The sequence below is a fragment of the Emys orbicularis genome, chromosome 1 (genome assembly GCF_028017835.1).
Source record: "Emys orbicularis isolate rEmyOrb1 chromosome 1, rEmyOrb1.hap1, whole genome shotgun sequence".
Lineage (NCBI taxonomy): Eukaryota > Metazoa > Chordata > Testudines > Emydidae > Emys > Emys orbicularis.
In genome coordinates this window covers 107528185-107816542 of record NC_088683.1, presented here as the reverse complement: position 1 = coordinate 107816542, position 288358 = coordinate 107528185, and the positions used below count along the sequence as shown (strand labels likewise).

General features: G+C 44.1%; 3 protein-coding genes across 5 annotated transcripts; 1 reads left to right on the top strand and 2 right to left on the bottom strand.

The window, feature by feature from the left end:
* Positions 1-61033: 61033 nt before the first annotated feature.
* On the top strand, positions 61034-199714 carry TRIM24 (tripartite motif containing 24). 2 transcript variants are annotated; one of them, XM_065399855.1, is made up of 19 exons: positions 61034-61382; positions 126017-126135; positions 141674-141821; positions 146874-147006; positions 148051-148167; positions 149719-149833; positions 150517-150663; positions 152728-152845; positions 161799-161962; positions 168718-168885; positions 170851-171030; positions 172688-172823; positions 175138-175210; positions 182432-182600; positions 183244-183557; positions 187217-187349; positions 189148-189222; positions 191086-191235; positions 198967-199714. In XM_065399855.1, the coding sequence occupies exons 1-19, from the start codon at positions 61034-61036 to the stop codon at positions 199174-199176; spliced, it is 3018 nt and encodes a 1005-aa protein (XP_065255927.1). In that variant the 3' UTR covers positions 199177-199714. The 2 variants fall into 2 exon arrangements, with proteins under 2 accessions (XP_065255927.1, XP_065255935.1); XM_065399863.1 differs by having other exon boundaries at positions 161799-162064.
* Positions 199715-204894: 5180 nt separating this feature from the next.
* Positions 204895-229264, bottom strand: SVOPL (SVOP like). Its single transcript, XM_065423545.1, has 14 exons — positions 229186-229264; positions 228100-228191; positions 226965-227063; positions 226216-226287; positions 225166-225290; positions 221528-221591; positions 218896-219021; positions 216708-216836; positions 214540-214613; positions 212105-212304; positions 209997-210108; positions 207509-207590; positions 206233-206322; positions 204895-205074 (listed from the first exon to the last, which is right to left on the bottom strand). The coding sequence occupies exons 1-14, from the start codon at positions 229262-229264 to the stop codon at positions 204895-204897; spliced, it is 1524 nt and encodes a 507-aa protein (XP_065279617.1).
* Positions 229265-241346: 12082 nt separating this feature from the next.
* Positions 241347-287019, bottom strand: ATP6V0A4 (ATPase H+ transporting V0 subunit a4). Of its 2 annotated transcripts, XM_065397422.1 has the most exons (20): positions 286903-287019; positions 284155-284233; positions 280597-280691; positions 277630-277755; positions 277136-277230; positions 273781-273907; positions 272967-273049; positions 266805-266898; positions 264479-264691; positions 263621-263771; positions 263186-263325; positions 262416-262573; positions 261106-261199; positions 258279-258397; positions 255131-255347; positions 253644-253751; positions 251757-251891; positions 249848-249965; positions 246806-246977; positions 241347-241440 (listed from the first exon to the last, which is right to left on the bottom strand). In XM_065397422.1, the coding sequence occupies exons 1-20, from the start codon at positions 287017-287019 to the stop codon at positions 241347-241349; spliced, it is 2535 nt and encodes an 844-aa protein (XP_065253494.1). The 2 variants fall into 2 exon arrangements, with proteins under 2 accessions (XP_065253494.1, XP_065253495.1); XM_065397423.1 differs by lacking the exon at positions 251757-251891.
* Positions 287020-288358: the final 1339 nt, after the last annotated feature.

Sequence of the window (288358 nt, the reverse complement as noted above, 5' to 3'; positions counted from 1 at the left end):
TGGAGAATGGGGGGGCTGCGGAGGGCAGGCTCTCAGGAGAGGGGGCACTGAGGCAGGAGAAGGCTGAGGATGGGCCCTGTGGAGAGCGGGTGGCTCTGGGGTGAGGCCTGGGGGGTCCAGCGGGCGGGTGGAAGGAGGATCTGGGGTGAGGCCTGGGGGGTCCGGGAGGCGGGCAGGAGGCGGCTCTGGGGTGAGGCCTGGGGGGTCGGGCGGGTGGGAGGCAGCTCTGGGGTGAGGCCTGGGGGGGGTCTGGTGGGCGGGAGGGGGCTCTGGGGTGAGGCCTGGGGGGGTCCGGCGGGCGGACAGGAGGCGGCTCTGGGGTAGGGTTACCATATGTCCGGCTTTTCCCGGACATGTCCAGCTTTTTGGTCCTCAAATCCCCGTCCGGGAGGAATTTCCGAAAAGCCGGACATGTCCGGGAAAATAGGGAGGCATGGTAAGGGGACCGCCTCCTCCCCGGGCTCCAACTTTCCCGGCTCCTGCCGCTCTCCACCGCAGCGGGGGCCGAAGCAACTTCCCCAGCACAGCAGCAGCCGGGGGGCGGGAGGGAGCAGGGGGAATGCGGGGTGCTCAGGGAAGGGGGCGGAGTTGGGGCAGGGACTTTGGGGAAGGGGCAGGGCCGGGGCGGGGAAGGGGTGGAGTTGGGGCGGGGCCAGGGGCAGAGTTGGGGCGGGGCCAGGGCCCCGTGGAGTGTTCTCTTTTTGCAGTATTGAAATATGGTAACCCTAGGTAAAGCAACCAGATACATACAGAGACTTCAAAGTCCATATATCAGGTTCTTAGCAGTATTGGTGAGTTTGCCGGCTTGAAAGTCTCTCTGGAACACATCCACAGCTTGGATGGGTCAATCAGTCATTTGTTCGGAAGTTCATTTGTAGAAAAGTTACTCCAGAGGTAAGAAACGGGAATGAAGACAAAATGGAGAAGATGCAGCTGCCTTTTTATATCCTTTGCCATGTGGACTCTACTTTCTTTGTCCCAAACACAAGCTTCACAGCACATGGCATGGAAAAGCCTTAGGCCTTGGCTACACTGGCGGTGTACAGCACTGCAACTTGCTGCCCTCAGGGGTGTGAAAAAACACAGTGTAATCAGAGCTTGCAGCACTGCACGCTCGCTCGCAGCGCTGCAAGCTATTCCCCTCGGAGAGGTGGAGTACATACAGCGCTGTGAGAGCTCTCTCGCAGCGCTGGCGGCGCGACTACACTTGTGCTTTACAGCGCTGCCGCAGCAGCGCTGTGAAGTCCAGAGTGTAGCCAAGGCCATAGAGTTCTGTCCATAGGCATGCTCCTACATGCCTTGCTGACTCATAAGGTGTAGCCCCTGCCTGCTCTCAGTGGGTTAATTGTATAGCTGATTTCCCTTGATGGGCCATCAAGCAGGCTTAGTGCTGATGGCATTCTGTCTGGGGGTATCACCCAGAAACACAGCACAAGTTTTGAAATACAGATATACCATACTTATCTATAACTCACAATAAAAAGGTGATACAAACCTATAAACAAGATTATCATACTGGCTATGATTTACCATTTTCACTGACACCTTACATGGCATATCTGATCAGATTCCTTGCAATTTTATAATATTGGTATCAGCAATATCATAAAGTGTCTCCCATATTCCATACAGGGTCACACCTTCCATGCGAAATTGATGCAGAAAGGGGTGTCCCTAGACCAGGGGTCGGCAATGTTTGGCACGCGGCTCGCCAGGGTAAGCACCCTAGCGGGCCGGGCCAGTTTATTTACCTGCTGATGCAGCTGGCACCATGTCCCTGCGGCCCCTGTGCGGGGAGGGGGGGAGCAGAGGGTTCCGCGCGCTGCCCTCACCTGTGAGTACCTCCCCCCGCAGCTCCCATTAGCCGGGAACGGGGAACCGCAGGAACATGGTGCCGGCCGCTTCCGGGAGCGGTGCAGGGCCAGGGCAGGCAGGCAGGGAGCCTGCCCTGGCCCTGGTGTGTGCCGCTACCACTCCGGTGCCACTCCAGGTAAGCGGGGCTGGGCAGGAGCCCGCACCCCAAACCCCTCCTGCACCCCAACTCCCTCCTCTGAGCCCCCTGCTGCCCCCTGCCTGCACCCCAACCCCCTGCCACACCCTGCACCCCTCCTGCCCAACCCCCTGCCCTGAGTCCTCTGCTGCACCTCGCACCCCAACCCTCTGCCCTGAGCCCCCTGCTGCACCCCAACCCCTGCCCTGAGCCCCCTCCTGCATGCCGCACTCCCTCCCGCACCCCAACCCCCTGCCCTGAGCCCCCTCCCACACTCCACACCCCCTCCTACACCCCAACCCCCTTCCCTGAGCCCCCTTGTACACCACACACCCCTCCTGCACCCCAACCCCCTTCCCTGAGCCACTTCCTGCACACCGCACCCTCTCCCACACCCCACACTCCCTCCTGCACCCCAACCCCTTGCCCCAGCCCTACATTCATGGCCCTGCATGCAATTTCTCCACCCAGATGTGGCCCTCGGGCCAAAAAGTTTGCCCACCCCCAGTCTAGGGTCTGATACTCCTAAGCCTGCTCCCTGGGTCACTTCCTACCCTTAGGAAGCTTCCTTCCAGTCCCTCTGACGACATCATGGGTTGTACTAGGGATCCCTCCTGTGTTCCCCTCTGATCTGTTTTTTCTGCTGGAAACAGTGAGTTGGCAACTTTGGCTTCTGCGGTCGAAGGGATTCTAGTGGCTTGGCTATGGGGTTCGGTCCCGGCAGCTTGGAGGCCTGGCAGTTTCTTGGCAGAAGGCTGCTGCACCCATCTGCTCTCCTCCTCTGTCAGCCCAGACTGAGCTAAGCTGCTCCCTTTTGAACGCTCCCGCCACTGGGAGCATGCCCAACAGAGAGGGGGCATGGCTTCATGCATCCAGAGAAGCTCCTTAAGCCTTGCCTTGCCAGTGTGGGGTTGATACACCCTGTCACACTTGGTTAGATGTGAGCTGCATCTCTGATCATGGGGTGACTGTTTGCTTACAGTGTCAGCAAACCACCAGTGTTTCATTCAGCAGTACTTTGGGATGTTTGGTGTATAGAAGGAGCTATACAAAACCATGTTCTATTATAGAAGTGTATGGAGATATTCTTTCATAACTTGTATTACTCATGCTTTGGACTGTGCCAATTCTCCAAGCCAGAACGCGATCATTTCACATTCACTCTTTGTGGAAGTATATGCTGTTCACCCTAGAAAATGTTAATCACTTTTCTACAGTTTCAGCCAATGTTCTGCCATTTCTATCTTCACTGGTACCATCGTAAGATAATAGACTGTAAGCAGGTCTTTGTTTCAGGCATAAAAGAATGAATTTTAAAAGTTTGGGTTAATAAAGAAATTGGAACTCAGTGGCAGGAGGCAGTGTTATAGATTTTAAAACATCAGGAGCATGATTAGCATTGTGGCATCAAAATGAAAGAATGCAATAAAATAAATAATTGTATTCTCTAATTCTCGGAGCAATGAAAATGATTTTGTCAGCAGGGGAGGTTTGTTTTTTCTTTGAAGCTTAAATGTGTATATTCTCTCATTATTGCTTTATTTTTAAAGCTTTGCCATAAGGGAGCACATACAATACAATTTAGTTCACATGGTGTTGTATGAATGATTGTCCTGCTTCTGCACTAAGATGTTCATACCAACATTAGAAGAGTTGGGAATTAATTTAAAATTTCAGCAGGGATAACTAGTTGCTATATGAGTTTCAAGGAAAACAGAAGGATATAAAAATGTGACCAGTGATCTTTGTAAAGGTGCAGGGGCATGAGGTACGTTTGCATTCCTGCAAAAAATTTACTAAAAGCAAGTAAAAAATCATGCAATTTGCAATTTGAGAATTTGTAAAAAAACAAATGGAACCCTCCTCCCCTTTTCTCCCTGGGTTACTCGGGAGCAGGCAGCACTCCTCTGTGTGCCTGGGCACCTGGTACTGTTGGTTGACAGTAAAGGAAATCCTGAGTATCCCAGTGGCGATGGTGGAAAGGTGGGAATCCTCTATCCACCCCTCTGCTGCAGTCCTTTTACTTGTAAAGGAAATTAAAATTGGCTGTGCCTCCACCTTGTACATCCCCTGGGAGCCTCTAGAAATAAATCTAAGCTAACCTGTGCAATGGGTCTAACTCAAAAATACCATTTATAAACAATCTACATTTAGATTAAAGTTAACACACCTTTACTTAACAATTTAAGAAAACACGATATAACAGACAGATTAAATGTCACCACTAATTTAAACCAGCAAGGGGCAGTTCAATAAATCAATTAACAAATGTAGTTTACAGTAATAAATGAAACTTATCTAACTTGCATTTACACTGCCACCATTTTTACACATGCCACTGATTGCATCTGCAGAGGTAAAAAAGAGCTGTTTATGGCACCCTAACCCTGGACCAGTTGTAAATTGTCCTTAGACTATGATACAGCAGCTGACTACAGCCCCAAAGGGCATCTGCCAGCTAGGGATTGCCATAGCACAGATTGCTTCAGACACCCCCTCTATCCTTGGGGCTACAAGTAGGGTTACCAGGTGTCTGGTTTTCAACTGCAACGCCTGGTCGAAAAGGGACCGTGGCAGCTCCGGTCGGCACCACAAACTGGACCATTAAAAGTCTGGTCAGCGGCACAGTGGGGACCCAGAGCTAAGGCAGGCTCCCTACCTGCCCTGGCTCCATGCTGCTCCTGGAAGCAGCCACCAGAGAAGCTCTGCGCACTGCCCCCAGCACCAGCTCCGCAGCTCCCATTGGCCAAGAACCGCGACCAATGGGAGCTGTGGGGGGTGGCGCCTGTGGGCGTGAAGGCAACGCACACTGCGCAGAGCCGCCTGGCTGCATATGCGCCTAGAGGCCACAGGGACCTGGCAGCCGCTTCCTCAGAGATGCAGTAAGCGCCGCAGGGACACCACACTCCCCCCGTGCCCCAGCCCGGAGTCCCCTCCCGCAGCCAAAACCCTTCATCCCCAGCCCCACCCCAGAGCCCGCACCCTCAGATGGAGCCCACACCCCCTCCCGTACTCCAAACCCCCAGCCCAGAGCCCCCTCTTGTACCCCAAACCCATCATCCCCAGCCCCACCTCAGAGCTCACACCCCCAACTGGAGCCCTCAAGCCCTCCCGCATCTCAACCCTCTGCCCCAGCTCCGTGAAAGTGAGTGAGGGTGGGGAAGAGCGAGCGACGGAGGGAGGGGGATGGAACAACCAGGGGGCGGGGCTTCAGAAGGGGCGGGGCAGGAGTATTCCATTTTGTGTGATTAGAAAATTGGCAACCCTACCTGCAAGGGTGTAGCAAAGAAGCATGCTTTACTCTGCCTCTAAGCCCACTGAAAGTCTCTCATGCTGGGAGAATCCCCAGCCAGAAGGAGGCTGAGAGTTACTGCTCCCTTTGCTCTGCTTGAGCTGTGTAAAGAGAGCAGAGCTTTGGGGCAGGATTTGGGCCTAAAGGCCTACATTAAATTCTGAAACCTCACGACAATTCCAAAGTAATAATAAAATGCTGTTATTAATTAATATGTCCAGATGTCTAAACAAAGTCTTCAAACAGTTGGTACCTTGGGATCTGCTGTTGCCTCTAGAAGCCTAGGAGAATTTAGTGGAATGAATCTCAAATGTATTTCTAGAAGATTTAATTCTAACAGGCTTAGCTGAAGTCAGTTTCAGCCTTACTCTGAATTTTTTCCTTATTTATGGGCCAAATTTTGCACTTAGTTAAATGGGTGGAAGTGCAACTCCCACTAAGGTCAATGGAAGCTACACCCAAGTAACTAGGAGTCTGGTGGCACCTTAAAGACTAACAGATTTATTTGGGCATAAGCTTTCGTGGGTAAAAACCTCACTTTTTCGAAGAAGTGAGGTTTTTACCCACGAAAGCTTATGCCCAAATAAATCTGTTAGTCTTTAAGGTGCCACCAGACTCCTTGTTGTTTTTGTAGATACAGACTAACACGGCTACCCCCTGATACTTGACCCAAGTAACTGTGATCAGAATTTGCCTGTGTGTGTTTAAATCAGACCCATTTAACATTTCTTAATGCTGTTTTAATGGGCTGGTACTCTGTAAGGCTGTCATTTATTTTTCAGAAAATAAGTTTATAGTAGAAAATCTATCTTTAAAAAAAAACCCATATTTTTGCTCTATAAAGTGCAAGATTAATTATAGTGGCTGTAGCTAGGCATAGACTAAGCAGGTGTTGTATAAACTTCCCCTTACTAGCTTTATTGCTGTTGTTTCTATCCCAGCCAGATACCCTGCTGTTCAAATATTCAACAACAACAACACCCCCTCACACTCCTCCCCCTCCCCCCGCCCCCCCCTCCCCCGCCCCGGTGGAGACAAATTGTTGTAGTGGTTTTGTGATGCAAAAAATGTTGTGTAAGGGCTAGTTTTTAGACGACCAAATTTTTTTTTTAAATGAAAGGCACCCTGTGCCTTACTTTCTCTATCCCCGATAATAATTCTAAAAGGGGCTTTATAATACTAAAAAATCTGTCACTGAACCACTTTTTCTGGTACATTCCTCTGCAAATAATATAATGATTTTCATAAAAACAGGAAAGCTTTAAAATCATAATCGAATCATTCATTTCTTTTCCCTTTATTGTAATATTGTAAGTCACGATGAACTCTTGGTAGCTATAGAAGTATCTATGTGGTATTAATATGGGATTTGTCATCTAATATTAATTCAAAGAAAGCAGCACAAAGCCTGATTCTTGCTTCTTTACTCATAGTGGTTTTCGTTTCTCTTCCCTACTGAAAAGCACTGATCAGTGTCGCTACTTTAATGGACAATCATTGGTTACACATATATTCAATTCATTTAAACAACGTGTGAAATCAAAAAGACATTCAAATAATGGGGCCTAGTCTCTTCTTGCTGCATAATAACTTTGAGGAAGATCCACCTCCCTGTAAGGGAGAGAATGGGTAGCTGAGAATGTTCATCAAAGGAATAAAAGGGTTTAAAGCACACCACATAAAAGGCTGGGTAGAGGATACTTTGGATATGAATGCAGGCTTCAACAAAAGATGAGAGAGAAAGGGGTATAGAGAGAGCACAGGCCTTTGTGCAGAGATGGGCAGTGCATACAGAAGAGGTTGCTGAGGCAATACACAATACCATGATCTAAGAGGGAGTATGCTGTAGGTACAGGGCTATGAGCAGACACAAAAGCATTTTGATGAGGGGACTGGCTGTGCAAAGGCAGACTATGGCTAGAGGAGGAATGAAGAGATCTGAAAAAGGAACAGGGCTTGGAAAATGACACCAATTAACTCAAGATAAAATTTATATATTGCCACTGATGTAAAACAAGCATTCTTTCAAGTCCACAAATGGACAAGAGAAACACATGCAGAAGAAAAATGGGAGACTAATTGTGGCGTTTTAATTTCAATGTCTGTATTTTAATAAATGTTTTCCTTTTTCACATATCAAAAGCAAAAATATGGTTTTTGACCTGAATGAAATTAAAAAGCACCCAATTACTCATCAATATATATTGAAACAAAAATCATAACACTTCCTCACACTTATAAAATTCTACATGGAAGATGTGTATTCCTAGCAGAATCCAACTGATTATATTATATCAGAATATAATATAAACGGATTAGTGGTGCAGTGATTTAAATTATATGTCTACATCCACTTCTCCAGAGAAAGAAGAAAACAAATGCAAAGGATCAAAGAAAATGGCATTCAGGCAGCTCGGTGCTTTTACCCTTCTAATTTAGCATCATCTGAGAAGGGTTTAAAGAGCAAATAGAGCATTAATTTTATATCTAGCCAATATCTCAGCTTGCTATCAATAAGCCATTAATAGCCATAGTGGTTAAATATGTATTTAATAAAAAAGTGGAATTCCAATGAAATAACAGAATTGAGCTGCTGCAGCTGAAAGGATAATCTGACCCATTAATGATAAACAAAATACTTAAGTATTGAAATATTTAAAATTTATAATTATGTCCTGGCTAAGAACTTTAGAAAGAAACACTAAAATGTAATCAATGTCTGACTACTGTGAGGTTCTTACGCCTTTCTCTGAGGCATCTGAAACTGGCCATTGTCTAAGGGCTGGTCCACACTGGGGCGGGGGATCGATATAGGAAACGCAACTTCAGCTACGAGAATAGCGTAGCTGAAGTCGACGTTTCCTATATCGAACTAAAAGTACTTACTTCGGGTCCACGCGGCGCAGGCAGGCTCCCCCGTCGACAGCGCTTCCTCCTCTCGGCGAGCAGGAGTTCCGCAGTCGACGGGGGAGCGCTTCTGGGATCGATCTATCGCGTCCAGATGAGACGCGATAAATCGATCCCAGAAGATCGATCTCTACCCGCCGAATTAGGCGGGTAGTGTGGACCAGCCCTAAGACAGGATCCTGGACTAGGTGGACATTGGGTCTGATCCAGTATGGCAATTCCTATGTTGCAAATACCATTCCTGCAGGCGCATTAATGGAGAAGTGAGTTCCAACACTACTGTCTGATTTCCAGATCAGCACCTGCTTAACCTATGCCTAGAATACAATAAAGACACTGTTGACATTTCAAGATGCATTGATCAGGCTCAAACCTTATAGTTCTTGTCTGGCTGTAGAATTTAGCCCTTAAAAAAAAAAAAGGAATTAGACTGGGTTAAATTCTTAGAGTTGGTCCACATCAAAGAAAACATAGATATGCTGGAACCAAACCCAAATTTTAAACTCACTTTTGAACTTTCCAGGTTATCGGATATGTCGTGTCCCAAAGGTGTAGGGACCTGAAACTGGATGACACATCTCAGGTCAATGGCTAGGAAATTTTTCAGACATTTTCTCTCTCATCTGAGTGGCATTGTTCAAAGACTTATATCTGGAAAATAAAAAATAGCTTGAATAACTTTGAGAATTATCAAAACTCTTGTTCCTGTTTGAACAAATTGCAAAATGTAGTAGCCAGCCAACAACTCACCTAGTGCCTTCTTCTGATGAGTCTGAGCCAATTGGAGAGACTGGACATCTCCTCCAATTGGGAGCCATGTGGCCAGTGCCTATGGTGATTTAGGGTCTACCAGCCCACACTCACTACTGGTACTAGTGAGCTACTGGGGTGTGGCTGCAATCTGAGCACTGCCTGCAGACCTGGGTGTGAGATCTGCGACGCCTCATGCTCCCACTCAGGTCACCTTTACCATGCACTATCCCAACTCTCTCCCCAGCCTTTATCTAAGTACTTTCTTGGCTGCTGGCCAATCAAAACACTGGGCTGCATCCAAACTCAAAATGCTGCTCAGTGGTTGTACTGACCTTCAGCCAAAATCTGGATGAGGAAACTCCAACTCCACATATGGGGATAAGGAGTTTATTTTGAAAGGGATGCCGGCAAATTTAGGTTGAGTTGACAGCTGTGTTTACATGGATGCCATATCTGTTGATGAAGAAGCCTTCTCCTTCTTGCTTAGGTTGCATATATAGTCTCAGAGAGGGAAAACATAATATTCTAGCGCTCTCAGACAAGTCCAAAATCAGTTCCTAGTCACTATCACAAAAACAGCTCCAGTAATATACCTTTAACCTTTTTACTCTTATCCATGTTTTCTCTGCTGTGTCCTGGAATTATCTGTAAACTATTGTTTATTTAAACACTGGATTTGCCCCTGTAACACTGAACTCATTGTTTTTCCTCCAGCAGCAGATATTTCTCATAGCAGATTTTATAAGCTTTGAATAAGGTTATCCCTCTCCTCCTGATGACACTGTTTTAAAGCTAGTATATATGTTACAAAGGTGAGAACTAGGGCGGGGCAAAGGAATACCTTGCCAGTTGTTACATTTTGTGACCTTTATGTTGAAATGCCCCCAATTTATATTACATTGTTAAAGATAAGGGTGCAATAAAAACCTAACTAAGGCTACGTCTACACTACGGACCGTACAGTGGCACAGCTGTACCACTGCAGCTGCGCTGCAGTAAGGTCTCCTGTGTAGCCGCTCTATCCCAGCAGGCGAGAGCTCACCTGCCAGCCTAATTAACCCATCCCTAACGAGTGGCAGTAGCTATATTGGCAAGAGAGCATCTCCCGCCGACATAGCGCTGTCCACACCGGCGCTTTTGTCAGTGAAACTTATGTTGCTCGGGCTGGGGGGGGGGGGGGGGGTTCACATCCCTGACCGACAAAAGTTTTGCCAACAAAAGTACTAGTGTAGACAAAGCTTTAGTTTACAGATTTGAGCCTCTAGGTTGGTTACAGAAAAATTATTTAGTAGAGGACCACTAGGTGACACTTTGAATGATAAAAATGAAACTTTATTTAAAAGGAAAATGATTAGTTAAGCAAACAGGCATGCCATGACCACTTACCCAATACTGCAATTATACTTACACTCAAAGATGAAATAATGTATCAATGGGTGATAAAGCCGTTGACAGCAGAGTGAAGTACAGCCTTATAATCCTGGAACCTAATGGTACCCTGCTGATGTTAGTTGGAGCTCTTCCCAAATTAACAAAACTACTCCTTTTATAATCCATTATCATACTAATTAACATTAAACTATGCCTTACCATAATTATATTTCTGATAACTCCTTATTGCCTCTTTACATTACACATTACTGTATTTAAATTGACATCTACACCAATGTCCTTCCCATACTATCAATATAGATAGCATTTAATAAAACATTCACAATTCTCAAAAACACTATTAAAAACCTTGCTTAAACCAGTTATAACCATAATGTAATGGCAACATAACCTTGGGTCATGTCCTTGCTAACTTCAATTTTCGCATCTTACTGTCTCCCACTTATCTGTAACTTTTCCACACTAGCAATCTCAATTTCCCATACTCCTCTACACTTAGGCTAAGTTTAGGCCAAAGCCTAATTTCTACTTAACATATTTTATATACTACACTGTTGGTTTTTCCAGTATATTATACCAGAGTATAGATCTGTGTGGCCCTTAAATAAGATAAAAGTTTTGATGGAGCATCTTGGTTTGTTTTCAAGGGGCTGTATGTCTTTTAAACAAAAAACAAAACAAAACAAAGTTTGTGAGAACCCAGCTCTTGTGTCTTTGTGTAAAGAGCCCTATTTACAGCAAAAACCTGAAATGTGTGTAGTAGAATCCTGAGAAAAACAAAAACGTGTTTAAAGCAAAAAAAAGCGCTCCTATATTGTGTATAAAACAGGGATGTTTGAGACATGTGTTTGAGTACAATAGAGCTGACTCACCCTGTTGAACTGAATGGTTTAACCACACCCCTACTGACTCTACTGCCTTGAGTCTATAGATGTAGGTCTAGATATGATTATCCACCTTTGTTTCCATCAGAGTTAAATGTATTAGTGATCAGTAATTAAGTTTGATGGGTGTACACCCACAGTAGGGAAGATGGGTGGGTGGGGATGGTGAGCTTTGATTAATACTAAATTAAATAAAATCTCAGGAGTTTGTAGAATGCTATTGGACAGTTTAAACATAACCCCAGGAGTTTGTAGACGCTATTGGACAGTTTAAATAAAACCTCAGGAGTTTACACAAAGACACGAGTTCATCTGGGTTCTCACAAACTATTGTTTTGGGTTTTTTTATTTAAAAGACATACAGCCCCTTAAAAACAAACCAAAATGCTCCATCAAAACTTTTATCTTATTTAAGGGCCACACAGACCTAACAGAAACACAGATAGTCATAAAGCCTTTTTCAATAGATATTTTTATTTACAGCTACCAAGCTTTATATCGCATGATTGTTCCCTCACCATTCTCTAACTTAATCCTTTTAGATTTCTTACAAATAGACTTTTTCTTAAGCAGGGTTCGGTAACTGTGCAGACCAGACGGTCAATATAATGCGCTAAGCGGGTATCCTCCAGTTTGGTCATTTTCTTTAAAACACTGTCGGGTGTCGAGCACTTTGCACAGCATTTACCAAGGTCACCCCTTGTGCTAAATTTTCTTGGGTTAGGTACAGACATTGCAAAGCATAACCTGTGGCAATAACAGCGTTTAATAAGCTTTCCAAACACAGGTCAGCGCACAAGTCCCGGAACTTGCAGTTTATATCCTCCGAAGTCCAAGTCACACAGTCATGGTGCTGTTGTAGGGATATTAAAGAAGGTACTAACAGTGATTCCCCCAAGTGACAGTGACCCCCTCATAATTTGTCCCCCACACTTTAAAATCCAACAGTTTCACCAAGTACAAAAATCTCGGGTCTTCTGTTAAAACTTGTAAGCTACTGTCTGTAGAAACCATTGATTGTATCTATCCTGTGGAAAGATACTTTATGTAAAACTTACAAACAAGTTAATTGACTTTGTTCTTGAAGTAATTGATACAATGTAAACAAACACTACAAGCCGTTAAGTGACTTTCACTTCATTGTAATAGCAAAGGCTCCTAGGACAGACCCCCACCCTCTGTGATTAAAGGGCCGGGAGTCTCAAATGAATTAGCACACACCCCGAAAGTGGTGGAAACAGTAAATTAAAATATGGTTAAGATATGGAATGTATGCTGATGAATGCTTGATATACATGAATGGTTAGGGAGGTGCCAGCCTAGAAAGGGAGTATCCATCGGCCGAAGAATGTGTCAAGTGGATGACCAGACAACCCCTGGAGGGTAAACTGGGATCCACCCCATCACCTGGAAGGATGAGAAACACAAACTTTGGACAGTTTGGAGCCACCAGGAATGTGCCCAGGAATGTGCCATCTGCTGATTGAGTCAGCAACAGCAGAATGAAACAGCTCCCATAGACTAACATAGGAATTAATTCCTATAAGAATGGACTCTCAAGACTGATGACTTTGAGTCTCTGGTTCTGTTGCCAACCTCCAGGAGCATCAGGTGCACCTGACACAGACTCGGCTCCATCCTCATGACCAAGATACCTGGCCAGTAACTTGGCATGAGCAACTTCTAGGCTGGTAACTATAACACCTATACAGAACTTGAATGAATGATTGTGTGAATGAATCTATCTATCTATATATATGTGTGTGTGTGTGTGTGTGTGTATAAGGAATAAGTAGTAATAGGAATAAGTAGTCAAACAACGTTGTTTATTTTTATCTTTTGCTTTATCATTATATTTACAATAAATGTGGCATCTTTGCCTTATCCCTCTTAATAAGATCCTGCTGGTTTTTATTCTATTGGTATAACACTGTTGGCCTGGTGCATCTATGACACAGCCCTCACAGTCTTTGAAAAGCTTCTCCCTAAGGCAGTGATTAAGGACAGCATAAACAGCAACACATACAATAGACTGCATGATTTTTTTACGCTCACGACACGGCACTGGCTCTGTTAGTTCTATGCCAAGGGTTCTCCTTAAATCCATATAGCTGTCATCCTCAGCGTCCTCATCAGCAACTTGTACCGGCATTGAGCAAAAATAAGATGGGCTCAATTCATCTTCGCTGTCTGATGCAACGCTCTCCAGGGCCTCTAGAAAGGTATCATTGAGCTGTCAAGAGATTTTCAGAAAAGAAACAACTGTAAGCCCCACGCCTATTTTTTTTTAAGATTTACACAACCCCGGCTCAGCTCCTACTGGTTCCATGCAGCTCATTGGTCTGCCTCAAATGGTTGGGTTTTGGGGTCGGGTTCCAGCGTATCCATCAACGGTTGGGCCAAAGGGCTCCCTTCAGCCGCTCCCTCCTCCTCCTCGGAACTATCTATCACTGATGTAGTGCTTTCTCTGCAGGCAGTTGAAGGCCTTTGGCGCTAAAACAAATTCTGAAGTTTTCACAGAGGTGGTGAAAGAGTCCATGTTTCCTCTCAGCATTTCCACGATTTCTGAAACACGCATTCTTGAAATAAGATGGCCTCTTCTGTGCATCGCTGGGACTTATGGGCCGGGTTCTGCCGGCCGGCCAACCATCAAGGTCCACAGATCGGGGGGGGTTCCGGCTTAGACCTACGCACTACCCCTATTCTGATTGGTACACATTTCCCTTTTGGGACAGCCTAAGGGGGCTGAAACTCACCCCAATTGGTAGAGGGCAATGGGAGGAGTTCTTAGAGGGGTCACATGACCCACTTCCAGATGGCTCACCCCACCCCAGAACTTCTCCCAATTGGTCAAATCTCCTCTTGGGGTGGTCATATGGGGGCAAAACCCATCCCAACTGGTAGAGGACGATGGGAGGAGTTTTTAGAGTGGTCACAGGACACCCCTTGCTTCAAGTCATGTATCCATCTTGACCCCGGAAGTAATACCCCACTTGGCAGGTCTTAGGGTGACAGATGGGCAGGGCCTGACAGGTCAGGGGCGGGGACAACATTTGATTGCTGGTAAGCCCCTTATAATACTTACCAGCAAAGTGCTCCTGGTGTGACTGCAGTTTATATTTGCAACATTGAGCTTTTGCAGGTAAAGCTTATTCTAGCCTCCCCAAGCAAAATAAGCTATCCCAGTGAATTTTTGCTGGTATAACTGTGTCTACACTAGGCACAGTTATGTCAATCAGAGATCACACCTCTTACACATCCCTAACCAACCTAGCTCTGCTGACAAATGTTTGTAGTGTAGACCTAGCCCTAGTTTAAATTGTAATGTTATGTCCTGGGAATCCCAGGATGTAGAAACTTGAGCTAACTTAGAGCTGCCCATTGATATTTGCAATTTTTACTGCATTATTTTGTTCACAGACATTTTAGACATGTAAAAAATCTATTAGCTCATCTTATTCATCCTTCTTACCATGCAGAGTTGTTCCCTGTTTTCTAGTGCTTTGCCTACTTTAGTTTAAGTGATTAAAGCAATGGGGCTTCCAACATTTCCATAATAAGATAATTCCACAGTCTAAGAAGTCTCACTGTTAAGAAATACTTCCTGTTGTGTTATTTCGGTATATTCTAATGTGTGGGGTGAATGTATAGCTCATGAAACCAACTGGGCATAGTGCAGAAAAGCAATGTGTAAGCCCCCTCACACAACTTGCCCATGCACCTCCATTTTAAACTGTAACGCCCTTTACTATTCCATTTCTGAACCTCTCTCTAAAATTCCTAATTGTACGCAATTGTAATTAGTGTTTGCGATGCAGACTCTTATCCAGCAGGGACCAGGATGTGATCAAACAGACTTGGATCACTCATTACAGTAGTTCTCAACCAGGGGTCCGGGGCCCCCTAGGGGGCCTCAAGCAGGTTTCAGGGGGGCCTCCAAGCAGGGCCAGCATTAGACTCGCTGGAGCCCAAGGCAGAAAGCCGAAGCCCCACCGCATTGGGCTGAAGTCCAGTCCCTGAGCCCCGTTACCTGGGGTTGAAGCTGAAGCCTGAGCAATGTAACTTCATGGGGGCCCCTGTGGCATGGGGCCCAAGGCAATTGCCCTGCTTGCTACCCCCTAACGCCAGCCCTAGCTTTTATATGCAGAAAACCAGTTATTGTGGCACAGGTGGGCCGTGGAGTTTTTCTAGCATGTTGGGTGGGGGATCTCTCAGAAAGAAAAAGGTTGAGAACCTCTGACTTATTACTTTGTAATGACTAAAGAAAGTAGATCTTTCAAGACAGCAAGGAGTCTAGAACTCTATCCTTTCTGCTGCCTGTGCCAGCTGGAAAAAGAGAAAGAGCTCTGCCCTGGTAAAGTATCTGTATCATAGATGAACAGAGCTTTGTGGTTGAAGACTGTGGACTCAATAAATGGGTTCTCCATGTGGGGACTGAAGTATACAACATGATAGGGAACAGTGCCATTTGTAACGTATTGAAGGCACAGCTACTAAAACAAGTACAATGTTGAATAAGGCGGAAGAAATGCTATTAAATCTCTGTGTTCAGGAGCAATTATTTCAATTTAACATTTAACTCTTAGGCCTTGTCTTCACTAAGAAAAAAGGTGTGTCTCTTAACTCGCGTTAGCTAACTCAAAATAAAATCCCAGTGAAGAAAAGGCAGATTGTAGTTGTCACATGAGTTACTAGGTCATGTTAAAACCCTAGTCTTTAACTTGATCTGCAAACTCATGTGACAACTACAGTCTGCCTTGTCTTCACTAGGATTTTACTTCGAGTTCAGAACACACCTTTTTCCCTAATAAAACACTGCCTTATAGTATATCCAGCAAAACTGACTTTGCTGGGGCTTTCTTCATGTTGTTATGCGCTGCTTGGTTGTCCCCTACCACCAGAACTCAGAAAGCAATGAGACTAACTAGCAAACTTAACTGAAACAAAGATTTGGACCCCAGATTAGAGTATTGTACTCCTAATACGGGACTCCAAGAGAGCAACAAGTGCATCAGAGGGGATCTGCTGCAGCAAGATCAAATTTATTTTAGTGAAGTGTTGAATTCCATCCAGGTTTACACTACAAACTTATGCCATCATAGCTATGTCAATCAGGGTGATGAAGAGGTGTGATCCCTGACCAACATAGCTGTTCCAGCAAGAGCACCTAGTGTTAACACAGATATACTGGCAAAACATTTATGGGAGATAATGCTGCCCACTTCTTAATTACAATGCACCTGAAAGTGAGAACAGGCATTCACAGGGCACTGTTGTAGCTGGCGTTGCAAAATATTTATGTTCCAGATGCGCTAAAGATTCATATGCCTCTTCATGCTTCAGCCATCATTCCAGAGGACATGCTTCCATGCTGATGACGCTCGTCAAAAAAATAATGCGTTAATTAAATTTGTGACTGAACTCCTTGGGGGAGAATTGTATGTCTCCTGCTCTGTTTTACCCACATTCTGCCATATATTTCATATTATAGCAGTCTTGGATGATGACCCAGCATATTGTTCATTTTAAGAACACTTTCACTGCAAATTTGACAAAATGCAAAGAAGATACCAATGTGAATTTTTTAAAGATAGCTACAGCACTCGATCCAAGGTTTAAGAATCTGAAGTGCCTTCCAAAATCTGAGAGGGACGAGCTGTGGAGCATACTTTCAGATGTCTTAAAAGAGCAACACTCTGATGCGGAAACTACAGAACCCAAACCACCAAAAAAGAAAATCAACCTTCTCCTGGTGGCATCTGACTCAGATGATGAAAATGAACATGCGTTGGTCTGCGCTGCTTTGGATCGTTATTGAGCAGAACCCGCCATCAGCACAGTCACATGTCCTCTGGAATGGTGGTTGAAGCATCAAGGGACATATGAATCTTTAGCGCATCTGACATGTAAATATCTTACGACACCGACTACAACGATGCCATGCAAACGCCTGTTCTCACTTTCAGATGACATTGTAAACAAGAAGCGGGCAGCATTATCTTCTGCAAATGTAAACAAACTTGTTTGTCTGAGCAATTGGCTGAACAAGAAATAGGACTGATTGGGCTTGTAGGCTCTAAAGTTTTACATTGTTTTATTTTTGAATGCAGGGGGGGTTTGTACATAATTCTACATTTGTAAATTCAACTTTCATGATAAAGAGATTTCACTACAGTACTTGTATTCAGTGAACTGAAAAATACAATTTCTTTTGTTTTTTACAGTGCAAATACTTGTAATAAAAATAAATAAAAAGTGAGCATTGTACACATTGTATTCTACATTGCAATTGAAATCAATATATTTGAAAATGTAGAAAACACTGAAAATATTTAAATAAATGGTATACTATTATTGTTTAACAGTGCGATTAATCACGATTAATTTTTTTAATAGCGATTAATTTTTTTAAATAATTTGACAGTCCTAATTAATATATGTCTGCATATTATCTGTATCAATCTGCAACCTCCATTTGTTTTTGTTGTTGTTGTTGTTTTTGTGAAGGCCATTTTGATTGTAAATCTGTTCTGTGCTTTCACGCTGGCTCTGTGGCCTTCATATTGAGCTTGAAACACATTGGAGGTATCAGGAGAAATTCTTGCACCTAGCAGAGAGCTAACAATGGAGGGTTATTAAACCTTGGTGACCTTCCATTCAAATGGAAGCGCCCTCAGATAAAGGGCTGATTACGATTGAAGGAAATCCACTTCTCCCAGGTGGGCTGGTAACCAAGCAACAAATCACCTGATGGGAGATTTTGGTCACCTGATGGGCACTTGAAGCAGATCAGAGAGGTCACCTGACAGACACCATTGGAATTTATAAAATGGCATGGTCTGCTCTGAGTAGCTGTCTCTCAATGACCAGAATAAGAAGGCAAAACTGAGTTGGAGTAAGGAAGAAAGGAGAGGGGATACAGCAGACTCCTGGACTTCCTGAACAGACACTGACTGAATCCCAAAGGACTCTTAGAATGGTGAGTAAAGTGAGGCAGGGATTTGCATGCAGGTGTTTCTTATTTTGCATAGATCTGAATATCTCTTGTGTTGTCTATGAGTAAAGTGTGATAGGTTTAGAACTCCTCTGGCAAGGTCTGTGTTTTCTTGCTTCAGCTATCACCTGTGTTCCCAAAGGGTTAAACTATAAACCGGAGTACCCACAAGGACAAAGTTCTGGGAAAGAGTGTGCTTGAGCTATTGGGGTGTCTTGGGGAATCAACACTGGTCCTGGAGCATAGGGCAGCTGTACTTTGGGGGTCTCGCTCCTGAGAAGTGATACCAGACAGAGCGGTATGTCCAGGAAGTAAGCCTAGAGGCCAAAGAGAGAGTGGATGAAGCCTGCTGAGACCCAGGGGAGCTCAGAAACACATCAGATCCTAGGTTTGGATCCAAGCACAGCAGCCTGGTGAGAGTCCAGCAAGGGGGAGTTCACTCAGGTCTGTGACACTACACTTCTGCAGGTATAACTCATTTCCCACAGGGGGGGCTGGAAAATAAAGCACAATATAAGATGCATCCATACTAGGACTGCTTTGCTGGTATAGCATACTGGTATCACTATACCAGCAATGCACACCTAGTGTAGACCAGGCCTCAGAAGTATAAGACCAATTTTCCAAGCTTATGCAAAGCAGAGACTTGATGAGAGAGATAGCAGAGCATCTACTTGATGCCTTTACTTTCACTAGTTAACATGCAGGAAGCACAGTGATTCCAGATTACGATATCTAAAATACATGAAGAACTTTCCCAAAATTCATGTGTTCAAATGCAAAGCTCTGGTTTTAGTCCATATCTAAAAGTGGCTAAAGCTTTGTCTTCTAAATTTGGCCATGACTTTCATGTTCTTTTAAAGATATCCATGACTTTTAAATATCAAATGAGAGGTGTACTAATAATATCTTTTCAACTAGATGGATTACTGGTTTGACGTTTTATGCAAGTGGATGAATGTGATAGTGTGGTGATTTGGGGAACTTATGAATACAACTTATGAATTCTCATTGATGTTATGAAGTTGTCACTATGAAAATTGCTGTATCATGAATGTGCCTCTATCTGTGTGAGACAAGGTGGTTGAGGTAATATCTTTTACTGGACCAACTTCTGTTGGTGAGAGAGACAAGCTTTCAAGCTACACAGAGCTCTTATTCCTGGGATCAACCTCTATCTCTATGTCCACTATTGCTGACGAACCGTAAGTATGCATCTCCCAGACCAGGTACAATGGTGGGTCTTTAGAACTCAAAGACCACCTGTTTCAAGTGAAGCACTTTTGGACAGTGAGTTTGCTGGAGCCTAGGAGAAGATACTTCCTCCAGTGATCTGAAGGGAGGAGGAAGTAGAGAGAGTGGAAATCCCCCAAGCAGGACAAAGGGAGAGAGGTGACCAAACAGAAGGTTATAAAAGGACTCACAAGGGGAAGACTCAGACATGCACGAAGTTTGGGCAGAAGGGGGAAGGGGACAGACAAGCCAAGGTCAGAGGAGGCAAGCTTGGGGAGAGGGGAGGAGAAGGCACCACATTTCAGAACTCAAGGCATGCACTGCAGCAGAGGAAACTGGACGGCCCCAGACAACCATGATTCCACCTCAAAGAACGTTCTGGAATGGTGAGGAAACCAAGGCAGGGAAATGCATGGAGGGTTTATTATTTTTGTATATACTTGTGTAATTCTTTTGCTATTAAAGAAAGAGCAAAAGTGCTGTAGAATCTTGTGCTAAGTGTCTGTGTGTTATATGCTACGCCTATCATGTGCTCCCTTCAAGAGGTAAACCAGAAGGCTCATATCTTGAGATAGAAGTCTGGGAGAGGATGTGTTTAAGCTATGGGGAGGGTCGGAAGGGTCAGCATGGGTTCAAGAGGCTGGCTGGGCAAGGGGCCACGTGGTTGCAGCTTTCAGGAGGGGATGCCAGAGAGTGTGCCCAGGGGCCCAAAGACAGCAACAGTGCCTGAACTGCATTCAGATTCTGGGATCTTAAAACACGCGGGGACTCAATGGCTGGGTCCCCACACAGCAATCCAGTGAGTGACCAGAATTGGGATGGTCATCTGGACCTGTGACAGACAGTAATAGCTATGACTTCAGATTCACTGAGGTCTGCAAAGTTACTCCCTGGCATTCATAGGTGACTAAAGGTCTGCAGGAACTCCATGGCAAACAGCCAGACCTGTCTGGTTCTCAAGGACAGCTTTAAATCCACAGAGTGAAAAGAGAAGTTTAAAAATAAACAAACAAAACTTAGGCAGGTTGAGTTTACAAAGGTTAGATCCAGCCTAGCAATTTCTCTGTTCAAACCTATTAACTCAGGGGTGGACTGGCCGTTTCACAGGCTAGGACATTATGCTACAACCCCAAACAACATGCCAACAGTCTCAAGTGTCTTAAGCTGCTTAAACAGCTTTAATGGCTTTAAGCAGCTTTGAAGACTTAGGCACTTAAAGCTTATAAAGGAGCTTAAGCTGCTTATGCCACTCTAGGACTTAAAGATGGCCCAAGGGTGTTGCTCCTCCACTGGATGAATGAAGTGGAGCTGGCCCTGTGCAGTTGAATGAAGGAGTGCTGCTGCCACTTCCCTGCCAGAGAGGGAGTGCAGAGGAACCATCATTGGTGCTACTCCCCAGATGGGTCACCGAAGGCAAGATACCACATCTCAACCGTACCTGTAGCTTCTGCCACGGTGAGCCAGATTCTCACCTGGTATAAATCAGTGTAGCTCCACTGAGGCTGAGGATTCTGCCATGTGTGTACAAATAGATGAATAATAATTGAGCTTTGTCATATTTGGACAAAAATGTTCTTTCAAATAATAATTAACAACTTACTCTATCTCCCGGGTTTTTTTTCCCCTCCTTCTTTTTCTTCCAAGGCTACTTACCTTCCCCCCATTCCCTTTTCTTCTGTTTGGGTGTCTCCTTTATTCAGTCTCTTTCAGTCTTTGTTTCCTCTTCAATGAGCTCTTTTCTAAGAGGTCACTAAAGTGATTCCACTACAGTGATGTTCCCCTGTGAAGCAACCAGGCTTTGAGCCAGTCTGCCCCTGCAGCAGACCCAGGCCACCAAGGGGCAATTCTCCATACCCACCACAGATTCATGTAATTTTAGAACCTCCATCATGTCAAGAAGAGCATGAGCCGGCAAAAGCAATCTAGCATATCCTAGCCATACAGCTAGAAAGGACCAGTGGCAACCAGTCAGAACCCCCCGTTTGTGGATTACACAGTATACTGGATGAGGAATTGGAGCTAGACTTCGGGGGAAGGAATGTGCTATCCACAAGCTGCATCAAAGGGCTTGTCTACCTGCAGTGCACACCAGGGGCGTGTGATTTATGGAGTGCTCAAATGTACTGTGCTCCTACTGCCCCGTGTAGACTCTGCTGACATGCTCCAAGAGATACCTAGTTTGTGCTAACGGAGTCCCGCGAACTAGGTACCTCTTACAGCATGACAGCAGAATCTACGTGAGGCAGTTGAAGCACTGTGCATTTGAGCATTCTATAAATCACACATCCTTGCTGTGCACTGCTGGTGCTGTGTAGACAAGCCCAAATTTCCTCTGGTTCCAGACAAGCCCTTTGATGCAGGTTGTGGGCTCAGGAAGGAGGAGTTATTGAGGGAAGGTGGAGAGCTGGACTGTTACCTCTTGGTGCAGGAACCATCTTTTTGTCCTGTGTTTTTACAGCACCTAGCACACTTGGGTCCTAATCTATGACGAGGGCCTCTAGGTGCTATAGTAATACAAATAATTAGTAGTAATAATAATAATAATAATCCAGGGAAACAGCTAGTTAGTTTTCCAACACAGCAACACACATTTACCTATGTGTGTGTTTCTGGTAGTGCCCCAGATTTAGTAAGTGCTATACAAACACACAAGAAGGCCCAGTCCATGCCCAAAAGAGTTTACACAATTTAGAAACTAGACAGTTAAGTACAATTGAGTGACTCATTATTGTGTTGATGGGCATTACCATCCTGCAGTCCCATTGCCAATTGTCACGTGTGTTTCTGACCCATAGAAGCAGGATGGTGATTGCCACCATGACACCAAGTAATGTGTTTAGGCATGTGTGTTGAGTATGTTTCCCTCAGTTGTGCACTGCTGTAGGTCCCACTACAGACTTGCCTAACCCTTGGCTTTCTGACACTGGCTACAGCTCGCCAGCCTCCCTGGTGGAGTCTCTCTAGGTTTTGGCTGTCTACCAAGAAGGATGAGGACAGTGGCTCAGACTCCCTTCCTCTCTCGTCCCTTGTCATCTAATTAATGTTGTTCCTGTCCTTAGCTTCTTGCCCCTCTCCTCCAATGAGAGAGACACAGAGGAAGTCCGGGGAAGGAAAGCTAAGCAGCAGGTTGGGTAAGGTAAGAGATGGCATTGCAACAGCAGCAGCAGATTCTAAGAAGTGGACTCCGAACAAAAAGAGAAGCCTGTGTATGACATAATGGATAGGGAAGGAGGAGAAGAGAGAACGAATGGGGGAACAATAGTGGATATTTGGTGGGGAAGAAGAAGAAAAGAAAAGATACTTGATAGAGAGGATGTGTAGATGAAATATAGTGTGAGAAGACTCAAGAATATGGGCGGTAGAGATTGGTTTGGGGAGAGTTGTGCCATGAGGTGCCTACTTTATGAGAGTACATGTAAATTTGCATATGTATTTATGTGGAAATTTTTCTTAGGCTTTTTGCCTAGCTCATGTACGCAGGTCTGCGCCCTAGTACACTTATGCACAGCTCTGCTGCTGGAGTGGAAACAATTTGCTAGTTGCTAGGCAAGTCTTTGTGGCTTCTGAGTTTGGGGCCCACCTAAAAATTATGGCAGAGGAAAACACAATTCCTGTTCATTTTCCTTAAGCTATATACAGTATGTGGGACTTGCTGGCAAACATCAGTGCACTGCTAAAGCAGATGCTGTTATACCATTCATGCCTGCAGAACGGATCAGGGCCAATTGAGGGGGGAAATTCTGGGGAATTTGGGCTCCACACAAAGAGCAAGTTAAACCCTAAGTTGGTGCAACTCCAGCAACAGCAGTGTAGCTATACTACACCTGTTTACCCTAGGCCTTCATTGGCCCAAATAATTCTTATCTAATCTTGCGGGAATATGAGAGGACCCTGTTCCATTCAAATATTTTGTGACACAATTGAAATTGAGGAAAGTTTTGGGAGATTTTTTTCTTAAGTATGTGACACTCCAAATATTACATTAATGCAATATTAAGATCTCAGACTTAAATAAACAAGCCAGGAAATGCAATAATGAAGATATCTCATACATAATTCATCCACATTGCAGATACCGAATATTTAGATATAAAAATAACAGAATAGCTAATCATCGAAAATATTTTGCATATGCAATGTGCATAGCTATTGTTACTATGAGGTTTGTTATATTTTGCAAGTCTTATCTGCTTTATTTGAATGTATAGCTTTAACCTGGTATAAATGTAGGTTTTTCCATTTAATTTTTTGGGGAAATAGATGTTATTTTTGGTCTTCTAAGAAAAGGTGTGTGGGAAGGGGGGAGAAAATACTAGTTTTTAATAATTTTAAATGGCCCTTCTAAGCACATTAGTTATATCCTCTCTGATGTGAATGGAGGATGAGTTGAAACCTTTTCTGCTGCTGTTTGCCTGCAGTGTAGACAGTTTTCTGCAATGGTGGATTAAACAGGCAGCAGCATATACAGCTATATTGGGAAACCACTCTCTTCAGACTGTCACACACAGCCCTGATAAAGTTCCCTCTGCTGGACAAACACTCACCTGACTCCATAGTTGGATCTCTAGACCCAAGGGCTCTTAAGCTTTCCTGGGTCTCAGTTGGCTGCAGCACTGTCTCTGCCCTTGGCCTCTCTGGGTATGTCTATACTGAGCACTAACCCTAGGTCTGTGGGACCCAGCTTGTGGACTTGGTGTTTCCAAGCCAGTGCTTGAGCATCCATACTGCATTGTAAACCTGGGTTTACACTTGCTGGACCCAGGTCTCACAGCCATGCTAACACATCCATACTGCATGACACAGACCTTCTGACTCAGGTGTGCAGCTGCGTCGACACTGCAAAATGAGAGGGCTTGCACCTGAGTTGCAGTTGGACTCAGGTTCCCTAGCACAGTACTAGGACCAGAGTCCTGAGTACTTGTTGTTCTGATTCAGGCTGATTTGCAATGTGGATGGAAGGGTGGCTTAGGCGCACACCCAGGTCAGATCCTGAGCTTAGTGTGCAGTGTAGACATATCCTCCGACGCACTACTTGGTACAGACTCTGTTTGTTACCCCCTCAGCTGCCCTCCAGCCCCAGGAGAACTACTTGCCAGTCCCAGATATCTCCGTATCTACTTGCCGGTCCCAGATATCTCAAGCACACCCGCTTCTAGAACTCCAACACTGTGGACACTCTGGGTTTCTAGTTTAACTCTTCAGGGACACAGGATAGGGGAAGAAAACAGACACAAAGATAGGCTCTGCAAAGGTTTCTAAACAGCCACTTTTGACTGTAGCTAACACAAGGAATATACAGTTCTAGACAAAATAATAAACACACCTATATGCATTTCCTTGTCACAATTTCTTCACCTTGAGTATTCCCTTGGCCTTAAATCTGTTTTCTAAGGAGCTTTTTCTCTCCTCCTTGCCCTCCCACACTTGACTTCCCCTCTGAAAAATGGAAAGAGTGAGTCTGTCTGTTGTATTTCCTCCCTTTTTCTTCTTTTTTTTCTTTCTGTCACTTCTTCTCAAGTGGCCAATGAGAGACCCTCTCTTTTATAAGCTCCATCCCCTTTGTCAAGAGACCCATGAACAATCTCCCCAGATGATTAAAGTCTTCCACCATGCAATCTGTTGCTCAGTTACTAGTCCCCTAGAGTTCAGACCTGAAAAACTCTTGTGCCATGAGTGGAAGCCATCTCTTTATCCAAGAATGCTCCATTTGAATGGATGATCATTAAAATTTAACAACAGTCTATTATTAGCCCTTGTAATTTTAGTGCAAGATGGAGGTAAAAGACAGCAGAAAGGCAAAGACCAGTCTTACAATCAAAATGGAGTTTGCAATCTGATACAGACAGTTCATAATCTCAAACAGAATTCATAAATTGTATATGACAAATTCCCCAAATCAGACTTTCTACAATAGAAAAATATAGAAACAATGGAAGTTTAGGATTTGCAGAAAGTTGTGGTATGTTGCAAAAATCACATAGACCCTAAAATCACATGATCTGTGTGATTTTCTTCTGTTCCTGATGTCACATAGTTTTGAGGGAGAGCTTTGCTGTGATTTTCAGTGAGTATGTCTACACTGCAATTAAAAACCCATGGATGGCCATGTCAGTTGACTCGGGCTAAGAGGCTCGGGCTTAGGGGCTGTTTAAGTGTGGTGATAAATAATCAAAATTTACAGATAGGCAAAGTAAGTAAAATGCTGTTTGAGAAATTATTAAAGTTTGATTTAAGGATACACCTCTACCCCGATATAACGCGACCCGATAGAACACAAATTCGGATATAACGCGGTAAAGCAGTGCTGCGGGGGGGGGCGGGGCTGCGCACTCGGGTGGATCAAAGCAAGTTCAATATAACATGGTTTCACCTATAACGCGGTAAGATTTTTTGGCTCCCGAGGACAGCGTTATATCGAGATAGAGGTGTATTTACTTTGTATATTTTGACATATGATGTTGACAATTTGTGTTTTAATGGTTATAAAACTTAGACTGTTGGAATCTCATCATCTATTGTCATTATATTATTATTCTCTGATCCTCCATAATTTCCCAAAACTGTGATAATTTAAATAGATACAATTTCAAAAAAGTTTAAAACTCATAATCAACAGTGAAAATTGAATCAGTAAAAATAGGAAAAAATGCTTTAAATAAATATTATTGATCAAAAAGATTTAAAAAAACATATTCTGCCAACCGTATAAATATCTTAGTAGTTGCCTATTGAACATGTTCTGAAGACTAATAACTTTGTTTTCAAACATAGTTTGTTTTAAACAAATAAATACATTATCCTACAGTCATCACCACAGACACTATGGCATTATTATTGTAAGAGTTAGTGTTTTGGATCATTGCTGTAGAATAGAGCAATATCCTTTATTATACTGTCCCTCAAAGAGGACTAGCCACATGTTAAGTGCTATAGCTTAGCTGTTCTTAAATTAGTGGTGAGAAGAAAGAGGGGGAAAACCACCAACAAAACAAAACATAACTGTTCTTTTTTTTCATTCTGAAAAGGGGTATATATTTTTTCCTTTCTCAATAACTCAGTAATGGCCTTCGAGATTTTCCTTAAATTGGAAAAGAAAACTCATCCTTGGGTTCAGCCTAAGTTTGGAAAGTTTCAGCCCTAAAAGAGAATTTTTCTTAAATATAAGCAAGAGAAAACAGGGAAGTTTCTATGCAACCTTAACTATAGTGTTTGTTATCACAGATAGCATTATGCATTATACCACATATACAGACCATGATTCAGCAAAGCACTTAAACACGTGCTTAGCTTTAAACAGGAATTTAATTCCCATTGGCTTCTATGAAACTTTAACTTACGGTTAAGTGCTTTGCTGAATCAGGTCCATAGTTATGTTCCGGGTTCACATTCCACTGTGTGTCTTGACTGATAACACTTTTTTATTTATTTATTTTACATTTAACACTGATCTGATTAGTAAGATAACAAATATGCACTGATCAGCTGATGTACATGAAGCTCTCAAGCCTGTTGCTGGGCAGATCACCAGGTGCTAGCAAATTGCCCAGCCCTGTTGCCGGGCAGATCACCAGCTGTTGTTGAGCTGCCAGGCATTTGTTGGTCCAATTACTAGCTGCTCACACTACAAAAATTAAAGGGCCGGTATCCTTATCCTTCCTCCCTCACAGCAGGGCACAATCTCCTTGAAGATTCTTTTGTTCCTCCGGTTTAGGATCACAGCTGACCTCTTCCCCTCCTTTGAGCTCACCCATTTCTATCGGGAACCAGGATAATATGTGAGAGCATGAGCAAAGTTGCTTCTTCTTGCTGTTCCCCTCACTTTCATCCCTTGCTCATCTCACCCCAAAGCTTCCCGCTTCCTACCCACTCCTAACTTTTTAAAATAATGTTTTTAACCCTATATAGAACTTGCTAACTTTTAAAAACAACCTTTTTTTCCTCACTACTGATGCTTTTGCAGACCACACTCCCACAGATGGCTTCATCTAACTGCTGGATATAGAGTGGATTTTCTGTGTCCTTCAAAGCACACATTTGTGGATGTTGAGAAATGTATGGAAATCTCAACACCAACCCAACTCTTGTACTCTGCTCAAAGCCAGACCGAGAGCAGGGTTGGTTTTGATATTTTAGGACAGGAGCCAGAATCCACAATATTAATCCTGCTTGACTGACCTTCCCACTCACATTCTTGAGTATACAATTTACCCCAGCTGCCAGCCACCACTGTGTTCACTTCAAACACGTACACCCCTCACTTTGATGACTACGGGGAATGCTGGGTGAACAAGTCAGACAGTCATCAACTAAACTGAGTCAAGGACTTTGCAGAGGCCCCCCGCCGCCGAATTGCTGCCGAAGACCCGGCGCTTCGGCGGCGGGTCCCGGGGCGGAAGGATCCCCCGCCGCGGGTCTTCAGGGCACTTCGGCGGTGGGTCCTGGAGTGGAAGGACCCCCCCAGTCACCTAATTGCCGCCGAAGACCTGGAACAGAAGAAGCTCCGGGGGCCTGGGCCCAACAAGAGTTTTCCAGGGCCCCCAGAGCGAGTGAAGGACCCCGCTCCAGGGGCCCCGAAAAACTCTCGTGGGGGCCTGGGGCAAATTGCCCCACTTGCCCCCCCCCCCGGGCGGCCCTGTGTAGAAGACACAACAGGAGCAATCATTAGAAAGGAGAGAGAATGTGAATGCACAGCAGATGTTCCAGCCACCTATGGGGCAGGTGACAGAATTCAGAGAAGAAGAAACTACAAGATGTGTGCGTATCAGCTGAGTCTGAGCACATTTCACCAGCAGCTAGGCCACCCAGTTCTTACTTAATATTATCACCACTAGTACAGTACAAAAACTGCTGCATCATATGGTATGCTGTATGGGCTGTGATCGTTTGCTCCTCACCTGAGAGAACTGATCATCGGTTGGCTTTGAACAGCAATAGTGTTCTAGTTAACCTATGAAGTAAATGGACTTTTGTTTGATTTGTAACCATCTGATGCTATAACGCATTCCCACTGTGGAAAATCAGTGCCATAATATTTTACTCACTGTATATTAAGTTTGAACAGTCTAGCTAATTGAAAATATTATGTATGTACAATGTGGCTAAGTTATGAGAATCAATGTTTCTTTGCTTATAGTTACTAGAAAATCAACCTGTATATACTTCGATTAGCTCTCTGCTTTCTTTGTTAAAGAAAATTTGCTTTATTTAAGATAATTTGGTTTACCGGCTATTATGGGAGCGAGTTGTTGTGAGCCTTTCTGAAGAGAAGGAAAATTAAGCTCTTACCTCAGCGAAGTAGAATGGAGTTAAAGGTATTCAGTCTTGAGCACTCTGTCAAATACTTGAGGGAGCAGGGTTGCCAAAAGATGCTGCCAAGTGTATGTTGCCAAGTGCTTGCTGTAGTCACAGTGGAGCAAAGGGAAAAGTCTAGAGGACTAGAGAGGTTGGCAGGTGTAGAGGACTGCTGGTGACAAGCCACAAAGGAAATAAGAAGATCCGTGACTACAGATTTTATCATCTCCCTTATTGTGTTCTTAGATATATCTGGAGCTTGATAAAATTTTAAAGAGGAATGAGTTTTTATATGCATGGAATGAACAAGGTATATTTTAATAGTACTGTGTGACATTTCCATACTCTTGCTTGTGTCCTATCAGTCATTTCTTGGGAATAATACCGTAGCACAAGTGGTAGACCTATGAAATCAATGACTTAACTGAAACAAATATCTGAGATGACACTTCCTCATAAGTAAGGTGACCAGATGAAAAATCAGGACAGGGTTATAGGTGCCTATATAAGACAAAGCCCCGAATATTGGGACTGTCCCTATAAAATTGGGACATCTGGTCACCCTACTCATAAGTGCATGTAGGCATATGTGTCAGCCTTTACATGCTCAGCAATAGCTCCCACACAAGCTGGGATGTTAGTACATGTTTCATTGAGAGAAGGAATTTTGGTCAGGACACCAAAAGCTGATCCCCTTTTTCTTTTGAAAAGCATCATGAGATCTTCAACTTACTCCTGGCCAGCCCCCAGAAATTGCTCTTATTTTATAAGTAGCTTAGAAAATGTTCTAGATGCTGTACAGACATTCAGGAAGACAGTGGCCGTCCCAAAGAGTTTACAATCTACAATGTACAAGAAAAGTGATCATGGTGATGGCTGGCATGTGACTTGTTAGTAACAATGTATTTTTATTCTACACAGTTATAAGTTTATTGTACACAGTTATATTCCCTCTGTATTTAGCACTGATGTGACTGCTACTGGAATATTGTGTCCAGTTCTGGTGCCCACAATTCAAGAAGGATGTTGATAAGTTGGAGAGGGTTCAGAGAAGAGCCACAAGAATAATTAAAGGATTGGAAAGTGTGCCGTATAGTGATAGACTCAAAGAGCTCAATCTATTGAGTTTAACAAAGAGAAGGTTAATGGGTGACTTGATCACATTCTTAAAGGGGAAACTAAAATTGGATAAAGGGCTCTTTAATCTAGCAGAGAAAGATGTAATAAGATCCAATGGCTGGAAGTTGAAGCTAGATAAATTCAGACTGGAAATACAGTGCAAATTTTTAACAGTGAGGGTAACTAACCATTGGAACAACTTACCAAGAGGTATGATGATCATTTATCCGTCACTGTCAATATTTAAATCAGCATTCAGTTTTTCTAAAAGATATATTCTCTAGTTCAAACAGGAATGTATTCAGGGACGTTCTATGTCCTGTGTTACACAGGAAGTCCTAATGATCACAGTGGTCCCATCTATGCTTACAAAACCTCTAGTTCCTTATCCCAGTCCTAACCTAGCTAGTCCCAGTCTCCATTCCTCAGCCTTCTCATCTTAGTCCCAGTCTCATTGCCCTGCCAGCTCCAGTTCCACATCTGGCTCCTCATCTGATCTATCTCTTTCCCCCACTCTGGCCGCCAGTTGCCCTTCCCCACCCAAGTTCCCTGTCCCCACTAGTTTCCAGCCCCAATCTCCCTCCCTGGGCTCCTTGTCCAATTTTAATGTCTCCCCGCCACCCCACTCCCCCAGCTCCTTGTCCCAATCTTTGCCCAGCCAGTCTGTTTTCCCTCTACACCCTGGCTCCTTGTCAGCTCTGTCACCCCTGCCTCTTCACCTCCATCCTGCAGCCCCACTGGTTCTCAGTCCTAGTCTTCTTGTCCATCCAGACCCAGTCCCCCCCTGAGTCCCTCATCCATTCTCAGTCCTCCCCTCATCTACTGGCTCCCAGTCTCCACCCAACCCCTATTTGCCTCGCTTATTCCTAATCCGATTTTTTTAGCTCAGCTAGTTCCAGTGTCTCCCTCCACCCCAACTCCTAGTCCCAGTTTTCCTCCCCACCCGCCTCAAATACCTAGTTCCCCCCCCCCAGCTCCTTGTCCCAATCTATTCCCCATATCCCCCCGCCCCCAAGTCCAGCTCTTCTACCCTCTGCATTTGAATCAAGCAGCTCCCTCCTCCATGCCACCTGGGCCCAGCAGTGGGGTTACTGAGAGCATAGGAGAGACAAGCTTCCTGCTCTCATTATGGGTGCCTGGCCTTGGCATGGCCCACAGCAGCTCAGATCTGCAGTGGCACGGAAAATCCTTCAGAGCCCCAGGCTGGAGCATGCCCTGTGTAGACAGACTCTTCTGGGGATTAAGCTGCTAAAACCTAGGGAGCATGTGAAACTGGTGACTTTTTCAAGGCTTATCCCTTGGTCAAATTTAGACAGATTTTTATAGGGACAGTAACAGGTATATTCCTGACTCGAAGACCGCCAGCTGCCAAATGTCAAGTCCCTTCTCCAAAGCATGGAGGTTTTTTTAGAGATTTTCAAACAAAGGTGGTCAGAGTTTATTGACATGGTCAAAAACAACACATTTTTCTCTAGCTTCTCTTTTGGAGATGGCAAAATCATTTTGGATGAAACTTTGGGGGGGGGGGGGGGAAATCAGCCTGAAGCTGAGACCTGGCATGCAAAAATTTCAGCCTGAACGGTTAAAGTTTGGCAAAGTTATAAGCAACTGACAACAAGGTCTTATAATGGGAAGCCTCAGGCAAACTTAATAATAGGTGGTGCTACCATCACAGCTTATAATCTAAAAAACTGCCTTAAAAGACATTTGTAAGGTTACAAAGCAAAGCCCTTAAAAGTTAGGAATCACCTGAATCACAGTTGCCTGTGCAGTTCCGAGCCTGTTACACAATCTTAATTCTGCCCCTTATGAATGTGTGTCATGTTACATTCTTTAATTACATGATCACATAATGTTTAGGTAGGAAGAATATGGAGTATAATCAAGACATTAGGGTTAACACCTTTAATCTTGTAAAAAGTGTCATAGCATCTTTAACCACCCTACTGACTCTTATTACTTGTACATGCATAAAGTATGCCCTTGCAAGAAAGAAAGGTTATGATCTGAATCACCTTATGCCATGCTGGAAGATGACTCACTTCATGCCATGATACTGACTCACTCTGTGTAAGTGACTCCCATCATTCTCTGCTCTAGTATGGGCCTGACTTATGTTATTATCTAGCATTGGTACAGTTAAATAGGAGAGAATTTACTTTATAGAAATGTATTTTATTCCTAAGGAATGCTCATTACTAACTACTATACATACTAAAATATTTTTCCCTTAGCCTAGTAATTTTTTTGTAAGGAAATGGTGGCTCAGTATCATAGTAGGAAGTGAAACTGTAACATATGAGATATTGTGGACATTCTTTCAACCTGCATCTAATCTGATGTTTGAGAGATTAGTCTATAATGAGGAACCTGTAACCAAAATATCCTATACAGAATTATTAGAAAATACGAGATCAGTCCTACGTTTGATGGGGTCCCTCTTGTAGTAATTGAGCCTACAAAATTACCCACTGTAAGCTCAACTGTAAAAGGTATGTAAAAGTTCATAAAATGTCACAATAACCTATAACAACAAATTTTGATGGGGGAGAGAAAAATTGAATTAGTTTAAACAAAAAGCCCTACTGATATCACTCAAGGACTATGTTAAAATCATGCTTGGTTAAAAATAGAAGATATGGAACCAGAAATTAATGAACCAAAATTGGTGTGTCTGACACTAGGCCTAATTGGTGGACAAAATAATGAGGGGATGAGCTAGTCCACTCACCAGGCCCTTTGTGGGTCCTTTAAAAAAAAGAGGGGGTGGGGGTGGGAAATAGAGAAGAACAGATGTACACAACTGGAGTGAACTTTACCATCCTTGCTACCACCCTTGGTTCCTGGACCCCAGGAGAAGACCTGAGAGAAGACCTGACCAGACTGAACTAAAGAGAGAGAGACCCAAATAACATTGCCACCATGATCAGCTACAGCTGAATCCCAAACACTACCAGAAATGAAATGGGAATGGATTTTAACAACCAGAGTAACAACAACAGCTCCAGCCCATCTCAACTAACTTCTTCTCTTTTTCCCAAAAGGACAGTTATTACCATCTTTGTTATCATCTAAGAGACTGTCAAATAAGGGTTTTTTCCTTCTAAAACCCTCTCCAGCTAAAGGGAAAGGGACCAAGGGATGTTGTTAAAATGAAAGCCTTATTGAGTGCTTCACATTTCAAATACTTACACTGTTTTTTCTTCTTTTCTGTATCTTTAAGAAAAAGTTAAAAGGATGTTTAATGGTGCGTTTGCCATGGTACTAGGTAGGCTGAGGTCTCTATACCAAACCCTGAACCTTGTTTAACACTGTTTAATGTTGGACAGAGAGTGGGTTAGGTTAACATCTTTGCTCCATTTTTTCCATCTAAATTAATACAATGCCCTTCACCACCACCACCACCCCCCGCATGGACACAGTTATTACACTCTGCAACTCAATTTATTCTGGCACATTTGCCCTATATCATGTGCAGATAATACTTGTGTGATATATTGTGTCAGTGCCAAAATATTTTTAATATAAAAATGTCAAATAAGAAAAAAGACAGTTCAGCCATACAAGGATGTGATCGCTACAAAAACAGCCACAATAGAAAAGAGTTAGTTTACAAGGTCAGAGTATGAAAAAGGCCCTGTTTGTGCTAACTGGCCTCTCTTCTCCTAGAGTTCAGAAAGCCACATATCAGAACCAGAGCTGGTCGAAAGAGGATTTTGTTATTGCATTTTATTTTTTAGTGGAAAGTTTACCAAAAAAATAGGGTTTTTTTTAATTAAAAATATAAAAACTGAACATTGTTAAGGGTTTTGGAAACAGAAATTAGATATTTTATTTGGAATTATTTGAACATTTGTTTTGTTTCCTTTTGTTAAAGCAAAAACATTTTGAAAAGTTTTGCAAAAAATAATTTTTTTTTCCCCACAAAGCCATTTTTTGTCAAATATTTGTTCAATCTGCTCACGTGGGAATCTTGAATGAGGGTAAGGAAGTCAGCATCCGGGCATAAGCCAACCTGTGACCACTGGAGAACAAAACTTTCCTTGAGGTCAGATTTTCCCATAACTACCTACTCCAAGTCGCTTGCAATTTCCTCTGAAGCATCTAGTGCTGGCCCTTGTCAGTGACTTCATCATGGACTCGCTGGACCTCAGGTCTGATCCAGTCTGGCAATTCCTATATTCCAAGACAGCCCTGTGCCTTGATTACTGTGCCATTTAAATAGCTAACTTTTTCCTAGTACAGCTGGATTTATTTTTTCGCTTACCTTTGTTTTTAATATGTGAAGTTTTTTGGATCACATAGATATGAACGGTAATGATTTTTAAAATTGTGCTCTATTCCCTATTAGGTGAAATCCAAAGAGAGTTCAAGTGGGACTTAAGTGGTGTATTGCACATGTGTTGGCCCTCTGTATAGGGGTGAATTGCACTCTGTTGTGACTCTCAGCTGTGCCTGGGGTTCACAGCACAATTGTAGAACTTAGGTTCCACCACTGAACTTGTTCCCCTTCACCCAAATACCTCCATTAGTGCATGAAGTTATATCAGTGGCTCCCAATCTGTGGGATCTATTACCAGTGTACATATTTCAGGCCATTCTGAATTTGATGAGATTCTCTCTTCTGTGATGTGAACCTTTTGTGGGCCTGGCGCCAAATATATGTGTGGGCCCCCATGGGGGCAATGGAGCATGGCACGGGGAAATCAGTCCCCAGAACGAGGGGCTGGCCAGGGACATGGTATGGCAGGGGTGGCCCCGCTCCGCCCAGCCCAATGCAAAGGCACTATTTTTTGCCAGACGCAGTGTCCTGCCCGGCCCTGTGCTGCCAGCATGCCCCTTCCTGTCGGGGGTGGGCCTATGCCGCGCCACACAGCCACCCTGCCCAACACCCCCACCCCCGACTCCCTATGGTCAGCACCATCCCTGAGACCCTCCCACAAATGCACAGCGCCCTGCACAACACCACCGCTGCCCATAGCCCCACCACAACTGCCCAGCACCTCCCACAGAGCCCCCACTCCCTGGTGCCCCAACACACACAGATCCTTCCCGCCCCTTCACAGCCCAGCACCCTGCCCCAGACCACCCAGAGACCCGCGACCCCACTCCCTGCCTCCTGGCTGCACTCACTGGTCTTGCTGGGAGGCGATGGTGTTTGCCGGGCATCGTAGCCAGGGCTGGTCCTGGGATGGGGAATCACTCCGGCCCCTTGGGAGTGGCACAATCAGCCAGGCCTGGGCCTGCCCTAGCTGGCCTCCCTCAGGACCCACTTGCCTGGAGGGGCCCAGCCCCTCTCTCCCTCCCCTCCCCCCCGACTGCCAAGACTGGACAGGCTTCTGTATCAGTCCCAGGTGGCTCAGCTCCCGGGAGACAGGCAGGGCCCCACAGGTGGTGGGAAGCAGAGACTGCCTAGGACCAGAGGTGCACTGGGGTCCGGGCAGGGGGTGGAGAGGAGCCCTCAGCTGGCCAGCAGGCAGGCCAAGAGGAGTAAGTGATGTGTGTGGGGGGGAGCCAGTGGGCTGGCAGGGTCTCTGGGCACAGTGCAAGCAGAGCAGGCCAGGGCCCCTTCTGAACATGGGCCCGGCTGCAAGGCAACACTGGCGCCATTGTAAACCCGGCAGTGGATGTGATTGGCCATTGCAGCCCACCTCCTTTCAGTTCTGTTAACTCTAAACCACAGTGGAATTTGAGCTATTTCAAACTGATAAAAGAACTGGGGTATTAGAGGCAGCATAGTCCAGTGATTGTGGTACTAGATGCAGGATATGTGGGTTCTCTTTCCAGTTCTATCATTGACCTGGTATGTGACCTTGGGCAAGTCACTTTGCCTATTTGTGCCTCTGTCTCCTCTCCCAATTAGGACCCATGAAATATTCATGAAGTTCTAACACCTTAATATACACACACTTTGATCTAGGATTATTTAATTACAGGGATATACATAATGTCATGCGATAGCAATCAACAGGTTTATAGATAAGTGAAGACAATGCCATTAACATACCCTTTGAACTAAACTAAAACAAATGAATTGATCCATGCATACTAAAACTAATACACTTACCATTTCTTTGATATTCACACACAAGTGAAATGGTCTGGCTCCAAACTGTGTGGTCTGTCAGCATCACACTTGTAAAAGGTGGTATTGCAGAATTAAATGTTGAATTCACAATGTTAAATTGGCTTTCTGAATTCAGCAAATCAGATGATGTGTTTGTTTGTCCTGTAGAACAAGGTTGTTGCAAGACAACACTCTGTTGTTACATTGCAACAAAACTACAGATAAACATTATGTTACACCAGCCAATAGTAAATGTCAGAATATTTTAATCGGATTGCAGGTCATAGGATAATTCCTTCAAAATTAAGACTCTCCTGGAAAAATTAGGATGGGCAGCAACCCAATGCCGTTGTCTCTGATAAAAAGTATATCATTCATTCCCCTATTACTACTATTCTAATCTTTTAGTAATGCTGATGTATTTCTAAGTGTTTTTAATTTTTAGAACTCAGGAACTTATTTTTTATAAAGGCTGCCTGATTCACTACTATTTTTCTGATGCAACTGGAATGCTGCTTGATAACATCATTTCTTTTATGTATAATGTACCAGTACATGACTGTCACAGGACTGAGGTTTGACTAGGGAATTACTGAAATATCACTGACATCTAGCTTGAGATATTTGTGGTGGCTGTTTGTATAGAACTTTGAATATCTAAGATTTTAGTAGATTGTAATGTCACTAAGGAATTTCTCTCTCCTTGTCTCTGTCTGTCACATTTTTCCTGACAACAGTTGATGTGTAGAGACATTTTCTCTTCATTTTAAGGATTGTCTCTCTTTGGCAACATGTGATTTTTCTTCCCCCAAACGCCCGAGAAACTTTCCTTAAACTATAGTGAAATTTTCCCTTAGCTTGAGATACTTAACATGGTCATCTAGACAAATTACTAGAAAATTTATTATACAAAATAATTCTGCTCTGGCTGAGTCTAAAGGATGGGCTACAGTCGATGATTTAATAGTCCCTTTCTATTTTTGTCTTCTAGAATCTTATAGGCAACTGACTGTATATATTTACATAATTTTGTCATAGCTGTCTTGTTCTAGCTGAAAAATGTATTGGCTTTTTTTCTAGAAGATAATTTAAGAGTGCTTTTACTACACTCCTGTTTTGTTTATATTATTCCCTCAGGGCAAAAGGTTGTCTCCCTGACACATCTATATCAGTTGTAAGAAGCATATTATCACAGGTTCATTTTTACATTAATCCATCCTGGGTCACTTGTCTACAATTTTTGAGAAGTCGTCTGCTTCAGAGATAAAATGTGCTATTTATTATGTATTTTGATGTGCTGAATTCACATATGACAATTAAAACAACTGATTGGCTAATGTTTCTAAGATATTTAAGTTTTTACATTTTATGTCTATGTATATTGTGTAGATAGTAGAGTTTTAATCATAAATTGTAAACCTAGGTCTTTTCATGTGTTTATGGTTGCTTTACATGATAATAGTTCACCTGTCCTGTTTATGTAACACTTTAAAAATCAGCAAAAGGGTTATATAAATAAAATTTATTATGAAACAAAAGGCAAAAAACTATTCTGTACATAGTTTAGTCCTATTCAGTGTCTACTCGGCGCTTCTTGGCTTGTCTCTTCTATTCATTAAATGGAGCATCTCTTGTCACTGTCCAGCAATAGTCTGCAAGCATTGATGGGCTCCATTTGCCCTGATAGCGTTTCTCCAATGTTGCAATGTCCTGGTGAAATCGCTCGCCGTACTCGTCGCTCACTGCTCTGCAGTTCGGTGGAAAAAAATCTAGATGAGAGTGCAAAAAATGTATCTTTAGTGACATGTTGCAACCAAGGCTTTTGTATGCCTTGAGGAGGTTTTCCACCAACAACCTGTAGTTGTCTGCCTTGTTGTTTCCGAGAAAATTTATTGCCACTAACTGGAAGGCTTTCCATGCCGTCTTTTCCTTGCCACGCAGTGCATGGTCAAATGCATCATCTCGAAGAAGTTCACAAATCTGAGGACCAACAAAGACACCTTCCTTTATCTTAGCTTCACTTAACCTTGGAAATTTTCCATGGAGGTACTTGAAAGCTGCTTGTGTTTTGTCAATGGCCTTGACAAAGTTCTTCATCAGACCCAACTTGACATGTAAGGGTGGTAACAAAATCTTCCTTGATTCAACAAGTGGTGGATGCTGAACACTTTTCCTCCCAGGCTCCAATGACTGTCGGAGTGGCCAATCTTTCTTGATGTAGTGGGAATCTCTTGCACGACTATCCCATTCGCAGAGAAAACAGCAGTACTTTGTGTATCCAGTCTGCAGACCAAGCAAGAGAGCAACAACCTTCAAATCGCCACAAAGCTGCCACTGATGTTGGTCATAGTTTATGCACCTCAAAAGTTGTTTCATGTTGTCATAGGTTTCCTTCATATGGACTGCATGACCAACTGGAACTGATGGCAAAACATTGCCATTATGCAGTAAAACAGCTTTAAGGCTCGTCTTCGATGAATCAATGAACAGTCTCCACTCATCTGGATCGTGAACGATGTTGAGGGCTGCCATCACACCATCGATGTTGTTGCAGGCTACAAGATCACCTTCCATGAAGAAGAATGGGACAAGATCCTTTTGACGGTCATGGAACATGGAAACCCTAACATCACCTGCCAGGAGATTCCACTGCTGTAGTCTGGAGCCCAACAGCTCTGCCTTACTCTTGGGTAGTTCCAAATCCCTGACAAGGTCATTCAGTTCACCTTGTGTTATGAGGTGTGGTTCAGAGGAGGAGGATGGGAGAAAATGTGGGTCCTGTGACATTGATGGTTCAGGACCAGAAGTTTCATCCTCTTCCTCTTCCTCGTCTGACTCAAGTGAGAATGATTCTGGTGCATCAGGAACCGGCAGTCCTTCTCCGTGGGGTACTGGGCGTATAGCTGATGGAATGTTTGGATAATGCACAGTCCACTTTTTCTTCTTTGACACACCTTTCCCAACTGGAGGCACCATGCAGAAGTAACAATTGCTGGTATGATCTGTTGGCTCTCTCCAAATCATTGGCACTGCAAAAGGCATAGATTTCCTTTTCCTGTTCAACCACTGGCGAAGATTTGTTGCACAAGTGTTGCAGCATATGTGTGGGGCCCACCTCTTGTCCTGATCTCCAATTTTGCAGCCAAAATAAAGGTGATAGGCTTTCTTAACTGTAGTGGTTATACTGCGCTTTTGTGATGCAAAAGTCACTTCACCACAAACATAGCAGAAGTTATCTGCACTGTTCACACAAGTACGAGGCATCTCTGCTCACTTTGGCTAAACAGAAATGTGTCCCTTTGCAAAATCAAACACTGACAAATAAGAGAGCACAACACTGTATGTTTTCTAGAGCTGATATAGGGCAATTTGTTCAGCAGAGTGATGTAAGCTTCGTTATGATTGCATCATCCATGACTTCTAGGAATAACATGATGCAATTCATATCATGTATGACGCAATACCAGCTTCAGATTGCATCATTCATTGTTTTGCCTAAAAAGCAAGTACTGTCCAAACCCAGTCATAGATTTATTCATAGATCCAGTCAAAGATGTATTTTAGTCATTTCTGGTTTAAATTGAGATCCCTTCCCTTTATAACTCACTTATCCTCCGCCATTCCCATGTCAAGGGTCGTATATACTGACCCAATAGCATATCTTGAAAACTAGAGCCAATCAACAATTTTAAGCATCATTTTCGTTCTCAGTGACCCAGAATTAGTAAAGTTTGACTACATTTATTTCAGAAGCATTTTGGCTGTAGAGCAGTGTTATCAGTCTTGACTGTCAATAATCAGAGAGAAGTTAAGAAATGAAATGATACATTTCATACTATTTCAAACATTCTTCACTGCAAACTAAGGAAACAAAACAATAGCTATAAAAAACTACAAATAGGCACATTTGGCCAGATCCTCCAGAGGAGTAAATTGGTGTAGCTCTATTTACTTCAATGGGCTATGTCAATTACACTAGCTGAGGTTCTGGTCCCTCCCGTACCCTTATTACAGAAGGAAACCGTTTTTATGTTCAGGAAAATTGATGAATAATATTTGTCCTCTCCTAAAAACTTTATTTTTTCCTTGCAAGCTTTTGTAAGTTCCATTCAACCCAGTTACATCTGGACTCGGAGAGACACACTGTTTGCTGCAGTTTCCAAGGCTTGGTCTATACTACCAACATATGTCAGTATAACTATGCCATTTGGGTGTGGAAAATCTGGGATGTGCTATTATACTGACAGAACTCCAGGCGTAGACAGCACTATCTCAACCTGAGGGCTTCTCCTGTCAACACAGTGACTGCCTCTCGGGAGAAGCTCTCCTGTTGGCATAGGCAGTGTCTTCAATAAACGCTACAGCAGTGCGGCTGCACCAGTGCAACTGCGTTGCTGCAGCACTGTAAGCTGAGAACCCATTCAACCCTTCTTCCCTAAGCCAGCATCTTAGGGCGTGGCTACACTTGCAGATGTAGAGGGCTGTGAGTTAAACCCGCCTTCGGAGAGCGCAGTAGGGAAAGCGCTGCAGTCTGTCCACGCTGACAGCTGCTTGCGCACTGGCGTGGCCAAATTTGCGGCACTTGCAGCGGCATTGGGAGTGGGTGCATTATGGGCAGCTATCCCAGCATGCAAGTGACTGCAACGTGCTTTACAAAGGGGGGGGTGAGGTGGAGTGGGACAGGGAGTGTGTTGTGTGTATGTGGGGGGAGAGAGAGTGGGGTTTTGGGGGGCTGAGCATGTCAGCATGCTGTCTTGTAAGTTCAGACAGCAGCAGACCCCTCCTCCCCCCCGCCTCTCTCTCTCTCACACAGCATTCCACACTAATGGCTTGCATGCCGGCTGTCAGAAACGGAGCTTTGAAAGGGCATTTCCGCATTCCTACAGGAGTTCAAAACAATGACAAGAGTGGCCACTTGACTTAAGGGAATTATGGGACGTTTCCGGAGGCTGATCAGAGCGCAGTAACACAACACCTCATTCACACTGACGCCTGTGTGTTGTAGCCAAGGCGCAGCAAACGTTATTCCCTCACCAAGGTGGAGTACCGGGAGCGCTGTAGCTGCGGAGTCAGAGCGCTCTAAATGCCTTGCCAGTGTGGACGGGGTGTGAGCTAGGGCGCCTGGGGCTCCTTTATTGTGCTGTAACTCGCAAGTGTAGCCATGCCCTTAGGGTGTGTCCACACAGCAAGTGGCAGCCTATGGCAGTGGTCTCAGGGTATGTCTACACTGCAATTAGACACCCATGACTGGCCTGTACTAGCTGACTTGTGCTTGTGGGGCTCAGGCAGTGGAGCAGTTTAATTGCAGTGTAGACTTTCAGTCTCAGGCTAGAGCGCTGGCTCTAGGACCCTGCGAGTTGGAGGGTCCCAGAGCTCAGGTTGCAGCCCAAACCCAGAAGTCTACAGTGCAATGAAACAGCCCTGCAGCCCGAGCCCCACGACACTGAGCCAGCAGGTACAGGCAAGCCGTGGGTTTATAATTACAGTGTAGCCAATCAGCTGTTTGGCGCCGCAAGCCTGGGAGGGGAGGAGAATTAGAGCAGGGGCGGTGTGCTCGGGGAGGAGGCGGAGCAGAGGTGAGCTGGGGTGGGGAGCTGCCGCGGGGGGGGGGGGTACGTCTTCATTACCCACCGGATTGTTTAACAGGCGGGTAATAATCGATCCCCGAACGCGCTTCCCGTCGACTCTGGAACTCCACCAGAGCGAGAGGCAGAAGTGGAGTCGACGGGGGAGCCGCGGCCGTCGATCCCACGCTGTGAGGATGCGAGGTAAATCGATCTAAGATGCGTCAACTTCAGCTACACTATTCTTGTAGCTGAAGTTGCGTATCTTAGATCGATCCCAGTGTAGACCAGCCCTTAGTGAGGTGAAATGTGGAGGTACGCAAGACCAATTGGACTCCAGAAAGGGGTACTGTAGTCTGGAAAGGTTGAGAGCCACTGACTTACATCAACTGTTGCTGCCTCTCAGAAACCTTTTCTGCAGTGCCCAATACGGGCAGTTAAATCGATGCAAGAGCTCCTGGTGAGGACATGCATTGCTGATACAAGGAATGTAGTGTGGATGTTTAAAACCAATTCAACTACTGTGGTGGCTGTATGTTGAGGTAACTTAGGGTAAGTCTAGACTACAAAATTAAGTCGACCTAAGAGTTGATGGAGTCTCAGTGCATTGGGTGGGAGACTTCTGATGGCCTGAAGAAAATGGTGCCCGCCAAGTTGTTGCTGTTGCACCTCCTCAAAAATATGTAACAACAGGACCATGGCTCTACTTCAGTCTCTTTAAACACAGAGCTGGTTCTAAAAAGAAACTAATTAGGATTCCCAATCAGAGGAAGAGAGAAGGGCAAGAGAGATACATAAGCAGGTAGGGAACTAAGCATTCAACTATTACTGAATTTAGCATCCACAGAAGCAGCATTTATACCCCTTTCTATGTAATTCCTTGGGTTTGCATAATTCAGGTTCTCAAAAAGAGGACACTGGGGGGGGGGGGGCAACTGGAAGGGGAACTGGGCGGGGGGGGTTACAGTTGGGGGAACTGGAGGGGGAAGGGGGGGCTGGGGAGGGTACAGTTGGGGTGCCAGAGAGGGTAGCTGTGGTGAGGGTACTCACTGGAGATGGGGGGAAGTGTTGCTCCCTGTCATGGTGGCAGGGCGGCTGGCACAAGCCCGGGATGCAGTGAGAAGCTGTCACTCAGCACCTCCCTGAGGGACTCCTTCCCCAGGGCTGGGAGGTGGGAGGGCTTGGATCCAGCAGCTGTGGCTGGCAGGAGAATGGACCAATCAGGAAGCAGACCAAATGAGGGTTCTTTCTGAGCTGCCTCTTGTCTGCTCTACAAAAGAATCCTCTGTCACCCCAGACATTTCATGTTATTTGAAAACCCCACCCAGACAGAGAAAGCAGGCTTAAAAAAAGAGTGTCTGTCCGGGAACCCCGGACGTATGGTAACCCTATGAGATTACAGATATATAACAGCAGAAGCTGTGCTCCCCTCTCTTTCCTCCTGCCCAGATAATTCCTGAGTTTCTTAAAGTGAATCTGGTACACTAACAGTGTTACTTGCTGTGACGGGTTGGATCACAGAAACCCCCTTGGGAGCTGCCACCCAATGTACCAAGACTACCCCTGCTCCTGTTTTCCCTGCAAGCTCAGGACTCCAGCACCCTGTCTTGCTGAATTAGACACTCCAGTCTGCTCCAACACAGACCCAGGGTCTGAACCACTTGTCCCAAAGCTGCAAGTTTACCTGAAAACAGCTCACAGTAGTGTGCTTGTCTTTAGCACTCAGATGCCCAACTCCCAATGGGGTCTAAACCCAAATAAATCCGTTTTACCCTGCATAAAGCTTATGCAGGGCAAACTCATAAATTGTTCGCCCTCTATAACACTGATAGAGAGATATGCACAGTTGTTTGCTCCCTCAGGTATTAATACATACTCTGAGTAAATTACTAAATAAAAAGTGATTTTATTAAATACAGACAGTAGGATTTAAGTGGTTCCAAGTAGTAACAGACAGAACAAAGTAAGTCACCAAGCAAAATAAAATAACATGCGCAAATCTATGTCTAATCAAACTAAATACAGATAATCTCACCCTCAGAGATGCTTCAGTAAGTTTTTCTCAGACTGGACACCTTCCAGGCCTGGGCACAATTCTTTCCCCTGGTACAGCTCTTGTTGCAGCTCAGGTGATAGCTAGGGGATTCTTCATGATGGCTCCTCTCCCCCTCTGTTCTCTTCCACCCCTTTATATATCTTTTGCATAAGGCGGGAACCCTTTGTCCCTCTGGGTTTCCACCCCCCCTCACTGGAAAAGCACCAGGTTAAAGATGGATTCCAGTTCAGGTGACATGATCACATGTCACTGCAAGACTTCATTACTCACTTGCCAGCACACACACATATACAGGAAGACTCACAGGTAAACACAGTCATCTGCAGACAATGGTCCTTGTTAATGGGAGTCATCAAGATTCCAAACCATCATTAATGGCCCACACTTTACATAATTACAATAGGCCCTCAGAGTTATGTTTTATATTTCTAGTTTTAGATACAAGAGTGGTACATTTCTACAAATAGGATGATCACACTCAGTAGATTATGAGCTTTGTAATGATACCTTACAAGAGACCTTTTGCACAACGCATACCCCAGTTGCATTATATTCACTTATTGTCAAATTTTTATAAAATTATCTCAGTTACATTATATTCACTTATTATCATGTTTTTATAAAACCATATAGGCTGCACAACATCACACTTGCCCTGCTGGGAAAAGCTATTTCTGGCCTTTTATGTGTCAGAAGAGAAATTGGTGTGATGGATTTGGAGCTGCCCTGTGATAATTTATGAATATGTTATGTTGGTCTGAGTATTGGGAGGTCTGAGGTATGAATATCTGGGTTTAACTAACTAGTGTTGGTCTGCAGCACAGGCAGGAAGAAGGTGATCAGACCAGAGTCCTCAGGGCCATTGGCTTGGCATTGTCCAGTAATGACTCTAAAGTGTCTGTTGATGGATGGCTATCTGGAGCCATCTCCCCCTGCCTGCCTGCCTGACCAAACCTCTAGTGAGTTAAAACACAGATATTCAAATAGAAAACATCCCTATAACCAGGCCAACATATTGCATTCATACATTATCACAGGGCAGCTCCAAATTCATCACACTGGAATTCCACACTTCCATGCTGCACTGCCATGGATTTGAGGATCCTCCAGGGGCACAGATCCAGTGCTGAGGTACAAAGCTTCTGCACAGATAGCCCTAACCTCTTGCAGATTCCCCTATGTGGAAAACCTTTTAATTGTTTTTTATGTGTTTTCTCTGTATGTTTTTATCATGAATAAATGTGCTGCTTAGAAAGAGCTGTGTGGTAACATATAACTGCTGGCATACACTGTTCATTGCCCTTGGAAAGAAAGCAAAGCACAGCTGCTGGACTCAGTCATACCTGCTTGTTGGGGAGAATCACAGTGAACTTCAGCCAACTCTTTAGTTTAACAAAGGTGAAGTGGTGTTTTGATTACCAGCTACGAGTACCTCCATGGGGCTCTTCAATCTAGCAGACAAAGATATAACACAATCTAATGGCTGTAAGTTGAAATTAGATGAATTCAGACTAGAAATAAGACATACATTTTTAACAGTGAGGGTAATTAACCATTGGAACAATTTACAAAGGGTCATGGTAGATTCTCCATGACTGACCATATTTAAATCAAGATTGGATGTTTTTCTAAAAGATCTGATCTAGGAATTATTTTGGGGAAATTCCATGGCCTGTGTTATACAAGAGGTTAGACTAGATGATCACAGTGGTCCCTTCTGGCCATAGAATTTATGAATCTATAAGATCCACTGGGGCTTAGGGATGGGACCTGCAACTGCTCCATAGGTGGGAGCAAACCTGCCCTCTGTGGAACAATTGGGTAGAAAACTGCAAGAGAAAGTTCACTGAGATTTCCTCCCCTTTAGGTCTCACCCCTGGAATTTTCCATGAGAGAGAGCCATGAGGCCCAAAATGAGGGTTGGACTTAAAAACATTTTTGGTCACTCTCAATGGGAGCCCTAACTAAGGCTATATCTGCATTAGCACTTTTGTCGGTAAAACTTTTGTCGGTCAGGGGTGTATAAAAAACACCTTTCTGACCAACAAAAGTTACACCGACCGAAGTATTAGTGTGGACAGTGCTATGTCAGTGGGAGACGCTCTCCTGCCAACATAGTTATCGCCGCTCATTGGGGGTGGTTTAATTATGCCAACAGGAGAACTCTCTCCTGTCGGCATAGAGCAGCTACACAAGAGCCCTAACAGCTGTGCAGCTATGCTGTTGTAAGCTCTCTAATGTAGACATAGCCTAGGAGTAGCCCCCTGAGTTTTAACTCCATGTCTGACCTTGGGCAAGCCTTTATCTCCTCATCTGTAAAATGGGGTCATAATACTTCATGGGGTAGCATGAGAATGAATTTGTTAATGTTTGGCAACTTCTTTGAACATGTAATAGAATGCGTCCTTGGTAAGCATTATTATTCCTTATTTAACTGGAAGACATATTGGAAACAGTATCTTACTGGGTACTTGAGAATGGTTTTCAGAAAGATTGGAAACAAGCCTGGACCATATTGTGCATTAATTCCTAAAATAGCCACTACAGCCAATGATGCGCATATATTTATTCACTGCTCATTCTAGCTATTCTGGCATATAAAGTCCTTCCTTGTTCTCTGTAGCCGGAAAGGCTAATATATTAAATCTGTCTATGTATGAATTTCTAATGCAGTCATCTGGCCCACACTGCACATTTTTTATATTTTTGTGGTATTCATTTGACAACATAAATAATAATATATTAAGGAATCCATTTATCAAGAAAAACTGGAATAGGAAACAATGTATATTTTGGGCCAGACCATCCAATGGCTGCTTTGTGCTACATAGCTGGTAGATTCTGGCCATAGAGCTGACATATCCAGCTCTAGGATAACCCAGTGCAAAGGGGATTCTTCAGTGGCATAGGTCCAGCACAGAGGCACCTCCACTGCTGCCACATAGAAGGTGTGGCTGAGACACCCTGATAGAGCAGCGATCTCCAGGTGTGATGGGAGCCATTGGCAACCCATGGAAGCCATAGGCAACCAGCATAGATTAGAGCAGCCCTCCAGCCAAGCAGAGTGTCTCACAGCTACATGGATGCCACATATTCAGAAGAGAAAGCACTCACTAGTGGTGGCTGCAGGAAAAATCTGAGGTTTGTGTGTTTAAAAAAAAAGCCACCGCTGCTAGAAAATCTAGAAACTCAAGAGAGGAAGCAGCCAGAGAGCCAGAGCTAAGAGCAGAAATTTGGACCCTCCAGACAAATTCTGGAGGTTACACAGCTTCTAATTGCAGTAGAACCTCAGAGTTACGAACTGACCAGTCAACCACAAACCTCACTTGGAGTCGGAAGTATGCAATCAGGCAGCAGCAGAGACATACACAAAAAGCAAATAGTGTTAAACATAAACTACTAAAGAAAGGGAAAGCAGCGTTTTTCTTCTGCATAGTAAAGTTTCAAAACTGTATTAAGTCAATGTTCAGTTGTAAACTTTTGAAAGAACTATAATGTTTTGTTCAGAACTCTGAACATTTCAGAGTTACAAACAACCTCCGTTCCCGAGGTGTTTGTAACGCTAAGGTTCTACTGTATACTGTCTATGAGAGGCACTACTGAACAAGTGAGCCGATATATTCTACAGTAGTTGAAGTTTTTTAATTGTAACCATGGGCGGTGGGTATAATAGTCCAGGGGAGGCTAAGTCTCCCAAACAGTCCCCGCTGCCTTTGAGAGTGCGGACGCCTGGGTCATGGTCACGCCTGGGTCATGGTCCCGCCTGCACTCCGCCCCGAAGCCACGCTCCTGCTCTTCCCCCGTGGCCCTGCCCGTGCTGTTCCTCTGCCCGTCCCCACCCTATCTCTTCCCCTGAGGCCTGCCCTCGTTCTGCCCCTTCCCATCCCCCTCCGCCCCTTCCCCCAAGGTTGCCACCACCTGCCACTCACTGAGTCACTCTTCTCCTCCACCACCCTCTCTTGAGGCCCCTGCTTCTCACTGAGTCACTCCTCTCCTCCACCCCATCCCCCGAAGCCCCCACCCGCTGAGTCACTTCTCTCCTTCACCTCCCTTCTCCTGAGGCCCCCACAGCAGAGGAGAGTAGCTCAGTGGGTGGGGGGGCCAAGCAGGGAGGGGGGGCGAGTGGGAATGGGGCCTGGGGCCGAGCTTGGGTGGGGCCTGGGGCAGAGCAGGTGTGGAGCATGGGCAGGATGGCTGGGGCGGAGTGGGGGTGGAGTGTGGGTAGGATCTCAGGAGGAGGAGGCCGAGTGGGGGTGGGCCTGGGGGCAGAGTCATGGTCTGGGCACCACGGGAGCTTCTGATGCTCATGCCAGCCTCCCCAAATGCTGAAGCCATGCACCGCCTATGATTGTAACTCCACGTATACACGCAGTAATCCAGTCTGAAGGTGACAAAAATATGGATTGTAATAGAGCATGAGACATAAGGCCTAAGGCCCAAACAGAGTCAAGCCCTGCAAAAAAGCAGATGCCTGCCTGCAGGTTCACTGCCCAATACATGAACTTGGCAAGAACAAAGCTGGTGTTGCAAAAACACAAACACTCCAAGTGCTAGGCACAGGACGCTCACGTAAACACTTTACAGAAGGGTAGTACCAGAACACACCAATACCAAGCATGGTATAAACACACTCCCTGAAGATAATAGGGACATACCCCCCGCCCCCAAAGATAAGGTCAGGATGACAGCATGATGGATAGAGATGTTTCAATCAAACCAACATGAACGAAGTAAAGAGTGGTAATTAACCATGTCAGAGGGGCAATATGTAACTTGGTTATATCAGGGTATAAAAGAGGCATCGCAGAGGGTGTGTCTTTGTGTGGCCTAAGGGGGAATGGAAAGTCCCACCATTCACTGAGCCGAGTCCATTGCAATGAGCCTACATGTGTTAATGTACCTGTAACCATTGAGCCAGGGCATTAGGTCCGTGCTTCATTGTCAATAAACCCGGCCGAGCGCCTTCGCTATGGAACCGAGTCTGTGGTCCTATTGGGCAGTTCAATCGAAGTCTGCTGTTTTCCCTATCTGCGCAGAGCTGTGACAGCACACAGAGAGAACACACACATGCAACCAACAACTGACTACATGGATTACTGTGACAAGGTCTACATCCAAAATACCAGGCCAACTGCAGATGGAAAAATGTCACACTTAGAAAGTGCTGTTATCTGGATACCTAGAAGCAGCTGAGGATTGAACAAAACTTATAATTTGTGAACATGAGTAAAAAATGGCAGGCAAGCCCCTGAACTGACGGAGCTGATCTCACTATTTCTTCTTCTTCTTTTCTGCAGCCAGTAAGCATAACCTCCATATTATCTGTGCTGAATATCAGCTTGCTCTCATCTTCAGCCACCACTATCAACTTGCCCCATTCACAGCTAGATATTGGAGAAACCATGACTCTGACACTGATGAAAAAGAGACATTGAATTAGCTGTCATTTGGCTATTGAAGATAGCGCATGCCATAGTGCCTCACCAACTCCCCAAACAGCTGTGGTTATAGTAGATTGAAACAGGAAGAGGAGCTCCCATCATGCCAGACAAGGAGGAGAGGTGCACAGCTACTTCAAGTTAGTGAGAGGAGGGGCAACTCTTCCTCTTCTTTACCAGAGGAGGCGAAGCTGAGCTCTCCCATATTTTAACAATATCACAGACGTGTTGACAAATTGATGAGATGACCAAATAGAACCCTGTGGCACTCCACATGAAAATGGCCTTGGGACAGATGAACAATCTCCCAGGGCTACCCTCTGGGTCCTCAGAGAGAACAAAGAATGGAGCAACTCAGAAGTAATTCCATTTGCCCCAAACAGGTATAATGACTAAGTCCCAAAATTATGAGTTATTACTATTTAAGAATTGCCCAGACATCGGCCTTTTTAAGATATGATAGGACAGAGGTCTGAGAGAATTAAAAAAAATCAAAGTCTAATAGTAAGATTCTTCAGACCATCCAAACAATCTGAGGAAACTCAGAATTTCTGCAGCCTTTCACAAGAGTGTACCACTGGTCCAGCTGAAAAGATTTCCCTTTGTCCCTATCTGTGAATTAATGAATTAAATGAATCAAGCAATCACAATCAAATATTAAGATGCTATATTAAGTTCCCACAGTAGGGGGGAAAATAGGGAACCAGATTGAATACACTATTGTGATTACATAAAGTTATATGTGTAAAGTGAAGTTGACTAATAAGTAATACAGCTTTGGGCAAAATACTATAAACTTTAAAGACAGGGTTTATCTCTTGGGCAATCCTGTTAGGTAAAGAAGGGGCACATGTTCATATTGATTTCTTTTAGTTTAGTGATAAAATAAAGAAGTAAAGCTAACATTTGCAAAGAAACATGCTTATGCTATTAAGTGAGTGAAATACATTTGAGCTGAAAGAGGCAGTAAATAAAAGGGACTGAAACCAAATAGTGTCTTATAAGGACACTTCATTGCAGAGTGGAATAATCAGAACTTTAACTGTTTGATCAATAATGAACAGACTCAGCTCAGCCGTACATTCCAAGGTCCGACTATTGTTGTTAAAACAAGGAGAACAGAAATGGAAGATTTATACTGCTGTTTTGGCCTGCTGGAGAACAACAGTTCTGAAAGTGACTTTGTATAATGAACTGTTAAAACAAGCTTAAAGAGCATAAAAGAATTGTGGGGATGCAATACGGGTCGGATAAAGCACACGACCAATGTGGTTGCAAGCTGACTCAAAGTCTGTTTATTACAAGCTTTCTTTTATAGTCTTTCTTAACATTACATAACACAATTAGGCTATAATTACACATTTACCGATTGGACAAGAAGGAGAATCATGTGTTTATCACATGTACAGCCCCACACTGATTGGTTCAATTGTTCCTTACATAAGGCCTCAACTTATATAACCACCAGGGGGCCTTACATAAGGCCTCATCTTATATAACCACCAGGGGGCCTTACATAAGGCCCCATCTTATATAACCACCAGGGGGCCTTACATAACTTGTTATAAATGTAACAGTTCATGTTAGGTAGTTAGGAGAGGACCTATTCTGAGCGACCTAGTAAAAAAACTAAAGTCACCTTCTCAGGATAGTGGTTAAGTAAGTGTCATTTTCTATTGTGATTGTGTTTATTTGATTCTGAGAACCTGGATAGTTATTGCATCAACCAATTTTCTAGTTTATGTTAGTAAAATTATAGTCCAATATAATTTTTGCCTTCTTATAGACCAGAGGACTAGTTGCTGTAGTTAAGGATAGTTAATAAAACTCAATAAAATTAAATTAAACTCTGGAGTCTTTTTTTCTTTATTTAAGCAATCAAAATTCAAAGAACTCTGAGAAAGGTGGTATGGGTAATCAATTTTGTTTTGTACCCTTTCTTTCTTACACTGGGCTTGCAATTATGTCAATGACTTTTTGTGACCACCGGCAATCTGACAACAAAGCCATCAAACAGATCTAAAAAAAGGAGAAAAAAATTCAGCATGCTCCCTCAATCCTCATCCATCACCAGAAGGAGATGATTGATCAACAAAATCAGTACAGTATTGCTGCCATAGGCAGGTCTAAAACTGGATTGATCAGGGACAAGGAACTCTATGGACTTCAGATATTGTCAGGGTTCTTTTGCTACCACTTTCTCCACACATTTTTCCAAAGAAGGGAGATTAGAGATTGGGTGATAATTAACAGGATTCCCAAAGTAAAAAGATTATTTCTTAAGCAAAGATCTAATGATCACCATTTTAGGAGGAACTGGCCCTCACCTTCTCTAAAGTCTTGTCTACATGGGAAAGTTATACCACCATAAGGGTGGGTGTACATTTAAAGTGCTACAGTTGTACCAGTATAACTCCCCATATGTACACACTTCTTTTGATATGAGTGCCTTTTTTCAGTTTAGTTTGTCACTTTGGGAGGGGTTTAAGATAAACAAACAAAAATAATTCCACTTATTCCAAAATAAGAGAGTCCACCTGGGGGTTTATATCAATGAACTATAGCGGTTTTACTATAATGTTATATTATCTCAGTATAACTGTTAAAACTTTCCAGGTAGACAAGACCTAAGGGAGGCATTGGCAGTTCCCTCCAAAAAAAGGACCTAATGCCTCTTTGCTACATTTCAAGAAGTGTGTTTGGAAGTATTGTTAGAGGTAGGGTTAAACTTTGTTATTATGGATTGGATGTAATCACCATCTTTCAGTCAGAACAATTGTGAAGAAGTGGCTGAAACAATAGCAGTAGCAAGCACCCAAAACACAGGTGCATAGCAAAGCTTAAATAGAAGCAGAACTATGTGGCTAAGGGATTTCAAATGCATGGGCAAGGGCTTTGACTGGAGAAACTGTTTTTATCTGTGTGTGTGTGTGAGAGAGAGAGACATAATCTTGACCAGAAAGCCAAGCAGATGGTAACAGAAGCACAGGTAATGTGGACGTGGGAGAAGGCTACGAGAGGAAGCTCTTTGGGCATAGAGTGCTGGCTGGAAAGGTAGGTTTGAAACAGCAAACAGAGGAACTGTCTCCTGCTGTTTGATTACTGTGTTCTGGGAAACTGGACTGTATGTACAATATTTGTAAATAAATAAGATTGCATCAAAGGAAATACCTGGCTGGCTCTATCATCAGTTTCTTTTCTTAGTGGCAGGGCCGGCTCCAAGCACCAGCTTACCAAGCAGGTGCTTGGGGCGGCCACTTCGGAGAGGGGCGGCACGTCCAGCTGTTTGGTGGCAATTCGCCGCCACAGATCACGATCACGGCTTTTTTTTTTGTTTTGTTTTGTTTTGTTTTTGTTTGGCTGCTTGGGGTGGCCAAAACCCTGGAGCCGGCCCTGCTTAGTGGAAACAACCTGCAGGACCCTGAACTTGACTAGCCACTTGGATCAAAAGGGGTAATAGCATGTTATTCCCTTTTCAATTTCTAATGGATACAAGTGTATTCAGGGCTTGAGAAGTAGACTGAGTTTGATTTAAAAGTGAGATTGGGAAAAACGTTTCCTATTCTGGTTTATGCTCCATATGCAAAATTAAGGCCCAGGCACTCTAAATCAGTGTCCAGAGTCCCAACTCCTCTAGCCATGAGATTACATCAAAATCTCAGCTTCCATTACAATACAAGTAAGTTTTTTGTCTTTGTGGTTATGGAGAATATGAAATGGGTATAACTGAGTGAGGCATGCAGTGTAGCTGAAGCCATGTCGGTTACCCGAAGAAGAGCTCTGTGTGGCTCAAAAGCTTGTCTCTCACCAACGGAAGTTGGTCCAATAAAAGATATTACCACACTCACCTTGTCTCTATAATTGAGAAATACAGATATGTCTGCCCGAGTCAGCAGACACATTAAAACAATAGCGCTAACTGGGAGAAAACTGTACATTTCATTGGGGCCACTCCTCTGGGGGCCCTGTCAATACCACCCCATCAGAGAACACTGGGAGGCAGAAGGAGAACAGTGCAGCGGGCCTGGCTAGCCCACCCACACACCCAAATTGATACTCCATGATTACTGGGAAAGTACTGAGGGGACCCCTGCTGACAATCTCTAGCACTAGATGCCCCCGCTGCTTTCTCTCCCGTTTCTGAGAGGAAGGAGGACCTTTGATGCAATGTCTGGGAGAGTAAAAAGACTTCATATTACTGCCTCTGCCTTTCTTGGAGGGGTCCTACCACCATGCCTACCATTGAGCCCACAAGGAAGAGTGGGGGCTTGCTGCTATTTTTGCCTGTTCGAGGATTAGGGATCCCAGTTTTTCCAAAAAGGAGTGGGGGGAGAATCCTCTTCCAGCAGCCAACTTTTGTGAGAGAGGGCCCTGCCACTGATAGGGGTGGGGTCATAACATGGAGATATGGAGGGCCTGTGTTGTGGTGTGCATAGGATTGCCTTAATCCAGCCCTGATATTTCTTTATGACCAAAGAGGAAACAAAGATTTTAAAATTGCATCAAGCAATGGGGCAGAAAACCTAAAGAAGAGCTCTGCATAAGCTTGAAAGCATGTCTCTTTCACCGACAGAAATTGGTCCAGTAAACAATATTATCTTACCCATTTTGTTTCTCTAGGAGACCAGTTAAAACATTTAATAATAAAAAGAAGAAAAATACTTGACAAGAGAGTAGTAACCTTTGTACTTTCAGTATCCATACCTGTAAAAAAGTGCAATGCAATTTTTAGTGTACACACTAAATTATCTGAACTGCTTCCCACTGTGACTGCTCCAGTCTGCAGACCTAAATATCATTTTTTTATTTCTTGAAATACAGCAATTGCCTCTGAAATCAATTTGCAATAGAGTGAATTTTCTATTTTTATTGTATTGTAGAATATTTTCCTGTTTCATATATTGGCATGCATTTGAGGTAAAAATTTTTATATGAATTTCAGTGAAGACTAGTTTAAAAATGTATATATTTGAGGATGTCATAACAGACCTGGTGTTTACTATCCCTTCTCTACCATGTAAATGAAAGGTGAAAAAGAAACTGCTGGGGTTCTTTTACAGACAGAAAAAAAATGAACTGCATTAATTAGTTTTTTTCAGTACTCAACTCCACCTTGAATGGCTTTTTGTTTCACTCTATTGCAATTGCAAGTCAATAGCTACTTATCTTGCAATGGCTATTCCAGTTCCCCCTTAAATGGCTTTTTGTCTTGTTCTGGATATCCCACAACATTTCCACCTTAAATGGGAAGAGAAGGGGGAGGAGGGGAGACGAGAGCGTTAGTGAAAGCTAGTGTATATTAATATTAATAACTGAAACTGAAGACCCCACCCTTCTGTTGATTGCTGTATGCAAGGCAGGGAGATACAGCAGGACTGGAGAAAAGAAGACATGCAGAAGACAGATGGGCTAACTGGCATTGTTCTTATTAACATAAATAAGACAGAAGAGTTAAGAAAGAGTAACCTGGCCGTGTGGTGTTATTCCCAGGAAGAGAGTGAGCTTTACCTCTTAACTGTCCCTCTATTTAAATCCAAAATTGCTTCTGTCCTGAAACAACTTGGTGGGATCATGCACTTATTACTGTAATTGTTGAGGCTGGATCGTGAAGATGAGCATGCTTACTAAGCATTGTTCTGTGTGGTAAAAAAAAAATAGTCTTACATCATTAAAAGCTTTTTACACTAATACTCTTCGTGTGCCCATTCGGCTGATTAATTATGTCCCTATGCGGAGGCAGTGTCTTTTGTGGGTGGGGAGGAGAGAGATAATTAGGTTAGCGCTCACTTCAGTAATAGTATGGCTGCATTACAGTGGAAGTTTTTTTCCTTCCACTTTGAGTTAATTGATTTCTAATTAACTTCAAGTAGTTGGCACATCTGTAAAGGCTAGTCTGGACACGCCCCACATGCTTGTTCCAGAGTGTAAAACGTTTGTGGTTTAGCGTAGTTTGAGCCTTAGGCCTGGTCTACACTAACCCCCAAATTCGAACTAAGGTACGCAACTTCAGCTACGTGAATAATGTAGCTGAAGTCGACATACCTTAGTTCGAACTTACCACGGTTCAGACGCGGTCCACACGCGGCAGGCAGGCTCCCCGTCGACTCCGCGGTACTCCTCTCACCGAGCTGGAGTACCGCAGTCGACGGCGAGCGCTTCCGGGATCGATTTATCGCGTCCAGACCAGACGCGATAAATCGAACCCGGAAGTTCGATTGCCAGCTGTCGAACTACCGCGGTAGTGTAGACCTGGCCTTAGGGTAAAAGTCGTGAAGAGGAGCCTTAAGATTTTTTTATTGGCATGACAAGCTCTACCAAACTCAGCGTTTAAAAAAATAAATGAATAAAGAGAGAGAGAGAGAGAGACAGTCACTGTGGCTAGGTGCTGGAGTTAGGTGGGATCCTTCTAAACTGTTTGGGGTTTGATCCCCTGTATCTGTGAACAGTCCTCATCCCTGATGAGTTGGCAGGTTGCTACACAGCACAATGCCCAAGTAGGGTGACCACATGTCCTGATTTTATAGGGATTGTCCTGATATTCAGGGCTTTGTTTTATAGAGGCACCTATTATGCACCACCCCGTCCTAATTTTTCACACTTGCTGTCTGGTCACCCTATACCCAAATCTCCGCATCTCACTAATTCTGGCCAAAGGCTAGGGAATGGGAGAGCCAGCAAGTGTCCCTAGGACAGGTGGAGGAAACAGCTAGTTGAAAAAAGTGGGAGGAAAGGAGGGCATTAGGGTTACCACCTAGCCTGTATTTGACTGGCCTGGATGATTTTTGTATGGATTTGTCAATTGCCAGAAAAAAAAATTAATCTGCTGGGGTTTTTTTTTACGGGGGTCTAAAGATTTGCATTATTACCACAATACACTGGGATAGCTAATGTTAAAAGTAGGGCTGTCAATTAATCACAGTTAACTCATGCGATTAACTATAAAAAATTAATCGCTATTAATCGCACCTATAACAATAGAATACCAATTGAATTTATTAAATATTTTTGGATGTTTTTCTACATTTTCAATATTGATGTCAATTACAACACAGAATACAAAGTGCACGGTGCTCACTTTATATTATTATTTTTATTACAATATATGCACTGTAAAAATGATAAACAAAAGAATTAGTATTTTTCAATTCACCTCATACAAGTACTGAAGTGCAATCTCTTTATCGTGAAAGTGTAACTTAGAAATGCAGATTTTTTTGGTTACATAACTGCACTCAAAAACAAAACAGTGCAAAACTTTAGAACCTACAAGTCCACTCAGTCCTACTTCTTATTCTGCCAATCACTAAGACAAACAAGTTTGTTTACTTTGACGGGAGATACTGCTGCCTGCTTCTTGTTTACAATGTCACCTGAAAGTGAGAACAGGCGTTCGCATGGCACTTTTGTAGCCGGTATTGCAAAGTATTTACATCCCAGGTATGCTAAACATTCGTGTGCCCCTCCATGCTTTGGCCACCATTCCAGAGGACATATTTCCATGCTGATGATGCTCATTAAAAAAATAATGCATTAATTAAATTTGAGACTGAACTCCTTGGGGGAGAATTATTTGTCTCCTGTTCAGTTTTACCTGCATTCTGCCATATATTTCATGTTATAGCAGTCTCAGATGATGACCCAGCACATGTTTATTTTAAGAACACTTTCACTGTATATTTGACAAAACACAAAGAAGGTACTAATGTGAAATTTCTAAAAATAGCTACAGCACTGGACACAAGGTTTAAGAATCTGAAGTGCCATCCAAAATCTGAGAGGGATGAGGTGTGGAGCATGCTTTTAGAAGTCTTAAAAAAGCAACACTCTATGCGGAAACTACAGAACCCAAACCACCAAAAAAGAAAATCAACCTTCTCCTGGTGGCATCTGAATCAGATGATGAAAATGAACATGCGTTGGTCTGCACTGCTTTGGATCGTTATCAAGCAGAACCCATCATCAGCAAGGAAGCATGTCCTCTGGAATGGTGGTTGAAGCATGAAGGGACATATGAATCTTTAGCGCATCTGGCATGTAAATACCTTGCAACGCCAGCTACAACAGTGCCATGCGAACGCCTGTTCTCACTTTCAGGTAACATTGTAAACAAGAAGCGGGCAGCATTATTTCCTGCAAATTGTAACCAACTTTGTTCATCTGAGTGATTGTCTGACCAAGAAGTAGGACTGATTGGACTTGTAGGCTCTAAAGTTTTACATTGTTTTATTTTTGAATGCAGTTTTTTGTGTGTATAATTCTACATTTGTAAGTTCAACTTTCATGATAAAGAGATTGCACTACAGTACTTGTATTCAGTGAATTGAAAAATACTATTTTGTTTTTTACAGTGCAAATATTTGTAATAAAAATAAATACAAAGTGAGCACTGTACACTTTGTATTCTGTGTTGTAATTGAAATTAATATATTTGAAAATGTAGTAAACATCCCAAAATATTTAAAATAAATGGTATTCTATTGTTTAACAGCACGATTAATCGCGCAATTAATCATGATTAATTTTTGTATCACACGATTAATCACGATTAATTTTTTTAATCGCTTGACAGCCCCGGTTAAAAGTTTGTGTGTCCTGTTAAAGATGCTGCAGTGTTCTCACTTCTGCAGTTTAAGCGCTAACAGATCAAAACGGTTGAAAATACAGCAGCTGTCTGACCACCAACACTGTAAGCACACCATGCAGGCATGTGAGAGGGTTTGAGTCAGGTGAGAGTGAGGAGATGTGCAATGGTATCAATCTTTTCTATGTGTGTTCTCTCTGTAGATACTATAAGTGACTGTTGAAGGGGCGGGGGTTGTAGAGTTGCCTTATGGTTGGTGTGGGGGTGGGCTGGCCTTCTGGGGGGTGGGTGCCAGTTTTTTTGCTTTTCAAAGGTGGTAAGCCTAGAAAGGGTAGGGAGGAAGAAAGGGGAGGGATAAACCCCCTACTTCCCCCCCTCCCCCCAGGCCAGGAGTATTGTCCTGAGAGGGAGCACAGTTTCACTTTAGGAAGGAATGTGGTGTGATGAGGAAGCCAGGCAGGATTCAGTCAGAAGCCAGCCAGGAGGACTGCAGAAGCAGGACTCCCAGGCCAGGGACACCCATAAGAGGGTAGGGGGGTGGAGCTAGGGGAGGGGACGGGGCAGGAAACACTGGTCTACAATTTTTGAGAAGTCGTCTGCTTCAGAGATAAAATGTGCTATTTATTATGTATTTTGATGTGCTGAATTCAAATATGACAATTAAAACAACTGATTGGCTACTGTTTCTAAGATATTTAAGTTTTTACATTTTATGTCTATGTATATTGTGTAGATAGTAGAGTTTTAATCATAAATTGTAAACCTAGGTCTTTTCATGTGTTTATGGTTGCTTTACATGATAATAGTTCACCTGTCCTGTTTATGTAACACTTTAAAAATCAGCAAAAGGGTTATATAAATAAAATTTATTATGAAACAAAAGGCAAAAAACTATTCTGTACATAGTTTAGTCCTATTCAGTGTCTTCTCGGCGCTTCTTGGCTTGTCTCTTGTATTCATTAAATGGAGCATCTCTTGTCACTGTCCAGCAATGGTCTGCAAGCATTGATGGGCTCCATTTGCCCTGATAGGGTTTCTCCATTGTTGCAATGTCCTGGTGAAATCGCTCGCCATGCTCGTCGCTCACTGCTCCGCAGTTCGGTGGAAAAAAATCTAGATGAGAGTGCAAAAAATGTATCTTTAGTGACATGTTGCAACCAAGGCTTTTGTATGCCTTGAGGAGGTTTTCCACCAACAACCTGTAGTTGTCTGCCTTGTTGTTTCCGAGAAAATTTATTGCCACTAACTGGAAGGCTTTCCATGCCGTCTTTTCCTTGCCACGCAGTGCATGGTCAAATGCATCATCTCGAAGAAGTTCACGAATCTGAGGACCAACAAAGACACCTTCCTTTATCTTAGCTTCACTTAACCTTGGAAATTTTCCATGGAGGTATTTGAAAGCTGCTTGTGTTTTGTCAATGGCCTTGACAAAGTCCTTCATCAGACCCAGCTTGATTCCTGGTAACAAAATCTTCCTTGATTCAACAAGTGGTGGATGCTGAACACTTTTCCTCCCAGGCTCCAATGACTGTCGGAGTGGCCAATCTTTCTTGATGTAGTGGGAATCTCTTGCACGACTATCCCATTCGCAGAGAAAACAGCAGTACTTTGTGTATCCAGTCTGCAGACCAAGCAAGAGAGCAACAACCTTCAAATCGCCACAAAGCTGCCACTGATGTTGGTCATAGTTTATGCACCTCAAAAGTTGTTTCATGTTGTCATAGGTTTCCTTCATATGGACTGCATGACCAACTGGAATTGATGGCAAAACATTGCCATTACGCAGTAAAACAGCTTTAAGACTCGTCTTCGATGAATCAATGAACAGTCTCCACTCATCTGGATCGTGAACGATGTTGAGGGCTGCCATCACACCATCGATGTTGTTGCAGGCTACAAGATCACCTTCCATGAAGAAGAATGGGACAAGATCCTTTTGACGGTCACGGAACATGGAAACCCTAACATCACCTGCCAGGAGATTCCACTGCTGTAGTCTGGAGCCCAACAGCTCTGCCTTACTCTTGGGTAGTTCCAAATCCCTGACAAGGTCATTCAGTTCACCTTGTGAGGTGTGGTTCAGAGGAGGAGGATGGGAGAAAATGTGGGTCCTGTGACATTGATGGTTCAGGACCAGAAGTTTCATCCTCTTCCTCGTCTGACTCAAGTGAGAATGATTCTGGTGCATCAGGAACCGGCAGTCCTTCTCCGTGGGGTACTGGGCGTGTAGCTGATGGAATGTTTGGATAATGCACAGTCCACTTTTTCTTCTTTGACACACCTTTCCCAACTGGAGGCACCATGCAGAAGTAACAATTGCTGGTATGATCTGTTGGCTCTCTCCAAATCATTGGCACTGCAAAAGGCATAGATTTCCTTTTCCTGTTCAACCACTGGCGACGATTTGTTGCACAAGTGTTGCAGCATATGTGTGGGGCCCACCTCTTGTGCTGATCTCCAATTTTGCAGCCAAAATAAAGGTGATAGGCTTTCTTAACCATAGTGGTTATACTGCACTTTTGTTATGCAGAAGTCACTTCACCAGAAACATAGCAGAAGTTATCTGCACTGTTCACACAAGTACGAGGCATCTCTGCTCACTTTGGCTAAACAGAAATGTGTCCCTTTGCAAAATCAAACACTGACAAATAAGAGAGCATGACACTGTATGATTTCTAGAGCTGATATAGGGCAATTTGTTCAGCAGAGTGATGTAAGTTTTGTTATGATTGCATCATCCATGACTTCTAGGAATAACATGATGCAATTCATACCATGTATGACGCAATACCAGCTTCAGATTGCATCATTCATTGTTTTGCCTAAAAAGCAAGTACTGTCCAAACCCAGTCATAGATTTATTCATAGATCCAGTCAAAGATGTATTTTAGTCATTTCTGGTTTAAATTGAGATCCCTTCTCTTTATAACTCACTTATCCTCTGCCATTCCCAAGTCAAGGGTCGTATATACTGACCCAATAGCATATCTTGAAAACTAGAGCCAATCAACAATTTTAAGCATCATTTTCGTTCTCAGTGACCCAGAATTAGTGGAGTTTGACAACATTTATTTCAGAAGGATTTTGGCTGTAGAGCAGTGAAACAGGTTGTGTGAGTGGAGAAGGGGGGAGGGCGGGTATCCGTGCGCAGAGGGGGTGGTGTTGAGGGTGGAGCTATGCGGAGGTGGGCGGGGTCTCCAGCGCGCGGTGAAGGGGAAAGGGCTGAGCCAGTGGGAGGAGCGGGGCGGGGCTACGCGGAGACCCATCTCCTAGGAGGGGGCGGGGCCCGGCTAGCCGTTGGCCGTGTCGCGCGGGTGCAGTTGCAACCTCCGAGGATAACAAACACCGCGGAGGGCGGAGGGGGCAGGGTCCGCTCGTGGGCGCCGCGGCCCGGGGTCTCGGGTGGGGATCGGCCGGTGGAGTCGCGCTCCCCCCACCCCCGGGACGGGAGGCGCCGGGCGGCGCAAGGACAATGGAGGCGGCGGGGGCCTGGCCGGCGGATCGAGCGGGGGCCGCGGCGCTGAGCGGGGAGAACGAGGCCGAGAGCCGGCAGGGCCCTGCGGAGCGCGGCGGGGAGGCGGCCCAGCTCAACCTGTTGGACACCTGCGCCGTGTGCGGGCAGCACATCCAGAGCCGGCGGCCCAAGCTGCTGCCCTGCCTGCACTCGTTCTGCCTGCGCTGCCTGCCACAGCCCGAGCGCTACCTCATGCTGCCCCCCGCCGCTCCGTCCCCCGGCCCGGGCACCCCCAAAGAGCCGCAGCCGCCGGCGTCCCCCTGCTCGCCCGTCCCTTCGCCGACCTCACCCCTGCACTGCACACCGGGTAAGTGCCCCTCTGCCCGCCCCCCCGTATCCCACCCCTGGCCGGGCTGCTCGCCCAGGGGGCTGCCGCGTCGCCACAGAGCTGGAGGGCGAGGAGCCCGTCGCCGCTGGAAGCCGAGAGGCGCCGCTCTTGCGACCGCTCTCTCAAGCGCCGCGGCGGCCCCCTCTGGAAGGGGAGGGCAGGTGCTCGCGTGGGTCGCCGCCCATTGGCGGGCAGGGGAGAGGCCTGTGGGTCTCTGGCCGCTCCCACCGTGGCTGTTGTGTAGGGATGAATTGGTCACGGTGGTGAGTGAGTGCCTGGGTCATGTCGCGATGGGGGGGGGGTATTGAAAGGGAGCCCGGCCCCTCTGTTGTGTCTGCTCTGCAGGCAACTTCCAGGAGCAAATGGGGGCTTGTGATTCTTTTTTCTTTCTTTTTTTTTTTTAACTACCACTCTTCTGTCGGGGACCTCATCATTGCCGCTGTTCGTGCGGTGCGTCCTGTGTTGTTAGAAACGAGAGACGGGAAAACCCTCTGATACCCTGTACATCTTCCACCCCCCTCACGCTGCGGGGTTGCTCTCCGCATGGTGTTCTCCGGCACTTGACTCTCTCGATCTGGCTCTGGTTCTTGGAAGGAGCTTCTATTATTTCCTTTTGGAGCCACACCCATAATCGGCTGTAACAAGTTGCATGTCCTAAACCGAAGGCGAGAAAGCCGAACAGTGCAGTGAAGTTTGTGATGTGGATGTGTTGGTGGTTTTGCATCTTCTTACTGATCACTTTTGCACGTTGAAGAGATTTGATTTGCTCCGTACTGCAAAAGATAGCTGAGAAGGGCTTGTGGTAGGGAGAAAAGAAGTATGGCAGCGTAAAAGATCTGTCATTTGGTGGTGAGAAAGTTGTTTGTGTTCCGAAGTTTAACTATTTTAATCATGTTAAGAGCAAGCTTTTAAGCAACCCTAGATGGATTTTTTTTTTTACACCTTTTATAGGTGTGATCTTGTTTGCACCAAGATGAAGTTGTCTGTAAGGGAATGTGAAGATTGTAAAGATCTTTGATCTCTGGTATATTTCTAGGAAATAGATACATAGTAGCAGAAATCTAGTACTATGTCAGTAGTTTATCAAAAAATGATCTCCTTTCTTATGCATAAATTCATCCTGAAGAAAAGCTCAAACAAGCAGTTTGGGATGGAAATGCGTGAAGTTGATATATTTATTGTGGGGGAAAAGAAGGTCTAACAAAATTAGAGCTGCTCTGTAATAATGTAGGTAGACCTATTATTGGGATGGTTACTCCATGAGTAAACTTAGTTCAATAGGACTATGGTTTTCAAACTTTTTTGGCAACCCAGTTGAAGAAAATTGTTGATGCCCACGACCCAATGGAGCTGGGGATGAGTGGTTTGGAGTGTGGTAGGGGCTCAGGGCTGGGGGTGAGGGCTGTGGGGTGGGGCTGGGAATGAGGGGTTTGGGGTGCAGGAAGGGGCTCTGGGTTTTTTGGGGGGGCTTAGGGCTGGGGCAGGGGATTGGGGCATGGGCTTATCTCGGTGGCTCCCGGTCAGTGGTGCAGCGGGGGTGCTAAGGCAGGCTTCCTGCCTGTCCTGGCACCATGGACCATGCTATGCCCTGAAAGTGGCCAGCAGCAGGTCCGGCTCTTAGGCAGAGGTGCGCAAGCGGCTCCGCACAGCTCTCACCCGCAGGCACCGCCCCCCCCCCGGCTCCCATTGGCCGGGAACCCTGCCCTCCTCCCCTCCCCCCTCGCCTAGGAGCCGGACCTGCTGCTGGTCACTTCCAGGGCGCAGTGCAGTGTCAGAACAGGTAGGGATTAGCCTGCTTTAGCCAGGCAGCACTGCCAATGGGACTTTTAACGGCCCAGTCAATGGTGCTGACCAGAGCCACTGCGACCCAGTGCCTTGCGTTCCGCGACCCAGTACTGGGTCGCGACCCGCAGTTTGAAAACCACTGCAATAGGAGACACTAAAGTGGGGGTAGGGGGAAGCAGGAAGGGAATAGAATAGCTCAACATAAGCCATCCCTGAGCAAACAAGGATTGTTAAGGGGCAAGGTCAGAACTCTAGCTCTGAATATTTTACTTCCGCCTAGCCAACCCGCAAAACTAGGTGGAACCACAAGAAAGGGACTGCTTGTTACTGAAGGGCAGATGTTCTCTGTGATAAGTTAAACTCCTCTCCCAATAGCTCATTATCAGGAACTACTCCTTACAGATGTTTTCTGTCAATGACTTGGTTACATGTGTCTTTAGCTTATCAATTAGATAAACCAGATATGGTGAAAAGAGCTCTGTGGGTCAATGTGTTTTCTTTCTCATGAATGATTACCTGACATCTTGTATTATTTGAATCCATAAGAGGATGGTGAGCCTTTAGGTAAGATAGACTTGCATGTAGACTTGTTTTAAAAAATTTTCTCTGGAAGTTTTGTTTCTACTGTGAAATAAACACTTTGGTTTTAAGAAGATGGTTTGGTCACTACATACGCTAAAGGCATTAGACTTCGACATGGGCTGAACCCAGTCAAACTTATTGGGTAAGCATTGTTGATATATAGGTTGTTCTAGCCCAGGGCCTGCTCTAGGGGTGGAAGGATTGCAGAGCTCCACCCAGGAGAGGTAAAGGCATGGGGCCTGACACATGAGGTGGTGCATTCAGAGACTAGAAAGGGGATAGGGTTACAGCCAGCCCTGTAACCATGACAGTGGGGTTAGGTCATATAATCATCTTTTGTTGGTGTATTCTCTTGAGTTTTGAGGTCATGAGCAAACAGAGCCCAAATGAAACGTGAATCCAAACTGACAAGTTAAATATAGAAGAGGTCCATAGTCAGGAGACAGATAAGATGTAGGGAAAGAGTGAAAAGATTTGGACTGTTCAGAGATTACTTGAATAAGAGGGGACGTATGGTAGAAGTACATAAAATGAAAAAAATGGAAAGCGTAGATTGAACACTTCTGTCTTTACCTTTTTTTATGATTGTGGAAGTGATGGCTGCAACTGTAGTTTAAAGATTTGGTTAAGGTTGCTTTTTTCCCTCCACTGTAAGGCTGGCCGGGATGCCAGCGCAGGCTGGGGCAGGAACAGGCACAGTCTGAGGAGCAGTCTGTCAGAACTACCAGGCAGCTGGGAATCCTGGCAAAGTGTGGCACTCTGTACATCAAAACAGCACCTTGGAACCCCCATATTCACGCCTGTCATGTAATTATGATACATTTCATACAAAGCATGCCATGTAAGATGTCATATGAAGAGTCATGATCTGCTGAAACCCATTGTTATGAAAAAAAAAAGTATATCATTAGTATGTATTAAGTTATGAGATTTTGCTATATGGTTGTTATTGAAATGTGTTATAAGTTTGCTAGTGATAGACAAAGAAGGCAAACCACTCCTAGGAGGGTGTTCAGTGACCATTAATCATCGGGGGAGTTGTAATCAAGGGATTTACAATTCAATGACAATTGCGCAAGCACCACACAATGGGGACTGCTCAACTCTAGGACTCAGTTGCATAAGACCATACCAGGGAGATTGCTCAAACCTGTGACTCATCAAAGCCCACCAGGACATGTCTGGGCTAGTATTTTCCAAGCATGTGAACTGAGGATATGAAATAAGGGACAGTGGCATCGTGCCTTGGCCTTTCTCCTCCCCCACCTACGCTTGAAGCAACAAGAATGCTGAAAAGACCGACTTCAACTGAGGAGACTGGCCCCAGGATAGAGAGAGAAGCCTTTGTATTAAGTACCATAACTTCTAGTGGGGTGAGAACTGCTTGATCTAATAAGGTTTAAGATTTAGACTGATTTTCTTGGTAACTATCTCTGACCTTTTATGCCTGGCCCTTATAATAACTTAAAATTTATCTTTCTGTAGTTAATAAATCTGTTTTATATTTACCTAAAACAGTGTGTTTTGGCTGAAGTGCTTGGGAAATCTCAGCTCAGTTTACAAAGGCTTGTGTATGTCCTCTCCACATTGAGGGGGGGCGGACTCGGTAATAAACTTACACTGGTTAGGCTTCGGACCAGGGCAAGATGGTACAGCTCTGGGGTGCAAGGTTGGAAAGCTGGGGGAAGTTGGCTGGTGTGATTCGCGAGTGTCTGGCAATCTTATCTGGTGGGCTCCACATGCTGTTGTGCTGAGTGATCACAGTACCTGGAGGGGTTTGCTGCTAGTAAAGTATTGTGAGAGACAGCTCATACTGGAGAGTTAAGGGGGCACAGCAATACCCCAGTTCCAGGTTGTACCCTGGGGATCCTGTCACACAAGGTAGCAGTCTTGTGCAGGCTGAAGTGGCTTGTTTCCTAAGGAGCCTATATACCTTGTTTTGGGGTCTCCTAAAGTTAGGCCCTTGCTTGTGGATTGTCTGGGCCCTGGTTCATTAGCATGGGCCTATCAGAGGACTTGCAGGTAATTACCTCAGAACACTCACTGGCTCAGGGATGACTCATCACACCCACTTCACAAAGAAGTTGAATCCCTGCTTACCTTATTGAGACTACAATGTATCTCCTTTTAACACTTACCGCATTATAGTTCAGGTCCATTGTGACATGAGAGAACTCTTGACCAAACTGAACCAGAGTCACATAATGCATTATGCCTACACCTAGGATGAAGTTGAAAACTACTGTTTATGAAGCTAGTTATATGTAACGCTGGTGCTGCAGTGGTGGTAATACCACATATGGAATGAAACTGTACTAATGTTGGGTGAGTTTTACCACACGCTTGCGGCCAAGACACTCAGGTTTATTAATTCAGACCTTTGTTTGAACCAAAAATACGGCTTTGCAGTTGCAATTAAAAGCAATGAATGACAGCTACACAGAAAAATAAATTGATCAGTTACCTTCTCCTGGGGCATAGATGGGTCACAAGAAATTTCCCTTTACATTCTAACATCTATACCATTCCAGATTATATGACCATCCAGTCAACATTAAGCATTGTCTTACATAGCAAATCTAATACCATGTGCAAGCTTCAGTTTACATACATTTTTCTGCCCATGCTATTTCTCGGTCATGTTTCTTTTCTTATTACCACTAATCATGCATGCTGGCCAGGCCTTTCACCTCTTACCAATGTAGGGACTTCTTGGCAGTACATTTTGTGTGTTCATTGTACTGATAACTTCCTCTTATCTATGTAATGTCCTTCAGCTCAGTACATTCTGTTTAAAAAAAAAAAAAAAACCCAAAAAAACCCCAAAAAAATTTAAAAAAAAAATCACCTTTGTCCTGTACAACAGCTATAAGCATTATTAAGCAAGTCCACGTAAGGACATATTAGCAACCAAAGACTAGGCAGAAGCCAGCTACTTTAGTATAAGTATTACCCTGGCCTGTCCAATGACACTTCCAACCATGACTAGGAGTCATGGCTCTGGCAAATGGATGTATTAAGCAAAAATGTAAATTGCTTTACTGTTCTAACCGCAAGTGTGATTGAATAAGGTGTGTTGTACAGCAAGTATAAGAAAGTAGCTAGCAGCAATCCTGGTATATCAGATTTTCAAAATGCTTTCTCTTCATGTTAAGTTTTACTGTGGAAACACTAGTCAAATTATTGTAACTTCTGTTCTTTGTGTAGAGTCTGTCAGAAAATAAGATTTATGTTCTGTTGAGGTTTATCAAGTTTGCAATCAACCATCTGTAATTCCATACCTGGTAATCTATATTGGGTCTGTTTGGTTTACAGATGCCTCTGTGTCTTGCAAACCTTGTATGGAGCTAGGTAAAAAGGTCTCTGGTAATACAGAGGAATTTGTGGAGTTTTCTATCAATTGTAAACAAGTATGGCATAAATATGGCTGGGTTTGAATGCATACCTTTGAAGCAGGCTTACAGTGCAAGGTGTAATACTGCAAGACTGTTTCCTGAAGAGGGCAATGTATGTATGACTGTGACATTACACAGGGTACAATCTGGACTGATGGATAGCTGTGTCCCCTCAATTCTCCAACCTGGAGAAGGCACTATGGGGTGCCTTTTACATTGCTTCACTGTAAGAGCAACCACTCCTGGTCTGCTCCCACACCGCCTCCAGCATGTAAATCACTCCCAGATATACTGTATGAGTGTTTATAGCCAGCCACTCAGGAACTACACTGCAGGGCAACACTAGCAAGTTCCCATTCCCAGACTTCCCCCCCAGAAGTGTGTGTCTTGTACTATCAGCACCCTCCTGAACAATACAAGGTCATATAAAGTCTGTAATTTCATTAATAGAAAATGATATGCACAAATCCTGTTATCCCAAATAAAGTTTCCCGAACACACACTGGTTTAGATAAAACAATAAAACAAATTTATTTACTTGTAAACACTTAAAATCTTTCTGTAGTTATGAGGCATAAAAGTCAGAATTGGTTACAAAGAAATAAAAGGTAAAATGTAGCTAACACCTAGCTTAACAAGCTAGAGTGAATTCAAAGCAAAGGTTTCTCTTGCCACATGCTTCAGCAGTCTTACTGTGTGGATCCTTTCAGCTAGGACCCCCTCCCCCAGTTCAGTGTTAATTTTCTTATCCTTCAGGTGTTGATGCCATGGGCAGAGAGAAAGGGAGGAATATTTTGGGGTGTCTGTTCTCCTTTCTTATAGTTCTTTTTTTTTCCTTTGAAAATCATCTCCAGCTGAGGTTCAGGAGACAAAGTCTGTGGAGATGAGAACCTGCAGCTGTTTCTTTGCCAAGACGTAAATTTCTCACTCACACCTTTTTTCTTGCCAAAGAATGGCCACTTGACCAGGTGATAGTCCATTTGATCTTGTTGACACCTGGCTGAGCTGTCAGTTTGTCCTTTCTTTCTGAAGAACTGGTTTGTGGCTGTTTTTGCAAACTTGGACTATGTATCAGGCTTTGTCTACACAAGCACTTTTGTTGGTCCTGGGTGTGAAAAAAATAGTCCCCTGACTGACATTAGTTTCACCGATAAAAGTGCCATTGTGGACAGCGCTATGTCAGTGAGAGGTGCTTTTTAAATACAATGTTGCCACACACAAGACAATAATGATCAACAATTGAGTTTTCGATGATCAACCATACTTTTCACAAAGCATACTTTTTACAAAATGTATCATAGTCTTGTAAAAGGGGTGAACATAAGGTTACAGACTGTCACAATGACTTTTTGTGTTCTGTCTTGTCTTCAACTACTTGGCTCTTCTCTGTGTCGGTTGACCCCGTTTTCTCTGTTCCTAAAAGTTTGATGGCTGTATGCTAGCAAATTAAGACTTAGATTCACTAGTATGCTCCAGCTGCCTTGCATTTCATAACGTGAAACAGCTGTGAACCTGGGTTTTAGTGACCAGTATGCTCCAGCTGCTTTAAATTGCTTCTGGCCTTAAAATGAAAAGAAACAAACAAATTATTACATATCTTCAAGTAAATAGAGGTATCATATGGTAGCATTCTTCCAAGTTTCTTATTCAGTGTTAATGTATGAAATTTTAAATAAAAATATTCCCAGACAAAGTACTTATCAGTAACTTTAAGGTAAAAACAAGTACAAGGCAAATTATCCCACTAGCATTGGAAACTGAAGGAATTCAGATTTAGTGTTTGATTAAAGGAAATCAAACACTTTAAGGTATGGAAATGACACCCAAACAACCTTTATTGCATCCTGTATTGATGCTATAGGAGGTTGGTGTGGGAAATTTTGTTTTTAATCTAATCTGAGACCTCAAAGATGTCATAATTAAGGCTGCGTGCCTGTCACAGAAGTCATGGATTCCGTGACTTCTGCAGTGGCAGGTGCTGGCTCAGGGCCAGCCTGAGCCAGGCAGCCCCTGGGGCAGTTTGGCTGTGGGAGGGGGTTGGGGTGTGGGGGGTGCTTACCTGGGGGGGGGTGTCTCTGGCTCCCACTGGCATGTCCCTGCAGCTCCTAGATGCAGGAGCCAGAGGGGCTCCGTGCGCCGCCCCTGCCAGTAGGCGCCGTCCCCGCAGCTCCCATTGGCTGCAGTTCCCGGCCAATGGGAGCTATGCCTGTGGAGCTGGTGCTTGTGGCGGGAGCAGCTTGCAGAGCCCCCCTGGTCACCCCTCCCCCTAGAAGCTGCAGGGACACGGAGCCAGGTAGGGAGCCTGCAAGCCTCACCAACCCCCTAGCACCTGTGGGGTCCTGGATCCCAGGCCGTGCGCCATGGCCTGCCCTCCCTCCCCCCAGCAGGGTTCCCTGGGCTGTGCACTGCGGCTTAGGCACTCCCCCTGCACCAGCAGGAGTCCTGGGCCAACCCGCAGCACCCTGGACCCCCCCAAGAGCACCTGTGCGCGCCCCCCCCCAAGTTTTAGTTAAGGGTATACAGTAAAAGTTATAGACAGGTCACGGACCTTAAATTTTTGTTTATGGCCCGTGACTTATCCACTACTTTTACTGAAAATACCCGTGACTAAAACGTAGCCTTAGTCATAATTAGCATCGGTTGTTTGCATAGCATCGGTATAAAAACAAAAGAACGTTAAATGAAATTGAAAAGCAGTATGCATTAATATCCTCTAGGAATTATTTTGGGGGAATTTCTATGGCCTGTGTTACACAGGAAGTCGGACTAGACACATGTAACCAAGTCATAGCTTAATCTGACACTAAATATTTTGGCGTGGGGGAGGGGGGGGTCTCTGTCCTACAAGTTTTAGATACCCTACACCTTGTGTGGAGGCCTTGTCTCCTATGGCATGAGAAGCCAACTTTGTAGAACCTTAATTTGTATAGTTTCAGAATTAAGAATGTGCCTATTAACCAATTAGTAATGTTAAAGAAATATAGAAAGCTTTGCAGCTCAGGATAATTGACGAGACTATTTTTAAAATTAAAAGAAAAGCATACACCATTGTATCTGTTCAGGTAAGAGATGCAATTAAACGGAGGGGTGTCTGGTCATGAGTTTCAGGTTTGTTTTTATACTCTTGGTAGTGATGCTTCTTTATGCCATAGACTAAGGAAATATATCTTACCTTATGGGCCTTGTCTTCACGGGGGATGAGAGAGGGAGAGGTGAATTAACTAACTTGAGATAAAATCCTAGTGAAGATTGAAGACAAGACCATTGGTAGTCTTAACACAAGTTAATTTATGTGAAGATTACGAATTACCTAATCCTCATTAGGATTTTACCTTAAATTAGCTAACTTGAGTTAAGAACACACCTTCCCCTCGCCACCTCCCCAGTGAAAACAAGGCCATGGTGTTTAGTGCAGTGTTTGGACACTAGAAACATTCTTTCAAAGCCAAAGGGATACAGGAGTTTGCATCCACCTGCTGTGGATGGAATTTCCGTGTAACGGGTGGAATTTCTCAATTATGGTACATCTATAAAGTTGGTATTTGCTTACTGTAGCTGAGCCCCTTATAGGGTCGGGGAAATCCTGAAATATTTAATCTAAGTCAGAAGTGAATTTTGACTTAATTGTATGAACAACCTCTGATGCATAACTGAAAACACAGACTTCATGATGGTAAATACTATGAAAGCTCAATTCTAATAGTACACTTGATTGTAAAATTTGCCATTTATGCTGTGTGATTTAGTCAAATAACATTTTACGGTGGATTCTGCTTAATAGCAATCACAATTTTAACAACTTCCCCTTAATAGCAACAATTTCCCAGGAACTGATCCCATCCCATTGACTTTGATATTAATGGGATTTAGATATTGGCAACAGGAATACCACTTATTAACTTTTTAGAAGAGAGGTACTACCTGTAATCGATTTTCTGGCTCTCAACCTGGGCAGCAGAGCACTTCTGCTGCAATGTCATGGCTTCCAAATATGTGGACCTCTCTCACTGACCAAGCTAAGGTTCTGGAGGCCTATGTGAGACCAGTTCTACGCATGAGTCAGTAGCTGAGAAGCTTGGTGTCTTGAAATCTGTTTTGTGCATTGTTAAGAATAGCAGTGATATTTTAATAGGAGCATGAGAGCAGCACAAACCAAGGCTTCAAGTAGCAACACAATGGCAAGGAGGTGGACGTTAGTGACATTAGTGAAGTCTTGCGGCTCTGGTTTCAGCATATACCTGGCCAAAGTGCTTGATTTTTCCATGCTGATATTGAAACAGAAAGCAGCTCACCTGGCAGCAGCTCAGGGAAAGGAGTTGAACCCTTCTGATGGCTGGCTTAGTTGCTGGAAAGGCCAACCCTATGTTCTTCAGTGTAAGGAGCATGGCAGGAAACAAGACACTCACCTTCCAGCAGCTCTGATTTGGAGGGCGGACACCCTGGCCAGCTTTCTAGTCCGGTTCCAGCCATGTGACTTCTTCATTGCTAAGTCTGCTCTCTTCTGCCTGGCTTTCTAGACAGAGGCCTTGGTTTGGTGAAGAAAGAGTTTGCAGAGGGGGATGGGGGGGAAGCCATGGGCCTCATTACATTGCTATGTTGTGCATACATGGCTGGGACAGAGAAAACTGCTTCATATGGGGACTGGAAAGAGCAAGCACCCGTTTTGTTTCCTTAAAGATCATTCAGAACTGCCCATAGCTACCGAAACTCTGCCAATGCCTGGATGACTAGTTTATTTGAAGAGTGGTTGAAGACTTTGAACAGGGAGCTGCACCTCCAAATAGTCACATGTGCCTGTTGATTAACAGCTATCCTGGTCACTTAGTTACAGCTGTCACACATTGTGTTTAAAATTTTTGCCTCCCAACACCACATCAGGCATGCAGTTGATGGACATGGTGTGTAATAAAGAACTTCAGAAGTCACTATCAGACTCATCTGAATGTGTGTATTGTTGCCTCTCTTGATGCTGACCCACACCTACAAGTGGTGGATGTTGCAAAACAAAACAAAATATCCTTTAATTGATGCAGCACATCTCGCTAAGGAGTCATGGATGCTGTTCTTCCCAAGACTGTTTACAACTGCTTCAGAAAGAGAGGGTTTGAATCATCCACAGAAAATACTGGCCTGGTGGACAAAGTGTTGTCCCAGTAATTTAACAGCAGAGTAATTTGAAGCCATTATTGAGTTTGACAGTCACCTGGAGACAGGAGGTGACTCACAGATGCCAAACTTCTTGTGTCTGTTTAGCACCCAGAGGCTGAAAAGCCACAAGAGAGTAATGTGTCACATAACAAACTTTGCTTCCAGAACAAATATGTGCAGTGGACATTTTCCGCAGGATATTCCAGTATTGTGATGTTGACAGTGACTACAAGGCTGCATGCAAAATTGAGAAGGATTTACAGCTAGAGGTCGCAGAACATAAAAAGCAGGCAACATTGGACATATTTTAAATTATTTTTTGTTTTTATTTTAAATTTGACTATTTGATTTGTTCATAAAATTGTGTGCTGCTTCACCCCCATGTCTCACATAAGTACTACACAGTATATACCAAGATTTAAGTTTGCTCTGCTTCTTGCAGTGTAACACTTATGACACCTTTGTTTATACTTTTTAAATTTTTTTTATATTGTAGCAAAGTGAAACTTATACAGTAGCTAAGCTACAGTTTCAGTGGATTGTTCTTCCACACCCATTCAGGTATGCATGGGCTCAAAAATAGCGCCTTATTGCTTAATGTCAGCTGCTGGATAATGGCAACTTTTTGCTGGGAACTGAGAGGTTGGTAAGAAGTGGAATATACTGTATTTCTGCTTTTCCCTGGTAGGATGTCTTTATATAACTAACCAACACACTATGACTGGCAAATATTTCAATCAAATATGCTATTTGAAACTTACATTGCATTGGTTAGTTGGGCAGTGTTCAACTGAATTGTACAAATGTTTTGCAGAGGAAGAAAGTTGTGAATAACTTCAGATTTAAAAAGGCGAGAGAGACTTCTGTGATATTTGAAGAAAAAAGGCAAAATTCTGACTTGTCAGATTGTTTTAGCTCTTAATTACTTATCTTGTATGGGTATTGTGGGCCTTTATATTAAATGCTTTAGGATCCTTCAATGAGAGATGGTATTTTTTCCCCCTCCTGTGGCCTGATTTTTCTGGTAGACTACTGGCTCTGATGGGGTCACTGTCACCATTTCATTGGTCATAGAGGCAGGCCAATCACATTGCAATATTGTTTCCCTTGAGACCTGCACCAGGGTGGATTGATTTAAATAATCAATTTTAATTATGTTTTGCATTTGTACTTTTCTATAGGAAAATAATTAAAAGGTAGGTTCTCGATGTTTGGTAATCACTAGGACATGTTGATTTGCAACTGAATATAGCCTTTACATTAAATTCGGTGCTTCTTTTTGCTAATCAGGAAGTTGTTTTATATCTATACACATGTATATAAGCAATTATATAGCTTAATTTACATTTTTATCTTAGAAAATGATGAACGATGCATTTCTTATTTACTAGACTGTTTTTTTGTCCAGCTCCATTTTAATGAAAATTCAAATTAAATTAAATGCACAAAAATATCACTTTAACTTTTTATTGAATAAAGCTATCTTAAATGTGCTGGATGCAGAAGACAAAAAGAGATATTTATCAAAATAATGTTTTGCATTTAAAAAACTGATTTATTGAACAAAGGAACGATTTTTTTGTAGTTAGTGTATTGAACTGATTTTGTTTCTGTCACCGTGTCTTTCAAGACTTTAGAACTAGCAGAGCTCATCCTCTTGCATCTAGTTTTTATTCATAGTTTGGAAGAGGAAAACAACTTTTTTCCTGGTTTTTCAAAGCCCCAGTTGGTTTCTTAACTTCAAATGAACTTGTCATTGAATTGAACTAGTCAAATAAACTGAAATGAAATAAATATTCCCTACACCCACAGAAGAGGCTCAAATCAATGAACTGGTTTAACTTTCTTTAAAACTTGGCAGTAAACATGTACTGCTTAATTTTTTTTCTATTTAATTTCAATTATTTTTAATAAATATTTGGGCAGAGATTCCCCTGAAATATTTAATGTCAGAGGAAGTTATATTGATAGATGGCACTATGTAGTCAGTTTGCTTCCTATCATCAGCATATTTTTCTTTTAAATGCGAAATGTTGATTAATTGGACATACCTTCGATAATTATATTTGCTAAGTATCTGCTATATCAGTTTAATGTTGAAAAGCCAACATGAAGTGAAAGTCTTCAAAATGACCCATCGAAAGTGTCATAAAATACTTGTTTATTGCTAATGCCTTGTCTACACAGGTTTTCTGTAGATTTAGATTTGTGCGTGCTAACTTGTGGAATAACTATCCTGCAATAATTTCATCCACATGGCTGGCTTTTACTTACTTGTCTCCAAATCAGTGCATATCCATGGCAATAATTTTTTTTTCTGGGTCTAAGCATTCAGCATTCCAGACAGGTGCTCTGTCCTGCTGCTGAGTTCTGTACATTCTGGGATTTTTCTGATGGCATATTGTGGGATATCGACCAGAAGCTGTTGGAATTCTGGGATTTGGGGTCACAGTAACAAATTCCCATGGTTCCTCTCCTTTCATTCTAGCATGTCTTTTGTAAGTTAGCACCACTTTCAAACTTTGGTGCGCTGGAATGCAGGGCACATTGTTGTATGTCTTAGTTGAATCATGATTTAAATCGTTGGTCAGGAAGACTTGATTTAATCATGAATTTCTACATAAAAGTGCATTTGTGTTGGTTGTTATAATTTTAATACATATTCGTCACAACTCAGAGATAGATGTAGGTTTCATTTTTAGAAGGTACGCACTATACATTTTTAAAGTGATTTATTTTGAAAACTTTTCAGATTAGTTTTACAGCTATATCAGAAAATGAATGATTTGGTTATTTCATTTACCAAAGGTAATTGAAGCAGATAGTTCACCTCCCAATGATTTAATAAATATCTCCAATTCAACAGGTTAATCATTAATATTTCCAGAATTTTCTTGCCATGCTGTATTAGGAGGAGAACATCACCAGGCAGACATTTAAATTGTTTTATTTAACTAAAACAACAATGTTCTGTAGTCTGGATTTTTTTTTTCAACAGCAAACATATTATATTTTAACAAAACAAGCATATAAATTTTTGAATTTAGTTGAACATTCAAGTTTTTTAAAATGAGGTTTGTTTTTGTTAAAATTGTTTTTAACTAAAATAGTTAAATGAAATTTAAAAAAACAACAACACAAATTAAATCGATTATGTCAGCCAGGTCAACATGAGAAACTTGGTTTCTGCAGCTAACTCAGTCGTCTTCACCTTCATTTTCCTGTTTGTTCATAATCTGGAAAAGAAAAACAAGCTTTCCTGCTTTTTCAAGTCCCAAACGATTTCTCAGTTCGGAATGAATTAGTCCAAAGGAAGAAAATATTCTTTCTTCACCGGCAGGAGAAGCTACTGCTGTTAAAAGTGAGATTCTCACTTCAACAGTCTCTGAATCCAAGTGCTTAAGTGACTTCCACCAGTTCACTGGTGTGACTTTCTTTAAAACATCATCAGCAAACATATTTCTTGAATGGTTCACCCTTAGCTCTGAAGTTTATTATAGTTGGCATTATGGAGGGATGATTGCTGAATGTCCATGTCATAGCCAACTCCTCTTCTTCAGCAGTCAAGGTTTGACCTAGTACCGAATGTTGAGAATATTTAGTGCTTGTCCCATTGATTTTTTTTTTTTAATGCTTGTAATTTAACTCTGTCATTGCATATTTCTCTTTTTAAGATCTCACTCAGTTCCTTCCAGATTTCAACAGCGTTGGCAATACAACAGCTATTTCCCTGCATTTTGTTTAAGGCTACAGCAATAGGCTTCGGGGTACTCAGCATGTGTTCAACATTTCTCTTAAGCCCAATGTTGAGAACTTTGGCTGTGACACTGCCATCTATTTATTTCACCATTTTGTTCACAAACTGTTATCAGATTAAGCCAGTTCTTGATATAATGCTCAAAACAGGCCACTGCTGAGTTCCTTCACACGTCTTGTGGGAGAGTTAGCTTGGTTCCTCCCACTTTTTTCAGAGCAGCTGCTGCAAAGTGGTTGTTACGGAAGTATTTTGCAATTTCAACAACATTAGCCTTTATTTCTGTAACACTGAAGTCTTTGGCTAGGAGGTGCATCAAATGAGCACTGCAAGCATATGTTATTAGCTTGGGACTCTCTTTTAAATAATTTCTTCTCATCTTGGATACATTTGCAGCATTGTCTGTGACCAAGCTGCGTACTAGACATTTGAATTTTTTTTCAGTTTGTTATAACTTTTACGCTACTTCTTGTAAGTATTCTGCTGTGTGTGCATTTCCTGATGTATCCCCTTTTTGTAATCTGCTGGTTCTTATCACAGATTTATCTATGGTTGTTCCTGGATGATGGAGATTTTTTTCTTTTTCTTTTTGCTACAGGTGATATGCTGTGGCTATGTGACATACATGATATGACTGAAACACTATCTTTGGCAGATAACTCTGAAAGTATAGAAAATGATGGTGATCTTGTAGGTGGATAGTCTTCAGAATCCTGTATGTTGAGGATGGATTCTCCTAAACACAATAAGTTCATGCAGTTATTTAATTATTATTACTGTACTGCTCATTTAGTATACTCATTGCATTCACTGACACTCAGAACTACTTTAAAGGTGAAATTGTAAAAGGAAGATCTGCCTATTTCAGCTATTTATTTTTTATCACAACTGCATCTAAAATCATAGTACCATAGAGTAACAGCTATATTTTTTGCTCAAACATGAGAATTCAAGAATAGTCTAGAAGGAAGACAGGCAGTCCTTAAGAAGTATGAAATAAAAAAGTTTACCAACCTGAAGATCCTGCATATTCAGACATGTTCCTTTTATCATCTTCAACGCAGCTTCCTCCTGAGAAGGAACACTTCTCATGATTTTGTTTCATTCGGGCAACCAGGCCTTGCATTTCTTTGTTGCACTGTTTGCATTTTGCACACATGCCTGTCATACCCACAGGTAGAGGAACTTCATTAAAATATTCCCAAACTGGGTCTCTTTTACGGCCTGCTGCCATTATAGGTTTTCTCTTCTAGTGAGAGAATGGTATGGTAGATCTCAAATCAATGAAGGCTACACTCAGAAAGACCTCAAGACTTCTGGAATATGCTGCTCAAACAGTTTCACTTTTGTTTCTACTGCCTGTCCCTCCCATCTCACATTTATCTCCAGACCTCTTCTCCTTGTCCAGATCTATTCCGCCCCCAACAATCTTCTATTCATTGAACTTTTTGAAACTTTGCACTTTGGAGAGAGAGGTAAGGGATTGACTCTGTGTACACACATTTTCAGCGGGACAGTAGGGTTGAGGTCTGTTATTTCTCACCTCTATATATTATTTATTTTTTTATTTATTTATTTAAAAACACTTTTGCTGTTAACAAGCATGTTATCTATGGGGAGACAAATCCACAGTTTGAGAACTTCAAAACTAAGCATCTCTGATGGTATCTTCTAGACTGAGCACTGAGTCCCATTGGGTAGATAGAAAGATTAACCTAAATAATCTATACAGAAGCCCCTGGAACTCCATAGAATGGGTCCCTAATCCATGAACTATTGGAACTAATTTACAAAACTTTTCTTAACCATTACAGGAATATATTGTCTCATACTATAGAATTAGAATTTATAATCCCTATTTCATGATGAGATATCTTTGATCGAGAATGTTTCTTAATTTAAACTATCTTTAGATAAGTTTTTTCTTTTTTTCTGATAAAAAGCATTTTATCAAAAAAATCTGAGGTTTTTTTTATTTTTGTTTTTTAAATCATTGATTTTTATCCACCCTGACTAATACACAGAAGCTTCTGCCCATGTATTTGCAGTCACACAGCCAAGTGACTTTGGCTTTGGAAGCCAGCCACTGTATTGCTGAGATGATTTTAGAGGAGGAAGAAATCAATCAGCTAACTGGGAAAAGTTTTCCTGGAGCAGCTTTACTCTATTGAGTACCATTACTGCTTTTGGGAAACGAATGGCTGGTAGGAAGTGATAGTGTTGCATTCTTGGGATGACCAGAAGTGGAGGCATAATTTCTGCATTACTTTGCTAGAGATCTGTGTGGAGCTCACCTTGGAGCTGCAGTGGCATCACACCAACATGAGAGTTCCCCCTGGTGTGGAGAAGTGTGTGGCCATCTCCATCTGGAAGTTAACCACTACTGATTACTGCCGGTCAGCAGCTAGTCATTTTGGGTATTGGTAGATCAGTGGTCAGGGCTGTTGTTGTGCAGGTTTGTGCTGCTTTAAGATGCTGATGATACAAGTCATAAGGCTGGCAATGTCCAGGAGGCTATTGATGGATTTTACGGAGCTAGAATTTCCAAATTGTATTACGGCAGTTGATGGAGCCCAAGTCCCTATTGTTTTGCGCTCCTCCTCTCCCCTTCCCCTCCATCCAATCCGCACAAGGCTTCAAAGTCCATCAACAAAAAGGGGTACTTCTCCCTGGTGCTCTAAGGCCTGACTAGCACGAGTATTAATACTGGGTGATCTGGAAAGGTCCATGATGCTAAGATCTTTAAGAACTCACTCCTCTTTTCTTTAATGACAAATGGAAAATTTGCTGCCCAGACCACTGTGGATATTAGTGCTAGTGTGATTCTCCCCATCATTCTGGGATTCCCAGCTTACTTTCGCTTCCCTAGCTTATGAAACCTTTTACTGGACACTTGGATAGGAGAAAGGGCCTGTTCAGCTGAAGAATGAGTAGCTGAAGAATGACAGTGGAGTGTGCATTTGAAGGGTAGATGGCATCTTATGACAAGGCTGAAGGTTACTGAACCGTAACTGCTTGCTGTATTTTGCACAGCATCTGTGAGAGCAAGGGAGTCTCACTGATTGGTGGGAGGCAGAGTTGCAGAGACTTTCAGGACACTAGGAATTTCCTGAGAGGCTTTCTCTGCAAACTGAAGCAAATCTTCAGGGCCTCAGGGTCAGGGATACCCTGCCTTGTACTCCTCCTTTAAGGTAAAGAGCTGAAAGGTTGCAATGTAATTTTATTATGCTCTATTATACCAAGCTTTCATTACTCGGTGTATAGATTAAGTGACATAGAAGTGTATTTTGCTTTTTAAATGCTGTGTTCAATGATTTTTGGAGAGGGCATTTTGTTTATATGGTTTACAGTAGATTCTGCTTAATAGCAATCCTGATAATAGCAACTTCTCCTTAATGGCAACATATTGCCAGGAACCAGTCCTCTCCCATTAACATCGTGTTAATGGGGTTTAGATATTAGCAACAGGCATGTTGCTTAATAGCAACTTTTTTAGAGGGGAGGTTCTATGTGTAATCAGTTTCCTGCCTCTGATCATACCCAGCTGAGTGCTCTCACTGTGTGCTATCTCTTGCTGATAAAGTTCAGGTCCTGTAGACCCTGTGTGAGCCCACTTCTTGTGGGGCTAACTTAGCTGATGTGAGCAGGCCCAAGTTAAGACAAGCCTGAATAAGTAATTGCTGAAACTACTAATTATTGTGAATGTCTATAGTAAATAAAGTAGGCAGGAACACCTGCACCTGATAAGCTTACCTTACACAATCTGCAGATGATTGCTCGCAGTGTAGATGTTAATCGCTAGGAAAGATGTATATAAAGTTTTTTTTTTGTATGTGAAATAAATTGGAATTGTGGTATCACTTTGTACCTAAATCCCCAGTGTCTGGGCGTGGCCAATGTTGGCAAAGAGCTGCTACATGCCTAATATGATAACCTGAGTAATGAGGTGGAGTCAAACTGAGGTGTTTTTTTTTGATCCCGGAGAATTGCATGAAGTATTCGTCCAGAATTGGATGAGGTGTTCTGGTTAAACTGAGTGGAAAGGTCTTGGAGGGAATCCCAACAGTGCTAAGCAAGTGAGAGTAACTGAGGGGTGTGGTATCTCAAAGTTTGTTTTGTGCATTCAGAAGAACAGCCATAACATTTTACAGGGAGTACAGGAACTATATAAACTGAGGCCACAAGTGCCAACATAAGGGAAAGGAGGCAGGTGTTGGTGACGCTCTGTGGCTATAGTTTCAGCATAAGCTTGAATAAGATGCTGGACTCTTGGGCCACTGCTGTAACAGAAAGCGAGGCAGCTGGCGGCAGAACAGGGGAAGGACCTTAACCCTCCAGATGGCTGGTTCAGTTGTTGGAAAGCCCATTGCAACATGGTTCAGCATAAGGACCATAGTGAGAAACAAGACTCTGACCTTATGGCAGCTACTGAATTGCAGGCAGACATCTTACCCACCATTCTAGAGCAGTACCAGTCACATGACATCTTCAGGGCTGACCAGACTGGTGTATCCTACTGGGGTTTTCCTGACAGAGGCCTTGGCCTGGGAAACAAGCAGGGAGAATTGGAAGTCCTGGCACAGTCAAGGAATTATGATGTGATTGGAATAACAGAGACCTGGTGGGATAAATCACATGACTGGAGTACTGTCATGGATGGATATAAACTGTTCAGGAAGGACAGGCAGGGCAGAAAAGGTGGAGGAGTTGCATTGTATGTAAGAGAGCAGTATGACTGCTCAGAGCTCTAGTATGAAACTGTAGGAAAAACCTGAGTCTCTGGATTAAGTTTAGAAGTGTGAGGAAAAAGGGTGATGTTGTGGTGGGAGTCTACTATAGACCACCAGACCCGGGGGATGAGGTGGGTGGGGCTTTCTTCTGGCAACTAACAGAAGTTACTAGATCACAGGCCCTGGTTCTCATGCGGGACTTCAATCACCCTGATATCTGCTGGGAGAGCAATACAGCGGTGCACAGACAATCCAGGAAGTTTTTGGAAAGTGTAGGGGACAATTTCCTGGTGCAAGTGCTGGAGGAACCAACTAGGGGCAGAGCTCTTCTTGACGTGCTGCTCACAAACAGGGAATAATTAGTAGGGGAAGCAAAAGTGGATGGGAACCTGGGAGGAAGTGACCATGAGATGGTTGAGTTCAGGATCCTGACACAAAGAAGAAAGGAGAGCAACAAAATATGGACCCTGGACTTCAGAAAAGCAGCCTTTGACTCCCTCAGGAAACTGATGGGCAGGATCCCCTGGGAGAATAACATGACGGGGAAAGGAGTCCAGGAGACCTGGCTATATTTTAAAGAATCCTTATTGAGGTTGCAGGAACAAACCATCCCGATGTGTAGAAAGAATAGTAAATATGGCAGGCGACCAGCTTGGCAAATCCTTGCTGATCTTAAACACAAAAAAGAAGCTTACAAGAAGTGGAAGACTGGACAGATGCCCAGGGAGGAGTATAAAAATATTGCTCAGGCTTGCAGGAGTGAAATCAGGAAGGCCAAATCACACTTGGAGTTGCAGCTAGCAAGGCATGTTAAGAGTAACAAGAAAGGTTTCTACAGGTATGTTAGCAACAAGGAGAAGGTCAAAGAAAATGTGGGCCCCTTCCTGAATGGGGGAGGCAACCTAGTGACAGAGGATTGGAAAAAACTAATGTAATCAATGCTTTTTTTGCCTCTGTCTTCATGAACAAGGTCTGCTCCCAGACTGCTGCACTGGGCAGCACAGCATGGGGAGGAGGTGACCAGCCCTCTGTGGAGAAAGAAGTGGTTCAGGACTATTTAGAAAAGCTGGACAAGCACAAGTCCATGGGGCTGGATGTGCTGCATCTGAGGGTGCTAAAGGAGTTAGCGGATGTGATTGCAGAGCCATTGGCCATTATCTTTGAAAACTCATGGCGATTGGGGGAGGTCCGGGATGACTGGAAAAAGGCTAATGTAGTGCCCATCTTTAAAAAAAGGAAGAAGGAGAATCCGGGGAACTACAGGCTGGTCAGCCTCACCTCAATCCCTGGAAAAATCATGGAGCAAGTCCTCAAGGAATCAATTCTGAAGCGCTTAGAGGAGAGGAAAGTGATCAGGAACAATCAGCATGGATTCACCAAGGGCAAGTCATGCCTGACTAACCTAATTGCCTTCTATGATGAGATAACTGGCTCTGTGGATGAGGGGGAAGCAGTGGACATGTTGTTCCTTGACTTTAGCAAAGTTTTTGCTATGGTCTCCCACAGTATTCTTGCCGTCAAGTTAAAGAAGTATGGGCTGAATGAATGGACTATAAGGTGAATAGAAAGCTGGCTAGATCGTCGGGCTCAACGGGTAGTGATCCATGGCTCCATGTCTAGTTGGCAGCCGGTATCAAGCGGAGTGCCCCAAGGGTTGGTCCTGAGGCCGGTTTTGCTCAATATCTTCATTAATGATCTGGAGGATGTTGTGGACTGCACCCTCAGCAAGTTTGCAGATAACACTAACCTGGGAGGAGTGATAGATACGCTGGAGGGTAGGGATAGGATACAGAGGGACCTAGACAAATTAGAGGATTGGGCCAAAAGAAAACTGATGAGGTTCAACAAGGACAAGTGCAGAGTCCTGCACTTAGGATGGAAGATCCCATGCACTGCTACAGACTAGGGACTGAATGGCTAGGCAGCAGTTCTGCAGAAAAGGACCTATGGGTTACAGTGGACAAGAAGCTGGTTATGAGTCAATAGTGTGCCCTTGTTGCCAAGAAGGCTAACGGCATTTTGGGCTGTATAAGTAGGGGCATTGCCAGCAGAACGAGGGATGTGATCATTCCCCTCTATTCGGCATTGGTGAGGTCTCATCTGGAGTACTGTGTCCAGTTTTGGGCCCCACACTACAAGAAGGATGTGGAAAAATTGGAAAGAGTCCAGCGGAGAGCAACAAAAATGATTAGGGGTCTGGAGCACATGACTTATGAGGAGAGCCTGAGGGAACTGGGCTTGTTTAGTCTGCAGAAGAGAAGAATGAGGGGGGATTTGATAGGTGCTTTCAACTACCTGAAAGGGGGTTCCAAAGAGGATGGATCTAGACTGTTCTCAGTGGTACCAGATGACAGAACAAGGAGTAATGGTCTCAAGTTGCAGTGGGGAAGGTTTAGGTTGGATATTAATAAAAACTTTTTCTCTAGAAAGTTGGTGAAGCACTGGAATGGGTTACCTAGGGAGGTGGTGGAACCTCCTTCCTTAGAGGTTTTCAAGGTCAGGCTTGACGAAGCCCTGGCTGGGATGATTTAGTTGGGGATTGGTCCTGCTTTGAACAGGGGGTTGGACTAGATGACCACCTGAGGTCCCTTCCAACCCTGATATTCCATGATTCTAAGAAGGGTTTGCAGGAGGGAAAAAAGCTATGGGCCGTATCACATTGCTCTGTGGTGTAAACATGAATGGGATGGAGAAGTGGCTTCTTCTGGTGATCAGAAAGATCAAGTGCCCTCATTGTTTCCCTGAGGTCCAGTCAAAGATGCCTATGTTCCACTGAAATTCGGCCAATGCATGAATGACAAGTTTGCTGTTGGCTTAAGAACTGGAGCAGGGAGCTGTGGCTACAAGATCAAACTGTGCCTCTTATTTGACAATTGCCAAGCTCATTCAGCTAATGTAGAACTATCACACATCGTGTTAAAATTCTTGCCCCCAAACATAACCTCTGTCAAGTAACCAATGGACATGGGCGTCATTAAAAACTTCAGACATCACTACCGTGCTTATCTTAATGTGCACATTATTGCCACTCTGGATGCTGACCACGTCTACAAATGGTGGATGTTGCCAGAAAAGCTGATTGATTGCACTTCATCCTACTAAGAAGTCATGGGCCTTCGTTCTCATACAAACTCTTCTAAACTCCTTCAGAAAGGGAAGGCTTTCATCAACAACAGAAAATGATGGCCTGGTGGACATTGATGTGCTGGCTGATGTTTCTGTTCCTAAGATCTAACTGCAGAGGCCATTGTTGAGTTTCCCAGTTATTTGGGATGAAAGGTGAGCTTTCTGATGCTGAGCTTCTGGAGACAGTAGCAGCTGGAAAGCACCAACAGGCTGAGGCACAAAAGGATAGTGCATCTGATGATGAACCTGAAGAGCTTTCCTTCACAGTGCAGCTACATGTAGTGGATATTTTTTGCCAGTCATTGCTTTGAAAGGCTGCATGCAAAATTAAGAAGGATTTACAGGTGAAGGTGGCAAAATATAGAAAGCAGATAACATTGGACAAATTTTGTTCTTAAAGATTTTTTTTATTGTAAAATCTTGTGTGGTTTGAATTTGTGTTTCACGTAAGGATCCCTAACTATAAGTATAGTACTGTTTCGCATACAGAGACAGTATACCGTAAGTGTTTTATAAGTTTGCTTTGTGGGGTTTTAAAAGCTCTTTCTTTATACGGTACTGTAGAATTGTGTTCTGCTTTACAGTAGCACCTGTGACACATGGCAAGCTAAAATTTCTTGTTTGCTCTAAGCACTATGGTACACTGTACAGTGTATCCATACAACGTATCATTGATATGTTCTTGTTTTTATGTGCCTCCCTCCCCACTTCCCACCTCCCAAAAACAGTACCTTCTGCTTAGTACTATCATACCTGGGTTTTGGGAGTTGTCTGTTCTTGTAGGGCTGCCTTGGGCTCTTGTGTGGGGAAGAGATCCTAGCCTTCAAGGGAAATCTCATCAGAATCCTGGCAGGGGCGTAGAGATTCTCCTTTGGTGCTATCCACAGCATACCAGGGCTCAGTTGCCTCCCTGGGAAAAATCCAGTCAGCTTTTCAAAGTAGGGCAGGTATTTGGAGCACTGTCAAAAGTCCTGTTTCTGTCCGTCTGTGTGTGGCTTTTTTTTTTTTTTAATTAATAATTCCGTCAGAGCTGCTTGTGATATTGAGTGTTGTCCTGGTAGTGACCTCTCTTGATCATATGCTTTGCTATACACACACATATTTTCTTATTACAGTGGCTGCTGTTAAGGCAGGACTGAACAGTTTCCTCTCCCTAGATCACAGTGAGATCCATGACCTCTGCATGGCTCCATGCAGATGCACGAGGCATGGCTGTGATAATGCTGAGAAGGGTATGTTACTCCAGGAGTGTGTGACTGCAAATAGGGCATGCCTGGCTGTGCATCATATTGTAAACAGGGAGGTGACATCCGGTCCGCGTTACTCCAGTAGAGTGCACATGGGTAAACAGACAGGTCAGTCTTGGTGTGAAGCAATGCAGTATGGAATAGAAGTGAGGACTGAAATTAATCCTGAATATATGCTTGTCCGCACAAACCTTTTTCTATGTTAACTTTATTTCAAAATCTCTACTTGCAAAGTCACAGGTGCCGGCTTCTAATTTTCCCTGGGGGTTCTCAATCCCAGGTCATGCCCCTACTCCACCCCTTCCCCCAATGCCCCACCTCTTTCTGCTCCCTCCCCCAAGTGTGCCCCATCCTCACTCCTCCCCCTCCCCTGCAGCACCTCCTGCATGCCGCGAAACAGCTGTTCTGCAGCATTCAGGATGCACTGGGAGGGAGGGGGAGCAGTTGATCGGTGCCACTGGCGGATGGGAGGCACTGGGGGGAAGGGGAGAGCTGGAGTGCTAAGCAACCGCCAATTTTTCTCTGTGTGTGCTGCAGCCCTGGAGCACCCATGGAGTCAGCGCCTATGTTCAAAGTGGATTATCCAATTGGCCCTAATTGGTCAGTTAATTCAGAAGAAGAAATGTGATGTGTGGACGCAGGACATTTTAATGGGAAAAACCTCTTCTGTTAGTGTGAAATAATACTGTTGTATAGGCAAGCCATAAATGAGGCATGGATAGCTCAGAAATACACAGGTGATTAATTTCTTAACTGTAATGCAAAGGAAAGCCTGCATAACTTATGTTGTGCAAGGAGGTGTTTTTTCACACCCCTGAGGTAGTGGTAGTGTAGACATGGCCTGAGTGCTGGACTTGCTGATTACCACGGAGGGATTCCTACTCATGGTCATAACTGGGGGGGGAAAAAATTGCCACAGATAAGCACCTTATTTAACTGTCTTTCTACTTTGCAGTCCCTAACAGAAGAGTGCAGCAGTAGTAGAATAAAACAAGACTACAGCTGAAATACCACCTGAAACTGAACTGAAATATCAAGCAATCATTATGAATTGTCATATTAGATGAGTCTATACTCCAGCTCTATGTTGTAAAGAAAGCTCGTGCTTTCTTTTTACCCAAGTGACTTAATTATTTAAATATTTTCCAGAAAGTATGTACCTGAATTAAAAAGCATGTCAGTTTTAAATGTATAATCTAGTCTTTTTTGTTTACTAACAAACTGCACCGTCAATACATAGAAACTTTGAGCCAATCAGTGATTAAAATGTGCAGATGGGAAGTACATTGTTAGTTCACCATAGCATTAGTTTAACGGGAGCTTTACATATGCATTGTAAAGATATTGGAGAACTTGAATGCCTAGTTCATGACTTGTGAGGCCATTGATTTGATAACCTCTCAGACAAAAGCTTGAATTAATTTTATAACTCAGTTAACCAAGTGATAAAACAATTGAAAGAGAAATTTCAAAGTTCATAGTAAACCAAAATTAGGATTGCAGGTTACCTGTAATAATCTCTACTGGTCAAATTCAAGAGGATTTAGAAATAACTTCTAATAGGTAGTAATTTAATGATGATTGTGAGGTTCAAAAAAAAAACCCCACAATCCCACAGAAAATCTGGGAACGCAGTTTTGTTTTGAAGCTTCAGTAGTTAAGTAACTGTTCAAATTTGTAGTATGTAAATCTTGTTTAAATTCACACCAACAATTCTATAACTTTTGGCAAATCTGTTAAGGCTCTATTTGAATATTGACTTTAAAATCACCCACTCATGAATATAGAATTTGAATAAGTTTATCATTGCGGTAAGACTTTGATAAAATTTGAATGTGGTGTGATTGGATATACTTTAGTAAATTCTCATGTTAAATTCTCTTAAGTTTGCAAGTATTAGCACTGAGTAACTTACTTTGGAAGGGATTTTCAGAGACACTGTTGGCCTGACTCTGCTTCCAGTTGACTTCAATGGAAACAGACTTGGGCCAATACTAAATGCTCTATAACAAGGGTGACCAAACTATGGCTCTTTTACCATTAAAGTGCGGCTCATGGAGCCCCACACACCCTCCCTCCCATTCTCCACCTACCAAACTGAGGGTGGATATGGGGAGAGCTCAGGACCTCTGCCTTGCAGCAGGGTGGTGTGGTAGGGCCTTCTGCCCAGCGGAGAGGGTGGGTCTCGGGGTGCGCCCCGCCTCTTGAACTTCTGAAGATTGTCCTGTGCGGCTCGGAGGGTCAGTAAGTTTGGCCACCCCTCCTCTATAAGTCCACCTGTTTAGCTTTTCAAAGTTGTGTTTTTGATTAGTAAAACACAGCTACAGGAAGTCTTGAGATTCTAGTTTGGCGAAGTAACCTGAAGTCCAACAAATTTGCAAGAAACGTGATCTAGGTAACTGATTAATCTTAATGACTTAACCAAAATTACTTACCCTTCTCTGACCCTGTGTGTCTTGTCTATTTAGGCAATATTATTTCCTTGTACTCCACAGTCTGTCTATCAGTCTGTTTTCCCTTGTCTTACACTTAGATTGTAAGTTCTTTGGGGCTGGGGTAGGGACAGTTTGTACAGTGACTAGCGCAGTGGGATCCTTGTCCATGACTGGAGTTCCTAGGCACTACAGTCATACAAATAACTATTACCATAATGTTCCCTCAAACTCCCTTCCTGCTTTCTCAGGCAGGGTGTGTCTTTAACCTCATGCTTTTGTTCTTATGCTTATCTCCTCCTGCAGTTTGAAGAGTGAGGAAATTAATGCTGATGAGGGCTATGTCTACACTAGCACTTTTGTCAGTAAAACTTTTGTTGGTCGGAGTGTGAAAAACCATCCCCCAATGGACATATTTACATGACCGAAGCGCCTGTGTGGACAGCACTATGTCGGTGGAAGATGCTCTCCCATGAACATAGCTACCACCGCTTGCTCGGGGTTGTTTAATTATGCACCTACACGGGAGACCTTACAGCGGTGCAGCTGCATCGGTACAGCTGTGCCACTGTAAGGTCTCTAGTGTAGACATAGCCTTAGATTTGAAAAATCGTGCCCTAAACCTGATCAGTACCTGATTTTTTTTAAAAAAGAAAAAGCGTGTGGCTAAGAGAGCAGAACCTGGATTCTGGAGACTTGTGACTTTTGTCTCCCAACAGCCAATTTAAAAAAAAGATAGGAGAAATTTTCCCTGTTAGTCCAACAAATTAGAGAGATGATTTATGCTTTTCTTGACAGGCTGTGGATCACATTAAACCTTGAATCGCTCTGTCTTGGGACCCACATGTATCGGAGGTACCCCCAATACCTCTGCTTTTTAACCTGTTTGTGGGTGGAGAGGATAGTAGTGCTGTATGGAGGCCCAGTTAATAAGCAACTGTCTCGGCAGGATGGTGTTGGCTATAACACAGCTATGGGAGAATGGAGGTATGGCAGGAGTAAGTAGTTGACTCGGGGATGATCAGGCATCTTGGGGGTATCTGCTCTCAATAAATGCTCCATATTAACACCATCTCCTTGGCCTGAGACAAGATGTCTCTCTTCCCCCCCCCCCCCCGCCCCCCTCAGCATCATTGACAGAGAGCAGATTGCTGTGGGAGCAGTGCTCCCTCTGTCAAAATTTAGAATTTTTGTCCAAGGGAGAAGTTGACTCAGATGGAGCTGCTGGCTCTGCTCTTGACCTGCCTATAATTGCAGCTTTCCTCCCCTGTTGGCTTCCTTTGTAGAACATCTGTTCAGCTTGAGTTGAAGGACACTGCTCTTTGGACATTCCTTCCTTCTGGCTTGTGCTGTCTCCCTCCCTTTTGACGCTTGATCACAACCTTACTTGTAGAGGTACTTGGTACCCCCATGCACCGCAGTGAGGGTGAGAAGTCTGTTCAGCCAGATTTCCTATAAAGAGCCTGATATTCTTGCTTTGGGGGTCCTGTACTCTCTACCCTCTTCATATAAAGAGATTGTGATGTTCCTGTCTCCCCTGTTTTTTAAAGTGCATGCATACCGACAAAAACCTTCCTAAAAGACACCACTAAAAATAGACATTGTTGTATCCTCATCTCTTTTTGATAGAACATGGATTAATGGTATCACCATTTTATCTAAAAGAAATCTCATCACTTGTGCACGTGCACACACAGCAGTGTCCTTGTCTCACTGTTCAATGACATGATCTTGAAAGAAATTAAATGTTCATATAACTTCTCAATAAAAAAATACTTTAGTTGATCCAAAATAGTCATATGAAATCTTTTTAATTTGCATCTTTAAAAAAAAAAACAATTGAAAATGGTCCATTTCACTAATCTTGGACAAACACTTTCTCAAAACAGGTTTCAGAGTAGCAGCCGTGTTAGTCTGTATCCGCAAAAAGAACAGGAGTACTTGTGGCACCTTAGAGACTAACAAATTTATGAGAGCATAAGCTTTCGTGGGCTACAACCCACTTCTTCGGTTGTAGCCCACGAAAGCTTATGCTCTAATAAATTTGTTAGTCTCTAAGGTGCCACAAGTACTCCTGTTCTTTTCTCAAAACAGGGAAGGTTTAGAAATTCTCACTGTTTGACAGAACACTCTCTAGTGCAGCAGTTCTCAAACTGTGGGTTGGAACCTAATTTTAGTGAGGTTGCCAGGGCTGGCATTACACTTGCTGGGGCCTGGGGCCAAAATGGAGCCCCACCGCTGGGGGCTGAAGCCGAAGCCCAAGGGCGTTACAGGTCCCCCAGCTGGGGCTGAAGCTCTTGGGCTTCAGCTTTGGCCTCCCCCATCCAGGGTGGTGGGGCTCGGCCAGGCTCAGGCTTCGGTCCCCCCCTCCTGGGGTTATATAGCAATTTTTGTTGTCAGAAGGGGGTCGCAGTGTGATGAAGTTTGAGAACCCCTGCGCTAGTGCCTATGTGTATTTCTCAAATACCATTAGACAAATTGTACAAATCTTTAACTTCAACAGCATATTAAAAGTAGCATTAATAAAATGATTTGCTGCCTATATATGGTAGTAACAATTGTATTGCTACTATTACCTGCATTTAAACAGATTTCTATGTTATTACTTTTACTAGACAGTAGTAATGTGCAACATTGATACATGACTTGGAGTTCTGTGATACTAAAATACACAATTATGTGACTATAACAGTATTTTAAAGCTATCATGCATATAACAGATGACTCCAGTAAAAAAAATCTTAACAATTACTGTTTGAATGTGACCCCAAGGTCATAGTGATTTTACTGTGTTGTAATACAAACATAAATTACTTGGCAGTTCAGTTGTACTCTTTCATCACAGGCTAAGTGCTTCATAAACAACTAAGTTTCAACACTTCTATGAAGTAGATAATTGTTTATACCTGATTAACAGATGAGTTAAGTGACTTGCCCAAGGTCTTACAATGGGTTCATCTAATTAGATGTTCTGTAAATTTCTGCATTGGAGTTATCAACTGTGTACACAGGGTGCAGAGGTTTCTACTATACTGTTATCTAATGTTGCGGTAAAATGGGTAGGAAATCTTCTAGTATAGACAAAACCAGTGAGTCAATGGCAGAGCCTGAAAAAAATGCAGGAGATCCAGTTCCCAGCTCGTTCAAACTAGAAAGAACTCCTTCCAAACACTAATACATTAAAAATTCCAAATTGCACTTCAACGCCATGCAACTTGAGGATGAGTTGGGCAGCAATCAGCATAGATACCCTCGACAGTGCTGAACAGTCTCCCAGAGGAAATGCTGCTTAATAGAACTAGAAGAAATTACTTCTGAGACCAGCAATATTTGGCAGATTGACAGTTGTGCTGTCGCACAATTCAACAGCATCTTCAAACTTGGAAAGCTTGTTTCTCTGACATGACAGCTCTGTATTGGCAGCAGTTGGGGAATCTCTGGATTGTTATTTCTCTGTAATGTCCCAATAGCTCTACAGATATTTCCCACATTAGTTTCTTTAATAGTTAACAGATTTTTACTTTGTCTTTCATTTGCCGTCATAGCTACTGTCATTTTTTTAGCTTACTTCATTGAGTAAATCTTTGAGTGACTCTTGGCACAATAAAGGTTGGCATATGAGCTAAAAAAAATTTAAACCATTCATTCAGTACACAAGCCTATCTTTATCTTTGCTCTGATTCACTGTAGCTGAAATAAAGTGAGATTGTCAAGAACTTCTGTGGTTATGTACGGGTGGTAACACAAGAGGGATGCAGGGTTGGTTCGTGCTATTATCTAGTCTCTAATGGCTCTAGTAGGCAAACAGAAGCCATCCAACACTAAGGGTATGTCTACACTACGGGATTACTCCGATTTTACAGAATTCAATTTTTGACAACATTGTATAAAGTCGAGTGCATGCGGCCACACTAAGCACATTAATTCGGCGGTGTGTGTCCATAGTACTGAGGCTAGCGTCAACTTCCGGAGTGTTGCACTGTGGGTAGCTATCCCATAGTTCCCGCAGTCTCCCCCGCCCATTGGAATTCTGGGTTGAGATCACAGTGCCTGATAGGGCAAAAAACATGGTCGCGGGTGGTTCTGGGTACATGTCGTCAGGCCCCCCTCTTCCTCCCTTCCTCCGTGAAAGCAACGGCAGACAACCATTTCGCGCCTTTTTTCCTGGGTTACCTGTACAGACGCCATACCACGGCAAGCATGGAGCCCGCTCAGCTCAATGCAGCAGTCATGAACATTGCACGATAACGCATGAGGTGTTTACAGTTTATGCTGAACCAGAACCTGCAAAACCAGGCGAGGAGGAGGCGGCGACGGCAGCACGGTGACAAGAGTAATGAGGACATGGACACAGAATTCTCTCAAACCATGGGTCCCGGCGCTTTGGAGATCTTGTTGTTAATGGGTCAGGTTCATGCCGTGGAACGCCGATTCTGGGCCCGGGAAACAAGCACAGACTGGTGGTACCGCATAGTGTTGCAGGTGTGGGACGATTCCCAGTGGCTGCGAAACTTTCGCATGCGTAAGGGCACTTTCATGGAACTTTGTGACTTGCTTTCCCCTGCCCCGAAGCGCCAGAATACCAAGATGAGAGCAGCCCTCACAGTTGAGAAGCGAGTGGCGATAGCCCTGTGGAAGCTTGCAACGCCAGACAGCTACCGGTCAGTTGGGAATCAATTTGGAGTGGGCAAATCTACTGTGGGGCTGTTGTGATGCAAGTAGCCAAAGCAATCACTGAGCTGGTGCTACCAAAGGTAGTGACTCTGGGAAATGTGCAGGTCATAGTAGATGGCTTTGCTGCAATGGGTTTCCCTAACTGTGGTGGGGCGATAGATAGAACCCATATCCCTATCTTGGTACCGGAGAACCAGGGCAGCCAGTACATAAACCGCAAGGGGTACTTTTCAGTGGTGCTGCAAGCACTGATGGATCACAAGGGACGTTTCACCAACATCAACGTGGGATGGCCGGGAAGGGTTCATGACGCTCGCGTCTTCAGGAACACTAGTCTGTTTAAACGGCTACAGCAAGGGATTTACTTCCCAGACCAGAAAATAACTGTTGGGGATGTTGAGATGCCTATAGTTAACCTTGGGGACCCAGCCTACTCCTTAATGTCATGGCTCATGAAGCCATACACAGGCAGCCTGAACAGTAGTCAGGAGCTGTTCAATTATAGGCTGAGCAAATGCAGAATGGTGGTAGAATGTGCCTTTGGACGTTTAAAGGGTAGCTGGCGCACGGAACCCCCCCTCCCCCCCCGTGTTCTTGGGCGTCTGGGTGAGGAGGCTATGGAACTTGAGGAGGGCGGTTAAACAGGGGCTGCAGCGGCACTCTGTGATCCTGTTGCTGTTCCTGAAGCTCCACCAGACGCCGGAGCATGTCTGTTTGATCCCGCAGTAGCCCCAGCGTTGCATCCTGCCTCCTCTGATCTTCCTGCCGCCACTTCTCATCTCGAGCGTCCCTCCTGTCCTCACGTTCGTCCCTCCTGTCCTCACGTTCGTTGGCCGCTTTCCTGTACTGTGATACTGTGTCCTTCCACTAATTCAGATGAGCTCTTTCATTGCGGGTCGACTGCATGATCTCAGAGAACATTTCATCTTGCATGCATTTTTTTTCGCCGCCTTATCTGAGAGAGCCTTTGGGACGGAGGAGGGAAGCTTGAAAAATTGGCAGCTGCGGGAGGGAGGGAAGTATTTAAAAAGATAGATTTTACAAAACAATGCTTATACTCTTTCACGGTGAACAACACTATTCACATTATATAGCACATGTGATTTCGGTACAAGGTCGCATTTTGCATCTTAATATTGAGTGCCTGCGGCTTTGGTGTTAGAGATCACAGACGCAGGGCCGGGCAACAGAATTCGGCTTGCATGCAGCCATGGTAAGCCATTGTCTTTCAGCTTCTGCAACCTTCATAAAACCAGCGCCCTCCTTTCCCATACCAAGAAAGCCCGTTGCGTGCTGCAGTTTTCGTGTTAACGTGCAGCAGCAGAAACCAAACTAAACCCCCCCCCCCATCCAATTCTCTGGAATGATCGCTTTACCCCTTCCCCCACCGCCTGGCTGGTATCAGAGAAGATCCCTGCTAGCCAAATGCGAACAGCTCAGCGCCAATGGCTCCCCTCCCCCCGCTTGGCTAACTGCAGGGAAGGATTTCTTTTTAGCCACAGGCAAACAGCCCAGTAGGAACGGCCACCTCTGTCCCCTTAATTAAATTCCCGTATTTCAACCAGGTTACCATGAACGATATCACTCTCCTGAGGATAACACAGCGAGATAAAGAACGGATGTTGCTTGAATGCCAGCAAACACCGGGACCATACGCTGCCGGGCTTTGTCATGCAATGATACCAGATTAGTTACATGGCGTGGTCAAGTGTCCTACCATGGAGGACGGAATAAGGCTGAACTACCCAGAAACCTTCTGCAAAGGCTTTTGGAGTACCTCCAGGAGAGCTTCATGGAGATGTCCCTGGAGGATTTCCGTTCCATCCCCAGACACGTTAACAGACTTTTCCAGTAGCTGTACTGGCCGCGAATGCATCCCAAGTCCTCAGGGCAAATTAATCATTAAAAAACGCTTGCTTTTAAACCATGTTTTATATTTACAAAGGTACACTCACCAGAGGTCTCTTCTATGGCTTCATGGTCCGGGATACCGCCTTGGGAGGGTTGGGAGGCTACTTCAGTCAGGCTGAGAAAAAGATCCTGGCTGTTGGGGAGAACGGTGTGCTCTCCGCAAGCTCGTCCTCGTTCTCCTCCTCATCTTCCCCGTTCGCAAAATCCTCAGGCATGGCCGAGAGTAACCCCTCATCAGAATCCACGGTCAGGGGTGGGGTAGTGGTGGCGGCCCCCCCCCTAGAATTGCATGCAGCTCAGCATAGAAGCAGCATGTCTGTGGCTCTGCCCCAGACCTTCCGTTTGCTTCTTTGGTTTTCTGGTACCCTTGTCTGAGCTCCTTAACTTTCACACGGCACTGATATGAGTCCCTATTGTGGCCTCTCTCCATCATGCCCTTGGAGATTTTTTTTCAAATGTTTTGGCATTTCGTCTTTTGGAACGTAGTTCTGCTAGCATGGAATCGTCTCCCCATATAGCGATCAGATCCAGTACCTCCCGTACGGTCCATGCTGAAACTCTCTTTCGATTCTCGGACTGCATGGTTACCTGTGCTGATGAGCTCTGCATGGTCACTTGTGCTGATCAGCTCTCCACGCTGGGCAAACAGGAAATGAAATTCAAAAGTTCACAGGGCTTTTCCTGTCTACCTGGCCAGTGCATCCGAGTTCAGATCGCTATCCAGAGCGGTCACAATGGTGCACTGCGGGATAGTTCCGGAGGCCAATACCGTCGAATTGCATCTACACTAACCCTAGTTCGAACTGGCAATGTCGATTTCAGCACTACTCCCATTGTCGGGGAGGAGTGCAGAAATCAATTTTAAGAGCCCTTTATGTCAAAGTAAATGGCTTCTTTGTGTGGACGGGTGCAGGGTTAATTCGATTTAACGCTGCTAAATTCGACCTCAACTCGTAGTGTAGACCAGGCCTAATTTACCAGAACCTAATAAAACAGGGGATTGAATCTTCTAGCAGGAGGGGCCAGTATGAGTTATTATGGAAGGGCATCAACTGGTGAGATGCCCAGGCACTACTTCAAGTCCCCTACAGCTTTATGCCTATGCCCAGGCAGAGGATTAGAGAAACTGAGAATAAACCCCCATCAACATGAGAGGATGAGTGAGTGTGTTCCTTTTTCCTTCCAGCAGCCAGAGAGAGGCTGGGATCCAAATTCTGTGTTTGTGCTGATGCAGACCACACCACAGATGGTCGAATTATTTTCCTGATTACCTGCTAATTGCACTGGCTCAATCAAGCCATGAAAAGCGAGAGTCCAATCCTGGCCAGGCTCTTCAAACTAAGGAGACTCTCCTTAGTTCAAGAAGGAGAGCAGACTAATGGCCTTATTTCAGGCTGGAAGAGGTCAAGCTGGAAAAGCAGAGTTGGGAACACTATCCTGGATGATGACTGGTAAAGCTGCATGTTAGCGCAAATGAGGAGGAACCCCAATATCTTCATTCTCAGCCTAGCCACAGAAAAGAAATTAGCGAGTATTTGGGAGTATAATTGTTGTATTGTGAAGGAATCCACAGTATTTTAACGGTTTGTATTTATATGGTGTGCACGAGACAGCCCAAATTGTAAATGTCTCTGATCAAAGGCTTTGTGTGTGTGTGTGGGGGGGGGGAGAGAATGTTGACCTATAGCACACACTTTACTCCAGCCATCTTTTATTATTTTCTATTTTCACAGCATTTTCTGGAAGGCAATTGAAACTGAAGTACCTGGGTATCTACTGATGGCCTTCCAGTGCAGAACTACTGTTCTTGTTTGTAAATTAATTATCTATGCAATAGACATTCAAGTGAAGTTTTGGCACTTAGCATTAAATACACTCTTATTGCTTGTATATGAGCCCCAACACTTTTCTGTCAGTACAGCTGCAAGTGGGCTGGTGGTGTGATTTACCCCTCACCTTCCCCACACTTTTAGCAGACATAGCTATGCTGGAAAAATTATGTAGTGCAGACTAAACCAAAGCACAAGTTAAACCAGTACAACTACAACAGAATGGTTAACAATACAACACCCCCAACCCACTGTGGATGCAGTTATACTGGTATAAAGCATCTATATACCAGTATAACTTGTTCCTGTATGAGAAGAGGAAGTTCTTCTTTGAGTGATGGTCCCAACTGCACTCCATTGAGGGTTTACGCATGCGCCCCATGTGTCTGGAGCCAGAAAATTTAAAAATAGTTGTCAAGTATCAGAGAGGTAGCCCTGTTAGTCTTTATCCACAAAAACAACAAGGAGTCTGTCGGCACCTTAAAGACTAACAGATTTATTTGGGCATAAGCTTTCGTGGGTAAAAAACCCACTTCTTCAGATGCATGGAGTGAAAATTACAGATACAGGCATAAATATACTGGCATATGAAGAGAAGGGAGTTACCTTACAAGTGGAGAACCAGTGTTGACACGGCCAATTCAGTCAGGGTGGATGTGATCCACTCCCAATAATTGATGAGAAGGTGTCAATACCAAGAGAGGGAAAATTGCTTTTGTAGTGAGCCAGGCACTCCCAGTCCCTATTCAAGCCCAAATTAATGGTGTTAAGTTTGCAAATGAATTGTAGCTCTGCAGTTTCTCTTTGAAGTCTGTTTTTGAAGTTGTTGAAGGATGGCTACTTTTAAATCTGTTATTGAATGTCCAGGGAAATTGAAGTGTTCTCCTACTGGATTTTGTATGTTACCATTTCTGATGTCTGATTTGTGTCTATTTATTCTTTTATGTAGAGACTGTCTGGTCTCTGTTTGCTTGTGACACACTTTCTCAAACTTATATATAGTTAATTTTTTGAGGTTTTTATTGTTTTTAGGTAGTTTCTAATAGTTTGAATAGAATAGCTAGTTTGGGAGCCTGATTTTGTCTCTTACCCCTTCCCCCCATGCCCCACCCACATGTGGATAATGGACTATGCTGAAGACCCCAGGCTTTAAAATCTCTGCCTCCTGTCTGCATTCCTTGTTGGTCAGTGATGAACATGAACGCTGCCTCTACTGCTTGGGAGAGGGCCACATTGCATCCAGGTGCAGTATCTGCCAGACGTACCCAAGAATGTCGGACTCTGTGCCTCAGGAAGCATTTCATGGAAGTTGCCATGAGGCTTCATTCGAATACTGGCCGGCGACCCCCTGTATGTCAGCTTGAGACAGCCAAGAGTACCCATCTGGCAACAGAGTCTAAGTCCAGCACTATGGACCCTATGCCAGGGCCTAGTTGGGAGACTCAACCTCTCCACGCTTGTCCAGACCCTTTATTTCTAGGGAGATTGTACCTCCCCCTATAGACATGCCACATTTGGCTCACGGCTCATCTCCCACTCGGGCAGTCCGCACACTTCCACCAGTTCTGACAGTACCTCCTATGAAACCAGTCTCCAAGTTGTCATCTTCAGATGAGTCGGATGATGGGCAGGGCCTGTCCATCACATGGCGCCGCCACCATCAGGACTACTGCAGTAAGCTACCTACACCATGGCAGTATCCTCTGTTGCAGCCGCCATGGAGCCATTGGTTTCCCATGCCATGGGGACTGTGACGGGTTGGATCACAGAAACCCCCTTGGGAGCTGCCACCTAATGTGCAAAGACTACCTCTGCTCCTGTTTTCCCTGCCAGCTCAGGACTCCAGCATCCCGTTTTGCTGAGCCAGACACTCCTGTCGGGCTCCAACACAGACCGAGGGTCTGAATCACTTGTCCCAAAGCTGCAAGTTCACCTGAAAACAGCTCACAGTAGTGTGCTTGTCTTTAGCACTCAGATGCCCAACTCCCAATGGGGTCTAAACCCAGATAAATCCGTTTTACCCTGCATAAAGCTTATGCAGGGCAAATTCATAAATTGTTCGCCCTCTATAACACTGATAGAGAGAGATGCACAGTTGTTTGCTCCCTCAGGTATTAATACATACTCTGAGTAAATTACTAAATAAAAAGTGATTTTATTAAATACAGACAGTAGGATTTAAGTGGTTCAAAGTAGTAACAGACAGAACAAAGTAAGTCACAAGCAAAATAAAATAAAATGCGCAAATCTATGCCTAATCAAACCGAATACAGATAATCTCACCCTCAGAGATGCTTCAGTAAGCTTTTTCTCAGACTGGACACCTTCCAGGCCTGGGCACAATTCTTTCCCCTGGTACAGCTCTTGTTCCAGCTCAGGTGGTAGCTAGGGGATTCTTCATGATGGCTCCTCTCTCCCTCTGTTCTCTTCCACCCCTTTGTATATCTTTTGCATAAGGCGGGAACCCTTTGTCCCTCTGGGTTTCCATCCCCCCTCACTGGAAAAGCACCAGGTTAAAGATGGATTCCAGTTCAGGTGACATGATCACATGTCACTGCAAGACTTCATTACTCACTTGCCAGCACACACATATACAGGAAGACGCACAGGTAAACACAGCCATCTGCGGATAATGGTCCTTGTTAATGGGCGTCATCAAGATTCCAAACCATCATTAATGGCCCACACTTTACATAATTACAGTAGGCCCTCAGAGTTATATTTTATATTTCTAGTTTTAGATACAAGAGTGGAACATTTATACAAATCAGATGATCATACTCAGTAGATTATAAGCTTTGTAATGATACCTTACAAGAGACCTTTTGCATGAAGCATATCCCAGTTACGTTATATTCACTTATTACCATATTTTTCTAAAACTATCCCAGTTACATTATATTGACTTATTATCAAGTTTTTATAAAACCATATAGACTGCACAATGTCACAACCAGTCTCCAAGTTGTCATCTTCAGATGAGTCGAATGATGGGCAGGGCCTGTCCATCACATGGCGCCGCCACCACCAGGACTACTGCAGGAAGCTACCTACACCATGGCAGTATCCTCTGTTGCAGCTGCCATGGAGCCATTGGTTTCCCATGCCATGGGGTCTTCTGCAACCCCCTCCAGATTCGTCATGCTGCCCATATTGGGGACCTTGGCCCCAATACCCTCCATTGGAACCCATGTGATCAAGTGAGATTTCTCCAATTTCCCCGTCCCATGCGCCTTCCAGCAGGTGCTTGGAACCAGTGATAGAAGAAGAGCCACTCAGCCCAGTTCCAATGGTACTGATGGAGCAGGAGATTCTTAGACTCATAGACTTTAAGGTGAAGGGACCATTATGATCTTCTAGTCTGACCTCCTGTACAACGCAGGCCAGAGAATCTCACCCAACCACTCCTGTAACAAACCCCTGACCTATGTTTCCATCTTCCTCTCTGGACATGACACTTGCGTCAGTGTTCACTTCACCTCCTGATGCCTTCTTCCAGGATATAAAGTACCTTTATAACAGGGTATTGCATCTACACTAGAGCTTTTACTGGTATAACTATTTTGGTTTTAAAGAAAATTACCTCTCCCACTCTATCAAAATATTTACACTGGTATGTAACTTTTAAGAATAGATCAGGTCGTAGGTAAGAAAAGTACATTAAGCAGATCCACATCAGTGTTTCTAAAAGTATTGGGCATGAAGAACTACCTGAAAGGATGAAGATGTATAAATTAAGTTGGGGAGGCTTTAGCAACACAGTGAGGACAGTAAGGGGTGCTTTTGGTTTAAATTTCCTGAAGGGGGCTCAGCTTTTAAAAATTTGGAAAGCTGTCTTAAATAAAACCCAATTTTTGAAGGGTAGCCTTGAAAAGCTCTCAGAAATCTACTGATGGAAATTGCCAAAAGCACTATCGCTTTTCTTAATGAGCAAGTGTATCAAAATAAGGATTTTCCAAAGTAAGTGTTTGTGCTTTCTTCACTCTTATCCTGGGGCAAATACTATTGCACACATGATTTTAAAAAATCCCAGGTTTATCGTGAAAACAAATCTCAGCTCTAACATCGCAACCTTAATGGCAACAGATTAGTAACAAAGTGAAAACTTTACCTTATAAAATATTTAGAAGTTGTTGATAAAGACAAGTTAGAAAGTTGCGGGTTTTTTGTTGTTGTCATTAGAGATAAGAGTGTGCTGGACATTGTACTTTATGGTGAGTATACAGTTATGTCATCAGTGAATAGCTTATTGCAATGACACTATAATTCGCATGAATTATAATTTTGGGTTGGAGTCTAAAACTTCATTTAAAAAAAAATGTTTCGTGTAAATGTGATACCTATTAGTTTATTTTACATCAACACAAGCTGGAGTTACACTGCAGAACAGTAAGGATAACTTCGCTTCTAGAAATACCATCCATTTAATCTAAATACTGATTCACCTCTGTAGTTTCTTTAGTTGGAATAAATTACTTAGCCGTGGATGAATCAGAAATGACACTAAGGGTACGTCTACACTACCCGCCGTATCGGCGGGTAGTGATCGATCTATTGGGGATCGATTTATCGGACGCGATAAATTGATCCCCGATCGCTCTGCCGTCGACTCCTGTACTCCACCGCGGCAAGAGGTGGAAGAGGAGTCGACGGAGGAGCAGCGGGAGTCGATCCCGTGCCGTGAGGACGTGAGGTAAGTTGACCTAAGATACGTCGACTTCAGCTACTCTATTCTCGTAGCTGAAGTTGCGTATCTTAGGTTGATCTCTTCTCTCCCCCCCCCCCCCAACCACTGTAGACCAGGCCTAAGGAAGCTAGGTTTGCTACTTGGTAACACAGCTAAATATTTGACTGTCATCGGTGTCTGTGGGACAACTCAGAGTTGTAGTTTCATTTTTCTATTTGACAGGGATATTCTTTGTCCAACAATTCCCTCTCCAAAAAAACCCAAAACAAACCGTGTATCCCTATCCCCTAATATCCAAACCTGAAGTATCAGATCCATAGGTTAACAAACTTGCCTCTATCTGTTCTCTGTATATGCTCTCCTTCTGGGGTGGTGTGTATATGTACAGGTTTTTCCTCTCTGCAATTATGTAATTTCTTGATAAAACTGATAATCCTCATTACAATTACATCAGGTTTAATCTGTTGCAATTTAAGTACTGTGGAAAATGAAGATATTGAGAATTACCTGCCCTGCACAATGGCCTTGAGGAAATTTTAAAATTGATATCAATGTAGCAAAATACAGATTTCTTGTTTGCTTCTTTTTGATATATGAAGACCTGAAAATAATCTGAGAAGTATCCACAACATCAAATCTTGTCTTGTTTTTGCTGGAGGACTCCTCAGAAGCCTAGAAAGTTGTGGCAAATAAGGCAGCCTTGAATAGAAGGGGTGGGATGTCAGAATTATTAAAAACGAGGAGTCCTTGTGGCACCTTAGAGACTTAACAAATTTATTTGGGCAGATCTGATACAGACTAACACGGCTACCATTCTGAGAATTATTAAAAAAACAAAACCAAAAAAACCCCCAAAACCACTTTTTCCTCATGTGTTTGAATTAAAAACAAACACAAGACAGTGTTAAAATGGCAGTTAATAGTTTAACAAATACAAAGAACACATTCAGTTGAGGTTCCTCTCTTATGAGGTCATCCCACTAATTTTCTCATCCTACAAGTTCTCTCTTGGTTTTTACTGGACAAGACCCGATACTCTTAATGTAAAGACAGGCAGAACAAGTTTGTATGGTGGGAAGCAACTTTCAGGCTTTCTTTATATAAAATAACAAAACAAGCTTTTCTTGCAGTTTTCCTTTAAATGTTAATCCATTATACATCTTTACAGACTTGTATAGTAGATCCTTTTTAACTTCTCCTCCAGCAGAAATATGCTAATTATTCAGTTGTCCCACTTACCAAATTTATAAAAGTATATCATGCTGGTATATATTCTGTTTGACTTCACAAGCTGCTTTAAAATGAGCCTTTAATAATAATTTTTTAAAAATATCTTTTGATTCATATGGTTAGCCAATATTTGGGGTCTTGGTGGTTGTTTTCATTAGGAGAAGAAATTGATAGGTACACCTCTACCCCAATATAACACAAATTTGGATATAACAGGGTAAAGCAGTGCTCCGGGGGGGTGGGGCTGTGCAGTTCGGCGGATCAAAGCAAGTTCGATATAACGCGGTTTCACCTATAACGTGGTAAGATTTTTTGGCTCCCGAGGACAGCGTGTTATAGGGGTAGAGGTGTATTTCTTTGATGCAATCCTGTTTCATTATAAAGAATGTACCCAAAGTCCTGAATGCTGTAGGAATCAAACAGGAGACCGTTTCCCTGCTCAGTATTCCAAGCCTTTTTTTCCCAGCAAGCACTTGACCCAAAAAAGCTTTCTCTCTGGGTTAGTCTATACCAGTGGCTTTCAACCTTTCCAGACTACTGAATGCCTTTCAGGAGTCTGATATGTATAGCATACCCCAAGTTTCACCTCACTTAAAACTACTTGCTTACAAATCAGACATAAAAACACAAAGTGTCACAGCACACAATTACTGAAAAATTGCTTACTTTCTCATTTTTACCATATTATAAAATCCATTCAAATATATATAGAGCAGTATAAACAAGTCACTGACTGTATGAAATTTTAGTTTGTACTGACTTCGCTAGTGTTTTTTATGTAGCCTGTTGTTAAATTAGGCAAATAACTAGATGAGTTGATGTACCCCTTGAAAGACCTCTGGATGAGAACCACTGTAGTAGACTTTGCTGGTACAGCTATACCAACAAGGTACCAAAGTGGAGATGTAGCTTATATCCTTTTGCTGTTATAGTCAAACCACCTCCCCCAAATGACTATATCAGCAAAAGGACTCTTTTGCCAGTATAAGGTATGTCTACATGGGTTTTTTTTGTTTTTTTGCTTGTATTACTATGTCTGTTAATGGTATGATTCTCTCCCCCCTCCTCCTCCCCCCCCCCCACACACACTATAGCTATGCCAGCAAAACTTTGTGGGGTAGACCTGGCATCAGGTCTGGCTGTCCTTGGCTTTCTGCGCCCTTCTATCTTCTGTGGCATTTCTGACTGCATCTCTGTTCTCTGTCTTATCTCCACTAAACCAATACCCAGCCCTCTATTTGCATTCAGCCCCCAGAGAAACTCCTACACCTGAATAGGTCAGCTTTTATCAGGGCATGGCTACACTTGCAGATGTAGAGCGCTTTGAATTAAACCAGCCTTCGTAGAGCGCAGTAGGGAAAGCGCTGTAGTCTGTCCACACTGACAGCTGACAGCGCTGTGGCGTGGCCACATTAGCAGCTCTTGCAATGGCCACAGAGAGCAGCACGTTGCGGTAGCTATCCCAGCATGCAAATGGCTGCAACGTGCTTTTCAAATGGTGTGGGGGGAGTGGAGTGTGACAGGGAGTGTGTTGTGTGTATGTGGGGGGGGAGAGAGTGGGTTTCTGGGGGGCTGAGAGCATGTCAGCATGCTGTCTTGTAAGTTCAGACAGCAGCAGACCTCAACGCCCCCCTCCCCCCCCCAGCATTCCACAGTAATGGTTGCTTTGTCTCGGAGCAGATAAGCATGCCGCCTGTCAAACGGAGCTTTCAAAGGGCATATCCAAAACAATGACAAGAGTGGCCACTTGACTTAAGGGGATTATGGGACGTTTCTGGAGGCCGATCAGAGCGCAGTAATGCAACACCTTGTTCACACTGATGCTGGGGCGCTCTAGCATCAAATGTTATTCCTCTCGCCGAGGTGGAGTTCCAGGAGCGCTGTAGCCGTGGAGTCAGAGCGCTCTACGTGCCTTTCCAGTGTGGACGGATAGTGAGCTAGTGTGCCCGGGGCTCCTTTGATGCGCTGTAACTCACAAGTGTAGCCAAGCCCTCAGAGTTGCATGTGGGCTGGGTTTTGGGCGTTGGCTCCTGTTTTTCAGCTATCTCCCTCTAAAAAGAAGTTAACTGCTTCTTACACCTAGCCTGAGTGAAGGACAGCTATTATGTCCACCAGTTTCATGATGATTCACTCAACCCCCCAGCACAACAGTGTTTAAGTTCATGGTACTTACACTCAAAATAAAACTGAGAAGCAGGATAAAGCAAACAAAGATCCATACAATACACTTTATGCTAGTAAATACCAGCTAACACCTGTTGTCTGCACAGCATATGTACACACAGATTTGTAGTGATACAAGGTGTGAATTAAAACTGATTTTAGTTACTTTGGTGCAAGTCTGGTATATACCAACACTTGAGATAAGTAAAGGGTTACTGGCAACAGAGCAAGTATGGATTAATGCACGAAGATGAGAGAGAAGGCGACAGAGGGAGGCTGCTGGGAAATTCAGTGGAGAAGAGTAGGTGGGGCTTGTTGTAAAAGTATTCAGAGATGATTTTGTTTACATAATAGTGCTTTAAAATGAAGTCTTTATTCCTACGTTCAGCTAAATATGTAGGAAAAGATACTGCTTTTTCAAAACTCTTGGTTTATGCAACAATAGTGAATCTGAAACTTCATTTTGTGAGCAGTATTGTCTCACTTCAAAAAACAAATACCTGGATAATGTAGACTGAGCCCAATTAAAGACTAGATGGCTCTGGGCACTGATGCACTGCCCACAGGGAGCATGAAGCCCATCAGGGTTTTGTTTAGAGCTGTGGGGCAGAGTCTCTTCAGGCACTCTATAAAAGCAGCACTGCTATTTGCTTCTTGGCTGCTCTTTCCTGCACGGATTTGCCATTGACTGATCAGTTGTTCAGTGCTGAAGTAATATCACTGGACGAGCATGAAAAAAGTAAGCAGCTGGTATCAGAGGCCTGCAGATGAGTGCAGAAGAACCTTGGTCTCCTAATGATCATCATGACCTGGATAGAGAGAGGGCCTGTCTCAGGGTGGATTTGATTTAAATCATGATTTAAATCTCTAATCAGGAAGACTCGGTTTAATCATGGATTTCTACATAAAAGTGTATTCTTGTTGGTTGTTATAACTTTAATACATATTCTTCACAACCCAGAGATAGATGTAGGTTTCATTTTTAGAAGGTACACACTATACAGATATTTATGAAGTCATTGGGAGATGAACTATCTACAATTCAACAGGTTAATCATTAATATTTGGAGGATTTTTTTGCCATGCTGTATTAGGAGGAGAACATCACCAGACAGACATTTAAAATGTTTTATGTAACTAAAACAACAATGTTATGGATTCTGGATTTTTTTCTTCCACAGCAAACATATAATATTTTAACAAAACAAGCATATGAATTTTTGAATTAAGTTAAACATTCAAGTTTTTTAAAATCAGGTTTGTTTTTGTTAAAATTGTTTTTAACTAAAATGGTTAAATGAAACATTTAAAAAAAAAAAACCCCAACAATCGACTATGTCAGCCAGGTCAACATGAGAAACGTAACATTGGCTTCTGCAGGTAAATCAGTCATCTTCACCTTCATTTTCCTGTTTGATTAATCTGGAAAAGAAAAACAAGCTATCCTGCTTTTTCAGGTCCCAAACAATTTCTCAGTTTGGAATGAATTAGTCCAAAGGAAGAAAATGTTCTTTCTATACCGGCAGAAGAAGCTACTGCTGTTTAAAAGTGAGATTCTCACTTCAACAGTCTCTGAATCCAAGTGCTTAAGTGACTTCCACCAGTTCACTGGTGTGACTTTCTTTAAAACACCATCAGCAAACATATTTCTTGAATTTTATTATTTAGCTCTGAAGTTTATTATAGTTGGCATTATGGAGGGATGATTTCTGGATGTCCATGTCATAGCCAACTCCTCTTCTTCAGCATTTAAGGTTTAACCCTGGTACTGAGTATTGAGAATATTTGCAAGAAAATAAGCTGGAGATAATGCTTATCCCATTCATTTTTTTTAATGCTTGTAATTTAACTCTGTCATTGCATATTTCTCTTTTTAAGATCTCACTCAGTTCCTTCCAGATTTCAACAGCGTCGGCAGTAAAACAGCTATTTCCCGTGCATTTTGTTCAAGGCTACAGCAATAGGCTTCGGGGTACTCAGCATGTGTTCAACATTTCTCTTAAGCCCAATGTTGAGAACTTTGGCTGTGACACTGCCATCTATTTATTTCACCATTTTGTTCACAAACTGTTATCAGATTAAGCCAGTTCTTGATATAGTGCTCAAAACAGGCCACTGCTGAGTTCCTTCACATGTCTTGTGGGAGAGTTAGCTTGGTTCCTCCCACTTTTTTCAGAGCAGCTGCTGCAAAGTGGTTGTTACGGAAGTATTTTGCAATTTCAACAACATTAGCCTTTATTTCTGGAAAACTGAAGTCTTTGGCTAGGAGGTGCATCAAATGAGCACTGCAAGCGTATGTTATTAGCTTGGGACTCTCTTTTAAATAATTTCTTCTCATCTTGGATACATTTGCAGCATTGTCTGTGACCAAGCACATACAACAGGATCATTGTGGACATTGCTCCACCCATCAAGACTCAGGTTAACAATTTTACCCTCTAGACCTTTTGCACACTGCTCAATTTCTCTTTCATACACTTTATCCAGCAATTTGCCTGCGACATCTGCTCTGTTGGGTGGACTGTACCCTGGTCTTAATGACTGAACCATGTTAATGAAGTGTGGGTTCTCAATCATAGAGAAAGGAGAGTTTGTTGCATAAACAAACTGGGCAATTTTTTCATCAATTACCCCTTTTTGTAATCTGCTGCTTCTTATCACAGATTTATCTATGGTTGTTCCTGGATGATGGAGATTTTTTTCTTTTTCTTTTTGCTACAGGTGATATGCTGTGGCTATGTGACATACATGATATGACTGAAACACTATCTTTGGCAGATAACTCTGAAAGTATAGAAAATGATGGTGATCTTGTAGGTGGATAGTCTTCAGAATCCTGTATGTTGAGGATGGATTCTCCTAAACACAATAAGTTCATGCAGTTATTTAATTATTATTACTGTACTGCTCATTTAGTATACTCATTGCATTCACTGACACTCAGAACTACTTTAAAGGTGAAATTGTAAAAGGAAGATCTGCCTATTTCAGCTATTTATTTTTTATCACAACTGCATCTAAAATCATAGTACCATAGAGTAACAGCTATATTTTTTGCTCAAACATGAGAATTCAAGAATAGTCTAGAAGGAAGACAGGCAGTCCTTAAGAAAGAAGTATGAAATAAAAAAGTTTACCAACCTGAAGATCCTGCATATTCAGACATGTTCCTTTTATCATCTTCAACGCAGCTTCCTCCTGAGAAGGAACACTTCTCATGATTTTGTTTCATTCGGGCAACCAGGCCTTGCATTTCTTTGTTGCACTGTTTGCATTTTGCACGCATGCCTGTCTTACCCACAGGTAGAGGAACTTCATTAAAATATTCCCAAACTGGGTCTCTTTTACGGCCTGCTGCCATTATAGGTTTTCCCTTCTAGTGAGAGAATGGTATGGTAGATCTCAAATCAATGAAGGCTACACTCAGAAAGACCTCAAGACTTCTGGAATATGCTGCTCAAACAGTTTCACTTTTGTTTCTATTGCCTGTTCCTCCCTTCTCACATTTGTCTCCAGACTTCTTCTCCTTGTCAGATCTATTCCACCCCCAACAATCTTCTATTCATTGAACTTTTTGAAACTTTGCACTTTGAGAGAGAGGTAAGGGATTGACTCTGTGTACACACATTTTCAGCGGGACAGTAGGGTTGAGGTCTGTTATTTCTCACCTCTATATACACCTCTACCCTGATATAACACTACCCGATATAATACTAATTCGGATATAACGCGGTAAAGCAGCGCTCCAGGGGAGCGGGGCTGCGCACTCCGGCGGATCAAAGCAAGTTCGATATAACACGGTTTCACCTATAATGCGGTAAGATTTTTTTGGCTCCCGAGGACAGCGTTATATTGGGGTAGAGGTGTATTATTTATTTAAAACATTTTTGCTGTTAACAAGCATGTTATCTCTGGAGACACAAATCCACAGTTTGAGAACTGCAAAACTAAGCATCTCTGATGGTATCTTCTAGACTGAGCACTGAGTCCCATTGGGTAGATAGAAAGATTAACCTAAATAATCTATACAGAAGCCCCTGGAACCCTGTAAGAATGGGTCCCTAATCCACGAACTATTGGAACTCATTTACAAAACTTTTTTTAAACATTACAGGAATATATTGTCTCATACTATAGAATTAGAATTTATAATCCCTATTCCATGATGAGATGTCTTAGTTTTAATTAAGATGCATTATAGCTCAATCTTTAGATAGGGTTTTTTCCCCCTCAAAAATCTGATTTAAAAAAAAAATCATTGATTTTTATCCACCTTGGCTTGTCTACACTTGAAATGCCACAGTAGCACAGCTGTTGTAGCGGTTCTCCCATTGACATAGGTAATCCACCTCCCTGAGAGGCAGTAGCTAGGTTAATGGAATAATTCTTCCATTGATTTAGCACTGTCTATGATGGGGGGTTATATCAGCTTTATCCTGAAGTATCCACAACCCTGAGTAACGTAATTAAGTCAACTTAATGTTCTAGTTAGACTATGCCTAAAACAGCTTCAGTTGTGATCAGCCTGGGTGTTGGAAGGGGTTGAGGAAAGAAGGTGCCACTCTTGTTGCCCACTTACCTGGTGGTGAGAGGGATCAAAGTCCTCAGACAAAGAGGGATGAGGAAACAGGGTAGAGTGGAAAGAAGTGTGAACTTTATGGGAAAGGGAGAAAATGTCATGAAGAAAAAACGTGGGATGCGGATTAAAGATTGAAAAGAAGTTTTCCTTTTTTGTAAGCTGTTTTGTAACATTAAGGTGTCTAATGTAAACACACAAGTCAAGAAATGGATTAAAATTTAGCAATGGATGTTAATTTTGCTATGAGAATCCTGAGTACTCCTCACTGTTACATGATCATTTGCAACATATTAATTGCAAAACCTATCTTAATGCATTTTTTAAGGTTTCCAAATGCTGTGCTGTGGCATGAACATGTTACAGTACTTGAATTGAAACTACTGTACTCCTGGAGGTCGTCTAGTGGCAATCTTGTGTCGGAAATGTTTCCTAGTGGGTACCCAACGATCTTCTACCTAGGCCCTGAATCAAGTGAGATCTCTATATAGGATGGCATACCAGCATGTGGTTACGTCACATTGAAGTCTGGCACCTAAAGTTATTCACAGGATCGCTTTCAACCTGACCACCATTATGAATGCAAAATTCTTCGAGTTCTCTCTGCAGTCTTCATTAGATCAATTTGTGTCAGATATGACAGTGTCCTGAAATATCCTGGATAAACCTTAGTGTATATCTTTGAGGTTCATTGAAAAATGCAAATGTTTATGTACTATTGCGGGATTGTATGGAACTTCTTTAACAGGAGACAGGATTAATGTAATCTTTGGGTGATATTAAGAACTTTTGGGGACAATGCGTGAAGTGAATTTCCTAGGAAGTACCTGGGAGTGAAGTGAATGCAGATGACCCACTTTGGAGCCCTCCTTTTGAAGCTACATCCTGGGGAGAGAAACTGACTGACTGTTAATTATCTGCTTCTGTAAACTCCAGTTCAAAGACCACCAAACTCTATAAAGTTGAGAATTAACTTTTCTTGGGGTTCTAGTTCTTGTTGGGATTCCCTCTGAGACCACTCTTTCACTTGGCTTCCTAGGAACTCAGTTCGACTCCAGATTTTGACATTTAGGTATCTTTATTTTGCATAGAGCAAAGTTATGCTGAGTTGATCAGACTCAAATGCAAGGATACATCACAAAGCTAAGTTGCACAGAAAAACCTCTTCCTTTATATATATTTACCCATTACATTGCGTCACACATTTTGGAGTTTGGCTTGGTTACTTTGCAGTAACCAATCCGCGTACATCATGCTCTGTCCACACATTGTCCATGCACGACTTACTTTTTACCTCATCCTGTGTCCTAGGCTTATCTGGTCCATTGTTATGTTGTCCATTGCAAATGGTTCCCAGGATGTTTCCCCTTGTGTTAGCTAGTTCAGATGTTCTGTCTCTTAGCTTAGTGACCCATTTACCTATCTTGGCACAGACATTGTTTCCAGTCCGCTAATCTACTTACCTCTCTAATCCTCTCTCCCAAGAAATGAGTCTCCCTCATGTCCAATTACTCATGTCAAGCCAAGCCTGGAGTTTTGAGCTGAAGCTGTTATGAGCTTGTGACCACAAAAGAGACCTCTTTACAGGGTGTTAAGGAATCACCTTTCTAGAGCCCATAGTAATTTTGCTTTAAAAAATAAAATAAGCTTACATAGGAAATGCTGTGTGGTAACTTATAACTGTTTCAATTACTGTGTTATTAGTCTCTGAAGAGAGAGCCTATTTAAGTAGATTGTCTTTTGCTGGGAATGACACTGAAGGCTGGGAACTGGTCGGACTTGAAATACCTGCGTCTCTCCCTTCTGACCAGGGCATCCACCAAAGATTGGGCAACTAGGAGCCTGACAGTGGATGCCCTTGCTGAACCACTAAGGAGAAATACAGGTGCAGTTGCCCTGAGCTGTGATACAGCTTACCTGCAGAGTGGGGTGGGAAAATCAAGATAGAAAGTGCTCACAGGGCCCTGATCCCAATACTAGTGATAGCTGTCTCTAAACCTGTAATCAACCAGTTTCATAATTTTAGTGTCTACCAGAGGATCTTTGCTGTAGCAACAGGAAAGAATATCAACTATCAGAAAACGTACTTTTTCATCTGCTATATAGGCAACCAAGGTCTCACTGCTCAGAAGTCTTCCTGAATCTTTTTTTTTTTTTTTTTTTTTTGTGCTGTCCTGCCTGGGATTGGCTCTAGCTTCCTAAAAGACAGTGTCTTTCTACTTCTCCATAATCACAGCTTCCACTACAACACCAAAGGTGTTAATTAGTGGTGGGAGACTGAAATTTCACAGAATCTAGACTTCTAGAACTCAATGCCAAAAGAAATAAAAAATATTACTGAGCTAAATGTAAGACCCACCTCTATGCCAGTTTTTTGGTAAGAGTTCTTTTACAGCAACACTCTCCCACTTAAATATATTTAGTAATAACCAATAACTTGTTTTTTTGTTTTTTTTCTTCTGGCAAGCAGAGAAGAAAGGGGAGCTATTGCTTTCCGTACTCTGGAGAAGCACTGGGGCACTATATCCTTGACCACCAATATAAGACCCAGGAATGTAGATATATAAAATTTAGATTTGCAAAATATTATTTCAGTGGCATTTATGTAGAGTTCCTAACAGAAGCTATAAGCCTAGGCAGTATTAAAACTACAGTGGATGTCAGTCTTAGCAATCCGAATATTAATGACTTTTTCAGTTCATAGCAACATTTTGCTGGGAGCCATTGACTTTGATGCTAATGGGGTTCAAGTATTGGCAACAGCCATACCGCTTATCGAGAATATCTTTTGGAAGAAAAGCCCTGGCCTTAGGGAGGTTTGCGGGAGTGCAGCCAGGGAAGGAAATGCTGGGGCATGCCTTTCCTGGCTGCAGCCCTGAAAACTTGCCCACAGCTGGGGACCTGTTACCCTGTAAGGGAGGGCTCTGGGGGCCACAGGGCTACATGTTGCCTCTCTCTGTGCCCTTCCATGGCACTAGAGGCCTGGGCTTGGCACATCTCAGTGCTTCCTTCCTTGGCTGCAGCCCTGCAAACCTGCCTTTCACTTATTGGCAACCTTCAGATTATAGCACCTTTTTGCAGGGAACTGGAGTTTTCAAAGTTAGAAATTTCTTTTTAGAACAACAAATTATATCAAAAAATTTAACTAAAGTCTCTCTTTGAAGACTGTTTAGTCTTGCGAAATTGGATTCATTACATATCTGATAAATATAAGAATCGGAGCACTTGTAGATTTCAGGACACGAAAAGATGTTTCTTTAATAGTCATAATTTTAACAGTCATCACAATTGGTGTAATTGTTGGTAGTCTTTAGGTCAAGGTTTAGTTGAGGACAGGGAGGTGAGAGGAATTGTACACCTTTATGATTAATGCTGGTCTGGCATTGTGGCACTTCTCATACCACTAACATTGTCTTTTAAAGAAAATAAATTGGAGAAGAAATACTCTTGCTTGCAGCCATACATTTTGCATTCATAATGTTATGATAAGTTTCAGTGCAGTACAACAGTTGCAAAATCTGTAGGTTGATAGTTAAGTGAAACATTTAAAGGCTGGCATATGTGGTAAAAACAATAAGTCACTTTGCAGAGCAGCTGAAGTATTTTTAATTCTGCTCTGCAGTGCTTTCCATTCCAAGAAAGTCAATGCACTGCTGCATCAAAACTGGCCTGTAACACTTTTTCAGAGAGGGGGATTGCAATCAGGTAGTCTCTTATCTTTAATATATTAATCCATTTTATATGATGTTTAAATACACAATTCAGATTTTAATAAACTAATTTGCTTGATTTATAGGTTGGCAGTTAGAGGCAGGTTTCCTCTAGAGACACGTGTGCTTGTTGGTGTAACCTATTTGAACTCCATTAGAAGCAGCAGACTGCTAGAACTAGATAGAAGCAGTTTTTCTGGAGGAAACCAGTTTGAAGAAGTTGTTAATTTTGCCAGCACAGGATTGACTCACTGAGGAAAGGGGTATCTTTTTAAAATGTATTTAGGCTTATTGCAAGTAGTATTATCTTCCAGTGTTATGTCTTTTAATAAATTGTGTAACATTTAACAAAAATGTGACCTGTATGAGGACTACAACCAGTTTTCCCCCACCCCATATATATGTTTAACAATATTTATGTAATATTAATGGGAGTTCCTTGCATTAATATGTGCACATAAGTTCTTTGTTACAAGTGAAACTTCCTTATTTTTGAGTTAGAAACAGTTATGGGTTGGCAATGTTTTAAGACTTAAAATACCCGGATTTTTTTCTGTTGTTAAAACTACCATGTCCATCTTTAAATCCTGGTTTCTGTACTTATAACTCTTCTTCAGTATTTATAATACTAACTTTACTTTTTTAATTAATCAGTTAGAAAGATCTTGCATCAACTAAGAATTTTCATGCTCTGAATTTTTGTGAATTTGGAAAATCCTGTCTTGCTGAAGTTCTGTCATTTTACCACCTTTTACAATGCTAACTAATCTGCTTAACCATAGATATACTTAGGGAAAACAAAGGTCCCCGGCTGCTCCCAAGCACTCTTCAGGGGAAATGCCCTTTAAAACAGGCAACAGTTAAGCTTTGGCTTGGATTATCTTGGCACTATTTAACCATTAAACCCCTAGAATGTTTATAGGACATTTCCTCTCCTCAAGTAAAACTGCCCCAAATCTCCAAATGGCTTACAACTGGTTTAATTACCATTTGGAATGGACTATTTTTCAGCAAGTTTAACCAGTTTAGTGCAGTGCTAGTGCACGCTAGATTTAACTAATTCAGCTGGTCTTCCCACTACTGTTGCAGAGTGCCTTGCAAAATCTTTCCATATTGCTTCTGGGAGCTGAGTTGGAAACTGTGAAATAGATATCCAAAGGTAATTGAAACTGAATGGTTTAAAATAGTGCTAGTGTGGATGCTGGGCAAAATTCGTAAGGGTCTTGTTAGTTAAGAACACAACTCGTTCATAGCAAAGACAAGGACAGACTGATTCAGCTTGATTAAAGTGGACACACTGAGCTCTTTGTGCTTAAATCAGTTCAATTACAAACTGTTCAATTTTCTCGTGTAGACAAGGCCACTTCACTTAACGCTTCTGAGACTAACCTCAAAGTACAGGCGATGAGAAAAATCAGGTCACTAACTAGAAGACTTACTGTACTTTCTGTTGGTACTCTAGGGATATGTCTACACTAGAGGTTTTTAACCTGAATTAACTGATTACTGATTAACTTGCTAGTCTTGCCACTCCACAAACACTTGTTCCAGGGAAACCACAAAACTGTCTTGTGAATTGGATATGGCTGTTATATTTAAAAAACATGGTGGCTGTCACTCTTGAGAACATTCTACCCCTGCATGCCCTTAGGACCAAAAGCCTCCCTTCTTCTGACCAAAGAGTAAACGTGTGGGTGGTGACGGACCCTGACCAGTGGGGTACAGGAGTCTGGTAGAGGGCAAATATACTGGTCACTGGATGAGTAGTTTTCTGTTCCCTGGGTGACCAGAGCAGGGGCTGCACTACAGTAATCAGGAACCTGCTAGAACCAGTTAAGGCAGGCAGGCTAATTAAGACACCTGGAGCCAATTAAGAAGAAGCTGCTAGAATCAATTAAGGCAGGCTAATCAGGGCACCTGGGTTTTAAAAAGGAGCTCACTTCAGTTTGTGGTGCGAGTGTGAGGAGCTGGGAGCAAGAGGTGCAAGGAGCTGAGAGTGAGAGGGTGTGCTGCTGGAGGACTGAGGATCACAAGCGTTATCAGACACCAGGAGGAAGGTCCTGTGGTGAGAATAAGGAAGGTGTTTGGCGGAGGCCATGGGGAAGTAGCCCAGGGAGTTGTAGCGGTCATGCAGCTGTTACAGGAGGCACTATAGACAGCTGCAGTCCACAGGGCCCCGGGCTGGAACCCGGAGTAGAGGGTGGGCCCGGGTTCCCCCCAAACCTCCCAATTGACCTGGACTGTGGGTTCTTCCAGAGGGGAAGGTCTCTGGGCTGTTCCCCAACCCACATGGTGAATCTCTGAGGCAAGAAAATCCGCCAATAAGCGCAGGACCCACCAAGATAGAGGAGGAACTTTGTCACAATATATATATATATATGTGTGTGTGTGTGTGTGTGTGTGTATGTGTATATATATATATATATATATATAATATGCTTAGACCATTAAATTGCTAAATGAACTTCTTAGCTTCTAAGTCTTCAGTTCTGCATCTTCAGTATGTCAACTTGTAATCTAATTGCTCTTCCTTCTCAAAAACCAGCAAGGGCCAGAACCAGTCCTGGCAAGGTTTTTTTTTTTTTTTTTTTTTTTTTTTTTTTTTTCATCCCAGCTTCCTTCTGCTGAAATGTACTCTAGTTTTTGTCCTTTGCTTCACAAAGGATAGTAAGAGCAGAAGCAGGTCTCAACCGTCTCTCTTTCTGATAGATCCATTTTATTCAGTACATCTGAGCAAAGAAACTCATTAAATAAATGTTTTTAATTAAAAGGGAGCTAAAGTTGGCTAGCAGTGCACTAGAACACAGAAGTTGGCAGCTGAAAACTGAAACCTCCTGGGAAGCTGGAAATACATCAAAACAAAGCACTAACATTATAAAACCAGAAAGTGCAGGGTTACGGTAATACCTGCCATACTTTACTCCCACGCAACCTTAACTCTGCCCCTGTGACGATTTCAGTAAGTACTGTGAATATAATAGAACCGTGGGAATATAATAGAACCTTACCCATCCCTAACAATAGCTGCTGGTTTTTCTATGCCCACCACAACTCCAAATCCTCTCCTCTTGCATTTACACTACATTTCTGTGCAATCAAGCCCAAAATAGACTCATGGTGGAATATAACAGCTGTCTGTACAGATTTAACAGTTGAAAAATTTTCCTTCTAACATTGCAAGAGCACTGTGCATTGCAGTATCAACAAGTTTGAGCCTGGTATTTACATGCTGAGTTGAATGCACAATCTTCTGGCCCAGAGGCAAGTGTCACCTAATGATCTTCACCAATAACTAGTATTTCACAATGTAATTGTAGATATCTGGCTTTCTCATGTTTTTCATTGTTGGCAGTGCAACGTGATGCAGCTGTAGGCACTAGAGAAGAGAGAGAATGACTTGTTCAAAATGCCAGACAGCAACTTAGCTTACCTCTTATAGGTAAGTACCTTCTAGTGTAGTGGGCACTTACCCTTAGGAAAGTTCCAAATGTTTCTTTGCCCATGAAAGCTTCCTTTAATGTACAGTTTGATCCACTCACTGTCTCAAAGCCCTTTACAGAAAAAATAGTGTTAAGGATGAGTTGTATATTAAATCTTACTTGTGGAATTTAAGGACTGTTGTGACATCAGTTTGACATTTCCCCCCCTTTGTATTCAGTGTGGCTGAAATTTTGATCATGTACTGTAACTTTCCTTCAGTTTTACTTATGGGGTTTCCCATGCAAGTCAGTAGGTGCATTCTGAGTGATTGAAATGCAGAGTTAGCCCTGTGCATTTAAGTTTCATAGATTCTAGGACTGGAAGGGACCTCGAGAGGTCATCGAGTCCAGTCCCCTGCCCTCATGGCAGGACCAAATACTGTCTAGACCATCCCTGATAGACATTTATCTAACCTACTCTTAAATATCTCCAGAGATGGAGATTCCACAACCTCCCTAGGCAATTTATTCCAGTGTTTAACCACCCTGACAGTTAGGAACTTTTTCCTAATGTCCAACCTAAACCTCCCTTGCTGCAGTTTAAGTCCATTGCTTCTTGTTCTATCCTTAGAGACTGAGGGTATGTCTACACTACGGGATTAATCCGAATTTATATAATTCGAATTTAGGAAACCGATTTTATAAATTCGAATGTATTCGGCCACACTAGGCACCATTAATTCGGTGGTGTGCGTCCAAGCTACCGTAGTAGCATCGATTTCCAGAGCGTTGCATTGTGGGTAGCCAATAACATTGAATTGCCAATAACATCGAATTGCGGCCACACTAACCTTAATTCGGATTAACAATACCGATTTTGACGCTACTCCTCTCGTCGAGGAGGAGTACAGAAATCGAATTAAAGGGCTTCGTTGTGTGGACGGGTCAAGCGTTAATTCGAATTAAAGCAGCTAAATCCGAATTAAAGTCGTAGTGTAGACCAGGCCTAAGGTGAACAAGTTTTCTCCCTCCTCCTTATGACACCCTTTTAGATACCTGAAAACTGCTATCATGTCCCCTCTCAGTCTTCTCTTTTCCAAACTAAACAAACCCAATTCTTTCAGCCTTCCTTCATAGGTCATGTTCTCAAGACCTTTAATCATTCTTGTTGCTCTTCTCTGGACCCTCTCCAATTTCTCCACATCTTTCTTGAAATGCAGTGCCCACAACTGGACACAATACTCCAGTTGAGGCCTAACCAGCGCAGAGTAGAGCGGAAGAATGACTTCTCGTGTCTTGCTCACAACACATCTGTTCATACATCCCAGAATCACGTTTGCTTTTTTTTGCAACAGCATCACACTGTTGACTCATATTTAGCTTGTGGTCCACTATAACCCCTAGATCCCTAGGGGGTTATAAGTTGTAAGAAGCTTTGCTGTCACAACAGCAACAAATGTAATTTCTACCTCTCCCATAGTTTCCTTCATTTAGGGAAGACTCTGTTGGTAAGAGAAATAAAAGCAAACAATGAAATAAATTGAACACTTAGTATTATACTATCTGTATGTGGGTTCTCCATGACTTACCCAATTGGGACATATGTTGATGTAGTTAGGCATTGCATAAACACAAGTTGATATAGTCCCCACATTGAAAAGATTACGGTAACTTCAGGCAAAACACAGGCAGTGAGGGTGACCAAACAAGGAAGGATGAGGTTAATGAAAACAAGATAATACAGTTGTACATAAGTATTGTACAACTTCATGTTTCCAAATCTTAGATTTAAAAAAAAAAATCAGTTTGCCCTCACTACTGCACAACCTAATCATTGACCGGCAGACTTGTAGGCATCATAGAAGTGCGTCTTGAAGAGGGATTTGAGGGAAGAGAGCTTAATTGCCTCATGGATTAATCCCTGTGATATCAATACATGCTTAAGGAACAACTTAACAAGAAGTGAGGAGATGTTTTGTGGGAGAATTGTATAATGAGCAATAAAGGCTGGCATCACGAGAATGACAGATTAAATCCTTCTCCTTTTTCTAGAACATTCTTAGTTTGATTCGTTAGGCACTTATTTTAGAGAGGTTTTTCACTGTTCCTCATCTAAAATGGATATATATAGTTTCTCTTCTTTAAAGTGCTCTATCAGTACACAGTGACAAATACTGTCTGTTTCTGCCCGCTGTATTTAGACCATTACTTCTACTTATTCTCTAACTGTAAAATATGGTAAAAAGTTGCTTCAGCAATTTTAAACTCAGAAGCCTAAATCAGTTTCCAAATATGTATTGTGAACTAATGAAGATAATTTTATTTAAAAAAAAAAAAAAATAGAAATTTATTGATGGTCAAAAACAGTGCAGAAAAACGGTGTGTAAAAAAACAGGCAATGTAATACAAAATTTAAATATAAATTAACAGATTAGGACTTCAAAATTGGAAGAGCAGCAAATGCCTATTTCAGTGCACAAACGTAGCTTGTTGTGGCTACATATACACCATCCAACAAGAATCACTGTTCGTGTGTGTGAAGCTGTAGTCTTCCTTGCTGTCCCCTGGCATGCAGTGGTAAGGGTAAGGATGCAGCCCATGATGGCACGTGTTACGTCGAGGGGCTAGGGAGCTGCTACCATGGAGTTCTCCATGCTGTCTGCCATGTTGGCCCTCCAGGCCCTTTGTTCGGTGTCTAACACAGCACTAGCTTGCAGGATCTCCCTGAACATGCCATCCCTAGTCCTCTTCTTTTTCCTCATCAGGGTCAGGAATTCTGCGGCTATGGAAGGGGGACCCCTCAAGGCTGCAGCGGCAGCAGTGGCTGATTAAAAACAGTCAGTTGTATCATTGGATTTACAGTCACAACAGAAAGAGAATAAGGCAAGGGAGTTTTGCCTTATTCCCATAACAACTTTTAATAAGATATGCTTATTAACACTTCAGCTTTGGAGAGCCTCTACACAGCATCGCTCTCCAGTCGCAGCCAAGGTGAGTATGGCCCACCAGGGTGGGGCGGTAGGGAAGAGAAGGAATTTTGGTTGCATGATGCACTAAAATTTCAGTCCCTATTCCACAGGGCTGTGGCACTTAATATTGACACTATTTTCCACAGGCAATGGTGGCTTTAGTTGATCTCTCACTACTAAGGGTAATAAAGACACAAAGTCCAGCTGCTACTAGCATCCTGAAGTTGCCTGGCCCATATGCTACTAGCCTGTTTACTGCAGTGGTGCCACCTGAGCTCATCACATAGTGCATGGGAAAATGTCCTACCACAGAGGAACAAATAAGGCAGCCATCCCTAAAAACTTTCAGGAGAGAATTTGAGTATTGCCATGAAAGTTTCCTCGAGATGTTCTGCATGGTACCCCCTCCCAACCCACCCCTCCCCTTCACTTATCCCATGAGGGGAACGAAAAGCAGATGCCAACTCTACCTCTGTCTGTTGTACTACTTTTTTATATGAGTAAAATAATGGGAAGTCAGTACCTATGTCTTTTGGGGGTGGGCCAGTCACCATCTTTAAATTTTAAACACTGGACAATGCACACAACAAGGGAGAGTTTATAGGCATGCTTGCCAAGGTGGGCAATCACCAAAAGCAACACTTACATTGGTCAGAGACAAATTTGAGTGTAGACATGTGCAAAAAGAGCTTATAAGTTGTCTTGTCATCAACTGAACTTTGTAGTATGGACCCGGCCTGTGTTTCGGCATTGTTTGAATTTAGCTCCAGAGTTAAGCTCTAGAGTTATCAGACTTCTTGAAAACAGAGTTTCTGAGTTATATCCAGAATGATGGTAATAGATTTCTACTTCAGTTTTGACTAGGATGTAGAAAGTGTGCGCGCAATCCATTGGTGAATGTGTGTTAAAGATCCTTCTACGTGCTGTTCCACAGTGAAAGAGTTGTTACAACCTGCAGCTATAAAGTGTTGGCTATTTAGCTGAAGGTGTAGCATCTCATGCTTTCAGTTCCAGAGGTCCCCAGGTCAGTTCCTGGTCTGTCTGCCAAGAGGGCAGCTATCACACGTATGTCTAGTGATGCAGCACAACTGTCTTTGGGATATGTAAGCTGTTCATCTTTCCTCTTTGCTAAAGATTTGGGGCCTGAAATAAGAGCTTAGCATATCTACGATCGTATGCATAGAAGTAAATGTATTTTGTCAAACTCAACTTTAAATGTGATGAGGTGGAGGCAAGATGCAGTGCACAAGTCTGAACTCTGTATAATCTGTGTTAAATGAATGTCCAGATCACAAAGTCACTCTGAGAAAATCAATGGGCTTGTATCAGAAAAGGCCTAATTCTTGTATAGGAGGGAGGTTAGTAATACCCATTAAGATACATTGGCAGAATTTTATGGGGAGGCTTGTGTAAAAGGTGAGTTCAGAGCACTGACAATGTGAAACATAATTGATTATGTAGTAAATATATATATTTTAACTCTCTACTTCTACATCTTCTTTTGTTAGTTTAAAAGACTTAACTATGAAGTGGTGTATCAGGTGTCACAGTTACCAGGCTAACTGCCCCTCTGACCCTTCCTGTTTTCAGCACACCTTCTCTCAGGTCTCTAGCTGTCACTTATAGTGGGGAGACAGTTTTCTTAAAGCATAACCAAAGCAATTAAGAGAAAATAGATCTTAAGAAAACAAACCAGTCTATATTCATGCCTGCATTTCTCTAAGGGTATGTCTACACTACAGGATTAATCCGAATTTATATAATTCGAATTTAGGAAACCGATTTTATAAATTTGAATGTATTCGGCCACACTAGGCACCATTAATTCGGTGGTGTGCGTCCAAGCTACCATAGTAGCATCGATTTCCAGAGCGTTGCATTGTGGGTAGCCAATAACATCTAATTGCCAATAACATCGAATTGCGGCCACACTAACCTTAATTCGGATTAACAATACCGATTTTGACGCTACTCCTCTCGTCGAGGAGGAGTACAGAAATCGAATTAAAGGGCTCTTTAATTCGAATTAAATGGCTTCGTTGTGTGGACGGGTCAAGCGTTAATTCGAATTAAAGCAGCTAAATCCGAATTAAAGTCGTAGTGTAGACCAGGCCTAAGGTTTACTGTTCCCTGGATCTGGGGAAGGTCCCAACTCAGTCAACTCCATAGAGCCTCTCTGTGGGCATGTCTACACTGGCAGAGTTATAGCGCCAGAGTTACAGCACTGCTCAGAGAGCTCTGAAGGGAAACTGCAGTTGTGTGTTCACACTGTCAGTTGCCTGCGCAATAGCATGTTCACACTTGTAGCGGTATTCAGAGTGGTGCACTCTGGGGAGCTATCCCACAGAGCATTTCTTCCTCTTCTGCCGCTAAGAGTTGTGGGAAGACGGAGAGGGTCGCGGAGCATCCTGGGTCCTGTCTCAATGCCCCGTGATGCGTTTCTTTGCATCCCAGCAATCCCTGTGCTTCCGTCCACATTTGGTGCCATCTTTCAATGGTTTGTGTACTGCGCGCCCAGCTTCTTTGGGATGCAGGAATGGATCCCAAATGGTTAACCTCTATGCTGTTCGCTCTGACTAACACATCACGAGTGACAGTGGAGTTAGTCCTTAAACTATAAAGGCAAGAGGAATGTGACATTCATCTCGCCACGTGTACTAGCTGCGACATGAGATTGCGTGTGGCATTCATGGAGGTGCTGACCACAGTGGAACTCTGCTTTTGGGCTCGGGAAACAAGCACTGAGTGGTGAGATCACATTGTGATGCACGTCTGGGATGATGAGCAGTGGCTGAAGAACTTTCGGATGAGGAAAGCCACATTCATGGGACTGTGTGATGAGCTCGCCCCAGCCCTGCGGCGCAAGGACACGAGAATGAGAGCTGTCCTGCCATTAGAGAAGTGCGTGGCGATAGCACTGTGGAAGCTGGCTACTCCAGACTGCTACCGATCGGTCGCTAACCAGTTCGAAGTGGGAAAGTCGACTGTTGGACTCAAGTTGACGGAAGTGTGCAGGGCCATTAATCACATCCTGCTCCGAAAGACCATGACTTTGGCAACATGCGTGACATTGTGGATGGCATTGCAAACATGGGCTTTCCTAACTATGGAGGGGCGATACATGGCATGCATATTCCAGTTATGGCACCAGACCACCTAGCTACCGAGTACATTAATCGCAAAGGGTATTTCTCAATGGTTCTCCGGGGGCTTGTGAATCACTGTGGGCGTTTCAGAGACATTAACGCAGGCTGGTCCAGAAAGGTGCATGACACACGCATCTTTTGGAACACTGGCCTGTTCAGGAAGCTGCAAGCAGGGACTTTCTTCCCGGACCAGAAGATCACCGTAGGGGAAGTTGAAATGCCCATTGTGATCCAAATGCAGCATGACTGTTGAGTGTGCTTTTGGCCTATGTGGGAAGCTGGATCTGGCCAAAGGCAATATTTCTATGCTTATAGCCATGTGCTGTACACCCCATAATATTTGTGAAGGGAAGGGTGAAAGCTTCACTCAGGGCTGGACCACAGAGACTCAGCTCCTGGAGGCTGAGTTTGAACAGCCAGAGACCAGGGCTATTAGAGGGGTGCAGCACAGGGCCATAAGAATCAGGGATGCCTTGAGGCAGCAATTTGAAGCTGAAAGCCACCAATATCTGTTACTATACTTGGAAGTGCAGTGCTTGTAATGCTAGGAGGTGATTGTGATTGGTGCAAGCGATGCAATATGAAGGTTTAACATAATTTTCTTTTTTGCAGGGCTCTGTTTGCTTTCAATTAATGAAATAAAGATTGCTTTCAAACCAACACAATTATTTTATTAAAAAACAACAACCAGAGGAGAGAGTTAGGTTTTTTTGTTTATCAGCAGTGAGGGGATAGGGGAAGGGAAGGTCCCAGGAGGAGGTGGGGACGGCTAAAGATTTGTGTATGTCCAGGGATCATAGCCAACCTTCTCCTTTTGGAGTACAATGCAGCAGGTACTGTACTTCAGCAGGGCCAAACTGCAGAGGGATGGGTATTGAGTGTAGTGGGAGTCTGCAGTGCTGGACTGTGGGGGGGAGGAGTGGAATGCCAGAGTATAGACTGAAGCCAGGAGGTTGATAACAGTGTATTGGCGATGTCTGGTGGAAGCATGGGAAAGAGTTTGCGACAGCGGCTGTAGGGGAGGGCGGGCGCGGAGCTGCTCGGTTTGAAGAGCTAGTATCGCCTGCAGTGTGTCTGCTTGGTGTTCCATAACCTTTGAGAGCCGCTCCGTGGCTTCATTCTGGCGTGCCGCGTTCTCCTTTCGGCCCCTCTTCTCGCTGTCCCACCACTCCTTCAATTCCTGTTTCTCGGCCGCAGAGTGCATCATAACTTCATGCAGAAAGTCCTCCTTAGTTCTTCTTGGCCGCTTTCTAATTCTGCGCAGCCGTTTAACCACCGATAACAAAGAGGGAGGTTGGGCTCCCAAGGTCCTCTCTGTGAAGTTTAAATGCGACATTTTACAGAAGCAGTATTGTTTGCAACACAGACAACATGATTCAGTGCTTTAAAACAGAGCCAGTACTCACACATCTGTCACTAACTGGCTGACCCCAGGCAAACACACATGAGCCACAAGACCCCCAAAATGAGTAGCCGCAGGGGAAGGGTAAATCATTCTTCCCAGACTCTGCTGTACAGTGGGCATGTAGCTCTCCGGGAGAGCCAGCACTGTAGGGGGGGCCTGATAAATCATTCCTGTCCCCACACTTTCCACAGGATGTGATCATTATGGAAGATACCTCGCTGCTGAGGGTAATCAAGGAATCAAGGGAGGGTCGTCTCTAAGCCTGTGGCTTCCACCCTGGCCCCAGTGTGTCTCATCTGTGTGCAGCAATGCCCCACCCCCGATGGCACAGTGGCACGGGAAAGTTACTGTTAATGGGGCAAGAAATAAAGCAGCTCCGCCAAGGAACCTGCGGCAGCGGATTGCCCACTGTCTCCATGAGAGTTTCCTGGAGATCTGAGGCAGATTCCCAAGAAGTGAGGGAGTCAATCAACAGCCTGTTCAGCCGTTCAGACTAGGAACGCAGTGGGAGACACGCCTGATTTCTGCAACTCTCCTGCCCCCAACAACTTGCTTGAGCGAGTCCCAAAATCAAATCCACTTACCAGGGCCTCCTCTCCTGTTTGCGCTTCGCCAACATCTGACAGCTGTGATTGGCTAGCCAAAGAGCTGGCTGCATGCATCTCTGACCTCTGAGTATCCTCTGCCTCTGGGTTCCCCTCCCCCTCCACATCCTTGTCCAAGGTTTCCTTCTCCTGGCTCGGTCCACTCTTGACTGGCACGCGAGCCACCGAAGTATCCACAGTGGTCTTCGCAGTGGAGGTGGGGTTGCTGCCGAGTATCACGTCCAGCTCTTTGTAGAACCGGGAGCTCGTGGGCGCAGCTCCGGAGTGGCGGTTTGCCTCCTGCGCCTCGAGGGCGCAGCTCCTTCACTTCAACCCTGCACTGCAGTGTGTCCCAGTCATGGCCCCTTTCTATCATGCATCGTGAAATCTGTCCATAGGTATCATAATTCCTATGGCTGGAGCGCAGCTGGGACTGGACAACCTCCTCTCCCCAAATGCTGATGAGGTCCAGCAGCTCAGCATTGCTCCCAGTGGGGGATCGCCTGGTGCGTGGAGCAGGCTTGGCCACCTAGAAAGATGCACTGAGACCACTGCACACATCACCGAGCAAACAGAAAGGGGACTTTCAAAATTCCAAAGGAATTTACGGGGTGGGGATGACGGTCACCTGAGGGCAGGGCAGTAGAGTTCAAACTGATGACCAGAGAGGTGAGAACAGGCATTGTGGGACACCTACCGGAGGCCAATCACAGTACTGTATTCGACCACAGTGTCTACGCTGGCATCACAGCGCTGTAACCCCGGCGCAGAAAGCTGTATGCCTCTTGTTGGGGTGTTTGTTTTTTACAGCGCTGCAACTACACAGTTTCTGCGCACTAAGTGGCTTGGCAGTGTGTACACCTCGGGAGTTACAGCGCAGAACGCTGCTTTACTGCATAGAAACTTGCCAGTGTAGTCGGGGCCTTTGTTAACCTGTCCCCTTGACATTTGACAGCTCTTTAAGTGTTTATAACCCTTTGATCTATGAGTTTCCAGACTGGTAAAATGTCTGTCTCACTTTGGGCTGGAGCCTGGAAATACGCCATTGTTTTGTAATTATAGCTATTGTGTTGCTGTCCTGCTTGCTTTTCCTGAAGCCCCCTATTAATTAGAACAGGAAAGTCTTATAACCAATATACAGTAACTTCTCCTCATTGACCAGACAGTATATTGTATTCATAAAATTATTACATCTCAATACTCTTAGATTATTACACAACAATTCCACGCCCATCACATCACTATTGCAGTTATGTACCTCTAGTCCTGCTGAATGTATCTGGTACCTTACAAACTGACACTCTAGTCATTTTGCAAGAAACTGCTCATGGGAAGACATGAACCTTTCAGTAGCAAAGGGGTGAAATCAGTGGAAGATTCACAAAAAAAGAAGGGGGAGGGATAGCTCAGTGGTTTGAGCATTGGGCTGCTAAACCCAGGGTTGTGAGTTCAATCCTTGAGGGGGCCATTTAGGGATCTGGGGCAAAAATCTGTCTGGGGATTGGTCCTGCTTTGAGCAAGGGGTTGGACTAGATGATCTCCTGAGGTCCCTTCCAACCCTGATATTCTATGATACTAATAAAACTGATTATTGAAACTAAAGTGTCTGAATCCCACTAGGAGCTGAGATACTCAGTGACTTTCAGACAGAGACCGTGGTGGCTCCAGACACCAGCGCACCAAGCACGTGCCTGGGGCAGCAAGCCACGGGGGGCGCCCTGCTGGTCCCTGCGAGGGCGGCAGTCAGGCAGCCTTCGGCGGCTTGCCTCGGGAGGTCCGCCGGTCCCATGGATTCGGCGGCAATTCGGCGGCGGGTACGCCAAAGCCGCGGGACCGGCGGACCTCCCGCAGGCACGCCGCCGAAGGCAGCCTGCCTGCTGTGCTTGGGGCGGCAAAAAAGCTAGAGCCGCCCCTGGGAAGAGACCCAAAGTCTGTGGGTTGGCAGTGGATAAGAATTGTCATTTTATCCCTTGGACTCTAGAAATACTAACTGAAAGTTTTCAGAAAAGTATCTCTCTATAAAAATTATTTTGAAATTACTTGATTAAGATTTGTAAGCTTATCAATTTGATTTCTTACCAGTTGAACTTGCTCTTTATTTTTCTCTCTAGTTGGTGTTATCCGCTGTCCAATTTGCAGCCAGGAATGTGCAGAGAGACACATCATAGATAACTTTTTTGTGAAGGACACCACAGAAGTTCCCAGCAGTACAGTGGAAAAGTCAAATCAGGTGAGTACATTAAAATGTAACCCTCTTGGCATCCTTTGTGTGCCTAGGTATGTCCTGAGCTGCTAGCTGTGTGGCCTTCGTTGCTTATTTTGTATTGGGTTCGGGGGGAGGGGAAGGTAGAAAGAGCATTCAGATAGCCATTAATTGTATTTTATGACTGCCATCGAAAATCAGGTAGTGTGTTGGGAGTGCTGGTGATGGTAACTTCTGATTTTAAAAAATAATGGTTTTAAATTTCTGAGATGAAGTAACCACATGGTGACACCAAAATAAGAGAAATAAAATATGTATTATCTTACTACAGTGAAATTTTCTGAACCCAAGACAGAACATTTCCCGTGGAGGACTCTAAAATGGGAGAACTCCTAGCACAAGAGACCAGAATGATGTTAGAATAATAGAATCATAGAAATGTAGGGCTGGAATGGACCTTTAGAGATTATCGAGCCCAGCTGCCTCTGCTGCGGCAGAACCAACTATAGACATCCCTGACAGGTGTGGTCTGTTCGTAAATACCTCCAGTGATGGGGATTTCACAACCTCTTGCAAGCCTATTCCAGAATTTGACTACCCTTATAGTTAGAAAGCTTTTCCTAATATCTAACCTAAATGTCCCTTGCTGCAGACTAAGCCGATTACTTCTTGTTCTGCCTTTAGTGTAAAACTCAACTTGGTGTGGTCAGGACTGGGAAAATAGAACCTAATTAGTGTCATGTTTTGCCAATATTTAAATAGCTGGGTTCACTAAACAAGAAGTTCTCAAATGTTGTAGTGGAGACCATATCTTACTTGTGTGTCTATGGTCCACTGCCCTCTCCATTCACAATTGCATAATGAGTTTTAATGTACTTTTAGTTTCTTTTTCTGCATTTTAGCAGCAAGTTACAAGAAGAGGTGGTACCAAGTAAATAGCCAGTGACGCATATGGCTACAGTTTAGGAACCTCCGGCATTAGAATTTGCCATCCTTCATTTTGGGCCAGTGCCAAGATAAAAGTCCATGTGCTTTATAAACTGACTTTGTTAGACTTTAGGAAATTATTTTAACTCATTTACCATAGATGGCTTTCTTTATAATGGCAGCAAGAAGACAAGACCCTAATTGCAGAGAGACTTTTGTCTATACATTCTCTTTTAAAATAAAGATTAAAAAAGATTTAAATGGGGAGTATTTTTGATCATGCATATTTTGCATGTGTCACCCAAAGAGTCCCCAAAGCGACCTCTGATCTTTAATTATGAAGTGATTGATCACTGCTTGAACTGGAAAAGTGATCACCTTATCTTTAGTCAGTTAGCTTTTCTAGTGAGTTTGTTGATTAGGAGGAGAGGCAAGAAGATATCAAGTTCTAGAAGTATTATAAAGAATTTGATACCATTCAGAAGTATTCCCAAATTTTCTTAAATTTATGGGAGTCCATATTGCTGTCTTTCTCCAATTTATGTAATGAGCACTAGTGGTTATAATGTTGACTCGTTCAATTTGTGATCCAGTGTGATGCAATTGCAAAAAAGGCTGATATTCTGGGTTGTATTAGGAGTATCATATGGAAGACATGGGAGACAATTGTCCCACTCTGCTTGGCACTGGTAAGGCCTTAGCTGGAGTATTGCAGCAAGGGAGATTTGGGTTAGATATGAGAGAGAACTTTTCAACTATAAGGGAGTTAAGTTTTGGGAGAGTCTTCAGAGGAAGGTTGTAGAATCCCAATCATTGGAGGTTTTTTAAAGACAGGTTGGACAAACACCTGCCAGGGACGGTCTGGGTTTATTTTGTCCTGTGTCAGCACAGGGGGCTGGATTAGATGACATCTGGAGGTCCCTTCCAACCCTACATTTGTATGATTCTATAAGCTTCCCAGAACCTTAGTTCAGAGAGATATGACAGAACTAGTTTAGTTAACCTTATTGACAAGATCAAGGGTGTTTTATTTGTAATTTCCTTTCAACTTTCTATCACTGGTATCTCAGGCATTGAGGCTTTTTTGACTGGGGTGCAGATCACAAAATCTGTGTAGCAGGACTTCTATCATCATTCTCAAGGTCTTGAGTCTCTAAAAATTATGGAGTTCCTTTAGGAGTCATGGCTTAGCATCTGAGCATTTCTGAAACTCCATAATAATGTACACCCTCGTGGATTAGAAAACAGATCCCCATTGTTTCCTGGATTTTAAGTCTTTCGGATTGCCTGCTGGTCCTGCTCTGCTGGGGAGGTTACAAAGATACAGTGCTTCAAAGTCTTCCATTGGAAGCTGGATAGTCTGAGTGGGCTGCAGGGAAAGCCCTATGTAGATATTCTTTGAGTGCTTGCTCATGTCCATTCCACGTTAGGTGTGTGTGCTCGCCACATACACCAGTGCCAGAAGCTTTTCCCTCAGTGGTATCTGTAGGGGATTGCCTCTGGTGCCCTCTGGAGTGGCGTGCACATGCCGCGGTATACGGGACGCTGCCGGCTCCTCCCACCCTCAGTTCTTTCTTACTGCCAGTGATGGTGCTATTCGTTGCTTCGGCAAATTCTTCAGTTCAGAATTGTTCATTGCGAACTTTTCCTGTAAATAGATAATTTTTATAAATAGTTCCCTTAGTGTTGTTAGTTAAACTAGTTGGTAGTCCCGGATGGGACTTAGCCCCGGGATGGGGCATGCCCCGGTCTTCCAACCCTGCTACAGCTGCAAGAAACCTATGCCAGTCAGTGACCCACACAGTAGCTGTCTAAGGTGCTTGGGGGAAACCCACATCAGCGACAAGTGTCGCATCTGCAAAAGTTTTAAACCTCGGACGAAGGAGGAGTGGGACATTTGACTCCGGGCGCTCCTTATGGAGTCTGCTTTAACACCAGAACCATCCAGGTCGGACCCTGCACCTAGCACTGCAGCCTCGGTGTGGAGTGTGCTGCCGGCGCTGTTGTCGGACTGGCGTCGATCCCTCGCCCCAGTACTGACCAGGAAGAGGAATAAGATGGGAAGAGGTCGTTCTGCTCCCCGCAAGAACAAGGAGAAGACCAGAGGAGAGCAGAGACCCATGAAGGGCAACTCATCACCTCCAAGAGGGAGTGGGGCCCCAGCTGTGGTTGAGTGGGCTAGCCCATCCTGGGATGCGCCTGCTACCCCAGATAGTGACACCGGCACATGGTGGTACTGTCGACCCTGGAAGCCCTGCAGGCCATGCAGGAGATCATGTCCCTCCCAGAGCCGCCCACACCGGAGACAGCAGCTCCTAAATCTAGGGGTAAGCCTGCCCTGGGGCCGTTCCATCAGTCCCCTTCAGTGCGGCACCGCTCCCCACCGCAGGGAGTGTCCCATCAGCGTTCGCCCACCCAGAGCCACCGTGCCTTGCACACGGGGCTGCTTACCGGAAAGAGCCCCTGGTGTCAGTCCCCGGACTCAGGGCATCGCTCTTCGGGCTCGAAACACAGGTTGCCGGTGGCGTGCCGTAGACCTGTGGAGGCGCGCCTAGCCCTGCGGCCTCGGTACCGAGAGCGTTGCAGTCACTCTCCAAGTGATCGGCACCGATCCAGCAAGGGTCGTAGTCAGTCTCGGGACTCTCGGTACCAGTCCCCAGTGCTCCAATATGGGTTGACATGGTGTCGACGCTCCTCGTCTCGGCGTCGCTCCTGCTCCCACTCGACGGACTGACACCGCTCGCAAAGCGTTTGGCGTCCATTGCTGGAGTACCATCGCGGATCCACCAAATGCCAACGCTGGTCTCCGGGATCTTGATGAGGAGGATCGTCGCCCTCGTACAGATCCCACTCAGAACATGGGGGAGGACACCGCCGAAGTTGAGGTGCCTGGTCGACCTCATTGCGGTCGTGATCTCTGGAACACAGACCATCCTCATCAGGCTCTGAGTCGAGCCAGGAGTCCCTACCAGCGGGACAATGCCCTCCCTTCAGAGCTACAGCTCTCCCTGCAGTACCACCAGGGGCGTCCAATGCCATGGCATCCTTGGAACCCATGGGGGGTTCCCGCAGAGATCCCAAGGGTGCAAATTGTTGTCTGGAGTCTCATAGAGTTCATCGGCACGGTACTCGACTCCACAAGGGCCCAGGCATTCCTACCTCAGGACAGATTCCAGATGATGAGAGAGCTCATCGCTGGAGTCTGTTTCCCCTCACCACGGCCAGAGCCTGCCTTCGGCTACTAGGCCACATGACAGCATGTACCTATGCTGTCCGCCATGCAAGGTTCAGGATGCGACCTCTCCAGCAGTAGCTGTCGATGATCTATAACCTGTTCAGAGATCACCTGAAGAAGGTCATCACCATCCCACCAAAGGTACTCGCCTCTCTACAGTTGTGGACCGACCCAGGGGCAGTCCTCGAAGGAGTGCCATTTGACAACCCACGGTCCTCTGTCTCGTTGATATCTGATGCCTCGGACCTCAGCTGGGGAGTGTTATCTCCGCACAATGCAGACCCAAAGGACATGGTCCCAAGAAGAGCTGATGTTGCATATAAATGTCAAGGAGCTCAGGGCAGTCCACTTAGCCTGCGCAGTCTTCCTGCCACAGTTGACCAGTCAAGTGGTGCGAGTGCTGACGGACAACACGGCCTCGATGCGCTACATCAACAGGCAAGGGGGAGCACTCCGCTTGTGAAATTTCCGCATCCATCATGCAATCCATCTGGAGGCCTGTCACCTCCCCGGCATAAGTAACATGCTTGGCGGATCGCCTCAGCAGGTCCTTCTGCTCTCACCATGAATGGTCGCTCAACTCAGAAGTGGTCCAGATGCTCTTCCAAAAGTGGGGAACTCCCTGAGTGGATCTGTTTGCCACCAGACAGAACAGGAAGTGTCATCAGTTTTGCTCAAGGTGGTGTCCACCTTCCATGTCAAGTAGGATATCTTCCTCCCGGTATTCTGCCCTAAGCCGCACAAGACTGCTGAGGAGAAGCGGCTGCACGCCTTGGATGTTTGGCGTGCCTTGGCATTCTACCTAGAGCGTGCCAAACCCTCTGCAGGTCGACCCAGCTCTTCATCGCGACAGCAGATATGATGAAGGGCCTTCCGGCGTCCTCTCAGAGGATCTGTAATTGGATTACCTCCTGTATCCGGATCTGCTACGTGCTAGCACAGGTCCAACCGCCGCCTATTGTGAAGGCCCATTCAACGAGAGCTGAAGCGTCCTTGGCGGCCTTCCTGGCGCACGTCCCCATCCAGGACACTTGCAGGGCCGTGATGTGGTCTTCAGTGCACATGTTCACGGCACACTACACCATCACACAGCAAGCTAGAGACGACGATGGGTTCGGCAGAGCACTGTTGCGATCTGCACGCCCGTGAACTCCTACCCGCCTCCGATGGTACTGCTTGGGAGTCACCTAACATGGAATGGACATGAGCAAGCACTCGAAGAAGGAAAGACAGTTACCTTTTCCGTAACTGGTGTTCTTCAAGATGTATTGCTCATATCCATTCCATGACCTGCCCGCCTTCCCCACTGTCGGAGTTTCTGGCAAGAAGGAACTGAGGGTGGGGGGAGTTGGCAGCGCCCCTTATACCGTGGCATGTGCGCACCACTCCAAAGGGTGCCAGAGCCGGTACCCTATGTATACCACCAAGGGAAAAACTTCCGGCACCAGTGCATGTGGCGAGCACACATGCCTAACATGGAATGGACATGGGCAACACATCTTGAAGAACACCAGTTATGGAAAAGGTAACTGTCTTTTCACCCTCCTTTGTGTTAGAAAGAAACTATGCATCACAATGTGGATAAAAATTAGGGTTTTTTAATTTAAATTGGATTTTTAAAAAAAAATTTCAGTCAAATACAGATTTTTTTTAAATAAACCTACTTAAAATTAAATTTTAAATGTCAACCGATGTTAAGGCTTAAACTTAGTATGGTTTATTAAACTATTTAAATTAATTAATTAAAATTAATACGTTTGCTGCCAAGTTTTGAAGAAAGTCAAACCACTGAACTGGTGGAGTTCTTTGGCTAAGCACCTGAATCAGGGTCTGTTGACATGCTAAGCCAACTTTTGACAGCAGTACAGGCGAGTCGCATCATACACGCATTTAACTTATGCGAATTCAACTATACGCGCTCGGCAAAAAAAAAGAAAAACAAGATACCTGTAAATAGTGCGGGCGATTCCACCCAATCAGCGTATGCCCCGGAGTGAGCGTGAGATGGGAGACATGAATCTGCTGTTCCCTCAGTCAGTCTCAGTTCCCATGTGCCTCTCATAGTGTGAGCATCTCGCCGCGCTGTGTGTGATTCTAGTGTTTAAAGATACGTATTTTTCGTACAACGTGGCCCCTAAACGCAAGCCAACTACTTCATCTGGTGCTCAGCTGAAGAAACAGCGATCTATTCTAACGCTGGAGGAAAAACTGGCTGTGTTGGACTTATTGAGAGACGGTCTGTCGGTCTCCAACGTGGCACGTAAATATGGTGACAACAAATCTAACATCTGTGCCATCAAGATTAGAGAGAGAGAAATTTGTCAAGCCGTGGCATCAAGTGCTCCAATAACTGTTAAGGTGACGAGCCAGGTGCGTGATAAGACTTTAGTGAAGACAGAAAAGGCATTAAACTTATGGCTGGAAGACATGAATCGTAAACATGTGCTTATCGATGGCAACACGTTGCGAGAAAAGGCTCTTAGCTTCTACACGCTGTTCAAACCTCCTGCCAAAGAGGGACAGCCTTCTGATGAGAAGGAATTCAAAGCCAGCCAAGGTTGGCTTAACAGTTTTAGGAACCGCTTCAACCTCAAAAACGTGCAGACTACTGGTGAAGCTGCATCTGCCTGTCGTCAGATGCTACCGGTGTGGTGCTCTGCTCTGTTCGATGTTGATATAAGTTGGCTGCGTGCGTGTGTTCCCTCTGTGTGCTGCCCCAGCTCTGCGCCGATAGCTGACCCAGCAGACCCCAAGAGAACCCCCAATGACCACAGACTCTAGTAAGGTCCTAAGGCACCCGGGCCAGATTTATTGTCGAAGAGAAACAGTCTCCAGCTCCCCGGCATAGAAGTCCAAGGTGCTGCTAGCTAGTACGTATGTGCTCCCTGACAGTGGACTCAGCTCAGTAAGTGGCGGGACTTTCCACTGCCCCCTAGGCCAGACAAAGACGTCCACTCAGGAATGCATTCTTATACACAGGTACAAACAGATTACACATCACTCCTGACATATTGAGATGCAACCCCTCTATGTATCAAGGTACAACCCCTCTATGCAGTAAGGTGCCGCCTCTCACCTTGTACATGTTGGTTCGAACAAAACAACTCTATCCATCATATTACCCTTTTGCCCCTGTCCTTGTTATCTGTGTGGAATGTGCAAGTATGCGAATGTTCTGATATCTGGTGTCCAGTACCTTTTAGGTATGTCTCTTTTTGCAGCATCAGCCCTTTCCTTGCCAGCTTCTGTGAGCAGGGCCTGCCTCTGGCTCACAGCTTAAATTTGCTTTATGTTAGCAAAGTCGTGACCATTACTTTAGTTCAGGCCTTAGGCCTCATATTGGGCCTCTGATACCAAGGTTTATATCTCGGGGCCTCCTCTTACTACACTGCCAGTGAAGAGGCAGCAAAAGCCTACCCCGAACAATTAAAGAAAATCGTAGAAGAAAAGGTCTATCTTCCGGAACAAGTTTTTAATGCTGACAAGACTGGGCTCTTCTGGAAAAAAATGCCCAACCGCACTTATATTTCGAAATCAGAAAGACAAGCCCCTGGCTTCAAAGTAACTAAAGACCGTGTGACTGTGTTGTTTTGTGGCAATGCGGCTGGGCATTTAATAAAGCCGGGCTTGCTCTACAGGGCTGCAAATCCCCGTGCCCTAAAAGGCAAGAACAAAAATCTCCTGCCTGTGTTCTGGCAATCAAATAAAAAGGCTTGGGTGATGGCAGTATTATTTCTGGATTGGTTCCACAAGTGTTTCATTCCAGAGGTCAAGCGGTACCTCGAAGAGAAAGGACTTGACTTTAAAGTGTTGCTGATTGTAGACAATGCTCCTGGCCACCCTGCGGCACACCGGTTTGCACATAACGACGTTGAAGTCGTCTTTCTCCCCCCCAATACCACCTCCAACCTCTCGACTAAGGCAGATTCGCTGTTTCAAGGCCACGTACACAAGGCATACTTTCTCACGGATACATAGCACTATGGATGCTGATCCCAATCTTAATGTGATGGAGCAGGGGTCGGCAACCTATGGCACGCATGCCAAACACGGCACGTGAGCCGATTTTGAGTGGCACGCAGCTCCCTGCCGCGGTCCCGGCCCCCAGCCCCACTCAGCCCCCCCGCTCTCCCCTGTGGGGGCAGGAGGCAGAAGCTTGGTCCTGCGGCAGCCAAGCTTCCCCCCTCCCCCGCTTCTTCCCCCAGCGTGGTGCTTTCCTGCCCCGCCTCCTCTCCATCCCTGGCCAATCAGCTGATGGCCGTAGCAAGGGGGAGGGGGAAGAGCGGCAGCGTGTACACAGCTCCGTAGAGGACCCAGAGAGAGGTAGGGACGGAGCCAGGGGGAAGGGGGTGGACCAGGGCATATCCCTTCCAGCCCCCTGCCATGAGCCGCTCAGGGCAGGGGGGTGGACCAGGGCATATTCCTTCCAGCCTGCCATGAGCCGCTCAGGGCAAGGGGCTGGGAGCACCCCGACGAGCCGAGCACCCCAGCCTTCTGCCCTGCACCCCCCACCCCAACACACACCCATCCCTCTGCCCTGCACCCCCCACACACCCAGCCTTCTGCCCTGCACCCCCACAGCCCCATCCCTTTGCCCTGAACCCCCCACCCTCAGCCTTCTGCCCTGCACCCCCCACGCCCTCCAGCCCTCTGCCCTGCACCCCCCACACCAACACACACCCAGCCTTCTGCCCCGCACCCCCCACAGTCCCCAGCCGTCTGCCCTGATCTCTGAACCCCCCCCGCCTTCTGCCCTGAACCCCTTCCTCTGCCCTGACCCCTGGAACCCACCCCCCCCCAGGTCTGGGGTCCCGGCCGCAGGCCCTGATCAGCCCTCTGCCGGCCTAGGTGAACAGAACCCCAGGCTGGCAGTGAGCTGAACAGGCTGGTGGCGTAAGATCAGCATTTTACTTTAATTTTTAAATGATGCTTCTTAAACATTTTGAAAACCTTGTTTACTTTACATACAATAGTTTAGTTATATAATATAGACTTATAGAAAGAGACCTTCTAAAAACGTTAAAATGTATTACCGGCACGCGAAACCTTAAATTAGAGTGAATAAATGAAGACGCGGCACACCACTTCTGAAAGGTTGCTGACCCCTGTGATGGAGTGTTGGAAGTCCTTCAAAATTGCTGATTGCATCACTTATATTAAACGGGCAATGGATGCAATCAAGCCTGAAACAGTCAGTGCATGTTGGCGAAACCTATGGAAAGAATGTGAGAATGATTTTAAGGTTTTCCCGACCATTGACAAAGAAGTGAAACGCATTGTTCAGGTGGCCAGGCAAGTGGGTGGTAATGGCTTCATCGACATCCTTGAGGAAGAAATTAAAGAATTGACTGAGAGCCATAGAGAAATATTGACTAACGAAGAGTTAGAGGAACTGATAAAATCGTCTACAGAAGACGAAGATGATGACGACAAACAGGAAGCGCCAGCAAGTTGGAATCTTCATACATTTGCTGAAGTGTTCCAAGCAGCGAAAAATTTGAATGATTTAATTTCTGAATACGATCCCTCTATGGAACGAAGCCTCAAAATCACACGTAGTATTACGGACGATTTGAGACCGTATCAAGAAATGTTTGAGCAGCTCAAGAGACAACAGCGACAGTTGCTGATCTCCATGTTTTTCAAGGAAAAACAGCCAGCAGCGGATGAGCCTACGCAATCAACTTCTCGAGCTGGACCAGAGCCAACCACTTCGTCTGTGACTCGCTCTCCGTCACCCAAGCTCTCTGTCACCTCTGGTTCCTGGATTGACATCAAGCCCTGACAACCCCCTGTAATTACCGCCTGTAATTAAAAATACAGTACTGTAAAATTATATTTTGCATATGTACTCTTTATTATATACTGTACATTACTGTATACATTATACATTTATACATATTACTGTACAGGGTTGTATACACAAAACCATGTACAATATACTGTGCTTTATGGGTGATTTAAGGGATTTTCAAGGGTAATTTTGACTATACGCAATTTTCGCCTTACACACTGACTTTAGAACCTAACCGCCGTGTAAGATGCTACTCCACTGTAGCCTTTTCTGCAGGTTCAAAGGGGATATTTTCTTTGTTTATTCAACTAGCTCAATGAGAGTTGATTCAAAGTTAAGAAACCAATGTGAAGTTGAAAAGGCAGGAAAGCTTGTTTGTAGTCTTCTCTCCCCCCCCCCCCCCCTTTTGAATAAGAACTAGGTGTAAAAGGATGATCTACTTGTTCCAAAATCTTGAGGGACATGGTGACTGGAAACAATCATTTGAATTCATTAACTACAGATAATACTTCCTTTGTTTAATACATCAGTTTTAAATGACACACACATTTTGATAAACTTTTTTCTTATGTTCCAGTACTTTTAAGGTAGTTTTATTTAATAAAAAAAATTAAAATACTATTCATGTATTTTTAATTGAATTTGAATTTGTCTAACTGGAGCTTCACACAAACCCCATATAAGATATTAATCAGATACTAGAAATAAATATATCATTCACCCTTTGAGTTTTAGATTTTTTTTTTTACATTAGAAATCTGAATAAAGGTAAATTAAGCTACATAATTGCTTAAATAAATGTGTATACATATAGTGTATCCTTCTGGTTTAGTATAAAGAACCACCAAATTTAGTATGTCTGTAATTAGTGTAAAGGCTTATCTTTAGTTGCAAATGGCATGTTTAATGGTTACCAACTAATGAGAACCAACCTTTCTGTAGGAAAAGAACTAAAAAATAGAAATGGAAATCATGATTAAAATCAGTGATTTAGATCAAAGTTTCCTGTTTGCTGATTTATATCACTTTGATTTAAATTAGTCCAGCCTGATGCACAGTTCTGTTTGAATAGATCTGCTCTGGAATGTGATCATAAAGGAAAAGGATCACAAACTTTGTTATATGAAATTTGGATTTCTGGAAATATTTCCTGCCTATATAGATATCCACCCCATTGCTTAGTTAAGTTTGTATTTAACAGTTCATCAGATATTCTTCAAGACACTTCCGTTGGCGAGAACAAGCCAGGGCTGCTATACAAGAGGAAGTGGCTTGGCCCAGTGATTCTTTTCAGTAACTGGCTTTTACACCCAATACATCAAGAAGAAGGAGCAGTTTATTCTAGCTTAAGGAGACTCTTCAAAAAATACAACTTTCTAATAAGAGCAAAGTTTCTTTGTTTCAAGTTGTACTGTGAAGGCAGTAGAAATCATAATATGTGTTAAGTAGTCCACTGTTTACACCTGCTGCGTTTCATCAGGTACATAAGGGATCGGGGAGCCTCCTCTTCACAGAACAATTCCAGGCATAAGAGTGGTCGTGGGTCATGTTACTAAAACCCTCCAAAGAAATACTTGTTACAGATAACCTATTGTATCTAGCCATTCCTTGAATGAAAGACTTATTTGAAACATTTACAATGCAAAGAATCTCATCTTCTGGGAACATAATTTAAAATTTAACTTGGGAAGATAAGAGAGCATTCTCTTCTTGACTCGCTGAACAATACATTTATTACAAGGGAAGTGGGAAGCAATCAAAATGTCAAAATCCTTCCTCCCCCTCAAAAAAAAGCAGTGTGTTCAGAGCTGACTTTGACTTATTAATGAAAGTTCCTGGGGAATATATCCAGTGTAGCGGGTCTTCCTGGCTGTTGCATGGCTGGATTAAGGGCCCAGCATGGAGGGCATATCAGAGGGAGAGGAGAAGAGTGTCTTGAGTGCCATAAACAATTGCTAGTATTATCTGCACACAGCCCCTGGCTAACCCTAATGTAAATATGCTGGATGAGCAGAGGAAGGTGCAGATCCTTTGGGGTTTTTTGACACTCTGACTTACTGAAAGACTTTGAAAATAATTGAATGTTGAGGTTTTGAAAATAAATAGGGTGACTGGGTTGTGTACAAAGAGAGGGAGGAGTTCCAAGACTACAGGACAGCTTTGAAGAAGACAGAATATTTTAAGATTACTAAGAGCACAGACAGAGGAAGAACTAGAGATGAAAAGAAAGAAAGGGTGAGGTAGAGCTGTGCAAGGCCTTGTGAGAATGAAGTTTTATTTTGGTTTGGAAAAAGGAGAGGAAGCTATTAACAATGTAGGAATTGCCATGCTGGATCAGACCCACGTTGTGCTTAGTCCTGTATCCTATTGTCAGTGTCCAGCACCAGAACAGGGAAAGGACATTTTAATTTAGAAGTATTTTTGTATAGGTTGGACATAATAAGGTATGTTGCTTTGCTTAGTATGACTGAGTTGTAAATGAAATATGAAGGGTTTTGTTGTAGGAATGGAGAAGAGAAAATGGGTTTTGTTTGAGACGTCAAAAAAGAAGCAACTGGATTAGAGCTTGGGAGTGGAAAAAGTGGAGAGAGAAGTCTGATCCAGGCTTGCTATGCTAGTGTCTGTGATGGAAGTAGAGTGGAGCTGTTAATGATAGTGAAGGGGGTAGAAGGGTCAGGAGGAAAAATCAGAGTTTTGTTTTTTTGTCACGTTGTGTTCGTGAGAGGGGAGCTGATGAAATACTGTTGAAGAAGGGAAGTGGTGGGGTTTGGAATACTCAGCACATAGCTCATAGTTGGAGCCATGTGTGGTTGAGGGTGCCCAGAGAAAGGGAGAAGAGTTCTAATAAACGGATGTCCTTGGTGATTTTCGTTCATTTGTTCACATTAAATCAACACACAATACAAATGCTAAGTGGCATTTCTGAACTTTTTGGAATACTTAGTTTCATATTTTTTCTCATTTTCTGGTGTGGGCAATTAGATACAACCAGTTAAGACTGGCAAATTTTGGAACACTGGGTGACTGAATAGTCCTCCAGATTTACCTGCTCTTTGGCATTCTTCCTAAACTGGAAACTTTTGCTTACTGTACCCCTTTGCTACCTAAAATATAGTTAGCTGATTGCAGTGAATGCTTTCTAAGTCTCTAAGAGTATGTTGCCTTACCTGGATTTTCAAAATAAATTTAAGTTTTTTGTTAATAGAAACAATCATGTACAAATATAAATATATTTATGGACCTTTCTGTGATGTGATGAGTATCTTCAGATTTTATTGAAGCGCCCGTGAGTGCTGAATGAGCCCCTTGTGCTATTACAGATATTATAACTATATATTATATAATAGCTATAGGCTTTTCCTGTAAGCATAATAGTTAATAATACAGAACTACCTTCTAATCTTGATCAAGAGGAGAAAGACAAGAGCATTTAAAAGAGGTAGCGAATTACTAAAATAGAGGACGTTTTGAATAACATTAAGGACATATTTTTTTTTCCTGTAGAGGAATTTCTGTGAGTATTGTACAGTTTTAACAAAGTCCCATTTTTGTCCTTTTCAAATGGAAAATGGATTGAAACAAAACTTGGTTACCACTTAAGAGTTGTTTGAGGACATGAATTGCTGCTTCTGATTCTTGTTTTTTAATGAAATATAATTTGAGAACTCTGACTTTTGCTTGGTGTTTTAGGACATTGCACAAATAAAGGATAGTATGTGCTTTGTACCATGGAGGAGAGGTCAAGCTTTAGTTCATTTGGCAACGCCTGCTTGGCAGTTATTGAACAGCATCTGAAGAGACTGGTAGGTCTTTCAAGCCCTAACAACTTTTACCAGCTGAGAAAACTGAAGTATGTCAGAAAAAGACAAAGATCTTGGAATCCTAGGAAGGATATTTCATTTCTGAAATCCTTTGAACTCATTTAAATGTTCTGGCTTGTAACAAGTTTACTTGCTAAGACTGTTAAAGGTGACCTGGAAAGGTGTTTTCTGTTTTTTTTTTTTTTTTTTTTTTTTTCATTTAAAAAAAAAAAAAGGCTTCTGTCCTTTTTGCTGCTTTAACATACCTGAAAAATTTTTAAGGGTTTTTTCTCCCCCCCCCCCTTATATCCACTTGTTTTGCACTTTAGAAATAAAAGGAATGTCAAATCTCCCCTCTTCTCTTCCCTCCCCTTTTAACAAGGTGTTAGAATGGGCAAGTAAATATCCTTTTCTAACACCTTAGTTAAAGGTGCTGAATCTTTAACAATGCTTCCTTTATGTAAAATGTCATTGAAGTTATACATGACTCAAGGAGAACAAATAGAAAGTTTTAAACAGTCTGACTAAAACTCCCTTCCTCTCTCCATTGTTCCTTTCATTTTCTAGGCGCTTGTGATATCACTGTTATTTTTTTAATTCTCCATAGTCTTGCAGCCTAGAATAGGACCTGAATTCTTAGCAGAAAATTGTTTGTTTTTTAAAGCTTTTCTGACCACCTTTATTACAAAGAATCAGAAAAAGGGCACGAGCCCAGGTTTTTTTTTTCTTTGCATGACACATTTAATGAAAATCAACAAGTGAAAGCAAGAGGCATCCACAATCCCTGCCTTAACTTCCTTCTAGAAGATTCTCACCTTGAGAGGCAACATGATCTAGGAGAGCAATCATAGCTTTGGGAATTTGGAACTCCTGAATTCAAATCCTTGTTCTGTCATTGACTTGCTGTATGGTCTTAAGGTATCTCTTTGCCCTAGTTTTCTCCTTCTGTAAAATGGGGATAGTTCTAAGCATATATAAAGCATGCCTTCACCATCATATATAAATGCTTGCTTCCTCTTAACCCTTGTCTACAATAGTGATCATTGCTAACATTTTCTCGTTGCTCCCATCAGTCCCGCACCACCAGTGGGGACTCTAGTGAATATAGATTTCCAGACAACTTGAGGCTACTGCTTGGAATAGGGTTAAATAGTATGATGGCTACATGGAGACCTATCCACACTAGCACACCCATAATTGTTACCACCAGTGGAAAATTATACCAAAAATCCCATTACAGGTACAGACACAGAGGTGTTGTAAGGATTAGTTAATACTGCTACAATGCTATGAAGAGTTCAAGTGTTATCTAGGAGCTAAGTGTTATCTTCAGTCCATTTAGTTTTATTTCCAATTTAAACAGTTTTTAGTTTCTTGAATAGTAGTAGAGGAGAAACTCTTGCTGATTAATGAGCGTATTTCTAGAAAGCCGAACCAGTCCAATGGATGCTACTAGATGCATTGAAAAGCTTTCAAAGTCAGCCTTACTTTGGTTAAATACTTCTCAAGAGCAGTTTACTAAATATATAGTACAAGACAGAAGGAATTGATTTGATTTGATTTTTAGCTAATTCATTTTTTTAAAAGTGTTTTATTGGCTATATGAGTATTTTCTTGAAAAATCATGTTAAATTCTGTATAGTTAAGGAGGTATCTAATGGACAGAGTTGTAATATGTTCTGTACTTCAGACAGTATTTTTCTTCCTTTTGACTCACTTACCAGAAATAATGCACAAGATGCATTTACAACTTGAGGTTATCTGTCAGTTTTATTTTAATAACTGTTTTGTATTCCCCCTTCTTGCCAGGTCTGCACAAGTTGTGAAGACAATGCAGAAGCCAATGGTTTTTGTGTGGAGTGTGTAGAATGGTTATGCAAGACCTGCATCAGAGCTCACCAGAGGGTTAAATTCACAAAGGACCATACAGTCAGACAGAAAGAAGAAGTATCGCCAGGTAATACATTTTGCTTTCTTCTTCACTTTGGGTGGAAATCTGTCTTGGATAATTTTATTTAAGCCAATATACTTCTTTAGGAGGGTATGCACCTTACTGTAAATTTAAGAACCCCTCCCCTACCCCCCCGTTAAACATGACGGGATAAATTCTTCCCTGGTGTAACTCTACTGAAATCAAGGGATTACGTTAGATGTGAGCTTGGTCCAGAGAGACTTGAATCAGGAAAAATGAGGCAAATGCATGCTTAAGATATTGTTCCACACTAAATGGTATTAAACTGTTTTTTAGCCTTTCCCAAATTGATTACACAAAAGATAGTCTTTCGAACAGTCATCTCCCACACTGTAGAGCTCTACCAACTATTAACATTAATTTACTGCAATAAGCCACCACAGGGAGCGCAGCAGTAGGTTGTTGGTGCTTTCCTTTGGCATTCAGCTGCTGAAGAATTGCACCTCTATCTACTAATTCACATCTTGGCATGACTTATTGCTTTTAAAGTGTGTAGCTTCAGTTTATAATTTTACTGTATTTTTAAAAGATTTTAAAACTGTTTTTGAGGCAGTAAGTTAAGCACTGTGAAAAGTACTTGTTAGAAGGCTGAGAAAACATTAGGGAAAAGGTTGTAAGTACTTTTTGCTACTTTAAATATATTTATTGCAAAGTTATTTTTCTACAATTTTAATAGGTTTGTTGTACACATTTGGTCTGTTCAGACTGCACTCATTCTCTCTTTGTCTCCTCTTGCCCCCCATGTCTCGCGTACACATGAGCTTGACTACCCTTATTCTTGTACATAGCCAAATGGTAGCTTTCAAACCAGCTACTTATCTTCAAAACTAAGCTGAAAGCTACTGTATTTAATATTCTTGGGGTGTTTTTTTGTTTTTAAGGATAAAAGGTGAGTCAAAAGTAGTAGGCAGCTGAACTCACAGGGAGATGATAAAAGCAGTAAAACTGCATTTTTTTTCCTTCCAGTTCCTACTAACTGCCTTCTGTAGTGTTTAGCTCTCAACTTTCCTTGCTATAACTTGTTTTAGCTAAGTAACTAGAGTTCCAAGTTTAACTGTCAGCCATCTGGTTTAGATGCTTAACAAATTATCTGAGTTTTCAAAGGTACTGAGCACATGCAGTATGGTGTGGTATTATTTCTTATGTTATTAACATTTGTCCACTGAAGCTAGACAGAGACTGCCAATTCATTTAGAATTGGTTACTGATCAGCTGTTAGATGGTAACTTCTGGTTACTACTGTTCTTGTCTGGTTTTAACAAGTGAGTAAGAAGTCAAAGATTCTGTTTCCCATTATCAATCCCCTGAGCTGTCTGACGTCATGGTCTATGAGTGACTTGAGCACAATAAAATGTGAATGACTGTTCTTTTATTATCAAGATATTATGAAGAACTGCCAGTTTATAGTTGGTTCTCTGTCATGAGAATTCACTGCCTTGTCAGGCTTAGACTATTGGGTTTTTCTGACTTTCCTGAGTCCCAGAGTCAGGCAAGTAATTGTTTTGTTTCCAGTGCAAATCTGCCTTCAACTCCCTCTACAGGTATGCTGCTGATATTCCCCCATCTTCTACTCCATGCTCAGTCACAGAGCTGTCTGCAGAAGCTCTTTCTGAGGGCTCTTTTCCCTCAAGATTGTTAGCTAATTTTTCACCATCTCTTCACCTTCATCTCCAGTTGGCAAGAGGAGGGTCTTCAGGTGAATACTTCTAGGAAGGCTAGGAACTCCACTGTTCCTACAGTTTTACCACGTCATGTTTGATTTGTGCCCTGTCAGCAAAGCTTAAGGTTCCCATTCTTACATTCTGCTCCATGTGCTGGCAGACCACTTGCACACCCCTTAGCTTCTACGCCTTCTACGCCTTCATTTTCATCCTGACCCCATACCATTTTTCCCAACATACGTCTTTCTCTTTCTCTGCTCCAGGACCATGACAGCCAACAAGCTGCAGTTCAATCAATGGGGGAAGTAGTGAGAGCTGTGTGGGAGTCCCCAAGATGTTGTGCCAACCAGCTTCTATTGTCTATAGTGCTCTAGGAATGCCTTTTTCCTGCCTTGCTTCCCTCACCATTTTCCCTCCGTTCCTTTCAAGGATTTCTTGAGACATCAAAAGTATTCACTATAGTCCTTGCTGACAAAGAGGAACTTTCCTCCCATTTGGTAATTTAGGTCACCCGCCATCTAAGGAACCCTTGGAAGTCTTGGAGGAATTGATCAGTTCCACTTTTAAGATAGCTGAACCAGCAACCCATTTTCCTCCAAGTCCTTCTCCTAACCAGGACTCCTTAAGATGAAGCGATAAAAAGATCTGTCTCCCTGTACTAGAATCTTTTGAGAAAATTAACTCTCAGTACTCCTACCCTGGCAAAAAGAAGTCCATTAATTATACCTCTATGAAAATCCAGTCTGATAAGACCACCTTTTCTTCTGTTCTGAAGATGGATTGCTTTTTCATATTAGGATTCTTCTGAGGTAAAAAAAGTTTTGAACCCAACTTAATGGGGTGAATTCTCCAAAGGACTTTGTAGACCAGAAGACTGAAAACTTTTTAAAAGGGACTTTGAATTGTCTTCCATGGCTTTTGTGGTACCACAGTATGTATGGTGTCTGCTCAAATGCCTCTCAATATCACCCATTCTCGCTAGTACTTTCAGAAAAAGAAGTACTATAAAGATCAAAAGAGGGAAACCGAAACCCCCCACCAAACTGAATACTAGCAAAATGACACTATCTTTCCTCTTCAATGCTTTGTGTGACATCACCAGATTCTTCTCCAGATCTTTTTTCCCCAGAAAACCTTGGCCGAAGAACCTGGAACACCACACCTGTGGGTAGGGTCACTACTTCCACCAGCAATCTAGTTCAGTTGCCCTTTCAAAGGTCAGAAATGCTTGACAAGTCCCTAGCAAAATCCTTAAGAATTCTTTGGATGTCTGGATATAATTTAATTCGGGTCCAATGTCAAGACATTTACTGGAGTTCAAGTCACTTCACCTCAGCTGCAATTTCCAGTCCTCACAAAACCACCAATCTTTTCATCCCTTTCAAAACACCGGGGCCAAGAATTCTTCCCCAAGTCAGCCAGAGGGGCCTCTCCAGAAGAGGATTCTCTACAAGATAAGCTCTGCTGATTTGAGCCCACCTACCTGTGGCAGGAAAGCCTAAAAATATCTTCTTAACCTGGGCTGATACCACACACTGTCAAGATTCTCAGACAAGGTCTTCTCATAGACTTTCAGGAGTCACCCTCTCTAACTTGTCTTTTGCCTCTTCTAATTGAAGACTATGTGAAAAGATGAGGGTTTCTAGACTGTGTAGTGCATTTTCTTTCCCTTAGAGCAATAATCTTGGTTCCATCATAAGAAAGGTTTGTTCTCCAGGCTCTTTGTGTTAATTAAAAGATCCAATAGATGTTCATCCAATTCTGGAGCTGTCCAGCCTCAATCATCACAGGTGCAAAACTTACTTCAGAATGAGGCTTTAGCTTTTCTAATCCAAGAAATTTCTCTACAGAATGCTTTATGATCCATAGTGTAGGAGCTGATCTGTTTGAGGTCTTTTGACCATTTTCACCAGCTCAAGCAGAGAAGTTACTGCAGGAGCCTGTATAGGCAGGGGGAACCTTGTTTATCTAAACTCAGACTGCAAAGGACTCCCAAGGGAAGGGTGAAGTAAAGCAAGGGATGTTGTGTTCAGGATGTCTGTCTTCTTGATACGTACTCTGTTTTATCTGTTAAGTAAAGAGCAGTGGTGGTCTAGAATCTTGTACAAAGTCTGTCTATGTGTGAAGTGTTACACCTACCTACACTTCGGTTGGAATTCTGGAAGAGAGGTACAGGGGAAGAGGGATTCTAAGGAGTCAGCATTGGTAATGGGCTAGGCTGTTTGACTGTGGAGGTCTCAGCACAGTTTGCAAGACAGGGGTCTACAACATCCTGAGAGTGTGCCTACGGACCCCAAGACAGAGGCAGTGCCTAGACGCTGTTAAAACTCTGGACACTCAAAACACCTAGGGATTCAGCAACTGGATTGCCACACAGTGAGTGGCCAAAAGGGGGCATTCGACTGGACTCGTGACGTTCCTGTTTTCTGAAAGCAGCATCACTTCAAGGACCCCCATGGAGCCTCAATTAAGTGTTACACACTCATACTAAATAACCCTTTAAGTCACCAGGAAAATGTTCTTGTCTTTTTCTAACTCAAATGTTTGTCTTTCTTTTGGCCATCAGAAGATTAGCATATTTTGTGGTTTCTTTGCAACAAGTAGTCTTACTTTAAACTTTTTTCAGATAATGTGGTTGAAAGGCAAACTCCCCATTTCATTTTGTAAGAGAAATTTAACCTTCCATTTAAGCGAGTCAGTTTCCTTGTCCTCTTTGTTCTTAAAGCCTCTCTCATCCTGAAGCTAGTGCTTTTATAGAATGGTAAAATTCAGCGTGTATAGAATTATAGTGTGGGGGAAGCCCAGTGCTTTATTGGTGGTACTTACTTCTGCACCTCTTTCTTCATCCAGCTGGATTAAGGCCACTATTTTCCAAGCTTCTAATCAAGATCTTCCAGAAATATAAGTGTTCACTAGGGATACAACTACTTCATGGACAGAACTTGCAGGGTAGCTACTCAAGGATCCCAGTCACAAGACAAAGCAGACATGCTTTGTGTTCAAAGGCAGCAGCAGTTGATGAACAGAATCCAAGGCTTTCATGGATGTTCTTCCATGAAAACTCTTGCTACAACAAAGCCAAAGTATAAATTTTCAACTGTTTGGCTTGAAATGTCATCGCTTTAGCACCTCATATGTTTGTACTCCAATTGTTGGAGGGGAGTGCTATTGCAGTGAAGGAGGAGAAGATCTCTTGTCTGCCTCCAAGACTCGAAGAAAGTAGAAAAGTCCAACAGTTCCAAGATGGAACAATGGACTACAGTTCAAAGAAGACAGAATGGAGACATGGAAACTAACCAACTTCTCATTCTAACCCAAGCAAATAAAGGTTGTTTCAACTTGCTAATAGAAATTTTAATCCTCCTTTATTCTACAGAGGCAGTTGGTGTGAATAGTCAGCGGCCTGTTTTCTGCCCTTACCACAAAAAGGAACAGTTGAAGCTCTATTGCGAGACCTGTGACAAACTTACATGCCGGGATTGCCAGTTACTGGAACACAAAGAGCACAGGTACCAAAGTAAATTACATATTTTTATACAACTAGTAGCTGATGCCTTATGAAAGATGAACTAATTCTGAATTGGTTGCAGTACTAGCCTAGGTTATATTGTTGAGCAGGGCTCCTGCTAAAATGCAAAATTATTTTTTAACAAAAAGACCCATGAAGAAACTGAAGTTAACTGACTGAAAGGTCTTGCTAAAGAAAGTCTGTGGTAAAGTTGAAAGTAGAATCTCTTGATCTTCCAGCTTCTAACCCTGTGTGGGCCTTCCATTATTGGCAGTTTAATTGCAGTAGAATCTCAGATTTACGAAAACCTCAGGAATGGTGGTTGTTCGTAACTCTGAACAAAATGTTATGGCTGTTCTTTCAAACGTTTACAACTGAACATTGACTTAATGCAACTTTGAAACTTTACTGTGCAGAAGAAAAATGCTGCTTTCTCTTTATTTTTTGAGTAGTTTAAGTTTAACACAGTACTGTATTTGCTTTTTTTTTTGTCTCTGCTGCTGCCTGATTGTATACTTCTGGCCGCAAATGAGGTGTGTGGTTGACTGGTCAGTTTGTAACTCTGGTGCTCATAACTCTGAGGTTCTACTATAGATGGAAATCTTTGCTATGTAGTTCTTCAAACTGAGAACACTTAAAAGCACCGGGGCTATATTATGTAACTATATGGTCAAACCTAACTCTCAGTTTGCCGTTGAACAGGATGGTTGTTTAAGAGGACCTTACCAAACCGTTCAGAAAGGGGAAATGTTCATTTCTCTCTGAAGAGCATTTATTAGAAGAAATCTAAAATGTCACTTTAATGGCTCTCACAAAAACTAATACTCTTCATTTCTATGAAGAAAATAATTACACAAGAAAAATACTTTAAAAATCAGGCATATTTGCCTCTTATGGGCTTCCTTGGTGTTAAACTCAGTCTTTTAGCAGTGTTTTTAACTGGAGTGATGATTCTGTTGGAGTGCAGTCTATTTTTTAGTAAGTGTAGTTCAGACCTCGTTCTCATGTTTAAATAAATAGTTCATTAAGTCACTGATTATTGCAGGTACCAGTTTATAGAAGAAGCTTTTCAGAACCAGAAAGTGATCATTGATACACTAATCACCAAGCTAATGGAGAAGACTAAGTACATAAAATATACAGAAAAGCAGATCCAAAACAGGTATGTATCATGTTACTAAAGAATATTGACATACACTGAACATAAGACTATTACCTAACTCACCAAGGCTTTCAAATTAAAGTATTCCTAAATGGATTTTGTACATAATCTCTGCATTGTTTTATACTTCCAAAAGAAAATAATTTCCAAAATGTTTTCAGTAGTGAAATATGAAATTCTTACGTTTTCAGTTGGTTGTGGTAATCCTTGTGGTATTTGTTAACTTAAACTTGATGTTGGTTACATAACTATTCTCTTTAGCCTGTAAACTTCCAGGACAACAGGAGGGCAAGCTCAGCCAAGCAGGCTGCTAGGAGATTTTTAGAAGGCAATTGCGGTATCTCTTCCCTGCTCACCCCCATTTTTAGTTTTTCATGATATGTATCTCTCCTATAAATGAGATGTTATGGCTTAGGTTTTTGTAAATAAATGCATGTGACAGATTTACTTGAAGATCATTTGTGGAATAACAATATGATCAGGGTTCATACCTGACACTTGCAAGCCAAAGGCATAACCACGGTTGCAACAGTACATATCAAAGTGGGTCCTAGCAAGTACCTCCACAGCACTTTTCAGATGCAGTACCCTGGGAATGCAAGTCCAGTCTTCCCCCTAGTTTTAGCTTTGGGAGATGGAGAAGCTTTACTGTTATGCTTGTTCTCTCCCCCTTCTCTTTCACCACATCTTGGATGCTGGATGCAAACCACAGTCTCCCTCCTTCCCTCCCCTGGCTCCTGAATGGCAGGAGAAAAGTAATACTCTTCTCCTCCCACATGGAATCCAAGTGTCTTTCTCTCCTTCCTAACTTCTTCTACCTGGTGTTTTTAAGCACCTGTACCAGGTACTCAGCACTGCCTGATACACATGCCTAAGGTAGTGAAAAGCGTTCCCTGCTCTCTCTCATTCACCCCACCAAAGAGAGGGTAGAATGAGCAGCATATTGATTGTGTCAGCAGTGTAGTGGCAATATTCACATCACTAGATAGGGCTGCAAGCAGTGCTCAAGCAGTAATACGATTCACCATTGGCAAGTGTATTGTTTCAAGCTGTGCATTAAAAACACACACAAATGCAAAGGCTGCTACATTGCTGGATATCTTCTTTCTGGAGAAACTTTCTATATTGGAGAAAAAGAGATCCTGAATTCCTGTAACATATGGAGACTTTTGTATTCCCTGCCAGAAAGGCTTAGGAGAATATTAAAATCAAGACTATTTTAACCATTCATTTTTATCAATAAAATTCCCTTGCTTATATAAGTGTCCTACTTTTCTAGTTCATATAATTAGAATTTCTCAGACTTACACCAAGGTCAGATGCATTCCTAAATCTGTGTTTTATTTTTTTTAAACTAACTTAGCCTGATGATTTTCCTGGCTAATGGCAACATCTGATCCCATATATACTACTGGATGCATGTGAGCAGGAATCCACTGCATTCTGTGCAACAAATAAGTCATTTCATTTGTTGAGTCAGGATGAGCTTTTGTGGCAGTTTCTTAAGGACACTGTGCTAAACAATTCTAAATATTTATTCTTTACTTACAGAATCCTTGAAGCGAATCAGAATCAAAAGCAGGTGGAACAGGACATTAAAGTTGCCATATTTACACTGATGGTAGAAATAAACAAAAAGGGGAAAGCTTTGCTGCATCAGTTAGAGGTAAATTCACTTCTAAGATTATAAGTAACAGTCATCTTGTAAGTGCTTTTACAGGGGCTTTAAATGATAATCCATCAAAATTCAAACACAGCAAAAACTGTCTTTCAGCATGAGTTACATGTTGGTACCCCTTAATGAGGAAACTTCAAATAGGGCCAAGCAGAGAAATATTTCATACAATAGCAATTTACTTTGCCAGTAACTTTGAATTTCTGTTTGCATTTAGTTTTCATGAATCAGGGCTTCCCTCCCTCATAATCAAGCAAAAGAAGCTGGGCTGTGCAGTGAAGTCACAGATCTATGTATGATGCAGGAAAACTGAGGTTGAGATGCCACAAATTCAGCTTTCCAACTTCATTGTAATAACAAGTAGGATAGGATAGTCTGTGAGGGAAACCTATCTAAACACTACTATAGAGTAAAAACCCATAGAAACTTCTTTCTGTCACTAAAGAAAGAAGATGGGAATCTGAATACACACAGTGGGCTGATCTCTTGAGTAAGAGTGTACCAATTTTAGTCACTTTTCAGAGTATATAATCTCTCTTTAAATCTCTTCTGAAAAATGATGTGAAACCATTTGATATTTTTGAGGATTATCATGTTTATGGATTAGCAAGTGAGAGCTAATACATTTCTGCTGTAAATTGAAAATTTCACTGGAAGTGCTTTACCTCTTTCAGAGTCTGTCAAAAGACCATCGGATTAAGCTTCTGCAGCAACAACAGGAAGTAGCAAGTCTTTCTAAACAACTGGAACATGTCATGAATTTTTCCAAGTGGGCAGTTTCCAGTGGCAGCAGCACAGCATTATTGTACAGCAAACGCCTGGTAAGGCTTGGAAAGACAGTATTCCTTAGTTGCTAAGGGGCCATAGCTAAGTCAAACAAGTGAATTTTCTGCGTCTTAAGTAAAGTCAAGGAATTAATCTTGTTGATTACTTCAGTATATTGCAGCACAAGTGTGTAATATACATTTCCCCCCCCCCCCCCCCCTACAACAGCACAAGTTGAGGAGGATGTTAAAACTTTGACTTCTGATCCCTCCTAGATATTCCTGAAAATTTGAATTGTTGCAAGTTGTCTACTGAGATAGGGATTGTCCCACTTCTGTGGAAGTGTATGAATCACTACTGTTAACCTTTTTAAAAAAGATTAGAGATATGGGCATTTACACAATTGCAGATAAACGGAATTGTGTTATATCCACACACTGTCTTTTCTGCTGTCACAATTGTTTGCTCATTCACACCTACCAGGCTTCCTAACCATGATTGTATCAGTGCATTCTGGGCAACTATCCCATCATGCCTCAGCAAGACACCAAGGGAGACCTTCAAAGCACAAAGGGAGTTAAGTGCCTAGCTCCTGCCATAGGCAAAGATATTTGAAAGTTGGATGCCTGGCTGTTCTGTGCCCTTAGAAATCTGCTCCAGAGGGCATACACCTGTACAGAGCAACATGTGAGGCTGTGCACTGTGGGGTATCCTACCACATAGTGCTGGGAAGGAACATAACCTAGCCAACTACATTACACAGATTACTGCTAGGAAGCCCTATCCACACTGCAGAAAAAGGAATGGGCTGAGCAGGTTGCAGGAAGACATCCATGTGCCAGCCTAGACTTCTGGCCTGACCAACACACTGTTAGCTACTACAATTATTCACAGTAGCTAACAGTTTTAGTCTTGTAATGAATAGATAAAAACCATATGTAGAGCCAGGTACGCCATAGACAGTTTTAAAAACTCTCACGTGAACATGAACTAAAATTGAAGCAATCCTGTGACGTTAGTACCCCAGCTACTGCTGGTGTCCACAGGAATCCTGCTTTGCCTGCATTCAAATTGGTAGTGATTACAGCTTTAAACATTCCCACATCCCCCTTTAAAAAATATATTTTGTCATGCATTTTCACATTGGTTAGGTATTCTAGAACTGACCTACCTAAAGTTTAGAAAACTACAAGTAAATAAGGAACTCTATGAAAATATTTATATAGTGGGTAATTCATGTCAATACAAGTAGGGAAGTTAATTTAACCAAATAGTATGAGATTAAGAGGCGTCTTCAGTAGAATTTTTTTTGGGGGGGGAGAAAAGTTTTCAGAGGAATTGGGATTAGGAGGAATCCAAAAAGAATAGGTGTGTTGAGTTGGCTAGCTTTTTCCTGTCTGAAATTATGTCTGTATTATGGTATAATTAGTACTTGGATTAATGTGTCAGCCCTTGCTTGTGTTTTCTTGGGCCTTTCCCCCCCACATTTTTCCTTCCTAATGAAACCTGAATTTTTAATTGTCTGACCTGAAGTATTCTACTCTTATAATATTTTCTCTCCGATTGTAAACATAATCTAATCCTTGAAACTAAGGGCTTAGAAAAGCTCTTAGATATTAGAACATTTCAGAGAATTCTTATATATTAATTCATTTCTTTATTGGGGGGAGGGAGGATAGAAAATTTTATTCTGAGATAACGTCCTTTCTAATGAGAATAGTAAGATCTGACACAAGTGAGAATAGATGATTTTCAGACAAGGAATGATCACATAAAGAACAAAATTTATTTGCAAATATATTGGGTCATTACATTGTCATCTAGGGATGACTACGTATCTCTACAGTTAGAAAAACATAATTTCTTTTATACTATAGTTAATGAGTGTTGAAAATTACTTTTTGTGTGTGTGTGGGGTTAGGGGGAGAGTGGGAAGCTGAAAATCCATGCTTTTAGTTGGTTGCACAAACTTATGTTCTTTTCACTCCAATTCAAGGCATTTTGCTCAGATAATAAACATTAAACCCTGTTATTGTCTTGTGGGAAAATTAGTACAAGTTAATCAGGTTTTTTCCTAGAAGAAAAAAATGTGTTTTGTACAAGGTGTTTTCCTGTTCTAGATTACATGTCGTCTACGGTATCTCCTTCGAGCAAGGTGTGATGCATCACCAGTGACTAACACCACTGTCCAGTTTCACTGTGATCCTAGCTTCTGGGCTCAAAATATTTTCAATCTAGGTATGATGTGGCTCCTGCTTGTTTTATCAACTTCTTTAGAAACTGGTGGTATCACTAAAAATAGTTTTGTTAGCTGAACGGCCTCCCAGATATATAATTGAGCGTATTTCTCATGTGTTCTTTAATATATCTTCTACCTGTGGACAGAAATTACTCTATAGGGCGTGTCTGATCTGACTCCATATTGGATGCTGTTCCAGGTAGTAAGGCTAGATAGGCAGTGCCTAACTAGTTTTAGCTAACTGAGGTGGGGAGATGAGAAGGAAAAAACTACAATGAAACTGCATCAGGTACAGAAAGCAGTCTTTTGAGCAATAGTTTTCTGTTGGAGTTGGGTGCTTTTTTCCTAGCTCTGTAGATTTTGCTTACTGTCCTTGGCAAATTGTTAACAGATGTGACCTCATAAAGCAAGCAAAGATTGACCATCCCCACTGTACCATGCTCTCTAGGCAGGCTGGATTCCTACCTTCAGACTGGCATTTGCGTTTTCTCTTCTATCTGCCACTGGCTAGGTTTCTGCTTGTACATCCTATGATAGGGAGTTTTGTGAATAGCCTGTTCAGTATGATTGACTAAGTATACGTACTCAGTCTAATGAAGACATGCAGCATAGGAACTGCCCTGCTAGGAGCAGGAATTGGAGGCTAGAAAGTCTCTATCTTGAGGAATTTGATAATTGTCATGCCTCCCTTGTTTTCAATATCTGCAGGTTTTTTTTGTCGGTGTCTCCATCTTTCTGTTGGAGAGTGATTTTGGATGTACCTGTCAGGCATTTTGGCCTTTGGTCAAAAAGTGCAACCAGCTTTGCATTATAACTAGGGCCCTACCAATTTCACGGCTGTGGAATCAGCCCTTCTCTATGAAATCTGATCTCCCCTGCTGCTGGGAGCCTGGGGCTCCTAGCTGCTAGTCCGGACATGCTGAGGAGGTACAGGAGTTGTCCTTCCCCTGCATGGCTGCTCTTGGTGGGGAGATAAGACCCACCTCCAGAGGCAGCGCAGAAATGAGGGTGGTACACCCTCACTTCTGTGCTGCAGCAGCCCGGGAGATGGGCTCCTGGCTTGTCTCTTTTCCCCCCCCGCCCCAGCTCTGGGTGCCAAGCTTGGGGCTTCCTCCCACAGCGGCTCCTCCCGGGCTGGAGGCTTCTGCTCTCGGCGGCTGCAGCTGGGGCAGCCTGGGGTCTGGGCTTCTGCCCCCCATCTCACGATTCCTGCCGCAGCTCGGGGCATCTTCCCCCCGGTGGTTCCTGGGGCTGGGGGCTTCCACTCCTGCTGGCTGCAGCCGGGGCAGCCCAGGCTCGGGATTTCCGTCCCCCAGGGCTCATGCTGGGGCTCAGGGTGACCTGATCGGGGCTTCTGCCCTGGGGCTTCTTCTGGGGCTGGGGCATCCATTTTTCCGGGTTGGGGGGCTCAAATTGACCAGGGGCCCCTGCCTTAATCTGTCACTGGCCTGGACTGGCAGCTAGGAGCCCCTGCTGGGGTGCTCCTAGCAGCATGCGGGAGAGCCTTTCCACCTCCGAGAACCTCCTCTAACTGCAGGAAGCTTGGAGGCTGCTGCCTAGGCAGCACAGAAGTGAGGGTGGCAATCTTGGTACCCTTCCCCCTCCCCCGGCACAACAATTTTGCAACCCCCCTACGATACCATTTTGGGCCAAGACCCCCACGGTTATAACACCCTGAAATTTCAGATGTAAACATCTGAAAACATGAAATTGACCAATTTTAAAACCCTCTGGCCGTGAAATTAACGAGAATAGACTGTGAATTTGGTAGGACCCTAATTATAACAAAAAGGTGGGGAAATGTTGGCATAAGAGGATCTTGTCATGACAGCACTTTCTCACAGGTACTGGATAACTACTCGATTCTGTTTCAAGTGATTGCATATGTCCATTCCACTTCAGGTATGTGGGCGCCCAATGCATTAGCATCTGGGACTTTTCCCTTAGTGGTACCTGTTGGGGCGGTGCATGCACCTTCTGCTGTCTCATGCTGCTGTGCGAAGATGTAAAGGGCAAAGCTGTCCCTGACCTCCCTCAGTTCCTTCTTAGTGCTGTGACAGTTGTCGGAGCACTTTATCTTGTTGCTGCAAGTGTTTCCCTTTCTTAGTCTTGTATATAGTGGGCACTTGTTTAGTAGTTTGCTTTAACAGCATTTTTTGCTATTAAGTTTCCTTGTCCTGGGATACTTATTAGTATGCTCTTTGGTTCCCACCACTGGGGTATTAGTGCCCGGTGTTGAGGCATGCCTCGGTCTCTGGGCTTCAGGCCTTGTCATGCATGCAAGAAATCAGTGCCAGGCAGTGACTCTCACTTCAGGTGCCACACATCGGAGACTGGTGCCAAATGTGCAGGGACTTTAAGCCCAGAATTAAGAAGTACAGGGAGGTCAGACTAAAGCACCTTATGGAGGCAGCCCTCCACCCACCCTGGGAGCATCCCCATTCAGAGCATGCACCAAGCGAGTCTCCTTCAGTTAGGAGTGGTTGCCTGTCTTCTCAGAGTCTCAACACAGATCTTCGCTGGTACTGAAGAGGAGGCACCGTAAGCTGGCATCAAGGGACTCAGCACCCAGGAGGTTACGGTCTCTGGCACTGAAGTCCAGCAAGCTGGGAAGGAAAGTAGAGTGTACTTGATGCAGAGGCACTCCCCGCGGTAAATAGCACATCAGGCAGGGTTGTTGACTGATGCTGATTGCAGCCTTGTTGAGACTGACCTCTAAGGTGATACCATCTTTGACTCAGCAGTATCAAGAGACTGTCCCAGTGCCAACAATACCTCAGGTATATGCTGTGGCACACGATCTGCTGAGTCTCTCAATACCAGTGTCACCGGCAGTTTAGGAAACATCTCAACAGAACCTTCTAAAAAGTGTGACTTCCTCCCTAGACATGCAGGTGGAGGTAGTTCAGGAGAACTCACACAGATTGGTTGATATCGTGGGATCTGTGGGGCCTCCTTAAGTGGCAGTTTGCATAAACAAGGCCATTCTGGAGTTCACTAAAGTGTTATGGCAAACTCCATCTTCCATGCCTCCTACAGCTAAAAGGACGGAGCAGAAGGATTATGTGCCCTCATAGGGGTTTGTACATTTTTATGTCTTTCCATACCTGGAATCTTTGGTGGCTTCAGTTTCTAATGAGAGCACGCACCAAGGTCAGCAGGCATCTACCTGAAAATTAAAAGTTGCAAAATAGCTTGATCTTTTTGTGGAAAAAATACATTTGACAGCAGGATTACACCTCCGGATTGCTAATCAGTATGTATTGCTGGGATGTTATAACTTCTCCCTCTGGGACAATATTTTAAAATTAATAGACAAGTTGCAGGGGGAGACTAGGCAAGAGTTTCCCACTATGGTTAATGAGGGAAAGATGATGGCCGCTTCAGGCTGCATTGGATGCTGTGGATTCTGATGACCGAGCCAGGGCATCGGCCGTTACAATAAGTAAATGTTTGTGGCTCCAGGCATCAGGTCCTCCTCAAAAGGGCCAACAAACCATTCAAGATCTCCCCTTTGAGGAACTATAACTATTTGCACAGCAGATCGATGAAGGCTTCATAGCCTGAAACAGACTCTAGGGCTATGCACAAGTCTATGGATATTTACGCTCTTCTTCCAAAGAAGCAGTGGTTCTGTCTACAGTAGCCTCATCATTATGCTTTCTGTATGCCTCACCATCAGGACCTGGCCTATAAAGAAAGGGAGAAGTTACAGGAGAATACCTCTGCCTACTCTTTTTTTTTTTTTTGGTCTGCTATAAATTTGTCCAGACAGGATAAGAACACCATGCAGTCATTTTGACATTCTGGTTGAGGACAGCTTACCAGTTTTCAGTTTGCCAGCTTCTCCTACCCCTGATTTCTTCCAACAGACCATCCCACTTCCTAAGTGCTTGGACCCATATTTCTACAGATCAATAGGTTTTACGCATGATGGAATTGTGATACACTCTTCAGTTTATTTCTACACCACCACCACCACCTCTGTCCCCCATCCCTTTTCAGGGACCGTTCTCACAAAGGTCATCTCTGAGGTACAGTCTCTCCTCCTGTAGGGAGCCATAGAAGAAGTTCCTCTTCTGCACAGAGATAAAGGGGTTTTATTCTCGCCACTTCCTAATCCCAAAAGCAAAAGGAGGTCTCAGAACTGTACTAGACATGCAGGAGCTCAATAAATATCTAAAGAAAATAAAGTTTTGCATGTTCACTCTGGCTTCCGTTATGTCCTCCCTGGATCCTGGCAACTGATATGCTGTGCTCACCTTAAAGGACACACGTTTTCATGTCGCAATAAATCAAAGCAACAATAATTCCTCAGATTTATGGTTAGCCAATCCCACTGTCAGGCTAAATGGCAGGTCTGCAAACTATCTGTGACCCCACGTGTTTTTACAAAGTGGATGGCAGTGGTGGCAGCGTTTCTGAGGAAATCAGAAGTTCAAGTAAACAACAAGGAGTCCGGTGGCACCTTAAAGACTAGCAGATTTATTTGGGCATAAGCTTTCGTGGGTAAAAACCCTATTTCTTTAGATGCATGGAGTGAAAGTTACAGATGCAGGCATTATATAATGAAGTTCAAGTGTTTCTATACCTGGATGACTGGTGGGTGAGAGGCCAATCCAAGAGCCAGGTAATATCTAGCATGACCATGATCCAAACCACTTTCAGCACAGTAGGATTACTGATCAAAGAGGAAAAGTTAGTCCTCTCACCTGTTCATAGGATAGAGTTTATAGGAACAGTCTTAGATTCTACGGAAAACAGGGTGTTCCTCATGCAAACAAGATTCCAGACGATGCTGGCCATTTTATTAGATGTGAAGGCCTATCCTACCACAACAGTTCAAAATTGCCTCAGACTTCTGGGGCATATAGCCTCATGTATTTACATGGTTCAGTTGGCCAGGCTTCATCTCAGGAAGCTGCAGAGCTGTCTTAGCTTGATGTGTTCTCCAATTCGTCATCCAATGAGCATGGTGGTTTGAATGGCCACCTGGATCTTAGCCTCTTTGGACTGGTGGACTGAATGTGTGTGCGTGCTTGTTACTTTTGTTCCCTCACAATCTATTTTGACTTTGGTTATGGACACTTCCGCCCTAGGTTGTGACAATCCACCTGGGTTCTCTGAAAACTCAAGGGCTATGGCCTGGCCAGGATTAGTTCACTACATAAATGTAAAAGTTGAGAGCCATTCATCTAGCTTACCAGACTTTTCTTCCCCATATCAAGGGAAGGAATTTACTAGGACTTATGGACAATACAGTGGTCAAGTTCTATGTGAACAGACAGGAAGGGGCCTGATTGGCACTTCTTTGCCAAGAGCCAGTGCTGCTTTGGGACTTTTGTATCAACATCTCCATCCACTTCCTTTCTTCCAGGTGTCCAGAACAGTCTGGTAGACCAATTGAGCAGGTATTTCACCAGTCACTGAGTGGTCTCTCCAACCAGGTATTGTCCGGTTCATTTTCCAAGTGTGGGAGTTCCCCAAATAGACCTGTTTGCAACATGCACCAATAGAAAGTGCCATCAGTTTTGTTCACAAGCAGGTCACAGTACAGGATCTGACACACTCTATTCTGTTACCCTGGACAGACAATCTCATGTATTCATATCTTCAGGTTCTGCTCCTGCCCAGGATGGTGTTTAAAAATCAAACTGGACCATGCTCGAGTGAAACTCAGAGCACTGATGTATCCTGCCCAGTCTTGGTTTTTCCACTCTGCTGAGCATCTCAAGCAGGTCTCCATTGACACTACCACCAGACCTAGACTTGATTTCACCAGGCCATGGTTGCCTCTTCCATCCCAATGTGGAAGTCCTTCACCTTACAGCATTGAAGCTCCCTGGTTAACCCCTCAAGAGGAGATCTGTTCAAAGGAAGGTACAAAACATCCTCTTGAATAGTAGAAGGCTTTCTACTAAGGATGCTTATCTATCGAAATGCAAGAGATTCTCCATTTGGTCTCAGCAAAAAGGGGTTTCCCCAGTCTGGGCTCCAATACAACATACACCAGACTGTTTGTTATATCTGAAACAACAAGGTCTTGCTGTTGGTTCCATGAGGGTTCACCTAGCAGCTATCTTGGCTTTCTGCCCTCTGACTGGTAATCATTCTTTTCTCCATCATCTTGTCAGTCAGGCTTTCAAAGAGTCTGGACAGGTTATATACCCAAGTAAAGGATCCTATTCCTCCTTGGGACTTAACCTAATGTTAGTAAAACTAATGGGTCCTCCCTTTGAACCTCTGGCTACCTGTTTGTTGCTCCATCTCTCAATGAAGGTAGTCTTTTTGGTCGTAATGACCTCAGTGAGGTAACTGGCGAGTAGGTGGACTGAGAGTTCTAGTATTTGATCCACTGCATACAGTCCTCTAAAAGGACAAAATAGACCTATGCCCTCATCCGAAGTGGTTTCTCACATCCATATCAGTCACTTAGCAGCTTGCCAACTTCCTTGCCTAAGTCTCATGCTTAGGAGGAGGAGAGACTCTACCTATTGGATGTTAGGAGAGCATTAGCATTCTACTTGGACAGAACTAAATTGCTTAGGTTGTCCTCACAGCTGTTTGTGGCACTCACGGACAAGATGAAGGGTCTTCTAGTCTCATTTCAGAACCTTGTCATGGATTTCCTCCTGTATACATTTGTGTGATGTCCTGGCCAATGTAACTCTGCCAGATAGGGTGCTGGCATGTTCAGTGAGATCTCACGTGGCCTCTGCAGTGTTTCTATACTGGACATTTGTAGCGCTGCAGCTTGGTCATCAGTACATACTTCTGTTTCTCATTACGCCATCTCCCAACAGTCTAAAGATGATGCCAGATTTGGACGTGTCCTACAATAATTCAAGTAGACTCCAGTGCATCTCCAGATTGAACTGCTTGTCACCTGAAGTGGAATGGACACGTGTAATCACTCAAAGAAAACCGTTATTAACTTGTTCTGTAACTGTTCGAGACTTGTTGGACATGTCCATTCCATGACTCGGGGGTCAACAGGACAGCGGCTCCACCCTTTATACCATCACACAGCTAATGCACTGGACACCAATCCACCTGAAGTGGAATGGATGTGTGCAACACATTTTGAAGAACAGTCATTATGGAACAAGTTAGTAACTGTTTTTTCTTTCTCTGCCTGTACCTATCTTTGGAAAAGAGATTGCAAAAGAGGTGTATCTGTATTTTTCCTCAGGGGTGAACCTTCCAGCCATGTGAGTAAGGTGTATGTGAATAGGTATAAAATAAGCTGTTTTTCTTTATTTCCAGGAAACCTTTCTTTCCTTCCTTCTGATATGCCTTTGAATTGTTGGGTTCTGCTCCCTTAAAGTCTGAGAGATACTGAAATGGAAACAGGAATTCCATGTGGGAGCCTGTGTGTTTCAGGCTATTAGAATGGTTTCATGAATAATAATAATAATTTAGCACTGGCCCCTTTTGGTGTGTTTCCATGGTTTATTACACAGTTTCAGAAGTTGAAGTCTCCAGGGGTTAAAGCTTCAGAGTCAAGGTTGATCAGGGAACATTTTCCCCCCCCCCCATAGACCATGTCTTGTAATAGTTCTTGTATATTGAAGAAACTCAGGCCTGAAGTTGTGTTGGCTAGAGTACTAGCTAGACCAGGGGTCTCAAACACGCGGCCCGCGGGGCTCTTGTGTGTGGCCCGCCAAGCTCCCTGCGCCCCCCGCCCCTCTGCCTACCCGTGGGATTGCCTCCTGACGCTGTGAGCCCCACGCTGCTCTCTGAAGCAGCCGGCAGCATGCCCCTTCGGCCCGGGGGGGAGGGGGAAGGAGGCAGAGGGCTCTGGCATTGCCTCCTTCCAGGCATCGCCCCCCGCAGCTCCCATTGGCTGGGAACAGGGAACCGCGGCCAATGGGAGCTTTGTAGGAGATACCTGGAGGCGCGGCAAGAGCAGCACAAGCAGGGAATCCTGAGCCCCTCCCCCTCCCCCAGGGGCTGCAGGGACACGGTTCCAGCTGCTTCCTGGAACGGAGCAGCGCGGAGCCGGGGGCCAAGGCAGGCAGGGAGCCTGCCCTGGCCCCAGTGAGCGCCGCTGCCACCCCGGAGCCGCTCTAGGTAAGCGGCACCAGGCTGGAGCTCACACCCTGAACCCCTCCTGCACCCCCAACTCCCTGCCCTGAGCCCCCTGCCACATCCCGCACCCCTCCTGCACCCCCAACTCCCTGCCCTGAGCCCCCTGCCGCATCCCACACCCCAACTCCCTGCCCTGAGCCACCTGCTGCACCCCGACCCCCTGTCGCACCCCTCTTGTATCCCACACACCAACTCCCTGCCCTGAGCACCCTGCACACCTCCTGCACCTCAACTCCCTGCCCTCAGCCCCTGCTGCACCCTGCACCCTTTCTGCACCCCCTGGGGGTAGCGTTGGGGTGGGGACTTCAGGGAAGGGATTGGAATGGGGCAGGGAAGGGGTGGGAAGAGGTGGGGCAGGGGCGGGGCCTAATTGGAAGGGGTAGAGTGGGGGCGGGGCCAGAGGCAGTGGGGGGGGTGTCAGTGATGCAGCCCTTGGGCCAATGCACTAGTCCTCATGCGGCCCTCGGGGTCATCTGAGTTTGAGACCCCTGGGCTAGACTCTTTACTGACAGTGTGATAATATCTAAAAGCTAACCGGCTGTTACTAAATAACTTAGTGATTGGGTGCTGTTTAGAGTATATCTAAGAAAATGAAATAGCAGCATTTTAAAGTATCTCAGTTTAAGTTAAATAACCCATAGTTTTCAGTGTAATGGAAGGGCCCTCATTGTTATTGATGGCACAATAATGCACGCAGTTCTGCCGCCACTGACACTGATTCTGGAAAGAATTGTTTACCCATCCTTTAAACTGCAATTAGGAATGGTGGTCTGATGGCATAAAAAGAGGGAAATGATGAAAACCTGCATATCTCCAAAGAGTAAGGTGAACATTAAAACTTATATTTTTATTTTTTACCAGGTTCTCTGTTAATTGAAGATAAAGAAACCCCACCACACATGCCCAAGAGCCCTGTGATGGAACCAAATTTACAGCCACAAAGTGGCTTACCTTCAAACCAACTGTCTAAGTTCCCAACACAGATCAGTTTAGCTCAACTACGACTCCAGCACATGCAGCAGCAGGTCATGGCTCAGAGGCAGCAGGCTCAACGCAGGGTAGGTCCAGTGGCTCTACCAAACCCAAGAATTCCAGGTCCCATGCAGCACACTCCTACTTCTCATCAGGTAAACTATCATTGTTCCAGAGAGAAGACATGTCTGATTGTACTTGTTCTAACAGAATGATAACAGGGTGACTTCTAGTGACATTTCATTGGCGCAGCTGTCTTTAGCACATATAGTTATAAGGAAGCCCATATTGTATGTATTTACAGCATTTTTTCAAGATCTCAATGCCCATATCTCAGGAACTTTCTGATAATCTCTAAGCATTGTAAAGAACTCTTATTCTTTGAGTGATGGTCCCTGTTGTATTCCGCTATGGATTACACATCCGCCTGGAGCCAGAGAATTTGAAAGTAGTGTCCATTGGTCTGCACATGCACCCTGGCTCGCCTCGTGCCTCTAAGGGGATAAAGGATGGGGCGGACCAACTGCCTCTCCAGTTCCTTCTCACCGCTGCGTGGTCCGAATGGAACCTTTACATTTCCACAGCTTTGGTTTAGTTCTACAAAATAAAAATCATATAGTTTGTAAATAGTGTTAACAGTTTTAATAGTTTTTACTGTTTTAGCATTTAATTAGTCTAAGAACCCCGGGGCACCAGACTATACCCAGGACTCCAGGCTTCAAACTCTGCTTCCTGCCCGTGATCCTTCTCAGTCAGCTGCAACCACCAGTGCTACCTGTACTGCCTTGGGGCAGCTCACTGCACCTCGCCGCGATGTATCGGCTGATCATTCCCCAGCCATACCCAAGAAGTACAGGAATTTTATCTCCGCAAATACCTCATGGAGAAGGCCAGAGAAGAAGGACCCAGACTGGGGAACTCCCTCCCATATGTAGGCCAGACTCAGCAAGGAGTGCACCTCCTGCCCCAAAGTCTGATTCTGCTTTGGGAGAATCTACCCTCATAGACCCCATGGCGGGAGCTTTTCAGGAAGCTAGGAAGCACACTCATAAGCATGAGACTAAGTCTTCCTCTAAGTCCATTTCAAAGAAGTCTGACTTGGCTGTAAACAAGCCCACTAGCTCGACCCATGAGGACTTAAGATGTACTAAGTCCCAGTGGCACAACAAGAAAGCCCATAAGCATTGGGCTCCATTGGTAGCAGACTGTGTTCCATCAGTACTGTCATCCCTGGCATGTCCCAAAACCTGGGATCCATTGGCACCAACGAATTCTGATCACTGCCAACTTCAGATACCACCCTTCTCACCACTTCCAATGGCCTGGACAAGCAGAACTCCTCTCACACTGGGGAGATATAAATCTGTTGCCACCTCACAGGACATTTTCGCTCTCCCAGATCTGGAATCCCCTCCTCCACTGGGCCCTTCCACTTCCAGAGAGATATTGCCTCTGGGAGAATCAACTGCTGGAAGGAGCTTATCACCCGTCCCATATGCAGAATACATCTCCCCTCCAACGGCATCAATGATACCGCCACTGGAACCAGAATCAGCCTTCTCCTTGGGAGATTCTGAACCCTCCGATGAACTGCTTTTCCCTGACCCTCCGTGTCCTCCACCAGCTAAAAGACCCATATTGGTTTGGGCCCAACCTCCGCCTCATCTAACTCTGAGCTGCTGGTACCTCATGCCATGGGGGCCCCCACGACCATCTATCTACCCCTCCTACTGGCCGTATTGGAGGGCCTTTGGACAGTATCCATTTGCAGAGTTGATCTGATTTGCTAGGGAGCCATCCCTTGCCTCCCGTCTAAGGAGACACTCCGATCTGCACCTGCATCCATCAGAGGAGGAGGAACATTATGCTCCAGATCCAGCAGTTCTGCCAGAACCAGCAAGACTGCCATTGTTATCCCTAGACAAAACAGTGACTTCTGTGTCCCCTTCCCCCACCCACCCACAGTGACTTTGGGCAATTCCAGGACTTTCTCCTCAGAGTTGTTGGAGAGCTTCAAATTCCTCTTGAGGAGATCCAAGACTCCAAACTCTTAAACATTCTGCACACTTTTGGGCCCAACAGAATAGCTCTCCCTGTTAAGGAAGCCATACTGGTACACCCCTCTCCCAACGCACTGATGGTCCATGCTGCTTCTGAAAGGGCTAGACAACAACATCCCTGGTCTACTCCTGCTGGTCCAGGGCAAACGCCTGTATCTGCTGGGAAGAAAGGTCTCATCATTTATCCTCCAGGTCAAGATAGCCAGTTACCAGGCGCTATTGGCTAAATACAATTTCCTGAACAATGCCAAGTTTTCAGAGTTTACTGACAGCCCTCCACAACAGGACAGAGCACATTTTCAAGCTCTGATAGATGAAGGCAAACTGATAGCCAGGACTGCACTCCAATTTACAGTCGATGCCGCTGATGCTTCCTCTAGAGCAGGGGTGACCAACCTGAGCCTGAGAAGGAGCCAGAATTTACCAATGTACATTGCCAAAGAGACACAGTAATAAGTCAGCAGCCCCCAATCAGCTTCCCTCCTTCCACCCCCCCCTCCCCCCGCCCCGGTTCCCAGCGCCTCCTGCCCCCACTGGCAGCCCCACCGATCAGCGCCTCGCGCCCCCCCCCCCATCCCTCACCTCCTGATCAGCTGTTTTGTGGCGTGCAGGAGGCTCTGGGGGGGAGGGAGAGGAGCGAGAGCATGGCAGGCTCAGGGGAGGGTGCAGGAAGGGGTGGAGTGAGGGCAGGGCCTGTGGCAGAGCTAGAGGTTGAGCAGTGAGCACCCCCCGGCACATTGGAAAGTTGGTGCCTGTAGCTCCAGCCCTGGAATCGGTGCCTATACAAGGAGGCGTATATTAACTTCTGAAGAGCCGCATGTGGCTCCGGAGACACAAGTTGGCCACCCCTGCTCTAGAGCTATGGCTACTGCCTTTGTCATGCACAGGGAATCATGGTTCCTATGTGTCGGTTCCCTAGGGAGGTCCAGGTATACTATTGAGGACCTCCCCTTTGATGAATCGCACCACTTTAATCAGAAGATGGACAAGTCTCTCCATACCCTGAAGGATTCCAGGGCTACCCTGCACTTGCTGAAGATATACGCACCTGCCCTTAAGAAGAAGTTTCACTGCCCATTGGTTAAATCTAGACACATGGCTCAGCAGTTTTTCCTTCAGAGGGCCTATGAACCACCACGTAGGAGACAGAGGTTTCAAAAGTCCTTCTTCCCTACACACTCTGCAACAAGGTTGGCATCTCAGTCTCAGCCACTGCCTTAACGTTATTTTTGATGGGCTCTCGAGAGCCATGAAACACACTCTTTTTCAACACCTGGAGTGTGATAACAGACAAATGGGTGCTAAATGTCATCCATTCTGGCTATCCAATTGAGTTTGCATCCCTACCTCCTCCAAAACCCTCACCACCCCTTAGGGGACCACTCTCACGCGAGTATTCTCAAAAGAGGCAACCTTGTTACTGCAGCAAGGAGCAATAGTACATGTCCCTCCTCAATACCAAGGAGGAGGGTTTTATTTGTCCTACTTCCTGATACCAAAAAGAAGGGCAGTTGGAAACCAATTCTCGACCTCCACCATCTCAACCACTTCATTTATAAACTCAGATTTTGCATGGTCACATTGGCAGCAATAGGTCCGTCCATCTTTAGAAAATGGCATATAGTTCACGGATCACGATATGAAGAATGCCTACTTTCACATAGATATTCATCCTGCCCACAGACGCTTTCTCAGATTCATGGTGGATTCTAACCATTTTCAGTATAGAGCACTCCCGTTCAGAATAGTGATCGCTCCCAGAGTCTTCATCAAGATATTCTCCATAGTAGCAGCCCATGTCAGATGTTGTGGTCTCATTGTATTCCCCTACCTTGATGACTGGCTCCTTGCTGCCAAGTCCTGCCAGGAAGCCTATGCATCAACTTCCCTGATGCTACACATCCTCTCCTCGCTGGGAATCAGTGTAAACACAGAAAAATCTGTTCTCATTCCCATGCAATCTCTGAATTTCATCAGGGCAACCTTAAATTCTATCACAACAAGAGCATACCTGCTCAAGGACAGGTTACAGACCATGAACAATATCATAGCTTACATCACAAGTAATCCTCAAGTACCAGTCAAGACATATCTGTCTCTTGTAGGTGTACATGGCCATCTGACCTAGGTCCCCACCCTTCGCTAAACCACCTTTGTTGGCTTCAAACATGGCTGCAGTTGATATACTCCCCAAGCCGTCATTCCACGAACCTCATGGTGACAGCTCCAGCCCAAGGTAGTGTCTTCCCTGCTATGGTGGACAAATCCTCATCAGGTATGCATGGTCATGCCCTTTCTCCCTTCCTCTGCGGACAGGACCATTATTACAGATGCATCCCTATTAGGTTGGGAGGGCCACCTGAACAGTCACACAGCACAAGGTGCTTGGATATCTCAAGAGTCCAGAATGCATGTCAATATCCTGGAGTTGCAAGCAGTCTTGAAGACATGAGTCTCCTTTGTTCCCTTCATCCATATTCACTGTGTCCGTATGTCAAACAATGTTACGACTGTCTTCTATGTCAACAAACAGGGAGGAGCAAGACCAGTCTCCCTGTGCGCAGAAGTGGTCAGCCCTTGGAACTGGAGTATCAGCAATCAAATCACCCTATTGGAAGCCTACCTTCTGGGGAAGCAAAATTTACTTGCAGATTCCCTCAGCAGACATTTCATCGTCAACCACAAGCAGGAGCTCCACCACTTGGTTCTGCACAATATTTTCCCTCTATGTGGAACCCCAACCAGGGATCTGTTCACCTCTGAAACAAACAGGAAATGCACTACATATTGCTTCCGAGGAGCCCTGGGTCGCCATGCCTAGGGTGACGATCTGCTTCTTCCCTGGTTGGACCAGTACAGCTATATCTTCCCTCTGCTACCGTTCCTGCTACGAGTTCTGCGCAAAATCCAGGAGGACAGTGCACGGGTCATCCTGATTGTCCGCTTCTGGTCCAGACCGTTCTGATTTCCCAACCTCCTACATATCATCCCAACCACCACTCGTCCTCCCAATGTTCTCCAAGCTCCTGGCCCAGTGGCAGGGCAAGAACAAGCATTTTGATCCACGTCCACCTACCGTGAGTCCTCAGTATTTGGATGGGCATCATCCCTAGAATGTTCATGCCTCACAATCGTATGAATCATCCTCTCTAATAGTAGACAGGAGTCTACTAGAAAATGCTACCTAGCTAAATGGAAGCACTTCTTTTCTTGAGCACACAAAAGAGGCATCCTCCCAGAGACTACTCTCTCCTAGTCATCTTGGACTGTATTCTATCTTTGAAAACATCAGATGTCTGTCAGCTCCTTGCAAATTCATTTAGCAACGATCAGCACATACCATCCACCTTCGCAGGGCTACTTGGTCTTCCCATATTCACTGACCAGTAGGTTCTGGAAAGGCCTAATAAGAACCTTCCCATCTATTCAGAAACCTACTCCCCAGTAGGACCTAAACCTTGTTCTCTCTGTACTCATGAGGCTCCACTTTGAGCCTTTAGCTACTTGCTCCATGTCCCTTCTTTCCATAAAGGTTGCTTTCCTTGTAGCCATCACCTCAGCAAGTAGGGTTGATGAAATTGGAGTGGTGATGACAGATCCGCCATACACAAATTCCATAAGGATAAGGTTTATTTGTGTCTATACCCCAAATACCCCCTGAAGTAGCTTAGGAATTTAACCTTAACCAATCCATTCAGTTACCTGTGATCTTCCCAAAACTGCATGCTTCCACAGAGGAATAAAGACTCCATTCCCTCAATGTTTGGCGAGCCTGGGCTTTTTACCTACAGAGAACAAAACCAATCAATTATTCCCCAAGACTGTTTGTCGCTATAGAAAAAAGAATCAGAGGGCATGTCCTCTCCACCCAGAGAATCTCCAAATAGATTTCTGGCTGCATTCTACTCTCCGCTTTCTAACCTTGTTCCACCAGAGCATAAGCAACAACCATGGCATCTCTTCAAGAGGGACCCTTCCTAAACATCTATAAAGCAACCACATGGGGCTCGGTTCACACATTTGCAAGACAGCATGGACTGGTGCAGGACTCTTCTGCCGATACCTCCTTTGGGATGGTGGTACTCTGCTCAGCCCTACTGTCTACATCCTCAAACCCTCCTCCTGCTTAGGTACTGCTTGTCAATCACCTACAGTGGAATGCAATAGGCACCATCACTCCAAGAAGAGGAGGTGGTTACTTATCTAGCTGGAGGTTCTTTTGGATGCATGGTCCTTACCTGTATTCCACTATACGTCCTCCTTCCCCTCTGCTTCGGATCTTATCTGATTCGTGATAGAGAAGGAGCTGGAGAGGTGATCGGTCTGCCCCACCCTTCATCCCCTCAGTCAGAGGCACAAAGTGAGCCAGGGCGCATGTGCAGACCAACGGACACTGCTTTCAAATTCTCCGGCCCCAGGCACATGGTGCCCAGGCGTAACCCACAGTGGAATACAGAAGAGCCGCCAGTTAGAGGTAAGTAACGTCCTCTTTTCATATCATTACACAATTTTCCCCAGTGATTAGTTCGGGTAGAATAATTAATTGTAACCTGTTATATTTTACTCTTAATTGTCAAGGTGCATCAATGCTAAGATCTGATTTCATCTTGCATTTGAGTGAATGATTCAGTACTATATTTGTCATGTATTTTAAAAGTTAAAATGGGAGGTTGAGGAAAAAGTTTTTTCTGGAGTGTTTGGTGTCAGTCCTCAGACAGCTAACTGAGGGGATTGTCTGTCTCTTCCAGCAGCCACCTCCACGCTTGATTAACTTTCAGAATCACAATCCCAACTCTAATGGGTCAATTCTTCCTGCTCAACAAATGAGGGGTCCCCAGAACCAGAATGTACCGAGACTAACAATAAAGCCCAACCCATTGCAGATGGCGTTCTTGGCACAGCAAGCTATTAAACAGGTAAGCTTTTTCCACTCACCCACCCAAAAATAAAAATTGAATACTATGTATATTCATTTTATAACTTACATTCCTTACTTTTCCAGGGTAGATTTACAGTGAATAGATTACTGTCTAGTCCAGTGATTCTCAACCTATTTACCATTGTGGGCTGCATATGCAGCTCTCTCTATTATGTGGGCCGCATCCACACAATATATAGAGTCTCTGGGCCATACAGCTGTGTGTTGATTGGGCCACAAGTGGCCCGCAAGTTGAGAACCATTGGTCTAGTCCATGACAAGATACCCGATGATTTTGAAATGAGTTAATTGTTAAGTCCAGTCCATTCCAACTACTTTGACTAGTGGAAGAGTTAGACTTTATCTACACAACATGTTACTTCGGTATAACTTATGTCGTCAGGGGTGTAAATAAACCATATATCTGAGCGATATAAGTTGTACTGACCTAAGCACTGGTGTAGACAGTACTATCTCTCTCGTCGGTATAGCTACCGCCACTAGCAGAGACAGGAGTTACTAAGCCAATGGGAGAGTTCTCTCCCGTCGGCTTAGGGCAGCAGTGGGCAACCTGCGGCCTGTAGGGTAATCCACCGGTGGGCCGCGAGACAGTTTGTTTACATTGATCGTCTGCAGGCACGGCTGCCCGCAGCTCCCAGTGTGTGTGGTTCGCCGTTTCCGGCCAATGGGAGCTGCACGAAGCAGTGTGGGCCACAGGGATGTGCTGGCCGCTGCTTCCCGCAGCTCCCATTTGGCCGGGAACAACAAACTGCAGCCATTGGGGGCTGCGGGCAGCTGTGCCTGCGGACGATCAATGTAAACAAACTGTCTCGTGGCCCGACAGCAGATTACCCTGATGGGTCGCAGGTTGCCCACCACTGGCTTAGAGCATCTTCACCACAAGCACTACAGCAGCACAGCTGCATCAGTGTAGATGTCGCTTGAGTGAATTATGGTTTAAATGTTTGCTTTAATTTATTGCTATGTTTATTTTGTATCTATCACTGACTTCTGGGCGGCCTTCAAAACTTAACACAAACACACATTCTGTTCACTGCAGTCCAGGAACAAATAGAGTAGAAAACCCCGCCCTCTAATTTCCCTCCTGGGTACTGCACCGGTAAACCGGCAAAAGCCTGATTAAAAAGCCGGAGCTGCCACTAGGCTCTGGAGCTACCTGGACTCTTACAGATGAAGAGAGGAAGGAAATTCCACAGTTGCGGACCTTCTGCTGCAAGTGATCAATCCCCAGCTGATCAGCAGTTATGTGGGGATAAGAGTGAATACTTCAGATACTTTCTAGCTGCTCAGTGAGGCAAATACCAATGAACCAACGACGATTTAAGGTTTGTTGTACGCTTAAAAAGAGCAGAGTATCTTGCCACCATAGGAAGGAATGAAACACTGGTCTGTGACCTAAGAAATGGAATAATAGTGCCATGGCTATCACAGTCACGTGAGTTGAATCAAAGAGAAGATGGATTGCTTTACAAGTCCTTTTAAATCATTTAAAAAAAAAAACCCATCCCAACTTCGTTCCACTGTCCACTTAAATAACAGTACCTAGTTTACAGTACTAAAAATACAGGAGCAGCTTTTCACATTCAGCCCATTGTCGATAGTGCATTTATTCCACTAAAACTATTCTGTCCCTCTGCAACATTGTGCATGTTCACACATGTAACTACTCATACATGTTATCAGCAGGAAATAAATTACATTTTAAGATTTTTTTAAATCTCATACATTTGTCCTACCTCTTATTTCTCTTTTTTTCCATTTCTAGTGAGTCACAGTTTGAGACTACAAAGCAAATATGAATTTCAGTTCTAATTTCAACTCATTTTGCTTTTGTGTTGCCGCTTGCTTGGTTCAAACATATTAGAGTCAGATTATGTAATAGATGTCTTCTGCCATGCAAAAGAACAATGATGAATTCTGGTTGTATTTTGTTTTGTTTTAGTGGCAGATAAGCAGTGGACAAGCTTCAGCTGCCCCGTCAACTGCAAGCAGCACTACCTCCACCCCTTCCAGTCCCACTGTTACTAGTGCTGCAGGGTATGATGGGAAGACATTTGGTCCACCCATGATAGATCTGAGTTCTCCAGTGGGTAGTTCTTATACCCTACCTTCTCTTCCTGATGTAAGAGTAACACAAGCAATGGTTTACAGCTTTTATTTTAAAGTGAATTTACTGTTTGCAAATGGTGATCAATGGAAAGGTCTTTGACACTGAAATTCTTTACCTACCTACCAAACTGGTACAATATAGAAAGCAACAGTTCAGGTTTTCCTTCATGCTCCTACACTGTTCTGGAGACGCTGCCTTTCAGGGATTTAGGACTGGCAGGAAGAGTAAGAATGAAGAATGCAATTTTACTCTTCTTGTGTAGACTCCTACTAGCCTTCATCTGTCATCTTCTTCAGTTGCTGCTAATAAAAAATGAATTTCCTCAGCTTTGGTCCTCAATACCCATGACATGTAATAGTACATGATATAAATCTAGGGTCTCAGTACTATATTACTGAGGTTTCTGTATAATTGAAAGTCTGTCCCATGTAGATATTAATGTACAGTGCTAGGCTGAAGTAATTTTTCTTCATCAGCGCATTCAGTATTTTTTTTCCTATGGGTGGGAATGGGGGTTAGGAGCTCATCTCCCACAATTTTTGTGTGGTAGGAGGGGAAGGAGTGTCATAATCTTGCTGTATTTTATCTAATAGACTTTGAACTGGAATACAGTAAGAGTCTCTTCAGATTACTACATCTTTATCGGAGGCCCAAATAGAGATTTTGAGCTGTAAGCGATCTACTTCATTGTGTCAAAAATAAGAAAAGTGCACTTAAACAGGTCTCAACAGCTTTATAGTAGTAATTTGCTATTCATCCCTGTTTCTTCCTCCTGTCTCCTGGTCCTTGTGAGTTGCTCTCAAATCTTGGATAACCTTTTTATCTTTTATTTTTTTTAATTGAAAACATTGGCAGAGGCATTGTGATAACACAATGTAATGAGAACTGGATACCCCATCATTTAAAATTGTTTTAAGATACTTAGTTAACACACACAAAACACATCACACTGCAATCATAAACATGTAATTTGAATCCGTGACAAGTACTTTACCATTGTTCTGCATGCATGTTTCACTTGTGTATCACTGAGTACATGCTATTAGATACCTCACTATATTAGTAGTGATTAAGAACAATATAATGTACTTTTTCTGAACACTTCACAGTAGTCACATGATCACACTAATGTATAGTAAGTGTCAAAGGTCAGTGCAGCTGCTACAGATGGATTTGCAAGGTGCAGCTTGCCATGTGAATGCTTTAGAAAAGTATGATCCTAAAGTGATTTGTATTTTCTAGCCACGCTTATTTAGAGATTGGTGTTTCAAAGGCCATTTCTCTAATCCTGCAGCATGTGAGACAATTTCAGTGGGCTGGGATGATAAATTGAGACTGGTTTTCCTCTAAAACAGGTGTCTCATTGTTCTGACCTCATGTGTCATGGCTGAAAAGACATAACCAATTAGCTGACACTTTCTACTTTCCTACTGAATATGCATGTCCTCTGGCCAGGATGTACTCCGCACATGTGGAACATGTTGGGTTGCTTATTGGGTGAATCTTTGAATTGTATATATTTGCATGTTGCTCATTTATTTCATTTAAATAAAAAAGAACATGTTGAAAGAGGGTGTGGACGTGCAAACTAAGATAAAGTCTGATAAGGTGGCTATATTGATCATGTTATTTTTGTCTTAACAATAACCTCCTTTCTTTCATCTTTTAGATTGAGTGTACGGGAAACATTACACTGGATAACATTGTAAGGAAAGATGGTATTGTGGAGCAGAGCCAGCCAAAACCCCCTTCAAACAGAACCGTCCAGTCACCAAATTCATCAGTGCCATCTCCAGGCCTCTTGGGTATGGTGATTAACCTGATTTAAATGGTGTAGTGGGGAATCTAGCACTTTACTCCCTGATCTCAGAGTTCCCATTTATCAACGTAATGTATTATAATCTAGCTTATTACACCATACTCACAAGTTCAAGGCCAGGGAGAAGGCTGGCATTGATCAAATGGGAGATGAGGGCCTGACTAAGAGTTTTAGCATTAGGGTCAGAGATAAAAAGATCAGATCTAGTCTGACCTCCTGTATATCACAGGCCACCATGATCACTCAACCCTCGCACACTAAACCCAACAACTGAAATTATACCAAAGTATTACAGCCCAAAAGCAACGACACTATTAAGTGCCACAAGGAGAGAATAGGAGGGACCGAAGTACATCAGTACCCCAAGCCCCCCATAATGACAGGGAACAGATATACCCAGATAATCTTTGTCAGTGACCTCTACCCATACACTGCAGAGGAAGGCAAACCCCTCACCCTTCCACAGTCACTGCCAATTTGATTGAGAAGAAAATTCCCTCCCAACCCCACATATGGAGATCAGTTAGACCCTGAGTATGTGAGCTACAAGATTTAGATAGCTGTGATGTGAAGCTCTAGACAGAGAATGGAGTCAAAGTTGATAACCAAGTTACAAGCCTGAGTGATAGGTATAATGGTGATGATGTCTACTGTGACAGAGAGAGTTAAGAAGCATGGAGGGCTTATAAGGGAAGACAAAATTTGGTTTTGGCTAAGTTTTGCTTTTGTTGATGGCAAGGGAACCAGAAAAGTCAGAGCAATGAACTAATGAAGAATTGGGTGGAGAGAGAGAACTCAGGAGTGGAGAGTTAGATTTCGTAGTCAGCTGTACAGAGAAAATAGTTGCAGCATACAAATAGATGAGGTTACATAGGGAAAAGATGTAGAGAGGGAAAATAAAAGTGGGCCATTAGTGGCCTGGAAACTAATGGAGGGAAAGAGAAGGTAGTTCAGCCATTGAAAGGCTGAATGAATGACCACAGAGGTAGGAAAATTAAGACAGTACGGAATTGTGAAAACAACGGGAAGGCAACATTTTAAGAAGATGGAGTATGATCAGCTATTTGAGATGGCTGAAAGGTTGAGGAGGATGAGGATGGAGTAGAAACACCAAGGTTTGACCATGAAGAGGTAATTAAAGACAATTAAGTTAAAGCAATTACAGTAGAGTGGGGAGGCTGGAAACCTGTGTTGTGGTGGTGGGGAGGGTTAAGATCCAAGTCAGGGAGAGGGACATGAGGTGGTAGTTGTACAAGGTAGGATCTAGGATGAGGAATATCCTAGTGTTATATTGTGTGGTAAAGGTACCTAATGGGACTGTGAGGTTAAGGAGAAAGGTGAGGAAATTGTAGGAGGGGAGAATAAGTTTGTAATGGAAGAAGTTCTTGCCTCTGGGACTTTCTTCGGGGTGCTCATGAGTGGAGGAAGAGGAAATTGGGGTTAGTGGAATGGATTTTACTGTGAGAGAGACAGGTGAAGAAGTCCAGTATGATGGAGAGAATTGAGTTGAGCCACTGATAGCTGAGTCCTACAGCAGAGTGGTCTAGGTATGCTGAAGTCATGGATGTTGGATTGGAGGTCAGAGGTATAAGAGCAGAGGACAGATGGAAGATGCTGAAGAAGATGAGGTTGTGGTTAGAGAGGGAACTCTGCTATTGTGAGATCAGATGGAGAAGTGTTTAGTTGTGGGTTGAAAGAACACAAATACATTGCAGAAGCTGTGAACATCACAAAATGTCAGACTTTCTGCAGTTACTCCTTTCCTAGTTCCAGTAGCTAAAGTTATTTTAGCACTTTATAAATTCCTGTATTACAGCTATGTATTTGCTTGTTGTGAAGCATATCTTTCCAATGAACATACCTACAGCAGTGAAATCATTCTTTTTTCCACTTAGCAGGTGGTGATTTTTCCATCTGTCAGTAAGTGCATACTCACTCTCTCTGAATTTCATTATTTTGCCTTCTCTAATACTTCTATTTAAAAAGAGTGAACAAATACTCTGGACTGGAAATGTGCAGGATAAGATGCCTCATTCTTTTCTAGCCTTGGGTTAAATGAGTAAAGAATGACCAAAGTCACAGTAGGGGAGAGGAAGAAACCTATTCTGGTCTGTTTTACAAATAGAATGTGTAGGGTGGTCTGAACAATCAATATCAAGAGATCAAAATGAATACTTATACACAAATCTCCGTTCTTCTCTGTAAGAAAATTAAATGCAAGATTTCTTGTATGAACAAACCTGGTTGTCATGTTGTTTCCGTGTTTCCCCCCCCCCCCCCCCCAATTTTCTGCTTTTTAGGACAAGTAACTATGACCAGTGTCCACCCTCCAATTCGCTCACCCAGTGCCTCCAGTGTTGGAAGCAGAGGCAGGTAAGCAGACCAGTTGAAAAAAAACATAGCTTCAATCTCAAAGGACACTATATGCATGCGACTGCAGTTGACAGAACCTTTCACCAGTAATCTATGTCGAGGTTTGCCATGTCACTTCCTCTGAGAGACCATTTCTGATGGCTTTATTGTAATACTCTTCATGTCTAATTTATTAATGGCACATTAAAGACTTGTAATGTGTTAAACTTATGGTAGCTGTGAGATTGACACCTTGATCAAATGTTTTGATAACCATGTACTGTAAATAATGATGTAAAGTTCATGACAGTTATACAACTGTTTTTTTTAAATTCTGGACCAGAAAATCCTCACTGAACCATAAGTAACTTCAGATTTGAGGAATCAGCTTTACAGAGAGGATTATAAATAAGAAGCTTTAACCAGAATACGGTCAGTTAAGTGAGTACTAGATATTTTGAGACTACAAAAATAAAGAAATGATTAGGGCGATTAATCACAGTTAACTCACACGATTAACTCAAAAAAAATTAATTGTTATTAATTGCAGTTTAATTGCACTGTTAAACAATAGAATACCAGTTGAAATGTATTAAATATTTTGGATGTTTTTCTACATTTTTCATACATATTGTATTCTGTGTTGTAATTGAAATCAAATTGTATATAATTTTTATTACAGATATTTGCACTGTAAAAATGATAAACCAAAGAAATAGTATTTTTCAATTCACCTCATACAAGTACTATAGTGCAATCTTTGTCTTGAAAGTGCAACTTACAAATGTAGATTTTTGGTTTGTTTGTTACCTAACTGCACTTAAAAACAAAACAGTGTAAAACTTCAGAGCCTACAAATCCACTCACTCCTACTTCTTGTTCTGCCAATTGCTAAGACAAACAAGTTTGTTTAAATTTACAGGAGATAATGTTGCCCTCTTCTTACTTACAGTGTCACCAAAAAGTGAGAACAGACATTTGCATGGCACTTTTGTAGCTGGCATTGCAAGGTATTTACATGCCAGATATACTAAACATTTGTATGCCCCTTTGTGCTTCGGCCACCATTCCAGAAGACATGCTTCCATGCTGATGACACTTGTTTTTAAAAAAAAAAAAAAAAAAAAAAATTGCATTAATTAAATTTGTGACTGAACTCCCTGGGGGAGAATTGTATGTCCCCTGCTCTGTTTTACCTGCATTCTGCCATATATTTCATGTTATAGCAGTCTCAGATGATGACCCAGCACGTTGTTCATTGTAAGAACACTTTCAATGCAGAGTTAACAAAACGTAAAGAAGGTACCAATGTGAGATTTCGAAAGATGGCTACAGCACTCAGCCCAAGGTTTAAGAATCTGAAGTGCCTTCCAAAATCTGAGACGAGGTGTGGAGCATGCTTTTAAAAAGTGTTAAAAGAGCAATACTCCAGTGAGGAAACTACAGAACCTGAACCACCAAAAAAGAAAATCAATCTTCTGCTGGTGGCATCTTGACTCAGATAATGAAAATGAACATGTATCGGTTTGCACTGCTTTGGATTGTTATCGAGCAGAACCTGTCATCAGCATGGACGCATGTCCCCTGTAATGGTGGTTGAAGCATGAAGGGACATATGAATCTTTAGCGCATCTGGCATGTAAATATCTTGTCGTGCCGGCTACAACAGTGCCATGGGAATGCCTGTTCTCACTTTCAGGTGACATTGTAAACAAGAAGCGGGCAGCATTATCTCCTGCAAATATAAACAAACTTGTTTGTCTGAGTGATTGGCTGAATAAGAAGTAGGACCGAGTGGACTTGCAGGCGCTAAAATTTTACATTGTTTTATTTTTGAATGCAATTTTTTTTGTACATAATTCTACATTTGTAAATTCAACTTTCATGATAGAGATTGCACTACAGTACTTGTATTGAGTGAATTGAAAAATACTATTTCTTGTTTTTTTACAGTGAAAATACTTGTAATAAATAAAGTGAGCACTATACACTTTGTATTCTGTGTTGTAATTGAAATCAATATATTTAAAAATGTAGAAAACGTACAAAAATATTTAAATAAATGGTATTCTATTATTAACTGTGATTAATCGTAATTAATTTTTTTAATTGCTTGACAACCCTAGAAATGACGGAATATTCATGAACAAATAGTTAAACAATGCTGTCTGAAAAGCAGGTCTGTTAATGTGTTCCAATAAATCAGGGCATAAAATTAATATAGAGTTAAGTTTTCATGTTGAGAAAAAGCAGAGAATGTGTTCGTGCTACTGGAAGTGGAAATTCAGATACTTTCAACAGAATATTTCTTGTTCTTTTATTTATATAGTAAAAGTCATGAAGGTGCTGTATCTTCTTATGATGTCCAAGTTAAAAGTTTTATTTATACATAAATTTTGAAATACATTAGATGTCTGCAAAATCTACTCACACAAAATAAATAAGTTTAATTCAAATGATTGTCCCTGTAGGAGCTCCACGTGATGTGCATGCCCCCGTACACTCTTAACCAGAGACTTTTCTGTTAGCAGTATCTGCAGGTCTATGCCTTTATAGTATGCCTCTACGTACTCGGGTATGAGGGCATGTAGGAAGGAGCAGACCTGCACCACTCCAATACCTTCTCAGTTGCCCATAGCTCAACACAGAGTTATGTAGTGTCTGCTATCTAGCTGAGGCAGTTGCTTCTTTATAATCTTTTTTTTTAATCTTTTCTTAGTAGCTTATTTAAGTTTTTAGTTCTTAGCAGGGTTTGTGCTTCTATTGTGTCCCTTCCCTTCCTGTGCCACACCCCTCCTTTTTTCTTCATGGAGCACTCCCTTAGACTTGTGGGATCCAACTTCCATTTTGTACATCAGATTCAGCCACACAGAGTACTCCAGAGACTTCATCTGCTCTGGCTGTGAATTCCAGAAACTAGGGGCTGCGTTTGGTCTCTCAGAAGACTGCCAAACATAAGAGACCCCACTCCCCTGATAGACTAAGAGGAGAGAAAAAAGTCTTCACTTGGATTTGGGATTAGGGAGACCTACCCAGTGTAGGTATCACTGAGTCTCCCACTGGGCATGGTGCTGAGATGTTAGTGCTGTTGTTGGACTCCCCCAAATGGAGGAACGCCTCAAACAATATGGAGTCTTTGAAGAAACCATCTCTCCTGGCACAGTCTGACATCACTGGGTATCTCCAGAGTGAGCAGGCCTATCATTGGTACCTGCAGAAGTGGAAATATTGCCAGATTTGATGCACCCAAAACCCCATATCTCCTGCCAAATCTTCCCTTATGTTCATTCTCTATTCCCGTCGGAATCTAAAACCTGCTGGGTTTGTCCCAGAGCTCTGTCAATGGTCACTTAGCTGCTGTCACAGCATTCCACTTGCCAAATGAAGGATTCTCAGTGCTTGTCTAGTGAAGACCCGCTATATCGACTGCAGATCGCTCTCCCCTCGACTCCTGTACTCCACCGGATCGAGAAGAGTGGAGGGAGTCGACAACATTGCGTAGTGTGGACCCCACGGTAAGTAGATCTAAGCTATGTCGATTTGAGTGACGCTATTCAGGTAACTTAAATTGCGTAGCTTAGATCGAATTTCCCCTGTAGTGAAGACAAGGCTTAAGTCTTCGCACATTCTACAACCATGAGATTTTGATTAAAAAACTAGAACAATATAAACTTAACATGGCACACATTAACTGGATTAAAAACTGACTAACTGATAAGTCTGAATGTAATTGTAAATGGGGAATCGTCACTGAGCAGATGTGTTTGCAGTGGGGTTCCACAGGGATCAGTTCTTGGTACAATGCTATTTAACAATTTTATCAATGATGTGGAAGAAAACATAAAATCATCACTGATAAAGTTTGCAGATGGCTCAATAATTGAGAAGGTGGATAATTTATGAAGAGGACATGTCGCTGATTCAGAGGAATTTGAATTTCTTGGTAAACTGGATGCAAGCAAACAATGTGTTTTAATATGGCTAAATATAAATGTATACATCTAGGAACAAAAAATGTCATTCTGTACTTGTAGGATGGGGAATGCTATTCTGGGGAGGCATAACACTGAAAGATTTGGAGGTTGTGGTCCAAGTTCCCTCTAAGCTGTGCGGCTGCGTAGCTGCCTATTAAGCCCCACACAGGGGCTCAGGACTGCAGCAGTGAGAGATGCCTCTCCCCCAACCCCAGACCTGTCGCGGCGGGGTTTCTGGTTGAGTTTGGTCTCCCATGCAAACGTAGCCATGTAGGAAGCAGAATCTGTTAGTTGTGACCATGTTTTCCCAAGTCAGTTGGTACATGTCAAACATGTCAGTTATTGCTGCATCAACAAAGTGGCTGTCAACAGGGGGGATGAATGTCCCATCAGCACAAAATGATGTGGATTTATTCGCTTTGAAATAAAAAAAACAGAAGGTCAAGAATCGGACGGTCGAAAGCATCAGGAGACTTGTCAAAAATCAGACCAGACACCATATTTCTATCAATTCATTCCATCAGTTTAGATACTAAAGTATCATGAGCTCAAATAAATTTGTTAGTCTCTAAGGTGCCACAAGTACTCCTGTTCTTAAAGCATCATTTTCTTTCAGATACTTACGAGTGAGGTTGTCTGCATTAGGAAGGGTTTTTGCTGCTGGACAGTATTGTTACACTAAGTCACCAATAGACCCCTCTGCAATTAACAGGGGTTATCCAGCAAAACAGAGCATGCACACGATCATGCTGTGTCCTCTTTCATTAAAGCCCTGGTGAAAGCTCCAGATATTGACTGTTTATCCAAAAGCTCACTTTCTTCTTTAAGCTACTTGTGTCACTTGCTTTTGACGTGCTTCTTTATTCTGTCAGCGTGAGCATTGACCTTGACCTCAATGCTTCAGTACTTGCAGCGCAATGCATCCTCTTCACTCCCATCTTTACTTTTCTTGCAAATTTCTAAGCACTGATTTTCTTTTGATATTCAGGCATAGATTTGCGTTTTTGCCCCATGTTTATCTTTTTTTACCTTCTCTGTTTTTATCTATGGAGGATTGATCGTTTAAATTCAGTGCCACACTAAAATGGACACGAAGAAATAAGTGGGCAGCATCTCTTTGTGAGCCAATTTGATTTTCCAACCTTTGCCGCGTGTGTTCTGTGTTTTATACTGTGGATCTGCTTCAGTCTCAGAGCTTCAGGACACAATAATCAGATAAAAATTAGTGTTTAACAAAGATAAGTATCCCCCCAAAAATTGAGTGGATTGATAAATGGGTGTATATCAGTAAAAACTGAACTCCTTTAATTAAAATAACTGGTACTTTATTGCTGAAAATTGGTAAAAACTGAAAATGTGGAACACTATCTATCCATACTTCCCTTCTGGGGTCCTTAAAGAAACGTTAGTAGAAAAATTGGCTACTGGAGCAAGCTTCACCATCTAGCTGCCACCCCCACCTTCTCTTGGAACTCTGGGCCTTCATTATCCTGACCAGACCAGGACACAGAGAGGGAACCAGATGACATCAGCGCGCCACAAGGTCCGTCTGAATCCCAACCACTACCTGGAATGTGAGACTTTGTCTCCTGCCACCACATATACTTTTCCTTCCCTGTCTTATTTCTTTTTTCTCTCTCCTTTTTCTTTCTGTCTAAGGGCCTGGCTTAGCTCACCAGGCCTGTTTATTTTGCAACACTACCATAAACCTACCACCAGAAAGAGGAAGCTAAATGTCCTAAACATCCCATTGCTGGTACAAGTTTGCCAGTCTGAAGTAGCTGATAAGACTGTGCTGTACCTATGTTTTTTTCCAGCAGCGAGGATGCAAGTAAGAGTCAACTCCGGAGACAGAACCTGCATTTTTTTTTATTTTTGCCGTTCTTTTCTCTCCCCTATTGTGTGCTTTGTCCTGTTCATTCTTTTAGGGAATGGGATCAGACTTTAACAGCAGAAACCTCCAACACTGTTTACAATTGTTTAAAGTTGGACAGTGATTGGGTTATGTTAACACTTTTGGTCCATATATTCTATCTAAATTAATACAATATGCTTTAGTATCTGCCTCCAGAATTAACATGGCCTTTGAAGCCGTTCTACACTGTACTGAATCCACCTCCTTAACATCCTCTCTTCCATACTGAGGTACTGCTTGGGAGTCTCTTCACGTGGAGCACCCATAGGGACAATAACTCAAAGAAGGAGAGTTTACTTATTTTGGGCAGGACCTGGAATTCTTCAAGGTGTTAGGTCCCTATGGGTGCTCCACCATCCACTCTCCTTTCCCCTCTGCATTGGAGTCCTACCATGCTCAAAAGTGGAGAAGGAACTGGAGTAGCATGGGTCCGCTCCTCCCTATAGGCTGTCATACTGGGGCACGAGGAGGCATACAGCCCAGGTGTAGACCCGTGGCCACTGCTAACTGAAAAATTTCTGGTCATGAGTGCATGGGCTTATGCACATCCTTGTGTGGAGCATCCATAGTGACAAAACATCTCAAAGAATTCCAGTTACTGTATACAGTAAGTAACTTCTCCTTTTGGGTGCAGTCTCCTATGTTTTGAATTAAATTGAAATTCCATCGTAACTTAAGGTTAAGATGGCCTTTCTCTTTTTGTTATGATTATGCACAAAAGCAGTGACATGGAACCTGATTCTGAGGGAAGGACCATCACATAAAGTCACCTGCTGCTCTGCTAGGAAAGTCCTACATAGATGTGCTTCCCCTGACTGGATATAGTCCAGTGTGTGGTGTTTGAGTGGACATTGCTGGAATGACACTTACTTTCTCCAAAAATGTAACTGTTCTCCTCTCAAAAACTTCCCAAAATACTGCTATTTTTAAGGTTTTGTTAAAATTTTTATTGAGTGGAGTTTAATGAGATAAGTGCATTCACCATGGGACCAAAACAAAAAACAATGCTATATTCCAAACTTCTGACCTATAGAAAATAAAACTCTGAGCAATTCTGCAGTCCTGGGATTAGATCATCATTCTCCCTCCCCACGCCCTTTTATTATGCTATTTTAAAAAACCTGAAGAAAGGTATGAACTCTAAATCTCAGATTTTGTTCTATGGTGGGTAATGCTGTAGCCTCAAAATGTAGAGAATGGAAAATACTGTAGTATTCCAGGGACATGATTCTTAATCACTACAAGAGGTATGATTTTTCTGAAAGCACTGTGCTCTCTTGAATGGTGCAGATGAAGTCCAACAACTCACTGTTCTTCATTTTTCTTCTTTCTGCCTCTTCTCATCCTCTGTAGCTCTGGCTCCTCCAGCAGGCCACCAGGAGCTGATTCTACACACAGAGTTCCTGTTGTCATGTTGGAGCCAATCAGGATTAAACAGGAGTCTGGTACATCCCATGAGAACTATGATTTCCCAATTGTTATAGTGAAGCAAGAAACAGATGAAGAATCCCGGCCTCGGAATGTAATATTAACAATAATAAAGAATCTCTTCTGAGTTTGGGTTATGGGGAGGCTGTTTTGCATTTATTGGAAATAGAATAAATTACAAATATTCTGATAGAGCATTACTCATAGGTGTTAACTTTAAGGGAAGTACCTCATGTAGCAGTGGGTGTGTTTTGGGGGTTTTTGTTTTTGTTTTTTAAGGGATGAAGTGAGATTCCAAACCAGGTTATATTTCTTAGTAAATTGGGATGACTGAATAACCGACATGATCAGACTGCCATAGTCTGTGGGGACCTGGGTGATGGGGGGAAGCTTATAAATACTGTAAGTTCTTTCACATGGTGTTTGGAGATTTTGCTATTACTAATGCGTATGCTCAACTTTAGGAGTGCTAGACCTATTTGCTACTGGAAGATTATTATATTTTTCTATTGGAAGCAGTTTCTTAAATGTCAGAGCTAACCTACTTGGGTACTGTTATACTAGTTTGCTGTATTAAATTGGCTGAAGCCATAACAGTGATAACTCCTGTGTAGAGGTTCTAAGGAGCATGACTAACAATACACGTGAAATAGTAATGTTTTTATTTTCAATGTGTTTGTGTTGATAATTATACCTGACAGCCTGGAATCTAGATGTATCTTTGCGTTTTCCTACAGACCAACTTTTCAAGAAGCATACTCACCTCTCTGCTATTGGATAGCCGTCATAATACCACTTCTGACAAAACAGTCTTAAGAACAGATGCTCCAGATAGCACAGGTGACCGACCAGGGATACTTCAGGAGAACACATCCAGTGGGACAACAGCATGGATGGGTACTCCTCACATTGGAGACAGCAGAAAAGAGGATGACCCCAATGAGGACTGGTGTGCAGTGTGTCAGAATGGAGGAGAGCTCCTGTGTTGTGAGAAATGCCCTAAAGTGTTCCACCTTTCTTGTCATGTCCCTTCACTGATGAACTTTCCAAGGTAAAAATGACCAAATGAATTTTGTCCAAACTTTGCTCAAAAGAAATCACCTTTGGGTTGTGAGGCCTAGTACAAGACGTTTCTGCCCCAAAAGACAACTCTAAGGCTATCTCTACACTACAGCTTATGTTGGCATAATTCATGTCGCTCAGGGAGGTAATTAAACCACCTCCCTGAGCAACGCAAGTTACACCAACATAAGCATCGGTGTGGACAGCACTATGTTGATGGGAGAGCTTCTCCCGCCAACATAGCTACCTTCTCTCACAGAGGTGGTTTTATTATGCGGATGACAGAGCTCTTTCCTATTGGCATACAGCATCTTCACCAGACACACTTCAGCGGTGCCGCTGCATCAGTGCAGCTGCACCCCACAGCGCTGTGTGTGTGTAAACAAGCTCTAAGAAAGTTTGAGTCGGTGAAATCCAGGATTTAACTAAATTTGAGTTGTGTAACCTGAACTATTATTGCTGCTGCAAAAGCTATTATAAAATGCTGCAGTTTCTTGGAAAGATCGCTTATATCTGGGCCATCTAATATCATCTGTAGCCACAAAATTGGGCCATAGAATCACCATTCTAAACAGAATCCTTTAAGGACAACAGAAACCGTTTTTTAAAATTCTTTTAAAGAAAAAGCTCTACTGATACAGTATTAAACAGGGGCCATGTCAGCCATAGGGCACAGTGCTTGCTGTCTGCTGATAATATTTTAAAAACTACCTTAGTCAGCACTGAGAAGAAGGAAGACTAATCTTTATAGGCCTTGATTGGTTTGTTGGAAGGCAACTATGCAATTTGCTCAGCCCAGTTGGAACCATCAGAAGGTTAAAAATCCATTTTTCTATTACGTATAAATGTTGTTTGAAAATAGATACTTATCCTTAGTATTTCTAAAGCTTACTACCGTGTCAGCTACTTTTCCAAAGTAAAAATGACATTTTGTGACACTCTGGTATAGGAGCACTGGATAAAAGACTTAAGCTAGCGTTGAACAAGGATACAGCTATGTTTACCATAAGATGGTCAGTGTTCAATGATTTGATATAAATGTTAAATACTGGTTTAGTTTACAGTTTCTTACACTGTTCAGCTCTGCTTACATGCTTTGAGGAGAACAATTGCTAGTAGCACATCAGGCTTTGAAATACCAATTATATTCAAGTACTGTTCTTAGTCTATGCACATCGACTATGTGCCTTTTGAATCTCCAAACCATGGGGCTGTCTTCCTTTAAATACAGCGCTGTTATTTTGCTTACCATAAAAGCTTTCTACAATTTTGTTTCCTCTGTACATAAGCAAAGACTGTATGAATATGATGGATAGCAAACTGTTTTTTATTAGTTAAATGTGTAAAGGAAAATATCACTGTTTTCATGTCACATTGTACAGTTATTGGGTTTTCTAAACATTCCAGAAATACCTTTCTAAAGTTTCAACTTTTCTTTGGCTGTGGCTTTTGCTGAGCTTATTCAGTGGGGCAAAGAGCAAAAAAATAAGTTTCTAAGTGGGGCTCAAATCTGTAAAGTCCATAGTAATACTAGTGGCCAGTATTCTTAATTCTGAGTAGCACCATCACAGATACTGAGATTTCACACTTTAACTCCATCTCTTAACCTGCCCCTCAGCCCCATCCCACCTGTCAATCTTCCCTCAGTCCCCCTTTCGCCCCTTTTGCTCTTTACTGTCTTCTGGCCCATTCCCTTCAAAATAGTTGCCCTGGACTCCATCTGCCTCTTCTACTTGCAGCCCTTCACCCTGAACATGCTGTTACAGCCATTGCCTTGAATTGCTCTCCTTGTACTCCATCTTGAATCCCTTTCCACCTGACATCTGTTCTCTTCACTCCACCAAAACTGCTGTCATACCAAGTCCCTAACGTACTCTTTTCATGGCTAAATATGTGTGAAAAGCTGCTAGGATTCAGAGAATTGTGAGTTACTGTGTTACCCATCTTAGCCTCACCAAGTGAGTTTTGCTGCTGGTAAGCTGTGTGACAGCTCCCTGACACACAAGCTTCTCTTCCTTGCCAGCAAACTCTTCAGGACTCTGCTGTCTAAACCTTGCCTTGTGGGTAAGAGAGTGAACCCCAACTTGCCCAGAAATGTCTCCCTACAGCAGTGGTTCTCAACTTGCAGCCCAGTCAACACACAGCTGTGGCTCATGTGACATCCTCAGGGCCATACGAGTAGTATTGGATGCGGCCCACATAATATATTGTGGGTCATGTATACGGCCCACAATCGTAAATATGTTGAGAGCCACTGCCCTACATTGTCGCCCTCTCACTGAATTCTTAGAGAAGTTATTAAGTTTGTTGCTCCTTTAAAGAGACAGTATACTGCAGGCAGGTAGCTTAACTGGGGTTAACGCACCCTTCCCTTCAAACAGAGCGCTAAATTGGCTTATAGTAAAATTTAATATAGTGTATTTAACAAAAGACCATAGGATTAAGTGATACCCAGTGTAAGAAATAAAGATAGAAAGGGTTACAAGCAAATAAAGTTAAACACATGCTTTTTAGGCTAAAACCTTATTTAACAAATTAGACTGTCTTGTTCACAAAGTCTCTTTTCCAGCGTGGCTAACCAGACGCTCTGGCCAGGACCCTTCACAGATCTCAAAGTGCTTGGTTCAGGATAGCCTAGGAGAAACTAGAAAACTTTTTAATTATCCTAATAGAATGTGTGTCTGTCTTATGGAGGACTTGTAGTTCTGCTGTAGGCTTTAACAGGTTTCACTGTCAAAAGTAATTTTAACTTGCTCCTGAAACTAACCCCAATGCCAGAGGTCATGTTTATATTATTAGATCAGATATGTGGTACAACACATGCATGTTAATACTGTACTTTTCATAATCAATCGTAGCTGAATTCTGTCTTTATTCATTCTTGTAAGCAAGTCAATACAATTCAGCTGTATTGTGGTTATTCGTGAAGATTCAGGTGTCTCTGTAAAGAATTTTACTAAACCACATGCATTAGGTTTGCTCAAGGATTTGAGGGCATCACTAATGATAAGGGGGAGAAGGGCAGTTAGCAAAAGTAGTTTGTGAACCATTATTCTCCTGCAATTTAGAGTTTCCCCCCAAGAATAACTGAGATTTTTAAAAAAAAAAGCTGAGACGTTATTTTGTTAAGAATAGAAAAACTAGCCTACAGGCTAACTTCTAATGAGAAAATATACTTCCCACAGGTCCCAACCTCTCCGTTGCTCTATTTTCATGGTATTTCTGAATTTGTTTTGCACTCTGCCTATACTGTTCCATTTTTCATCCCTAAATTTTAATTGTTTTTTTCATTTCCTCTTATACTTTTTTCTTCAGATTGCCTCCTAACCAGCAACTGCACCTACTATTAAAATTTGAATTTAATTTGTAAACCCATAGGAATGGTTTCAAAACTAGTGGAAATAGATGCTATTTTTGATGTAAAACTATTCCAAAAAATTAAATTCAGGAATGAGTGAGTTTTTCTTCCAAAGAGATGTCCCTTTACCATCCTTATCCCTCCTTTTGGTGGTTGCAAAAAAATTGACACAGGGCAAAAAGAAAATAGAAATGAACAACTTGTCCAAAAGTATTTGGAAACCCTCTATTCAAGACCATGTAACTTGATCAGGTGCCCAGAGTAATACATCTGTTTTCCCCCTTGTTTAGAGGAGAGTGGATTTGCACATTCTGTCGGGACTTGTCCAAGCCGGAAGTAGAATATGATTGTGATAATCCCAATGAGAGCGCTGAAAAAAGAAAACTAGAAGGTTATATGGGATTGGCACCAATAGATCGGCGGGTGAGGATACATTGTTCATTCAACCAGTCTGCTTGTCCGGTTGTTTAATAAATGCTGCTTTTTATATTTTTGGTGGTAGTAATAAGAGTTCACTGGAGGATTTCTAAATAAGCTCTGAGAACTTGCCCAAGACTGGAAGCCAAGAATCACCAAGTGCTCTTTGGTTGTCTTGAGTAAGATGTTAAATATCTTTGCCTCTGTTTCCCCCACCTGGAACATGCCTATTCTAAAGGCTGTTTTTCATTCGTAGAGCACTATGAAGTCTTAAATATTATTTTTTCTGGTGGGCCGCTGCATATCCCCAATATTGAGAGATGCCCTGGTGTCGCAGTTGGACTAGTAGAAGCCTCTGGAGCAGGGCCTGTGTGTTGTGTTCTCCCTTTGCGGCTCTGAATATTAGGGTACATCTTCACTACCTGCCGGATCGGCGGGTAGTGATCGATGTATCGCGTCTCGTCTAGACGCAATTAATCGATTCCCGAATGCGCTCCCCGTCGACTCCGGAACTCCACCAGGGCGAGAGGCGGAAGCGGAGTCGACGGGGGAGCGGCGGCCGTCGATCCCGCACCGCGAGGACACGAAGTAAGTCAATCTAAGATACGTTGACTTCAGCTACGCTATTCTCGTAGATGAAGTTGCATATCTTAGATCGATCCCTCCCCCCCCCCCCCCCCCCAGTGTAGACCAGGGCTTAGAGGTGAAGCTCTAAAAGGGGGTGGGGTACGTCAGCCACCTCTGTTTCTTCCAACTGTGGCAGTGTGCAGAACAGAAACCTGGGCTCAATCTCTTTGACCTAATGTTTGGAAAAATTGTTTCCCAGAGCCTCTTGGTTTTTGTATTTTACCCAGTATTAGTAGATTAGTTTAGTAATTTTTATTTAATTTTGGGCCCTTTTTGCACTCTAGCTTAGTCTATAGGTATAAAGTGGAGGCTCCTACCATAAAGAGAACTAGGTCTGAGGTGTGCTTCTTACCCTGCGGTCTTTGCAGCACCAGACACTCTCACTTTATATAGGCTCCAGAGCCTGGGCTTTAGTCCAAGTGGGAATGTCTACACTGCTACTTCTAGCTCCACAGCACAAGCCTGAGTCAGTTGACCTGGGCTCTAAGGCTCGGTGTTGTGTGTGTGTGGGGGGGGGGGGGGTTTTGGTTTTTTTTGTTCATCATAGACACCCTCTTTTGAGCAAGCCTCATTCAAAATTATCCCCTTAAGCAAAGCAAAAAGCTTTTGAACTGAAGTCTAGATCACAAACTCTCTACTCTGCCATGCTTAACAGGTGGCTTGACACTGAAAAAGACAGTAAAAATGTTATCTTAATATAGATGCAGTGTGTTAATGGTTCTGCGAGCTTCAGTGACCAGATGTTTTGCTGTTGACTTCTGCATAACACAGCTGAGAAAGTGTGAGCTAAATTGGTTTTGTCTCCTTATGGTTCATCAACAGAATTGTTGACTAAAATCCAGTTAGTAACACCTGTGTATACACTGAAAGTAGATTGTTACTGAGGTCATAATTTGGCCCGAGCCTGATTGCGGGGGAGAGGGGAGCTCTAGGCAGAACTGCGGCCAGGGGGGCACTCTCTTGGGTGGCACTATGTGGAAAAAACAGAATTAGGCTTCTTGGTAATGATGATTAACTTGCTTTCTCTGAATGTCTGATATTTTCAAATGTGCTTGATGTTTTTTGGGGCTGGGGAAGTAGTAAACGTCTGCCTGAATTTTTTAGCATAATAAACTATTAAAGGTAAAATCGCAGCCATTCTCTAATACACAGGCATTCTGTCTTTCCCTATATACAGAAATGTGAAAGGCTACTGCTGTACCTCTACTGCCATGAAATGAGCCTGGCTTTTCAAGATCCAGTTCCTCCTACAGTATGTACATTGTCATTTTTGCCTTATAAAAGAGTCCGAGCACTTGGCACCAGCACTTCTGTGGGCGTTACTGTTCCCAGTAACAAATCCATCATCAGAAGAGTAATCTACTCCAGATATTTAATGTAACAAATATCTAAATGTAGGATAGAGGTAAAAGGTTGATACTAGATGCATGGAATTTCCATGCTCATTGAATCCGAGCAGAGATTAAGGTGAGACTTATATTTCCCAATTGCTGTAAATTAACAAACTTTACTGTAAAGTGTACACTACATCTTAAAATCGTGTGTCTTATGCATGAAACATGACTTAACCCTTAACTTCTGGTTTTCCCACTTCATCTTGAGTGTTGCTGCATTCTTTTGAAATGAATAGTAGTTGGCATATCATTGAATTGCACAAAGAATGGTGCTATTTACATTTAACAGCAATGAAGCATTTAGGGCTTGTCTACACTGGCAATTAACAGCACTGCAACTTTCTCGCTCAGGGGTGTGAAAAAACACCCCCTGAGCACAGCAAGTTGTCACCCCCTGAGCAGGTTGTCAGATATGGGAGTTCAAAACCACAACATGAGTTTCAGAAAAGCTATCTTAAACTTGTAAATACCCTGTAGAGTTGGACTCCATATATGAAGACAGTTGTCCCCAAACTGTGGGGTGCACCCTGTTGAGGGGCACAGAGGAACATTCGGGGGTGTGCATTGGCGGGGCCTAAGCCAGCCCCCACGGGGGATGGGGTGGGGAAGGAGCACCGCCACCCAGCCCCACTCTCCCCCATCTCCACTCCTCCCTGAGCCCAGCTCCCCCTGCTCCACCAACAGCCCAGCTCCGCCCTCATTCCCTCTCCATCTCCAGGCCAGCTCCACATCTAGCCCCAGCTCCTCCCCCAGCCCCAGTTCTGCCCCCAGCTCTGCCTTCAGTCCAAGCTACTCTGCTGAGCTAACTGTGCAGTAATGGAGGGGGGCGCAGACAGATTCCATTACTGGTAAGGGTGGGGGGAGAACAGGAGAAGTTTGGGCACCACTGTATTATGACAACAGCCTGGCTTCACAGGTGAAAGGATTGAAGTAATAGTTTAAATCATTTATTGGTACTAGCATTTAAATATATAGCTGTTTATACCTCAAATGCATCTTTAACTAGTCTTGCCATTTTCATTTAATGTAGTGTGGAGAACACTTAGGGCATGTCTATACTACAAAATTAAATCGACTTAAGTTCGCTTGACCTACAGCCACCATGGTAATTACATCCGTTCTTTGTGTCCACACTATGCTCCTTCCGTCGGCGGTGCATGTCCTCACCAGAGGCACTTGCACCAACTCTAGTGGGGCATTGTGGGGTGCCAACGGGCTGTGAAAGGCAGCAACAGGCAATGTAAGCAAGCACAGACACTGCGTCGACCTAACTACAACGACCGTAGCACTACAGTTCTGAGGTGGAGTTATTAGGTCAGCATAGCGGGCAAGTTAAATCAGCGGGAGGAAAATTGTAGTATAGACACTTACACAGCTAGGTCGACGTAAGCTGTCTTATGTCGACGTAAGCTGTCTTATGTCGACCTAACCTCTGTAGTGCAGACCAGGCCTTAGTGGTGTAGAAATAAATCCAAATACATCCTTTATCGTATCATAAAGGTAAGCAGAGTTGTCTCTCACTACTCACAGGGAGCCTGTCTCAAGTAAGAAGGCATTATGTTTACATCTTAGAACTATACTTTAAGAGTTAAATTGAATAGTATTTTGCCTGGAGATTATGATTAAAAGTGTGTGTGTGTGTGTGTGTGTGTGTGTGTGTGTGTGTGTGTGTGTGTGTGTGTGTGTGTTTTCGATCTGATTGGTGATTTTTTTTCTTTTAGGTGCCTGAATACTACAAAATAATAAAGAAGCCTATGGACTTGTCAACAATCAAAAAAAGACTGCAAGTGAACCATCCACTGTATATGAAACCAGAAGATTTTGTGGCTGATTTCAGACTGATTTTCCAAAATTGTGCTGAGTTTAATGAGGTCAGAAAAGTAAAACCATATAGTTTTACAAGCTTACGTATTTCCAAGAAAGCAGAATTTGTGGCAGGTGGTAGAATTTCTTGATGCAAATGATATAACAACTTTGTGAATTAATCTTGCTTTGGTTATGAGACCTATTCAATGAAGTTATAGATTTCACTTGAAATTACTTTTGTATTAGATTAGTATGTAGTAGAGACAGTTCCATAGAAGGAAGATGGGAAAGAAAGCAGTAGCAAACAGTTTGGTTTAATTGTTATTATATGAGGATTAAATATGCTTTAATTCTTCTTTGAGTAGATGCTGATGTGTATTCTAATTAGGTGTGTGCATGCCCCACGCTCCAGAGCCTTTTGCCTAGCAGTACCCGTAAAGGAGTGGCATTCATGCCTGTAGCTCCTCCCCTGGATACATGAGGTGGCAGCGCCCCAAACCCACTTGGTTCCTTCATACTGCCCATTTGCTGGAGTTGGAGCTCTATGCAGTTATTGCTTCACAACCTCACAAGTTTGTATCTTAGCCTAGTTTGTTGTATATACCTATCCTCCCTTCTTTGTCTCAAAATGGCTTGCCTGCTGCTCTGGTTCTTCAAGACACCTACTTCCACATGGCCATTCTACCGAGTCACAGGAAGTATCTTTGCTTCATGGTAAGAGACTGCCACTTTCAATACATGATTCTCCCATTCGGCCTCTCTTCTGCCCCCTGAATCTTCACCAAATGCATGGTGGTAGTCATGGCATATCTGAGGAGGAAGGAAATCCATATCTTCCCTTACCTCGATGACTGGTTACTGCAGGCTCCAGAGAGGAGGTTCTTGCCCACGTTGATACCACGCTACACTTCCTTGACTGTTTGGGACTCATTCTAAACATCATAAAGTCAACTTTGGCCCCCACTCAGCAAATAGAGATCACTGGGGCCCTGTTAGATTCCACGAAGTCGAGGGCGTTCCTGCCGAGCAACCACTTCCAGATGATTCTACAGCTGTGCCTCAGTTTGCAATCACAGCTGTCCACAACAGTCCACGTGTGCCTGAGCCTATTGGGCCACATGGGAAGAGAGAGCTGGACCCTCCCCCCCAACAGCACCTAGGTGGTCCATCTTGCCCAGTTACGCCTTTGTCCTCTTCAGATGGGGCTCAGGACGATTTACAGCCCTGCTCTGTATTTGCTAAACAGGTTGGTTCACCTTCTTTCATCAGTCCTGCAGTCCTTGCACTGGTGGGAGTCCCCATGCAGTGTGTGCCTGCGGGTCCCCTTCACTCGGCCCTCTCCCACCAAATCAGTGGTTACCATCACATCCCTTCTGGTTTGGGGAGCACATCTGCACTCACTGGAGGTGCATGGTCTGTGGTTGGAACAGGAGACCTTGCTTCCTATCAACGTGTTGGAGCTTCGGGCCATCCACAACACTTTGTGCCTTCTGGGACCGAATCAGGCATTCAGTGGTTCACATACTCACAGATAATATTACCGTGATGTGCTATGTGAACAAACAAGGGGGAGCCCACAACAGAGCACTCTGCCTGGAGGCAATCAACCTGTTGCAGTTCTGTATCAGATGATACCACCCCAGTAGCTATCCACTTACCAGGGGTTTAGAACCATCTCATGGATCATCTCAGCTGGGTTTTCTCCCTGAGCCATGAGTGGTCCCTGAAGACTGAAATCTTTAGGATGGTGTTCGCAACATGGGGCGTCCCCATGATCGACCTCTGTGACAAAGGAAAACAAGAAATGTTGCCTATTTTGCTCTCTGGAGGGGCTCAGCCCGGGCTCCCTCTCCGATGCTTTCCACTGCAGCTGGAAGTCAACTCCGCTGTACACCATCCTTCCCTAGGTCGTGGCCAAACTCAAGGCAGATTGAGCCAGACTTGTCCTCATTGCCCCAGAGTAGCTGAGGTAGCACTGGTTCTCTGATCTCCTCGCTCACACAGGACCATGGCCGCATCCAGCGACCAACTCCCTGCACCTCAAGGTGTGGATCCTGCATGGCTGAACGAGGAGGAAGTGTTTTGCTCGGAGGCTGTCCAATAGGTCCTACTTAACAGTAGGAAGCCTTCCACTAGAACAGCCTACTTGTCAAAGAGGAAGAGGCTTTCTGTGTGGTCCTTGGCTCGTGTGACCCACTGGGCAGAGGCTTCCATCCAGGACATCGTGGAGTACCTTTTGCATCTTCAGGAATTGGACCTAGCTCTCAGTTGTCTGAGAATGTACTTGGCAGCAATATCCGCATTTCATCTTGCCTGTCCATTATTTTCTCCAATGCCATGGTGATGAGATTTCTGAAAGGAATACTCCACCTGCCCCTTGTGGGACCTGAACATGGTCTTAGTGGGTCTAATGGGGCCTCCATGTAAGCCTCTTGCTTCCTGCCTCGTGTCCCAGAAAACTGCATTCTTGATAGCCATTACCTGTGCCAGGAAGTGAGAGAGTTGCAGGCCCTGATGGCTGGTCCTCCTTACACACAGTTTTCCAGGAACAAGATTATGCTTTGGCCACATCTGAAGTTTTGTATCCAAGTTGGTATCAGTTTCACTTGAACCAGGCAGTGTATTTGCCTGTATTTTCCCCCAAGCTGCATTCCTCCCCAGAAGAGCAATGCCTCCATACACTAGATGTTAGACGCTGTCTAGCCTTCTGTCTGAACAAGACGGAACAGTTTTGTGCTTCGCCTTGCCCTGTTCATATCATATGCAGACCATATGAAGGGTCAAGCGGTCTCTGTGCAGACCATCTCTAGATCGATAATATCTTGCTTCAATACTGCATACGAGATAGCATCAGTTACACACCCTCAGTAGATATGGGCACATTTGACGAGAGCACAGGCAACTTTGGTGGCGTTCTTCAATGACATTTCAATATTGGACATTTGTAGGGTGGTCACAGGGTTGTCTGTGCATACTTTTGACAGATCATTATGCTATCACTGCTTCTTCCAGAGCAGACACTAATGTCAGAAGAGTAGTCCTGCAATCCTTGCTCAGGTGGACGCTAAGCCCCCCCCCCCCCCCCAGATGGGGTTCGCTAGTCATCTACTTGGAATACATGTCTGCATCTACTCAAAGAAGACTAAACGATTACTTGCTGTAACTGTGGTGGTTCTAGATATGATGCAGACGTGTATACCACAATCCACCCACCGTCCCCTCTGCATCAGTCTTCCCCCGAACATTCGATGCAAAGGAACTGAGGGGGGTCTGGTCTTTGTCGCTTCATATAGCCAAGGGAGGGGCTACACGCACAAAGCATGAGCGCCACTCCTCTACGAGTGCTGCTAGGCAAAAGTCTCTGGCTCCAGAATGTGCACAAACCTACTTGGAATACACATCTGCGTCACATCTCAAAGTGCAGTTACAGTCAGTAACCATTTCTTCTATGGAAATGGATAGGAGCAGATTTAATATGGCTTCTGTCTGTTTGGTGAAAGGCACAATCCACACCAGTTACTTAAGCTTAATTAGTTGAAAACTTTAAGAAAATTTTAGGACACTGTATTACTACCTTAACTAAGTATAGAGCATAAATAAAGCAGATTAGAGCAGGATACAGCAATGATCAGTTACCCAGTCCTGGGGCACAGGTAGTCTGTTTCTGTTCTCATTAGAGCCATTCTGGTCCAATCTGGTAGGGGTCCTGCATTGCTCCACATGTCCTTTATACCTTGTCTCATAACGTCATACAGGCACCAATTATTTAAAATTCCTTATCTGTAAACATTCTATTCTAAACACTTTCATATGCGCACCATCATAACTCTAGTACATCTTTTACTTATCCTTCAAAAACTCTAATTGGTATCTCTTGTCTTTTTAACCATTGCTACCGTACTCCTTACTCAATCTAGCTGTCTTTTCATTGCTTTCATGTGTCTTATTCTTATCTTCATCTTGTGACCTTGGACTTCACTAGTTCTGTCTAGTTAGTATCCATCCTCCCTAGTCCAAGATCACCTGGCTAGTAAATCTCACACCTTGTCTGATTTGCTTTGCCCTGTTATCTACATGAACCAAGAATCCACTGTAGATAAGAGACAAACCAGCTTTCTGATTTTTTACAACCTTGAAAGTTGTTTTAGCAGAGTTTTGAGAGCTGTCATCTTGACACACACAGAAAACAGAAAAAATCCTTTTTACATTTCTTAAAAGAGTATTATGCACACTTATTTAACAGTTATATATTTATAGACTCATAGACTTTAAGGTCAGAAGGGACCATTATGATCATCTGGTCTGACCTCCCGCATGATGCAGGCCAGAAAAGCTGACCCACCCACTCCTGGAATAATTCTCTCCCTTGACTCAGCTGTTGAAGTCCCCAAATCATGATTTAAAGACTTCAAGTCTCAGAGAATCCTCCAGCAAGCGACCCCTGCCCCATGCTGCGGAGGAAGGCGAAAAACCTCCAGGGCCTCTGCCAATCTACCCTGGAGGAAAATTCCTTCCCGACCCCAAATATGGCAATCAGCTGAACCCCGAGCATGCGGGCAAGATTCTGCAGCCAGACCCTCCGGAAAAAAGTTCTCTGTAGTAACTTTTAATATCCCATCATTGACCATTGTTACTAATTACCAGCGATGGCATGTTATTGACCTATTGACTAAAATCACGTTATCCCATCAAACCATCCCCTCCATAAACTTATCAAGCTTAATCTTAAAGCCAGAGAGGTCTTTCGCCCCCACTGTTTCCCTCGGAAGGCTGTTCCAGAACTTCACCCCTCTGATGGTTAGAAACCTTCGTCTAATTTCGAGCCTAAACTTCCCTACGGCCAGTTTATATCCATTTGTTCTCGTGTCCACATTAGTACTGAGCTGAAATAATTCCTCTCCCTCCCTGGTATTTATCCCTCTGATATATTTAAAGAGAGCAATCATATCCCCCCTCAGCCTTCTTTTGGTTAAGGTAAACAAACCGAGCTCCTCGAGTCTCCTTTCATACGACAGGTTTTCCATTCCTCGGATCCTCCTAGTGGAATACCCGTTCCAGTTTGTATTCATCCTTTTTAAACATGGGAGACCAGAACTGCACACAGTACTCCAAATGAGGTCTCACCAGTGCCTTGTATAACGGAACCAGCACCTCCTTATCCCTACTAGAAATACCTCGCCTAATGCATCCCAGGACCGCATTAGCTTTTTTCACGGCCACGTCACATTGCCGACTCATAGTCATCCTGCGATCAACCAGGACTCCGAGGTCCTTCTCCTCTTCCGTTACTTCCAACCGATGCGTCCCCAGCTTATAACTAAAATTCTTGTTAGTCATCCCTAAATGCATCACCTTACACTTCTCACTATTAAATTTCATCCTATTACTATTACTCCAGTTTACATGGTCATCCAAATCTCCCTGCAGGATATCCCGATCCTTCTCCGAATTGGCAATACCTCCCAACTTTGTGTCATCCGCAGACTTTATCAGCCCACTCCTTCGGACCCAAAACCGAACCTTGAGGAACTCCACTGGTAACCTCCCTCCAACCTGACAGTTCACCTTTCAGTATGACCCGCTGCAGTCTCCCCTTTAACCAGTTCTTTATCCATATCTGGATTTTCATATCGATCCCCATCTTTTCCAATTTAACCAATAATTCCTCATGCGGTACCGTATCAAACGCTTTACTGAAATCGAGGTATATTAGATCCACCGCATTTCCTTTATCTAAAAAAACTGTTACTTTCTCAAAGAAGGAGATCAGGTTGGTTTGGCACGATCTGCCTTTCGTAAAACCGTGTTGTAATTTGTCCCAATTGCCATTGACCTCAAGGTCCTTAACTACTTTCTCCTTCAAAATTTTTTCCAAGACCTTGCATATTACAGACGTTAAACTAACAGGCCTGTAGTTACCCGGGTCACTTTTTTTCCCCTTCTTGAAAATAGGAACCACATTAGCTATTCTCCAGTCCAACGGTACCACCCCTGAGTTTACAGATTCATTAAAAATTATCGCTAACGGGCTTGCAATTTCTTGCGCCAGTTCCTTTAATATTCTCGGATGAAGATCATCCGGTCCGCCCGATTTAGTCCCATTAAGCTGTTCGAGTTTGGCTTCTACCTCGGATACGGTAATGTCAACCCCCCTTCCTTTATTCCCATCCGTCACGCTGCCACTATTCCTAAGTCCTTCATTAACCTCATTAAAGACCGATGCAAAATATTCGTTTAGATATTGTGCCATGCCTAGATTATCCTTAATCTCCACTCCATCTACAGTCTTAAGCGGTCCCACTTCTTCTTTCTTTGTTTTCTTCCTATTTATATGGCTATAAAACCTCTTACTATTGGTTTTAATTCCCCTCGCAAGGTCCAACTCTACACGGCTTTTGGCCTTTCTCACTCCATCTCTACATGCTCTGACCTCAATAAGGTAGGTTTCTTTGCTGATCCCTCCCATCTTCCACTCCTTGTACGCTTTCTGTTTTTTCTTAATCACCCGTCTGAGACGCTCGCTCATCCAGCTCGGTCTAAAACTCCTGCCTACGAACCGTTTTCCCTTTCTCGGGATACAGGCCTCCGACAGCTCCTGCAACTTCAATTTGAAATAATCCCAGGCGCCTTCCACCTTTAGATCCATAAATATGTTAGTCCAATCTACTTCCCTAACTAGTCGCCTTAATTTATTAAAGTTAGCCCTTTTGAAATCGTAAACCTTAGTCTCCGATTTAATTTTGTTAATCCTTCCATTTAGTTTAAACCGAATTAGCTCATGATCACTCGAGCTAAGGTTGTCCCCTACAACCATTTCCTCAGTGAGGTCCTCACTACTCACCAAAACCAAATCTAAAATGGCATCCCCCCTCGTCGGTTCTTTATCTCTCTCTCTCTCCACCTGTCTTAGACTCACCGCCTTTTGCCTCCTATCTGCAGAATAATATCCTTCCCACTGCCCTTCCTCCCTTCCCTGACCCCTCAATGAGTAGTGAGCCTTTCATTCCCCACCCACCTTGTCCTGCCCTTCAGTCAACCTCTTAAGTACACTGTGGCTTCTGACTGCTGTACCAAGATCTCCTTGGCCACTGCTGGCTTTCTTAGCCATCTGCTAATTCCTCATTTGAAGTGAGGGGTGGAACTCTGGGGAAGGGACAAATGTCCCATGTAGGGCAGGAAGGAAGGGTAGTTCCAGCAGGAAGGAGGCAAGGCCTGACTAGAACTGGCTTTAGCTATTAGCCTCTGCTTAAACCAGGAAACTGGCCAGGGCTGCTGATGTGAAACACCTTGGGGTTGGTTAGTGTGCTAAGGTATAATCATCTATGTTAGTAACATTTTATATTCCGCTGTGTGTGTGAGAGAGGCGGGAAAAAAATTCCACTGGCCAGAAAAATGGCATAGCAGTCAAAGCATCTGGTACAAAATACTCTGTTGTCTTAGTGGCACAGTTGACCAAACCCTTCCATTTCTGAAGTGGATAAACTTTATATCATGTATGATCTCTTAGGTGGGTCTTTCAGTGGAGATCTTAAACCAATGATCCTGTCCGTCTTGAACATTAGATTTTATGTCAGTTTTGTAAGAGAAGGAATTAGTTGTGGTGTTCTTGGCCAAAATTTCCCCTCTAGCACTGATTTTTGCAGAGTTCTGTGTGCTGGTTGTTTGCCAACCATGTCCCAGAGATGTCTGTGTCTTATTGCTAGTTGATTTTAGCAGTTTGCACTTTGAGATTCTTTGGGTGCTATAAGTGTCATACTATTTTATGATGCACTGATTATTGTAAACTCACCCAACAGCCTGATTCAGAAGTGGCTGATGCTGGCATGAAACTTGAAGCCTACTTTGAAGAACTCCTAAAGACCCTTTATCCGGAGAGAGAATTCCCTATACAACCCTACTGTCGGAGTGAGAGAGAGAATCCAGAATTTAGTGATGACTCTGATGATGATTTTGTACAGCCCCGGAAAAAACGCCTCAAAGGAGAGGAGCGCCAGTTGCTTAAATGAATGAGTCGCATGTACTGGAATGAATTTTTTAAAACTAGACAAATATTTATCAACTGTCAGTTGTCAAGAGGAAAAGTCATGACCACTTTGACCTGTACATTTGTGGATGTTTACTAGACTTTATACTCTTCCCCTAAAACAGAAATCTACCAGGGATCAAGGCATTTGGAGAGACTGTTCTCTGAAGTTCAGTCCTTACATCCTACTTGTGGAACGTCATTAAAACAGCAATCTGGAATAACAGCTGCTCAAATTCATTTAAAGAAAAGAATTTGTACAGAATTAAACTTTAAAATGTTACATGAATTCAATGTGTGACCTTTCTCAGTTTCAAGAAAATGTATTATCACCAGACATTAATTTTACCAAAGGCATGTGGCTGGCCATAATTTGTTTTGTACTGTACTTAACCCCAAGCCATGAAAGCACATGGTGTAATTTTGTTGTCCTAGGAGAATGACTGGTACAATGGAAGTGTAGTTGCCCCCTAAAGAAGTTACTGGTGATTTAAAATGTAAAGGGAGGGCTGTATTAAAATCTACTTAAAAAATCAGGGATTTGTTTGGGGTGTTTTTATAGGTGAAGAAGGTTGTTCCTTTCATCCCAGCAGTTGGATTTCTCTTGGTCAGTATGCATTACTGCAATGAGATGCACTAAAATGTCTCTGAAATATCCTCTAAACAAGATAAGACAGATTCAATGTACGTGTGCTAATGGAAGTTAATGGCATAGTTGCAAGGAAGGAATGATTACTTGTACCTAGAGTTGGTTAGACAATTTATTGAACTTCTGAAAATGTCATCTTTGGAATGCAGTCTTGCATTTCTCATTCCTTTCATAGAGGTGGTTGTGGTGATCGCTCCTGGATGATTGAGTCATCACTATAGCAATACTTCTTCAAGTTGGAAAGCAGGAGACACTGTTGTTCAGCTCTCCTCCTTCTCCATGCCATTTACCTCACTAGCCCTCTTGTTGCACTGTTTGTGAAATATGTCAACCCATGCTCCCTTCTCAAGCAGTTATTTTCGAAGCGCCACCTACCTATCTGTGAGTGCTCCACATGCCAGTTAGAAGCCCTAATTCAGGCTGGTCTTATGTGGAAACTGAACTTCAGAAGCGCAGCTTTATCCAAACTATTCCCATTCGTGGAGCACTATGGTAGCTGTTTACACCAATACTGCAGGTAAGCAAACAGATTTGATGTTCTCTATAGCACAGATAGGTTGCTGCTCCAGTGTACAAGATAGTTGTTACCACAGAAGTTTAGAGGCTGGCCACAAACATTGATGACTACGTGGTGGCAGAGCTCTGGAGTGAGGGGAAGAAACTGACTGAAGGTGGGCATTACAGCAAGGTAAGTAGTATTTGCCTTAGTAGAAGGGTGGCTGGTAGTGTCCCTTTCTCTGTAGGTTACCTGCCATTTTTCATTATAAAATATTAGGAAGTTTGTAGCAGGCCTTTGATACGCAGCAGGGATGAAGTAAGAAGGAAAAAGGGCAGAGGCAGGGTCACCTCCCCTCTGGAATAAGAGCCTTCTGCTGCTGCCACCTGAGGTACTCTAGAGCCCAAGTAGTAGTAGCAGTATGTATTCTATTGCTGGGGGTTCTAAATCCTCCTAATACATGAGGGGGGTTGCTAAAAGTAAACATTAACTATTTTTAAAAATCTAGGAAATTACCTACAGAAAAACTGTCATAAAATGTAGTTTAGGTTTTAGAGTAACAGTTGCCTGTTTTGTTACTTTTATTTTGGTTCTCCAGAGTGGAGTGTAGGGCTGCTGCAATCACAAAGGAGTCTGGTGAGGGCTGCTTTGAGTGAATTATCAATGATTTTAAATTTACAAGTATCAGAGGGGTAGCCGTGTTAGTCTGTAGCCACAAAAACAACAAGGAGTCCGGTGGCACCTTAAAGGCTAACCGATTTATTTGGACATAAGCTTTCGTGGGTAAAAAAACCCACTTCTTCAGATGCATGGAGGTTTCATGACTGTACATCAGTCAACTCATCCTTCGTGCCCTTGTTAATTTCATTGAAAATTGGTATGACCATGGAGGGCAAAGGATGGACTGGGGAAGCGGGGAGGAGATTATTAATGTTCAAGGCCAGAAGAGACCATTGTGTTCATCTAGTCAGACTTCCAGTATAACACAGGTCATAGAACTTCCTTAAATTAATTCATAGTCCAGATCTTTTAGAGAAACAGCCAATATTGATTTTAAAATGGTCAGTGATGGAGAATCTACTATGACCTTTGATAGATTACCCACTGTTAAATGTACACCTTACTTCCAGGCTGCATTTGTCTAGCTTCAATGTCCACCTATTAGAGTATGTTATACCTTTCTCTGCTGGGCTGTTCAGCCCATTACTATATTTGTTCCCCATTCAGAGACTGTAATCAAGTCATATCTATTTTACTTACAGTGAGTGAGTTCCTTAAGTCTGTTTTCTAACCCTTTAATCATTTGCTTGACTCTTTAAACCCTCTCCAATTATCAACATCCTTCTTGAATTGTAGACACCAGAATTGGACATGTATTCCAGCAATGGTTGCACCGGTGCTAAATATAGAGGTAAAATAGCCTCTCTATTCCCCTGTTTATGTAGCCAGCATCACATTAGCTCTTTTGGCTACAGTGTTGCACTGAGAGTTCATGGATACTCAGCTGATTATTCATCACCAACCCCAGATCATTTTCAGAGTCCGTTTCCTAGGATTAAGTTCCCCATCATGTAAGTATGTTCTTTGGTCCTAGATGTATACACTTATATGCAGCTGTATTGAAACAATTAGTTTTTGTGGCTAGGCCCCTGCCCTGTGGTTGCCATTTGGTCAAGTGGCTGCAAAACACAACTTGCCTCAGGAGAGAGGCTATGCTAGAAGGCAAAGACAGCACTCTACAGGCACAAAATAGAGAAGCTGGGCTATGGGTATTAGTCTCCTTTCCTCAGGGCATTCTGAGAATTGCAGCTGTAGGGAACCCCCCAGCTCCCAGTCCCTTCCCCTGGCAGTGTCTTCCAGTTGCAAGCTGTGCTCTGTCAGGTCCAGCAGCCTCTGTGGAGGAAAAGGAAAATCTGTGCAAAAAAAAAAAAATAATTTCTGCCCAAATTCTGCATGTGCAGTAGCACTACTAAGGCAAGGAGTACTTCCCTCATATCATGATACATCAGCTCAAGATTGTATTTCCATAGTGGGGCCAGTATCCGCTGGCAATGTAATAGTAGCTTCCTCATCTCTAATTGTCAGTCTCCTCTCCACACTTTGAGATGGACTATGGGATGGGGAGGGGGGAAAGAGGTGAAGTAACTCTCCCAAGGAGTCAGCAGCTCTGTGCCCGAGGCAGGATTAGAAATCAGGACTCCTGCCTGAGCCCAGTGTTCCATTAACTGAACCCTAGCCTATCCCTTTGATAAACACTGCATTTACATAGGAAAAAGAATACTCCCATACACACTAACGATTAAAATAATTCTAAAGCATTGCTGTTACGCTGAATGTGTCCATTAGCCTCAGTCTACCACAGACTGTGGCAGCCCAATGGAACCTTTAGTTTTTCACAGTAATGAAATGCAGGTGTTTTGAAAAGATGAATGACTTTGGAATTTTTAAAAACCACTATAGTTTTCAGAGATCCAGCATACAAACCCATACAGTTATGCAGATTCTGGGGGCCTGATCTGAAAAGCTGCCCTCTTCACCCAGTTTCTGTATAGAACCCTATTTTGTATTTGCTGTTTTAAGTGGTTTCTGTACAAATTTCCAGTCTTACATCTTCCACTAATGGATATTTCTGTATTTTTTTAAAAAAAGTGGGGAGACCTAGCTTTGTGCTAGTATCCCTGCTTGCTGATAGAGAAGCTGGCAGCTTCTCTCTCTCCTAATGGAAAAATTGCAGCCAACTCTAGTCCTGAGAACAGTGTACGGGCCAGAGCAATCACCTGAAAGCCTCATTCTGAGGGCAAGGTGCGGTAGGTGAAACGTGCCTTTGTGTGTCAGTCTCAGTGATGGGGGTATTTGTTCCTCTAGGAAGGGCTGTTGTATTTGATTAGTATGTACATACTGTAAGCCACATTGCCATGGCAAAAACCATGGTCCACTCCTGAAGGAAAAACACCCTCACCATTAGTCCAGCTGTAACGCAGGTATGACACCACCATCCCAATTTGTCCAACACCAGTTAATCCAAGAGGGGACTAGGACCATGTATTTTAGTGGCCATCTTGTGGCATAGGACTAATACCGAGTAAAGAGGCTTTATCTTGCTTCAGGGGTTAAGGAGAAATCTATTTATTGAATCACAGGAAAGACCATGCACCCAGCAGTTTTCCCAAATGCATCCTGTAGAAAGCATGTAGTTTGTATGCTCTTCAACAGTGATGATTTATACCTCTTCTTTCCAGCAATGGCATTAAGAAACAATCACCATAAGGCAGCTCAACTGCAACTGCTGAAAGGTTCCTTTTTCTCTCCCACAAGAACCAACTTTGAGTGTCTTCATTCATTTCATTTGCTAAAAAATGGAAAGATACAAAAGGATAAAAATGCAGAGTCAAACAAAGAACGGGGGCATGTGGACCAGGAGCAGGTTCTGCTCTCAGATACATTTTTGTGTGTCCAAAAATCCTGCCTTGTATCTGCAGGACCCATACGCTATTCTGAGATTGTTCTAAGATTAGAATCTGATGCAGAGGCTGGATATTTTCAGCCCATATCTCTTTCAAACAACATTGAGCTGGCTTTTAAAATTACTCTTGAAATATAGCTGCCTACAGTGCACCATCACTACAAAGCAGATTTGGAAGGCACAATGTAGACATTGCCACCTGAAAACTTGACTCTGGGGATTAAATGTCATTGTGTGCTTACAATCTCGGTTCTTATATGGCCCCCTATCCATACTATCAGAGCGTGAGTGGCAATGCATTCATTAGGCCAGATTCTGCAGCCATGAGTAACTTTATAAACAGAAGTAATCCCATTGCATACTTGATTATTCCTACTAACATCAAAGTTACACATGCATAAGCATTGGCATCCTCCCTGCTGAAACTAAAGGCTGTGGCCCTAATCCAAGTAATTTTGCATAGTTGATTATTCCAATTAACCTCCATTGGACTAATCCTTTGTGAAAAGTATAACTGGTAGCAGAATCAGGGCCATAGATCTTGTCTGCAAAAAGGATGTCTATTGAAACGTCAGGTGTGATATTAGCTCACAAGAATGCAGTCCAGTATCAAGGAAGAGAGCCCACCTTAAACAGTCATTTAAACTCCCCTTTATCTAGGTCACCATTAGATAAGGTCAAGTCAATTATAGATAGATCAAAGCTTTTCTCTTACATGTAATGCAATTTATTGGAGTGTTTTTGTTTGATTATTACAATACCAACCATTTGAGGGTTTAAAGAGTATGCTAGCCTGCACAGGGCTGCCTTTTACCACAGAGGCATATTAAACAAACAACCTTAAGTCCTTGTCTGAAACTGGATTTTTTGGGATGGTGGTGGTATTCTGCCAAGAGAAAAACCCCTTCAGTTGGCAAGAGCTCTGGCAGCCTAGCTATGCCAGTATAGCTATAAGGGCAAAGCATTTGTAGTAGAGACAAGGGCTTAGTTAGAGCAGTCCAACCTGTGTGTGTAAAGACACTTATTTTGGTTTGGATGCTTTATATGGATCTGGGAGATGATGATGATTTTAGGAGCCTCTAAACTGATTTAGTTAAATCAATATCATTTTCTCATGTGGACAAAGCTGTAGCTGTGTCAGAAATGAGCTATTACACACCTGGAGCGCCCTTCCTTTGGTCTCTATGGGCAGAGTGAAGGCAGAGATGGCACACACCACACACATGCCTGAGAAAAGGCACAGGGCCCCGAGGAACGAAGCACTCATGAGAACCTACAAACAAACAATTCAAGCATCAGCTCGATGCTGCAATACAAGATTAGTGTCAGGGGGCATGTTAGGAATCAAGACCTGAAATGGACAAGAGACTAAAGGATTCAATGATAGAACAGCTTGTTTTCTTGGCTAACAGCTTCCAAAAAGTGTAACACATGCTAACCAGTTACATTCTGTACAGAGAGCTTTATACAGGTCAGGAGCAGCTTGGCCTCCCAGGAACATGAGCCACGGGCTACCCAAGAATTCCCAAAAGCCACACAATACATTTTGCATATTCTTTTTTATGTAACTGATAAATATATACAGCTTTAAGGACAAATTATGATTTGCTGTAAATGTCACAATCCACTCGTAGCGAAACACACCACTAGAAAGTTTGACGAACGTGGTGCTGCATGAGGCTCAAATGTTGGGATAGTGAACAGTGCCTCAAGAAGCTGCCTTGTTACCATGACAATTTACCGAGCATAAGAGTCATTTTATCAGAATTGCTGTGGTAACCACTGCTTGGAGAGGCCACAGCTGGGGAATGATAGCAGTTGAGGCCAGGCTCAAGGAGAGGGGCAGGGTTGGGGCCTGTGCGTCCACAGCCCCAGGGGAACTGTGCATGTATACCAACAGCTGTTCTCAACTCCCAGGCCCCCCCTCATGCTCCACCTCCCGTTGTGGCCTGAGTAGCAGCTCCAGCTCCCAAGTCCTCCTGCTGCTACTACATTATAAATAAGATAAGCTTTTAATAGCTATTAAATTATACATTGGGGGAATGTAACCATTTTGTGATTTGTGTCTCACCTGTCAAAGTCATGAGCCACCACTGATGTGGGTCTATTGTTGGCAATGACCACATATCTAATCCTAGTTTCCACATAAATATCAAAGACCTAATGTCTTGGCAAAAACAAAGGTCAGTATGTACATGTGTGTGCACGGACCTATGCACTTCCAGGAGATCTGTGGGTGCATCTGAGGGCAACACTGGGCATAGAGTTTACCAAAAACCAGAACTGTGCCCACAAAAACGAAGGCCAGTGCTGAAAGCTCTTCCAAGGTAGCTGAAGAAATACCAGCCTAGGGCTTTTTTTTTTTTTTTCCATTCCCCATCACTGACAACCACCACCTCATACCAGGATGATAACAGGAAAAGCGTCTTACTTGTGCTATAAATGGTGCCACCATAGCTCCAATCCGACATAGTGAACCACTTGTCCCCATTCCCAGAGCTCGTATTGTGGTAGGGTAAACCTATAGCAAGACAAAGAGGGCTTAATTCAGTACCAGAAAGAACTATGGCATGCCACTGGTTCATGGAGGCTCACTGCACAAGAAAGGACAGCTGTAGGGGGAGATTTTCAAAGGGCAGTAAGGCTCCCAACTCTCTCTCTCTCCCCTATTGAATCAGTTTAGGTTAGTCCAGTGGTTCTCAGCCCATGAGCCGCTTGCAGCCCAATCAGCACACAGCTGCAGCCCATGTGATATCCTCGGGGCCATACAATTAGTATTGAATGCAGCTCACAGTGGTAAATAGGTTGAGAACCACTGGGTTAGTCCAATTAAAGCTGGAGCGGACACTAAACTAATCCCTTAGCCTTAGAGGTGGTTGCTCAAGGTCAGGGTTGCAGAACAGTGATATTGGGGATGCTTCCATGGCCACGCTCCATATCTGGCAGAAAGGGAAAAGTAGTGTCCGGGGCTTTGAATCCTTACTCATGTAGTAGACAAAAAGCAACCTAAAAAGAACCTCCAAGACTCACGCTTTTTGCCGCGCGTAGGCCCTGTTTCAGCAAAGCACGTAGGCATATGTTAAAGCATAACGTGGCGGGGGCTGTGTAGTTTATCGGTTAGAAATATGTTTGTAGAAGGACCAAGAGGGGTTTCCGTCTCACTAAGCCACTTCAAGAGAAGGATTCCCCAACTGCTTTACTTCTGCGAGGGGAGCAGTCTCAAGAAGCATTTTCCAGGCATTGGATGGGCTTCATTGTCCCTTTTTGTTAAACGCGCTCAGGTTAGTGGTTTCTGACACATCCATATCTGATAATGGACTCCCACAATTCTAAACCACCAAAAGGTTAATATATTTATGCACTGCAGGTGCATTCTTATAAGCACAATTGTGATATACAGAATTATTAATGGTACAGAGATAGTAAAGCAGACTCCTAGATAATCATATAGTTACAGTAACTTTGCCACAGCCAAGTAACATGGGAAAATTTCTGAGAATAGGCAAATGTGCTTTTATTCATTTAATACACTCCATAAGAACAGCCGTACCAGATCAGATCAATGGTTCATCTAGCCCAGTATCCTGTCTTCCATCAGTGGCCAATGCCAGGTGCTTCAGAGGAAATGAACAAAACAGGTAATTCCCATTGCCCATTCCCAGCTTCTGGCAAGAGCAGCTTAATGAGGAACTTTCAGAAGGACCTACCTCTGCTGTGTAAATGTAGATGGTGTTGAAGTTTGCTGCTACCAAGGCACGCAGCATGAAGAGAAAACCGATCAGACCCGTACTAGGGAGAACGGGGTGGAGAATATGGAACTAGCATCAGTGAACAGTTATTAAACACAGACAAAGCAAGAGGTTACTCACTGCACTAACTTCCCTCCAAAATAAGAATATAATAAAAGACACAAGTAAAATGTAATAGATGACAAATGTAACCTTTATCCATTCAATTGGCAAGGAAAGGTGGATGATTCACACTGAGGGACTTTCTTCTTGAGGAAATGCTTGAAAATGGATTGACCAAGCTTACAAGCCAAAGGAGAGAGGACATCTATATATTCATTATAGCACGTCAGGTTGCATCTGCTAGAGTTAAGACTGGTTCTAACTTGCAGTCCTATCCCTCTTTCTCAGTTCCTTATCAACCTTCACAAATTCTATGCTTGGTCTCAGCCCAAAGGTGAAGACTGAGCATAATTGTTTCAGGTGTTTGATTTATCGGACCACTGGAAAAGTACTTTACCCAGATACTCCAATCAGAATTTTGCATTCAAGTAACTATTGCATAGATTTGGCTAGAAACTTTGAATTTGGCTTGATTTCTAAATTTCCCTGCCATCCATGCAACAAGCCAAGTTTGAAGAAAATTATACTAGTCAGGGGCGCTGGAACAATTTGTATAGTGGGAGTGCTGAGAGCCATTGAACCAAACTGTAAACCCTATATATAATGGAAACCACTTCAAGCCAGGGGGTGTGGCACCACTAGTTCTAGCACCTGTGATACTAGTAGTTTTAAAGTCCCCATCTCAAACATGAACATAAAATTTCCCTATGCTGTTTTTCAGGCACCAGTAAAGCAGACCATTAGCTACTGTGCTTCATGGCGGTCCCTCACAGATGAAAGGTGAGTTTAAGGGAACCTTTAAGCTGAAGGGTCATTTCGGAGCCCTAGCTGCAGTCCTGGTCCACTTCAAAAAATTGACAAGCTCTGCCAGCTTCACGGGGGGAGCCTGTAAATCACTTAAACTCAGTCTTTATGTAGTGAATACAGTCAAACCTTGCTAATTCATCCTGATTAGGGGGGAGACACACAAACCCCACGGTGGATTATTAGTCTAAGGCAGAGGTGGGAAAACTATGGCCTGTGGGCCACATCCGGCCCGCAGGACCGTCCTACCCGGCCCTTGAGCTCCTGGCCGGGGAGACTAGCCCCCAGCCCCTCCCCTTCTGCCCCCCCTCCCCCGCAGCCTCAGCTCACCGTGCTGCCAGCGCTCTGGGCAGCGGGGCTGCAAGCTCCTGCCAGGCAGCGCAGCTGCGAGAGCCGCCAGCCTACCCCGGTGCTCTAGACTGCGTGGTGGCATGGCTGGCTCCAGCCGGGAGGCGTGGTTGCCAGTCCTGGTGCTCTGAGCGGCATGGTAAGGGGGTGGGGATCAAGGGGGGGGGGGTTGGATAGGGGGCAGGGGATCCCAGGGGGCAATCAGGGGACAGGGGGTGGTTGGATGGGGCGGAGGTTCTGGGGGGGGGGCACTAAGGGGATGGAAACGGGGGGCTGGATAGGTGTGGGCATCCTGGGGGGGCCTGTCGGGGTGGGGGGGTGGATATGGGGCAGGGCAGTCAGGGAACAGGGAGCAGGGGGGGTTGGATAAGGGGGTAGGGGCCTGGGGGGGGCGGTTAGGGGTGGGGGGGTCCCAGGTGGGGGCAGTCAGGGGACAAGGAGCAGGGGGGGTTGGATGGGTCAGGGATTCTGAGGGGGACAGTCAGGGGGAGGGGGCGGATTGGGAACGGGGGCCAGGCTGTTTGGGGAGGCGCAGCCTTCCCTACCCGGCCCTCCATACAGTTTTGCAGCCCTGATGTGGCCCTCAGGCCAAAAATTTTGCCCACCGCTGGTGTAAGGGGATGTCTACTGGCCCATGCCAGCCAACTTGGGCTCATGGACTCAGGCTGGAGCCTGGGCTCTGGGACCCTCCTACCTCACAGGGTCCTAGAGCCTGGACTCCAGCTCAAGCCTGGAAGTCTACACAACAATGAAACAGCCCCGCAGCCCAAGTCGGCTGGCTCGGGCCAGCCCCGGGTTTTTCTGTTCTCTGTAGAGACCTACCCTAATTTGTTAAGTAAGCAAACAAACAATGAAAAAAATTATGGGCTTTGTACCTCAAAATGTACTTTGTATACTTATCTTGATGCGTGTTTTAGCTGTAATTATTTATAGCACTTCATAGCATGCTAGTAAATGTCCTGTCATATATTTTGTGAAATCCCCATAGTCTCAGCAATACAAGACCTCATTACAGCTTCTGCTATTACATTTTTTGCTGGGAAGTGACAGGAAACGGCAGGAGAGTATTTTTTTGAGAGAGAGAATTATCAGGACTGCTGATTAGCAAATTGAGAATTTAAGAGGTCCTGCCATCTGCCTATGGTATTACAAACCACCACAACAGTACTAGCATACTAATCTAATACGCTACCTTGTAGTGCAGATATTAAGGAAGAGAAAAAATAGTGCAGTGCATCCCATTGTTATAGACAGGCTCAGTCGTCTTCCTAGGAAATTGATGCCTAGAATGTTTAAGGGATTTACTGGAAAACAAAACAAATGTCAGACTTCAGGGTTAGATTATCTAATGATGTCTAAGCCCATATTTAGCTGTCATCATTTCCTGACACTATAAACCAGGAATTCCATCCCACCTTCCCAGTAGAAAAGATTTCACCCTCTAATACCCAAACACCATGCTCTTCCTCTTGCTTATTTTTCCTTTTTTTATTTTTTTATGTCTGGAGTTTCTGAACTGGCCTCACTTGAGACACTTTAGTTCCCTCTATAGACTCTCACTACTATTGTGTCACGACTACAGTGGTGTCACACTAGCATTATGGACTTGATCACTTCTTAGTAATAGCAAGATGCTGGGAGGAAGGGTGTGGTTGTGTGGTTAAGCACTGCATTTGAACTCTAGACACCTGGGTTCTATCCCCAACTCTCCCACAGACTTCCTGTATGAGTCAGGGCTCCAAGATGCTAAGCAATGTGGCCCCAGTCCAGCAAAACACTGAAGCACATGGTTAACTTCTAGCCTAAGTATGTGTTTATGCCCTTTGTTGGACTGAGGTCAGAGAGTTTGGCACCTTACAGGATCAACTTTTAATCGCTTTTTATCTCATTGCCCTAGATGTAAAGGGGGATAAAGCTTACCTCACGGGAGTGCCATGAAGCTAAATCCAGTAATGTTTGCCAAGTACTTAGAGCGCCTTAGATGGAAGGTGCTATAGAAACATGCTATCACATGACACTGTTACTACCTAATACTGAAGCAGAGGAGCTATACCAAGAAACATGTTGGTTTGTGTTACTATGGATGCATTGTGTACTTTCTGCTGTATTCCATTCTAACCTACTTTGAGCAGGTCTCTGCTGCACAGTACAGGGTGCTGGTAAATACCCTTTCTAAACTAAAGCACACCTTTGCTGCATTCAGTTGCCTACATATCAGTGATTGACTGCAATTCTTGCTAGCATATGGGTTTCCGGAAGTCACTGTTCTAGTCTGAAAATTTGCCTTCAAGCCAATCCTGGCTCTCTGGTAACTTAGAACCTGATCTTCAAAGGTGATTAGGTGTCTAGCCTCCATTGATTTCAGTGCAAGATAGGCACCTAAGTATCTTTGAGCAGGGCCACCCAGAGCGGGGGGCAAGTGGGGCAATTTGCCCCAGGCCCTGGGCCCTGCAGGGGCCCCCCCAAGAATATAGTATTCTATAAAATTGCAACTTTTTTTTTATGGAAGGGGCCCCCAAAATTGCTTTGCCCCAGGCCCCCTGAATCCTCTTTGAGGATCTGGACTTTACTGTTCAGGTAGTTTCCTATGGTCATTTTAAAAAAGAAAGTCATTATGTATCCTCTGCATAGGGGCTATTTGGCTTTGCCAGTTAAATTTTCACAACTGTCCTTAAAGATGAATTAGTCATGTAGGGTGAAATTCTTCCCTGTGATGCCAGCACAAAGCATATGCAGCTACAGCAGAACCTCAGAGTTATGCGCACCAGTTACGAACTGACCGGTCAACCATACACCTCATTTGGAACCGGAAGTACGCAATCAGGCAGCAGAGACCCTCCCTCCCATCCCCCAAAAAGCAAATACAGTACAGTACCGTATTAAATGTAAACTACTAAAAAAATAAAGGGAAAGTTTAAAAAAACAACTTGACAAGGTAAGGAAACTTTCTGGGTTTGTTTCATTTAAATTAAGATGATTAAAAGCAGCATTTTTCTTCTGCATAGTAAACTTTCAAAGCTGTATTAAGTCAATGTTCAGTTATAAGCTTTTGAAAGAACAACCACAACGTTTTGTTCAGAGTTACGAAAAACCTCCATTCCCAGGGTATTCGTAACTCTAGGTTCTACTGAAAATCCCACTGAAGTAGTGCATTGCCCTTGGCTGGCTCTGTGCACAGGGTGAATTTCACCCAAACCCTATATTTTGTTTTGTGCACATGCATGTAAATCTGCCGAGTTAAACACATTGCATAACACATTAAATAGCCACAGAAAGACAACTTGGAGATGTTTCTGTTACATGCAATCTCTCCAATTGTGCTGATGATCATGATCCGGTAATCCGAAGGGGCAAACAAGCGACAGTGACATGGGCTGCGGCTTTCCTCTGAATCATCCCCCAACTCCTTCGCTGCTGTCTGCAAACTACAGACCATGTCCCGCTCCAGTAACTCAGCACTGGCCAGGATAACGCCATAATAAGCAAAAGATATTCCAAGCCTGGGGGAAAGAAAACCAATGTTGACAAGCAGAAAATAATCGCAGACTCATGGAACCATAGAGGAGTAAAACTCAGCAGATATTAAATGCCTAAGGACAATTACAAAGTAAAACAGGTAAACAACACTTAACATTTGGAAATCTCAAGTCCAGGGAAACCCCAGCAGTTATTTGTGCAACCAGCAGCAAACTGGTTGTCACAAACGTATTACACAATTGCAGCTACCATATAAGTGTTCCTCTTTATTAAAAGAAAAAGCCCAGTTCTTACCTGGACTGTTATACTATTATTATTTATTTGTAACATGGTAGCACCTAGAAGTCCCTGTCATGAACCAGGACCCCATTGTGCTAGGTGCTGTACAAACAGGGATGAAAAGACAGTCCCTGTCCAAAGGAGCTTACAGTCCAAATAACGCTGATCTCTGTGTGTGTCAGTTTTCCCACCCGTAAAATGAGTATAAATCTATCTCACAGGGGGTGAAATTCACCTAGGTACAGAAAGCCAGCATAAGGTCAATGTTTCACTTACACCCTGTTTTGATGACTTAAGGAGTAGAACTTAAGAAGTACATAGGCTGTTGTTCATACTTTCTGCATAGGGGTGAAATTACCACCACTGAATATGAGCTTATTCCATGTTAAGGCCACAGAATAGCATACTGCTCAGCTTGAGGAAGTACGGCAGCATTGGGCCCATAGTGTTCTTAAAATGCTTTGAGGCAGGGCTCTATATACTGTAGTTTACAAGCTTTCATTTAAAATATAAAGCCAAGTTCCTGATCCCTTGTGGCCATTAAAATTCCCATGATACTTTTCATATGAACAGGAGGGTTAACCCTGAAGCCCTGGCCAAAGGCCAGTCTGTATAATTACATTCTCTTTCCCTGCCGTTTCAGTTAAAGACAATTTTTCTCCACTTGTATGGTGAAGTATTGCGGTGCACTGCTAAACAGCCACCGTGTTCTATACCAGAGGTGGGTGCATGGTGGGTGGAAATTATCACTTTGTGTTTCTTACCTACCTTATAATATTTGCCAAATGTTTGAGACTCATTGATGAAAGGAGCCATGGTATTTACAGACTGGGGCAGTGGGCCCTAAAAATGTGTAGCAATACATGTTTGTGCAGGGACATTTTTGAAACATTCACTCCTGGGGGAATCTGTCCATTCAATATTTAAAACAAATCCCTGATGCTTCTTTTACCAAAGCCTAGGACCATCAGAGCTTCATTCTCCATTCTGTGCAGTGACTTTTAAAATCAATTTTAGGCACCGTCTGATTGGGGAAGCTCATATAGTGTCATGCTTCTCTGTCAAGAGCAGAGTATTAATGATGGCAGCCTTGTTGCAACATCATCAACTAATTCAGCATGTCCCTCATCATAAACAGACTGAGAAGTGATTTTCACTCTCCCACCCCCGGGCAGTTGAAGAAACGAGCCTCAGAATTACAAGCTATCAAAAGACCTGCGTACTGAATGCAGGGAGAACGCTAAGTACACAGAGGACGGGAAAGTAAACCTATGGAGCCTATAAGCTGATTTATACATGTGGAAAACTGTAGAAAAACTGTATTTTAGAAAAATCATAAAAGATTCAGGGACCAATATACAAAGATTCTGGGTCACTGAGCTTTCACACACCCATTATCTGCACATTACAATTCTAGCTTGCAGTGGTGTCATAGCTGCGTTGGTCCCAGGATCTGAGAGAGACAAGGTGGATGAGGTACTATCTTTTATTGGACCAACTCCTGTTGATTTGAACTACACAGAAGTTGGTCCAATAAAAAGATATGACCTCACCCACCTTGTCTTATTATAATTCTAGACAATGGTGCCATTAAAATATATATTGATTTACATGAGGCCTACTTATGAGACTTCAGATGATATTCATCTTCTGTTCACTTTTAATTTTCCAAAGCCAATGAAATCAATAAGAGCTAACAACATTCGGTCTGAACCTATTTCACTGGTACTCTGGCTGTGCTACCGAGGCAGCTGGCGGAGCACCAGTTCTCGTTTTGGGAAAGCCACGGGTGAGAGAGCAATCTTAAAACCAATTCAAATGTTCCCTCCTGTTCCAGCTACACTGGGTGTCTCTGTAGGTCACTCAGAGTCTGATCCAATTCGCTTTCGAGTCAATGGGAGACTTTTAATCAGGGTCCTACCTCCATTCAAATGAAAGAATTATGCTATAAACAATAACCAAAAGCAAATAACATTTACCATATGATCCAGATTTGCAAAGTGGTTCGTAAGTATTTGGAGTCCAATAGGTCACTGAATCTACCTCTTCTTTCCTGCAAATTATTTAATAGAAAACACAAGGTTAGAAAAGTATCTTCTCTCTATGGACTAATTTTCTGGTGCTGCCATGTATTTCTACACACTAATATGTTTGCTGAGCTGAAAGGCAGACATGCAACACTGCAGCTGCACACAGATGAACTTGGAGATTAAAGAGCACCAAAAGGGAAAGGCTGTGGAGAGAATGTGTGGGGAAGTTGCCATGATCCTGTAAGTCCATGTGCAGCCCCACTGACTTCCATAGGGCTCTGCGTGTTCCCAGGCTCTACTTGTCTGGAAAAACTTGCTGGATCATGGCCTAAGCTGGGAAAGTGTTGGTTACTTATTTGTTTCTGGTTTGAGTACTGTGGTCGGAACTGACCGCAGTTACCACTTGTGTTGTTCCATTTTATGTAACAAGACATAAATGCAGTAATGAGAAACAGAGTCAGAAATTAGAGGCTGTACGCTTGCTTTTGTATTATTCACCTAACCAGTTGTCAAACATTGGTCTAGCAGATATGAAAGTGAAGATATGTAGTAACAGCTAGAGGATTGGTACGTCTAAGGCAAGATTCTCGCTGCCCTGAATGTGAAGAGAGTCATTAATCATCACTTGTCCGGGGGGAGGGGGAAAGAGTTCACATGAATGTTTCGAGTTGATTTTTTTCCTCTTTGTTTAACATGGCAGTGTGCATAACTTTAAACTTTAACAAAAACATCCCAGAGCCAGTGAGATCTCTTTACAGAAATTCTACAAAGCGTATAGGGAAGGCCTTTCTCATTTAATCCTAACTAATGCCAATTCAATAGTACCATATTACATGAGTTGCTAAGGCCAATGCTAAGTGCTTGTGGGATTAGATAAGCAGCAAAGAGGTCTAGAAGAGGGACCCCTCCGAGCTGGGTGATGCTGTTGAAGATTCCCTTGGTTCAGGTCTAAGTTCCTTAGATCTGACTGCGGCCTCTTCAGCCACTCACACCATGATGTTCCCTTTCTGTTGATATGCAGGGTCTGAGCCATATGTAACCAATAATGACTGCTCCAGTGCTCCAGCACCTCCAAGTGCTCCAGCTCCATTCCCCCACATCTGCCAGGGTGTTGCCGGTCAGGACTAGTACATGCTTGTCTTGCAATTCTGTCTGGAAGGGAAGGAGCATAAGCCCAGTTTCCCACAGTTCATGCAGTTTATGATTCTTTTTCACTATTGGTCTGTCTGTCTTCTCCCTGAGTCACTTGGCTGTTTCTATGTGCCCCCCCCCATCCCCCATTGGAGGGGTTTGACTGCATACCTGGGGCAGCAAGCCATGCTCTGACCAGCCCTGGCACAGGGAGGGGGAGGAGGAATCTTTGTAGCTCTTCATCTAGTGCCACCTGAAGAATTTCCACACTTGATACTAGCATGCCCTGGAGCTGCATGAGGAATCTTACTGATACCAGGGTGCAGTTGTCAATCATTGAGTCAGGCCAACAACCTGCAATTGTCTCATGTCAGAGATGAAAGCCTTCTCTTTGGCTGGGCTAGCATCACTCCGAGGTGCTGTGGTCTCTGACTCAGAACCAGGTGATTCTTCTCCATGTTCACCAACAAGCTATGCTCTTGCAGGCAGGTGATGGTTGTTTCTGTGTCCTGTAGGGTCATTTCCCTCAAAAAGGAGTTTGGATGAACAGATCTTCCAGGAAGGGAGAGACATGAATTTCCTGCACCCAGAGAGCTGCTGCGAAATCTCTCAGCAACTCAGAAAAGACTGCTAAGGGATCTTACCAGGCCAAAGGGGGTGCTCTCTACTCAAACCCTTTTTTATGGTAGCAAAAGCAAACATTTTCCCAGCATTATGTTCATTTGAATGAGAAGAATAATAAAATAAACAAGCCCATTAAAATGAAAGGGCTAAGATTACTCTTTTTTCAATAGACAAATGACAGCTTCTATCGTGGCATTCAATATTCCTTTGGAATGATGCCAGATATAGTAGAAAAGCTTAGAACATGAAAAGCTTAAGCAAGATAGCCCCATCTCCTAGAATCCCAGTAATCCTGTGTCCTGTGCCCCAGGACCTATCCAATCAACCATTAGCATGATGAGAGAAGATATTTTAACTCTCACATTAACAGGCTCCACCAAGATCCCTTCTGGCATTACTGAGCGGTTCATCTTGGCAATCCTCTCCAGTGTTGCAACGGCGGCTTTGTTATTTCCAGTAGATACATTGTACCGAGCAGACTCTGGAATGAACTGCAAATACAGCTTGGTTAGGAAGAGCTTTTACAGCTTTAGGCAGCAAGACAGAGCTTTACTTAAGTGTCGGGACAATACACAGACCCAATAGTTATTGGATTTCCCCCTTCTTTTTGCTGTTTCCCATTTGCATGGTTCAGTTTTCCAATTCACTGAGAATGCACAGTTGTAAATATGAAGCCAGACCTTCAGCTGGTGTAAATTGGTGTAACTCCATCGACTTCAGTGGAGCTATGTTGATTTACCCAACCTGAGGATCTGGTCCAGTATATAAACAGTGCTAGGTAAGTGTTCTGAATAACAGCAATTCCTTGCACGTATGCAGTGGGTTCTCAGAGAACTAACATAACTATTGATCTCTGTTATACAGCATTCTGGGACAGCCAATCAATAAAAAGAAAATGTCTTTTTTAAAACTGGGGGGAAACCAAACAAAACAGTGAAATAAAAATAATAATTAAACAAAACCTAACTTGAAACTGACATTGTAAGTTGAGACTAACAACATACCACTCCCTCTTAATAAAAGCTTCCCAGACTTCAAACAGATTTGGGGTTCATTTCAAGGGATGGACAGAATTGGAGGGCATTAGTTTAACCAAACTGTTTCACTCATCCCTCGTATTGATCACAAAATAAGTAGAACTGGGTGACCATTACAGAAAGAAGTGCTTGAATTTTTAAAGGCATTTGCTTGGCCAGGCTTGTGCCTCTTGTTTTGTTATTTCCATTAACGAATCATGCAGCACAGTTTTACTAGCAGAGATGTTCAGAGAAGTCACATTTCAAGATATGGGTATTTAGAGATCCTAGTTTATATTTGCAAGCATAAGTATTTATCTCAGGCCATGTCTACACTGCAATCGAAGTTGTGATTGCAGCTTGGCTAGGCATAATATAGGCCTAACTATAGCAGTGAAGATGTAGGAGCACAGGCTTCAGCATGGATTTGGAAAGTGAATCCATATTCCAGGGGACCAGGCAGTTTGGTACAGCATGCCTTCACTGCTATTTTTAGCTGTGCTAAATAAATTAAAACTAGAGCGATGATGTCTACCCAAGCTGCAAATCACATTTTTGCCTGCAGTGTATACATATCCTCAGACATGCTCGGGCACTCATCCAATCAGGGAATGGATTTTAACGTCTATGTGATTTATCTGACCAATCACAGCTAATCAACATAGCTCAAATAGCGATATTCACAGAGAATTGTTCACATCAGTCCAGAGAGAGAAAATATGCTCTGCCCTGAATAAATATGATGACACTGCAACCTGTTAAAAGGTTAACTTTGTTGGGTACATTGTTTGTTGTGAATTATTCACTTAGTTCTACAAAATGTAAAGAGTTACGAGGCTGGGGTATATACAGGGATGACAGCAACAAAATCCTAAATTTGCCAGTGTATGAATTGCAAGCTTCTATGTAATCTAATCCAATCTAATCTCATCAGTGTTTGCATGCCCTTCCCTCCCCCACCACCACAATGTCAGAACACAGTGTATGGATGCAGAACACAGGTGCCCTAGTCTTGGGATGCTGCTATGAAGGAGCAGCTGTCTCCTGCAGGTCCCTGCTTGCTGGTGGCTGGTTTGGGTTCTTCAAAGTTGGCATAAGAGGGCTGCTGTGGGTTATGGCAGTGATGAGCTGCCAAAATCTTAACAACCGGTTCCCTCCTCACCCCATGAGGGGGTCGTGGCCCGGCCCCGCCCCCCAGGACTCCTGCCCAATCCAATCCCCCGCATTCCTCACGGAGGTGAGCTGGGGCGGGGAGCTGCCGGAGCTCACGGAGTCGGCGCCTAAGACGCCACTTTAAATTTAAAAGCCCTTTTAGAACCAGTTGGACAACCGGTTCTAAAAGGGCTTCTAAATTTAACAACCGGTTCCCACGAACCAGTGCGAACCGGCTCCAGCTCACTACTGGGTTATGGTGAAAACAGGACCACAGGGGCAGGCTACCAGGTTCTGATGCCTATATCGGCTGATGGCAAAATATACCTAGAGATTCCAGATCTAGTGTGTTCTTTTGGGTGGGAGGAAGTGTTGTTCTCACCTTAAATGCCAGGATGAGAATGATGCCTGGAATAGAGGCGATTCTGATCAGCCAGCGCCAGCCTATGGTCGGGTTAATCACTGATGCCAATCCAATAATTAATAAGGAGCCTGCCAACCAAAAAACCTTTCAAATGGAAAGTGAGAGGTTACAATAAAGGAGCCAATGGCTATGGGTTGTATATTTTAACCCCCAGTGGTCTCATTCTTGTCTGAGCAACCTTCCCTATCCACACCATTAAAATACAGTAGAGATTTGACCCAGACACAGTCAGGGGAGTTGAATTTTTGGAGAGAGGTGGGCCAAAGTTTTGGTGTGACTGGGCCCAGGACGGTTTCAGTTAGTTGTGGTTAAACACAGAAAACCATGTGTGGTTATCATTCCAAATGAAATCTGCTTCCTTGGTATTCATGAGCCTTTTTATTTGCTTCATTATTCATATGAATGAGCTTTTTTTTTTTTCTTATAAGAATGTTTGTGGAAGGCAATAGTGCTATGAACACTAGTGTAAATAGTGAGCCATACTTTCCACTGATTTACACCGGAGGAGAATCTGGCCCAACACCTGCAAACATGTGTGTCCTTGAAGTTCTCTTGTAGCCATTAGGAAAAATGCTTTTTTATTTACACAAATAAGGTAAGCAACAACAAACAGCAAACAAATTCATAAAAGCCACAACCTGTCCCTGAGAAATCTGGGAGCAAGGGAAAATAAAGAATAAATAATAATCAATGGATTTCTCCTGTTTATAAATCTTAGGCGAGAACAGAAACAATGACTTAAGTGATCAAGCCAATGGCTCAAACAGAATAATGAAAAGCAAATACTCGTTGCTACAAGGCCATGAATAAGCCAGAGGCCAATATATGTTTGCACAACTCTTGGTTGACAGGGGCGCCGGAACCGGGGAAAAGGGAGGGTCAGGGGGCCAGGGCCCTTTCACTTTTTGAAAGTGGACGGGCCTGGCCGGTCCACTTTTTGCCAGGGTGGACCCTACCCGTATCCCCTCCTCTTCCCCCAAGGCCCCATCCCCTGTCCAGGCCAGCATGGAGCCCAGATGGGGAGGGGAGCCTGGGCAGTTGTGGGAGACACGCGTGTGGACCCTCCACCTGCCCATGGTGTGAGGGGGGCTGAGAGCAGCCCCTGGCCCATGTCCTCGCCCCCCAGGCTCCCCACCCGGCCCATGACAGGTGGAAGTGGAGGATCTGTGACTCCATGCCGGCTCCCCATGCGGCTCTCCCTGACCCAGCTCCAGCCAGGGGGGCTCGGAGTCCCAGCCCAGTGCGGGCAGGGAGCTGCAGCCCCTCCACCTGCCATGGGAGGAGGGCCTGAGGGGTGGGGACACAGCCGGGGTCTGCTCTCGGCACCCCATCAGCCCACTGGGCAGGTGGAGGGACCCAGGTTCTCCACTGCTGTCCACACGGTTCTTATCATGGCTGGGCTGCAGCTCCAAGGCCCCACCCCCTGGCCGGAGCCAGGTCAGGAAGAGCCCACACAGGCAGCTGTGGGGAGCCTGGATCCCTCCAGCTGCCCTGGGCAGGAGGCCTGGGGGACGGGAACACGGGCAGGGGGGCACGGGTTCCACGGCCCCGCTCTAGCTTCTGGTGGGGTAGGAGGTGGGGCTTCCAGGGGGAAAGGAGGGGAAGTGGGTGGGCCTCAGGGGCCCTGGGCCCCTCACTTTTGGAAAGGCTCCGGCGCTCCTGCTGGTTGAGCAATTGGAGAAATTCCTGTGTATCAGGAGCTCTTTGCAGATAATTCCAGAAACCCATGGAAAAAGTGCTAAATTAGTTGGACAAATCCTTCACAAGAAATAATTCAAGCAGCTCCAGATTTAATCACCCTTTGCTAGGCAGTACAACCTGTCCCAGTGCACCTCAGTCCTAACTCGCAACAATCTATGCTGCTCCATTCCTGGCCACTCACACAGTTCCGTTAATGGAGATAAGACCTAACCTACGGCACCTTTAGCTTGTCCAGCTCCGAGCCTCTCCTGAACAGAAACTGCCTATTATGCCACACTATATGATGAGTTTTTGATGTGCATAAATTGGGGACTCGCATGGAACCACTTAATGAATCTCTTATTATGACCCAAATCAGATTTGGAATTCATCTCCAAAAGGTATACGGCGCATGTGCTGATTCATTTGTCCTGGGCCAGCCTCAGTTTGAGTACTGAAAATTGCTTCCAGATAGACAGAGTCCAGTCTACCAGCGTGGAGCACATTTCTGTTTCAATTTTTAGCTGCTGTATGTGCTATTATCTTGAAACGAGATCGAGCGACTGACCCAGCTCCTGACTGACAGCCTGTCAAGGGTGATACTGTTAGAACAGGCAACGGACGCATTTATCAACATGGCAACCAAAAGGCTGGATGTCAGCTGTCAATCAATGTCTCAATGCCATGTACAGAGCAGCCAATTATCAGAAAAGAAATTGCTTTTCCTCTGCACACCTGTGCACGTTTAATAATGCAGTGTTCACTGTGACACACGCTGAGAATGAGATACCCTCTCTGCGTATAATACATATTCAGATATTGTGGAACACATTAAAACTGGCTAGAATTCTGCTTTCTGAGCCAGACACAGGAAATCTGGGACTCTGGGCTGTAATGAATTTTATCTTACCTGAGATAAGGGCAACATATACCCTCGGTATTTTGTAGGCAAGAATTCGGTTTTTATGATAAGTCTGGAAAAAAAAATGCAGAGAGAGTGAGAATCTGCATGCAGCTGAAATGCCAGCTCAGTCAATTTTAGACTCCACTGTCAGTCAGTAGAATTATAGTAGCTCTTTCACTGCTAGCAACTGAAAATTGGGTGCTGAACAAATAAATGTGCATAGTATTTGTGAGCATGACTCATTGCATACCATCGAGCCAGATCCTCAGCTGAAGTAAATGGGTGTAACTCAACTCACTTCACTGGAACCGTGTCCATTTACAGCTGACGAGGGTTTGACCCTAAGCTTGTAATTCAGTGAAGAGTCTCTGGTCCTTTGACAGAGCGTGTCCCCTCCTCCATGTCAGAGATCCTGTAATGTTACTGCTCCTGCAGCAAAGATTGCTGCCAAATATCAACCCAGTTTAACACGACATGCTGCACAAATATCTGCCCACAGGGACAAGGAGGCTATGTAATATCAATCCAGTAGTACACTTGAGGACATAATCTCAGGATATAAGTATCTGAGTGCTGGCACTTTGCATCATGCACACCTCTAAGGGAAGGATCTGTGGAGCTGTTTGAACTCCATGTTTAAATGCTATGCACTCTGTGTGATGTGAAGTTAAAGAAAGGCTGGTTTTGGTTAGGTATCCCAAGGGGCTTCTCTCTTCCCCTGCCTATACCCAGAGCCTGGAGGTGAGTCATAACCTTTCACATTGGATTGAAGCCGCTTTGCAATTCATCAGTCTGTTCACTACCCGGCCAGCAGAGTCCCTGGTTGAGAACAGTAACCTCTGCAGGGCACGGTTTCTTTCCCAAGGTCCAAGTGCCCTGCAGCATAGCACTACCAGTGAGAGCCAGTGGAAAAAGGGAGGGGGCGGGAAATAATGAAAAATTGTGAATGTTCTGATTTGTTTCCACATTGCAGGGTTTGAAATGAAACAGCTTTTCCATAAAAACTTTGGTGAAAATTTTTTTTTTCCAAAATTTTTTGAATTTTCAATATTTTTAATTTAAATTCCCTTCACTTCTTTCCGGTTTTTTTCCTTTTAGCTACTGAGTGCAGAAAAAGGAATAATATGTGAGTGGGAAGAGGTTCTTCACTTTTTCTCCCCACCATAACTTTTAGAACCATCTCCAACTTCGAAAAAGTTACAGAGTGACCAAGTTACAGAGTTTTATTTTTCCTTTTGCCGCTCTAACTTTTCCAGAATTGAATATGTTTCAAAAAGTTAGAGTGAGGGGAAATGGAGGGAGAAAAAACCCCAAACCAAACCAAACCGGAAAAAGTGATGGGAAAAAACCCAACATACATTATTTCAGCTATTACATTCAGTGGTGAAAAGGATGGGGAAGGGGAAGAAGAAAACCCCAAAATCTGACATTTTAAATTTTTGAAAATGTTTCAGTTTTTGAAAAACCCAACCAAATAAAAATTTCAATTTGAAATCAAATGTTTTGCTTTATTTCAAAATTTCCTGTCAAAACAATTAAAGAAATAATCAAAAATTACATTATCCTATGAAAGTTTTCATTTTTGACAAAACTCCACTTTTTGGGGGGGAAATGGTTGGGCTGAAAAATATTGACCAGCTCCGCTTCCAACCCCTGCCTGGGAACTGGGAGTGAATCCAGGCTTCCAACAACAGAACACGCCACACTAGGTGACCTGGACAGCTCTCGTCTTTAGCTTTTTGATTTGAATTGAGTCCCATGTGTTTATTCTTTGTGGAATTCAGGAGCCTTTAATCTCACTTTCCATGCTGAGATTTTCATGAAGGAAAGCACAGGGTGGATATCTAATATCCATTTAGTGGGGAAAGACTAAAATATGTAAAGTCTCTCTCTCTCTCTCGGGGTTTTACACTGCCTCCCATCTCCACAACATCTGAGCACCTTCCACAAAAAAGAATAACAATAGCAAATTCCACCGTGGATTTCATGTAATCTCGAGTACTTCTACCTTTTCTGAGTAAAAACTGTACTTGCGGTAGAGTTTTTGTTTACATTTTTTAGATTGAGTTGTTTTCTCCTCTTTTTCTTCTTTTGTTGTTCTTGGTTGGTTGGGGGTTAGGAGTAGAAGGGCTGTCAGTGTTGTGAGTGTCAGTGTTACAGCGTAAAGGCTTTTTTTGAAGAGGAAGTACTGAAAGGGTTTGCTACAACACAGACTGTGTAACACTTAACACTGCGGTTTCCAGGTACGCACTGCATTTACATTTCAATACAAACGTACTATGCTCGTAAAACATTCCATTATTATAACAGAATTGTGTTGACTTTTTTTTTGTTTACTGCAAAGTAACATTTACACATGGATTACCTGTTTATTTGTCCCCATGAGAGAGACAAGTTGGGTGAGACAATCTCTTTTCTTGGACCAGACTTCAGGTCTGGGCCCGAGGTAGACCTGAGGAAAGCTATGGCTACACTACAGAGCTTACAGCGGCCCAGCTGCAGTACTGCTAGTGCAGATGCTCTATGCCAACAGGCTCTCACGTTGACTTAATTACTCCGGCCCCTGGGAGCAGTACTAGCTATGAGGGAGAAGCTCTCATGCTGACGTAGCACTGTCTACACCGGCACTTAGGTCAGAGTAACTTACATCACTCAGGGGGGTAGCTTATTCTCACGTAAACTTTAGTGCAGCCATAACCAAAGACCTCAGGAAGAGCTCTGTGTAGCTCAAAAACTTGTCTCTCTCACCACCAGTAGTTAGTCCAAAAAAAGGAATTACCTCACCCACCTTATCTCTCTAATATCCTGGCACTGATACAGCTACAATTACGCTGCATATACCATTTGATAAACCATTGTCATTCATTTAGTGTAAACTAGCTGCCCCACTCTAATCTAGATTGTTTAGAACTTTGGGAATGTAACTTAAAGCTATGTTCTTTAATAAATTCTGGTAAAGTGGATGGGGGAATTTCCCCTCATTTCCCCTTTATTCCCAGCCCTCTCAAGAAGTTCCTGGTTGACTGTCTACTCCTGACTGCCCCTGCTTGCCTGAGGTGAAGTAAATTGCCTCCACATCACTCCATGGGCTACATACAGGGGGAAATGGGGGAAATTCTATGTTCTGATAAACACAGGAGGTCAGACTTGATGATGTAATAGTCCCTTCTGGCCTTAAACTCTATGAAGCATCCAGCCTCTACTAGCCCCAGGATGCTGTGGTTTGAACTCGTAATCTGCAGAGCACTACAATTTAATAGAACTGTGTCATCACTTTTAACAGACTGAGTCTAACAAAATTAGATCAGTTCAAAGTGCATTCTAGTCTGGCTACCAGGGCTAACCGAGTACTATAGGTCTTATCCTCTTTGCCCTTGAAAAAAAGGGCACATTAGCCAGCTTGCCAGTAAGTTTTTCACTTGCTTAAACTGGTTGGAAAATTTCAATGACCTTTTCTTTGGCATAAAATGAGAATTTATTTTTTCCACACACACCCCTCATGCAACCAGCTCTACTACTTACTAAATGTGACCCTTAATCACATGAGACATGGGGAGAATTCATCTGATCTCCTCCCCTTAAAAGGTATTCTTGATTTCTATTCGCCTATTGCTTTCAGTGCTACAGTGCTCGAAGTACGTTACCCTTGTGCGTGGCCTGACACACCGCATCCCACCATGGCCCGGAGGAAAACGAACCAGATGTACGATGGAGAAAATGATGTCAGCAAGGAGAAATAGGCCCCCCATAAGAAAGAGATCAGCAGAATCTGGAAGGGAAAGATTAGAAAACATCCCTGTTCAGGACAGCACTTCAAGCATTGGATTGAATGTTTTGCTGACTTGGGGCATAAATAAAGCACAGATCAGCTGACCCCAAATGGAAATTCAAAGCATCAGTCTCTGAGACCTTGTCTACACTACAGGTTACTTCAGAGGCAGGAGTTATTAAGCTGATAGGAGTGTCACCACCACCAGCAGTGCAGCTGCAAGTGCTGTACAACAGATGTAGCCAGAGAGACTCTTTAAATAAATAGAGGTGGGCCAGGGTTCCTTCTTAGTTAGCGCCACCTACAGCTCAGTTGGCCCCATTCGTCCATATTGACCTCTTGAAAGACCCTGATTCAAGAGCAGGCTTTCAAAGGGCTTTAGGTCAAGCTTGAGGGGAAGTGAAAGGGACCAAGGATCCATAAACCTTTGAATGCTTCTGAACCCTTCCAACAACCAACCACAGTGCAAATGCTCTCTATCACACGTGCTCATTGTCATATAGTCTGGCTGCCCATCACGAGAGACACAAGGGCTCTGCTTTCTGAACCAATTCTAACACTGAGATGTGGAGTGCTTAGGAATAGGGTAGTATCCCTTTAAATAGTTTGCGAGCCATCTAATGGTGCCCACCATGTTTTGCGATTACATTTCAGAGGCTTACCTGTAGGAAGCCATGTTTGAAAATGTCCTAAATTCTCATCCCAGCCCTGCCATTGATTCACTGTGCAGCCCTGGACAAGTGTGTGTATAGAGGGGGACATGAACAACAATAGCCCCCCTCACAAAGATTGATTAGGTGATGTGGTTAAAGGTGTAACAGGCTGTGTCAGTGCTAACCTTGTTATTATTATGACAGTTCTGTCATCAGGCCTGGCTCTGTTGTTAAAAGCGACTAAAATGGAATGCTCCAGAACTTTCACTTACCTTCCAGCGGCCGTATCTGTCAGCTAAGAGTCCAAAGAGTATACTGAATATCATATAGCCAAAAAACACCATCTAAGAGGGATTAAAACATTGCCTGGGTTAATCAGCAAGGGTTTTTCCACACCTTGTACCTATTATGTGACACTGCTCTTAAATGTGTGGTTGCACTTAATACACCTGAAACTGAAGGATTAATAACTGTGACTTGAGCCATGTACATGGTCAGGTTTCCCATTCACAGCTTGCCCAAGCTGTCTTAATCCAATCCAGAGCTGTAGCATCCTCTACTATTTCAATCCTGGGACTGATACTTCGGATAAACTACGACAAATCTTTAAGAGGGAGAGGATGGTCTTGTGATGAAGGCACTGAACTCAGAAGATCTGGATTCTAACCTTGACTGTGCCATATGCTTGTTGTGTGACTTTGGGCTATTCATTTATTCTTTTTGCCTCCATTTCCACAGTTGTAAAGTGATGATAACATGTCCCTCCCTCAAAGGGCTGTTAGGAGATTAAATTCATTAACATCTGTGATGGGTTCAGATACTGCCCTGTGGAAGAGTCTATAAATAACTAAAATTAGTATATATTAGGCGACAATTTTCTGAGTACTCATATGTCCCTTTTCTCCATGGCATTTGAGCGTCTTCTGGTCTGGTCAAATGTGCATTTAAACTAAACCAAACAGCTCCTTCCCCTGGCAATGTTAACAGAGTACAAGCTTAAGGGGTTATAAATGCCACATACCGTTGTCACTAAAGCCACCTGCCAGTCATTAAGTTGCCACTCACAACGGATGAGTGGAGAAACAACAGCTATTAGCATGATCTCCATGGCTTCTACCACCTTCAAGAACAAACATGCACATTAGCAAAGTCTGGTTCCAGTGTCAGCACAGTGAACAATTCCTTTGCATACTGGGGGAAAAATCCCAGTCATGCTAGGGCTTGAAATCCTGGTAACCAAAAGTCAGGCCACCCATTTGGAACAGTACACGTACACTTTCCAGAACCAACCTGGAGTATTCTGCAGGCAGAGACGAAGGAATCATGGAACTGGCATCTCCCTCAGCCCGATATGGAGTATACCCAGTACCTCTGCAATGTACCCTCCTCCCCCATCGGTTGTATTACCTGGAATCTCAGTCCTTCAAAGAACAGTTACTGTGGTACTGGACTCAGAGAATATAACAATTTACAAGGCCTGCTGGAGGACCCAGTCTTTGTCTTGTCCAGAAAGTTGTGAACTCTTGGAAACATGGGGGGAGGGGTTCAGAGGGAAGCTTCTCAAATTATTTTTAGGAGGGCTGGAGACTCACAGGGTCCTCCCTGCCCATGTGTATTGGTGGAGGCTGCTTTGTCCTTCAGACTCTTGAAAAATCAAGCTACTTCTCTCGGTGTCTAACTATGAATTTAAGAGTTTTAACTCGAGGCACCCACGTTTGAAAATCTTGGCTGGGAAGTGCAATTGTACTATGTTGGTTTAATGCGTGTGACCATGTCGCCCACTAATGGCTGGCGACAGCAAAGATAAGAGCCTGCTATTTACTCATAGCTAATGGAGTCACGCTTTTAGCTCAAATTATAACGCTTTGGGTGCGGTCACTCATGTCTGAGCCCAGCTGACGACTGTGGTGTTTCCGTGTTTTTCAGGATGGCTTGTTACACAAAGAAGAAAGGAAAGGGAACCAAGAGTGACAAATGCTGACCCATGTACACCCACGCAACCCCAGTTAAGTCAATGGTGAGTGATAGGTGAGGTGAGAAGTGAGCCTAGAGTCTATGAATTCTGCTTCACATTAATATGGATACTGTAATATCACATTAATATGGATACTGTAATAGGATTTTTAGGCTCAAGTTAGTGGACAATGAAAACCTACACCAGTACTGCCCATGATCAGGAAAAGCGCTATATGAAACCGCCCAAACCCGATGGTTTCCACAGCCTCTTCCACTGTAAATGTCTTCTGCTCTAAACATCAAAGAGAAAGAGAGTGTTAGAACTGAGATCACCTCTAAGTACGTCCTTGCAAAACAGAACCACTTTTTGCTATTGTGTAATGGCAGGAAAGTTGTTGGAAACTCCATCTGTGCCCAAGATGTTATATCAACTAAGCAGCACTAGAGCCCCTAGAGGCCAGGGTGGCTGGGCACTTTAGAGATTCAACAAAATAAGAGAGAGATAAAATCGAGAGATGATAGATAACCAGTGAGAATACAGAACATGCATGGAAGGAAGGAAGAGGTCTATCATCCAATGCTTTTCATATAGTATTCTGAGCTATTGTATGTGTTGCATAGACCAAGGAAGAATGGTTTAGGGTTAGAGAACTGTACTGGGATGCTGGAGCCCTGGGTTCATTTCCCATCTCTACCACAGATTTCTGGTGTGACCATGGGCAAGTCACTTACTCTCTGTGGGCCTCTGTTTCCCAGCCGTAATAGTTGGGATAATACTACTTTCCCCAGCACAGTAGGCATTTCAGAATGGGAGGAAGCCAGAGCTCACTGCAGCCCAGTAATCCTTGTTATTTTAAAGGCCCCAGATGAAAGTTACAAGCTGGCTGCTCTAACCTGTGCTATAGGTCAGGTCAGCCGCTGAAGAGCTTAGTGCCAACTTTACTTTTCCATCTTCAGCATAAGCATGGCACAGCTGAGGAGTGGGCCCGAGCTTCCCTTGTATAAATTGCTTTAAAATAAGCTTAATAGAAAGTGCTAAAATCTACCTTTAAACTATATTAGGGTAAAATTCTCTTGCTTAGTTGCTATCACAGAGTAGCATCCAGAGGGCTGGCTATTTATCCCAGCAGATACTTGCTCATCACGTATGCAAGTGGTAGGGCTCTATGTGGGTGAAGTGCAGGGCGGGCTGGGGAAGCCACACCCAACCCCAACCCAGGGCCAGACTGCCCCTCCTTACTGAGAGGTGACAACCACCACCCTCAGTCCAGCTTATGTGAACCAACCTTTCTTGGGTTCTTGCCTCTCAGTGCCTATTTCCTCCAGGCCAATGGCATTTGATACTTCTTTTTGCTGGGTGGCCATCTTCAGCTCTTGTCGGGTTCCCAAAGATGACAATGGAGATGACTTTGATTTCACTTTCCAACCTACAAGATAGTCACAACCCTGTCTTAATAATGAGCCAAGAAGCAATTTCTAATGCAAGACTGGTGGAAGTGAGGGCAGTTTAAACTAAGAAGTTTCAGAGGATGCTAATAGGAAACATTAAGGGTTCCCACCTACCTCCTCTTGGTGTGTGTTTAGCTAAAAAATTAGAAGGGCGGTCACAGGACAATTGATTAAAATTGGCAAAGGTCAGTCACCACCCTGGCCTATACATGAAAAGTCCAATGAAGCTACTAAAACAGGCTGGATAACACTCATATACTTTCGTGGGGTATTGTGGAGGCTTTTTAATCAACATTTGTAAAGAGATTTGAGATCCTCAAGTGAAAGGTGCTACATGAGCAGAAGTCATTGTCTGCAGGGTGCCTAGCATGCTGTGGGTTTGTGTTCACTCAAGGAAAGGAAGGCAAGGAAGGAATCAGGTAACCTAAATGGGAGACTGTATGAATGTTGACTTTCCAACATTTTCCTTAGAGTAGTAATAGACTATCTCTTCACAGAGAGACGGAGTGTGTTTGCACCGAAATCTAAATGCTTCATGAATCAGGTTGATTTCACCAGAATTTTGTTTTGGAAGAAAACTGGAAAAAAGTTCCAATAACATTGAAACAACCTGTTTTCACGTTTTTGTAATGGAACATTTACATTTTTCATTACGAAAGGACTTTTCATTTGAATTTTGTATTATATTACATATTATGATGCATCCAAAACATTTAAAGTGTCAAAACTGACTTGAAAACAAAAAAACAAAATGTTTCAGAATTTTCCTTCATGGAGAATTTTGAAATTTTCCGGTTTTGCTCTGCTGCAGAACAAAGCCTAATTTAGAAAGCCCCAAATCCTTAGCAAAGTGAAATTTCCCTCCTCTGCGCAGTTCTACTTCTCACTCTTAGCCGCAGGACTGGTTCTAGGGGAGGGTGAGCAGGGCAGTTGCCTTAGGCGCCAACTTCCAGGGGGTGCTGTGCCACTGTGATGCTCAGGTGTTTTTGGTTTGTTTTTTTTCCGGCTGTTTGGAAGAGGAGTGGGGATGCAACAAAAACATTTTCTGCCCTGGCTGGCAAAAGAGCCACCTCCTGCTTAGGGGAGACTCTCGTGTGACACAAATGAAAGCATAGCTCCAGATGAAGTCCCAGTAGGGGCAGGTTCCTGAACATGCACTGAGAATGTAGGAAAGAGGGTTGTGCTGTTTTGTGGGACTCCTTTGACTTGGAATTCTGCCTGCTTTTCCTGTTTCCTCAGAAACAGATCCACATTGGCTTTCACTTGAGGTACCAGCAGTGCTGGGGAAAGGACCAGACGGACAACATTAGGGATTGCCATCCTCTTTCTCTGCACGCAATGGGGATTAGCATGGGCAGCAGCAATGCAAGCTACCTTAACACTGCCCCCTTCCAGCCACCAGCGGCACCCTCGACCTTGCACTGAAAGGACTTCTTGGGGTGAAGACAGCTGTTGAGGCTGGGATTTGCAAAGATGCCTAAGGGAGTTAGGCCTTAAATCTTCCTTGTGTCTGTAAAAAGGGGACAATGCCTACCTCACAGGAACGTTGTGGGGATTACTTCTCACTGGCTAAGCTCTTTTAAAGACATAATGAGCTCTCTAATTGCTAATCATTATTATATCATGCTTTGAAATTAAGCCCGGCAGGTTGGAACACCCTGCACACATATCAAAGGGGATCACGCATCTGTCCTATAAGCACTCTTTCTTAAGCCCTTCGTATGCTGCCTGAGAACAACACTGCCAGTGTATTCTGTGCAACCTAAACCCCCATTATATAACCAGCAAAACACTGCCCGTTGTTGGTGTTGTTCCTCAATGAAAATAACATCATGAGGTTCTTTTACCCAGCTTCCTCAAACAGTTTTAACCCCCATCTCACATTCTGCTGTCTCAGGGGTAGGGAAATGGATCCAAAAGGTCTGGATTGCAACGGCGGCAATCACAGGTCTCCTCTGCTGGCTGGGGAGTTGAAGCGTAGTGTTTTCACTAATGCTGCAGGGCTGTGAGCTCGCCTGCATTTGGGATGTGGGTCCAACTCCTAGTGAAGTCAATGGAAGGCTCTTTTTGACATTAGTGGGAGTTCGGTTGGGCCCCTGGAGGGAGACACTCAGAAATTCACTCAGTCACCCTCAAACACATTCCACTTCCAGGCACAGGACCAATGTGCTGTTTCCCATCCCAGTAGGCCTAGCAAGGGGAGAGAGGCAATGGAGGAGAGAAATGTTGACAGAGAGGGTTGAACACTGAAGGCAAAAATAGATAGAGACCAAAAGGCCAAATCAGAAAAGAAAATAGTTTGAAGAGAGTCAGACAGAGAGTTGAGATAAGAAAATGAAATGCGACATTTTAAAAAGATGTAAAATGTCAATTATATTAGTTAGAGGGAAATACAAACACTGAACAAAGATTGAATTCTGGAAACATTCAAAATTAGGTCAACACTTTACACTGGGTTAATAATTGATTAATAGATGTTTTAGATTACAGAATCTTTGTTATAGATTGTTACAGAATCTTTGTTATAGATTGTTACAGAATCCAACAGGCCAATAGGCTGCTTATTGTATCGCTTATAACATCTCCCTCTGAGGTGTTTATAACTGTCCACAACACATATTACTCATATCTGTAATATGCTTATACCGTCTATTCCCAATTCTTAACCATTTATAAGTGGAAACAATATAAATTGTGACTAAAATGGATTATCTAGAAGAGCCCTTGGAAAGAGAACAGTGCTTCATGCCAGGTTTGAATTGTCTTCTTCACAACTATAAAGACTAGAGACTTATTTATCCTAAACAACTCTGTCAATACTTCCTGCCCTAATATTGCTGTGCACAGCTGAAAAGCTGCTGTGTGCCAAACCAGAGCTGGCTTCGATGCAGTGAAGTGATGATGATTATTACAGTGTTTGTGGTGGAGAGTAGGGGTTGGAAGGCAGCTAACTAGGTCAGATGAAAGGAGAGAGAGATGGGAGGTCTTTTAGCTGGTAAGGGCCCAATCCAAAGCCAGGGCCGGCTCTAGGCACCAGCAAAACAAGCTGGTGCTTGGGGCGGCACATTTTTAGGGGCGGCATGGCCGGCGCCAGAATGCCGCCCCTAAAAATGTGCCCCGGCCGCCCTAGCTCACCTCCGCTGCTGCTGCTGCTTGCGCGCCGCTACTCACCCTCCCTCCCAGGCTCTCAAACCTGGGAGGGAGGGGGAGATCCCGAGCGGCCGCGGCGCGGGTGCTGCTTCTCTCCCTCCCTCCTAGGCTTGAGAGCCTGGGGGGGGGAGGCAGGGCTGGGGATTTGGGGAAGGGGCGGAGTTGAGGCGGGGCCGGGGGTGGGGTAATTAAAAAACGGGGGGGGGGGGCGGCCAAAATTGTTTTTGCCTTGGGCGGCAAAAATCCTAGAGCCGGCCCTGTCCAAAGCCTGCGGAAGTGAAAGGAAAATCTCTCATTGACTTCAGTAGGCACTGGACAAGGCCCTAATGCCATGATTTTATATTTCAGAGGGGGGGGGGGGGAGAGGTGAGGTAATATCGTTTATTGGACCAACATCTGCTGGTGAGAGAGACAAGCTTTGGAGCTACACCGAGCTCTGCGTCAGGGCTGGGAAACGTACTCCCAGTGAGGCGTGGAGTGCCTTCCTCGGGTCTGCAGAAGAGTTCCATGCGCTTCGAAAGCTTCTCTCTCACGCACAGAAGTTGGTCCAATAAACAAGATTATCTTGCCCACCTTACCTGTCTAAATTCTGGGACCGACACGGCTACAACCCCACTGCATATGCTGATTCAGACAGTCTGATAGTGAGGTGCCCATCAGAACCCTAAATCGAGGGTAGCGCAGAGAAAGCATTTGGCAAATCAATGTTAACGGAAGGCTCCGCCTTTTTTAGTCACTCTCTAGTGCTCCCACACTGGCTGGATGCTTCACAGATAAATAAGCTGATAGATCTTTCGCAGTGCTACCGTGGTGGTCATGAGAAAAAGCCCCCGGCCTCACATCTACAAAGGAGCAGCAGCACAGAAACATGCCCTGTATGTTCATCTCTCTCTCCATACGGTGTCTTGTGCTGGATGCATCATGAAAGACACTATATACTGCAAACGTCTATAGTACTCCGTGCCTTACAACAGCTTTTATGTCTAAAGGAATGGGTGAGCTGAGTGTGTAATTTTTATCCATATGTGAATACTTCCAAGAAATCTTCCTATACCTCTTACTAAAAGTGCAGGCTTGCTCGCCCCAAACATTTCCAAACATATTTGCCCTGGTAGAAGAGCTAGAGTCTTCTGTCCTTCCTGAGGCTGTCACAAGAGTTAATTGATTAATAATTGTCAGTCACTTTGAAACCATTAAGTGCTGTATAAGTGATACATTAATAACCAGTACCACCACAACAATGCACTAGCTAAAGGGAGCAGCCTGAGTGATAAGTTCAGCGGTACAGAGATAACACAGAAAGATTAAATGACCCACAACGAGAACCCTGGCAGGATTTCTCAGCAATGGAGCTGGGGCCATAGGTGGCAGGTATAGGAAATACATTGCTGCTCACCAGGCCTTCGGATAACTTAGTCTCCATCACAGCAAAACACACAACTCTGATGTACAAACATTCAAACAACCCTACCCCACCTAGACAGGACTTGTTTTTGATTTTTGAGTGGAAGTTTCTTACCTTAGAAAGATCTCAAGCTTGGGGAAATGTCTCTTTCCTCGTTTATAGTTTTAAATATTCCGCTCTTTTCATTTTATTGTACGAGCTGCATTGCTGCTTTTGGGGCCAGCTTCCATAAATTACTTTTCTTCCTAGCCGGAGGCACACACTTCCTCCTTTAAATCTTTCAACTCTGGCTTGTCTGGGTTTTAAATGAAGGGCTTCAAAACTTCCTCGTTCCTTTCCAAAGTAAGTTGCTGCATTTACTGTATCTTAATAGGTCAATTCACTCTGTGCCTCCAGGAAATGTTTTTAAGGAATTTACACTAAAATATGCAGGTTAATGTCCTTGAGCCACGCCTCCTCCACGACAACATTTCACCTGTCCCCTCTTAAAAGGGCAACACCAACCCATAATTTCATAGCATCTAACGCCAGAAGGGACCATTAGATCATCTAATCTGATTACCTGCATATCACAGGCTATTACATTTCACACAGTTACCCCTATATTGAGCTCAATAATTTGGGTTAGATTAAAGCAATTTTAACTCCTCAGGAAACTAAACTGTTGTGTTCCACAAACAAAGAACAGGAGAGACCAAGGTGTCACCTATGCCCAAGGTCCCTGCAGTGGCAGGGAATTGATTTGGTGAGATCTGCCCAGATGATCCCAGCAGGCAAACCAGGCCCCATGCTACCGAAGAAGGTGAAAACTCCCAAGGTTCCTGCCAGTTGCCCTGGGAGAAAATTCCTTCCTGATCCTGAAAATGGCAATCAGTTTGACACTGAGCATGTGAACATGGCGCACCAGCCAGGTATAGAGAAAAAGGCCTCCATATACTGCCTCAGAGCACTGATCCATCTCATCTGTTGTCCTGTCTCCTCCTCTGGTCAATTCCTGATGCTTCAGAGGAAGGCAAAAAAAACCCCAACCCAACCTAACTCCCTTCCCATGCCCCCACCCCCTGCCCCAGACTACTTCTGGGCAATTGTGCATCGGGGAAAAAATTATTTCTGACCCCTGCAGGTGACCAACTAAAACCCTGAAGCATGAGATGTGATTATAGTCATCATCACAATGCAAAACTGCAAGTGGCATGAGCATGTTGTGGGCAATGCAGCACTTCCTGTTCTCTCCATGGCCAATGGGAATGGGAAAAGTCATAGATGTACAGACTCACCTCAAATGCTGACAAACAGAAACTGATGGGAAGACATCCTTTGTTAAAAGAGAGAGGCCCCTAACATAATGATTGGGAGGGTGAGAGTCCAAATGGTCTCCTCTGATGGTGGCATGATGGCCTGAAATCTATTCCCATATATTTCCAGTTTAATACAAGCACTATGTTTCGCAACAAGGACTTATGAGTTAAGTAAAGGAGGGCAGTTTTCTTTAGGTACCAGCTTCTCCCAACGTTCCCCAACAAGAGTAACTAAACAAGGAATGAAATAGAGAACCCCTGACACCCCATTAAAGATTAACACAGAATGGTAGCCCTTTCAAAAGTTATTACTAATTATTAGTAGTAGTGTTACAGTAGAGCCTAGAGACCCCAGCCAAGATCAGGGCCCCAGTGCGCTAGGACAGTTCCTACTCTTGAAGAGCTTACAATAAAAAATAGACAAGACAACCCAAGGGTAGGAGAAAGGAAATGTTGTTATTCCCATTTTACAGGTTGGAAACTGATGCACAGAGCAATTAAGTGACTTGCCCAGGATCATACAGTGGGAGGCAGCGCTGGGACTAGAACCCACATCTCCTGAGTCCCAGTCCAGTGCCTTATCCACAAAATAAAATAAGAGGAAATTACCAAAATAAGGAATAAGAAAAATAAGTGAGGGCACAATATGCCAGGCAAATGGGGATGCATTTGGTAAGCGTTCTGCAGATCAGGATTTCTGCTCCTTACAGTTATGTCAGTGACTGAATGGGAGAACAACCTGACACATGATAGTGTCAAAGGCACAGGTCCAGAAGATGGTGGAAAGGCAGCTATGTCTGAGGAAGTAGATGTTAACACTTCTTTACACAGGACGTAATCAGACTGTAGGGTTCATTGCCATTAGAAGGACACTGATCTAAGGGAATAGCTTCATCGATAGTAAAGCCAGTCAGGACCTTTATGGACCCTTAGTCTGACCTCCTGGATAACACAGGCCACAGAATTTCACTCAGGGATTCCTGCAGCGTCTAGCACAACACCTTGTGATTGAAGAACATCTCTTTTAGAAAGACGGCTGAGCTTGGTTGAAAGAGTCCAATTGATGGCGCATGCACCTCATCCCTGAGTGTGCTTGTCCAAATAGTAACCATCACCACGTGTGTCTAATTTCCAGTTGAATTTTTTTTAAACTTCAGTTCCCAGCCATTGGATCTTGTTACATCTTTGCCTGCTACCCAGTATCATCTCTTTATGTAAGTACTTGTGGGCTGTGGTCAAGTCACTGACAGATGTAGCAATTTCCTGAAACATCCTTGGGTGACCTTTTGAATTAAGTTCAAGTATCTTTGGGGTCCATTGTATTAAATGAATGGTGTATGTATTATTGTGGGCTGGGAATGTATGTAACCTTGGAGGGAGGGAGGGCGGGGGGAGGGGATGTGAGACCCAGGACTCAAAGGACATTATTGAACAATGTGCCAGACAAGAATAGACTTTTGGAAGCAAAAGTGTTAACTGATTTTCCTTGGGACTATCTAGAAGAAGGTGAATGCAAATTCCCCACCTCTGGTTGTGCAAACCCCTGGCCTTTTGAAGCTACACCTTCAGGAGCGGGCCACTGTCTGCTGATCACCCATTACACGAGGCCAAGATCAAAGGCCCAGGCTGCATGAAGGAAAGTCTGAACTATCCATGGGGGGGGTTCTGATTCTGAGACAGTTATGAATGTGTGGGTTTGGAAGGGCTGACACCAGAGCCTGAGCATGAAGTGGGGGCTGACCTCTGGTGAGATTTTTAGCATGCATGTAGATTGTTAATATGTTTTTTTTCTATAATGGTTTCACCTTATGAATAAATGTGCTTGCTTAGAAAGAGCTGTATGGTAACTTGTGACTGTTGGCAATTACACTGTTCAAAACTCTGGTGAGAGAGCATGGACACTGCTCTGGCTTGCTGGGGCTATCACAGTGTAGGCAGGGAACTCTGCAGCCTGAAAATCCCGGGTCAGGAGGGAAATGTGGGTTGCTCCCAAGAGAGGTGAAGGCTGAGGAGCCAGGACACTAGGGCGGGTGCCTTGAGGGACTATAGAAGGGGAATATAGGTGCAGTTGCCCTGAACTGTGACAATCACCTAGTAACTGTCTCTGCAATAGCTAAATAGACTGAACTCCTTAAGTCTCTCATTGTAAGGCATGTTCTTCAGACCTTGCATCTTTCCTGTGCCTCTTCTGTTAATACTCCCCCTTTTATTAACATCCCTGTTTAAAACACCAGAACTGAACACAGTGTTACAGTAGTAGTCTTACCAAAGCATTTTAACCTCATGCCGCATGGCCTCTGGGGGTCAGGAAGGAATTTGCTCCAGCCCAACATATAACATTCCATAGCATTATTTTACATCCTCCTTTTAAATGTCCTGCCCATGCTGAACTAGATGGATCAGTAGTAGGATTTGGTGGGCCAGATCCATGATCCTATACCCACTTTGTAGACTGCTTTCAGCAAAATTGAAACGCTTCACATAAAATCACAGCATTTTGTAGAAATGTCACAATGCCAACTTCCCCGTGTTAATGTGAACAATACTGGCCACAGTTCTGTGAAATTCCCAACCAGTAGAGACTCGCCATTTTAGGCCCAGAGATCCAATGTTCAAGCCCTACCAATGATACATCCAGGAGAACCGTGACAAATAATGTGCTATTGGAGGACTGAACTTTTGTGGCTCTCTAATGCATGGGATGAGCTTTCCTGACCAGTGAGAGTGTGTAACCTACACTGACATTGTTGACTTTGTTCCCCTCTAGTGGCTAGGCTGTGTAGAGAGATTTTTGGGTCTAAACGGCCTCCAAACGAATGCAGCTACTTCTTTAGCTCAAGCAGTAGAGGCTTGTGCATTTAGATCCAGAGCTCTCCACTGGTGACCCACTTAGCAGCATGTTTATATAAACATATGTGAAGGAGTTCAGAGACATTGTGCATTATTATTATTATTCAGATGCCCAGAGAAACTGGGAATAAACTGGCTAATAGAATGTGTGCGTGGGGGTGGGGAGGAGTAGATGAAGCAGCAGTGCTGCCTACTAGTATTCAGAATGAAGTGGGGCCAGACCATGTCCAGTGAGAGACATGGATGTCACTTCCTGGGAACTTCAGCCATCCAGGAAATAGAGGTGCAAACACACACACAAAATTCTAGCGGGGCAGGGAGAGCAGGAGTAAAAATGCATGAATCCTGCAGCTGCACTGAGAGGGACAGCAACAGGATACACGACTGGAAGGTATTATATACGATGGTGATGAGGGCAATATAAGGGCGGGTACACAATAGTGCAATTATAATAACCTGGTGAGAGACACATTCCTCTCATCCCTGGCCCCGGTAATGCCTATGTCAGGCAGAAGCGGGGAGATGCATCTGGCTCGGCACTTGTACGTAAACAGGAATGGAAATGCAAAACAATGAAGATTTTGGATAAAGCAAATGAAAATAATACACCTCAATGCCTTTGTTGAACTGGGCAGCTGCCTTAAAGACTGAACAAATACAAGCCAGTGATGTGCATGATTGTGTCAGTGATGCGAGAATGAACACTTGGATGGCAGTGATCTGGATGGCTACGGGCTCATCCATTAATGTAATCAAGGCTTCAGTATAACAAACCGGAGTTAAGGAATGTGGTAACAAAAAGGGGCACTGTGTCGGAGCATGGGAGGGTCTGCATCATGCCACGCTGTCTGAGTGTACTCTGGAAAGAGAAGATGGGGAGGTTAGCAATGATGTGTCAGCCACAAGGCTTTTTTCAGCAATGGAAAGGAACAAGTGCAGCTGGCAGCCTGTGGTATTTTCTAGCATTGGTTTTTTTAAATGGTTTTTTCCAAGCTGGGGGGTGCTGGACTGCCAATGTTCCAGGCTGTTTCTCCACACAAGAGGTACAGTATGGGCAGCAGCACATCCAGCTTTGCCATCAACGTGTTTTCACTTCGCGCTAGCAGGATCACTTCTGGGGAGGAAAGAGGTTTTAACTGCCTCAGCTTTGGGATGCTAATTTGAAGCAGACTTCCTGAGGCTTGGCATTTCCTCTGCTCTGTGTGGATCTCAGGAAACGTGCGTTACAGCACTGGCAGGAGATAACAGTTACCATGGAAAATGTCATGAGGTGCTGAGATTTGTTGTTGTTGTTGTTGTTATATTGTGTAGCTCATGTCACCTCAAAGTAATGGGATGTATGTAAGCCTGGATACACAGGCAACAATTTCTTGCCAAGCTCTGATCGTGCAGTGCTAACCCCCATGTGCTAGGTGAGGATTGTTTTGTAGGCTGCTAGTCTTGGATCTGGCAATTATTAGTGACTGTGATCTGAGAGAGGGGACCTCTCTTTACTGTTTTAACAAGGTTTGAACTTGTGCAATGGTAGTTACTACTGTGCCTGTCTGCACATCGCAAGAGGTTTTTGTTATATCACCCCAAGAGGCACCCAGATATCTGTGGAGCCTCAGGCTTTTGAGAACTTATTCCGAGATGTATATCCTGTGAAATCCTTACTCAGTCAAAATTCCAAGTGACTCCCATGGGAGTTGTGCCTGTGGTTAGCAGTGGGTAAAGAATGAGCAAGGATTTCAGGTTTTGGTGCTAAGACCTGCTAGTAAATAATTATCAGCTTTACTGAGCTCAGCCATGACAGGGACACACCATAGAATCACAGAATATCAGGGTTGGAAGGGACCTCAGGAGGTCATCTAGTCCAACCTCCTGCTCAAAGCAGGACCAATCCCCAACTAAATCATCCCAGCCAGGCCTTTGTCAAGCCTGACCTTAAAAACCTCTATGAAAGGAGATTCCACCACCTCCCTAGGTAACCCATTCCAATGCTTCACCACCCTCCTAGTGAAAAAGTTTTTCCTAATATCCAACCTAAACCTCCCCCACTGCAACTTGAGACCATTACTCCTTGTTCTGTCATCTTCTACCACTGAGAAGAGTCTAGATCCATCCTCTTTGGAACCCCCTTTCAGGTAGTTGAAAGCAGCTATCAAATCCCCCCTCACTCTTCTCTTCTGCAGACTAAACAATCCCAGTTCCCTCAGCCTCTCCTCATAAGTCATGTGCTCCAGCCCCCTAATCATTTTTGTTACCCTCCGCTGGACTCTTTCCAATTTTTCCACATCCTTCTTGTAGTTTGGGGCCCAAAACTGGACACAGTACTCCAGATGACGCCTCACCAATGTCGAATAGAGGGGAATGATCACGTCCCTTGATCTGCTGGCAATGCCCCTACTTATACAGCCCAAAATGCCGTTAGCCTTCTTGGCAACAAGGGCACACTGTTGACTCATATCCAGACACTGTTGACTCATATCCAGCATACCATAAACTAGAAACCCCAAAGGCCCGCATTGCTGATCCGCGGCTAGTGTGTCCTTGTATTTGCGTGACTCAAATTTAACACTTTTCTAAAGTGACCGTGTGTGAGAAAACCTATAATCCAGCGATGTTAATCCCTGTAACAAATAAGATAATAAGCGCTTTGTCGGAGTAAAGTATGTCTTTAAAAGCAAGCATTTTTCTCAGTTACTTTGAATTGTATTTGTGTGCTATATTAAGAAATGTAATCTTGTACAGGGATTCATCTCATGCAGTTGTCATCTGATCACCCAAGGAATTCATCTAAATCAATACTTAAATGTTTTCTTAAAAAACAAAAACACAAAGCAGGACAGCAAAGGGGGAAAAACACATGTGAGTTGATTATTAACAATTTATTTCAAAACAGTACACATCCTCTGTTTTTAACTCAAAGAGTAGACAGATGACTCCTACAAATAGGGTCAGATACTCTGCATTGACGTCAATGGAGAGATGCATGTGTACACCAGCTGAGGATCCGGCCAACATGCTGGGTGTTGTCTCTCTGTTCTGTTGCTCCGCTGATTTACAGTTTAGCGTTGTATAAGTAGAAATGGTCATCTTTTAGATTAACATTTTCGCTAAAGTATGACACAGTTAACCCTTTAATGAGAGTAGTGTCTGGTTTGTACCTAGTGCTAGGCCAGGGCAACAATTCCACTTAACTACATAGAATATGACACTCACTTGAAGAGGTTTCTGTACTCCAGAGTGTAATCAGTTTCAAGGAACGAAAAATTTGGTCCAGGGAGTAAAGGGTTTTTGCAATGAGTTGTCTTTAGTCTTCTGCAGATCCATCTATGATAGACTTAAAGCAGAATGGAGAAAACTTATAACCTGTCCCCACGTAGAACTTGTTCTGGAACTCCACCCTGATAGGGGAAAAATAAACACAAAGAGAAGTTCAAGAGGCACTGTAATGTGTTACATGAGCTTGCAAGAGACGATAGGGGTGTGGGGAGAGAGGGAAGAAAGGAACATTTAAAAGTCAAGTAGTGAGGAAGAAAAAACTAGCAGCTCCAGGAAGAAAGAGATGGGAGCTTAACTAACAGTGGAGGGTGGGTGTCAGAAACATGCACAAGTTTCAGGAATCTCTACAGCTTTGTGATGTGCTTATGGACTGGACTGGTGGCGGAGGTAGGGTTTCCTGAGGGCCCCTCTGACATAATGGAAAGGGACAGGACCAGCAACAGCACCACTGACCACTACATTTCAAAGGAAGAAGAACCGTCCTTGACGTATTTGGTTCCCACCTTCCTTGGGTTGGGGACAGGACCATCCCTAGCCATTTGGGTGCCCTACGCATCCCCCCCCCCCACAGGAGGGCTCTGTGGGACCCCAGGCCTCCCCCCCAGTGTCTGGGAGGCAGGAGCTGGGGGGGCAACTTTTGGGGGCCCCACAGGTCCAGAGTGGCCCAGGGGATTAGCGGGGGGCCGGAAGCAGCCCGCTCCGCTTCCCTCGCCCTGGCCCCTGCCATGTCACTCGGGGGAGGGGGTTTGGGGGAAGGGATCCCCTCCCACTGGCAGCGGCAGGAAGCGGAGCAGCCCGGCCCCATCCAGCTCTACTCCACCAGCTCCCAGCCGCAGCGCTCCGCTTCCCATCACCGGTGAATGCGGTGGGGGGGGACCTTTCCCCAACCCCCTCCTCCCCCCAGCAACACGGCTGGGGCCACGTTGCTCCGCTTCCCGCCACCAGTGAGTGCAGGAGGCATCCTTTCCCCAACCTCTCTGCACTCATCTGTGGCGGGAAACGGAGTGCCGCGGCTGGGAGCTGGCAGAGTAGAGCGGGCTGGGGCCGGGTTGCTCCACTTCCCGCCACCGCCGGTGAGTGCGGGGTCGCTGGGGGAAGAGGCGGAATGGAGGTGGGCCGGGGGTGGAGCAGGGGGGAAGGGTAAGAGGTGGGGCGGATGGAGTTGTCTGGGGCCCCACACTCCCCTAGGGACGGCCCTGCCCCTTGCAGGGGGGGGCCGGCTGAGGGATAGGGCTGGTCGCTGGGGCTGGTGCTGCCATATATGCAGCACACAGTTGCCTAGGGCACCATGAAATTTGGGGCAATTTGGTGCTCCAAATTTCATGGTGCCCTACGCAGCTGCGTGTTCTGTGTATGCCTAAGGACAGCCCCTGGTTGGGAGTACAAGGAGGAAAGTAAAGCATTTGAAAGAGAGTAACGGCTGTGGCTGCAAAAGGAATTCAGAAGAGTCACTGACCTTTACAGCCCCTCTCATACATCAGTCTGAAAACACTGTCAGTGAGGGGACAATCACCAGTATCTTGGAAGCAGGGAAAACTAGGCCCTTGTTCCTACACTAAACCTAATATCCAAGAGAGCTTTGATAACCACCAAGGGCAGCCAAGTTCACTCCTTCGTGCAGTACAATAGAATCTGAGCTAGCAAACTTATCAGGCCCTCCAGCCCCATATCAAGTGATTCCAAGCTTTACAAGCTGGTTTTTGCTGATTGTATTGTGTGGTCAGGGATGGAATGTCACGTGATGGAAAGTACACAACGCAAGCCCTCCAAGAGAACTCCAGGGCCGATGAGTTTTTTTTTTTTCTTGCATTGGATTTGTTTTACACATCAGTCTGAGTTCTTATAAGATCTTAGAAAAGTGTCTGAACCCCTAAGTGCAGGTGGAACAGTGAGTTAACACTAAATCTTCCACCACCAGGAAGCAGCTTACAAAAGACAGTTACCTTTTCCGTAACTGGTGTTTTTCAAGATGTGTTGCTCATGTCCATTCAACTTAGGTGTGTGTGCTCGCTGCATGCACCAGTGCTGGAAGTTTTTCCCTCACCACTATCCGTAGGGGACTGGCTCCGGTGCCCCCTGAAGTGGCGCACACATGCCGCGGTATATAGGGCGCCGCCGGTTCCCCCCGCCCTTAGTTCCTTCTTGCCAGAAACTCCGACAGTGGGGAAGGAGGGTGGGTTGTGGAATGGACATGAGCAACACATCTCGAAGAACACCAGTTACAGAAAAGATAATGGTCTTTTCTTCTTCGAGTGTTTGCTCATGTCCATTCAACTTAGGTGACTCCCAGCGGTACCCTTGGAAGCGGGTAGGAGTTCACGGATGTGTCAATTGCAACACCGCTCTGCCGAACCCAGCATCGTCCCTGGCCTGCTGCATGATGGCGTAGTGGGCCAAGAACGTGTGCACTCAAAGGGTGGGCCCGTGAGCCTGGATGGAACCAAACTGAGATCCCACCGAGGGACCGGGGACTGAACTTGAGGAAAAAGTCTCTCGAGACCTCTGAGGAACCTGATCATCATGTCATGGGAGAACACCGTTTGCCCCTAAATGGGCAGATGAAAGGCAGAAATGGCCACCAGATGCACCATGATAGAAGAGTGCGCCAGGCCCTGGTTCCTCAACTGAAGCAGGTAGGCTAAGATCAACTGCACCGAAGAATGCGAAGGGGAGATGCCCCGTTCGGCCGCCCAGTGGGAGAACCTCATCCACTTTGCCAGGTAAGTCTGTCTAGTCGAGGGCTTTCTACTCTCGAGGACCTTGTGGACCCTTCCAAACAGCCCGTTCCTCAGGGTTCAGCCACGCAACATCCACGCCATCAGGTGGAGGGACGCGAGGTTGGAGTGCAAGAGTCGGCTGTAATCCTGTGACAGCAGGTCCGGTCAGTTCGGCAGGGGCCATGGAGGGATCGCCGCCAGGCTTGATAGCATCCCGAACCAGTGCTGGTGAGGCCATGCCGGGGCAATCATGATAACCTGAGCCTTGTCTCTCTTGATTTTCGCTAGAACTTTGCTGCTGAGCGGAATCAGAGAGAACGTATACATCAGGCTTCCCGCACAGCAGGAGGAAGGCGTCAGAGAGCGAGCCCTTGCCCAGACCCCGTCTGGAGCAAAACCTGTGGCACCTCTTGTTCTGCCTGGTGGTGAACAAATCCACTTGGGGAGTTCCCCACCTCTGGAAGATCATGCTGGCTGCCGCCGGGTGGGGCACCCACTCGTGGTGAGAGGAGAAGTCCCTGATTAGGTGATCTGCTAGCGTGTTCTTGGCACCCAGAAGGTGAAACGCTTCTAGATGGATTCCATGGTTGAGGCAGAAGTCCCAAAGACAGAGTGCCTCTTGGCAGAGGATTGGACTCCCCCTTGTCTGTTGATGTAGAACATCGAGTCTGTGTTGTCCATCAAGACTCTGACCACTTTGCCCAACAGGTGAGGTAGGAAGACTGCGCACGCTCCACGCACTGCCCTGAGCTCTTTGACATTTATGTGTAGTGTCGTTTCTTCTTGGGACCACATACCTTGGGTCTGGAGGGTGCCGAGGTGCACCCCCCAGCCGAGGTCTGAGGCATCTGAAACCAACTCGACTGTGTGATGAGTGCTGTCAAAGGGGACTCCTTTCAGGACTTTCTTAGGGTAGGTCCATCATCACAGCGAGGTAAGTACCACCGCGGGAATGATAACAACTTTTCCAGGTGGTCCCTGGACTGGGAGTAGACCGTCACCAACTGTAGCTGCAGGGGTAGCATCTGGAGCCTGGCATGGCACACCACATATGTACACGCTGTCATGTGACCTAGTAGGCACAGGCAAACCCTGGCCGCGGTCAGGGGAAATGCGGAGACTTCCGCGATGAGGTCCATCAGTGCCCTGAATCTTTCCAGCGCCAGGAACACCCTGGCGCAGGCAGAGTTGAGCACCGCTCCAATGAAAGGAGCGGTACCAGGAGTCAGAGTGGGCCCGATGCCGGGAAGCACCTGCACATGGTGTGGTACCAGGATCGGTACTCCTGCAAGGGGGTGCGTGCCCGGTGACTGGCGAGCTGCGCCTCGAGCCACTCTGCCTGTGCCCAAGGGCCGGGGACCGAATGGGGCTGCGCGGTATCTGCCTTTTGCGGTCAGATGCGTGGTGGCTACAGGAGGGCGAGTGTTGGCGGGACGTCCCCCACGACTGGGAACGGTGCCTCCTGAGGTGGGCACCGTGGTGGTCCGAATGTGGGTTTATCCTGTGACCGGTGAACAGCAGGAGCCAGTGTGGGCGGCACCAGGAGGGACATGATCTCCTGCACCACCTGCAGGGCCTCTGGCATGGACGGCACCTGGAGCTGACGGAGGCCTCTGCCGCTATCCGGGGTAGCTGGCGGGGAATGGGTTGGGCTACAACGCTCCACAGGAGCTTGGGCCCGAGATCCTGTCGTGGGTGAAGAGTTGCCCGGCACGGGACCTTGCTCACACCCAGTCTTATCCTTTCCCTTGTGGGAGGTTGGAGACCGGCCTCGCACCACCTTCTTGGGCTTCTTAGTTGAAGACACGGATGGGGACCAGTGCCGGCTAGTGAACGGTCCCGGTGGGGCACTGTGATGAAAGTTGGTGCTGAGTCGGAGCGCTCCTTCTTACTCCTTGGCTTGAAGGAATTGCAAATTTTGCACTTCTCACTAATGTGTCCTTTGCCCGAGCAACGCAGACAACTGCTGTGTGGATCACTAACGAGCATGGATCTCTTGCAGCGATCACAGGTCTTAAAGCCCGGGGATCGGGGCATGCCCCGTCCCGAGGCAAAGTCCTGTTCGGGACCTACAAAGTCTCTAACTCTAGCTAAGGGATTTATAAACACTAACAGAAAACTATATACACTATAATACAAGAGATAACTAATTTGTATGAATGAGCAGCAACAGCACTAGCTGAAGTAGCAACAGTTCTAGCACCGTCACTGGCGGCAAGAAGGAACTGAGGGTGGGGGGAACTGGCGTCACCCCATATACTGCGGCATGTGTGCGCCACTCCAGGGGGCACCAGAGCTGGTCCCCTACGGATAGTGGTGAGGGAAAAACTTCTGGCACCAGTGCATGTGGCGAGTACACACATCTAAGTTGAATGGACATGAGCAAGCACTCGAAGAAGAAACATGAGCTACTCCCCAACAGACATGAGTTTGGAGGTCTCAATTAGGTCACTTCACCTGACTGTTTACATATTTTTGCATGCCTGCCCGTCTTCAAACAGGTAAGTGCAATAGTGAGCAGTGTTATGGCATAAGCCTGAGGTACAATAATATGGCTGTGAATAGAAAACATCCTGTAACAAATATGAGCATCTACCCAGGCATACAGTCTCACTCTCTAATTAGGTATGTACATGTCCTCACCCGTGCCCCTCCCCACACCCGTCATCATGGACTCTCTGCAGTAAAATGTGTGCCCTCGTCTCCCAGAAAGTGCACTAGAAAAGGCTTCCATAGCTTGAAGGACAGAATCCTGTGGTAGAATACGTACCAGTGAAGGCGCAGTGCGTGCAGGAAGGCAGAGAGGCCCTCCATGACAAGCAGAATAGCTACAGTCAGAACTGCAAAGATGGCAAAGATGATGAAGACCCCAATAAGTCCTCCCCAGCCGCTGTTCTTGAGTCCGATGTTCATCACCATGGTCCAGAGGACCTCTGATAACTCTGCAAAGCAAGCAAGGGGGGAGAGCAAGAACAGTTCAACCGTCACAATGGTAAAATCCATTCGCCCATCCCATTCGGTGGATGGAACCAATCCATTTGTTCTGTGCTCCATCATTCTCAATGCCTTCCCTAAAGGGAAGCTGTATGTAGAAGTAATGGGAAGTGGGTATATAGTGCAGCTGAGCCCCATCGACTCCAGTGGAGCACTGCCAGTTTATACTAGCTGAGGATCTGGCTCTATGTCCCTTTGCAGAGTTGTGTGTGTGGCTGCACCGGCCAGAGATCTTTAGAGAAATCTGGGCTGCTTCCTCCTGAGATCTCCCATTTGTTTTTATCAGAGTTATAATAGTTTGTGCCATTGTAGTAGTTCTGGTCCCCCAGTCAGTGGGATGCCAGGAGTGTCCTTTATGGTTTTGCATTTCATCCTTACTGTCAAAATCAGTTCCCTTTCTTACTACTGAGTGTCTACTTGATCTCCAGCTAATGTTAAGATCTGTGATCCCTGTGGCAATAGGTGCCTATGTAAAAGGTGGGTTCTCTTGGGGTTCAGCATTATTTCTCTGACCATTCTATCCTATGATTTTGGGATGCCAGCTACAAAAGTCCCTTGCAACGCCGGCTACAAAAGTCCCTTGCGAACGCCTGTTCTCACTTTCAGGTGACATTGTAAATAAGAAGCAGGCAGCAGTATCTCCCGTAAATGTAAACAAACTTGTTTGTCTGAGCGATTGGCTGAAAGAGAAGTAAGACTGAGTGGACTTGTAAGCTCTGAAGTTTTACATTGTTTTGTTTTTGAGTGCAGTTATGTAACAAAAAAAAAAATCTACATTTGTATGTTGCATTTTTGTGATAAAGAGATTGTACGACAGTACTTGTATGAGGTGAACTTAAAAATACTATTTCTTTTGTTTATCTTTTTTACAGTGCAAATATTTGTAATAAAAAATAATAATATAAAGTGAGCACGGTACACTTTGTATTCTGTGTTGTAATTGAAATCAATATTTTTGAAAATGTAGAAAAACGCCCAAAAACATTTAATAACTTTCAATTGGTATTCCATTGTTTAACAGTGCGATTAATCTTTTTAATCGCGATTCATTTTTTTGAGTTAATCGTGTGAGATAACGGCGATTAATCAACAGCCCTAGTTTTTACATGTCCCTCTTGACTGTAGTATCTAAGCACCTAATAATCTTCATTGTATTTCTCCCCACAACACCTCTGTGCTATTATCCCCATTTTACAGATGGGAAACTGAGGCTAAGTGACTTGCCCAAGGTCACACAGGAAGTCTGTGGCAAAGCAAGGAATTGAATCGAGCTGTCCTACAGTCCATGCTAGCATCCTAACCATTGGATCATCCTTCTTCTGTCTCCTTGGACAGTACAGAGAGATCCTTAAACTATATTTTGATGTAAGAGTTCAGATGAATGGGGTATCATCTTAGGTGCCAATAGTTGTGATGAACACCTCTGCTAAAAGAAAAACAGGTTTTCAGATGTTCATAAAAGGGCTACCTGTATATTTAAGTGCATGTCATCCTTTTACTCAAGCTTCTTATACTTTTTATCACTTTATCTCGAGTATAAAGGCTAGTGTGACTTGGCTTCTAATTAAGTCCTATTAGACTCACTTATGTGCCAACAAGGATGTTATAAGGGGAAGTGGAGCTCACCCCTTCCAATCCAGGGATCTCTGCACTCAGAGGTTTCCTTCTGTAGTTGCCCATTTCTAGATTGTAAGCTCTTTGGGGGCAGGGACTGTCTGTCTGGTGCTGTGTTGGACAGCATTTAGCACAGTGGGGTCCCCAGTCCATGACTAGGACTCCTGGGTGCCACAAAAATATAAATAATAAATATATAATAATATTTAGAGTTGGTAAAAAAAAACAACACAGAAATTCTGTCCTGCAGGGAATTCTGATATTTTAACACTTGTTTCATCCCGAATCCGGATGAAAAGTTGACATATCAAATTTTTTCATGAAATGGAGAGTGCTAAAAAATTTTGATTGGAAAATTTCAGATCAAAATGAAATGTTTAGCTATTCCCACATCAAAATGTTTCATTTTTATTTGCTGCATGGAATCAAAGTATTTCTTTTCACATCAGTTTGACATTAATCTGTGTCTGCCTGAGCTGCCCTCATGGGGACAACTCATGGGGAGTTGTAATTCTGGTGCTTCGTGCGCTCATTCTCCTTTATGGGCTGGATTCCCCGGATGTGCTACATCTTCCCGTGATGGACCATGAGGGTTCAGTCAGAAAGGAAACCTCAGTGCATCATGGGAAAAGTAGTTCAGCCATAGAGCCAAGGCCACAGCGGGGACATGAGGCACCACAATTAGAAGACACCAGAGGGACTCAGACTTTAAGGCCATAAAGGACCATCATGATCATCTAGTCTGAACTCCTGCATGTTGCAGGCCATGGAACCACATCCACCCACTCCTGTAGTAGGCCCATAACATCAGGCTGAGTGACTGAAGTCCTCAAATCATGGTTTAAAGACTAAGTTACAGAGAATCCACCATTTACACTAGTTTAAACCTGCAAGTGCCCCGTGCCCCATGCTGTGGCAGCTTAGGTGAACACAGATTGAACTGCCACAAAACATTTTGATTTTGTTCGACAAACCAAAATATGTTCATTTGGGTTGACATTTGGTTTGATTTTCCTGATGGAAAATTGAAAAATTTTGACAAAATCAATTTTTTTGTGGGCAAATGTGGATTTTTGTGGAAACCAAAATTTTCCACCAAAAACTTTTTGCCAAAAAATTCCCAGCCAGCTCTAATAAAGTCCTTTTTGTAGCAGCCCTTCACAGTCACTACCTGAATAATAACGACCATCGAGCGATAACTCACGTGCATGAGCCAAGCTGAGTGCCCAGAGCCGGAGATAGGATGCCGTGTTGGAGATGCAGCCCAGGCAGTATTCAATAGTGTGGATAGCTTGGTGGACAAACGTATCGCCAAAATTGAACTGAAATGATGTAAAAATGAAGCTGCTTCACTTACGCTCATTTAGTGCTGCTTGTTAACAGAGCAGTGCTGCCTATGAACTTGCTGCACATTGGTCTCCTTTCTCCTCTTCACTACAATGGGAGCAACACATGGGTACTTCACAGGTCAAAAGGACAGGTTTGAAAATTGTTCCTCCCCCTTTATTTTCCCAGCCCACCATTCCCAGAAGAAAGACAACTTGAGGCAGCTGCTAAAGAACTACCCCATATTTTGCCAACCCTACAATTTAACCCCTGGCGGGGAGTGACAGTGAGATTACCACCGTCCTCCTTGGGCTCCCCTAAGAACTGAAGCTTTAATTTATGGGTGGAACTGCACAGGAAACCTGCTGGCAGATGCTTCTGTGGACACATACTGAATCAGTGAATCTCCTAAGAGCCAGCTCCCTCCTCAGCCAGCCAATCCCACTTCCCGAACTGCCAGCTGACTATGAACCCCATCCCCCTGAAGCATCTGGGACTGCTGTGAACCCCACTCCAGGCAGAGTGTCTGCGGCCAGAGGCACACATCCTGGGTTCTCCCAGTTCAAATGAATCAGGCCTAATGACCCCCCCTCCCCCCCCCCACACACACACCTTACAGGCTGCAAGGGTGCAACCCTGAAATAAATGTGGAGCACAAAGGGGCTGATCCAACACTACTGAAATCAATGAGAGTCTTTCTATTGTGTTAAGTGAGTGTTGGATCAGTATATTCAGAATAACGCCCAACTTCTGTCACTATCTTAGTTGCTCTCACCTTCCTCTCCAGATTTCAGATTCTTTTAATGCAGAACACTCCTGTGCTTTTTCCGCCAGGACAACTGCTTTTTCTTCAGGCAAGTCTACACTTAAAACACTGCACCGATGCAGCTGCTCCACTGTAGCACTTTAATGAAGATGCTCTAAAGAGAGCTCTCCATCGGTGTAGTTAATCCAACTCCCCAAGAGCGGTAGCTATGTCGGCGGGAGAAGCTTTCCTGTTGACATAGCACTGTCTACACAGGGGTTAGGTCGGTATAACTACATCACTGAGGGGGGTGGATTTTTTTCACCCCTGTGCGACATAGTTATACAGTTATACAGATATAAGTTTGTAGTGTAAACCAGACCTTTCTGATGGGCAAAACTTCAGAAGGTAGGGGGAGATGTTAAACCTTCTGCTTCAGGGCTTAAGCCAACTCTAATAATTAGAGAGCAGGATGAGACTTATATGGGGAGCATATTGTTCCACATCTGCCTTCTGCAAAGTCCTTATGCCTTGCTCTGAAGCAGCTGGTACTGGCCAATATCAGAGACAGGGTATGGGACTGGATGGGCCTTAAGTCTGATCTAGTCTGGAAGTTCCTATAGTTAGATTCACACCCAAAATCTCTGATGCTTAGCCTCAAAATCTGAACCTCATGGATTCACAGAACTGGGTGGGAAGATACAAAAGAACAGGTTCTCCCACAGGAAGTATGTTATGATATGATATTTTGCCAGCTATAAACTCAGTGAGGCATGAAATTGAACAATACTAGATGGGGAGCAGAAGGAGCAAAAGGGGATGGGGAGTTATACCTGTCTGAATCTCAACAAAGTTAGGTTCAGGTCTGGTCAGAGCATTGGGTTAAGGTTCAGGGGGCTCTTCTCTTAGAAGGAACTGGTTCAAGAGCTTTCCCTGAAACAATCGAAAAGGCTGCAGGCAAATTCCAAGTCCTCAGTCTGGCCTTGCAGGTAGGATTCATGAGGGCTGCTCCTCCCCCTTTCCCATGTTCTGATTTCCCTACCTCTTCATCATGGTCATCATGTCCCCCATGGCCACCACTATGGTCTTCCTGACCAGCTTTCTTGGTGTGATTGGAGTCAATGATCTCCACTTCAATGTCACCAGCAGGGTTTTCTGAAATGGCCGGTGTCTGGAGCTTTCAAAAAGGAAAAGAGAGTGGCTAGGTTTGTATTATTCTAATTGTCTTAATGGTCCTACAGGTCAATAGATGCACTATATAACTATATCTATACGTATGCAGTACATAAATCCCCTATATATTTATAGCACAGACTATATGTGACGTAATGGTGATTTCAGCAACAGTCAGACATTTATTAGACTAGAGAAAGAGTGTATTTCTGCCTCCATCACTAGGAATAAATAAATACTTTAATTTCTAGAGCATCTTCCAGCCAAGGATTCCAACATAATTTACATGCACTAGCTTCAGCCTTGCAACTCCTTTGTGAGGCAGGGGGATACCATCTGCATTGGGCAGATGAGGACACTGCGGCACTGAAAGCCTGATTTGCTCCTTGCAATCACACGATGCAAATCAAGAATAGTTGTAGCCAATGGAGTCACGCGGTTATAAGCAAGAGGAGAGAATCAGGCCCATGGAGACTCAAGGTCACACAGTAAGTCTGAGAGCGAGATCTGGGAATAGAATCCAGATCTCCTGACCTATATCCTGTGACAACATCTCAAGGCTATCCACTCTCTCTCTCTCCATAACCAGTATTTGTGGAGCATCATCAAAGTGCATAGCATTATAATACACACAGGATGACTTGATCCATGCCTCTAAAGACCATAAACGAGCATGTGAAGAATCCTATAGCAAACTTAATATATGGCACAATAAAAGTCTCATTCTAGTACGGATGCAGCAGCTTTTTAGGACATACTCTGGCATTCTTTAATGCTTCCAATAGGTTTTGTAGGAAAGGTCTCATAATAATGTGCTTTGTTCTGTTGCACCAGTAATCTCTGTTATACCTGCTTATCTCAGAGCTGTCTTGAATGTCATACAAAGAGCGCCTTTTGTTGGAGCTGTATGAATCTGGCAAAATCTAAGATCGGATCAGGCAGCTGACATATGAAAATCATTGGTTGGAATAGGGGGGAAAGATGAGGAAAGATATCAAATGTTATTGGCATAAAGCAAAAACTGGAGTCAACAATGTAAAACCTGCCTGAAAGTCCCAGAAGAGTTACACAGTAAGAAGTTACAGGACAAACGATAGGTTCTGCGTTACTGGACTGGAAAAGGTCACTTAGCATAACCAGCTGATCTCTTTTTAAATGAAAACATCTGGTCCATATAAAAGATACTCCAGTCACATCTAACTACCAAGAAAAGTAACTCATTAGAAACAAATGCGATAAAGAACAGAATTCACAAGCAGCTTTGACTGTTATGTGCAACAGAGTAGGACCAGGGGCTTTATGAGATGAGCTCTATCATTTAAGGAGGAAAGTGTTATTTAAAAGTGGTCAATCACTTTTAAATCAGGCATTTCCCCAGGTACTGTATACGTTGCCTGAGAGCACCATTTCTGCCCTGCTCCCAGTTTATATGGAGTAAGCAATCAGTCATAGCAGTGATTGTGAACTGAGCACAGCAGGGAACTGAGGCAATCACCAGACCACTGGCCTCACAATTACTTTTTTCTAACTGCTTCTGACCTAGGATATAGTTTCTAAAAAACGCTCAGTGTTGGCCTAACTCTGCTCCAATCAAAGTCACTGGTAAATAACTCCCATTAACTTCAAGGGGAGCAGAGTTAGGTCCTAGGCTGAGTGCTTTGGAAAATCCCACCTCTAATCTTCAGCTCTGCCCCCATCCTACCGCAAACAGAGCTGTCTGCAACTTCAGAATGCAGCCACAGACTTGTGCCCTTACCATACGCCGAGCTTTCCGGTGATTGGCTCGGAGGATGAAAGGTTTAAATAGAAGCATCCAGGGAACAGCTATCAGGGCAAATATGACCAGAAAGCTCTGGACTTCTTCCTACAAGAGACCAAAGGGGAGAGGAAGGGGGGAAATCTGTTAAAGGGACATCACAAAAGCTTTTTTTTTTTTTTTTTTTTTTTTTTTTAAGTTTTTCAAGTGCAATTATGGTCAGAAAAGTGATTCAGTAAAAATGGCCCCTTCTCACTCAACTGATCTGCTCCCTGTGTGCCTCCAGAGTGTCATTTGCTTGCTTGGTGACAAAAATAAGCACATACTCTCCTTTGCACTCCTGTTAACACTGCAGACCCTACACAGCTATTGGAGAGCGAGTCTATTCCATCTCAGGCATCATCAACAGTCTTGGTAACTGAGTCCAAACTGCAGGACAGAAATCTGACCTCAGAATGCTGTAGGGTTGCACAGATGTAACTAAGGGCAGAATTTGTCCTGCAGAGCCTTCCTTATTAGAGATGAAGTATGTACAAGCCAGAAAGAACGCAGCTGGACTTTCTGAAACCAGCATGAGTTTGCAGGGCTGGCAGTTAGAAAATACATCTTCTCATGTATTATCTGACCAAATGGACAGAGCTGGTAGGAAAACAGTTTTATTTTGACTTTTCATTAAAAGTAGAGAACCTCCAAACCAAATAATTTTTGATCAAAAATTGCCTGAAAACAAATACATTTAAGTTTTCAGCCAAAAATGTCGAGTTTTCAGCTTTTCCAATGAAAAAATCAGACATTCTAGAGGAAAGCAGACATTTCTGGGGAAAAAATTGCTTTGTCAAAACCTGGTTTTATGTCAAAAATAGTTTTGCCAAAAAATTTCTGAGCAGCCCTAAAAACGGAGTCACCACGAGACAATAGAGCACCACAGCGCTTCGCTTCCACAGTCACTCTCCCAGCCTTGAGCGTGTCATCACTGGGGTCAGCAATTAGGCCATTTCCTCACTACCGGAGCAACCTGAATTCCAGGAAAACCTCCGCAGCCAGCCTGAGCAACCTGAATTCCAGGAAAACAACCCTCCGCAGCCAGCCTGGCACCTGGCAGTTGAGCCCCTGGGGGCCTCCCCAATAACAACATTGATTTTGCTGCCTGGAGACAGGATTTGCCTCTCACGGAACAAAATGGCAGCAGGGTTAGACTTTAAGAGGAGATATTGCTTTCACTAGAACCAAATTCCACCCTACACAACCCACCGCACACGGAGGTGTGACAGAGGGCAGAATTTGACCCATAGAAATTTTCTCAACCAACTTGAACTGTTTGAAGGGTAGGACCAGTCTGGGGTCTAACCTGCTTATTGTACCAGTGCCTGTCTAATTTTCAAACTAACATAGCTTGGGGCCCACACACACCAGTTAATGAAGCTGGGCTGAAACGGCTCTCTAAACTTGGGGTAAGTAGCTAGGTGTAAAAATACTCGAGTCCATACCTGGTGCGGATATAAGGGGCCGTTTGTAGGATCGTTGTAATTAAACAGAAACATGTTGATGAAGTGGATGAGAATGCTCGGTGCTTTCTGGGATACATGGACGTCGAAGTGGCACCATTTGAAAATAACCATGAAGACCAGGTAACCAAACAGGCAGAGGATAAAGATCATCTCTGGAATGAACTGCAGGACGATATTTATGGTTTTCTTGAAGTAGCTGGAAAGACAGAACCCCATCGAAGGGATTGGTACGGCACACACGGGACAAGATCACTGGGTTAAGGACTGTGGAGCACATCATTTAGTCTCCGAAAAATGAAACTAGCATCATACAGCTACAGATGGACAAGGGAGAAATGTGTGACTTGGGCATCCTTAGGGATTAAAGGTACTGTTTAGATATAAATATTATTTTACACATATTCTATTCAGGTCTTACACTTTGCCCATCATTCTGGTATCTGAGCATAGATTATTACATTTAAAAAGTACCTTAAAAGAATGTTAAAGTAGCAAATATTAGGAAATGCCAGAATTAAGGTTACCTGTGAAGCCCTAATTCACCCCCCTTGTATGTGTGCATGATATAGTCTTTAGTTACATGATCACATACTATTTTTCTGTAGGATCCTTGCCTCATTCAGTGCACAGGATGGGTGGTGCTCACTGAATGAGCATTATTCAATGTTTTGTTTTCTCCTCCCTGTGTGATCCCAGGCCTTATTTATTGCATACCATCCACACCCTGCACTGAATGCAGAATTATTAATTTCCTTATGGGCTTTTCTATGATGCACTCATCATATTACATTAGTTCCTAACAAGCATTGGTGAATTTATCTTCACAGCACCCCTCTGAGGCAAGAGGTTTTTAGCCCCATTTTACAGATGGGGAACTGAGGCATACAGATTAAAGTCAAAAGTGCCCAGTAATTTTGGGTGCCCAATTTGAGGCATACAGGGCCTGACTTTTCACAGTACTTAGCTTTATATAACACTTTGTGTTCAAAGCACAGCTCCCACTGACTGCAGTTACAGCCGTGAGTGCTCAGCACTTCTGCAGATCAGACCCAGGGTCTCAAGCTGGGCATGCCGAAAATGAGGAATACACAGTTAGGGGCCACCTGGGAAAAGTTTGATTTAAGGGACTTGCCCAGCATCACATAGGAACAATAGGGCAGAGACAGGGATAGAATTCAATTCTCCAGGGGAACGGTCAACTGCCTTAACTATGAGACCAGCCTTTCTCTTCCTGCAGTTCCCTGCTTCATTCACTATGCACCTTCCAACTTTTCAACAAATGAGAGTCCTATAGGCATCCTCGTCCACTACACAACCTCCATTCGTTCCCAGAACAGAGTCTGGGTTTTGTGGATGTATTATACATATAGGGCCTGATCCAAAGCCCACTGAAGTCAATGGAAAGACTTCCATTAACTATAATGGGCTCTGGATCAGGCCCAGAGAGAGAGATTTTAGCAAAAAAAAAAAAAAAAAAAAAAGCTATGGATTCTACATTTAAAATTAACTGCACTTCTGTATCTCTGAAAATATTTTGTGAAATCAAGAACACACACACACACACATCACTCAGCAGAAAAGCCACAACCCTAACGAAGAAGAGATTGTGAAAACTGGTGACCTGTTGCACTTGGTTCAGCTGCAGCAATGAATTGGAGCAGTGATGTGCAGCAACGCACAGGGCTTGCCCATCTGCATTAGAGGCAAAATTCACTTCACCTGCACTAAACCGAAGAATCAGTCTCTATGTGGGTGAAGTGCGGGTGTGGGGCACTGGCATGGTCAGCAGGGTTGCTGCATGGCTATGGCGACCATATTTCCTAAAGTAAAAATGGGATGGCATGGCACTCGCCCAAGCTGTCCTTCCCCCCTGCCCATGGGGCTCGCCAGAGCCACCCTCCCCCCCGTGCCCATGGGGCTCGCCAGAGCCGCCCTCCCCCCCGTGCTTACAGGGCTTGCCAGAGCTGACCACACCCCCACTGCCCGGGGCTGACCCTCCCTTCCCCCAAGCTCCGTGCCCCATGCCACCCAGGGCTGGGGCTCACTCCCCGAGCTCTGCACTGCCTGGGGCTGGGGCTGACCCCCCCGCCCCCGCACCAGAACTCCGTACCCCATGTTACCTGCGGCTGGGGCTGAGTACCCGAACCCCCTGCCCCCCTAAGTCCCGCTGCCCAGCACCTCACATCACTGCTCCCCCCCCCCAACATTCCTCCGTAAACTGGGCATTCGTTCATTTGCTCTTGCCACCTGATCAGTTGGGAAGAGCAAATGAGACAAATGCCTGTTTTTGTCAAAAACATTGGGACAGCTGGGACAGAGTTTAAAAAGAGGACTGTCCCAGCCAAAATGGGACCTTGGTCCCATTATGCATAGCCCTCCTGTGGCTACTACCCTATCTTATGAGCCTTAGGCCTGTGATGGGACACAGTTCTATCTTCTCACCTAGCTAGGTTTTCATACTGTGTTCGTCATGATATATGAGCACCAGCTAAGGTCCCATTGGCACTGCAAACTGTAACCATGTTGTACATGGGTCCTCTGACTCAGTTGTGAAGTGCAGACGTACCTTACTTCCAACCTGTTTTCCTACAGGCTTCTGGGCCTTATTTTCTCTAAAGCTCTGTCTACACTAAGTGGAGGCTGTGATACAAACAATAGTCCAAGGCTTTCGCCTACTTACAGGGACCTCGCTAGGTCCCAGCCGCACTAAAACATGTTGCAACTAGGCTGAGGGACAAGTGTGCGGTTACTGGGACCCCTGACTCAGCGATAGCTGTGGTATAAAAGTGAACAGTAGAGGGAACGTTGGGCTGGGGAGAATTTTCTGCAAGGCTGAAGGCCAGGAATGCAAATCTCTTTCAGTGGAAGCTAAGGCCGTGGAAAATACATAAAACATAAGTACATAAGAATCACTTGCTGATAAGGATAAAATATTCTGGCCAACACTTGATCCTTATCAGGATTTTCCATTGTACCAGACTAGGGTGCGGTGCCCAGGCTTCAGAAGGAGTTAAAGACACGAACCTATTCATGAGCAGCAGCAACAGGCCTAGAGTCCATGCCCAGTAACCCAGAGCAGCAACACATGCAAACCTTTAAAAGGCACGTGTGAGACCATTGCACTTACATGTGGTTGAAAAGACTGAGTGTGACCCCAAAGACCATCTGCGTAATCCCCATGACGACAGACATCTTCATTTTGTAGGAGTTTAAGAACGTCAGCTTGTTTGAAGCAATATTCCAGATCTTCAGAAAAGCGAAGGGAGAAATAGATAAAAAGAGCAGGATTTTTGGGAATTCTTTTGATAATGACAGGTGAAAAATCATTAGACCATTGATTTCAAATGCCATCAAACTCCTTTTGCTAGTTCTACTTTGAACGATCCCAAATGACTGAAATCTAAGTCTGACTCATAATACATTGGACTTATATAAAGCTTTTCGCCCAAAGATTTCCAAGATAATTATTATCCTGTTTTTAAACAGATGAGGAAACTGAGGCAGAGTGCTGAAGTGACCTAAGATCATGCACATGGCAGGCCAGTGGAAGAGCTGTTATTATAACCCCGATCTGACCAGTGTCATGCACTAGCCACTAGACTGTGCCATAGATGTTGGAACTAGGGGTGCTGCCACACCCCCTGGCTTGAAGTAGTAATAACAACCCAAATACATAGTTTCCACCTTCAGCACCCCCATTATAAAAATTGTTCCAGCACCACTGGACTGTGATGGCTCTCGACAGCAGAGGTGGATAGCAATGAGAATCTCCTTTCTGCCTTCATCCACTATAAAGAAAAGGTCTCCATGTTCGCTGGAGGAAACAGTGATCCGTAGAACATGTGCTCATTTCAACTCAAGAAAGACTATTCTCATGCATGAAACTGAGAGACAGCTCTGGTCACCACTTAAAGGGGCAGCTGAACCATTATGGTTATGGAAACCATTGAAACAGATCCGAAGGCAGGAAAGCCTGTAAGAGAATTGGAGGGTTCATTGGATTACCTAAAGCCGAGGGAGAAATTAAGGATGAAAAGTACCTTGCATGTAATTCAAATAATTTATTTGCCTCATTTTTCACTGTGGAGGATGTTGAGTAGATACCTCCTCTGGAACTTTTCTCTTAAGGCAATACATGTGAGATACAGTATAAAAAGGAGCGGGGGGGGGGAGGCTGGGTGGGAAGGGAGGTTTGCTGGGAAAGTAACATACTAGTTATTTACTTATTTAGCTAGTAACATAGTACCTTCTACAAACGCTTTAGACTAGGAGATACTATCATTTTGAAGGAAACCCCAGTATAGTCAGATCTCATAATCTAAGGTGACTATTTCTCTTCAAGGCATAAAGGCATCATACCATCCTGCTAACCCTGCACAAAAGTATTCTAAACAAAAGAAACAAGCCAGGCCTTTATAATGAGTGAACTGGTTAAATCCCATAGAAATGTTCATATTAAAAAAGTAGAGAGACAAGATAGGTGAGGTAATATCTTTTATTGGACCAGCTTCTGTTGCTGAGGTGAGAGAAACTTTCAAGCTCACCAACAGAAGTTGGTCCAATAAAATTTATTACCTCACCCACCTTGTTTCTCTCACATCTTGGGACTGACACGACTACAACAACCCTGCAAACAGACTAAGAAATGTGTGGCACGGTCCATTTCTTCATGGTTAGGATTACTGTTAGAACTTTCAGCTAAACCTGTACAGTATTGGAGAGAAAAGCTGCCATCTAGTGGCCTGCTGGGCTCATCACAGTTATTCTTGGCTGCTTTCATGTTGCTGTATGCTGCACATCTACATTCCAGTTAAATGACACAGCTGGGATAATTGCTTTGTTTCAATAAAATCCAATTAACTAAAAATAATTATGCAGCAAAGCCCAGGTCCTGCCCTAAAGCTAGCTGACCCAGCCACTGGTGGGTTACCAGAGTGCAGGGGAATCCTCAGATGGCATACATAAAGCCACTGTAATGTCTTCTATGCCCAGCCAGTGGAATATGCCCATGGTCCACTTATGCCCTCCTCCCCCCACATCCTTGGATGCCAGTATAGCCCATTGGGAGAATTAGCAGCCAGAGTAAATAAAAGTGTATGACTCTTCTAATTTACACCAGCGAGTGGACACAGATGGTCCCAGGAGTGGGGGAGGGAACATACAGGTGGCTTAAACCCACTTTAACGCCACTTCTTGAACTGCAGCGAATGCTTCTCAGCTACACTTCCAGGTCTGGGCTTAGGACATTCATATGTTACTGTGCAGCTATGAACTAACTGAGGGTTTCTTTGCCTTGTTTTTTGAAAATGAAATCACATGTAGCTCTTTTACCAACAAGGGCAGGCTGGATGAGACTGAAAGGGAAGTAGGGAGATTGGTGCTAGTGACCACTTGGTGCTAACCGAATTTCATACACAGCATGAAAGAAACAGATTCACACAAAATTGTAACGATGGGGTATTAGATTTCAATACCTCAAATTTGGAGACATTAATAATCTTTACATTTTAGTGCTTTAAATGTTCAAATCACTGCACACATTAAGGAGTTAATCCTCAAATCAAAATGATGAGATAGATAGGTACACATTATCATCATCCTTATGCAGATGGGTAAATTAAATCCACTGACTCACAGGCAGAGCAAGGATTAGACTCAGAATTTCCCAAGTGCCAAATCTATGCACATACCTGCAGACCACACGGCCTCTATCTATTGGTCATGGCACGAGGGGAAGGAATATCGTACTAAAATCTTGAATGCTGAAGATGAGCATCCTAAAAGACTCCATAACTAAGGCATAATGGACTTGCAAAGAGCAGGAAGTGGCCAATGTGGCTTCGGGAGGGATTGCTTGCATATTTGAAGGCAATACACAAGCAGCTGATGTACTAGATCTGTAGAAGCGGGGAGGGAATATAACTAAAGATCTTGGACCAACTGAATTTTATTACCGGATCAATTCCAAACGGATATGGATTTCCTGAGTAGACTCCAGGGACTGCTGGATCCAACTGCAATACTTGATTTTCTTCAAGAACATGTGGACTACAAAAGAAAAGAGAAGAGGCAGTTTCTTACTGTCTCAGCCTGAGGTGTTTCTCTATCTAGAGTGCTAAGTACTACAAAATTAAACATTTTGTTTACCCAAGGCCTACAGTGGCCGTGTGTGTGTGTGTGTGTGTGTGTGTGTGTGTACATGTATATGCTGGATATACAAGGCCTGACACTCCTATTCCAGCTACAATGAGTCTGGGAGGAAACACATCAAGGTACCATCTGAACGATTTGGGAACATCCCAGCACTTTGATTGCTCACATGGTCATTGAAAAGTCTGAAATCCACTTATCCCTGATGTGTTGGATACTAGGGGCAAGATCCTCACCCTCATTCCAGCCCCTTCACACCAGGTAAAAGAGCTGGAGGGAGCAGTGTAAAGGGGCTCTAAAAGCCCTGTAATATGGACAGGAGTGGGGGGTCTCCCAGAACAGGAACTGAGGAAAACTGTCATAAATCTGCCTTCCAGGATCCCCCTTGTTAGCATCATAAGGACCATGTTGGTGGCAGGACTGGAGGTGGGACTGGAGCCTTAGCACACAGTTCTGCAGGGGTTCCAGGCAGTACTGCGGCCCATAGGGCAGCCAAGGGGAGGCTGCCATAATTTAGACAGGCCCCCAACACTGTTTAAGTTATGGCAAGAGCTTCCCAAGCTCCCGGAGCATGAGAGTTCTGGTACATCAAAGAATCTCAGCCCAGGAATTTATTGGGCCTTGATATTTCTCGGATACTGACCATGAAGCCGAATAGTGAATATAAGAACAGCCATACTGGGTCAGACCAAAAGTCCATCTAGCCCAGTATCCTGTCCTCTGACAGTGGCCAATGCCAGGTGTCCCAGAGGGAATTAACAGAACAGGTAATCATCAAGTGATCCATTCCCTGTCGCCCACTCCCAGCCTCTGGCAAACAGAGGCCAGGGACACCATCCCTGCCCATCCTGACTAATAGCCATTGATGGACCTATCCTCCATGAACTTATCTAGTTCTTTTTTGAATCCTGTTATAGTGATATGGGGATGTGTACAGGCAGGGGAGGAGAGGAAGGGGGCAGGGCAGGCTCCGGGGATAAAAGGGGGCTGGGAAGGGATTCAGCCCAGCCTCACATGCATCCTCAGCAGGTCTCTCTTTTAATCCCCATGGAATAAAATATTGTTCCATTATGTGTCATCTTCCTTTTTTGTTTTTACATCATTTACCACTTACTTCCACATGTTGTTTCTAAACATGGGGCGGGTATGCCAGGAAGAACCGAAGATGTTGAAAGATTTGGAGAAGCAGTCATTGTAGATAAAGCCAGTATAAATGGAGAATATGCCCATGAGCAGGATCAGGTAGCGCCCACCAAAGAAGGTGTTCCAAATCTGCAAGGGAAGAATTCAGGGAGAGTAAGCAACCATCCCACAACAAAACAATGCTCGCACGGTGCACCATGCCCCGAGAGAGGAATTCTTTTACAGAGTCATTCATTCATTCATTCACTCACTCACTCACTCACTCCCTGTATTTCCAGATGTTCATGCTTGGATAAGATGTTCCTACAGAAATGGCCTAATTTCAGAAGAGCTGGACACCCAGCGATATTAATGGGAGCTGCTGGCTGCTCAACATTTTTGAAAATCAGGCCACTTACTTAGATCCCTAAAGGTGGATTTAAGAGCCTGACTTTAGGGTCTGACTTTGAAAACTTAGCCCCAATTTGCACATACAAATGCCAGCTGCAGTTTTGTACAGACATATATGTGGGTGTGAGAAACTGCAGGTGCAAAGTTAGAGTGTGTTTGGGGCGATCGGGCCCTTTGTGTTGTTATTAGGCAGAGGAACTACTTGCCAAACAGCTAGGCCTCTTAGCTCCTCTGAGTTTTACAGAAGAAAATTCATTTAACATTTGGGGGTTTAGATGCTTTCAGTATTGAGTAAGAGTTTTGGAACCCGTTTCAAGGCTGGCAGGATGCATTCAGCCCTAGGAAACTCACCTCATTATTGCTTTTCTGGGCCAAAAGTGTCTTCTCGTTAGTGACCATCCAGAGGGCGAAGCCCAGCATAACAGCACCGTGGCCACAATCTCCAAACATCACCGCGAACAAGAAGGGGAAGGTAATTATAGTGTATGGAGCTGACGGAAGGAGACAGACAGGAGCTCAGTTTCACTGAAGGACCTCAACAGGAATCAGCTTTTTAAATCAACCACTAGGGTCAGAAGGCCAGATTCTATGCCATGTGTAAAGGGGTGCAATTTCACTGAAGTCAATGGAGCTGAACTAATTTGCACCAGCAGAGAATTTGGTTCAGCTGTGACATACATGGTTTTGGATCACAAAGTGTGGTCAGAGACCAGAGGCCCTTCCCGCTGACCCATGCCCTTGGCAGGATCTCATCTTCAGGCTGCAGCAAACCATATGTCTTTTTACCTGGATTCATCTCCCTGTAGCTTCCCACACCATAAGCATCCACAATGTTCTGAAAGCCTGCAGTGAACTTGTTGGTTCTGTTGAAGGTGGGTGGGGCCATCTTAGACTGTACTGCAGTCAGGATAGGGGAGATGGTAGAGCCGCTACGTTCCTGCAAACGGGCGACAAGGATGGACGTGAAATGGTGGGGGTGAACATGAGCCTGTTCTTACTAGTCACGTCACGCTGTTTTGCCAAGAAACCTCGCCCATGGAATAGTATTTGGCTAGTGAACCCTGCCCAACAGGTCTGCATTATACAGCCCTTTAGCCCACTGTCTCCCAACCTTGAAAGCAGGTCCCCTCAGGAGACGGGATAGACAGACTAGCCCCAGCAGACTCGGGGCACAGTGGTGTTGGGCAGAACCGCACATTCCTACACCTTGCTCACTTCCCGGAGGCAAACATGCTCCCACAGCCGCAAGTGAAGGGGCAGGCAGCTCCATGACAGCCGCCCACCTCTCCTCCTTTCTCTGAGTGGGCCTAATGCTGCTGGGTGCTCAGAGCAACTCAACGCAGAGCTCAGATCAGCCACGAGAGCACATGTGGCCCAGGGATGTCCCCAGATGCCCCCATGGATGTTCCCACCCAGCCTGAGCTGCGAGCATCTCTCGGTCAGGGAATGAGGACAGGAGCCACCGGAGCCGGGAGAGCCAAAAATAAGAACAGACGAGGTAAAGGACAGGAGAGAGAGAAAAGAGAGGGACAGACCAAAAAACTGGCAGAAGAAAAAGAAGCTACGGTGGGTCCTGGGAGTCCATTCCGAAGCAAGAAGGGGGTTCCAATAAAAAGTGGTTGGGAAACGCACTTAGCCCCTCACCATTCCCTGCTGGAGAGCTCTTTTTATCCTGTCGGAGTCAGCCATTGGGAACCAGATCTCGGCGATGACGCACTGCTGGGTGACGTCAATGTTACAGCAATTCAGGATGTGGTAGATGGCCTTGATTTTCTTCACCTTGATCCCCCAAGTCCACACGTTTGCAGCCGCCTCGCGCAGCAGCCGCAGGCGGTGCGATTCCGTTTGGGTGATCACCTGCAAGCAAAGCAGGAGCAATAGTGAAGCAACGGGGACGTATTTGGTGTGGTGCCCTTCAGCTGCATTTTCGGGAAGCCTGGGGAAGGATTGCAGGTATTGAGTATGAGTCAGCCAAACACCTGATAATGGCATTCAAAGATGTCTGAACATGGACACAATTTGCCAATCTCTGGAAAGCTGAAATACTGGGGGGGATTTATCGCAGCTTCATTCCTGTTAATTCCAGCTCAGTAGCTGATACTGCAAGGCACATTTTCCTGACCCCTGAAATTTAAAGCTCTGCTCATTGGGAGCTTGGTCCTAAAAGGGGCTGAGATATTTCTTGCAGTCACCGAGCACCTTCAACGCTCGATGACACCTTCAGGAGTTCTTGGGCAACAATTGTAGGATGTAGGATCAGGCCCTAGTTCGGTCTCTCTCAAGAAGGCCTCCACAGCTAACAAGCACTGAGAGGAGTCTGGCTGGCTGAGGCAAGCAGAATTAAAAGCAAAATCCTGACCAGCTGGCTAGTCAGCAGTGAGACCATTGGGGGGTCACTCTGACATGAGCATTTAGAAAGGGGATGATATCACGTCAAATAAATGTCTGCGTCTCCAACTGCTAGATGGGACGGTCTGGAACAAGGACAGAGAATTAGGGCTGCCCACTATGTTGCACGGAGCAGCATTACAGAAAGTTTGCACAATATAAAAACCAAAGCTCCACACCCAATGCATCGGTCTCATTTTCAAATAGAGGAAAATCCGTGTTTTTATAAATGGGTGGGAGCGTTTTATTTTAACTACAGCACTCTTTCAGGGCCCCATCCGGACTTCAGCAGCACTACTCACAAAGTGGAGCATGGGCCACAGAACTGGATGCCTAGTTCTTACCCCGCATCCTTACTATGCCACCCTCCTGCCTTACAGGTTAACGTGGGTCTAAATAGGGGCTGGGTGACAAAAGTCAAATCAATCCAAACAAATGAGTTTTGCAAAGCTCAGCATGATTCAAAGACAACAGAATTCATAGACTATTTAGGACATTATCAGTGCCAACTAACCAGTCAAATAAATAGATTAAAGGCCCAATCCAAACCAATGGGCGTCTTGCCACAGACCGCAATGCGAGTTCGATCAGGCCCTTTAATAGCAAAGGTCACGTGTAGGATCAATTATCTCACAAACGCATGGATTTTTAATATATCACACGGCTATGCAATTTATCACGTGCCTTTAGCCAACTCAGCTGCTCAGCCAGTTTCACTAGGACGACTGCTAACATTCCAAACCTCTGAGCCTCGTCATTCAACTGCCACTGGGTTCTTTTTCCCAAAGGAACCTGCTAAAGAAACTTTTCCTTATTTCCCTTCAAATGTGGACTTTTCCCCACAAAATTACACCTGCCTGAGGCAATTTTCAGTTCTGCCGCTGTCAGAGATTTAAGGGTTGAGATTTCAAAGTTAGAAACAGGAGGTGGATACCACTGGAAAAGGGAGATCCCTGGTTTTCCAGTGTGGTTCAGGACTTGTTACTACACCAAGGACCTGAGAGATCAGCCATTTTAGGTACAGTAAAGCTATTTCAGGTATTTTTAAAGGTTTTTATGGTGCCCTCTGATCCCTATACAGTTGGACCAGGGGGCAAAGTGTTTGTATATGAGAGCTGAGATCTCCATCCTCTGCTAAAGCTATTGCACACACAAAAATAGTTCCAATAAAAATGTGTAAAACTCTCTAAAACATTTGTAAAAAAAAAAATTTCTGTCACGTATGTGGCACATACATGATGATGCAATGTGGTACATATATTTTACCAGCAGCAAAGCTTGGACAAACACCTGTCAGGGATGGTCTAAGTTTACTTGGTCCTGCCTCAATGCAAGTGGCTGGACTAGGTGACTTCTCAAGGTCCCTTCCAGCCCTACAGTTCTATGATTCCATGATTACCTATTCCTGGATCCTCCCCTCATCACCAGGGCCCTGATCCTGAAGTGACTGTACATGACCAGACCCCTACTTGTGTGTGGATCCCTACAGTTGTCAACTGGGCTCCCCATGACCATAGGAGCCAGTCTGTCTGCACGCAGTCAGTCACAGGATCAGGGCCTAAATAAAGCTAGTGTCACTTACTGCGTTTAAATCCTCAATCCTTGCGTTCACACCATCGGCCATTTCTCGACGTTCAGCAGCAGACTCTGGACAGGTATATACTGTAGCACGAAACCTAGTATGAAGGAGGAGGAAAAGACCCAGTCATACTTACTGTTGCTATGCACAGTTATTTGTAAGACTATTTGCACACGCTTTTTAGTTGAAAACTGGTCCCCATCTCCACTTCATGCACTGAGATGCACTGGCACTGTAGCTGAAGTGCAGTTATACATAGGAACCTCCCTCAATCCAACAGTAAATGGGACTCTCATTCTGTGCTGTGAGTTAAGGTACCTGATTTTCCTTAGGCCATGTCTATACATACAGCTCTGTAGCGGCGCAACTGAATGGATACAGCTGTGTCGCTGAAGCACGTCTGGTGAAGACGCTCTCTATACCGACAGGAGAGCGCTCTCCAGTCGGCATAAAAAACCCACCTCCACGAGTGGCATAAGCTATGTTGGCAGGAGAAGCTCTCGCGCCAGCGTAGCGGTGTGCACAGAAACACTTACGTTGGGGTAACTCGTGTGGAATATTCACAGCTCTGAGCAACATACATTTTGCCGACATAGGCTGGCGTGTAGACCTAGCCTTAGTGGAAAGGATTTTAAAGAGTGACAAAAATAACATTTTCTGCAAAGCCAAAGTGGGTGAGGTAATATCTTTCATTTGACCAACTTCTGTTGGTGAGAGAGACAAACTTTCGAGTTTACACAGAGCTCTTCTTCAGGTCTGGGAAATGTACTCAAGAGTGTCACAGCTAAATGCAAAGTGGAACAGCTTGTTTAGCATAAGTAGTTAACACATAGTTGAAGGGAACATTCAAGGTGAAGAGGCCGATTAACACTAGTGGGTTACAGATTGTGGTAATAGGCCATAAACCCTGTCTCTCTATTCAGGCCATGATTTTTAGTGTCTAGCAAAGTCATGAATTTAAGCTCCCAGGCTCATCTTTTGAAGACGTTGTGCAGGCTCCCTTTGAGGCTGAGGACGGAGAGGTCAGATATAGAGCGATTGCTTTGTGAAAAAACTGTTCACCGACAGGCAGTCGGGTGTTTCTGTCTTTTTTGTGGGTATCATTTTGTTATGTGAGTTCATTCAAGAGCATAGTGATTGTCTCATTTCACCCGCTTAGCCGTTATTGGGGCATTTAATGCAGTTTCTGAAAAGTCAGTCATGTAACAGAGCAGCCAATAGATGTCCCTGTAGCACCAAGTCTTTACAGTAGCCATTCACTTTTATCTTTGCATCGCAATTGCAAAATCAGCATATCCCCAGTCAGTGAGCTGTTACTACGCAATGCTTAAGAGCCATCATTGAGGAAAATGTTACTAAAACCCAGTTAGTTTATAACATATGTTTTCCATATTTATTTGCTAGTGTAAACAACTAAAATCGAGAATGTACAGTACTGTGTGTTATTGTAGACTGAGGCCAGGCCTACACTAGCAGCGCTATACTGGGATAGCTATAGTTGTACACTACATCAGCAAAGCACTCCTTGCATGAATGCAGCTATCCCAGCAAAACTGCAATTTGTATAGTAAAACCACCCCCCAAGTGAAACAAGCTATACTGGTGAAAGCCGTTTTGACACTGTAATTGCATCTACACAGGCAGCTTCACTGGCACAGCTGTGTTGGTCAGGAACCACACTTCTTCACACTCCTGACTGACACACCTATGCCACCATAGACCTGGCCTGGGGCATGGACTCAGTTATGTCAGTCTAAGTGTCGACACCAGTAGAAGCACTTTTATATCAATAAACCTATGTTCACACTGACAGGGTTTTGCTGATTTAACTGTACAGGGATAGTTACAGTTAATGCACAGTCTGCATTACCACACACAAAAGTCTACACCTCCCCTAATCTGGATTCAGCCATACCAGTGTAAATGTGCTTATAGCAATATAATTGAGGCCTGGTCTACACTAAGGGTACGTCTACACTTACCGGAGGGTCCGGCGGCAGGCAATCGATGTTCTGGGATCGATTTATCGCGTCTGGTTTAGACGCGATAAATCGATCCCGGAAGTGCTCGCCGTCGACGCCGGTACTCCAGCTCGGCGAGAGGAGTACGCGGCATCGACGGGGGAGCCTGCCTGCCGCGTCTGGACCCGCGGTAAGTTCGGACTAAGGTACTTCGAATTAACGTAGCTGAATTTGCGTACCTTAGTCCGAAGTGGGGGCTTAGTGGGGACCAGGCCTTAGACTGAACTAGCTACATTGCTCAAGGGTGTGAAAAGCCCCCAAGCGCTGCAGTTAAGCCGACCTAATCCCAGGTGTAGATGCAGCCAGGTAGACTGAAGAATTCTTCCATCAACCTACCTACTGCAACTCAGGGAGATAGATTACCTACAAAGACTGAAAAACTCCTTCCATTGATGTAGGAAGGGTCTACATTATAGTGCTAGGCTGCAGCTGTGTCACTGTAGCGCATAGTGTAGACTTGGCTTTATTCCTGTACAGGAAGGGGAATAAGCGATATTGGCATAAAACACCTTTATTCCAGAATAACTAACCACAGTAGGGGTTGTACTGGTATAACGATAGCAGTTTAAAAAAAAATCACATCGACAGTTATACCAATACAAAAATTACACATAGAGCAGGCTGTAGTTTGTGTTACACTCATGTAGTGTACACTGATAGGTTTTCTGGCCTGCTGTCCACTGGGACCCTCACAAAACAAGACACACATCTCACGAGGCTCTCACAGTGGATAACATTTTTAACTACATAAAATAAATGAGTGTCAGCTAACATGATAGCTTCTACTTATACACAGATTTCTCAGTCATTAGCTGTTTGATTCATGCAGCGATGGCATAATGTCTAGTGCTCGTGCCATCACTGTCACTTCGGGGGATGTCACAAAGGTTGTATTGAGATATAGCGCCATGAATCAAACAGTTGAAAAAGAACGCCTAGAAGAGAATGCTTCTTTTTTTACACAAAGATACGTGGTCAGATTATCAGCTGGTGTAAAGTGACCATTCCATTGATCATTTTAAAAGACAGCACGTGACATTTAGAAATGCGTGTTACATCATGGTCTCAAGGCATGTCATGGTATGTTTCCCAGAATCAGTTCTGGGAAGAAGAGGAAGAACAGTGGCAAATTTAACAAAACACACAGCAGTGTATTTGAGCCCTGTACAACAGGGGCTCTCAAACTGGGGGTCGGGACCCCTCAGGGGGTTGCAAGGTTATTACATGGGGGTTCGCGAGCTGTCAGCCTCCACCCCAAACCCCGCTTTGCCTCCAGCATTTATAATGCTGTTAAATATATAAAAACGTGTTTTTAATTTATTGGGGGGGAGGGGTCGCACTCAGAGACTTGCTATGTGAAAGGGGTCACCAGTACAAAAGTTTGAGAACCACTGCTCTATAATCACAACAATATATCTTTACCTAGCCTCCCACTCTGAACAGGATCTCTAACCACAAACCATCCTGCAAAAGAATCCCAGGGTTACTAGCCCTGCTTAATTATCTCCAGCTTCTTATGCTTCAGAGCTCTTAGCCCATCTTTTAATTGGTATTTTTAATCAAACTTGAAAGCTTATTCCACCATGCTGTAGAGTTCCTACATTTTGCACATTATCACAGCAATGCTACTTTGATCGTTTAACAGCCCCTTTGCATATTAAATATCGCCTTTGCCGTAATGACAGACATCTATGAAAGTTGAAGGAGAATTCAGCAGGGAACCCTTACACTGATAAACCCATTTTAGCATTCACATTAGCATCTACGCAGCCACCAGCTTAAGAGAAAGGGAAAAATCTCCTCACTCCCACCCCTCCGTCTCTTTAATAAATGTGTGCATGGGATTAATGCTCATGAAATTGGCAGACTAATGTTATCAGTCAGAGCCAAGCATATTGCAAGTGAGGGATGTGCAAGCATTCCATATACTGTTCCCCCAATCAAAGCTTATTCTGACCTGTAAAAGTCCTGCTATTCCAATCCAGGATTTCTGCAGAATATTAACCGTTAATGGTTGTGCTTAATTGTGCACTGATGATGTTGGGTTTCTGATGTGAGCAAATGCTTTTTAGGGACTACAATGGCACCACCAACTTCATTTCTACTTTTAAATTAACCAGGATTAGGAGAACCTACGGGCATGTCCACAGAGCCACTGCTCAGTGTCTGCTTCCCACAAAGGAGGAGTCTGCTTCAGCTCTCAGGTAGAGGGTATAGGTGTTGGTGCCTAACTCCCTTTGAATTCCAATGGGATTTGAGTACCTAACTCCCTTAGGCTCCCAGCTGCAGCCCTTTTATTCAAGGGGCAGAGGTTCACGCTTTTAGCTCTGGGGACCTGAGTTCAATCCGCATTGACAATCAAAATGATGATGGTTCTTATATCTACTAAAATTGTTTTCTGAAAAATTCCCGCTGGTTCTACAACGGGTTGGGCGGCAGCACCGGTGAGAGCCCTGGCCAGGGCCGGCTCCAGGCACCAGCCCACCAAGCTTGTGCTTGGGGCGGCACCTGGAGGGGGGCGGCGCGGCGCTCCGGCCGCCGGGGAGAGCGGGGCCATAGCTGGGCTCGCCGCCCTCCCCCCGGCGCTCTGGCCGCCCTCCCCCCGGCCGCTGGGGGGACAGCGGCGAGCCTGGCCTGCGCTCTGGCCGCCAGGGGGAGAGCCGAGCCCCAGCCGGGGCTCGCCGCCCTCTCGCCGCCCTGCCCCCTGCGCTCTGGCCGCCGGGGGGAGAGCCGAGCCCCAGCCGGGGCTCGCCGCCCTCTCGCCGCCCTGCCCCCTGCGCTCTGGCCGCCCGGGGGAGAGCCGAGCCCCAGCTGGGGCTCGCCGCCCTCTCGCCGCCCTGCCCCCTGCGCTCTGGCCGCCGGGGGGAGAGCCGAGCCCCAGCCGGGGCTCACCGCCCTCTCGCCGCCCTGCCCCCTGCGCTCTGGCCGCCGGGGGGAGAGCCGAGCCCCAGCCGGGGCTTGCCACCCTCCCCCCCCCCGTGTCCTCCCCCTGGCCGCCGGGGGGGGGGGGGGGGGCGGCGGCCGGAGGCTTTTTTGCCTGGGGCGGCAAAAAAGCCAGAGCCGGCCCTGGCCCTGGCATAGACAAGCCTTCAGGCATAGTCGTCGCCATGTTACATACATGAGAAATTTTTGTTGTTGCTTATTGCAGCACGCTGTAAAGGCAGCCAGTCAGGGACTGATCCCGCTCCCATTGAAGTGAAGGGCAAAACTCCCATGGATTTCAATTATGCAGGAGCAGATCTTAAATGTCAGATTGTCAAGCTGGAGCTCCACAGTCAAAGGCCTTTGCTGGAAAAATTCCCCTTCCCGATCCAGTCCTGACTGAGCCTAGGGACCAAGGAAAAGACCCACCCACCAGATGGCTGTGTCAGGTATGGTCAGTTCTGGTTCTCACATAGGGTTCTTTCTTGGAGTCATCCGTGCAAAAATCTGCCAGCCTAAAGACTTCGGCTAACTATGCCGAACGGGGGGTTATGTATGAAAATGGATTCAGTGACCGTTAATCAAATCTGACTTACACAATACAAAGCCCATCAGTACTGAGAGCTATAAAACAGTAACGCAGTATTCAGACCCGATTAGTTTTTTTTAAAAGTTTGCTTAACTGGGAATGAGACAGAATGTTTAAGATTTTAATTTGTATTCTTTGCTGTTTCCTTTCGACACCAGTTAAAGAGACTAGCACAGAGGCCAGCAGTTAATTCCGTATAGAAAGGTTTATTAAAAATATAGCACCAGATCCTTTAAACGGAAGCTTAATAAAATTTGTCCTACATTTTCAAACATGACTAGAGATTTTAGGGATCCCCAGTTTTGGAGTTCCCATCTTCTGACACCCTAATAAGGGCCTGATTTTCATAGCGTGGGTGCTGAGACCTTCTGAAATCCAGGCCCATTAAGGTATCCGCTTAGAAATCTAGAAATTGAGGCTCCTGAAATCTCTAGTCACTTTGGAAAACTGAGGGCCTTAATTTTAAAATGCCAAAGTGATATATATTTTATTATTAGACACAGCAGGATGGAGCAAATTGATAGAGCTGACAGCGGAGTGTTAAGAAATAATCTCTACTCCCAGTCTCCTTTAGCCAATCCTGCCAAGTAAACACCCCCGAGTCATTGCTACTTTCTCAACAGCCTGCCTTACCCATCACAAATCTTCTTGATTTTTTGGTTGAGCTGCTCTCCTTGATAGAAGATAATGAACACATTCTTTTTCATCTGTTCCTTCTGAAAAGCAATGCAAGCAGATTTTAAAATGCTCATAACAAAGTACAGCACAGTTCTGAAAAGGGAAGATTTTTAGTCACTCTTTCAATAGCATTTTTTTAATAGTTTTCCAGGAACAATAATTAAAATACAAAATGCTGTTCAGAGGGTTTCCCCTGGTTGCAAACACAAGGGCTAGAATATCTGTTGCAGGCTGTGTATACTGGAGACAGAAGGCCAGCAGGAGTCATAAGTGTAACCCTCAGAGGAAGCAAAGAACAGGGCTTCTTGGGCACAGAGCTTGCTGGAGGGACAGACTTGGAAATTTCTGAGCAAGAAAACTGTTGTTTGTTTCTACTGTGTTCAGGGACACAGAACTTTGTGTACACTTTCGTAAATAAACAAGAATACACCAAGAATGTACCTGACAATGAGTCCTCAACCTATTGAAAACAGCCCTACAAGGCCCTGATTATTGGCAAACTGCTCAGGCCAAATGGGCAACAGTGATCATAACAACTGAAAATGGGGAAAACAAAGATCTGTTGTGTTTTAAAGAGGGCCTACCAGCCCCATCCTTGTCCAGCCTGTCTCTTACTATATGGATTAGCCACTTTGAACCCCAGTTTTAACTAAGGTGGCAGGTACAGTAGAGTGGCAGAGGGTTATCATGGCAGTAGTTTGGGTTTCTCTAAAGGTGTGCGTGAGTGCGCATATAAAGTGGGAAGGAGGTGAAGCAGGAGTATACCTACTGTAATAGGGTCCTCCAGGGCAGTGTCCATTTCAGTGTACCTCAAATAGATGTTTCCCCTGCAGGCTCTCCACAGTAAACGCTCGAAAGGCACCATCCTTTCCCTTTTTATCACCCCTGCTGTGAATCTAGGCAGTGTTAACAAGACAGATAAATGGCAGGCATATTTTCAATATTTTTGAACATGTACCACACTGGGTTGTATAATCATTAAGACTCCATAGTCTATGTTAGACTGTATTTATATTCAAATCCGACCTGGGACCCTGGCTACAGGTGTGGCTGTAGTTAGGTGAGGCCTCTATATTAAGAGAAGTTCAAGCATGGATCTTACTTCTTAATCTATTCACTTTTCTCTAACTTTTTAGGGGGCCATAAGCCCACCTGTCTGTTTCATGATTGGGAAGGGAGGGAGAGAAGCAGGGAGAGAAACAGGTTCATTCTCTTCTTAAATATGTGAAGCGGATATAGTGATGGTGAAAGGCACATGGCTGACAGCACTGGAAACTGACATACTCTCTATACACACAGCCGGTACAGCACAGGCAGGGCATGTGAGTTTCACCACATTGACCGACTAATGTACCTCGCCCTCAACCTGATGAGGTCAAAGGTTTAGAGCGGAGTTCAGTTTCCCGGCTTTCTCTCCCTCTTAATCTAGCCCAAGGCTGGAGTAACTAAGCCCTGAGCCAAGGCAATCTTGCTATCATGGGGGCCACTAAGGAACTGCCTACTTTACAAAACACCACTGTATGGGGATTTAACCATGACTAGCTGCACAGTGCTGAACGTGACTTGTTTTAGCCAACATTGCTGCAAAGTCACAATCAGCATCATGCCATCTGACTCGACTGCATTCAAATTCAGTGCAGCTTTCTACTGTAGACAAGCCCTGAGTGTAAACTGCAATGGTGGTTTCTGTGATGTGCACATCTGTCATAAGAACATAATGGCCATACTGGGACAGAACAATGGTCCATCTAATGCAGTATCCTAAATTCTAACAGTGGCTGATGTCAGACACTTTGGAAGGAATGAACAGAACAGAGCAATTTATTGTAGATCCATCCCCTGTTGTCCAGTCCCAGCTTTTCGCAGTTGGAGGTTTTGGGACACCCAGAGTATGGAGTTACATCCCAGACCATTTTGGCTAATAGCCATTGATGGACCTATGCTCCATGACTTATCTAATTCTTTTTGGAACCCAGTTATACTTTTGGTCTTCACAATATCCCCTGGCAATGAGTTCCAAAGGTTGAGTGTGCATTGTGTGAAGAAATACTTCCTTTTGTTTGTTTTAAACCTGCTGGCTATTATTTCATTGGGATACTCACGGTTCTTGTGTTATGTGAAAGGGAAAATAACACTTCCTTATTTACTTTCTCCACACCAGTCATGATTTTATAGACCTCTATCATACCCCCCCTTAGTTGTCACTTTTCTAAGATGAACAGTCCTATTCTTATTAATCTCTCCTCATACAGAAGCTGTTCCATACCTTTAATCATTTTTGTTGCCCTACTCTGTACCTTTTCCAATTCTAATATATCTTTTTGGAGATGGGGCAACCAGAAGTGAAGTCGTTATTCAAGGTGTTGGCATACCATGGATTTACAGAGTGGCATTATGATATTTTCTGTCTTATCTATCCCTTTCCTAATGGTTCCTAACATTCTGTTCGCTTTTTTGACTACCGCTGCATACTGAGCAGATATTTTCAGAGAACTATCCAAAATGACTCCAAGATCTTTTTCTTGAGTGGTAACAGCTAATGTAGATCCCATCATTATGTCCGTATAGTTGGATTATGTGTGCATTACTTGCATTATTAACATTGAATTTCATCTGCCATTTTGTTGCCCGGTCGCCCAGTTTTGTGAGATCCCTTTGTAACTCTTTGCAGTCTGCTTTGGACTTAACTATCTTGAATAATTTTGTATTGTCTGTAAACTTTGCCACTTCACTGTTTACCCCTTTTTCCAGAACATTTATGAATATGTTGAATAGCACTGGTCCCAGTACAGATCCTTGAGAGGCCCCACTATTTACCTTTTTCCTCTGTGAAAACTGACCATGTATTCCTACCATTTGTTTCCTATCTTTTAACCAGTTACTGATCCATAAGAAGACCTTCCCTCTTATCTCATGACTACTTAGTTTCCTTAAGAGCCTTTGGTAAGGGACCTTGTCAAAGGTTTTCTCAAAGTCCAAGTACACTATATCCACTGGATCAGCCTTGTCCACATGCTTGTTGACCTCCTCAAAAAATTCTAATAGATTGGTGAGACATGATTTCCCTTTACAAAAGCCGTATTGGACTCTTCCCTAATATATCATGTTCATCTATGTGTCTGATAATTCTGTTCTTTACTATAGTTTCAACCAATCTACCTGTATTGGAGTTAGACTTACTGGCCTGTAATTACTGGGATCACCTCTGGAGCCTTTTTAAAAATCGGTGTTACATTAGCTATCCTTCAGTCATCTGGTACAGAAGCTGATTTAAATGATAGGTTACATACCACAGTTAGCCATTCTGCAATTTCATATTTAGTTCCTTCAGAATTCTTGGGTGAATACCATCTGGTCCTGGTGACTTATTACTGTTTAATTTATCAATTTGTTCCAAACCCTCCTCTAATGACTCCTTAATCTGAGACAGTTCCTCAAATGTGTCTCATAAAAAGAATGGCTCAGGTGCGGGAATCTCCTTTACATCCCCCGCAGTAAAGACTGATGCAAAGAATTCATTTAGCTTCTCCACAATGGCCTTGACTTTCTTGAGTGCTCTTTTAGCACCTTGATAGTTCAGTGACCCCACTGATTTTTTTGTGGGCTATCTGCTTCTGACGTACTTAAAATACATTTTGCTATTCCTTTTTGTGTCTTTTGATAGTAGCTCTTCAAATTCTTTTTTGGTCTGCCTAATTGCACTTTAACACTTGACTTGTCAGAATATATGCTCCTCTCCATTTTCCTCACTAAGTTTCCCAGAGGCCACTCAACAGCTGTCAGCTGGCAGTGATTTTCAGTCACTAGGCACATTTGAACCAGTGACCTGGAGCTGAAAGGCTGTCCATCCCATTTAGCAATACTCTGAGCCATAAAGACCAGTTTTTTAATCATCTATTGTCTCCTTCAAAACACTAATGTTGCTTTCATTTTAATCAATGAGTTACAATTAAGAGACTGAAAAGCAGCCTGTACTAAGCTATTTGAAGATAGGAACTGAATTCAGCAAATCTCTAAGACTGGGTCACGGTGCTGAAACCAGCTTATTAATGCTGGTGGAAGTAAAAGGGAAGGGTATATTTGCACTGGCCTTATTAAAGCTATAAGCCTATAGTCACACTAACCCCAACTTTGCAGCCACGGCAGCCGGAGTACTTCTTAATTCCAATAGACCAGAAGTGTCTTCGTTGAAGAAATCATCTGGTAGATTGGTTTCTGTCTGAAAGCAGAAATCATCATTTTCTTTTGAAATTATTTTAAAAACACTAACATATTCCAATGGGTTTAACTGTTGTCACATCTTTACTGTTGCTATTGTTTGTCTGAAGACAGTTTTCTACAGAGAGCTAGACCAAGTGTCAAATTTTCAAGTGTCTAAGTGCCTTAGGAGCCCATGAGATTTAGGCACTGAGAAGCCTGAGACCCAATGAGACTTAGATTCACCAAGGCATTTTGGAAAATTTGACCTCAAATCTGCAGTAAAGGAAATCTGGAGTCTTTTTAACCCCGCTCAAAAATAAAGCCAAAAGCATAAACAACTTAAAAATTTGTCAACCCCTCTGCGAAAAAGAAAGAAGGACAAAGCGGACAGATAGTAACACATCTGAAGAACTCTCACCTCAAAGAAGTCCTGAGTTTTCTTCAGGAGATGTTTTAGTTCAGTCAGTTCTAGAAAGTTCTGTTTCAAGGTTTGCTGGTTCTGATTGGCTTCCTGCAGCTCACCCTCCAGTTTCTCCAGAACTGTCTGTTTACAACCAAAACAAAACAGGAAAGATGCAAGACAGGCCCAGTTATCCTTTTACAGGCTGCCACATCCCTGTCAAAAGGACTGTAAAATAATATGGGCAGACACGTATGATTGTGCAATGAACATTTTAAAATATGCATTGGCTGTTTAGGTATATGCACACAGCTATCAAACTCTTGACCTTCCCCCTGCCACCCTCTCTGTTACATGCAGTGACTCAAAGTTATATTTAGGCACTAAATTAGGCAAGCCAGCAGACCATCATTCTACGTGAAGATAGATCATGGTCTCGTCTCAGACAAACAGTGACAGTCAATCTTGATTAAAACCAATCAGTTTGTAAACTTCATTTCCAGTTGGACTAAAAGCAGACAAACTCTGTGCTCCTGAGTCAACGGGTTCTTTTAGGACACATCATAGCCCAAACCAGCAAGGTGCTGAATGCAACCTCCGAGGTTCAGAACAACCTCAACTCCCAGATTTCACAACAGACTTCAATGGGGATAGAGGGCTCATGGCACCCTTGCAGAATAGGATCTAAATCTTTGAGATACCCATTTACCAATGTTCAACAAATCAGGTTTCCTCCAATCATCATTGCTAATCTCCACAGGCAAAAGTAACATGGCAAAAGGCTATTCTTTCCTATGAAACCATGGGGGTTTTCATGACTGGGAATAGGTCATGAATAGGCCTTTGCTGGGATTTTCAAAGGGGTCTAAAAGAACTGCCTGTCTCCCTTAGGATCTTTGAAAATCCCAGCTGTAGTAAATGTGCTAAAACAGTCAGATGTTTCAACCTAGCTGTCAGCTCTTCAAGAAGAAATAATCCAGCCCTGAATGTAGTGGTTACAGCACCAGGTTTCACGTCAGTGCAAACAGCCCTGGTGTTCTGGTAAAGGCTTCTACTAACCTGGCTGGCAGTCAAAACAGGGTAGGGAACAAATGGTATAAAAGGGGAAGTCTATAGACACAAAACATTTAAAAAAAGAAGAGCAAGTGGATTAAACCTCAGAAGAGTACCTTCCAGTACACCAGGAGGCTTGGAATAAATAAATTCTGTCTCTGATCAACTCTGTGGAGAAAATACATGACTGGAAGTCAGGAGTCTGATTTTCTGCCGCTAACTGGGTATGTGAGAGGGCAAGATATTTAACCTCTCTGTTCCTAAGTTTCCCCCCTGTAACAATGGGGATCATTATGCAAACTCCCCTTTGTACTAAAGCACTCCAATCTATGTCTGGGAAGTGATATATAAATACAGTATTATTAATCTACTACACAGGGTTGTGCCACAACTACAGAATAACATGGCTAACCCATGAGCATTTTCAGCGTGGTAGCCGGGTTAGTTTGTATCAGCAAAAACAACTAGGAGTACTTGTGGCACCTTAGAGACTAACAAATTTATTTGGGCATAAGCTTTCGTGGGCTAAAACCCACTTCATCAGATGCACGGAGTGGAAAAAAACAGTAGGCAGGTATATATACAGTAACTCCTCACTTAAAGTCGTCCCGGTTAACGTTGTTTCGTTGCTGATCAATTAGGGAACATGCTCGTTTAAAGTTGCGCAATGCTCGTTTGACAGCCGCTTGCTTTGTCCACTGCTTGCAGGAAAAGCAGCCCGTTGCAGCTAGCTGGTGGGGGCTTGGAACCAGGGTGGACCAGCAGCCCCCCTATCAGCTCCCCGTTCCCCTAAGTCCTCTGTGAGGCAGCCGCCCAGCAGGCTACCAATTGCCGGCAGTTCGGCTGTCCGTCCCCCCACTGCCCTGTGCTGCTCCTGCCCTCTGCCTTGGAGCTACTCCCGGGAGCCTCCTGCTTGCTGTGCGGGGGGTGGGGGGGGGGAAGAGGGAGGCTAATGCCAGGGTGTCCCCCTCCTCCCTGCTCCTGCACCCCACTTACCCCATCTTCCATAGAGTGGGGGTGGGGGGGGAGACACACATGACAGGGCTCAGGACGGAGAGAGCTTCCTGGCAGCAGCTGCCCTCTCAACTTGCTGGTCTATTTAAAAAGGCAATGTACTTAGAGTGGGGTCAGTGTACTTAAAGGGGCAATGTGCATCTCTCTCACACACACATGGTGTCTGCCTCTGTCTGCCAGGCTGTCTCCCCTCCCTCCATTCGTGTTGCCTTGTAGCATGTGAGGCTACATTAACAACAACAGGTTAACCCTTGAGGGCTCAGCCAATTGCTAGTTCATCATTTAGCAGTAAGGCATTCCCTGGGAAATAACCCACCCTCTTCCACCTTCTGATTTCACCATCTCAACCAAGCTTCACAATCATCATTGTTGTGTACAGTATTGTTTGTTTAAAACTTATACTGTTCGTGTGTGTGTGTGTGTGTATATATATATATATAATATTGTCTTTTGTCTGGCGAAGAAAATTTCCCTGGAACCTAAGCCCCGCTATTTACATTAATTCTTATGGGGAAATTGGATTCGCTTAACGTCATTTCGCATTTTTCAGGAACATAACTACAACATTAAGTGAGGCGTTACTGTACACAATACATGAAAAGATGGGAGTTGCCCTCCCATCTTTTCATGTACTGTGTATATATACCTGCCTACTGTTTTTTTCCATTGCATGCATCCGATGAAGTGGGTTTTAGCGCACGAAAGCTTATGCCCAAATGAATTTGTTAGTCTCTAAGGTGCCACAAGTACTCCTCATTGTTTTTTCATGAGAATTTGCCACTGGTGAGTCACTTTCCTCCACTTCTGGGACCCACATGGTTTTCCTGATATGTTAAATATGTGGGTTTATATGTAATTTCACTCCTCCCCTGCCCAATCTTTTTCCATATGCCCCCGAGGCAGGGTAGAATTTTGTACCTCCAAATCAATCATTTCTCGAGGCAGGGGGGTCTCAGGATACTTTTCAGGTTTGAAGATCACAATCTCATTTTCCATTTCACTTTCCAGAAAGCCTGCAAGGAAAAGGCACTGTTAGGCTTTCCCTGGGGTCACTGACAGGGCCTGCGGTGGTGACCCAAATGGGACATCATGACACATGATCACAGTATTCAAATGTCATTCGACACTTATTCTAGGAGATTCACCAAATATTTGTGGAACTCTTCGACATCCAAGAATCTGGCTCCCTGGAGCCTCCCTCAGCAGCAAGGAAGCTGCTCCTTCTCCAGAGGAGATAATTGTATACACCTGGGAATCGTGACTGTAGTATGAAGCTAACCTAATCATAGACACGGCAGTGGAAAATGATCATTAGTTCATTGTGCCTGCTCTCCAGCCTGCTGTTCCTTACAATATAGTATCCAGAGGTTTCTCCAGAACCCTCAAGGGGTGGGGCTAGTCCAACCTCCCTCAGTACTCCTGGTGGAATTCTGCGCCAAAAAATTAAAAATTCTGGGTACAATATTTCAAAATTCCACAAAATTCTGCATATTTTATTTGTCAAAATAACACAATATAATCACACCAGTTTCAATTATTTTTGGTCATTTATTTCAAAATACCTATCAGCAAGTAAGTCTGTAACAATACAGACCACAAAAAAGTTTAAGGAAATGATTTTTGACAAATAGATTCCTTACTAGGCATATTAATACAGAACTCTGAGTAATAATTCATTTAAACTACAGTACAGAACCATATTTCCCGCACCCCTCAGAAGTAGTGCAAAGGTTTGGGGGAGTCAGAGTTAACGGAGACACTGAGGGAGAGGGAAGTACATTGCTGGGAAGGAGCCTGGGTGTGAACTTGTAGGGTTGTTGTGTATGGGTGGGAAAAGTATGGAACAGGTTTTTTTTTGGAGGGGGGGAGGATTGTTAGGGAGCTTCCCCCATGCAGACCCTGCCTGACCCCTAGCCTCTCCCATTCAGTCAGGCATATCTGCCCGTCCTCATGTGTCTCTGTGCCCTCACTCAGCCACTCCCCTGTCCTTATGTCTCCCTGTACCCCCTCCCCCGTCCCCATACGTCTCTGTGCCCCCACCCAGCCTCTGTCCCTGTACCCCCACCCCATGTGTCTCTGTGCCTCCACCGAGCCACCCCCTGTCCCTATGTAGCTCTGCACTCCCTCCCCCTGTCCCTATGTGGCCCTGCACCTCCACTCCCATTCAGCCCCTGTCCCAGTCTGTCCTCCCCCACTAGCCCTTATGAACCCCTGTCTGACCCCCCCAGCACCCCACGCTGTCTGTCTCCCTAGAGCCTGTCTCCTGACCCGGCCCTCTGTGAAGAAGGCAGCTCTCTCTCTTCTTCCCACAATGCTGGGGAGCTGCAGCTTTGCTCTATTGCCACAGCGCCCTCTGGTGCGCAAAAGGTGGAACTGCAACAACATTTTGGCAGAAGCTTTTTTCTGCACAAAAAATTAGAAATCTGCAGGGCTTATTAATTATGTGCATGTGCAGTAATGCAGAATTCCCCCAGAAGTACCTCAGGAGAATACACTGCAATAGACTAGATCCCACTTGTAGCAAATGTTCCCTGCTATCCAGCCTACATTTTTCCTGTTTCATTTCATACAATAGATTTATTTAGACACCTTGAACCTTGCACCTCCTTGCTTTGATATCACAAAGCCTGGGTTTGGTGCCCATGCTCCTGGACAATGAATGAGACAGGCACCTGAGAATGGGATTCACAAAAGCTGGCATGCTAGGCAGCTCCTCGCCTGAGCTAGCCAATGGGAGATTCCAAAGGAAGGGGTGTGTCCTAGCCCCACCCCTCTCAGTTCACCACCTAAATCCAAGCTGGAGGGAGGTGACACCCTCTCTTGGAATTCTCTCTTGGTGCTAGGGGCCAAGTGGAACAGCTTCAACAGGAGAAACGGAGGGACCCCTATATCAAACTATCCCACAGCCCAGTGGTTAGAGCACTCACCTGAAAGATGGCAGATCCCTGTTGAAATACCATCTCCTTTCAGCTGGAGCGAGACTTGAACCAGGGGTCTCCTGCATTCCAGGTGACCAACCTAGCCACTGGGCTAAAAGTAATGAGGGAGCTGCTGCTCCTCCCCTCCCCTCCCCAACCCCTCCAGTTGTTTTGTGAGAGTTCACCTGCAGGGGCCCAATCTGGTAGGTGAGCTCTGGGCCTGCTTACCAGATTGGGCCCCACAGGTGAGCTGGGCGGAGGAAGGCTGATCTTCCCCCAGTTCACGCATCGCACTGGGGCTTGGGCATCTGGATGTCTAGAGCAAGACAGCAGTGTGCGTGCTCAGAGACAGAAACACAGGGGCAGAGGTAACTTCTAATGCAAAAATGTAGGCACCAAATGAGTTTCGTTGCCTGCAGCGTTCAGTGGCAGCTGACCGGGGGTTTGTGAATCCTCGTGGGGCCTGATTCTGGGATTTAGGTGCCTAAAATAGCAGTTAGGGTACCTATGTCTTTTTGTGAATCTAGCCCTATATCCTTGGCCACTGACTTTTTGTTTGCACGCCCTTCAAAATCCGGACCCTGCAATGTGCTGAATGCCTTTAGCTCTGCTGACTTAAATAGCTCAAAGGAACAGCAAGCCCTAACACACGTTCCCTATACTGTCCTGTCCCTGTTTATGTGCCCCACTTACAACTAACACCAACTGAAAAACTATCCCCAGACAACAACAGCTTTCACCCTCCTCTCCCCAGCAAGCAGCACTTGTTTTAAGTATCCAGGGCCCTCTTCCAAAAGGGATAGGGCTGCAGGCTGGAAGGTAGGAGACCTACGGTCTATCCCCAGCTGTGCCACTGACCCACTGTGAGACACTGGACATGAAATTTAACCTCTCTGGCCCTCAATATAGCCACCTGTAAAATGCTGAGAATAGTGCTTACCCACCTTTGCAAGGTGTGTGGGGATCAATGGGTGATTAGCACTATGCTAACTGAGTGTAATTATTTCCCCCTCACACAGTACAAAAGTAGAAATTTTAAGGATCCTATGGACACTTCAATCGATACAATTTCCTAGCAAGCCCCATAAAAATGATGACTTTAAGAAAAAACAGCTTAAAAAAAACCATTTTTGTTGCCTGCCGGCTTTTTAAAGAAATCTCTCGCTGGGACGGTGTGCTTTGCTGCAGGAAGTATGTTCTAATGGTTAGAACACAGGACTAGGAGTCAGGACCCCGGGTTCCATTTCCAGCCCACTTGTTATGTGATTTTATGCAGGACACTTAACCTCTCTTCTCCTGACTTTACCCATATGCAAAATAGGTGTGATACATATACTCCCGTCGCCGTCCATCCTCCCCCCAGTAGTATAGTGGCACTTAATTGGTGCATGCAAACACATCAATGCCTTCAGATGAAAAGTACAAAGACTTTCTAATGAAATCTTTGCCATCTTTAGAACAAATTCCATTCAATTTTGCTAGTTAGAACACTTTGTTTTTTGAAATACTAGATTACGATTGTTCTAGAGCCAGTAGCATTGTACAAACATCTACTTACGGAGGATCCTCTCCAAGGATTCACATCTTCTGACTTCATTCACAAACTTTCTCTGGAAGCTGTTCACCTTCACATTCAACTAGAAATTAAAAAACAAAACAAAAAACCAAACAAACCAGGGGTTGAATGTAGATTGCCAATTGGGTGACTTTTAGTTTAACTGTATATTAGCATTGGTGAAAGATGCTGCCTTTGCATATTACTGAACCTTGTAGCCTCCTAGCCACACAACAGGCACCAAACAAACAACGGGAATACAAAACTTCAGACAATCACTGTGCCTCAACCTTGACTGGTATCCTTGGCCCATTCTGTCATGGCTTCTCTGGCTGTCAAAGGTCTGAGCTGGGGTAGAAAAGGCTTCTTGGATTTTATAGCTTTTAAGGCCAGAAGGTACCATTGGGACCATCTGGTCTGACCTCCTGCATAACAGGGACCACAGAATTCAGCCAGTGATTCACTCAAGACAGCCTGCCCATTATCCTGACAAAGGAGAGTTCTTCCCTACAGTGCAATGGGCCACTTGCCGCTGAGGAATTGAACCAAGATCCCTGATCTTGTGTCACCAGTGCCACTGAACAGGCATCAGACAATTATTCTCCACCACTGCTGACCTCACTTAGGTATGAACTGGTGTCCTAGCAATGGGAGACTTGATATTCTCCTGAACAAAACTCTGAATCCTCTTTCCTCTCATTTCTTTAAATAACCAAACCTCTGTTTGGGGATGTACATGCCAATGTCACAGGTGAAACTATTTGGGGTGTAATTTTCTGAGGCACATTCCATATATCTTGTTTACACTAAGCAACTTACTAAATATTTATCTGCACTGATGCAGCTTCACCGGTGAAAGACATTAACCACTGCCCCTGTCTGCAGTACAGTTTCCACCATTGCTACCAACAGCACCACTGCAGAAAAAATACTCATGGATTTTCCATGTCCCATAGCAGACCCTTTTGGTCTGCTAATTCACCAAGGAGATTTCAGTCGCTATGCCATTCACTACTGGCAGTTACCAATAAATCTGTTTCAAGCATGTATAAATGCTTCATAGTCTCTTCCTTGTACAGATAAATCTCATGCTGCAGTTTTTGCTCTCCTATAACAACGTTCTTGTAGATACCCACTTTGGAAAACCACCAGGGGTAACCATGTGATTTAGGTGGGTGAGAGGGATTGACTTTAAGGATATGCAAATGATGTCTAATTGGCATGCAGAGAAATGGTTCATATTTTCTTAGCTGAATCGAACTTCTGGCATCAGGCTCAGATTTAGCTGATGAACTGGAGGAGCAGCATCTTCCTTGATGGGTTTAGATTTTTGCAGAAGCACCACACTGGGCATATACTTCAATCACGCATAATTGGCATCACATGGAGATATTGCATCCTTGCTCATCTTTACTATAGAGACTACAATTCCCAGCAAGCAATGCTCTATCTGGAGCCAAGATGTCTCTGCTCTGGTTATGATAGAGCTCTTTGGATGTAATCTCTATGGATCGTATCTCTATATTAAGTTATGGGTGAGGGTGGCCACAGACTGCATTGAAGGGTAGTAGACACCCTTGGACTCCAGCAATTCCAAATGCCTCCCCTTACAAGATACTATAATTCTCTCAGAAGAAACCCCCTTTACTGTAGATAATTCAGACTGTGGCTGTTTACCATACGTATCTGGCCTTAAACAGACATTTAAATAAACCTTTGCTTTCAATTTTCAGACAGTGACACTGATCAGGTAATCCAATCAAACGATTGTCCTGCCATGACATGGGTTCCAACTGGAAAGTCAATGAAAGGAAGAGTATTATGTGTAACAGTAAACTCAGAGTAATTATTGTTACAGCAGAACCTCAGAGTTACGAACACCAAAGTTACGAACTGACCAGTCAACCACATACCTCATTTGGAACCGGAGTAAGCAATCAGGCAGCAGCAGAGACCAAAAAAAAAAAAAAAAGGCAAATACAGTACAGTACTATGTTAAATGTAAACTACTAAAAAAAAGGGAAAAGCAGCATTTTTCTTTTGCACAGTAAACTTTCAAAGCTGAATTAAGTCAATGTTCAGGTGTAAACTTTTGAAAGAAAAACCACAATGTTTTGTTCAGAGTTATGAACAATCTCTATTCCCGAGGTGTTCGTAACTCTGAGGTTCTACTGTATTTGTATTCGAGTAGTGCCTAGAGGCCCAAGTAAGATCAGAGTCCCAATGTGCTCTGTATATACACAGACTGTCGCTGCCTCCACAAGTTGACAATCTAAATAGCCAAGACAGACAAATGGAAATATTTTTATCCCCATTTTACAGATGGGGAACTGAGGTGCAGTGAAAATAAGTAACTGGCCCAAAGTCCTGCAGGCAGTCTATGGCAGAGCTGGGAATTGAACCCACATCTCCCAGTCCACTGCCTTAACCCCAAGGCCATCCTTCCTTTCTAGAGCAAGGCAGGTATTTACAGTCTTTATGCCAAGCCCTTCCAGCATAGGTGCTGGAACTAGAGATGCAGGGGGGTCTGCCGCACCCCTGGCTTGAAGTGGTTTCCATTATAGACGGGGTTTACGGTTTGGTTCAAGGGTTCTCAGCACCCCCACTATACACATTGTTGCAGTGCCCCGCCTTCCAGATTAATCCACTGTCCCAGCAGGTCCATCTTTTAGGACCCAACCACATTTATAGTGGCCCTTTAATAGCCTATATCCCAACATTCCTACCCGAGAGCCTCTCGTAACTACTTACATCTCTGAACTGGACCAGGCCCAGCTCGCCAAGCTCTGCAACACAGCAATAGGCAGCCTCCACCTGGAGAAACAGCTGCGTCAGACACATCTCCTCGCTCCGGAACATCGACGCCATCTCGCTCGCTCTTGTTCTGCACCAGTGTTGATGGGAGAATTAAGGTGGCGGCGCTGCCTCGTTTGCCTTGTGAGAAACCTTAAAATGTAAAGGGCTGTATAAATGCTGGCTTATTAAGCCAATACAATGAAAGCTAATTGCTGGGCACCCAGAAAACCATCTGCACCTTCGGTAACAATTAGGGCTGTCAAACGATTAAAAAAATTAATCGTGATTAATGGCAAGAAACTGCGATTAATTGCGATTCATTCTTTTTAATCAAGTTAATTTGTTTGGAGCCGCTTTCCACAGCTACCTCCGAGCCATTCTGCAGCCAGAACAAAGAGTCATTCAGCCATGCACCCTCCTGCCCACCCAGACACAGCCCTCAGCTTGGGGGCAAGGGGTGTAGGACTGTTATGACAGCAGGAGAAACCCCCCTCCCCTTTATAGTGAGGATCCAACTGCTTCCCCCATCACTTTCATGGCCCTCCTGTGGCATAAAAGGGGGCAGAATGCAGTCAAAGGTCAGTACCCCTGTATATAAAAATATATGGTCTTTGTCCGAGTTACTAACGCATTAGGGAGACTGGATGAATTTTAGGCATCTAGTTTGCTTATCCCTATTTACACCTCACAACTCTCCAGAGAGAAAATCAGGGAGAGATAATCCAGAAAGGGAGCCCAGTCCACCTCTCCCACCTTTAATCCTCTGTCTCCTCACAGTCCCTCCAGTTCTCCTCCTCCTGCTAGCTGCGTGAGGAGTGGGCCTGGGGAGGAGAGCAGCATGGAGAGGGCTCTCTACACAGCACAACCTGCAGGGGAGGAAGAAGTGCTGCAGCACAACAAACACAACAGTGTTTCTTTCTCTCTTGAGGGCAGTAGCCATGTCTCCCGCAGAGTCATCATCATGGCAGGGTGGAAATTTAGCTGTGGGGTGGGGAGGGGTGCATGTTTGTCATGGGAGGTGAGTCTCGCAGGTCTTCTACATCAAACAGGTGAGTGAATCCTGCCCTCTCCTCCTCTCCCTGTGCCCAGCGTAGGATCCAGACACTTCAGATCACCCAAACGTGGGTGATTAACATGTTTGGATGCTGAAACTGAAATTCACAGTACTGTCCACAAAAGTGATGAGCCAACAGGCCTGACATCTTGTTCCATTAAACTCATCTTGAATATAGATAGGTAAGGGAGACTGATCTGTTTCATGTCAGTTTCACTCCTAACACAATTGCAAACACAGCAAGGGACTATTTACATCATAAAAGGGAAATCTATTTTCATTTAAATTTAAATCAACATTTCTTAGAATGTTTCATACTAATATTTGGTTTTATAAAATGCTTTCTTGCTTGCTTGC

Coding starts and splice junctions, on each gene's coding strand:
- TRIM24 (XM_065399863.1), top strand. CDS start 61,034: ATGGAGGCGGCGGGGGCCTGGCCGGCGGATCGAGCGGGGGCCGCGGCG. Junction 141,822..146,873: donor GAAAGAAGAAGTATCGCCAG/GTAATACATTTT, acceptor TTTATTCTACAG/AGGCAGTTGGTGTGAATAGT. Junction 149,834..150,516: donor CTTTGCTGCATCAGTTAGAG/GTAAATTCACTT, acceptor TACCTCTTTCAG/AGTCTGTCAAAAGACCATCG.
- SVOPL (XM_065423545.1), bottom strand. CDS start 229,264: ATGGCCACCCAGCAAAAAGAAGTATCAAATGCCATTGGCCTGGAGGAA. Junction 228,192..229,185: donor GAGGCAAGAACCCAAGAAAG/GTTGGTTCACAT, acceptor TTTGATGTTTAG/AGCAGAAGACATTTACAGTG. Junction 210,109..212,104: donor CACAATTGGAGAGATTGCAT/GTAACAGAAACA, acceptor TTTGTTTTCCAG/TAAATCCCTTAAACATTCTA.
- ATP6V0A4 (XM_065397422.1), bottom strand. CDS start 287,019: ATGGCGTCGATGTTCCGGAGCGAGGAGATGTGTCTGACGCAGCTGTTT. Junction 284,234..286,902: donor GCCTGGTCCAGTTCAGAGAT/GTAAGTAGTTAC, acceptor TTTAATTTCTAG/TTGAATGTGAAGGTGAACAG. Junction 262,574..263,185: donor CCCAGAAAAGCAATAATGAG/GTGAGTTTCCTA, acceptor CTTCCCTTGCAG/ATTTGGAACACCTTCTTTGG.